General features: G+C 46.0%; 2 protein-coding genes across 36 annotated transcripts; one reads left to right on the top strand and one right to left on the bottom strand.

Moving 5' to 3' along the window:
- Positions 1–45,152: 45,152 nt before the first annotated feature.
- On the bottom strand, positions 45,153–233,135 carry LOC123330880. Of its 31 annotated transcripts, XR_006547139.2 has the most exons (9): positions 217,216–218,687; positions 215,850–215,927; positions 213,126–213,337; positions 211,177–211,332; positions 210,576–210,845; positions 209,390–209,655; positions 207,147–207,344; positions 206,388–206,655; positions 201,891–203,231 (listed from the first exon to the last, which is right to left on the bottom strand). XR_006547139.2 is itself a non-coding variant. In XM_044933369.2 (7 exons), the coding sequence occupies exons 4-7, from the start codon at positions 211,273–211,275 to the stop codon at positions 45,816–45,818; spliced, it is 426 nt and encodes a 141-aa protein (XP_044789304.2). In that variant the 5' UTR covers positions 211,276–211,332; positions 213,126–213,337; positions 215,850–215,927; positions 217,216–218,687; the 3' UTR covers positions 45,153–45,815. The 31 variants fall into 31 exon arrangements, 1 of the variants encoding a protein (XP_044789304.2); XR_006547130.2 differs by lacking the exons at positions 201,891–203,231; positions 206,388–206,655; positions 207,147–207,344; positions 209,390–209,655 and adding exons at positions 45,156–45,842; positions 132,583–132,753; positions 133,287–133,316; XR_006640394.1 differs by lacking the exons at positions 201,891–203,231; positions 206,388–206,655; positions 207,147–207,344; positions 209,390–209,655 and adding exons at positions 130,075–130,425; positions 132,583–132,753; positions 133,287–133,316.
- Positions 223,646–265,225, top strand: LOC112580945 (uncharacterized PE-PGRS family protein PE_PGRS36). Of its 5 annotated transcripts, XR_003105398.3 has the most exons (4): positions 225,118–225,476; positions 257,840–257,908; positions 258,974–259,046; positions 264,821–265,225. XR_003105398.3 is itself a non-coding variant. In XM_025271843.3 (3 exons), the coding sequence occupies exons 1-2, from the start codon at positions 225,155–225,157 to the stop codon at positions 257,797–257,799; spliced, it is 327 nt and encodes a 108-aa protein (XP_025127628.3). In that variant the 5' UTR covers positions 225,093–225,154; the 3' UTR covers positions 257,800–257,908; positions 264,821–265,225. The 5 variants fall into 5 exon arrangements, 2 of the variants coding, with proteins under 2 accessions (XP_025127628.3, XP_025127627.3); XR_003105399.3 differs by lacking the exons at positions 225,118–225,476; positions 258,974–259,046 and adding an exon at positions 223,646–225,083; XM_025271843.3 differs by lacking the exon at positions 258,974–259,046 and having other exon boundaries at positions 225,093–225,476; positions 257,795–257,908.
- Positions 265,226–285,499: the final 20,274 nt, after the last annotated feature.

Raw genomic sequence — 285,499 nt, 5'->3', positions numbered from 1 at the left:
TGTGTTTGATCCCTGTTACTCCATCTCAGCTGGCGGTGGAAGTCTATTTCTATATAAATTTTAGGACAAGTTTATCAATTTCTGTTAGAAAGCCTGCTAGGCTGTTGACTGTGATGGCATTGAATCTGTAGATCAATATGGGAGAAATGACATTTTAATAACATCGAGTCTCCCTATTTATGAACATGGTGTAGCTCCCCATGTGTTTGCATTTTTAAAATTTATGAACGCACTGAATTTTTCATTTTGTTCAATTTATCCCCCAGAAATTAATATCCTATGTCCTTTTAAATAGTACTAAGTTTAAATTTCATTTTTCAGTTGTTATTGCTATCATAGAGACATAACATTTGATTTTGGTATACTCACCTTGTATCCTGAAGCTTTGCTAAATTAAATTATTACTCCTAAAAGGGTTTTCTTTTTTTTGGTAGTTTTTTAAAAGAGATTTTCATATACAGAATCATTATCTGAGAATAAAGAAAGGCTACTTCTTTCTTACTAATTTTCGTCTTTTATTCTGTCCTTGCTCTATTGCAATTGCTATGACCTCTAGAACATGTGGATTAGACGTATTGAGAGTGAAAATCTTTGCCTTATTTTTCATCTTAAGGGAGACAGTTCAGGCTTTCACTATCAAGTGTGGTATTAGCTATAGGGGCTTTTAGGAGTACATTTCCCTTTTTGTGGAAGTTTTCTTATATTACTAGTTCAATAACAGTTTTCTCTAAATTTTTAAATCATAGATAGACATTGAACATTACAAATGTTTTTTATGCATCTATCAAGATGATCACACTCAATGGACATGAATTTGAGCAAACTTCAGGAGACACTGAAGGACAGAGGAGCCTGGCGAGCTGCAGTGTATGAGGTCACAGAAAGTCAGATACAACTTAGCTACTGAACAGCAACAACAACATATATATTATCATTTTATATACTGTTGGTTTTTGATTTGCTAATATTTTGAAAAATTTTGCACCTAGTCCTGAGTAATATTGATTTGTGTAATTTCCCTTCTCTTATAATATCCTTTTCAGGTTTTGGTATCTGTTTTACTTTAGTCCTCATAAAATGAGTTGGGAAATATTCATTTCTTTTTTCTGAAAAACTTTGCATACTGTTAGTATTATTTCTTCCGGAGATGTTGGATAGAAAAAAAATGAAGCCATCTGGCCTGAAGTTTTGTGGGCCTTTAATTATAAATTCAAGTTTCATAATAAATAAATATAGGAAATTTTAGATTTTCTGTTTCTTCTTATCTTAGCTTTAATAAGTTGAATTTTTCAAGGGAATTTTTCATTTCATATAAGTTGAATAAATTTGCATAAATTTGCTCATAATAGTCCCTTATTATCTTAGCAGTGTCTTTAACATAGTGGTGGTCCCTCTTTCATCCTGATATTGATAATTTATTTTTTCTCTATTTTAAAAAATCAATCTTGCTAGATTTTTATCATTTTTATTAATATTTTCAAAGAAATGACTTTTGGGTTTCTTGATTTTTTGCATTGCTTAGCCATATTCTGTGTAATCTGTTTTCATGCTATCTTAACATAGACGGTAAGTCTGATTTCAAATTTTTATTCTTTCCTAATATAAATATTTTAACCTACAATGTTCCTCTAAAATTTATTTGGTTGAATCCCACATATCTTTTAAAATATTAATTTTAAGAACAATTTTAGATTTACAAAAATGTTGCAAAGATAGTACAAAGAGTTCCCATATACTCCATACCCAGTTTCCCCTTTGTTACTATCTCACAGGTATAAGTATAGAGACACACGATACATTTGTCACAACGAATGAACCAATACTGATGGTTCATTGATCCCATGGATGTGGTTTGGGGCCTTCCCCGGTGCGTCCAGAACACACATATCTCGCCATCATGTCTCCTAAGTTTCCTCCAAACTGACCATTTTTCAGACTTTTCTTGTTTTTTATTATCTTAACAGTTTTGAGGACTACTGATCAGGTATTCTGTAAATGTGTATACCCCCACATATTTTTATATGTTGTATTTTCATCACATTTGAGAGTTTTTCTAGTTTCTCTATATTTTTAACCCATTGGTTATTTAGAAGTGTGTTGCTTCATATCTCCAAATTCGAGGATCTCTAGTTATCTTTTTGGTATTGATTTCTACTTTAATTCCATTGTGGTGGGGGAACTTATCTTCACTAATTCTTTTGAAATGCTATACTGAAATTTGCTTTCTGACATAATGTATGTTCTGTTGTGACATTTCATGGGCAATAGGAAAGAATATGTATTCTGTATTTGTTGGCTGTAGTAGTCTATAAAAGTCAACTACATCAATATGTACAATTAAATCAAGTGTTATTCAAACATCCTATCTTTTACAGATTTTTTTGTCTACTTGTTTTATAAATTTATGAAAGAGGAACATTATAGTCTGCAGCTATAATTTTGGACATGTTATCCCTCCCTTTATTTTGTCAGTTTTTGATTTGTGTATTTTGAAGTTCTGTTTTAAGGTACAAATGCATTTAGAATTAGGAAGTGTCCTTAATATATTGATACTCCTAGTATGAAATGTCCCTCTTTAACTCCAGTAGAACCCATTTACAGCTAATGTAGCTACGGGTATGGTCAGGTTGAAATAAACCATCTATTTGTTTTCTATTTGCCCTTCCTATCTTTTCTCTTTGTTCCTCCTTTCCTGCCTTAAGCAAATATACTTAACAATCCATTATATCTCCTATTTTGGATATTTAGGCGTATCTCTTTGGATTATTCTTTTCATGGTTACTATAAGGATCACAACATGTAATCACATTTACCTTAAATGACTAATACTATTTAATATATAAGAATCTTACAACAGTATATTTTAACCCTCCAATTTTTGTGCAATTGTATATGTTTCATTTCTGCATGTAAGAAACTCCACATTACATTGCTGCATGGCTATAACAGCAATCACATGTTTTAAAGAAATTAAGAAAAAAAGTTTATTTACTATATTTACTGTTTTCATTGATCTTCATGTTCTGTCCTATAGTCTATCTAGTATTATAGCCTTTCATTCTAAAGAATTTCCTTAAGCATTTCCTTTTCTTTTTTTCTTTATAATTTATATCAGCAGTTTTTTACACCTTTTTTCATTTTTAAAAGTTTCATTAAAATATAAGTGATATACAATAAGCTTCACATATTAATTATATAATTTGATAAGTCTGAACATATGCATATACCTATGAAATGATCACCACAATCAAGATAACAAATCCATCACCTCCAAAGTCTCCTTGTGCCCCTTTGTGTGTGTGTGAGTATGTGTGTTTGTGGTTAAGAACTCGTAACCTGAGATTTACTCTCTTAACGAATTTCAAGAGTGTAGTAAATTATTGTCGACTATAGGCATTATTCTGTGGGGTTTTCAGGTGGCTCAGTGGTGAAGAATTCACTTGCAGTGCAGGAGACACAGGAGACGCAGGTTCAATCCACAGGTCAGGAAGATGCCCTGGAAGAGGGCATGGCAACCCACTCCAGCATTCTTTCTTTTTCTCAATTCAGTTCAGTTCAGTTCAGTCACTCAGTCATGTCCGACTCTTTGCAACCCCATGAATCGCAGCACGCCAGGCCTCCCTGTCCATCACCACTTCCCGGAGTTCACTCAAACTCACGTCTATCGAGTCAGTGATGCCATCCAGCCATCTCATCCTCTGTCGTCCCCTTCTCCTCCTGCCCCCAATCCCTCCCAGCATCAGAGTCTTTTCCAATGAGTCAGCTCTTCGCATGAGGTGGCCAAAGTACTGGAGTTTCAGCCTTAGCATCATTCCTTCCAAAGAAATCCCAGGGCTCAATTAGTTTATTTTAATTGGAGGATAATTACAATATTATGTGATGGTTTTTGCCATACACTGACATGAATTGGCCACAGGCCAGGAAAATCCCATAGACAGAGGAGCCTGGTGGGCTGGAGTTCATGGGGTCACGAAGAGTTGGACACAACCGAAGCAACTGAGCGTGCGCACACACAGGCGGTAACTGTACAGCAGATCTCTTGAACTAATCCACTTGCATAACCGAAACTTTACTCCAGTTAAGCAGGAATTCCCCTTCCCCCTCAACCTCCAAGCCTGAATTATGAAAATAGCAAAAGTGACTCATCATATGCAAAGGAACTCCCATGAGACTATAAATAGATTTCTCAGAAGAAACCTTGAAGGCTAGATACGATATAGTCTCATGTGAAAGAAAAGACTACCCACCAAGAATACTGTATTTGGCAAAACCATCCTTTGGAAACGAAGGAAACATTTGAGCAAGCTCCAGGAATTGGTGATGGACAGGGAAGCCTGGCGTGCTGCAGTCCATGGGGTCACAAAGAGTCGGACACAACTTGAGTGACTGAACTGAACTGAACGGAGGCAAAGAAAAGCTGAGGGAGTTCATTTCCTAGACCTGCCTTACAAGAAAAGCCAAAGGGAATTCAAGCTGAAATGAAAGGGCCTAATAGTTAGATGAAAACATATGAATGTATAAAACTCAGCTGGAAAGGCAAGCATGCTTGAAATGAATGAAAAGTAGAAAGTTTTAGCAAAGAAGCAGAAGATGCAAAGATAGTCCAAATGAAAATTCTAGAATGGGAAAAATACAACAGCCAAAATAAAAATATCAGTGGGTGTGCTCAATAGCAGAATGGGGAGAACAGAAAAAAGAATCACTGAACTTGAAAATATAGCAATAGAGAAAAACAGACTTTAAAGATGAAGATAGCTTTAGAGACACACGTGACTATAACAAGAGATGTAACATTTGTGGCACTGGAGTCCCAGAGGAGAAGGAAAATAGAGTGAGACGGAAAAAAATTTTTTAATGAAAGAATGGCTGAAAATTCTCAAATTTGGCAAAACACCCAATAAACCTAAATATTTAAGAAGCTAAGTGAACCCCAAAGAGATATAAACCCAAATTAATCCATGCCAAGACATCACAGTCAAGCTCCTGAACACTAAAGACAAATATATATATATATATAGGTTATTGATATTTCTCCCTGCAATCTTGATTCCAGCTTGTGTTTCTTCCAGTCCAGCGTTTCTCATGATGTACTCTGCATATAAGTTAAATAAGCAGGGTGATAATATACAGCCTTGATGTACTCCTTTTCCTATTTGGAACCAGTCTGTTGTTCCATGTCCAGTTCTAACTGTTGCTTCCTGACCTGCATACAGATTTCTCAAGAGGCAGGTCAGGTGGTCTGGTATTCCCATCTCTTGAAGAATTTTCCACAGTTTATTGTGATCCACACAGTCAAAGGCTTTGGCATAGTTAATAAAGCAGAAATAGATGTTTTTCTGGAACTCTCTTGCTTTTTCCATGACCCAGCTGATGCTGGCAATTTTATCTCTGGTTCCTCTGCCTTTTCTAAAACCAGCTTGAACATCAGGAAGTTCACAGTTCACGTATTGCTGAAGCCTGGCTTGGAGAATTTTGAGCATTACTTTACTAGCGTGTGAGATGAGTGCAATTGTGCGGTAGTTTGAGCATTCTTTGGCATTGCCTTTCTTTGGGATTGGAATGAAAACTGACCTTTCCCAGTCCTGTGGCCACTGCTGAGTTTTCCAAATTTGCTGGCATATTGAGTGTAGCACTTTCACAGCATCATCTTTCAAGATTTGGAATAGCTCAACTGGAATTCCATCACCTCCACTAGCTTTGTTCATAGTGATGCTTTCTAAGGCCCACTTGACTTCACATTCCAGGATGTCTGGCTCTAGGTCAGTGGTCACACCATCATGATTGTCTGGGTCGTGAAGATCTTTTTTGTACAGTTCTTCTGTGTATTCCTGCCACCTCTTCTGAATATCTTCTGCTTCTGTTAGGTCCATACCATTTCTGTCCTTTATCGAGCCCATCTTTGCATGAAATGTCCCCTTGGTATCTCTAATTTTCTTGAAGAGATCTCTAGTCTTTCCCATTCTGTTGTTTTCCTCTATTTCTTTGCATTGATCACTGAGGAAGGCTTTCTTATCTCTTCTTGCTATTCTTTGGAACTCTGATTCAGATGCTTATATCTTTCCTTTTCTCTTTTGCTTTTTGCTTCTCTTTTTCACAGCTATTTGTAAGGCCTCCCAAGACAGCCATTTTGCTTTTTTGCATTTCTTTTCCATGGGAATGGTCTTGATCCCTGTCTCCTGTACAATGTCACGAACCTCTTTCCATAGTTCATCAGGCACTCTATCAGATCTAGGCCCTTAAATCTATTTCTCACTTCCACTGTATAATCATAAGAGATTTGATTTAGGTCATACCTGAATGGTCTAGTTGTTTTCCCTACTTTCTTCAATTTCAGTCTGAATTTGGCAATAAGGAGTTCATGATCTGAGTCACAGTCAGCTCCTGGCCTTGTTTTGCTGACTGTATAGAGCTTCTCCATCTTTGGCTGCAAAGAATATAATCAATCTGATTTCGGTGTTGACCATCTGGTGATGTCCATGTGTACAGTCTTCTCTTGTGTTGTTGGAAGAGGGTATTTGCTATGACCAGTGCATTTTCTTGGCAAAACTCTATTAGTCTTCGTCATGCTTCATTCCGTATTCCAAGGTCAAATTTGCCTGTTACTCCAGGTGTTTCTTGACTTCCTACTTTTGCATTCCAGTCCCCTATAATGAAAAGGACATCTTTTTTTTGGGTGTTAGTTCTAAAAGGTCTTGTAGGTCTTCATAGAATCATTCAACTTCAGCTTCTTCAGGGTTACTGGTTGGGGCATAGACTTGGATTACTGTGATATTGAATGGTTTGTCTTGGAAATGAACACAGATCATTCTGTTGTTTTTGAGATTGCATCCAAATACTGCAATTCGGACTCTTTTGTTGACCATGATGGCCACTCCATTTCTTCTGAGGGATTCCTGCCCACAGTAGTAGATATAATGGTCATCTGAGTTAAATTCACCCATTCCAGTCCATTTCAGTTCGCTGATTCCTAGAATGTCGACATTAACTCTTGCCATCTCTTGTTTGACCACTTCCAATTTGCCTTGATTCATGGACCTGACATTCCAGGTTCCTATGCAATATTGCTCTTTACAGCATCGGACCTTGCTTCTATCACCAGTCACATCCACAACTGGGTATTGTTTTTGCTGGGCTCCATCCCTTCATTCTTTCTGGAGTCATTTCTCCACTGATCTCCAGTAGCATATTGGGCCCCTACTGACCTGGGGAGTTCCTCTTTCAGTATCCTATCATTTTGCCTTTTCATACTGTTCATGGGGTTCTCAAGGCAAGAATACTGAAGTGGTTTGCCATTCCCTTCTCCAGTGGACCACATTCTGTCAGATCTCTCCACCATGACCCGCCCATCTTGGGTTGCCCCACGGGCATGGCTTAGTTTCATTGAGTTAGACAAGGCTGTGGTCCTAGTGTGATTATATTGACTAGTTTTCTGTGAGTATTGTTTCAGTGTGTCTGCCCTCTGATGCCCTCTTGCAACACCTACCATCTTACTTGGGTTTCTCTTACCTTGGGCGTGGGGTATCTCTTCACAGGTGCTGCAGCAAAGTGCAGCCGCTGCTCCTTACCTTGGACGAGGGGTATCTCCTCACCGCCGCCCTTCCTGACCTTCAACGTGGGATAGCAGGATCCTCTGGGCCCTCCTGCGCCGCTCCTTGGACGTGGGGTTGGTCCTCTAGGCCGCCGCCCCTGGCTCGGGTGTGGGGGCGTGGGGTAGCTCCTCTCAGCCGCCACCCCTGACCTCGGACGCGCAGCAGCTCCTCCAGGCAGCCGCTCCTGACCTCGGACTTGGGTAGCTCTTCTCGGCTGTTCCTGCGCCGTTACAGCCTGGCACTCTTGGCCGCTGCCCCTGACCTCGGATGTGGGGTAACTCCTCTTGGCCGCCGCCCTTTGGGCATGGGGTCCTCCCGGCTTCTGGCCCTGACCTCGGAGGTAGGGTAGCTCCTCTTGGCCAAGCTTAGTGCGCCGGGCGCAGCCGCTGCCACCACCGCCGCGCTTAGTGGGCCGGCCGCAGCCGCCAAGGCCAAAGAGGAACATTTCATAATGATAAAGAATCAACAGTATACTAACGCATATATATGGAATTTAGAAAGATGGTAACAATAACCCTGTGTACGAGACAGCAAAAGAGACACTGATGTATAGAACAGTCTTATGGACTCTGTGGGAGAGGGAGAGGGTGGGAAGATTTGGGAGAATGGCATTGAAACATGTAAAATATCATGTATGAAATGAGTTGCCAGTCCAGGTTCGATGCACGATACTGGATGCTAGGGGCTGGTGCACTGGGACGACCCAGAGGGATGGAATGGGGAGGGAGGAGGGAGGAGGGTTCAGGATGGGGAACACATGTATACCTGTGGCGGATTCATTTTGATATTTGGCAAAACTAATACAGTTATGTAAAGTTTAAAAATAAAATAAAATTAAAAAAAAAAAAAGAATCAATACATCAGGTAGAAAGAATAGTTATGAATATATATGCATCTAAAATGAGAGCCCTAAAGTAATGAAACAGAGAGAATGAAGAGGAATAACAGATGCTTCAAAAAATTTATACTTTCATTTAATATAGCTGATTTAAACAGTCTTTTGTGGTCAGTGATGAAATAAATAGAAAATCTGTGAGAATGTATGACTTGAAAACCACTATAAAGCATGACATACACCACATACAGCTACTACATATAGAACAACCCACCGAACAGCAGAAAAATACACAATTTTTCAAGTACTTTTGCAACATTGTCCAGGATAGATCGTATTCTAGGCATAAAAATAGTCAACAAATTTAAAACAACTGAAATAACATAAAGTATCTTCTCTGACCACAATAAAGTTAACTTAGAAATCAACAACAGAAAGACATCAGGGAAATATTCATATATTTAGTACTCAAACATCACACTTCTAAATAATGCACAGATCAAGGAAGAAATAAAGAGGGACTGCAAAAGCATACTCAACAAAATGGAAAACACGATGCTAAAATATGTGATGTAATTAAAGCAATGTTTAGGTGAAAATGTTATATTTAAAATCTATTATTAGAAAGGAGGAAAGATTTAATAAAATCAAGATTGAAAGAGGAGACAACAATACAGATTTCTGGGAAGTAAGAGGATTTTAAGGGAAGATTATCATCAATTTTTGTCAAACTAAAACAATTTTTCTTGAAGATGGTTTTAGTCACCACCTCCTGTACAATGGTACAAACACCATCCCTAGTTCTTCAGGCACTTTGTCTACCAGATCTAGTCCCTTTAATCTATTGGTCACCTCCACTGTATAATCATAAGAGATTTGATTTAGCTCATATCTGAATAGTTGGGTTTCCCTGATAGCTCAGTTGGTAAAGAATCCACCTGCAATGCAGGAGACCCTGGTTCAATTCCTGGGCCAGGAAGATCCCCTGGAGAAGGGAACGGTACGCACGCCAGTATTCTGGCCTAGGGAATTCCATGGACCGTATAGTCCATGGGATCGCAAAGAATGGGACATGACTGAGCGACTTTCACTTTCACTTTTCATACCTGAATGGCCTACCATTGTACGGAGGTGGTGGCTAAAACTATCTCCAAGAAAAATAAATGCAAGAAGGCAAAGTGGTTGTCCGAGGAGGCCTTACAAATAGCTGAGAAAAGAAGAGAAGTGAAAGGCAAAGGAAAAAGGGAAAGATGTACCCAACTGAATGCAGAGTTTCAGAGAATACCAAGGAGAGATAAGAAAATGTTGCTTTAAAAAAAAAAATAAATTTACTCATTTTAACTGGAGGACAATTTCTTTACAATTTTATGATGGTTTTTTGCCATGCATCAACATGAATTGGCTATAGGTATACATGTGTTCTTAAGTGAACAATGCAAAGAAGTAGAGGAAAACAATAAAATGGGAAAGACTCTAGCTCTCTTTGAGAAAGTTAGAGGTAGAACATTTCATGCAAAGGAGCAAAATAAAGGACAGAAATGATACGGACATAACATAAGCAGAAGAGATTAAGAAAAGGTGGCAAGAATACACAGACGAACTGTACAAATAAGGTCTTAATGAACCAGATAACCACAATGGTGTGGTCACTCACCTAGAGCCAGGCATCCTGGAATGTGAAGTCAAGTAAGCCGAAGGAAACATTACTACAAACAAAGCTAGTGGAGGTGATAGAATTCTTCTGAGCTATTTCAAATCCTAAAAGATGCTGCTGCTAAAGTGCTGCATTCAATATGCCAGTAAGTTTGGAAACTCGGCAGTGGCCACAGGACTGGAAAAGGTCAATTTTCATTCCAATCCCAAAGAAGGACAATGCCAAAGAATGTTCAATACCGAACAATTGCACTCATTCCACATGCTAATAAGGTGGTGCTCAAAATTCTCCAGGCTAGGTTTCAGCAATATGTGAACAGAGAATGTTCAGATATACCAACTGGATTTAGAAAAGGCAGAGGAACCAGAGATCAAACTGCCAACATCCAGTGGATCATAGAAAAAGCAAGAGAATTCCAAAAAATTCCATCTTCTTTTGCTTCATTGACTACACTAAAGCCTTTGACTGTGTGGATCACAACAAACTGTGACAAATTCTTAAACAGATGGGAATACCAGACCACGTTATCTGCCTCCTGAGAAATCTGTATGCAGATCAAGTAACAACAGTTAGAATTGGACATGGAACAGCAGCTGGTTCCAAGTTGGGAAAGGAGTATGTCAAGGCTGTATATTGTTACCCTGCTTATTTAACTTATATGCAGAATACATCATACAAAATGCCAGGCTGGATGAATCACAAGCTGGAATCAAGATTGTTGGGAGAAATATCAACAACCTCAGATACGCAGATTATACCACTCTAATCACAGAAAACCCAGAGGAACCAAACAGCCTCTTGATGAGGGCAAAAGAAGAGAGTGAAAAAGCTGGCTTAAAACTCAACATTAAAGAAAACTAAGATCATGGCATCTGGTCCCATTATTTCATAGCAAATAGATGGGGAAAAGTGGAAACAGTGACAGATTTCATTTTCCTAGGCTCCAAAATCACTGCAGACAGTGACTGCAGCCATGAAATTGAAAGACACTTGCTCCTTGAAAGAAAAGCTATGACCAACCTAGGCAGCATATTAAAAAGCAAAAACATCACTTTGCTGACAAAGATCCATATAATGCAAGCTATGGTTTTTCTAGTAGTCATGTATGGATGTGAGAGTTGGACCATAAACAAAGCTGTTGCCAAAGAATTGATGCTTTCAAACTGTGGTGTTGAAGAAGACTCTTGAGAGTCCCTTGGACTGCAAGGAGGTCCAACCAGTCAATCCTAAAGGAAATCAACCCTGAATATTTATTGGAAGGACTGATGCTGAAGCTGAGGCTCCAGTACTTTGGCCACCGGATACAAAGAGTCGATTCATTGGAAAAGACCCTGGTGCTGGGAAAGATTGCGGGCAGGAGGAGAAGGGGGCAACAGAGGATGAGATGGTTAGATGGCATCACTGACTCAATGGACATGAATTTGAGCAAACTCAGGGAGATAGTTTAGGACAGGGAGGCCTGGAGTGCTGCAGTTCATGAGTTTGCAAAGAGGAGGACATGACTTAGCAACTGAACAACAACAACAAAAAGAAACAATTTAGATGGAAAAGGAAAGTTCCTAGAAAATCATAAAATACCAAAACTTAGTAAAGAAGAAAAAGGGAAATCTCTAAGCAAAGAAACTGAATTAGTAATTTAAAACCTTATTCAAAATAAAGCTCAGGCCAGGATGACTTAATTGGTGAGTTCTACCAAACATTTAAGGAAAAAATATCAGCAACCCTTCACTAAATCTTTCAAAATACAAAGAAGTATAAAATACTTCCAAGAAAGTATTTCAATTTATGAAGCCATATTCTCCTTTGTCAGTCTTGTTAAAGACTGACAGAGACATCACAAGAAACCAAAACCATGGACGAATCTCCCTCTTGAAAACTGATGCCAATCTTAGCAAACTGATCCAAGTGACAAATGAAGCTGATTTTACAAAATAAGCAGGAAGGTTTATCCCAGAAATAGAGGGTTGGTTGACATCCAAAAGTCAAATGATGTAATACACCATAGTAACAGAATAAAGGGAGAAAATGACCATATCAGTGGGAGTGGAGTGCTAGTCACTCAGTTCTTTGTGACCCCATGGACTGTAGCCCTCCAGGCCCCCCTGTCCACGGGTTTTGACCATATCAAGAGTTGCTATAAAATCACTTGACAACATCTAATACTGATTCATGATAAAAATTCTTAAAAACTAGTAATAGAAGGGATTTTTCTCAACCTGACAAAGGGCATCTACAAAAATCTTATGTGCATACGCACTCAGTCATGTCCAACTCTTTGTGACCCTGTGGAATGTAGCCCGCCAGGCTCCTCTGTCCATGGGATTCTCCAGGCAAAAATACTGGAGTGGGTTGCCATTTCCTACTCCAGGGGATCTTCCTGATTTAGAGATTGAACCCTCGTCTCCAGAGTCTTCTGAATTGGCAGATGGATTCTTCACCACTGAGCCACTAGGGAAACCTACAAAAAATTTATAGCAACCATCGTACTTAACAGTGGGAAAAAAATGCTTTCCTCTGTAAGATTGGGAAGAAGACAAGAATATCTGTTCTTACCACTTACATTCAGTATGTGCTGGAGATTCTAGTATGTGCAATACAGCAGTAAGAGGAAATTAAAGGCATACAGTTTGGAAAAGAAGAAACAAAACTGTCTTTGTTCTTAGAGGACATGATGTTACATATAGAGAATACTAAAGGAAAGTGAAGCCGCTCAGTCATGTCCGACTCTTTGCGACCCCATGGACTGTAGCTTACCAGGCTCCTCTGTCCATGGGATTTTCCAGGCAATAGTACTGGAGTAGATTGCCATTTCCTTCCCCAGGGGATCTTCCCAACCCAGGGATCGAACCCAGGTCTCCCGCATTGTAGACAGACACTTTACTATCTGAGCCACCAGGGAAGTCCAATAGAGAATACTAAGGTATCTATAAAATTATTAGAACAAATAAGAAAGTAGGACGGTCACAAGATATGAGCTTAACAAACAAAAAAAGGCAGAGGAACCGGAGTTCAAATTGCCAACATCTGCTGAATCATAGAAAAAGCAAGAAAATTTCAGAAAAACACTGACTTCTGCTTTATTACTATGCTAAAACCTTTGTGTGGATCACAAGAGACTGTGGAAAATTCTTCAAGAGATGGGAATACCAGACCACCTTATCTGCATCCTGAGAAACCTGTATGCAGGTCATGAAGCAACAGTTAGAACCGGACATGCAACAACAAACTAACTCAAAATGGGAAAGGAGTAGTGAATGCTGTATATTGTCACCCTACTTATTTAACTTCTATGTAGAGTCCATCATTCGAAATGCCAGACTAGATGACTCACAAGCTGGAATCAAGATTGCTGGGAGAAATATCAACAACCTCAGATATGCAGATGATACCACTCTAATCACAGAAAGTGCAGGAGAACCAAAGAACCTCTTGATGAAGGTGAAAGAGGAGAGTGAAAAAGCTGGCTTAAAACTCAACATTCCAAAAACTAAGATCATGGCATCTGGACCTGAGAGAGTAAACTTAGGCAGGTTGATAAGGAGTCCAAGCCTAAGGCTCCTTTAAAGAGAGAATAAACATTCTTTCTTTTTCACATTCTCTTCCTTAGACATGTAGGCCTCGTAGGCAGCAGTATCTCTTGCTCAAGAACATGCTTTTTTGAGCTCAAAGTGAATGCTATGGGAGAAGGTCTGGGTAAAATTTCCACAGCCTCGAGCCCTGGGTTAACCCATTCCTTCTGGCTAATCTCGTGCTGACGTCATCCCAGGTTATACATTATAGGAAATGGTTTAGGCAAAATTTTCACAGCCTTGGGGTATATTTTTCTATTCTCAGCAGCTAGCAGAAAAGTATATAACGCTCTACTTAAACTAGCAAGAAGGGTAATGTTTCTACTCCCTCCTGATGTCTATGTCAGAAATTTTTTTTTTCTCTCACTATCACTTTAATAAAATTTCTACAAAGCTCTGAGTGACTGAGACTGTCTTTGGTCCCAGAGTTAAATCTTCTCCTTTGGAGACCACGAATCTGGCAGAACACTGTAAGCATGCTGGAGGCTCATCGGGGACCCCAAGACAAGGTGTGAGCTATCATCTTGGGGGCTAACCTAAACCTATCAGTCCCATCACATTATGGTACATAGATGTGGAAAAGGTGGAAACAGTGACAAATTTTATGTTTTTGGGCTCCAAAATCACTGTAGACAGTGAGTGCAGCCATAAAATTAAAAGACACTTGCTCCTTACAAGAAAAGCTATGACAAACATAGACAGTGTATTAAAAGCTAGAGACATTACCTTGCCGGAAAAGGTCCCTATAGTCTAAGCAATGCCTCTTCCAGTAGTCATGTATGGATGTGAGAGTTGGACCTAAAGAAAGCTGAGTGCCAATGAACTGATGCTTTCAAACTGTGGTGTTGGAGAAGACTCTTGAGAGTCCCTTGGACTGCAAAGAGGTCAAACCAGTCAATCCTAAAGGAAATCAACCCTGAATATTCACTGGAGGGACTGATGCTGAAGCTGAAGCTCCAATACTTTGGCCATGTGATGCAAAGAGTCAAATCATTAGAAAAGATCCTGATGCTGGGAAAGATGGAAAGCAGGAGAAGAAGGAGATGACAGAGGATGAGATGGTTGGATGGCATCACCGACTCAGTGGACATGACTTTGAACAAGCTCCAGAAGATGGTGATGGACAGGGAAGCCTGGTGTGCTGCAGTCCATGGGGTCACAGAGAGACCGACATGACTGAGCGGCTGAACAGCAGTTATTAAATTCAATTTTTAAAAAAGGATTTACTCCTTTCTCTAAGCCACCTTTAGTGCTTAGCTTTAGCCCAAACTTCAGAAGAGTCAGCACCCTACGTATCAGCTTTAAATCCTTTTCCAAGAGACCACTGCCCACAGATGATGTTCATCCAGCTCCAGGTAAAAGTTGTCAGATTTCAAGTGAAAAAGCTTTGTCACTGTTCTTGAGCTTCCATCTCAAGGGGCCTTTACTTGGAGACCTTTGTTTTACTGCTTCTTAGACAATTTATGATGAGAATAAAGCTCAGAGCACAGATTTTTTTTTTTTTTTTTGCTGTAAGTAAAGCAGATACATAAGAAAACATACAATTTATATGGATGTTCCCTCTAATAATGTGTATAATAAGACAAATGAGAAGTAACTGTGATGTCCCAAGTCGGAAAGATTCACAGCAGAAGGGAAAGGCTACCCTCTCCAGTATTGCTGGGCTTCCCTTGTGGCTCAGCTGGTAAAGAATCCACCTGCAATGCAGGAGACCTGGGAGGATCCCCTGGAGAAGGGAAAGGTTACCCACTCCAGTATTCTGGCCTGAATTCCATGGACTGTAGAGTCCATGGGGTCGCAAAGAGTCAGACACAACTAAGTGACTTTCACTTTCACTTTAAAATAAGCAAGTTCAGCTCAGTCATGTCCGACTCTTTGTGACCCCATGGACTGCAGCGCACCAGGCTTCCCTGTCCATCACCAACTCCCGGAGCTTGCTCAAACTCATGTCCATAGAGCCAGTGATGCCATCACACCATCTCATCCTCTGCCGTCCCCTTCTCCTCCTGCCTTCAATCTTTTCCAGCATCAGGGTCTTTTCCAATGAATTGGCTCTTTGCATCAGGTGGCCAAAGTATTGGAGTTTCAGCTTCAGCATCAGTCCTTCTAACAAATATTCAGGGTTGATTTCCTTTAGGATTGACTGGTTTGACCTCCTTGCAGTCCAAGGGACTCTTAAGAGTCTTCTCCAACACCACAGTTTGAAAGCATCAATTCTTTGGCGATCAGCTTTCTTTATGGTCCAACTCTCATGTCCATACATGACTATTGGAATAACAATAGCTTTGTCTATACAAACCTTTGTCGGTAAAGTATTGTCTCTGCTTTTCAATATGCCATCTAGGGGGAGGTCAAAGCTTTTCTTCCAAGGAGCAAGCGTCTTTTAATTTCATGACTGCATTCACCATCTTCAGTGATATTAGGGCCCAAGAAAATAAAGCTCTCACTGTTTCCATTGTTTCCCCATCTATTTGCCATGAAGTGATGAGACTGGATGCCATGATCTTAATTTTTTGGATGTTGAGTTTTAAGCCCACTTTTTCACTCTCCTCTTTCACTTTCATCAAAAGGCTCTTTAGTTCCTCTTCACCTTCTGCCATAACGGTAATGTCAGCTGCATATCTGAGGTTGTTGACATTTCTCCCTGCAGTCTTGATTCCAGCTTATGCTTCATCCAGCCCAGCATTTCACATGATGTACTCTGCATATAAATTAAACAGGCAGGGTGACAATATACAACCTTGACATACTCCTTTCCCTACAAATTTGGAACCAGTTTGTTGTTCCATGTACCTATCTGTTGCTTCTTGACCTGCATACAGATTTCTCAGGAGGCAGGTCAGGTGGTCTGGTATTCCTATCGCTTGAAGAATTTTCCACAGTTGTGATCCGCACTGTTAAAGGCTTTGGCATAGTCAATGAAGCAGAAGTAAATGTTTTTCTGCAATTCTCTTGCTTTTTCTATGATCCAACAGATGTTGGCAATTTGATCTCTGGTTCCTCTGCCTTTTCTAAAACCAGCTTGAACATCTGGAAGCTCTGGGATCATGTACTGTCGAAGCCTGGCTTGGAGAATTTTTGAGCATTACTTTGCTAGCGTGTGAGATGAGTGCAATTGTGCAGTAGTTTGAGCATTCTTTGGCATTGCCTTTCTTTGGGATTGGAATGAAAACCGACCTTTTCCAGTCCTGTGGCCACTGCTGAGTTTTCCAAATTTGCTGGCATATTGGATGCAACATTTTAACAACATCATTTTTTAGGATTTGAAATAGATCAGCTGGAATTCCATCACCTCCACCAGGTTTGTTCGTAGTGATGCTTCCTAAGGCCCACTTGACCTCACATTCCAGGATGTCTGGCTCTAGGTAAGTGATCACACCATCGTGGTTATCTGGATCATGAAGATCTTTTTTGTATAGTTCTTCTGTGTATTCTTTCCACCTCTTCTTAATATCTTCTGCTTCTGTTAGGTCCACACCATTTTTGTCCTTTATTGTGCCCATCTTTGCATGAAATGTTCCCTTGGTATCTCTAATTTTCTTGAAGAGATCTCTAGTCTTTCTCATTTTATTGTTTTCCTCTATTTTTTTCCATCTATCACTGAGGAAGCCTTTCTTATCTCTCCCTGCTATTCTTTGGAACTCTGCATTCAAATGGGTATATCTTTCCCTTCCTCCTTTGCCTTTAGCTTCTCTTCTTAATTATTTGTAAGGCCTCCTCAGACAACCATTTTTCCTTTCTGCATTTCTTCTTCTTGGGGATGATCTTGATCACTGCCTCCTGTACAATGTTATGAACCTCCATCCATAGTGCTTCAGGCACTCTCTCTATCACACCTAATCCCTTGAATCTATTTGTCATTTCCACTGTATAATTCTAAGGGATTTGATTTAGGTCACACCTGAATGGTTTAGTGGTTTTCCCTACTTTCTTCAATTTAAGTCTGAATTTGGCAATAAAAATTTGGCTTCATGATCTGAGCCACTGTCAGCTCTTATTTTTGCTGACTGTATAGAGCTTCTCCATCTTCAGCTACAAAGAAACCAATCTGATTTCAGTACTGACCGTCTGGTGAGGTCCATGTGTAGAGTCATCTCTTATATTGTTGGAAGAGAGTGCTTACTTTTGCCAGTACGTTCTCTTGGCAAAACTCTGTTAGCCTTTGCTCTGCTTCATTTTGTACTCCAAGGCCAAACTTACCTGTTACTCCAGGTATCTCTTGACTTTCTACTTTTGCATTCCAATCCCCTGTGATGAAAAGGACACCTTTTTCTGGTGTTCATTCTAGAAGGTCTTTTAGGTCTTCATAGAACTGTTCAACTTCAGCTTCTTCAGCATTACTGGTTGGGGCATAGACTTGGATTACTGTGATATTGAATGGTTTGCCTTGGAAACAAGCAGAGATCCTTCTGTCATTTTTGAGATTGCATCCAAGTACTGCATTTCTGACTCTTTTCTTGACTATGAGGACTATTCCATTTCTTCTAAGGGATTCTTGCCCACAGTAATTCTAGTCCATTTTAGTTCACTGATTCTTAAAGTGTTGATGTTCACTCTTGCCATCTTCTGTTTGACCACTTCCAATTTACCTTGATTCATGGACCTCACATTCCTGGTTCCTATGCAACATTGCTCTTTACAGCATCAGACTCTACTTCCATCACCAGTCACATCCACAACTGGCTGTTTTCACTTTAGCTCAGTCTCTTCATTCTTTCTGGAGCTATCTCTCCACTGATCTCCAGTAGCATGTTGGGCACCTACTGACCTGGGGAGTTCATCTTTCAGTGTCATACCTTTTTGCCTTTTCATATTCTTCATGGGGTTCTCAAGGCAAGAATACTGAGGCGGTTTGCCATTCCCTTCTCCAGTAGACCACATTTTGTCAGAACTCTCCACCACGACCTGCCCATCTTGGGTGGCCCTACATGGCATGGCTCATAGTTTCATTGAGTTAGACAAGGCTGTGATCTAAGTGATCAGTTTGGTTAGTTTTCTGTAATTCTGTAAATAAACAAGGAATGTTTAAACAAATGGTGGTTTGGCCATATCTGGGAATACTGTATAGCAGTGTAAAAAAGAGGAGAAGGAAGAATTCCAAGATTAATAGGGAACATTTTTTATTAGTATTACTGAAGTATTTCAATAATACTGTTGGTTAATGAGCAATTAAACTAACTCAGAAATTAAAAAAAAAAACAAAACAAATTTATTTGAACTGTTACCAAATATGAAACCTGGAGAGAGGTGGGGAAGCACCTTTCTCACTCCCTCATGCAGAGGGTACATCCTCAATATAGAAACAGAGGCCCAGAGAAATTAAACTGTCTTGGCCTGTCAAGGTATTATTTATCAGAATGTGGATTAAGATCCAAGTCTGTTTATTCCTGTTCATGCATCATTAATAAAGTCAATATGTTACTTCCCAAAATAAATAATAAAAAGTTCATATAGGAAAGGAAGCAATTAACAAAATGAAAAGAGCAACCTATGGAATGGGATAAAATAGCTATAAACTATATATCTGATAAGAGGTTAATATTCAAAATATACGGGCTTCCCAGGTGGCGCAGAGGTAAAGAATCTGCCTGCTATGGCAGGAGAGGCAAGAGATGCGGGTTCGATCCTTGGGTTAGGAAGAGCCCCTGGAGAAGGAAATGGCAACCCACTCCAGTATTCTTGCCTTGAAAATTCCATGGACAGAGGAGCCTGGTGGTCTATAAAGTCCACAGGATCACAGAGAACTGGACATGACCGAGTGACTGCATGCATCCATACTTTCAAAATATATAAGGAATTCATATAACTCAGTAACAAAAAATAATACAGAGCAAAACAATTAGTTTTTAAAAAAATAAGCAAAGGGCTTGAATAGACATTTTTCCAAAGAAGACACGCAAATGATCAGCAGGCATGTGAAATTGCTCCCGCCATCACTAACCTTTGGGAAATGCAAATCAAAACCACAATGAGACATCGCCTCACAGATGTTAAGAAAGAAAGAGACAGCAAGGCTTGACGAGGATACGGAGAAACTGGAACTCGAGTGCACTGTTGGTGGGAATGTGAATTGGTGCAGCCACGATCCTCTGTCCACGGGATTTTCCAGGCCAGGATACTCCAGTGGGCAGCCACTTCCTCCAGGGGGATCTTCCTCACTCAGGGATCAAACACGCAGCTCTTGCATCTCCTGCACTGGCACGTGGATTCTTTACCACTGAGCCACCTGAGAAGTCCTACGGAAAACCGTATGGAGTTTCAATAAGTTAAAACTATTACTACAGTATGATCCAGCAATTTCAACTCTGGATATATATTCAAAGGAAGTGAAATCAGGATCTCAAAGAGATATATGTACTATTATTCACAGCAACCAAAATATAGAGACAACCCATGTGTCTGTCAGTGTATGAGGGGATTAAAAAATGTGGTACATATCTACAATAAAACATCATTCATCCATAAAAAAGAGGCTTCCCTGGTGGCTCAGATGGCGAAGAATTTGCCTGTAATGCGGGAGACACAGGTTCGATCCCTGGGTTGGGAAGATTCCCTGGAGAAGGACATGGCAACCCACTCCAATATTCTTGCCTAGAGAATCCTTTGGACAGAGGAGCCTGGTGGGTTACAGTCCATGGGGTACAAAGAGTTGGACACGACTGAAGCAACTTAGCACAGCACATATGAAAAAGAACACCTGCCATTTGGAGCAACAAATGAATGAACCTGGAGGACAATATGTTAAGTGAAATAACCACAGAAAGACAAATACCATATGATCTCGCTTACATGTGAAATCTAAAGCCGAAATGATAGAATCAGAGAGTTGACAGGTTGTCACCAGGGCTTGGGGGATGGGAGAAATGGGGGGATGTTGGTCAAGGGTCAAAGCATACAAGCTTTCAGTTACACGGTGAAGAAGTTCTGGGGATCTAATGTATAGCATGGGTACTACAGTTAACGATAATATCCTGAAGGACTTCCATGGTGGTCTAGTGGTTAAGAATCTGCCTGCTGATGCAGGGGACACAGGTTCGACCCCTGGTCTGGGAAGATCCCACATAATTCAGGGCAGCTAAGCTCATGTGCTACAATCACTGAGTCTGCATACCACAACCACTGAGTCCCTCTTTTTGAGGGCCCGTGCTTCTCAAAAAGAGAAGCCACCATAGTGACAGGCCTGTGCGCTGCAACAGAGAAAAGCCCCTGCTCACAGCAACTAGAGAAAGCCTGTGCACACAGTGAAGACTCAGCACAGTCAAAAATAGATAAATAGAAATTGTAAAAAGTAATATACTGCAAGCTTGACATTTGCTAAAAGAAAAGACCTTAAATGGTCTCACCACACCAAAGGGAAAAGATGGTGAGGTGATAGATATGTTAATTAAATTGATTTTGGAAATCATTTCACAATTGTGGTTCAGTTGCTCAGTCATGTCCGACACTTTGTGAGGCAGACTGCACCAAGCCAGGTTCCCTGTCCTTCAGTATCTCCCAGAGTTCACTCAAATTCATATCCATTGAGTCAATCAATATATTTCACAATATATACAATATATTCAATCATCACATTGCACACTTTCAAAATATACAATTTTTACTTTTAATTTTACCTTAATAAAGCTGGAAAAAAATAAAAGTAAAAAATAGCCCAAATAAGATGACAAAAAAGACAATAATAATGGAACATGGCAAAATTGTTATGGTGGTAAGGTCAAGGGCAGAAGAAGACCAGCCAATACAGAGAGTGGAAGACACCCAGAGTAGGATGAGGTGGTACCGCAGCCAAGCCTTAAAGGATGAAGAGCGACCCAGGGAGAGAAGAGGAGAAATTCAGGCAAAGATGGGCAGTCTGCTAAAGGTGTGGAAGGCTGTGCTCTGCGCTGCCTGGAACTGCCACTTTTCTAGAGTAGGAAGAGTATTAAAGAGCAGAGGGACAGCCTCAGAGGGCTTACAAACAATAAATGCTAGAGAGAGTGCGGACAGAAGGGGAGCCCCCTACACTGGGGGTGGGAATGTAAAATGCTCTGGAAAACAGTTCGGAGATCCCTTTAAAAACTAACAATAGAGCCACTGTGTGACCCAGCAACCCCACTCCTGGGCATGCCTCCAGAAAACTGTAATTGAGAAAGGTACACGCACCCCTATCTTCACAGCAGCTCTAACTCACAGTAGCCAAGACATGGAAATGGCCATTGACAGCTGAATGGACAAAGGGTAAATGTACATGTGGTCCATGTACACAGCGGAATACTACTCAGCCATAAAAAGAGCGAAAGAATGCCACTTGTAGAAACATAGATGGACCTAGAGATTATCCCACTAAGTGAAGTATGTCAGACACAGAAAGACAAATACATTATATCACATATATGTAGAAAAAACGATACAAATGAACTTACTTATGAAACAGACTCACAGACATAAAAAGCAACCTTAGGGTTACCCATGGGGAAAGGTGGACAGAGGTAAATTAGGAGTTTGGGATTAAAATATACATGTTACCATATATAACATAGATAACCAACAAGGACCTACTGTATAGCACAGGGAATCATACTCAATATCTTGTAATAGCCTATAATGGTTAAGAATTTACAATGTTGTATTCGTTTCAGATGTACAGCAAAGTGGTTCAGTTTTATATATTTTATATATATATATATTTACATATATAAGGGCTTCTCTGGTGGCTCAGTGGGTAAAGAGTCTGCCTGCAACGCGGGAGAGCCGTGTTCGATCCCTGGCTTGGGAAGATCCCCTGGAGAAGAAAATGGCAACCCACTCCAGTATTCTTGCCTGGAGAATTCCATGAACAGAGGAGCCTGGTTGGCATACAGTCCATGGGGTCACAAAGAGCTGGATGCAACTGAGTGACTCACACACACATATATAAAATCATATTATATATGTATATGTTATAGCAATATATTTTTATATATTAAAATATATTTATATATAATGTATATTATAATATAATATGTATGTTTATATATATCCATTCATATTTAAAACTGAACCACTTTGCTGTACACCTGAAACGAATACAACATTGTAAATCAACTATATTTCAATAAAATTTGAAAAAATACATAAAAAGCAAAATAATTAAAGGGTGGAGGGAGATGAGCCGATGAGCCTAGACAGCTCTGGGAGGGGGCAGGGGAGCGGCTTTAGCCTGCAGGCGGTAGGAAATCCGGGTGCAGTTCTGGGGACAGAAGCGCTCCGCTCGGGGCATGTGTCTGAAAGCAAGCTCTTGCATAAAGCGGGTGCGGCATGGTTTTGGGCTCCGCCGTCTTGGTGTAGAGGGATCACCAGTGCTTGCCTAATAGAACGCCGCGCGACGCACTGTCGTCTGAGTCCTCGCCTCCCGTCTGTGCAAAGAGGGGGTTGAGTGACTTCTCGTCAGTCCAACGCGGTGAACGACGGCGGGTTGCCAGCTCTGTGCCCTGAACCAAGCCCTGGAGACGCCACCTGGGAGATGGAGGTCCACGGGCCTGTGAGGCTTGGGGCAGAGCGGGGCTGAGCCCCGGGCTGTGACCACAGGGTCCCGCCCCGGCAGAGCCCAGCCAGGCCCGGACCCGCCCCCCCTCCCCGCCTCTCCCCACCCTCTGCCTTGCGGGGCCCTCCTCACACCTCACTGCCTCCTGGGCTCGGGGCCAACAGGGATGCTGGGGGCGCGGCTGCTGAAGGCCTGGGACCGGGCACAGCAGGCCGACGGCCGGCGGAAGGAGACAGACACATGTTCTCCGATGGAATTCGCTCCGGCGTGAAGACCAAAGAAGAACACTGTCGTGGCGGCGGTTCAAATCAACAAGCGGGGTGAAAATGGAGAAGGAGGCGAGGCACCAGCAGGCTCAGGCTATAAAAATACTGCCTCCCTGCCCGGCTGATCAAGTGGGACTTTGGGGATGCCAAGCATCCCACGAGTAAACAAATACAAGGCCTCCTACCCGTGTAACAGGATAAGATGGAAAACACATACAATGATGAAACCGTATTTAAAAGGCGCAAGTCAAAACAAATAAATTAACTGAGTATGTGATGAAACAATTACAGCGGTACCCACTGCCCTGGTCCCAACCCTCCCTCACCCCCCCACCCCAACCCAATTCTAACTAGAGGTCCTCCTTCTGGCTGGAAACCTGGGGTTTTGGCAAAATTTTAAATGGCTTCAGAGTACAGTGTGTGCCTTTGGACCCGACCCGGCTGGCTTTACTGTGTGCTGGGGCTCCATTAGCGGGGATGGACGACTGGCGGGCTCCCCGAGTCCAGCATCCTGTCTGCTCCCATATACAGACTAGGGACGGCTCTGCCTGTGCCTGCCGCCGCAGCCCACCAGCCTGGCTGGGGCCACGCCCTCTGAAAATGGGGGGCTTGTGGGACTTGCTGGGTAGGGGGGCTGTGCTCCCCCAGGTTGACCTCTGCCCGGCCTTTTCAAAAACTGCCCCCTTTCCCACCTCTTCTCCACGCCCCCTCAGCCTTACCCTACCTTTCAAGGAGATCCCCTTGATTTGTACTTTAGGGTAGGAAACCCTAATGTCACTGCCCCAGTCCCTAACGGGCTCTGCTCACTTCAAGATGAATGCCACCTCCTCTGGGAAACCCTGGGGCTTCCCAGGTGGCACTGTGGTAGAGTCCACCTGCTGGATGCAGGAGAAACCATGGGAAACCGGGGTGGGCAAAGTAATGCCCACCCCCACCCCCACCCCCAAAGATGTCTACCTCTTAATCTAGGGAACCTGTGAATATGTCAGTTACATGTCAAAGGAATGGACTAAGGATGGACAGTTCCCATGGAGATGGGGTTAAGGATGCTACTCAGTTGACCTTAAAATAGAAAGATGATCTTGAGTTCTCCAAGTTTGAACTCAGTGTCATCGTTTGCACCTTTTTTTCTTTTTTTTTTTTCCCTCATGTTTTATCACTCAATTCTGTCCAACTCTTTGCAACCCTGTAGCCTGCCGGACTCCTCCATCCATGGAATTTCCCAGGCAAGAATACTGGAGTGGGTTGTCATTTCCTGCTCCAGGGGAATCTTTCCAACCCAGGGATCAAACCCATCTCTCCTGTTTCTTTTGCATTGGCAGGCAGATTCTTTACCCACTAAGCCACTGGGGAAGCCCAGAGTGTCATCACAGGGGTCCTTAAGAATGTGAACAAGGCCAGCAGGAGAGGTGGTCTGGACAAGACCCAGCCGCTGTTACTGGCTCTGAAGATGGAGGAAAGGGTCGCAAACTGAGAAGCGCATGTGGCTTCCAGAAGCTGGAAATGGAAATGGACTCTCCCTGGAACCTCCAAAAGAAACACAGCCCTCCCGATATCTTGATTTTAGCCTGGGAGACCTGTCTCAGAACTTCAACCTCCAGAACCGTAAGAGAAGGCATCTGTGTTGTGAGCCTCCAAGAGCACGGCGACTTATTAATTGAGGCCATAGGAAACTCATGCAAAAGAAAGCCTTCCCACCTGCTCCTCCAGGAAGAGGTGGACAGTGCCCCCACGGGTCCCCAAAATCCAGGGCAGGTTTCTTGATGCTACTATGTTGACTTGGGACATTCAAAAGACAGCTTTCAAGTCATGTCTGGGTAGAGTAAGATCAGTCCTCACCTTCGCCCTTCTGTGCCTGTTCTGTCCTTGACCCCCACACACCTCAGGGCTCCTGTTCACAGAGAAGGCTCAGCTGTCTCTGCCATCTGAAACTGATCCTGAAGACAGATATTATGAAGCCTAAAGGCGCCGAAGTGTCAAGCCCTTTCTGCAGGCAGAAAGCCACGCAGACTTGGGCTAGGCTGGGGGTCCTGCAGGGGGCCGCTTGGCCCATAGGGTGAGGAAACAGCTGTGGCCTGAGCATCCTGCTTGGAGCACAGCCCTCTTGTGGCACCTACGTTACCCTCGGGACCTGGGTTGGTCCCAGCGTCTCCCTGAGGACAGTGTGGGTGGCTGGTGGAGCCCTGTGTCCCCAGAGCTGAAGGCTCTGTGCTGAGTAATGAATGAAGACACGAAGCCATAAAAAAATCAGCAAAAACCAGAAGATGGTTTCAGAAGACATGCTTGCGGTTCACTGCATTGCATTTTCCTTGTGGGGGACCACTTCCAAGCTGGCCCATCTCCCATCCACGGGTGCTCCAAAAGGCATCACCATTTCACACTTGCTTCCCCTCTCCTGGGCTGGCTCCTGCACCCCCAGTTGGGGTTCACTGCCCCCTCACCTGCTCCTTGGCACCCCAGGCATATCCTCAGCACGCTGGCTCCCAGGGCTGTCCACCCCTTGTCCCAGTCTTCCATGTCCTCAAATCCAGCTCTAAAGGAGGAGCCCATGAAGGCTTCCCATGTGGGGCTCCTCAAGGCAGGGAGGGGTGCAAGGTGCAGGCGCGTGTTGGGCCGACGGGCTCGGGAAATGTGCCAGTGCCGATGTTCCTTTCGCATTGTCTGTCCTCATTTCCTCTGCCCTTCCCCCAGAGTTTGGTTTTTGTTGCATCAATGAAAAGAGCATGTGCTCTCAGCCTACTTCTCTCGTGGTGCTCACTGCTGTGTCCTTGGAGCCTGGTTGGAGCTCAGAGTGGACACCACATCCCCGGGAATCTGAGGTGGGGAAAGAAGACAGAATGCAGGGGCCCTCTGTGCTGCCCTGTGGAGGGTCCCTGAGCTGCCCTGCCTGCCCACAGGGATGGGCGGCCCACTGGGAGGCAGAGAGGATGGAGGTCTAAGTGCAGGCAGGACCTAGACACCCTCCTCCTGTGTGTCTCACAGGAAGCATCAGAGCCTCTCTCCCACCGTGAGATGAGTCACTCCGTGTCCAGGGTGGGCAGGGGCCGAACAGACTCCCGAACTGGCCATGAAAAGCACCCTGAAGATCCAGTTGCTTGAGATCAACGTCGGGTCAATAATTACAAGAACGGAAGCATGGTTTGTTCCAGCCCCTTCCCTGGGCCTCACCATCTGTTGCAGGCTCACCAGCCGCAGCTCTCAGGCTGGTGGCCACTTCCGGCAGGAGGCACGAGCCGCAGGGATGAGCCCACTCTGACTGCAATTCCAGCTTCATGTTAATTCACGCGATAGCCGCCCACAGCCTCCCTGCCTGACCCCCTCCCCTGGAGGCAATCAGGCTAGATCGTTCAGCTCCACACCCAGACCACACAGTGCAAAGCAGACAGAAATGCCACCCCACTCCAGGCCACTGCTGCCCCCAGCTCCTGAAAAGTCAGACGGGCAAGGCAGGTGAAAGGCAGGATACAGGGATTCCTCCCAAGGAGCCAAGGAACTTTCTGGCCCTGGTGATTCTCCAAGACCAACCAGACTGGGCACTCAGAAGGATGGACATAAGCCATCTCTAACAAAGGGGTGTGAGCTGTCCACGAGGACCCAGGACAGCTTCTCTAAGCAGGGAAGGCAAGCCAGAGAGATGTGAGAGTGTGCCCTAAACACTGCGTGAGTGACTGGCGACTTTTATCCAGAAGCTTCCACAGGAAGCAGCATACAGTGGTGAAGGTGAAGATGGGGAGAAGGCCATCGCCAAGCGCAGGCAGAATAAAACCCAAACCCACATTGCCTTGCTACTAAAAAATAATTTATTGAATTATACTTGAACTGCAGGCAATTGTACTAAGTCACTTCAGTCGTGTCTGGCTCTTTGCAACCCTATGGACTGTAGCCCACCAGTCTCCTCTGTCCTTGGGATTCTCCAGGCAAGAATACTGGAGGGGGTTGCCGTGCCCTCCTCCAGGGGATCTTCCTGACCCAGGGATGGAACCTGAGTCTTTTCCATCTCCTGCATTGGCAGGCGGGTTCTTTACCACTAGTGCCACCTTGCAATATTATATTTGTTTCAGGTAAACAGCATAGTAAACAGGTGAACAGCATAATCGATATTTTATCGATTACACTTCACATAGAGTTATTATAAGATATTGGCTATATACCTTGTACCATACAATATATCCCTGTGCCTTCTTTATTTTATGCCGAGTAGTTTGTACCGCTTAATCTTAACATCTTCTTCATCCATTCATCTGTTGATAGACACTGAGTGTGCTTCCGTATCCTGGCTCCTGCAAATGATGACGCTATGAACACTGGGGTTCCTATATCTTTTCGAATTAGTGCTTCTGTTTAGCTCAGATACATCCAGAAGTGGAATCACTGAATGTCATGGTAGCTCTGTTTTAACTTTTTTGAGGCACCTCCCTACTGTTTTCCATGTTGACCGCTGCGCCAGTTCATACTCACACCAACAGCATGCTGCTGCTGCTGCTGCTGCGTCGCTTCAGTCGTGTCCGACTCTGTGCGACCCCATAGATGGCAGCTCACCAGGCTCCCCCATCCCTGGGATTCTCCAGGCAAAAGTACTGGAGTGGGGCGTCATCGCCTTCTCCGAACAGCATGCTAGAGCTCCTTGTTTTCCACATTCTTGCCAGCACTTTTCACTTGTTACGTTTTTGATGATAGCCTTTCTGACGCGCAGGATGTGATTTTTCAGGGTGGTTTTGCCTGGCACTTCCCTGATGACTGACGATGTTGAGAATCTTTTTATGTGCCCGTTGGCCATCTGTATGTCTTCTTTGGAAAAATGTCTGTTCAGGTCCTCTGCCTATTTTTTAACTGGGCTGTTTGTGTGTTTGTTTTTGTTTTTGATATTGAGTGTTATGAGCTGTTTGTATATTCTGGAAATTAGCCCTTGTCAGTGGCACTGTTTGCAAATATTTTCTCCCGATTTGTAGGTAGTCCTATCATTTTGTTGATGATTTCCTTTGCTCTACTAATGCTTTTGAGTTTTATTGGGTCCTATTTGTTACCCATGTTTGAGGAGACAGATCAAAAAAAAAAAAAAATCCTGCTAAGACCTGTGTCAAAGAGTGTACTGTCTATGTTTTCCTCAAGTAGTTTTACGGTTTGCAGTCTTACTTTTAGGTCTTTAATCCATTTTGAGTTTATTTTTGTAGATGAGATGAGACAATGTTCTAATTTCATTCCTGTACATGTAGCTATCCAGGTTTCCCAGCGCCACTTATTGAAGAGGCTGTCTTTTCCCCCACTGTATATTACTGCCTCCTTTGATATAGATTAATTAACTATATGTGCCTTGGTTTATTTAGGGGTTCCCTATTCTGCTCCATTGACCTATGCATCTAGTTCTTTGTGCTAATACTATATATATATATATATATATATATATATATAATTACTGTAGCTTTGCAGTATAGTCTGAAGTCAGGGACCATGATACCTCTGGCTTTGTTCTATTTTCACAAGATTGCTTTGGCTCTTTGGGGCCTTTCATGTTTCCCTGCAAATTTTAGGAATATTTGTTCTAGTTTTTCAAGAAATGTCACGGGTATTTTGATAGGGATTGCATTAAATCTGTAGATTGCTTTGGACATTTCAATAATATTAATTCTTTCATTCCATAAACATGGGATATCTTTCCATTTATTTGTATCATCTTCAATTTCCTTCATTAATGTTTTACAGTTTTCAGAGTATAGGTCTTTTATCTCTTTGGTTACATTTATCCCTAGGTATTTTATTCTTCTTGATGCAATTATAAATGGAATTATTTTCTTATTTTCTCTTTTTGATAGTTCATTGTTAGTATATAGAAAACAAACAGATTTCTGTATATTAACCTTGTATCCTACAATTTTGCTGATTTCACTTACTAGTTCTAACAGTTTCTTTCGTGGTGACTTTGGGGTTCTCTATATATAGTATCAATCTGATTTCGGTGTTGACCATCTGGTGATGTCCATGTACAGAGTGTTCTCTTGTGTTGTTGGAAGAGGGTGTTTGTTACGACCAGTGCATTTTCTTGACAGAACACTATTAGTCTTTGCCCTGCTTCATTCCGTATTCCAAGGCCAAATTTGCCTGTTACTCCAGGTGTTTCTTGACTTCCTACTTTTGCATTCCAGTCCCCTATAATGAAAAGGACATCTTTTTTGGCTGTTAGTTCTAAAAGGTCTTGTAGGTCTTCATATAACTGTTCAACTTCAGCTTCTTCAGTGTTACTGGTTGGGGCATAGACTTGGATTACTGTGATATTGAATGGTTTGCCTTGGAAACGAACAGAGATCATTCTGTTGTTTTTGAGATTGCATCCAAGTACTGCATTTCGGACTCTTTTGTTGACCATGATGGCCACTCCATTTCTTCTGAGGGATTCCTGCCCACAGTAGTAGATATAATGGTTATCTGAGTTAAATTCACCCATTCCAGTCCATTTCAGTTCACTGATTCCTAGAATGTCGACATTCACTCTTGCCATCTCTTGTTTGACCACTTCCAATTTGCCTTGACATTCCAGGTTCCTATGCAATATTGCTCTTTACAGCATCGGACCTTGCTTCTATCACCAGTCACATCCACAGCTGGGTATTGTTTTTGCTTTGGCTCCATCCCTTCATTCTTTCTGGAGTTATTTCTCCACTGATCTCCAGTAGCATTTTGGGCACCTACTGACCCGGGGAGTTTCTCTTTCAGTATCCTATCATTTTGCCTAAAGATGGAGAAGCTCTATACAGTAAGCAAAAACAAGATCAGGAGCTGACTGTGGCTCAGACCATGAACTCCTTATTGCCAAATTCAGACTTAAATTGAAGAAAGTAGGGAAAACCACTAGACCATTCAGGTATGACCTAAATCAAATCCCTTATGATTATACAGCGGAAGTGAGAAATAGATTTAAGGGCCTAGATCTGATAAATAGAGTGTCTGATGAACTATGGAATGAGGTTCGTGACATTGTACAGGAGACAGGGATCAAGACCATTCCCATAGAAAAGAAATGCAAAAAAGCAAAATGGCTGTCTGGGGAGGCCTTACAAATAGCTGTGAAAAGAAGAGAAGAGAAAAGCAAAGGAGAAAAGGAAAGATATAAACATCTGAATGCAGAGTTCCAAAGAATAGCAAGAAGAGATAAGAAAGCCTTCTTCAGCGATCAATGCAAAGAAGTAGAGGAAAACAACAGAATGGGAAAGACTACAGATCTCTTCAAAAAAATCAGAGATACCAAAGGAACATTTCATGCAAAGATGAGCTCGATAAAGGACAGAAATGGTATGGACATATCAGAAGCAGAAGATATTCAGAAAAGATGGCAAGAATACACAGAAGAATTGTACAAAAAAAGATCTTCACGACCCAGATAATCACAATGGTGTGATCACTGACCTAGAGCCAGACATCCTGGAATTTGAAGTCAAGTGGGCCTTAGAAAGCATCACTATGAACAAAGCTAGTGGAGGTGATGGAATTCCAGTTGAGCTATTCCAAATCTTGAAAGATGATGCTGTGAAAGTGCTACACTCTGCTACACTCAATATGCCAGCAAATTTGGAAAACTCAGCAGTGGCCACAGGACTGGAAAAGGTCAGTTTTCATTCCAACCCCAAAGAAAGGCAATGCCAAAGAATGCTCAAACTACCGCACAATTGCACTCATCTCACACGCTAGTAAAGTAATGCTCAAAATTCTCCAAGCCGGGCTTCAGCAATATGTGAACCGTGAACTTCCTGATGTTCAAGCTGGTTTTAGAAAAGGCAGAGGAACCAGAGATCAAATTGCCAACATCCGCTGGATCATGGAAAAAGCAAGAGAGTTCCAGAAAGACATCTATGTCTGCTTTATTGACTATGCCAAAGCCTTTGACTGTGTGGATCACAATAAACTGTGGAAAATTCTGAAAGAGATGGAAATACCAGACCACCTGATCTGCCTCTTGAGAAATTTGTATGCAGGTCAGGAAGCAACAGTTAGAACTAGACATGGAACAACAGACTGGTTCCAAATAGGAAAAGGAGTTCGTCAAGGCTGTATATTGTCACCCTGCTTATTTAACTTATATGCAGAGTACATCATGAGAAACGCTGGACTGGAAGAAACACAAGCTGGAATCAAGATTGCTGGGAGAAATATCAATAACCTCAGATATGCAGATGACACCACCCTTATGGCAGAAAGTGAAGAGGAACTCAAAAGCCTCTTGATGAAAGTGAAAGTGGAGAGTGAAAAAGTTGGCTTAAAGCTCAACATTCAGAAAACGAAGATCATGGCATCTGGTCCCACCACTTCATGGGAGATAGATGGGGAAACGGTGGAGACAGTGTCAGACTTTATTTTTCTGGGCTCCAAAATCACTGCAGATGTTGACTGCATCCATGAAATTAAAAGACGCTTACTCCTTGGAAGGAAAGTTATGACCAACCTAGACAGCATATTCAAAAGCAGAGACATTACTTTGCCAACAAAGGTCTGCTAGTCAAGGCTATGGTTTTTCCTGTGATCATGTATGGATGTGAGAGTTGGACTGTGAAGAAGGCTGAGCGCCGAAGAATTGATGCTTTTGAACTGTGGTGTTGGAGAAGACTCTTGAGAGTCCCTTGGACTGCAAGGAGATCCAACCAGTCCATTCTGAAGGAGATCAGCCCTGGGATTTCTTTGGAAGGAATGATGCTGAAGCTGAAACTCCAGTACTTTGGCCACCTCATGCGAAGAGTTGACTCATTGGAAAAGACTCTGATGCTGGGAGGGATTGGGGGCAGGAGGAGAAGGGGATGACAGAGGATGAGATGGCTGGATGGCATCACTGACTTGATGGACGTGAGTCTGAGTGAACTCTGGGAGTTGGTGATGGACAGGGAGGCCGGGCGTGCTGCGATTCATGGGGTCACAAAGAGTCGGACACGACTGAGCGACTGATCTGATCTGATATATAGTATCATGTCATCTTCAAATAGTGGCAGTTTTACTACTTCTCTTCCAATTTGGATGCCTTCTATGTCTTTCCTGATGTCTGTGACTAGGATCTCTAATACTATGTTAAATAGAAATGGTAAGAGTGTGCATCTTTGTCTTGCTTCTGATCTTGGAGTTAAAACCATTGAGTATAATGTTAGCTGTAGGTTTGTCATAAATAGCCTTTATTATGTTGAGATATGTTCCATCTATAGTAAGTTGGTTGAGAGGCTTTTTTTTCTTTATCATGAATGGATACTGAGTTTTGTCAATACCCCCTCTGCATCCATTGAGATAATCTTGTCATTTTTATCCTTCATTTTTTTAATGTGGTGTATCACATTGGTTGACTTGCATATATTCATCCATCCTTGCATCCCTGGGATAAATCCCACTTGATCATGGTGTATGATCCTTCTTGTAATTGTTGTTGTTTAGTCACTAAGAGTTGTGTCCAACTCTTTGAGACCCCATTGACTGCAGCACACCAGACATCCTTGTCCCTCACTATCTTCCAGAGTTTGCCCAAGTTCATGTCCATTGAATCAATGATGTTATCCAACCATCTCATCCTCTGTCACTCGCTTCTCCTTTTGCCTTCAATCTTTCCCAGCATCATGGTCTTTTCCAATGAATCGGCTGTTTGCATCAGGTGGCCAAAGTATTGGAGCTTCAACTTCAGCATCAGTCCTTCCAATGAGCATTCAGGGTTTATTTCCTTTAGATTGATCCTTCATATGCATGTTGAATTCAGTTTGCTAATATTTTGTTTAGAATTTTTGTAACTATATTCATCAGAGATATTGGCCTATAATTATTTCTTTGATAGTTTATTTGTTTGGTTTCAGTATCAGGTAATGCTAGCCTTGTTAAATGAATTTGAGAGTGTTTCCTTCTCTTCAAATTTTTTGGAATGGCTTGAGAAGGATTAGTATTAACATTTTCTTATATGCTTGGTAGAATTCCCCTGTGAAACCTTGCAGTCCTGGACTTTAGTTTGTTCAGAGTTTTTCAAATTACTGATTCAATTTCCAAACTAGTAATCAAATCTGTTCAGGTTATATATTTCTTCTTGATTCAGTCCTGGAAGATTGTCTGTTTCTAGGAATTTATTCATTTCTTTTAGGTTGTCCAATTTGTTGGCACACAGCTGTTTTTAGTATTCTCTTATGATTTTATTTCTGTGATGTCAGTTGTAACTTCTCCTCTTTGATCTCTAATTTTGTTTATTTGGATCCTCTCTCTTGTTCTCTTAATGAACCTGGTTAAAGCTTTATCCATTAATTTTTACTTTGTCAAAAAAACAGGTCTTGGTCTCATTAATCTTTTCTATTATTTTATCTCTATTTTATCTATTTCCACTGTAATCTTTATTATTTCCTTCCCTCTGCTGACCTTGGGCTTTGTCCTTTTTCTGATTCCTTTAGATGATAGATTAGGTCAGTCATTTTAGACTTTTCTTGTTTCTTGAGGTAGGACTGTATTACTACAAACCTCCCTGTTAGAACCACTTTTGCTGCATCCCCGAGATTGTGAAAAGTTGTTTTTATTTTCGTTCACCTCAAGGTTTTTTCTGATTCCTCTCTGACTTCTTCAGTGACCTATTGGTCTTAAATAGCATGTTGTTTAGTCTCCACGTGTTCATACTTTTTCCATTTTTCTTCCTGCAATTGATTTCTAGTTTCATAACATTGTGGTCAGAAAAGGTGCTTGATATCATTTCTTTCTTCTTAAGTTTTCTGAGGTTTGTTTTGTGGCCTAGTACTTTCCCTATCCCCGAGAATATTCCATAAGTATTTGGAAAGAATGTGAATGGTGCAGCTGTCTATTAAGTCCAACGGGCCCTAATGTGTTATTTATGGCCACTGTTTTCTTATTGATTTTCTGTCTGGATGGTCTATCCATTGATATAAATGAAGTGTTAATGTCTCCTAATATTATTGTATCACGGTCAGTTTCTCCCTTTACATCTGTTAACATTTCCTTTATATATTTAGGTGCTCTGTATCAGGTGCATATTTGTTTATGAATGTTGTATCTTCTTATATTGACACCTTTATCATTGCATAATGCCCTTATCTGCCCTTTATTACAGACTTTATTTTAAAGCCTACTTTGTTTGATAAGAGTATCACTATCCAGCTTTCTTTTCATTTCTATTTGCATGGAATCTATTTTCATTTTTCAATTTCTGCATGTGTGTATTTAGTTCTGAAGTGAATCTCTTATAGGCAGAATATAGATGGGCCCTGTTTTTTTTTAATCCAATCAGTCACCCTACATCTTTTGATTGGAGCATTTAGTCCATAGACATTTAAAGTGATTACTGATAGGTATGTACTTACTTTCATTTTGTTATTTGTTTTCCGGTTGTTTTTGTAGTTCTCGATACTTTTCTTATTCTTTTCATCTCTTTCCTTGTGGTTTCATGATTGCCTCTAGGGCTAAGTTTTTACTCCTTTCTCTCAACTCTTTGTGCGTCTGTTGTGGTGGTGGTGGAATCGCTGAGTCATGTCTGGCCCTTGTGATTCCAAGGGCTGTAGCCCACCAGGCTCCTCTGTCCATGGGATTTTCCAGGCAAGAATACTGGAGTGGCTTGCCATTTCCTTCTCCAGGGGATCTTCCCAACCCAGGGATTGAATCCAGTGTCTCCTGCACTGCAGGCAGATTCCTTACCAGCTGAGATACCAGGGAAGCCCTACCTGCTGTAGGTTTTGCATTTGTTGTTACTATAGAGTTCACATATGTTGATCTGTAACAATATATACTTATCTTAAATTGACAGTCATTTAAGTTCTAAAAGATATACATTTTTTTGCTATCCCCTCCATGTTTAGTGTTTTGGATGTCTTATTTTATATCTTTATGCCTGTCTCTCAACTGCCTATTGTAGCCATAATTGCTTTTACAATTTTTGTCTTTTAACCAACATACTAGCTTATTTGAGTGGTTGATCCACTGCTTTTGCTGTATATATATTTGCCTTTACCAGTGGGATTTTTCCCTTCCTATATTTTCTCATCTCTTGTTGCAACCTTTTCTTTTTCAGTTAAAGAAGACCCTTTAATTTCTTTCAGACTTGGTTTAATGTTGATGAATTCTCTTTTAGTCTTTGCTTATCTGAAAAACTGTTCAGCTCTCCTCAACTCTGAATGATAACTTTGCTGGGTAGAGTATCCTAGTCTGTAGGTTTTTCCCTTGGAGCACTTTAAATATATCATGCCACTCCCTTCTGGCCTACAAATTTTCTGCTGAAAAAATCAGCTGATATCCTTATGCGGGTTTCTTTCTATGGGACTCTTTGTTTTTCTCTTTCTGCCTTTGAAATTCTCTCTTTACCTTTAACTTTGTCATTTTAATTATGATGTGTCTTGGTATGGTCTCTTTGACTTCATCTTCTTTGAGACTCTGTGCTTCTTGCACCTGGATATCTATTTTCTTCTTTAGGTTAGGGTATTTTCAGCCATCATTTCATCAATTACATTTTCTACTCATTTCTGTCTCTTTTGTCCTCCTGGGACTACTATAATGTGAATATTAGTATGCTTGATATTGTTCCAGGTCCTTTAACTAGCCTCATTTTTATTTATTTTTTTCTTTTTGCTGTCCTGATTGGATGATTTCCAGTATTCTATCTTCCAGATGGTGTTCTTCTGTGCCACCTAGTCTGCTTTTAACTCCTTCTAGTATATTTTTCATTCTGTTCTTGTATCCTTCATCTTTGACTGATACTTTATAATATTTCCTGTTTCTTTGTTGACATTCTCACTGTCTCATCTGTTCCCCTCGCCCAGTTCAGTTAGCATTCATATTACTATTGCTTTGTCCTCTTTAATAATTAGTCTAAATTAATAAAAATAAGATCTTTTAGGACTTTTGCCCTTTCATTTGAAACATATTCCTCTGTTTTCTCATTTTATTTAACTTTCCATGTTTGTCTCTATGAAGTGAGGTGCTATCAGGTCACTTATCCTGATCTTTAAGGTGTGTCCCTGTGTGGAAGCATCCCTGTGCAGTCTGCATGCACCCAGCGGCTTTGATGGGAGACTTGGACCTGAAGTGGGCATGGGCCTTGTCTTCCCCGGCAGCGTGCTGGCTGCCACTGCCTTAGTGGGAGGTAGGGCTGGACCTGAAGGGACTAGAGTCAGAGCCAGATGCAAACCAGGTTTTCTTCCAGGCTCAGTGGCAGTCGAAGACTATTAGCAGAGGGGCTGGGCCCAAGAAGCTGGAGCAGGAGCCCTGAAGGAGCTGGGCTTTTCCTGCACGTGATGCCAGCCTCTGCCTTGGCTGGGGATGTGACGTGGCAGGCCCAAGGGCTTGGGCTGCACTTCTGAGCTGGTTCCACTTTTTTCCCTGGCGTGCAAACCTTGGCCAGAGGCTGGATCAGGGCCAGAGGGGTTGGAAGGTACTGAGCTTGTTCTTCTTCTTCCCACCTGCATGCAGGCAATGGTGGTCTCTGTTCTGGCCAGAGGCAGGCTGGGGTCAAGGTGGTTCCATGCCCTCCAAGTGCATGCATTGTTGTTGTTGTTCAATCGTTAAGTTGTGTCTGACTCTTTGCAACTCCACGGACTGCAGCACACCAGGCTTTCCTGTCCTTCACCATCTCACGGAGTTTGCTCAAACTCACATCACATCCATTGAGTTGATGATGCCATCCAACCATCTTATCCTCTGTCATCCCCTTCTCCTCCTGCCCTCCATCTTTCCCAGCATCAGGGTCTTATCTAATGAGTCAGCTCTTCACATCAGCTGACTAAAATATTGGAGCTTCAGCATCACTCCTTCCAATGAATATTTAGGATTGACTTCCTTTAGGATGGACTTGTTTGATCTCCTTGCAGTCCAAAGGACTCTCAAGAGTCTTCTCCAGCACCACAATTCAGAAGCATCAATTCCTTGATGCTCAGTCTTCTTTATGATCCAACTCTCACATCTATACATGACTACTGGGAAAACCATGTAGCTTTGACTATATGGACCTTTGTCAACAAAGTGATATTTCTATTTTTTCATGTGCTGTCTAGCTTGGTCATTGCTTTTCTTCAAAGGAGCAAGTGTCTTTTAATTTCATGACTGCAATCACTGTCCGCATGATTTTGGAGCCCAAGAAAATAAAGTCTGTTACTGTTTCCATTTTTTACCCATGTATTTTCTGTGAAGTGATGGACCAGATGCCATAATCTTAGTTTTCTGATGCATGCTAACTGACAAAACAGCTCAACCTTAGCAGAGAGCAGCACCAAAGCAGAGGATACACTGGGGCCGTCCTGGCAGGGCAACCGGAGCACCAGGCCTCTCTCCACATGCTGCTTCCAAGCTGTGACTGGGAGCAAGCAAGTCTGTGCGTGCATTACTCAAGAGTGGAAGCCCAGTCTCCTACAGCCCTCTGATAAGCCACACTGGTTTTCAAACCAGCTAAGAGGGCTCATCTTCCCAGTGCTAGACTCCAGGGCTAGGTGTCTGTGGTTGGCCGTGGCTCAAACCTCTCCATTTCCAGAAAGCTTGTGATTTTCCCCTCCTCCTTTGGGTGGCCTGGTAGGAGTGTGAGTCCTGACTAGATCACTTCTCCTCCCCTTCTACCAGACTCCATGTGGTTCTTTCTTCACAGCTTTGGTTGTAGAAGAGCCACACCGCTAGCCTTTGGGTAGTCCTCAGCGCAACTGCTCTGTATGCAATTGTAACTTCGATGGGCTCATGAGAGGAAAGGAGCTCAGGGTCCTCCGACTCCACCATCTTGATCCCAGCCCCCTCAATTCCTGCTTTTTATGTTACCTGCATAATTCGCAGGCTGAAAATTGCACAACCAAATTCCATCAACTTACAGTGAAACCGATTTCCTGATTGAAATGTTGTTGGTTGTAAACGTGCTTGCACTCTGCTCTCACAATTACACCTAAGTTTATCAGTTGTGTCACAGAGAAAAGCTAACCTTGGCCACTGCAGTTAATTTTTACCAAGCCCCTTTTGGTAAACAGGAGACTTGGCAGGGCTGTATTCTTCTTTCTAAACCAGAAGCCTCAATATGATTGTAGTATAACAACTAAAAGCAGCTCTTTTGAAAACTCCAGGAAACGAATGGCTCATTTCTCCTGGCTGATGGATGTGAGGGCACTCAATTACCTTATACTGATTAAAGACAAGCACAGCTGCCTCTAGGCAGAGCAAAAGAAAAGCAAAAATGGAGCCCTTTAGCAAAAGGGAGCAGTGATGTAAGTGGTGGTAAACAAGGTGGGGCTGCTTTCCTGCTTGAGTGTGGCTTCCAGATGCCACAAAATGGGATCCGATGAAGCTGAGACCACACTTGGTCATGAGGCTATCTTCCTGGAGTTCGCCTAGGGAGATAAAAAGCGGCCATTAATTACTAAGGACCAACTCTGCATCTGACTCTCGCATCTAATTTCCCATTTAAAGATGCCCTGCAAGGTAGGTCGTGTCGTAGTGACCTTAAAGCTCCAGGAACAGACATGGAGAGCCAGTTTCCTCTCTGTGCGGAGCAGCGGATGACAAAGGACCCTCAAGCCTGCTGGGGTGTGAACTGCGGCTCTCAGGAAACTTTGTGCCTGCCAGGGAGCTCAGCCCTGTCCAGATGTGGACAGATTTATGACACCACAGAAAGGCCCTGGATTGAGAGGTAGAGTCAAGCAGTGAGGCTTCCAGATGGATCATTTCCCAATTGTTTTGTGCCCACACCACTGGCAAACATGCACACAAGCAACCATGCACACAGCAGGAAGTATCCTGGAAGCGCCCCCCAACCCCAAGAAAGAAGGGGGAGTCCAGATGGTATCAGTGGAAAGAAAGCCAGTCTCAAGGATCAGGGGCTGACTTCTCAGCCCAGCTCTGCCTCTCAACAGCTCTGCTGCACGGAATAAAACTCTCTGCCCCTCCCCACCCCATGATAAAGGGCCGCCCAGGGTAATTTCCAAGGTCTTTCCAGTTTTACATCCTATGATTCTATTAACGCCGAGAGTGGGTTTTAAGTGCTAAATGGAGTCCGTGAAGGCTGAATATTTCTCGAGATTTAAAATGTCTCTCTGCTAATTGAAACTAATTCTCCAAACCACACATTAAAAGCCCCAGGCTGATTTTTCTATTTGATGGGCCCTGACAAAGCAGAGCGTAGAGACGGAGCGGCCCCGGGTGGGCACTCTGATGCGAGCCCTCTGCTGTTCCTACCCCCGGTGAGGCTCCTGCTAATTTGTATTAATGCATCTCTGCTCCCCTCCGCCCAGCCCTCGAGCCCGCGCCCCAGCCAGCCCCACAGCCCATGCCACTTAAGCCTCATAATTCTCTGCTGTCTCTCTCCTCCTTCCATCTTTCAACTTAGAGCTTGGCAGGCTAATGGCCATAATCATGATGACAAGCATTAAAAATGATGGGCACTGCTCTCAACAGAATGCAGCTCTTCCTCAAGAGAAGGAACACTTAAATCCCAACTAGGTAAGTGGGTTCGATGGTGGTGTTAGCCCCAGAGCCGGGCGTCTGCAGGAGAGGCTGCAGGTGGTGCACACACCAGCAGGTGCATCCAGAAAAGCAGTAGCCAAAACCCCCAAAGAAGCAGGGCAAAGATTCAAGGTTCTGTGTTCACCTTCCCCGGCCCCCCGTGCCAGAGAGTCTCTGAAAGGGGTGCCTTCTACCATGGTTGAGCTGATTAAATACATGAAAAACTCAAAGCTCATAATGCCATGTCTACCTTTGCTTTATGAGATGCATTCTGTTAAAACCTGTGCTGAAATATACGTACCATACAATTGACCACCTTAACCATTTCTGTCAGCACACAACTCAGTGGCACGAACTTGCAGGGTCCCCAGCCTCCGGGACCTACTGTCTGATGAGCTGAGGTGGAGCTGCTGTAAGATGAACAGAATCAAAGCATCACGAGGAATGTAATCAAAGTGCACATCTTGAAACCATCTCCCACCCCAGTCCGTGGAAAAATTATCTTCCATGGGAAAATTACCTTGCATGATACTGGTCCCTGGTGCCAAAGAGGTCGGGGACCACTGGCACTAAGGACACCTACAGTGTTGTGCCCCCACCACCATCCATCCCCAGAAAGTTTTCATCATCCCAAATAGAATCTCTGAACCTACAAAACAGTGACTCTGCATTTTCCCCTTCCAACAGCCCTGTATGTGATGGACTTAACGTTTTGTGATTATTTTGGTCTATTCCACTTTACAAATGCTGGTCAGGACTCAGTAGCAACCTACGTTTTGAAAAGCTGTATACCCCTCTTTCCAGCTGGGGAAACTAAGGCACAGAGAGGGGAAACAGCACATCCCAACTGAGCAGAGAGCCAGGGTCATGAAGGCAGCAAGGCAATTCACTAACCCTAACCCTAGTCTCACCGGTCTTTTGACCCTCATGGCACATTTTATATGGCTAACACAGGTTTGTCTGTTCCTTTCTTTCATAGAAGATTAAGAAGCTATACAGGAGGGGTGGACTTCCCTGGTTGCTCAGTGGGTAAAGGACTCACCTGCAAATGCAGGAGACACGGGTTCAATCCCTGGGTGGGGAAGATCCTCTAGAGAAGGTAATGGCAACCCCACTCCAGTATTCTTGCCTGGAGAATCCCATGAACAGAGGAGCCTGGCAGGCTACAGTCCATGGGGTCACACAGAATTGGACACGACTGAGTGACTAAACAACAGCAAGAGGGAAGAGAATGACGTGACAAAACTGGGACGGCCACCATCTAGAGCTGACAAGTGTTACTATTTTATCATAATCGCTCGACATATTTATACGAGAAGTGGAATATCAGTGAGAGCTGGCCCCTTCCCCCTGCGCGGGCATCCTCTCCCTGTAGGTAACCTGAATTTCGCCTTTCTGAATTTGGTGTGTGCTTTTTTCAGTCCACCATCTCCATGTTTACACCTACAGAGAGAGATATTCATGAATAATTCATTGTGTTGTTTGCAGTGTGTTTTTAAACATTTTCATAAACGACATTACACAGGAAGCTTGCTTTTTCACTCAACATTATGTTTTGGGATGTACTCATGTTGCTATGAGAGAGGGAGTGAGTGTGTGTGTGTCTCCTTAGGTTGTCTCCAATTTATTTTCCTATTACAAACAATGCTGCAATTATGCACGAGTCTCTCTAGGTAATAGGTCTAGCGGTGCAATTGCTGAGTCTCTGCGAACATGCATTTCCAATTCCAATTTTGCTTTGGATATTGACAAATTGCTTTCCAAAGTGGCTGAATTAATTTACACTCCTACCAACAGTGTGTGAGAATTCCTATTTCTCCTTATCTTCCCTAACTCTTGCTATTGTCATTTTTAAAAAATTTTACCCATCTGATTAGCGTGAAACATTCTCATTTGTTTTAAATCACATTTATCTGATTATTAGAAGGACTAAGCATACATGCAAGAGTAATTTTCTTTTCTTTTTTTCCTGTGAATTGTTTATTGTATTATTTTTTATTGCAAGGATTGTCAAACCACAGCCTGAAGACCAAATCCAGCCCATGGGCTTTTTTATACTGCCTGTGAGCCAAGAATGATTTCTACATTTTAAAAAGGTCATAAAAGAAAAAGAAGTGACAGAGGTTGCATGTGTCCTGCAAAGCTGAAAATATTCACTATCTGGTTCTTCACAGAAAAGGTTCACTGACTCCTATTCTGTTAGATTATTTTGTCTGTTTATTGATATGTATTTTGGATATTAACAATTTGTTTGAACTAACTCCTCCCTCCCTTGCCCCCTCATCAGCTACCCTGAGCATGCCAAGTTCCTACTGCCCTGGGGCCCCAGTCTATGTTTTGTTGGAAGCAAAATGTTTTTTCAACATCTTGTCAAGTTTCGATTACATTTGGAATGTATCATCTAACCTTATCTCCCTCTCAAATACTCGCAGTAAAATCAATTTAACGCTCTTTACCTTGTGAAATGCATACGGTACAGTTCTGCTTCTGGCTCCAACGGAATGACTGCTACTGAGCTTGCTTTCCTGTCATAAATAACTAGGAAAGTGGATAAAACATAAACAACTGTTTTCAGACGGAGGAAAACAAACAGCAAAAATGGTACTCTCCAAGAGCTGGGAAAGACACAAAATAAGCCCGGTTGTTCTGACATTCTGTCTAGAAGAACTCTCTGGACTATATCCCTGGGAGGATGGCCCAAGTGCAGCAGGAAAGTGTCACAGAGGTAAGGAAACAGAATTTGGAATTTAGGGAAGCGAGGTAGAAGGTCCTTGTAGGCCAGGGCACCAGAGAGGAGATGGCTACGCAGAGAAGGGTGGTTCCAGAACCTGGGTAGGGATTCTCTTTAGACACTGATTGAATAGGAAGATACACATGTGTAGTGTGAAGCATCATGACACCAGGTAACAAAGAACTGAGGAAGCTGAACAATTCCCAGAGCACATTAAGGACTGGGATAAATTGTCATTCAGTTTAGTCAGAGTGGACAGACTTCAAGAAACACCCAGGACATTCAGGAGGTCTCAGAATGGTCATGGCGAAGTAGTGAGGCTCACTTAGCTCTAGAAAAAGGCTTCTTTAAATGATACCTTCATAAAACTGAAAAGCAAACCTCAAAAAGAAAGTCAAACTGATCCTCAAGCAACTTCTTGCACGCTAAGTCATTTCAGTCATGTCCAACTCTGTGTGACCCTATGGACTGTAGCCTGCCAGGGGACTATCCAGGCAAGAATACTGGAGAGGGCTGCCATGCCCTCCTCCTCCAGGGGATCTTCCTGACCTGGGGATCAAACTCGTGTCTCTTATGTCTCCTGCTTTGGCTTACCACTAGCGCCACCTGGGAAACCCCCTGCTGCTGCTGCTAAGTCGCTTCAGTCGTGTCTGACTCTGTGCGATCTCAAGACGTCAGACCTGTTAGCTGCCTGCTAAAATAAACTTCACCATTCTTTGGAAATTTTAGGCTTCCCAGGTGGCACAGTTGGTAAAGAATCTGCCTGCCAATGCAAGAGATGCAAGAGACACAGGTTTGATCCCTGGGTCAGGAAGATCCCCTAGAGTAGGAAATGGCAACCCACATGAGTATTCTTGCCTGGAAAATTTCATGGACAGAGAATCTGCCAGGCTACAGTCCATGGGGTCCCAAAGAGCTGGACACAACTGAGCATATACACAATGCTACATTATTTGGAAAAAAACAAAATCTAGACACAATAATGTTGCATGTGCAAGGTTCAGCATCCAATCAAAAATTGGTCAACCTATTAACAATGAGGAAAGAGTAAGCAATAATCAGGAAAAAAATCAACCAAGTGGACAGATCCAGAAATGACAGAGATAATGGGATTAGCAGATAATCACTTCACAAAATAGTAGTTATAAACACAGCGAGTCTCCTACATATGAACCAGTTCTGTTCCAAAGAGTGCATTCATAAGTCCAACAAAGTTAGCCTAGGTATCCAGCTAACACAATTGGCTATATAGTGCTGTACTGTAATAGGTTTATCATACTTTTCACACAAATAATACATAAAAAGCAAGCATTAAAAATAAAGAAAACATTTTAACCTTGAAAAGTACAGAACAACAACTGGAATGCAGGGGCTGGCATCTGGTGAAAAGACAAGAAGAGTTACTGACTGAGGAGGGAGAAGAAATGGGAGACAAAGGAGCTGAAGGATCGTCAGCAACAGGAGATGGAGGGCAAGCTGCAATTTCACTCACACCTGACGTCGTTGGCACAGGGTTTGGTTCTTTGCTGAATTCAATTCGATCTACCCTCTTGAAAAAAAAAACGATCCAGCGATGTCCAGGTAGTAGCTCTTTTTTTCTCATCATAAATAACACGGGAGCACTGTATTGCATTCTGAATGGCTGCTGCAACCTTTGCGTACTGTTGTATGTTGGGTCCTGTGCTGCAAAAGCTAACCATGCCTCCTCAAATAAAGAAAATCCCTTTTCCATTTCCTGCAATGTGAATCTCTTTGGTTCTTCCATTACCTCTTCCTCTTGTCTCTTTGTCCTTTCTCTGGACCGCCAATTTCTGGGGCTTCTTAGCTGTACCAGCTGTAGCACTGCTTCGTTTTTGCTTGCTTCCAGACATTCTGGGCTTGAAATAAAGACATACAGTATACTGTACTGTACAGTGAAGTACACAACCATTTGTAGAGGATGCGTGTACATGACAATGTATGCCAGACACGTGAACTAACTTACACGATTAGACCTGTGAATGCACGTTCAGATCTTTGAAAGTTTGTAAATTGAAGGTTTCTATGTAGGGGACTTAACGTACTAAAGGAGTTAAAGGGAAACATGAACACAATGAGGAAAGATATAGTAGGTCTTAAAATGAATTAATTGCACCTTTCAGAGATAAAAATATATGCAACAAAAACATTTACTGAAAGAATTAGCAAATTCAATACTGAAGAACTGATCAGTCAACTTGAAAGAACATAGCAAAAAAACTAAGTGACATACAGGGAGAAGAAAGGCTACAAACAGATGAAGGACTCTCTGTGACGTGAGAAAATATAACAGTCTGATATATGTGTATTCAAAGACCCAGAAACAGAAGAGATGGGGAAAAAAAATATTCAGAAAACCTGGGCAAAGTTTTCCTGAATTATATGTAAACCATTAACTTACACGGAGAAGGCAATGGCACCCCACTCCAGTACTCTTGCCTGGAAAATCCCATGGATGGAGGAGCCTGGTGGGCTGCAGTCCATGGGGTTGCTAAGAGTTGGACACAACTGAGTGACTTCACTTTCACTTTTCATTTTCATGCATTGTAGAAGGAAATGGCAACCCACTCCAGTGTTCTTGGCTGGAGAATCCCAGGGATGGGGGAGCTTGGTGGGCTGCCATCTATGGAGTCGCACAGAGTCAGACACAACTGACGTGACTTAGCAGCAGCAGCAGCAGCAGCATTAACTTACAAATCTAAGAAACTCAAGAATATGCATACACAGTCAAATCACATAAGACATATGTCACATCAAATAGTTAAAAGTCCAGTAATAAAGGGGAAATCTTAAAAGGATGCAGAAAAGGGAAGAAAGAAAGAGAGAGGGAAGGAAGGAGGCATACAGGGGAACAAAGATAAAATTGTTATTGCTAATAATGTATCAGAACTAATGCAAGCCAGAAGACAATGGAAAATTTCTTCAAAAGAATGTAATGAAAAGATAGCCAGATAGAATTCTACATCAGTGAAAATATCCTTCAAAAATCAAGGTGAAAGAGACATTTTCAAATTAAAAATCTGAGAAAATTCACCACCAGCAAGTCTAAATTATAAGAAATAATAAAGGAAGTTCTTTAAGCTGAAAGAAGATGATACAAGTCAGAAACTTAGATCTACACAAAGGAAGGAACAGTGATAAAATAGTAAAAATATGAATAAACCTAAGAGGTGCTTGTTATCTCTTTTACTATTTCTTTAAAAGATAATTGATTCACCATTTCTGGGTCAGAATGCAAGGCATTCTGTTAGAAGTTAGAAGTCACTGCTTCATCCTAAAAAAAAAAAAGAAAAATGTTATAAACTGAACAGAATGAAAATAAACAGCTCTTTTTGGATGTGCAGTGAGGTAAGTTCACAGAGCAAAGCATTTCCTCCAACACTGGAGAGATGGTCAGCAAATACCGGGAATCACAGTTTCCCAGGACAGACTTGTGATTGGAAACCGCTGTGGGAACTCAGTAAAGAATCTGCCTGCAATGCAGGAGACACAGGTTCAATCCCTGGGTCAGGAAGATCCCCTGGAGAAGGGAATGGCTACCCACTCCAGGATTCTTGCCTAGAGAATTCCATAGACAGAGGAGCCTGGTGGGCTACAGTTCATGAGGTCGCAAAACATCGGACGTGACTGAGTGATTAACACACACACATGGGAACCAAGGCTGGGATAGAATAATCAGAGCCGTGGTTGACAAATTGCTGGAGGCTCAATGTGGACAACTCCAAGATTCAAAAATTCGAGGAGGATCCACCATTGTGAGATTTACCTCCAGAAAGGAGCTCAACCAGATTTCCACAGTAAATATCAGAGAAAAATCCAACCATTTTGAAATATACCAAGCATTCTGTTCTTCCTAAAAAGGCCTGTTTGTGAGAAATCATTTAACCAGAGTCTAGTCTGTTAAACAGCAGAGACATTACTTTGCCAACAAAGGTCCGTCTAGTCAAAGCTATGGTTTTTCCAGTAGTCATGTATGGATGTGAGAGTTGGACTATAAAGAAAGCTGAGCACCAAAGAATTGATGCTTTCAAACTGTGGTGTTGGAGAAGACTCTTGAGAGTCCCTTGGACTGCAAGGAGATTCAACCAGTCCATCCTAAAGGAAATCAGTCCTGAATATTCATTGGAAGGACTGATGCTGAAGCTGAAACTCCAATACTTTGGCCATTTGATGCGAAGAACTGACTCATCTGAAAAGACCCTGATGTTGGGAAAGATTGAAGGCGGAAGGAGAAGGGGATGACAGAGGATGAGATGGTTGGATGGCATTGCTGACATGATAGACATGAGTTTGAGTAGGCTCCAGGAGTTGGCGATGGACAGGGAGGCCCGGCGTGCTACGGTTCATGGGGTTGCAAAGAGTCAGACACGACTGAGCGACTGAACTGAACTGAACTGAGTCTGCTGAGGGGCTGCTGGAGCCTGACTCACCTCAGGGAGAGGAAACACCTGACTCCAGTCAGCTCTAGCTCTCCACGGGGGAGAAGAAAACACCCACACCAGCCCACACTAGCCACTCTCTCCCACCTAAAGGAGTAGGGAAAAAACCTGAAAAACACCCTTGAAGTTCACAGTCCAGGACATAGGCTCTCTGAAAGACTGAGACATACACAAATACAGAATGCTCCTCACTCCACCCATCACCACCACTAAGGCCTATTTACAGCAGTTACTTTTACCTGGTAACTCATATCCAGCTATAAGAAAAATTATAAGGAACACCAAAAGGTTCTAAAAAAAAAAACACTTTGAAGAGACAGAGCAAGATCAGAACCAGACATGGCAGGAAGGTTGGAATTATCAGTCTGTGAATTTAAAATAAATATGATTATTATGCTAAGGGCTCTAAGGCACAAAATAAACACATATAAGACAGATGGAAAGTGTAAGCTTGGAGATACAAATTATAGAAGGGAAAGAAAGGAAACACTAGAGATTTTTACAAAAACATGGTAACAGAAATGAAGAGCGCCTTTGATGGGCTCATTAGTACACTGGACACAGCTGAGGAAGGAATCTTTGAGACTGAGTGTATTTCATCAGAGATATGCAAAACTAAAAAACAGAATAAAGGCAAAAGACAGGGACTTCTGGCAGTCCAGTAGTTAAACTGTGCTTCCACTGCAGGGTTGCAGGTGTTGGGAGCCAGCATGGGAGGTCCCACCCATGACAAGGTCATGCAGGAGAGCCCTGACGGGCAAGGCGAGTCAGGGCTCGAGGGCCCCCCTGGATCTGCCTGAGCATCTACCCAAAAACCAGAATCTGTCTGTTTTACTATTTTATGAGTTTTACCAACTCCTCTGAGATTAACGGGGGGCTATCCCCAACTACCTTTCTCTGAAGAAAATCAACTTAGAGCTCTAGTTAATAAGTCTCCTGGGCATAATAGGAGTGTTTCAATTCAAACCCCTCTGATGACTTTCTAGCTTGCCTGACAGGTTTGTTCGGACTCCTGCAGGTACGCATGTGATTGTTCACAGCCTCCCAACCATGAGAGGCACGGGAAGCTTAATATATTCTAACAATGCAGAGCTTCTCAGAGAGTTAAAATTGTTAGAATAGAACTAGTAGAGGATTTCTTTGTTGAGCTACTGCTTGCTGTCAAGTTTCCATATCCCTTACCTACTGTGTCCCTGGGAGTGTATTGATTAATATAGTTGGTATATAAAAATGTAAGTAGTAGCTTTAATGTTTGTAACCTAGGACCCTTGAGTTAATTCGTTTCTTGTTATAACCCACCACACTTTTGCCCTATAGGAATGCAACTTTATCTAATGCTTTCAGAGGGTGGCGCCTGACTGGCACCCCACTCCAGTACTCTTGCCTGGAAAATCCCATGGATGGAGGAGCCTGGTAGGCTGCAGTCCATGGGGTCACTGGGGGTTGGACGCGACTGAGCAACTTCACTTTCACTTTTCACTTTCATGCATTGGAGAAGGAAATGGCAACCCACTCCAGTGTTCTAGCCTGGACAATCCCAGGGACAGGGGAGCCTGGTGGGCTGCCGTCTATAGGGTCGCACAGAGTCGGACATGACTGAAGTGACTCAGCAGCAGCAAAGAAAATAAGTTTTCTGATTGACTAACTATTATTCAGAAGAAAGGGTCATAAAATGTCAACAGGCCTCCTGGCCAGAAGATGATGTAAATCACCTAAAGTTTTTGCATATGATAAGTTTGCATAAAGAAAGCCTGGCTTCGATAAGGATCAAGGACTGCTGCTGACCTTGCATGACTCTACCCCCCCCCCCAAATTATCCTCTATGCACAACTTAAGGCATAAAAACTACTTTGGAAAATAAAGTGTGGACCTTGCTCAACAGGCTTGGTCTCCCCGTGTCGTTCTTGCTTCCTTTTCTCTCCTTTTTTTCTCTGTTCTTCCTTCAGGACAAATAATTGGAGCGCGGGGGCCCTCTGAGACCACTTATTTGCCAGGGCTTCTAAGACCCACTCGAAAAGGTGCCTAAGGTGGGGCACCTTCCACTATTTGAGAGGTCAGTGCAAACCTGGTGTCACAGGTTTTATTGGCTTTCCGTGTAAACCAGTTATATTGAGCCTCTGATCTTTCTCCTTTTATCTATCCTTTTAATCGCCAACGCTGTCCTCCCGAGGGAATCCCTGGATCCAACCAGGGCTGGACCCCAACATGCAGTTTCAATCCCTGGGCAGGGAACTAAGATTCCCACATGCCACATGGCACGGGAGATGGGGTGGGGAAAGACTGAAAAAACAGAAAATCCAAGGACTGTGGGATAACTAAAAAAGTATAATATACTCATAATGGGAATATCAGAAAGAGAAGTGAGAAAGGAACAGAACAGATATCTGAAACAACAACTGAGAGGTTTCCCAAGTTCATGTCAGACACCAAACCACAAATCCAGGAGGCTCAGAGAACACCAAGCAGAATAAATGCCCCCAAATTGACCCCTAGACATATCATTTTCAAAGTACAGAAAAACCAAAGATTAAAAAAATATTAATCATGAAAGAAGACAAAGAGGAAACATACCCACCTATAGAGGACCAAAGATAAGAATTACAACTGACTGTTCTCAAAAAGCACGCAAGCAAGAAAGAGTAGAGTAAAATATTGAAGTATTGAGTGAAAAATGAGTACTGAGAGAAAAAGGCCCGTTGACATTTTGCAAAATCATCCTTCAAAAGTGAAAAAGAAATAAAGATTTCATCAGTCAAACAAAACCAGAGGGAATGTGTTATTAGTAGACCTTCCTAGCAAAAAAAATATTAAAAAGAGCTTTTAGAAAGGAGGAAAATAATATAGGTCAGAAATTTAGATCTATACAAAGATAAAGAAAGGAAAAACATCAAAAAGGAATAAGTGAAGATAAAATAAAAACTTTTATTTTTCTTATTCTTAACTGATCTTACAGCTTGTTGTTCAGTCGCCTAGGTGTATCTAACACTTTGCGACCCCATGGACTGCAGCATGCCAGCCTTCCCTGTCCTTCACCAACTCCCAGAGCTTGCTCAAACTCATGTCCGCTGAGTCAGTGATGCCATCCATCCATCTCATCCTCTGTCATCCCCTTCTCCTCCTGCCTTCAATCTTTTCCAGCATCAGGGTCTTTTCCAATGAATCGGCTCTTCACATCAGATGGCCAAAGTATTGGAGTTTCAGCTTCAGCATCAGTCCTTCCAATGAAAATTCAGGGTTAATTTCCTTTAGGATTGACTGGTTTGATCTCTCTGCAGTCCAACGGACTCTCAAGGGTCTTCTCCAGCACCACAATTTGAAAGCATCAATTCTTTGGCACTCAGGTATGTATGTATATATAATACATATATACTTATGTGTATGTATACTAAGTCAATTCAGTCATGTCTGACTCTTTGTGACCCTATGGACTGTAGCCCGCCAGGCTCCTCTGTCCATGGGATTCTCCAGGCAAGAATACTGAAATGGGTTGCATGCCCTCCTCCAGTATATGCATACACATATGTGCTTATTCATGCTAACACAAAAGTGAAATAAATGACAGTGATAATATAAGAAACAGAGGGGAGAAACTGGGATGATTTTGTTATTATAAGATACTCATACTGCATATGAAATGGTATATTGTTATTTAGTAAATGGTTAAGTGACTAACTTGGATCAGTTGTAAACATATTGCAAAATCCAGGGCAACCACTAAAAAACATTTTTAAAATGTATAACTGATATGTTTTAAAAAGGAAAGAAAATTAAATCCTATAAAATTCTCAATTAAAACCACAAAAGGCAAAAACAGCAACAACAAAAAAACAAAAATAGAAGACCAAAATAGGAATAAAGAACATGAGTAGGAAATAGGAAAAAGTAACAAATGTGGTAGATGTTAATCATACACATCAATAATAATTTTGAAATCAGTGGTTTAAATGCACCAATTACAAGACAGATTTTCAGAGTAGATCAAAAAGAAGATCCAACAATATGTTGCCTATAACAAAGCCACTTCAAATATAAAGATGTGTATAGATTAAAAGTGAACGAATGGAGAAAAATACACCCATGCTAAAGCTAGTCAAACGAATTAATTGCAGACACTAATTCATTTCAGGCAGAGCAGACTTCCAAGCAAGGAAAGTTATCAGGGATAAAGAAGGGCATTACATAACAATGAAGGAGTCAATTCTCCAAAAGACATAATAATCCTTAATAAGTATGCATTAAACAACAGAGCATCAGACTACATGAGGCAAAACCTGCTAGAATGGCAAGGAGAAATAGATTAATCCACAATTACAGCTGGAGACTTCAACACCCTTTTTTCAGAAATGAATAGATCCAGCCAGGAGAAAATCAGTAAGAGTATAGTTGAGTTCAACACCACCATCAATCAATGGGACGTAATGGACATCTATAGACTGCTTTATCCAACAAAAGCAAAATATAGTCTTTTTAAACTTACTGGGGATATTTACCAAGATAAACCATATTCTGGGCCACAAAACACCCTTTAATAAATATAAAATAATAGAAATTACACAATGTCTGCTCTTGTACTGTAATTAAATTAAACTAGAAATCATTAACGGAAAGACACTGAAAAATTCCAAAATACCTAGAGGCTATACAACACACTTCTAAACACACAAGACAAAAAAAAATCTCAAGAGAAATTTTTAAATATTTTGAACTAAAGAAAAATGAAAGTACAATTTATCAAAATTTGTGAGATTCAGCAAAAGGAGTGCTTAGAAGGACTTTTAGCATTAAATGCAAAGAGAAAAATGTAAAGTTTATCATCTCAGTTTTTACATTAGGAAACTAGAAAAAAGAAGAGCAAATTAAATACAAAGTAAACAGAAAAAAGAGAAATGCTAAAAATTAAATTGATAAAATTGAAAATAGGAAATCAGTAGAGAAAATCAATGAGATCAAAAGTTACTTCTTTGAAAAGATTAATAAAATTGATTAACCTCTAGCCAGGGTAATTAAGAAAAAAAAAGAAGACAAAACTTACTAACATAAGAAATGAAATAGAGGCCATCAATACTGATCACATGTACACTAAAAGAATAATAAAGAAATATTGTGAATAATTCAATGTCCGCAAATTTGATAAACTAGATGAAATGCACCAATTCCTTGAAATACACAATCTGCCAAAACTCACACAAGAGTAGACAATCTGAATAGACCTACAGCTATTAGAGGAATTTAGCCAATAAATGGTAATCTTCCAAATTAGAAAGCACAAGGCCTAGATGGGTTCCCTGCTAAATTCTACCAAATATTTAAGGATGAACTCATACCAATTCTCTACAATCTCTTTCAGAAGACAGAAGCATAAGGAATATTTTCTAACTCATTCTATGAGAAAAGCATCACCCTAACAGCAAAACCAAAGTCATTATAAGAAAGGAAATCTATAGACCAATATTTCTCATGAGTATCAGTGCAAAAACCCTCAACAAAATATTAGCAAATCAAATATGCTGCTGCTAAGTCGCTTCAGTTGTGTCTGACTCTGTGCGACCCCATAAACGGAAGCCCACCAGGCTCCCCCGTCCCTGGGATTCTCCAGGCAAGAACACTGGAGTGGGTTGCCATTTCCTTCTCCAATGCATGAAAGTGAAAAGTGAAAGTGAAGTCGCTCAGTCGTGTCCGACTCTTAGCGACCTCATGGACTGCAGCCTACCAGGCTCCTCCGTCCATGGGATTTTCCAGGCAAGAGTACTGGAGTGGGGTGCCATTGTCTTCTCCAACAATATATAAAATAAAGTCTACACCATGACCACTGGCGTCTATCTCAGGTATGCAAGGTTCACTATTTGAAAATCAGTTAATGCAATCTATCACATCAATAGTCTAAAGAAAATAATCACATGTTCATAGCAACATAAGCAGAAAAATCACTAGACCAAATCCAATACCAATTCATGATTTAGAAAACTCAGTAAATTAGGAATAGAGAGAAACTTCTTCAACTTGATAAAGAATGTCTACAAAAAACATACATCTGATACCATACTTACTGGGAAGAAACTCAAAACTTTCTCACAGGAATCATGTACAAGACAAGGATGTCCCTTCTCACCACTCCTTTTCAACACTGTACAGTAAGTCCAAGCTAAAGCAATAAGACAACAAGAAAGTGTACATATTGGGAAGGAAGAAATCAAACTATCTTTTTCACAAATGGCATGATCATATAAGTAGAAAATCTAAGAGAATAAACAAAAACGTCTTTTTGAAAGGCAATTATTAAAAGATTGCAGGAACATACCTCAACATAATAAAAGCTATATATGACAAACCCACAGCAAACATTATCCTCAATGGTGAAAAATTGAAAGCATTTCTCCTAAAGTCAGGAACAAGACAAGGGTGCCCACTTTCAGCACTACTATTCAACATAGTTTTGGAAGTTTGGGCCACAGAAATCAGAGCAGAAAAAGAAAAAAAAGGAATCCAAATTGGAAAAGAAGAAGTAAAACTCTCACTGTTTGCAGATGACATGATCCTCTACATAGAAAACCCTAAAGACTCCACCAGAAAATTACTAGAGCTAATAAATAAATATAGTAAAGTTGCATGGTATAAAATCAACACACAGAAATCCCTTGCATTCCTATACACTAATAATGAGAAAATAGAAAGAGAAATTAAGGAAACAATTCCATTCACCATTGCAATGAAAAGAATAAAATACTTAGGAGTATATCTACCTAAAGAAACTAAAGACCTATATATAGAAAACTATAAAACACTGGTGAAAGAAATCAAAGAGGACACTAATAGATGGAGAAATATACCATGCTCATGGATCGGAAGAATCAATATAGTGAAAATGAGTATACTACCCAAAGCAATCTATAGATTCAGTGCAATCCCTATCAAGCTACCAATGGTATTTTTCAGAGCTAGAACAAATAATTTCACAATTTGTATGGAAATACAAAAAACATTAAATAGCCAAAGCAATCTTGAGAAAGAAGAATGGAACTGGAGGAATCAACCTGCCTGACTTCAGGCTCTACTACAAAGCCACAGTCATCAAGACAGTATGGTACTGGCACAAAGACAGAAATATAGATCAATGAAACAAATTAGAAAGCCCAGAGATAAATCCATGCACCTATGGACACCTTATCTTTGACAAAGGAGGCAAGAATATACAATGGAGAAAAGACAATCTCTTTAACAAGTGGTGCTGGGAAAACTGGTCAACCACTTGTAAAACAATGAAACTAGAACACTTTCTAACACCATACACAAAAATAAACTCAAAATGGATTAAAGACCTAAATGTAAGACCAGAAACTATAAAACTGATAGAGGAGAACAGAGGCAAAACACTCTCTGACATAAATCACAGCAGGATCCTCTATGACCCACCTCCAGGAATATTAGAAATAAAAGCAAAAATAAATGGGACCTAATTAATATTAAAAGCTTCTGCACAACAAAGGAAACTCTAAGCAAGGTGAAAAGACAGCCTTCAGAATGAGAGAAAATAATAGCAAATGAAGCAACTGACAAACAACTAATCTCAAAAATATACAAGCAACTCCTGCAGCTCAATTCCAGAAAAATAAACGACCCAATCAAAAAATGGGCCAAAGAACTAAATAGACATTTCTCCAAAGAAGACATACAGATGGCTAACAAGCACATTAAAAGATGCTCAACATCACTCATTATCAGAGAAATGCAAATCAAAGCCACAATGAGGTACCATTTCACACCAGTCAGAATGGCTGCGATCCAAAAGTCTACAAGCAATAAATGCTGGAGAGGGTGTGGAGAAAAGGGAACCCTCTTACACTGTTGGTGGGAATGCAAACTAGTACAGCCACTATGGAGAATAGTGTAGAGATTCCTTAAAAAACTGGAAATAGAACTGCTTTATGACCCAGCAATCCCACTGCTGGGCATGCACACTGAAGAAACCAGAATTGAAAGAGACACGTGTACCCCAAAGTTCATTGCAGCACTGTTTATAATAGCCAGGACATGGAAGCAACCTAGATGTCCATCAGCAGATGAATGGATAAGAAAGCTGTGGTACATATATGCAATGGAGTATTACTCAGCCATTAAAAAGAATACATTTGAATCAGTTCTAATGAGGTGGATGAAACTGGAGCCTATTATAAAGAGTGAAGTAAGTCAGAAAGAAAAACGCCAGTATAGTATACTAACGCATATATATGGAATTTAGAAAGATGGTAACGATAACCCTGTAAGCGAGACAGCAAAAAAGACACAGATGTATAGAACAGTCTTTTGGACTCTGTAGAGGGGGGGATGATTTGGGAGAATGTCATTGAAACATGTATAATATCATATAAGAAACGAATCGCCAGTCCAGGTTCAATGCAGGATATAGGATGCTTGGGGCTGGTGCACTGGGATGACCCAGAGGGATGGTATGGGGAGGGAGGTGGGAGTGGGGTTCAGGATGGGGAGCACGTGTACACCCATGGCAGATTCATGTTGATGTATGGCAAAACCAATACAATATTGTAAAGTAATTAGCCTCCAATTAAAATAAATAAATTTAAATTAAAAAAAAAAAGATTGCAGGATACAAGGTTAACATAGAAAAGTCCATAGCTTACCTATATACCATCAATAAACAAGTGTAAATTGAAATTAACCCAGTATCATTTACCTTGGGTTCTATTAAGCCAACACCAAAAAAGAGAAATAAGAATAAATCTAACAAAATATGTACACAATCTATATGAGGAAAACTGCAAAACCCAGAAGAACAAACTCAAATAATTAAATAGATATCCAAGCTCATGAATAGAAACACTTGGTATTGTCAAAATATTAGTTCTTTCAAGGTGATATATGGATTTGATGCAATCTGGTTCAAATTCCCAGCAACTTTTTGTGTGAAAATCCACAAACTGATTCTGAAGTTTATATGAAGATGCTAAAGAGCCAGAATAGCCATTAAAATTTTGAAGATGAAGAACAAAGTTGAAGGGGTGACAATATTTGACTTCAAGACTTACTACAAAGCTACAGTAATCAAGACCAAAGAATAAACAAATTGATCAATGGAACAGAGTAGAGAGCCCAAAATAAACCCACATAAAAACTGTCAAATGATTCTTGATAAAGAAGCAAAGGCAATACAGTGGAGCAAAGAGTCTTTTCATCAAATTGTTCTGGAACAACTGGGCATACACATGCAGAAAAAATTAAAAAATCAGTCTGGACACAGACTTTACATACTACACAAAAATTAACTCCAAATTGATCACAGGCCTAAATGTAAACCAAAAAGTGGTAAAACTCCTCATAGATAACATAGGGCCTTGGGTATGGTAATGATGTTTCAGATACAAGACCAAAGAGGAAAAATTGAAAGAAATAATTGATAAGCTGGGCTTCATGAAAATTAGAAACTTCTGCTCTGTACAACACAATGTCAAGAGGATGAGAAGATAAGCCACAAACTAGAGAAAATATTTATAAAACATGTACCTGAAAAAGGACTTACTGCCCCAATATACAAAGACCTCTTAAAATTCAACAATAAAAAAACAAACAAACAAAAAAAAAACACAGGGATTTCCTTGGTGGTCCAGTGGTTAAGAATCTGCCTGCCAGTGCGGGAAACACAGGTTCAATCCTTGGTCTGGGAATTAAGCTCCTACATTCCTCGGGGTAACTAAGCCTTGCACCACAACCACTGAGCCCGTGCTCAGCCTGCATGCAGTGCAGCAACTGTTGAAGCCCACTCGCCCTAGAATTCATGCTCTGCAACAAGAGAAGCCTCCACGATAAGCACACACACCATGACTAGAGAGGAGCCCCCCACCACAGCTAGAGAAAGTTTGCACACAGCGACAAAGATTCAGCACAACCAAAAACAAATAAACATATTTAAAACAAAGAAAACAATACAATTTTTTAAAAGAGTCAAAGATTTAATAGACACTTCAGCACGGAAGAGATATATGTAGGAAATAAGCATTTGAAAAGATTTGTTATTTAGTCTTAAGTCACATCCAACTCTTTCGCGAACCTGTGGACTGTAGCCCAATGGGCTCCTCTGCTCATGGCATTTCCCAGGCAAGAATACTGGAGTGGGTTGCCATTTCCTTCTCCGGGGGATCTTCCTGACCCAGGGATCGAACCCTGAATTGGCAGACAGATCCTTTACCACTGAGCCACTAGGGAAGCCCATATGAAAAGACACTCCACATTGAATGCCATCAGGCAAATGCAAATGAAAACAATGAATTACCACTACACACCTATCAGAAAGGCCAAAATCCAGAGCACTGACCACACACCAAATGCTGGTGAGGAAGCACGGCAGCAGACTCCCGTCCATTGCTGGTGAGAATGCGAAATGGTACAGTCACCTTGGAAGACAGCTCTCAGTGTAAGTAACATACTTTTGCCATAAAATCCAGCAGCTGTGCTTCTTGGTATTCACCAAAAGGAACTGGAAACCTAAATGCACACAAGACCCTGCACACAAATGTTTACAGCAGCTTTGTTTGTAATCCCGAAACAACGAGATGTCCTTGTGTAGGTGAATGGTGAGCTGGGTTCATCTAGACAATGGAATATTATCCAGTGCAGAAAAGATATGAGCTATCAAGTCCGAAAAGACATAGAGGAAATGTAAATGCACATTACAAGTGAAAGAAGCCAGTCTGAAATAGCTATATATTGCATGATTCCAACTACATGATGTTCTGGAAAAGGCAAAACTGTGAAGACAGTAAATAGATGAGTGTTTCAGGGACTGGGGAGGAAGGGATAAACAGGTGAATCACAGAGGAATTTTAGGCAGTGAAAGTACACTGTATGCTACTATAAGGATAGATTTACACATTTCACCATACATTTGTCCTGAACTATAGACTCTATAACACCAAGAGTGACTCCTATGGCGTTCTGTGGACTTTGTGTGATAATGGCATGCCAGCGTAGGTTCATCGATTGTAACAAACATCCCACTCTGGTGAGGGAAGTTGGTAATGGTGGATTCTATGCATGTGTGAGGACAAGGGGAATACGAAAAATGTCTGTATCTTCCTTTTAATTTTCCAATGAACCTAAAGCTGCTCTAAAAAACAAGGTTATTCTTTAAAGCAAAAATAATAGCAATGCTTTATTGAGTTTTTAATATTTGTAGACATAATATATGACAATAACAACACAAAAGACAGGGTGGAAAATGAAAACATACTGTTTACAATGTTTATTGAACACATAAATTGATACACTTTTAAAGACAGACTGTGATCTTAAGTGTTCACACCAAAACTTCTAGATCAACATTTTTTAATTTATTTATTTATTTTAATTGGAGGCTAATTACTTTACAATAGTGTAGTGGTTTTTGCCATACATTGACATGAATCCGCCATGGGTGTCCCCCATCGTGAACCCCCCTCCCACTTCCCTTCTCATCCCATCCCTCAGGGTCATCCCAGTGCACCGGCCCCAAGCACCCTGTCTCATTTATCGAACCTGGACTGGCGATCTGTTTCACATTAAAACAAGTCTTGCTAATAATGAGCCAATGGGGCTCATAAAATGAAATACTAAAATATCCAATCCAAAATAATGCAGGGAAAGGGAAAAAGGAACAAGGAACATATGGGAAGGCCATGACAAGCAAGATTATAGAATTAAATAAGAAGTATAAATGGTCTAAATGCACCAATTAGAAGCAAAGATTGTCAGACTGGGTTAAAAAGCAAGACCTGAGACTTCCAATTTCAGCTCTAAGGGTAAAGTGCTTGAGAGGAATTACTCCCATTCTTACGATGAAAAAGAAAAAATATGAACAAAGTGAAAATCAATGTCTTTTGTTGGACCCATCAGAGAACTGAGGTCCTAGGGCAAACCAGCACTGTGAGATAAGAGAGCCAGGGGAATACAGTTGCAGCTGAGATCTGCTTACCTGGAACAGCAGCCATCGCAGTAATAACTAGACGATAAGCTTACATGGCAATTGTGACAAATTGCAGAGAGTGGACAGCATGAGTGTGGGGGCTGCATTCTGGAAGGGAGGCTCACAACTGAGTGGATTTTATCTCCAACCCCACCAGGCTCTCACCTTGAAGAGCCAAAAAAAAAAAATTCCTCCTCTTGTCTCAGGTAGGAAGAGGGGCAAAAGTCACTTGAAATACTCTCAGAGCATCTTCATAACCAAGCCAACTCAGCAAGGGGAAACAATTCAATCAGAGCTGTACCTCAGCTAGGAGGAAGGGCAATCCCCAAACTTCAGGCCCCTTCAGACTTCCCATCTCACTTAAGTTGGGGAGAAAGGAAGGCACTTAAGAAAAGTTTGTAAAGATCACAGACCAGGGACACAGAGGCACTAAAACCCCAAGCTTTAATCATAAGATTATATAATGCTTTCCTTCATCCATACCTTACTACCATATCAACTGGGCTACAATAGAGCACCAGGGGATTACAGCTGAAAGATGTGCAAGGCACAGATTGTATCTAGGAAGTAGTTCCTAGAGAAATCCAAAGACAAGATGAAAGAGAAAGCCTCTGGGACTCACATCTAGAGCAAACACTGAACACAATTCAACTTATAGGTTGACATGAAACTTTTACACTAAACCTATCTACCTCATCACCAGATACATCGTGTTAGATTCTTCACAAAATAATTATAAGGCATTCTAAACAGCAAGAAAAAATAAGGCCAAACTATATGTTGTTGTTGCTCTTCAGTTGCTAAGTCGTGCCCGACTCTTTTCAACACCAGGGACTGCAGCACGCCAGGCTTCCCTGTCCTTCATAATCTCCCAGAGTTGCTCAGATTCATGTGCATTGAGTTGGTGATGCCATCTACGCTGGCTACAAGAGCCCCAGTGTAAGTACAAAGACACAAATAAAAATAAAATGATGGGAAAAGAGATATCATACAAACACTAATAAAAACAAAACTGGAGTGTCTATAATAACAGAGAACAAAGTAGACTTCAGGACAAAGAATATCCCCAGGGAAAAGAGGGACGTTTTGTAATGATAAAGCTCTCAGATCATCAATATGACATTGATAGCAAAAACTTGTCTATTCCTAATAACAGCATCAAAATATGTGTAAGAAAAACCGAGGGAATGAAAGGAGAAATGAAAATTCACAATGAATTTGAGATTTTGAAATTACTTTCTCAAAAGTTGAGAGAACAAGTACACAGGAAATCGCTAAGGAGAGTAATTAGAATAACTCTGGACTTTCATTCAGAAATGGAGCAAGAGAGTGGAGTGAAATTTATTAAAGTGTGGAAAGAAAAATGTCCACCAAGCTGAGAGAAAGTCATTTCCTAGGCAGGTTGATAAGAAGTCTAGGGGGCCCCAAGGAGAGAGGGGTCTGGAATTCTGAAGGAGGAAGAAAGGACAATTTTTTTTTTCCCTCTACATTCCTTAGCATTATATGACAATAATGTATCCTGCTTGAGGACAGTCTCTGGAAAAAACCATCTGTTTAATCCTATTATCTTAAAATGTAAATTATGGGAATAGGTCTAGTGAGGTCTTTACAACCTCCAGACATTCTTTTGATTCACTGTAACAACTAATTGGAGAGTATATAACTCCATTGCTAACACTAGCAAGGGGGTACTCTTTCTGCCCCCTTCTGATGTCTATGTCAGAAGTTTTCTCTATCTCCTTTATACTTTAACAAAACTTTATTACACAAAGCTCTGAGCAATCAAGCCTCATCTCTGGCCCCAGATTGAATTCTTCTTCTCCGGAGGCCAAGAATCCTGGCGTCTTTTCATGTGTCACCAACAACCTTTCAAACCTAGAACTCTGTATTCAGTAAAGTGAAGTAGTACTTTCTCAAACAAACAAAAATTTAGGACGTTTGTCACCAGTAGACTTGCCTGGAAAGAAATGTTAGAAATAAGTTCTTAAAGAGAAGGGAAAAGATATAGATCAGAAACGCAAATCTATGAAAAAGAAAGAGCATAAGAAAAGGAATGGAGAAAGGTAAAATATTTAATTTTTGTTATTCTTAACTGAACTAACGTAAAATAATAGTAATGATGAATTCAGTGAGTTTGTTGTTGTCCAGTCACCAGGTCATGTCTGATTCTTTGCAACCCCATGGACTACAGCACGCCAGGCTTCCCTGTCCTTCACTATCTGCAGCAGTTTGCTCAGATTCATGTCCATGGAGTCAGTGAGTTTACGAACGGAAAAATGAACTGAGTGGCAGCAATATAAGAGGCTGGATGGAGGAATTGAGAATGCTCTGTTAAAAAGCACCTGCACCCCCCATGAAACAACATCATGTTACTTGAAAATGGACTTGGATTTGTTGCAAATGTATATTGCAAACTCTGGGGAAGCCACTAACAAATATTTTTTTAAAGGAATTTAATTAATATGCTAAGAGAAGATAAAAATGGAATAATATAAAATGCTCAGTTAAAACCACAGAATGCAGGAAAAGAGTGGAAGACAAACAAGAAACAACAGCAAAGAATAAATGAATAAAAAAACTCACCAACATGATGGGTATTAACCAAATTTCTGTGTTCCAAATATCCATGTCCTCCAGAAATTCATATGTTGAAATTCTTCCTAAACCCCAAGCTGACCCTTGAACAACGTGGGTTTGAGTTGTGCGTGCTCACTTATACGTGGATTTTTTTTTTTCAACAAATATGTGTGCTGTGCTACAACACGACACAATCAGTGCTTGTTTTAATCCTAAATGCAGAACCACAGATACAGAGAGCTGACTGGGAAGTTACACAAGGATTGTGCAGGGGTCGGTGCCCCTAATCCTCGAGTTCTGTTCTTCCAGGGTCAACTTGATTAGGAGATGGGCCTCTGAGAGTGCTTGGAGAAGGAAATGGCAACGCACTCCAGTATTCTTGCTGGAAAATTCCATGGACGGAGGAGCCTGGCAGGCTGCAGTCCATGGGGTCGCCAAGAGTTGGACACGACTGAGCGACTGAGCACACACGCACTTGGGTGTGTCTAGATCACGAGGGTTGAGACTTTGTGAATGGGATTGTGGTGGTGGTGGGTCAGTCACTGAGTCATGCTGGGCTCGTTGCGACCCCGTGGACTGCAGCACGCCAGGTTTCCCTGTCCTTCACTATCTCCCGGAGTTTACTCAGACTCAGGTCTACTGAGTCAGTGATGCCATCCATCTTACCTAAATGGTAAGATGCCATCCAACCATCTTATCCTCTACCACCCTCTGCTCCTGTTGCCTTCAATCTTCCCCAGCCTATACAATATTGTTCTTTACAGCATCGGACTTGACCTTCACCACCAGACACATCTACAGCTGATTGTCATCTCCGCTTTGGCCCAGCCACTTCATTTTTTCTGGAGCTATGAGTAATTGCCCTCTGCTCCTCCCCAGTAGCATATTGGACACCTTCAGACCTGAGGGGCGCATCTTCTGGTGTCATATATTTTTTCCTTATCATGTTGCTCATGGGGTTCTCACAGCAAGAATACTGGAGTGGTTTGCCATTCCCTCTTCCCTTGGACCACGTTTTGTCAGAACTCTCTACTATGACCCACCTGTCTTGGGTGGTCCTGTATGTCGTAACTCGCAGTTTTATTGAGTTACACATCACGACAAGGCTGGTCCACGCAGGGGTGAATGGGATTAGTACATGTCAAAAGAGGCTCCAGAGAGCTCCCTCCCCTCTCCATCATATGAAGGCACAGCAAGAGGGTCTGGCTATGAACCAGGCTCCCAGCCTCCAGAATTGTGAGCCATAAATTTCTCTAGTTTATAAGCCAGCTAGTCTGTAGCATTTTGTAATAGAAGCTTGAATGGTCTAAGACACCAACTATATCAATAATCACTTTAAGTATCAATGGTCTAAACACACCAATTAAAAAACAGAGATTGTCAGAGTGGATTAAAGACAACACCCACTGTAAGCTGTCCACAAGAAACCCACTTTAAATATAAAGACTCGGACAGATTAAAAGTGAAAGTGTGGAGAAAGTTACACCATGCTGATACATCAAAGGAAAGCTGAAGTAGCTATATTAGTGTCAGACAAAGCAGACATCAGAGCAAGGAAAATGATCAGACATAAAAGGGGCATTGGATAATGATGAAAGGGTCAGTTCTCCAAGAAGACATTAACAACTCTTGATAGCTTGTGAGTGTCAAAATACACGAGGCAAAATCTGCTAGAACTATGAGGAAGATAGATTAATCCACTGTCAGTTGGAAACTTCCACACCTTCCTGTTTGTAATGCACAGACAGACCCAGCAGGCAGGAAATCAGTAATGACAGAGTTGAAGTGAGCTGAACTATCAATCAACTGGATCTCACTGATATCTGTAGAATACTTCATCTAACAGCAGCAGAATACACATTCTTCTCATGAAATGTTCAGCAAGATAGATCAAATTCTAGGTCATAAAACATACCTCAGCAAGGGTAAAAGAATAAAAATAATGAAATATGCTCTCATGCCACAGTGGGATTAAGCTAGAAATCTATAATAGAAAGACACAGGAAAATCTCAAAATACTAGAGACCAAACAACACACTTCTGAACATCACATGAATCAAAGAATAAATATCAAGAGATGTTAATAAATATTTTGAACTAAATGAAAACAAAAATACAACTTATCAAAATTTGAAATGCAATGAGAGTAGTGCTTAGAGGAAAATTTGAGCATTTAATGTATATATTAGAAAAGAAGATGTAAGATCAATAATCTCATTTTTTACCTTAGGAACCTAGAAGAAGAGCAAATTAAAACCAAAATAAGCAGAAGGAAAGAAATAATAAAAAGTAGGGCAGAAATCAATAAAATAGAAAACAGGAAATGAGTAGAGAAAATTAGCAAAACCAAAAGCTGCTTCTCCGAAAAGATCAATAAAATTGATTAACTTCAAGCCAAACTAGTTAAGAAAAAGGAAGACACAAATTACTAACATCAGAAATGAAACAGAGGCCATCTACTACTGATCCCATGGACATTAAAATGACATAATCAAGGAATGTTATGAAAGCCTCTGTTCCCACAGGTTCGATAACCTAGATGAAACAGACCAATTCCTTGATGTATATTTTACCAAAACTCACACAGAAAGAAAAAGATAATCTCAATAGGTTTGTATCTATGAAAGAAATGGAATCAGTAAATAACCTTCCAAATAAAAAACACCAGACTCGGACGAGTTCGCTAATGAATTTGACCAAACATTTATCAGTTCTCTACAATATCTTCCAGAAGACAAAGCAGAAGAAGTATCTCCTAACTGATTCAATGAGGCATTACCCCAAGAAAAAAACAGACAAAGACATTCTGAGAAACGAAAACTACCAATCTGTGTTATACAAATCTGATTATCTAGATTTATAATCATGAACATAGATGGAAAGAGTCCTCAAAATATGTTAGCAAATCAAACCCAACAATATAAGAAAAGAAGTATACAGCATGATCAACTCAGATATTCCAGAACGTAATATTGTTTCAGCATTTGAAAATCAGTTAATGTAATTCATCATATTAACAAGTAAAAATGAAAAAATGTATGATCATATTAAGAGATGCAACAAAATCATGTTAAAAAAAGTCCAATACCCAGTCATGATAAAAACTCTCAGTAAACGGGCAGGCTGGTCCATTGGGTCACAAAGAGTTGGGACATGACTGAGCGACTAACACACACACAAATTAGTAACGGAGGAGAACTTCCTCAACTTGATAAAGAACAAGCACAGAAAATAAACAACTAACATCAGACTTAATGGTGAAAAACTAGACATTTACACCTAAGATGAAGCAAAAGACAAGGTCCGTTCTCCCCACTCCTTGTCAACATTATACAGAAGTCCTAGCTAATACAATATGACAGTAAAGGAAATAAAAGGTACACAGATTAGGAAGCAAGGAATAAAACTTTGAAGATGACATGATTGTCTACGCCAAAAATCTGAAAGAATCCATAAAAGCTTTCTGGAACTGCTAAACAATTATAGCAAGTTTGCAGGATACAAAGTTAATATACAAAAGCCATTGCTTTCTTATATACCAACAATGAACAATCAGATTTTGATATTAAAAATCCAATACTATTCACATAGCACCAAAAAAAAATCAAAGAAATATTCAGGTATAAAACCAACAAAATATGTTCACGAACTATATGAGGAAAACAATAAAACTCTAATGAAAGAAATAAAAGATATAAACACATGGAGAGCTATGGCATGTCCTTGAGTAGGAAGGTTCAATATTGTTAAATTGTCAGTTCTTCTCAAGTTGATCTAAAGTTTCAACACAATCTCAGTTAAAATCCCAGCAAGCTATTTTGTGAATATTGACAATCTGGTTCTAAAGTTTATTGAAAGAGGCAAAAGAACCAGAATGGCCAACTTAATATTTATAGAAGAGAAGAAAACCAAGGACTTCAATATCTCTGCAGTGAGGCTACAGTCATCAAGCAGTGTGGTACTGGTGGGAAAATAAATGAACAGATCAATGGAACAGAATAAAAAGCCCAGAAATATGCCCCACAGATTAGTCAACTGATCTTTAACAAAGGAGCAGAGCCAATTCGACGGAGAAAAATAATCTTTTCAACAAATTGTATTAAAACAGCTAGGCAAACACCTGCAGACAAATCTACATGTGCACTCACACCCTCCACCAAAAATTAACTCAAAATGGATCTCAGCCCTACTTGTAAACCACAAAACTATAAAAATCCTAGAGGATAACATAAGAGGTAACATAGATGACCTTGGCTATGATCATGACTTTTTAGACACAACAATAGCACAAGTGATGAATGAAAAAATCAGCAAGGTGGACTTCACTGAAATCAAAATTTCTGGTCTATGAGAGATACTGTGAAGTGAAAAGACAAAACAAACTCACAGAACGTATTTGCAAAATACATATCTGATAAAGGACTTGTATCCAAAACATACAAAGAACTCCTGAAAGTTAACAATTAAAAAATTAAAAACAGGCAAGAGAATCTGAACAGAAACCTCACCAAAGAAGATAACACAAATTAGACATGGAGGAAGAAACTGTAGTGCATCCAGACAATGGAACATTATTCATCAATTAAAAAGAAAACAAGCTTTTAAGCCATGAAAAAAGACACAGAGTAAATGAATGTTACTAAGTGCAAGAAGTCAGTCTGGGGACTTCCCTGGCAGGCCAGTGGTTAAGACACCATACTCCCAATGCCGAGGACCCAGGTTCAATCCCCAGCTAGGGGACTAACATCCTTCATGGCACATGGCCCAGCCAAAAATAAAACAAAACATAATAACAAGATGAAAAACATTTTTAAAAAAGAAGTCAACCTGAAAAGCCTATAATACTGTACGATTCCACCTCTATGACATTCTGGAAAAGACAGAACTATGTGTGTGTTAGTTGCTCAGTCATGTCCAACTGTTTGCAACCCCATGGACTGGGGCCCACCAGGCTCCTTTGTCCATGGGATTCTCCAGGCAAGAATACTGGTGTGGGTTGCCATTCCCTTCTCCAGGGAATATTTCCAACCCAGAGAGCGAACCCAGGTCTCCTGCATTAAGGGCAGATTCTTTACCAGTTGAACCACCAGGGAAGAGATCAATACTATATGATTCCAACTCTATGACATTCTGGAAAAGACAAAGCTATGGAGACAGTTAAAAGGTCAGTTGTTGGCAGGGGTCTGGAAGGAGGAGCGGAGGGATGAAGAGGTGGACACAGCGGGCTTCCAGTGCAATGAGACCATTCTACATGACACTCCGGTGGTGGACACATGACATTATGCCCTTGTCAAAACCCTGAGCACGCACAACACTGCACGCGTCCTCATGTAAACTCCGGGCTTTGCTTAATAATAACGTCCCAAGACAGGCAGGTCAGTCGTCACTGACGTACTGACCACACTGATGCAGGATGCAAACCACAGCAAAACTCTGAGCTGCAGAGAGCACAGGCGTCGGAACCCTAGACTTATGCACCCCTGTTTCAGGCAACTCAAAACCTTGCTAAAAATGTGAAGTTGGCTAATTAACAGGAAAAAAAAAATAATAATAACATCTCAAAGGTTTCTCTCCAGCCCCGAGCCTGGCATTCAAGGCCCCACAGAGCCTCGGCCCAGCCCAACACTGGCTGTTTGGCTCCCACTGCGGCCACGTAGAGGATGGTCCTTGCACAAACGGAACTCTCTCCGACTGTCCCCGATGGTCGGTGTGCACAAGACAGGACACGCGGGTCCTGCAGTACCCAGGGAACCGTCAAGAGACAGGAAGACGGCCTCCCTTGACCTGGTTCTCCCTGGGCTGCTGGCCCTTCTCTTTTTGGGGGACCTTTTTGGGTGGTTCCTGTGGGATGTGTCTCCTTTTACCTGGGTGCCTGGTCAGGGGCAGGTGGTCCCCTGAGCTTTGTACCCCCTACTCCTATATGCTTCTTAAAATTTAAGAAGACAAACAAGCTGATTTTATAAATGGATAAGAGATTTTCACAGAGCATTAACAAAAGAAGATAGGCACATGGCTGATAGCAGGTGAAAAGATACCAACGTCATGACCTACGTGAAGGGCGAGCGGAAAACCCCAGGGAGACATCAGGACACGATTTCACACGCTGCTGAGGACGCGGAGAAACTGGCTCCATCCACACAAAACAAAACCAAAGCACACACACGAGCTGGTGTCTGTGTCAAGTGGTACAAACAGTCTGCAAAGCAGTTTGATTATTTCTTAACAATTAAGCATACACTTCTCCTGCAATCCAGAAACTCCATGTATAGATATTTATTCAAGAAAAGTGAAAAGGCATGTTTATAAAATAACATACCCATAGGAATGAGAATCCCGGGGATGGCGGGGCCTGGTGGGCTGCCGTCTATGGGGTCGCACAGAGTTGGACACGACTGAAGCGACTTAGTAGCAGCAGCAGAAGCAGGAATGACATCATATGATATTTGTCTTTCTCTGTCTGACTCGTTTCACTTACTATGACAATCTCTAGGTCTAACCATGTTGCTGCAAATGGCATTATTTCATTCTTTTTTATGGCCAAGTAATATTCCCTTGTATGCATATACCACAGGCTTCCTAGGTGGCGCTAGAAGTAAAGAACCCACCCGCCAATGCAAGAGACATAAGAGACACCGCTTCCGTCTCTGGGTCAGGAGGATTCTCTGGACTCATTCCAGTATTCGTACTTAGAGAATTCCATGGACAGAGGAGCCTGGCTGGCTATGGTCCAGGGGGTCACTAAGAATCAGACACGACTAAAGCAACTTAGCACACAGGTGTGTATGGATATACCACATGTTCTTTACCCATTCATCTGTCTAAAAAAATGATACAAATGAACTTATTTACAAAACTGATATAGACATAGACATAGACGGACCCCAAAGACACAGAAAACGACCTTATGATTACCAAAAAGAAAAACCGGGGTGGGGGGGCATAAATTAGGAGTTTGGGATTAACAGACACACACTACTGGATATAAAATAAACAAGAACCTACTGTATAACACCAAGAATTCAGTATCTTATAATAACCTATAGTGGAAAAGAATCTGAAAAATAATATGGATGTGTATAATGTATATATGGGCATCCCTCATAGCTCTGTCAATAAAGAGTCCGATTGCAATGCAGGAGACCTGGGCTCGATCCTTGAATTGGGAAGATCCCCTGGAGAAGGAAATGGCAACCCGCTCCAGTATTCTTGCCTGGAGAATCCCATGGATGGAGGAGCCTGGCGGGGTACAGTCCATGGGGTTGCAAGAGTCGGACACACTGAGCGACTAAGTGAGCATGCGCGCGTGTGTAATTGAATCACTCTGTTATACACCTGAAGCACTTTAAGTCAACTACACTTTGATAAAAATATTTTAAGTGGAAAAAACATACCCAAATATTCAAAGCACAATTATTCATAATAACCCCAAACTGGAAATAACACAAAGGTCCACCGACAGGTGAATTGACAAACAAGTGTGGACATCTCCAGGCAGCGGAGCACGTAGCAATAAGACGGACACTACTCACACACGTAGTGATGTGGATACCTATCAGAAATATCATGCTGAGTGTAATAAACCAGACCCGAAAGCCTACAGTGTACAGGATTCCAGCTTTTCAGTGGAAGCCTTTCAGTGGCTGCCCGTGGCTGGGGGTGGGGGGAGGGGACAGACACGGGGGAGAACTTGGCACGGAAAATGTTCTGTCTTGATTGTAGCGTCATCCTTGCCACACCTTACAGAACTTTACAGAACTTTTCCTTAATAGAATTAAGGAACAAACATTTGTTCTCTCTTTTTTAATTTAGTTTTTATCTATAATTTGAAGATAATTGCTCCACAATATTGCGTTGGTCTCTCCCATAGAGCGTCATGAATCAGCCATAGGTATACCCCTGCTCCCCCTGCCCCCCGCCCCCACCGTCTCTAACCTCCCTCCCACGCCCATCCCATCCCACCCGTCCATGTTGTCACAGAGCTCCGGATTTGAGATCCCGGCGTCAAACAGCACATTCCCCCTGCTGTCTAACTTCACAAACAGCGATGAATGCGTTTCAGTGCTCTTCCCTCGGTTCATCCCACCCTCTCCTGCCCCTGCTGTGCCCACCAGTCTGTGCTCGTCTATGTCTCCACTGTTGACCTACAGACAGGTTCATCGGTACCATCTTTCTAGATCCTGTACAGATGCATTAATCCACGATATGTGCCTTTCTGTTTCTGAATGACTGGAACAAACATTCTTAATGTACATAAAGGAGGTGGTTTGCTTTCAGAAGGGCTCAGGTGTCTGCAAAGTGAGTGAAAGGACTTTGCTCCTTACTGTTCACAAATGAAGTGTTAGTCACTCAGTCGTGTCCGACTCTTTGTGACCCCACGAACTGGAACCCACCAGGCTCGTCTGTCCATGGAATTCTCCAGGGAAGAATTCTGGAGTGGGCTGCCATTTCCTTCTCCAGTTTACAAATAAACGTGCCTGCAATTATGCCCTGCCCTACAGAGTGTACTATGATAAAGCCAAGCTAGACGAGCGACCAAAAAGTACAGTGATGAAATAGAAAATCTTCAAGTCGGTCACAAAATGGAGTCAACAAATGACAGATGCCTGTCTGCCACAACGAGAACCAGACTGGTGCCTGCAGAGTTGGCAGCTGTGCCTCGGGCCGGCGCACATCGCCCTAAGTCACCTTTCCTGGAGGAACATGTCCCAGCCTCCCTTGGTCACAAGTGGGATGTGTAGCCCCAGGCAAGCAAGCTGATGCTGGCTCGTAAGATGCCCAGACTTCTGGGTTGGAAAGCCGTAATGCTCGTTTGAAGGACAAGGATGAAAATAACAATTTCCATGATACGGTCACTGCTGCTTTTATTTATGAGAATTCACGGGAGGCAGAAGAACTGAATAAGCAAGTGAGTCTGCTGCTGAGTATTTCCCCTAGTTTTCCTCCGAGAATGTCTTTATTTCCTCTTCATCCCTACAGGATATTTTCAGTGTATGCAGAATTCTATGCAGGCGGTTGTGTGTTTTTTGTTTTTTATTTTTTCAGCAGTTTACAAATGTTCCACGGCCCCTGACCCTCACGGTTTTGAGGAAGAAATCTGCAGCCATGCAGTCATTGTCCCCACCTAAGGGCAAGAAAGAACAGCGCGCACACACACACACACATACACCCCAATAGACGCATGTTCACACAACTGAACCACTTTGCTATACACTTGAAACTAACCCAACATGATTTTGTTGGTGGTGGTGCTGTTCAGTCGCTAAGTCATGTCTGACTCTTTGAGACCCCATGGACTGCAGCACGCCAGGCTCCTCTGTCCTCCACTGTCTCCCAGAGTTTGTTCACACTCAAGTCCGCTGAGTCAGTGATGCTATCTCACTGTCTCATCCTCTGCCACCCCCTTCTCCTCTTGCCCTCAATCTTTCCCAGCATCAGGGTTTTTTCCAGTGAGTCAGCTCTTCACATCAGGTGGCCAAAGAATTAGAGCTTCAGCATCAGCAACAGTCCTTCCAATGAATATAGGATTGACTGGTTGGATCTCCTTGCAGTCCAAGGGACTCTCAAGAGTCTTCTCCAACACCACAGTTCAAAACCATTAGTTCTTCAGCGCCCAGCTTTCTTTATGGTCCAACTCTCACCTTCATACATGACTACTGGAAAAATCATAGCTTTGACTATACGGACCTTTGCAGCAAAGTGATATCTCTGCTTTTTAATATGCTGTCTAGGTTTGTCACAGCTTTCCTTCCAAGGAGCAAGCATCTTTTAATTTCACGGCTATAGTCACCATCTGCAATGATTTTGGAGCCCAAGAAAATTAAGTCTGTCATTGCTTCCACTTTCTCTCCTTTCATTTGCCATGAAGTGATGGGACTGGATGCCATGATCTTAGTTTTCTTAATCCACTATACTTCAATCTAAAATAAAAATTTTAAAGTGCACAGGAGAGGAGGGGTTTCACTCACTCTCTGACTGTGGTCCCAGACCAGAAATAGACAGCTTCCCTTGAACTTTTCTGTTCACACTCGGTGTGTAGTTCCATACTTTCTGTTGCCTTGAGGAGCTACTGTGCTGTCCTGTGCAGGGGCAAGGGGTGCGGGGTCATTCAGTGGGAGACCCAGTGGAATGGGCTGCACCATCTCTATGCCAATTATCATTTCACATCTTACTTCCCTGACACATTTCCTATTCTACCAGGTCAGAAACAGAGTCCAGCTTATTAATCACTGCACCCCCTAACCCTGGCTGAGAGTTTTTCACATAGTAGCTCCTCCTCCAAAATTCAGTGACTAAATCCATAAGCAGTGCAGACTGAGTTAGACGATATTGGTCCAGCAGTCAGCAGGACGTCTGTCGTGAAGCTGTTCAGTATCAATAAATGATGGCATCTATTGCAGACCCCAGAGGGCTGCCACCTCTACACACACTCAAAACAGAGTTAGAAGCTTCCACAGGTCACCACGGGTCACCATCAAAGTCAGTGAGACCCCCTCTCTCAAAACATTATCCATAAGCCTCCCCTCAAATCTGAGTTTATTGTACCAAGTGTTTTACAGAAAAATAACAAGACTGTTATACAAGCGTGCGCATGCATGCGCAAACTCAGACGCAAACAGTGTCTGTATTACAATCCTCTGAAAGATGACTTTCTCCATTTCTTGCATTGCTTCCAGTGACAGGAGGGAGATTCTGTTTTTGGGGGGAGCTCTTTGTATCTAATACTTTGAACAGGTGTGTGCCCACTCTCCTCCATGAAGTGATGCTGCAGAAAGTTCCAAAAGAGCATTGACATCATGGCCTCTCATGTTAGAGGTGGCACAAGGGCCAGGCAGGCCTGCTCAGCTACTAAATGGTTCTGCCCCACACCTGCTGTCCAGTCTTCTCCTTCTCCTGTTCACCAAACCAATGGGTGCCTCTCATCGGTGGAAATTAACCAGAGACCCTATTGCAAGGAAGTCTGGGAAATGTAGCTTCCAGACTTCTAGCTCCCTGTACTAAAGGCATGAGTTGGGGAGCAAGTCGGGTAGAGAGACGGTCATATCACTTCTCTGTTTTAACTATTATTGTTGGGAATGGCATTAAAAGATTTCCTAAGTTTGAATCATGTTTTCCTTCCTTGGGTAAAGATGATCTTCTAAGGTATTGCTGTATTTTCTTTAAGATTCTAGTTGGAAATTTCCACACCATTTTTCTAAGTGGGGTGGCCTTGTCTGTGTTACTCTTGTCTGGATCTAGGGTCAGAGGTATCACGGAATAGACTGGAAATCATCTTTTTCTGTTCTGTGGAATAGTTTATGCTACAGACATCAGGTACCCCTTAAAAATGTCAAGCATGCCTGCTAAAGCCGTATGGGCCTGTTTTCTGGTGTGTTTTGTGTTTTGTTTTGTTTCTATGTGTAGCCCTACAGGAGGAGAAGGGGACGACAGATGATGAGACGGTTGGGTGGCATCACCGACTCAATGGACATGGGTTTGAATAAACTCCAGGAGTTGGTGATGGACAGGGAGAGGCCTGGCGTGCTGCAGTCCACGAGGTTGCAAAGAGTCAGACATGACTGAGCGACTGAACTGAACTGAACTGTAGCCCTGCTATTACCTCTTGCTTTCTTTTTTTCTCTCTATGGGTTGTTTTTCTTTTTAGAATTTTCCTCTCTGGGAGGTACACTTTAGTTCATCCATTCTCAATTATTTCTAAATGGCTTTTAATTTTGTTTTTAATTTTCTTTTAAACTCAAGTTATCTAGAAAATTGTTTTTTAATTTGCAAGCGGATGGATGGATTCTTTCTTAATGTGGCAGAAATATTATTCATCGATGCTGACTGCAATTTCCTACTTCTTCCTTGCTGTAGGAATCCATATTCTGTTCAGGGTAGCAACACGCCCAGCTCTAAGGCATGAATCATGATCTGTCTTAAGTATCTTGGAACTCTTGCTTCCTGCTTGCCAGTTCCTTTCCGAGCCCTTCTTTGGGGCCAGTTTGGGGCCAGGATGGCCATGTGACCCCATCTGGCCCTTCTCAAACCGCTGAGGCTGGGAAGAGCAACCCCTGGACACACAGCACAGCTTATTTTTATCTATTTTCGCCATGCTGGATCTCAGTTGCTGCACAGGATTTTTCGAGTTGCGGTGCACGGGTTTCTCAGCGCAGCGGCTTCTCTTGTTGTGCAGCACAGGCTGTAGGGCATGCGGGGTTCAGTCATTGAGGCTCACAGGCCCAGCTGCCCCACGGCATATGAGAACCTAGTTCCCAGACCAGGCATGGAACCCGTGTTCTCTGCACTGGCAGGCAGGGTCCCAACCACTGGACTGCCAGGGAAGTCCTCACACTACAGCTTTGAAAGGTAAGCACGGGCCACAGACTATGTCTGGCTCCAGCTCCTGGTTCCATCAACTAGGAGCTATGTCACTTTGGACATGTTACTGAAACTCACTCGGCCTCAGCTTCTCTGTCTTTAAATGAGAAATAATGGCACCTACCTTATAGACTGACATGAGCGTCTAAAGAGTAGAAATATTGAGGGCAAAAGGAGAAGGGGGTGGCAGAGGATGATGGCTAGATAGCATACCCGACTCAATGCACGTGAATTTGAGCAAACTCTGGGAGATGATGGAGGACAGGGAAGCCTGGCCTGCTGCAGCCCACGGGAGCGCAAAGAGTCGGACATGGCTTAGGGAATGAGCAACAGCAACAAAGAAATATGGGAGGTGCTTAGAATAATGATTGGCACAAAGTAATTCAGACAAGCTATCATTACCATGGAAAAGACCTGATGCTGGAAAAGACTGAAAGCAAAGGAGAAGAGGCTGGCAGAGGATGAGATGCTTGGATGGCATCACTGACTCAATGGACATGAACTTGGGCAAACTCTGGGAGATGGTGAGGGACAGGGAAGCTTGGTGTGCTGCAGTCTGTGGGGTCACAAAGAGTTGGACATGACTTAACCACTGAACAACAACATCACCATAATAATAATAATTATTAATATTATGTGTGGACGTAGATTCAAGCCCTGGGTTGGGAATATCCCTTGGAGTAGGAAATTGCAAGCCACTCCGGTCTTCTTGCCTGGAAAATGCCATGGACCAAGGAGTCTGGCCGGCTACAGTACATGGGGTCACAAAGAGAGGGACAGGCCTGAGCGACTGAGCACACATTACTATTATGCTATCATCATCAAATTGGGACCATGAGGACAGTCAACATAACGAGAATTCGGAGGAGAGGAAAGAAAAGGCTTGGATCCTTGGTGAGTACCTTGAGCTGGAAACCCCACCGTTTGACATTCGGTGAACGTCCTGTCTTAGGTCGACTTCTAATTTCCATGGAATGCATTCTAAATGATATGCCTGATTATATTTTTCATGAATTCAAAAACTGGTACCAAGGTCTCTTCGAGACTCCAATGAAACAACTGTGAGCAACAACAACAACAAAAGCTCTCTGCTTCTCGGAGCTGACATCTCTTTTGTGCTAATTTCCAACTGCATTTCCACAAAAGTCAGAGAAAGTAGCCTAGTGAGTTCACTGGCGCACAGGACAGAACGTTCCCTTCATGAGCTTAAAATCGGGCTGAGAGACGAGGACCCCCGCTGCTGTGGCACCCTCCACAGCTGAACGGTACAAGGCACCAAGTAATTGCATCCACGTGGTAAGCCCCAGCTTAGACAGGCAGAGCAATTCTGCCTAAAATCCCATGTCGTTTCCTGCCTTAAGCACTCTGACCAGGAGATGGTCAGAGCCCCCGAGCAGGCGGCTCTTTTTGAAACCATCATTTGGACCGCACTGCTAATGCAAGCGTGTCACTAAGGCAGGCAGCGGACCCCAGGGTGGTTGTTAGGGAGGCTGCTAAGGAGCGCTGAATGTATATGCCTGTCTACGGTATTGACATTTCATGCAATTTCCAGAGCAGCATAGAGGCCCCCGCAAGCTCCTGTCCGGAGCGGGAAGTCCTCTTTCTTCTTGATGAGAGTGGAAAATTGCTCTATTCTCGCAGGGGAAAGCCACAGGGATTAATACTCTCAAAGGCACAGTAATATCCCATGGCCAAAAGCTCTTTCTGCCTCTTCTCGCAGTCTCTCTCTCTCTCTTCCTTAGCTTTTGGGGCTCAGAGAGGGCATCCTGGAAAGCCAGGCCTGCATCTCTCAATATTATTAGCAGAGATTAGAGAGAGAGAAAAGTCCCATGTCCAACCCCTCGACCGCATGGAGGGTCCAGGAACGTTTCTGCTTCCATGGAGAGCACGGATTGTAAGGCAGAGTGACACCAGGGGGCCAAAGTCGTCAAGAAACAGTAAAAAAATCTATCAAAATCACCTAGATATAAACTTTCTTTAACACTCATGCCACATCGCTGTCACTCATGACTCAGCCTGTTCAGTAATATTGAGCTGTTTTTAATAAAGATTCCCATTTTTCCTCCAAAGGGAAATATCCGGTATCGCCACTAGGTAGACACCACAGATATAATACAGACCCACCATTCAGATAAAGGACAGAGGCTCAGGGCCTTTGAACATCTCCTGGCATTTTGCTTTATCGGTGGTGAACAGTTCCATTGAGTTTAATTAAATAGTGAAATTTCCAAATGAAGTTCACAAAACATCGGCAGTGTCCTGACACCCCAGACACGTCCCAAACAGTCTGACAGCATGACCGTCATCCTCGTTGGTGGTTCTAAGGGGCTCAGGGGCACGCACGTGCACGCGCGCGTGCACACACACACACACCAACCATTCTGGCCACGGAGCTGGTGTCTCCTTCCAGGGTGGCTGTCACCCCCACAAGGGACCTGACTTCCCAGAGCCCACTTCCCTTCCAGAGCGCATCTATAATTTCCCAGAAAACCCACTGAAGTTGGAAGGAATCTCAGGTGTCATTACACAGGGAGGTGGGGCATAGGGACCCAAGGGGAGACGATCTGTCTACAGCACAGAGGAAACTCCACAGGCAACAGGTGGGATTAGCGCAGCCTCCAAGTGCAGGGCTCACCTGGGGAAACAAAGGGAGGGGAGCCGTAACCGTCCCACTGGGCCCTCGGGAAACCCTGAAACCCACACTGTTAGCCTCCTCGCACAGGTGGGGTGGCCCTGAGATTCAAAGGGGTTCCCAGAGATCAGAGCCAGGCAGGTGACTGATGAGGGTCCCTCATTTGGCCAGCGTAGTATGCCAATGTCAACTCTCTCCTTAGATGATCAGTTCCTTTCCCGACCCCAAGTCCATCTTTGAGGAGCTCTGCATGGACCCAGGTGGCTCCGGGTCCACCGTGACCCATAGGACCACCACACCTGAGGGCGGCACTGTGGGGCAGCTCTGCAGGGTCACCAGCCAAGGACCGACCCTCTGTTTCACATTCCTCCCTCCCCGCCTTCTCCACCACCCCAGCCCCCAGACCACGCCTCAGGGGTCCAGAGTCCAGAGCGAGTTCTTTTTGACTCTGTCCCCATAACAGATACATTTCCAGGAGGGGGAAAAAAAAACCCATTATCGAAATATAAACCTTTCCAAGCGCCCTACCAATGGGTTGTGCCTAAACCACTTCTGCGGGGCGTTCGCCTCTGCATGGCCGCTGTGCATCATAGACGGAGCCCCCAGGGAGCGCTATTCAGGAACCTCGGCCCACATGCAAGTGCAGACATGGGAGGACCCTGGGAGCAACGGGAGCGGGTGGACGGCGCTCAGGGAGAGAAGGGCTGAGGACAGCCAATCTGCGTGTGGGGACATGGGACCCCAGATGGCAAGCCTGCCCCCTTCCTACCCTCCACCAGAGGTGCGAAGGTGCTCGCCCCCCAGAAGTCTTCTCATCACTCAGCTGAGAATCAGGGAAACACGTAGGAAAGGCACAGATCTGGCACCTGTGCCAGGGCCCCCAGAGTGAAGAGCCACAGACAGGGCGACTCAAACTGCAGAGCTGTGGTCCCAGGGTTCTGCAGCTGGAAGTCTGAGATCAGGGTGTCAGCAGGGCTGGTTCCTTCAAAAGGCTCAGAGGGAGAAGTATTCTGGTTTTTGCCGTCTCTGCTGGCTATTTCTTGGAGAAGGCAATGGCACCCCACTCCAGTACTCTTGCCTGGAAAATCCCATGGATGGAGGAGCCTGGTGGGCTGCAGTCCACGGAGTCGCTAAGAGTCGGACACGACTGCTCGACTTCACTTTCACTTTTCACTTTCAAGCATCGGAGAAGGACATGGCAACCCACTCCAGTGTTCTTGCCTGGAGAATCCCAGGGACGGGGGAGCCTGGTGGGCTGCCATCTATGGGGTCGCACAGAGTCAGACATGACTGACGCGACTTAGCAGCAGCAGCTGGCTATTTCTGGTGTTTGCTGCCAGTCTTCCTCATTCCTTGGTTTGTAGCAGCATCCACCAGATCTCAGCCTTCATTTTCACATGGCATTCTGTGTGTGTGCGTGTGTGTCCAAATTTCTCCTTTCTGTAGCTGAAGCTTCAATTCTTCGGCCACCTGATGCGAAAAACTGACTCAGAAAAGACCCTGATGCTGGGAAAGATTGAAGGCAGGAGGAGAAGAGGAGACAGAGGATGAGATGGTTGGACGGCATCACCAACTCGATGGACATGAGTCTGAGGAAGCTCTGGGAGTTGGCAATGGACAGGGAAGCCTGGCGTGATGCAGTCCATGGGGTCGCCAAGAGTTGGACACGACTGAGCAACTGAACAACAATAAGGACGACAGTCATATTGGATTTAGGTGTATTGGATCCCAGCAGTACTTCATCCTAACGAACTACACTTTAGCAACACCGCTCAGGATAAGGTCACGTTGTGAGGAAATGGGGGATCAGGGTGATCAAGACATCAACATGTGGATTCTGGAGGATGCAGTTCGCCCCACCCTCATGCTGAACTGAAGTGCAGCTCAGCCACTCGCCTCCCTTGGGCACACACTGTAACTGCATCACACCTTCCTCTGCAAGACGGGAGGCTACAGCAGCCGCTCAGGGTGGAAGAGGACCCGTGAGGCCTCAAGCACCTCTCGTGTGTGTTACAGGCTGGGGCTTCACGTGTGCTCAGGATGGGTAATTGGCCTGAACCTCCTCCCCAGGCGGCTCTCCAAGGCTGGGGGGGAGTATTCCACCCCCACAGGGGCAAACCTACTCTTCCCACTCCCAGCCGTGAAGAGGCAGGCGGAGTGTTCAAGAGCCGTGTCGAGGGACTCCATCAACTGCTCTTTCGAAGCTTTTCCCCTCCAGCCTGCGTTTCTCTTTTTAACACATTTGTAGTGGAGGCTGGCTCAGTGTGCTTGAAAGAAAGTAGTCATTTGCAAGGATCCATATTCCACTGCATGTTTTGAAAATGGATTTACTTGACTGATTATTCCCACCTTGCTCCAGAAAGGATTTCAAGGGGATACGTGGAGAATAAAACCCATTCTAGCTTGGAAGATCTACCCCTCCCAGTTAGTCGGACGGACCTGAACATACAAATTAATCCAAACTCTCATGTGACTCCAAACCTGGCCTCTTAGACTGGATGTACTCTCTTCAAAGTCGTGTTGTTTTTAAGCTATTCGGGCTCAGAGTTGTAAGGTGTGTGGGCGTGATGATGGTGGCGTGATGGGTGGTGAGGGTGAGAATTAGAAGGTAAAAGTGCTTCTTACAGACTTTCCTGTTATAAAGGAAGAAGGAAGGGAGAAAACCAGCGCTGAGAACAGAAAGCAGGGGTGGGATGGGAAAGAAGGTGAAAAAGGGAAACAGAGGGTGTCAGAGGCCCACAGTGCCAAAAGCTGTGCTTGTGCTAAACTCTGACCAAGTTAAATCCCCAGGAGCACTTTTCCTCTGTCTCTGCAAACTTGTGGTTTCTTTCAGAGAACTCTCTGGGGCTCAGAAGTTGATCACGACAAGCCAGGTGGAGGCTTTCAGCTCCGGAGAGCCAAGTCTGAGTCTGGCTCTTGCCTCCTGGCTCTGGTGATTTATAATTTTGACCCCTGGAAACTCCTTTGCCACATTAAATGCAGGCTCACCCACGGCAAGCAGGCTGGCAGGCTCTGCTCCAGTGCCACCCCCCGGGGACGCCCCCACTGGCCCAGGACCGCAGGCGGGGCCTGGAAAAAGGCTTTAGGAGAGAGTCTGGAGCAGCTGCTGGCTCAGCACCCAGCTCTCTGTGGCCCCCCAGCCTCCCGTCCACATCTGCCCCCGGCTCCACCATGGCCAGAGCATCATCAGTGGAGCTAGTTACCTGTGAGCCACCTGGCGATGCAGAGGAAAGGGGGGAAAACACGCACTGAGCTTATGTTCAGAACGCAGAGGAAAGGGGGGAAAGCACGCACTGAGCTTATGTTCAGGGACGAGCTGATATTTCAGTGCTCGCTGCTAAGGCATGGGGAGGACGGGAGCTGAGAAATACCCTGCTGGGTCTAGCAGGCAGTGCCCACAGCCATGAAGACACTCGTCAGGTTTATCACAGCTCTGCGCCCCAAATGGGCTCCAACAGGACAGCTCCTTGGGGTCACCCCGCACTACCAGCAGCCTTGTTCCTGTTCAGCACCCCCGGGGCAGCATACGCTGCTTCCAGGTAAGGAAGGGCAGAGGGCCCAATCATGGCCCCTTTTCCATCAAGGAGGTTCCAGTGCAAACACACCAATTCCCCCCCACCACCACCCCCAGAACTTTCTTTGCAAACCAAGTGGAAAAGGAAGGGTGGCCTTTGAAATGCCAGAGAGGCCCCGAGTCCCTTCCCCAAAGGCAGTGGGGGCTTGAATAATATGCTCGTATGATAAAAAAGGTTTGGCTGTCCAGTGGTTAGGATCTGTGCTTCCACTGCAGGGGACACAGGTTTGATCCCTAGTGGGGGAACTAAGGGCTTTTCCCCTGATAGTTCAGGGGGTAAAGGATCCACCTGCAATGCAGGAGACCTGGGTTCGATTCCTGGGTCAGGAAGATCCACCGGAGAAGGAATAGGCTCCCCACTCTAGTATTCTTGGGCTTCCCTGGTGACTCAGATGGAACTAAGATTCCTGCATGCTACTAGGCTAAAAAAAAAAAGAAAAAGTAAAAAGTCTCCCTCGGGGGCACAGCAGATAAGAATCCACCTTGCAATGCAGGCCAATAGAAATGGATAGACACCGGTTCTATCACTGGTCCAGGAAGGTTCCACACGCTGCGGAGCAGCTGAGCCTGGGCACCACGGCTGCTGAGCCCACGTACAGCAGCTACTGAAGCCCACGTGCCTAAAGCCAGTGCTCCACTGCGAGAGAAGCCGCCGTAATGGGAGGCCTGCGTGCTGCAACTACAGAGGAGACCCCGCCCTTAGCAACCAGACCCAGTGCAGCCCAAAATGCAAGCCTGTATGCTAAGTCGCTCAGTCCTGTCCGACTCTTTGCGACCGCATGAACTGTAGCCCACCAGGTTCCTCTGTCCAAAAAATAAATCTTTTAAAAGGCTGGGAGGGGTCTTGGCAAGAATGACAGGTAAGGACAAAGGAGCTTCCAGGTGACCTCCGATGAGTAAAAGGATGCAGAAGCCGTCGGTGACTCCCCTCCATCACCACCTTAGGCCCTGCCTGGGTCGCGGCCCCGCCAGGAGACGTGCACCGCGCTCGGGCTATCTTCTCCGGCTCAGCCCGCCCTCCCACCAGGAGAACCGAGGCATAGTGGGTGGAAGGGTCTTGCTACCGAGTGCATGAGGATGGGGGATGGAACCAGGTCCGGGCATAACTGAGACCTCTCTGCCCTCCGACCTTTGGCAGAAAAGAAAAACAGGACCCACGAGAGAGGAAGCAGTTTGCAAAGATCTGGTGGCAAAGCGGGGGCCACGATCACACTCCCAGGAGCTATTTGCCGCGGAGCTTTCCAGGCGCCTCACGTCGTGCACGGAAAATTACGGGCCCCTCCCCCAGGGCTGCACCCCGGGGTGAACGGAGGCTACTTTCTACACCCACCCTAGTAATGCCTCATAATTAAGATTCCCGGGAATAAAGTAACGCCAGGGAGTTTCATGGAAGATCTGCCTTCAGACGGCTCGGGTCAGCCTTAGGCACAGACAGCAGACTAATGAACGGCCCCCTTTGGGTCCAAAAGAAAAGATGTAATCGGCCCACACAAAGCACGTCCTATGCAATTACAAGAATCCACATGGATGGGCTGACCTGTGACCTATACAACAAAATGAAGACTTTCAAACATCACCGGGAGGTAGGGGGAGCAATGGCTGGCCAGCTGCTCCAGACTTCCAACTCCCCAGGGTGCAAAAGAGAACAAGATCCAAAGTGCTGGAAAGAAACGTGGCCGACTCTGAGCGGTCATTGTGCCGCTTTCTGGCAGTAGTTGTTTCATGGGGAGGGGGGCGCGGAGGTGGGGGGAGAGAGAGGTGGCTAATGCAAGCTTTTTTTTGAACCACTCAGATGCATGTCACAGAACCACATTTCTTTGAAGAAATTACTTCTTTCTAAAGAAATCAGACTCTCCAATAGCCGGAAGATGTGTTCATTATAGTTTGCCAGAGTATTAAAGAGGGCATATTCAAGGCTGAGGGACGCGGGGAGGCACCCCATGCTGTGATGAGAAGCACAGTCCTTCTTGCATTTAAGGGTCCCGAACGTCTGAGCATGGGGCCGACCGCCCAAGTTCTAGCCAGAACCGACTGAGGACAAGTAAAGACTATTTCTCCAGACTCTGGGAGCCGTGTCTCATCTCTCAGGGAACCAGCTGGACACACGATGCCTCAGTGATTCAACTAAGAGGGACCCTCGTCCCCTGACCTCCAAGAGCAGGGAGGTCAAGGAGGAACCACAGTTCCTCCGGGAAAGCCTGCAGAAAGGGACCTCCACCTCCATGCCGCCGACCGGGAGAACCTGCAACCAGCAGCGGGCTCCTCTCTCCTTCTCTTTAAAAATCAACACCCATTCCCAGATTCGCTTTTGGCAAACATTGCTTAACTACTGCTGTTTTCCCTGAAGTCTCTGAAGACAGAGAGTTGGATAATGAGCTGGCAGGCTCTTTTGAAATGTTTACTGTGTTCCTTTAAGCAAGGGACATGCTGGTTCCTAAACTAATTTGGGGTTGCTAGATCTTTTCTACTCTTTCTGGAGATCTCTGAAGTAAACACACGGACTTAAGTGTAATTAAGCTGTATCAGAGAGTCAAATAAACAGTCATGGGGCTTCCTAAGGGATAAACCATTGCTGATCTGTCAATAGGCAGAGATTTTTCCTTAATTCTCCCAGCGGAAAAGAAAAGAGAAATACTCGAGCATTAAGGTGATACATGATCACACACCCCAAAGATAAGAGGATGATTAGAGGGGGTCTTGACCGTGGCACACAGAACGGACCCAGGTCTTCAGAGACGCCTTCCTAAGTGCAAACGGGCTTGCATAACAGAGTTTTTATTTGAAAGTTTTCTGAGGCCTCAACCTGGCATAGTTCACAGCCTTGTTGAAAAATAAATAAGTAAAACTCAGGGTATCCAGTCGTGTGTCATTTCTGCGAGAACTGTAATAAATGCGTCCACATAAGCCCTAAATTCCCACTTTCATAATGGACATCTGGGGTTAGGATGACATTTATATAAATCCCACTTGGTATTTTGGGTGCATGTTTTTCACAAGGAGTTCAAAGGCATTTATAGACATTCTGATTAGCGCTTGTGATATCCCGGTGGGGTGGCAAATTCTATTAGCTCAGTTTTACAATTGGGAATAGAAAATCTTACAGCAGCCAAATGGTTTGGCAAAAACCATATGGCGTGTCACTGATAACGCTTTGAGAAGAAAACAGGTTTTTCTTTTCAGCATCTCTCCCTGCATCAGTCCTCTGTCCAATTTGCTTGGAGGATTTTTTTTTTTAATTAGATAATGTAGGTGATTCTCGCCTACATCTTCAACCTGCTGGGGCAGTGTTTATCTGGGCAGGGAGTGGGGTGGACACTGAGCTCCTCCCTTCCATTTGTTGGGAAGGACCAATTTCCTTGCATCACTCCAGCCCTCTGAGAGCAAATTCCAGGAAGCAAAGATGGGCATCCTGGCAGGTAATGCCCAGAAGAGGGGGTATGAGAGCCCAAAGCAAAGATGAATCGCCCAGGCCCCTTTTCCCCCACATAACCCTCTCAGGATCCCTGTGCCTGCGCTCAGATGACTCCTCCACTGCCGTGGTCCAAACAAGAAGTGGGGAAGGAAGAACAGGAAGAGAGACGTGGGCTTGCTGTCTAGGGCAGATGGTGTATTGGGAACAGATGCCAGGGACAAAGAAGACACTCCTCAGCGGCTGCCATCGCCTCTTCCAAGAGAAAGACCTCAGGCTGCAGAGAACAGGGCAAGTCATGGTCAGGGGTGGTGCAGGTGATGAGGATGTGGGGTGGGAAGGTGCTTGGGGCTGCAGCTCATGCCCCTCGGCCCCTGGAGCCCATTCCAGGTGCTTAAAGGCCTTGCAGATGAAATTGTCCAATTAGTCCAGAAATAACCCACTCCTGACAAGTCAGCCTTTGGGGCTTCCCAGGTGGCTCAGTGGTAAGGAATCCGCCTACCAATGTAGCAGATGCAGGAGGCAGGGGCTAAATCCTTAGATCAGGAAGATCCCCTGGAGGAGGAAAGAGCAACCCACTCCAGTATTCTTGCCTGGAAAATCCCATGGACAGAGGAGCCTGGTGGGTGACAGTCCATGGGGTCACAAAGAATCGGACATGACTGAGCAGGCAGGCAGGACACACGAGGAGTTGGACGAAGCAGTGCCCAGAAGAAAGGGTCAAAACATTGCTGCCATGAGGCAAGGTTTGTTGAGGGTCCAGGAACATCCCCCTCCACTGGTTGACTCCATGCCTGCCCTCCCCTCCACAAGTCCCAGCCATTACCTTCTCCATAACCTGCCCCTTCCTGTGTCAGGGCCCCCACAGACCACACCATCTGCTGGGAACACCTCTCCCCATCTAGGACAAGTGCACGCATCCTGTCCAAACCTGAATTCCTCAGGGAGGGCGTCCTCAACCTGGGATCAACCCCTGCTCCTCCCAGGCCTTCCCCGCGTCTCCTGCAGGTGACCCATGACAGCCAAGACGAAACCATTCATTCTGACTTCGTTTGTGCAATGGGTGTTTCCCCCACTGAGAGGCAGGTTCACTTTCCCCAGCTCACCACTGCCTGCCCAATGCTAGCACAGCACCCACGAAAACGTAATAAGTTGGTAAAATAAGCAGTTCATCTGTTACAACATCAGTTCATTAAGAACAAAGAAAATGCACGTGTGCCCAGTCATGTCTGACTCTTTGTGACCCCATGGACTGACTGTGGCCTGCCAGGCTCCTCCATCCATGGGATTCTCCAGGCAAGAGCACTGGAGTGGGTTGCCATTCCATTCTCCAGGAGATCTTCCCCACCCAGGGACTGAACCCACAGCTCCTGCATCTCCTGCATTGGCAGGTGGGTTGTCTACCAGTGTGCTACCTGGGAAGCCTAGGTACAAAGATACAACCTCACAAATGATGGGGAATGGCAGTGTGGGGAGTGAGGGGCTGAACAGCTCCCTCCTGAAAACATTTAACACCTTTGTCTCCTCTCCCCTCCCAGGCCGGAAGTTTCCCCGTCTGGGAACGTGGTCTTCTGCCTCCCTGGCCACACCCACCACTAAGAGGAGAAGGGCGGGGAGGAAGATGCCCAGAGCTCAGCCTGTGTTTTCTCCGTGGGAATGACCGACATGGCCCCTCTAGACTTTGGTCTTCGGAATCCATGAAGGCCTCTTCCCCAAAAGATGCTTGTTCTTTTGCTAGAGAATCGTGAATTCAGTTCTATTTTCTGATATTCAAATTCTGTTCACGGTAAATCTTTTCCCTGGAATTTCATAGTCTGTGCTTGTTTGGGAGGAATCAATTAAGTTTGTTATATTGTAGCCATGCTTCAAAATACACAGGAGATTCCAAAGCTGAGCTCCTAATGACTGTATTTTATCAAATTAGGATGGTTCATTCAATTATGAGTAAAGCTTCCATCAACATTAATAGCATTGTTGGAGGCTTGTTTTTTTCTTTTTTTTTTTTTTCCTCAAACAGAATTCCTCACCGCCCCCTGGGAACTTCATAAAAATATCATTAGAAACAGAAAGGTATTAGCCTCTTTTCACAGCTCTGCAAGCTGCTTTTTTTTTTTTTTTTTTGCAAATAACCAGAGGCCCTTTTTCGAAAACAGAGAAGATCTAGTAAGAAACTGCCTGGAGATCTGTCATTGCTGCTAGAACACGACCACCAAGCTTCACAGCAGTAAAAACTGACCCCAGACTAAGTTAAGCAACAGGCAAATGGACTCTTGCTTTAAATTTTTATTGGAGTCCAGTTGCTTTGCGATCCTGTGTCAGTTTCTACTGTACGGCAAAATGAATCAGCTACACATATAAATACATACATATATCCCTCCCTCTTGGACTTCCTTCTCCTTCAGGTCACCGTAGTGTGGTAAGTAGTGTTCCTGGTACCATACAGGAGGTTCTCATTAGTTGCCTATTTTATACATAGCATCAACAGTGTATATATGTCTGCGAAATTCTGGGCTGGATGAATCACAAGCTAGAATCAAGACTGCCAGGAGAAATATCAACAACCTCACATATGCCAATGATACCACTCTAATGGCAGAAAGTGAAGAGGAACTAAAGAGCCTGTTGATGAGGGTGAAAGAGGAGACTGAAAAAGCTGGCTTAAAACTCAATATTTGAAAAATTAAGATCATGGCATCTGGTTCCATCAATGCCTGGCAAATAGAAGAGGGAAAAGAAGAAGCAATGGCAGGTTTTATTTTCTTGGGCTCCAAAATCACTGTGGATGGTGACTGCAGTCATGAAGTCAAAAGACGCTTGCTCCTTGGGAAAGAAACTATGACAAATCTAGACAGTGTATTAAAAAGCAGAGACATCACTTTGCCAACAAAGGCCTGTACAGTCAAAACTATGATTTTTCCAGTAGTCATGTATGGATGTGAGAGTTGAACCATAAAGAAGCCTGAGCATCAAAGAATCGATGCCTTCAAATTGTGGTGTTGGAGAAGACTCTTGAGAGTCCTTTGGACTACAAGGAGATCAATCCTAAAGGAAATCAACCCTGAATATTCATTGTAAGGACTGATGCTGAAGCTGAAGCTCCAATACTTTGGACATCTGTTGCAAAGAGCCAACTCATTGGAAAAGATTCTGGTGCTGGGAAAGACTGAGGGCAGGAGGAGAAGGGAGCAACAGAGGATGAGATGGTTAGACAGCATCACCAACTCAATGAACATGAATCTGAGCAAATTCCAAGAGATAGCAGAGGACAGAGGAAGCTGACATGCTGCAATCCATGGGGTCACAAAGAGTCAGACACGAACAACATTATATGTCAATCCCAGTCTCCTGATTGCTCCCACCCCTCCTTCTCCCCTTGGTATCCATACATCTGTTCTTTGTGTCTCTATTTCTGCTTTGCAAAAAAAGATCATCCCTACCATTTTTTTAGACTCCACATACATGCGTTAATATATGATGCTTATTTTTCTCTTTCTGATTTATTTCACTCTGTATGACAGACAGTCTCTAAAAAGAGGGTAGGAGGCAAGGGGTCAACAAGTAAGAGAACAAATAGAGAGGATAGGGCAGTGAATGTGTGGACAATTCAGCCCCCAGCACAGGGAAGCCAGCCAGAGTTGAGAGAAGTCAGTCCTGGTTGTATGGGACAATGCAATTTGTTCCAGAACTCCTTTCTAGTGATATAAATTACACTAAAACTGAGACCGGTGGAGTGGGACCAGCAAACTTCTCCACTGATGCAATCATATCATTTCCAATTCCTTCACAGAACCTGCCGAGCCTTTAAAAGAGTCCGCAAACCTAAAACTGCATGTATTATGCATTGTTCAATGTATCCAAAATTATCAGTTCATAAAATGTGAAGGTTTATTTTATTTCGAAAAGTACACACTTAGAATTCACTTCAAATGGTTTTAATTTTTTTAATGACAAATGGCCCATCTCTCTTTGCCAGTTACCCAGAGGCAGACCCAAATCTGAGAACAGAAGCCATCAGCACCACCGTGAACAACAAATACGAGTCTCTGTCTTCCTATTCTCTGCAGTCAAGTTGTCATTTCCATAACAGGAAGAGGAGGGGAAAAAGACAGAGGGAAACCCGAAACTCCAGGAACACATGTTCAGCAGAAGAGAACTTGATCTCCTCTTTGTTTTTTGAGCTACTAAGATGAGCAGCTTTTGCTTCTTGAGAAATCCCTGTTCTCACCTTCACAGATTCGAGAAACCAAAGATTTCCACCCAGATTGAGACTCTCTTCTCCCTTTTCACAAGTTACTCTATTTCTGTATAATCCATGAGTTTCCAAACACACCCCAAATGCACGTGTTGTACATGAGGACACACGTCCCCCTGGGCGGCCGTCGTGGGCAAGGGGTATGGTGAACAGATTCTCAGGGTCCAGCTCAGAGCCTCGCAGGCAATTGGACCCTTCACTCCTACATCCCCACTGGTCTCCTAGAGTCTCTTCATCTCACGTGCCCTCCAAGCTGCTGTGGTCTGTGTGATTTCTGAACCACAGATTGGCTCCAACTTAGAATCTTCCCTTAACTCCTGGGAGGAAGCTTGGATTCCTGAGTCCCAGAGAAGTGTGGCCCCAGGAGGCATTCTAGCCCCATCTGCCACCCCTTCCCTAACCTTGACCTTGGCCGCAGCCACTCACTGAGCTGCACAGTGCTGGTTCCTCAGCCTCGCCTCCCAATCAAGCTACACACAGAGTACTCGGGGCTCGCTGGGCACTGAGGGGAGCACCAGGAGATGGTCGCAGGGAGTTGGCAGTGCAGTGAATTAAAGGTGATGTTGTGGGGTGCTGGACTCAGCTCCTGGAGAGCACCCTGACTGAGGCAGGAGGTAGATGGGCACGCCCTTCCCTAGGGTAAAGGCACTGGAGATTCACTTCCTGTGGTCCAAAACTCAAAGAGAAGAATGGCCTTGGCAGGACAATTGGCAGTCTTTTAGCGCATGTGTGGTCAGGACAAGTCCGGCCAAGGATGGCAGGACAATTGAGATAATGTAACCGGGAAAGGTTAATTTTGAAGTATGCGGGATCTGCTTCTGTGACCTTAACCCTCATCCTGCAGCTTTGTTATTGTAGCCATACATAGTGGCCTGCCTCAGGGAGATTACCTGAGCCTGACCACCTGTGAAACTGTAAGGAAGTGAAACTAACATCCATCCCCCTGCCTGAGGCTTGCCCTTCTAGAGGACATTTGCAAGGATTGAATCGCCTTTTGACTTGTTTCCTTATCTTCCCCGCCGGCCCCCCCCAATCTCTGATCCATAAAAGAATCTGGCCCCCTGCAAGATATTCATTTTGAGGCACTAACTTGCCATGGGCTTTCCTGGTGGCTCAGACAGTAAAGGCGCCACCTGCAATGCAGGAGACCTGGGTCTGATCCCTAGTTGGGAAGATCCCCTGGAGGAGGGCATGGCAACCCACTCCAGTGTTTTTGCCTGGAGAATCTCCATGGACAGAGGATTCTGGCGAGCTGTAGTCCATGGGGTCCTAAAGAGTCTCGGACGCAACTGAACGACTAAGCACAGCAGAACCTGCCATCTTCTCGGTCAGTCAGCTTCCAAATACAGTCTCTTCCTTGTCTTAACACCTCATCTCGGATTCATTAGCCTATCACGTGGGGAACAGAGCAAGGTTGGACTTGGTAACAATAGGAGGCTGGGCTCTGCCCAGACCACATATTCTCATTCTCAAAGACAGGAGATGCCCCTGACCACACATGCGCAGAAAGACTCCTTGGGGGTCAAAGGAGAATGATGCTAACTGATACCAACTACCCATAAGCCTTTGCGGTGGAATCCATCTTGGCTGAGCGATGCATGTGCGCACGCGCGGGAGCATCTGAGACACACCAAATACGGACTCTGAACCGGACAAATCAAAATGACTGATCAGAGGAAAACCGGAAGAAATGCCCCATAATTCAAACTGCCACGAGGGCCTGACTCAGGGACACTCTCAAGAGTCCACCCCGTGTGTCTCTCCACATGTACTTTGCTCTCTTTCCTTCTAATAAATACTTTACTTGCTTCACTACTTTCCATCTTTGTGGGAATTCTTTTCCTGCAAAGCTGAAGGGCCAGGGCCTTGTCACTGACCACAGGTCTGATGGCTAGGATTCGCTGCTCTCACCATTGTGACCCAACCTCAACCTCTGGCGAGGAGCTGAAGGCCTGCGTCAAGCAGCTTCAGACTGAGGCCACCTGGGATCATGACCACCCGCCACACCCACCCTCTGAAGGCTGGTCTTTCAGGCGTGCAGAGGAAAGTCTGAGGATTACATGTGTGTGATGTAACTCACATTGCTTATGACAGTCACTATACAAACACATAAAATAACAAGGGTTAGCGAGGATGTGGAGAAGTCAGAATCTTGGTGCATCGCTGGCGGAAATGTAAAATGGTGCAGCTGCTCTAGAAGGATCTAGTGGTTCATCAGAAAATTAAACATAGAATTACCATGTAATCCAGGAATTCCACTTCTGGGTGTACACTCAAAAGAACTGAAAGCGGCTCTTGAAGAGACATTTGCACACCATATTCAGAGCTGCATTATTCACAACAGCCAAAAGATGGAAACGACCCAAATGTCCATCAACTGATGAATGGATAAACAAAGTGTGGTATAGTCGCACAATGGAATATTATTCAGCTTAAACTGAAAAAAGAAGGAAATTCTGACACATGCTAGAGCATGGATAAACCTTGAAGACATTACACTAGTGAAATAAGCCAGACACAAAAGGACAAATATTTTATGATTCCACTTACATGAGGCATCCAGAGGAATCAGATTCATAGAGACAGAGCAGGATGGTGCACGCCAGAGGAAGGAACAGGGAGTTAGCGTTTAATGGGGACAGAGTTTCAGCTTGGGAAGATGAAAACGGTTCTCGAGTGGATGGTGGTGGCGGTTGCCCTACAATGCAAATGTACTTAATGTCACTGAACTATTCTCTTCAAATGCTTCAAATGGTAAACTTTATACTATGTATATTTTTACCACAATAAAAAAAATAACATACATAGAATTTCTGCTTCTAACATTGATTTAGCCATCAGGACTCGATTTACCCCCTCACATTAACAACAAACAGACTACTGCTGCTAAGTCGCTTCAGTCGTGTCCAACTCTGTGCGACCCCATAGACGGCAGCCCACCAGGCTCCCCCATCCCTGGGATTCTCCAGGCAAGAGCACTGGAGTGGGTTGCCATTTCCTTCTCCAATGCATGAAAGTGAAAAGTGAAAGTGAAGTCGCTCAGTCGTGTCCGACCCTCAGCGACCCCATGGACTGTAGCCTACCAGGCTCCTCCGTCCATGGGATTTTCCAGGCAGGAGTACTGGAGTGGGGTGCCATCGCCTTCTCCAACAAACAGACAAAACTACTTAAAAAATAATAGTAATTTCCAGATATTGGACAGCAGGCAAGCACAGAACAGTGATCCTTGAGAAACAGAAACACATGAAATCAGCCTGATGGTTGCCTTCACGTGCTGCCTAGAAAATGTTCCCAGGTCACACTGCAGAGAGGGATGACCCAAACAGAGCCTGGGGTTCTCCCGCAAGTGAGGAGATGGAGTTGAGACCTGGGAAGCCAAGGAGGCTGGGACTGCAGGGCAGCGTGCTGGAGAGGAGGAGCTGCAGCAGGGGAGCGGGTTGCTTGGAGAGAGAGCTCTGTGGTCCTGCAGGGGGTCTCCCTGGAGACCTCAGCTGAGTACTCCTCAGCACTTGCAGAGGAGACCAGGAGAGACCCACCAGGAAGGAACACAGAGAACCATCTTAAAGTTCACAGAGGGCTATAAATAGTTAGTATTCTTGCAGAAACAGAGAAACCTTGTAACGCACAGGGCATCAGGAAGAATACTCAGAAGGAAATTGTCTCCAAAGTGGGGCAAAATTAGCCCTCTGCTAATGGCCATTCTGATCTTGCCTAACAAAGCTGAAGAGTTAGTCTCAAAAGGACTGAGTTATTTCCAAGTAACATAATGGCTCCTGATGCCCTGTATGTTACAAGGTTTCTCTGTTTCTGCAAGAATACTATTTAGAGCCCTCTGTGAACTTCAAGGTGGTTCTCTGTGTTCCTTCCTGGTGGGTCTCTCCTCGTCTGCTCTGCAAGTGCTGAGGAGTACTCAGCTGAGGTCTCCAGGGAGACCCTCCGCAGCAAAGCTCAGGGATATGTAAAGGAATATAAAAATACCCAGCACCCAGAACAAAATAAAATTTACAGTTCTGACATCCAATCAAAAATTGTTAAGAATGCAAAGTAACAAGAAGACATTACTCATACTCAGGAGAAAAGATCAAGCAAAACAGACCCAACAATGACACAGATGATGGAGTTAGTTGAAAAGGTGCTAAATATTTTCTATAACTAGATTTTCTACACTAGGAGGGTAGAAGAAAAGCTAATGTTGAAAAGATATGTAAGATGTAAAAAAGACATATATTGAATTGATAGAGATTTTTTTTAAGATGTCTAAACTGTGGGCAAAAAGCCCATGAAAAGACAGTCAACATCTCTAATTACCAGAGAAATGCAAATCAAAACTACAATGAGGTATCACCTCACATTGGTCAGAAGTGCCATCATCAAAAAGTCTACAAACAATAAATATTGGAAAGAGTGTGAAGAAAAGGGAACCCTTACTCTGTCGGTGGGAATGTACATTGATATAACTACTATGGAGGACAGTATGGAGGTTTCTTTAAAAACTAAAAATAGAACTGCCGTATGACTAGCAATCCCACTCCTGGGCATGTATCTAGAGAAAACCATAATTGAAAAAAAAGACAGATGCTATATGCACCATAATATTCACTGCAGCGCTCTTTATAACAGCCAAGGCAGGGAGCAACTTAAATGTCCATCAAAGGAGGCCTGAATAAAGATGTGTTACATGTTTGCAGCGGAATATTACTCACCCACTAAAAAGAATGAAATAATGCCATTCGCAACAACATAGATGGTACCTCGAGATTATCACACTAGTTAGAGAAAGACAAATACCTTATGATATTACTCATACATGGAATTTAATGTAAAAATGGTACAAATAAATTTATTCACAAAACTGAAACAGATTTACAGATATTGAAAACAAATTTATGGTTACCAGAAGGGGAAAGTGGAGGGGAGTGATACATCAGGAGCTTAGGATTAACAGACACACACTATTATATATAAGATTAAATAACCAAAAAGGACCTACTGTATAGCACAGAGAACTCGACTCGATATTCTGGTCGATATTCCTATATGGAAAAACAACCTGAAGAAGAATGAATATATGTATATGTATAACTGAATCACTTTGCTGTATGCTTGAAACTAACAAAACTTTGAATCAGTTATACTTCCATCACATTTTTAAAAATAAAGATAAAAAATTTTATAAGATGTCTAGAATTAACAGCAGATGACACAGTACAGAAAAAAATATTTAGTACCCTTGTAGATTCAGTGGAAGTAAAAGCCATCCAAAACAAAACAAGAGTAAAATTATGGGGAAAGAATGAACAGAGCTTTAGTGGGATAGATTCAAACAGCCCAATGTGTGTGTAATTGAAGTCCTTAAAGGAGAGGCAGGTGAAGAGAGAAATATGTGAAGACGTTAATATAATGGTTGAGATTTTTCCAAACTTGGTGAAAACCATAAATACATGAATTCAAAAAGCGCAATGAACCCCAAACACAAAAAATATGAAGAACATTACACTAAGGCACTTCATTATAAAACTGCCCAAAATCAGCGATAAAGAGAAAACTTTAAAAGCAGCTGGAGAGAAGGAGGGAAGGACACTTTATATTCAGAGGAACAAACATAAGCATGATGGCCAGCATCTCGTCAGAAATACTGCATGCCAGAACACAAGACAGCAACATCTGAAAGTTTCAAATCTGCCAATCTAGAATTATTTATCCAGCCAAAAAAATATGTGAACAAAGGACTGTTTCATATATACAAAAGCTGAAGAAATTTATCAACCAGCAGAACTTCACTCAAGCAAGGATGAACTAAGTCCTCTGAGCAGAAAGCAAATCATAACAAAAATCAGACTGTACATAAAGGAATGGTGTGCATCAGAAACGGTGAATACGGGGTATGTGTTAGAGAAATGTTCTCTTATTTTTAAAAAATCTTTTTAAAAGATAATTGATTATTTCAAGTAAACATAATAACGATATATTGTGAGGTATAAAACTCAGGTAGAAATAAAAAACATGACAATAGCACAGAAGCTAGGAGAGGAGAAATGGAAATAGAGCCTGTAAGACTGTCGGGCTGTATGTGGAGTGCTCTAATGTTACTTGAAGATATACTGTGAGAACTTTAGGATGTGTACCATAAAACCTAAAGCAACTTTTATTAAAACAAAACAAAACAAAAAAAAAAACAGGTATAGTAAGCCAACAAAGGACATAAACTGAAATAATAAAAACCTCTCAGTCAATCCAAAAGAAGTCAGGAAAAAGACAGCAAATAGCATATGAGGCAAATAGAAAGCAAATATCAATGCAGTAGATATAAACTCAATCATATCAATACTTATGAAATGTAAATGCTCTAAACACCTCAAATTAAAGCCAAGATTGTCAGATTGAATAAAAAAGCAAGAATTACCTACATATTGCCTAAAATACATCCACCTTATTAAAAAGATGTAGATAAATTGAATAAAAACAGACTATACCATGCTGAAAATAATAAGAAAGATGGCGTGTCTACCTTAATATTAGACAAAGCAGACTTCAGAGCAAATTAAGAAAATCACTTACTAATGATAAAGGAGTCAATTAACCTAAAAGACAACAGCCCTAAATGTTTATGCCTCTAATAAAAGAGCTTCAAAATACGTGGAACAAAAACTGGTAGGACTAAAATGAGAAACAGACAAATCCACAGTTATTGTTGGGGACTTCAGAAACCTCTCTTAATGGATAGAATAAGTATATATAAAAATAAGTAAGAATCTAAACACCATTAACAATACTATAAGTCAATTTGACCTCAAGTGTATAGAATATGATAAATAACAACCAAAGAATACACATTCTTTTTGAAGAATATTCAAATATTTACAAAGATAGGGACCAAAAAATAAGTAAATTTACAAGAATTCAAACAATGCAAGTCATGTTGTCTAGCCACCATGAAATTAGGAACGAATACCTGAAAGTGTCTGGAAAGTCCCCAGTATTTGCAAACTACATAATATGCTTCTAACTAACTTATGGGTCAAAGAAGAAATAACAAGGACTATTAGAATGTAAGGCTTCCCCAGTAGCTCAGTGGCAAAGAATCTGCCCGCAATGCAGGAGCCACAGTTTCGATCCCTGGGTCGGGAAGATCCCCTGGAGGAGGGCAGGGCAGCCCACCCCAGTACTCTTGCCTGGAGAATCCCATGGACAGAGGAGCCTGACGAGTTCTGGTTCATAGGGTTGCAGAGTCAGAAACGGCTGAAGTGACTTAGCACACATTAGAATGTAGTTTGATGTGGATGAAAATAAAAACACGACATGTTGACATGTGTAAGATGCAATTAAAACAGTACTTACAGTGAAATTTATAGAACTAAACACCTAACTAAAAAGAAAAAGCGAAAACTCTTGAAAGCTTCCATCTTAAGAAATAAGAAAAAGTAAGATAAAAATCAGTGAAGTGGGAAAAGAAAAATTATATAAAATAATGAAGCCAAAAGCTAAGTATTTGAAAAGATAAATCAAATTGATAAAGTGAAAGTCGCTCACTCATGTCCAACACTTTGTGACCCCACGCACTTTAGGATGCCAGGCTCCTCTGTACATAGAATTCTCCAGGCAAGAATACTGGAGTGGGTAGCCATTTCCTTCTCTGGGGGATTGTCCCATTCCAGAGATCAAACCTGGGTCTCCTGCATTGTAGGTGGATGCTTTACCATCTCAGCCACCAGGGAAGCCCTTACCTTTAGCCAAACAAATGTGGAAAAAGAGACAGAGAAAAGAAATTACCAATATCAGAAATAAGAAAGAGGAGCAACATTCCTACAAATCCTATAGGCAAAAATAATAATAATGAGAGAATATTATGAACAACTTTATATAAATTCAATAACTTAATGAAATGGGAAATTACTTGGAAGACACAAATTTCCAAAGTTCACCCAAGAATAAACAGGCAATCCTAACAGGTTAGCTTTATAGCTGTTAAAGAAATTGAATTTGTACTTAGAATCTTTCTCACAGAGAAATATCCCAGGCCCAAAAGGCTTAACGAGAGAGTTCCAACCACCACTTAAGAAAGAAACAAAATCAATTCTACACAAATCCTTCCAGAAAACTGAAGAGGAGGGGGCATTTTCTAACTTGTACAAGGCCAGCATTACCCGGATACCAAAACCAGAAAATATTACAAGAAACTGCAGAGCAATATCCCTCTCCTATAAACATAGACATAAATATTCTTAACAAAATTTGAGCATATATAATCCAACAATAGGCAAAAAGGATACTACATTGTGACCAAATGGGGTTTATGAAAGAATGCAAGGTTGACTTAACACCTGAAAATCAGATAGTATAATTCATCATATTGTCAGAATAAAGGAGTAAAAAGAGAGGATTGTATCAATAAACACAAAAGACTCATTTCACAAAATCTAATATCTCATTCCTTATAAATACTGTCAGGAAATCAGTAGTAACTGAGGAAGAGCAGCTACAAGAAAGCTACAACTGACATTACTAAAGGTAGAAGACTTAATTCTTTCCCCCGAGTTCAAGAACAAGATAAGGATGTCTGTTCTTACCACTTTTATTCACTTTTATTTTTTTGGAGGTTCTAGCTAACTCAAAGGGGGCTTCCAAGGTGGTTCAGGAATAAAGAATCTGCCTGCCAATGCAGGGGCCGCAGGAAACACAGGGACAATCCCTGGGTCGGGAAGATCCCCTGGAGGAGGAAATGGCAACCCTCTCCAGTATTCTTGCCTGGGAAATCCCATGGACAGAGGAGCCTGCTGGGCTACAGTCCATGGGGGTCACAAAGAGTCAGACACAACTGAAAGATTGAGCATACACGCACATACACTAATGCAAAATCGCAGAGAGAAGAAATAAAAGGCATATATACTTGAACGGTAGAAGTAAAACTGTCATAATTGCTCATAGTCATGACCCTCAACACAGAAAATCATAAGGAATCTACAAAAAACAAAAACCACCAGAACTAATAAGTGAGTTTACCAGGTTGCAAGATGATTCTATGTATTAATATTAACTATCCTGCTGCTGCTGCTGCTAAGTCGCTTCAGTCGTGTCCAACTCTGTGTGACCCCAGAGACTGCAGCCCACCAGGCTCCCCTGTCCCTGGGATTCTCCAGGCAAGAACACTGGAGTGGGTTGCCATTTCCTTCTCCAGTGCATGAAAGTGAAAAGTGAAAGTGAAGTCACCTAGTCGTGTCCGACTCTTAGTGACCCCATGGACTGCAGCCTACCAGGCTCCTCCGTCCATGGGATTTGCCACGCAAGAGTACTGGAGTGGGGTGCCATTGCCTTCTCCAATTAACTATCCTATATATTTCTAAATATTAACAAGTAAACAAAAAGAAATTGAAATAGAAAAAAATAAAATTATTCAAATATAATCAAAACAGATAAAATGCTTGGGGTTGAATTTGAAAAAGGATGTGCAAACAACACAAAACAAAACAAAACAGTGTGAGAGGAACACCTCTGTAAATGGAGACACTGTCTTCATGCATTAGAAGATTCAGTGCTGTTAAGCAGTCAGTTGTCCCCAAATGAATGTACAGATTCAATATCAACTCAATCAAAATCTCAGCAAATTTACTGTAGAAATGGATTAGCTGATTTTACAATTTACATTTAGTCATTCAGTCATGTCCAACTCTTTGAGACCCCATGGACTGTAGCCCACCAGGCTCCTCTGTTCATAGAATTCTCCAGGCAAGAATATTGGAGTGAGTTGCCATTTCCTTCTCCAGGCGATCTTCTCAGCCCAGGGATCAAACCCAGGTCTCCTGCATTGCAAGCAGATTCTTTACTCTCTGAGCCACAAGGGAGGCCCTGGTGGCTTGGAAAAATGGGAAAGAATGGGAAAGACTAGAAATCTCTTCAAGAAAATTAGAAATACCAGGGGAGCATTTCATGCAAAGATGGGCTTGATAAAGGACAGAAATGGTATAGACCTAACAGAAGCAGAAGATATTAAGAAGAGGTGGCAGGAATACACAGAAGAACTGTACAAAAAAGATGTTCATGACCCAGATAATCATGATGGTGTGACCACTCATCTAGAGCCAGACATCCTGGAATGTGAAGTCAAGTGGGCCTTAGAAAGCATCACTATGAACAAAGCTAGTGGAGGTGATGGAATTCCAGTTGAGCTATTCCAAATCCTGAAAGATGATGCTGTGAAAGTGCTGCACTCAATATGCCAGCAAATTTGGAAAACTCAGCAGTGGCCACAGGACTGGAAAAGGTCAGTTTTCATTCCAGTCCCAAAGAAAGGCAATGCCAAAGAATGCTCAAACTACTGCACAATTGCACTCATCTCACATGCTAGTAAAGTAATGCTCAAAATTGTCCAAGCCAGGCTTCAGCAATTTGTGAACCGTGAACCTCCTGATGTTCAAGCTGGTTTTAGAAAGGGCAGAGGAACCAGAGATCAAATTGCCAACATCTGCTGGATCATGGAAAAAGCAAGAGAGTTCCAGAAAAACATCTATTTCTGCTTTATTGACTATGCCAAAGCCTTTGACTGTGTGGATCACAATAAACTGTGGACAATTCTGAAAGAGATGGGAATACCAGACCACCTGACCTGCCTCTTGAGAGACCTGTATGCAGGTGAGGAAGCAACAGTTAGAACTGGACATGGAACAACAGACTGGTTCCAACTAGGAAAAGGAGTACGTCAAGGCTGTATACTGTCAGCCTGCTTATTTAACTTCTATGCAGAGTACATCATGAGAAACGCTGGACTGGAAGAAACACAAGCTGGAATCAAGATTGCTGGGAGAAATATCAATAACCTCAGATATGCAGATGACACCACCCTTATGGCAGAAAAGTGAAGAGGAACTCAAAAGCCTCTTGATGAAAGTGAAAGTGGAGAGTGAAAAAGTTGGCTTAAAGCTCAACATTCAGAAAACAAAGATCATGGCATCTGGTCCCATCACTTCATGGCAAATAGATGGGGAAACAGTGGAAACAGTGTCAGACTTTATTTTTGGGGGCTCCAAAATCACTGCAGATGGTGACTGCAGCCATGAAATTAAAAGACGCTTACTCCTTGGAAGGAAAGTTATGACCAACCTAGATAGCATATCGAAAAGCAGAGACATTACTTTGCCAACAAAGGTCCGTCTAGTCAAGGCTATGGTTTTTCCTGTGGTCATGTATGGATGTGAGAGTTGGACTGTGAAGAAGGCTGAGTGCCGAAGACTTGATGCTTTTGAACTGTGGTGTATGAGAAGACTCTTGAGAGTCCCTTGGACTGCAAGGAGATCCAACCAGTCCATTCTGAAGGAGATCAGCCCTAGGATTTCTTTGGAAGGAATGATGCTAAAGCTGAAACTCCAGTACTTTGGCCACCTTATGTGAAGAGTTGACTCATTGGAAAGGACTCTGATGCTGGGAGGGATTGGGGGCAGGAGGAGAAGGGGACGACAGAGGATGAGATGGCTGGATGGCATCACTGACTCGATAGACGTGAGTCTGAGTGAACTCCGGGAGCTGGTGATGGGCAGGGAGGCCTGGCGTGCTGCGATTCATGCGGTTGCAAACAGTCAGACATGACTGAGTGACTGAACTGAACTGAACTGAACTGATATTAATTCAATATAATATGTATTTATATTAAGTTATACATTAATTTATATTAAAATACAAGCACCTAGAAAAACTACACACACACACACACACTTTGGGGGGAAAAATAGGACAAAGAGAGTTTAAACTAAATGAATAAATTTAATGATTGATTACAATACTAATCAAGACAGTGTCATACTAATGTATAGACAGACAGTACCATAATAATGTATAGTATAGCAGTTAATGTCGGAGAAGGCAATGGCACCCCACTCCAGTACTCTTGCCTGGAAAATCTCATGGACGGAGGAGCCTGGTAGGCTGCAGTCCATGGGTCACTAGGAGTCAGACACAACTGAGTGACTTCACTTTGACTTTTCGCTTTCATGCACTGGAGAAGGAAATGGCAACCCACTCCAGTATTCTTGCCTGGAGAATCCCAGGGACAAAGGAGCCTGGTGGGGCTGCCATCTATGGGATTGCACAGAGTCAGACACTACTGAAGCAACTTAGGAGCAGCAGCAGCAGCAGCAGTTAATGTAGCAGAATAAAGAGGCCAGTAGATAGTGCTTATCTGAGGATGGGAAGGATGGGGGAACAGATTACAAGGAGCTCGAGAAAGTTTTAGGAAGTGATGGTTACATTCATCATTTGATTGTTGTTATGGTTTCAAATAACCATTTTAGAGGAACTAAAAAGCGTTTTGATGAAAATGAAAGAGGAGAATGAAAACGTTGGCTTAAAGCTCAACATTCAGAAAACTAAGATCATGGCATCCAGTCCCATCACTTCATGGCAAATAGATGGGGAAACAGTGTCAGACTTTATTTTTTGGAGCTCCAAAATCACTGCAGATGGTGATTGCAGCCATGAAATTAAAAGACTCTTACTCCTTGGAAGGAAAGTTATCACCAACCTAGATAGCATATTCAAAAGCAGAGACGTTACTTTGCCAACAAAGATCTGTCTAGTCAAGGCTATGGTTTTTCCTGTGGTCATGTATGGATGTGAGAGTTGGACTGTGAAGAAAGCTGAGAGCCAAAGTATTGATGCTTTTGAACTGCGGTGTTGGAGAAGACTCTTGAGAGTCCCTTGAACTGCAAGGAGATCCAACAAGTCCATCCTAAAGGAGATCAGTCCTGGATGTTCTTTGGAAGGACTGATGCTGAAGCTGAAACTCCAATACTTTGGCCACCTCATGGGAAGAGTTGACTCATTGGAAAAGACCCTGATGCTGGGAGGGATTGGGGGCAAGAGGAGAAGGGGACGACAGAGGATGAGATGGCTGGATGACATCACCGACTCGATGGACGTGAGTCTGGGTGAACGTTGGGGTTGGTGATGGACAGGGAGGCCTGGTGTGCTGCGATTCATGCGGTCACAAAGAGTCGGACACGACTGAGCGACTGAACTGAACCTACTGACTGATGGTTTCAAATTGTGGTGCTGGAGAAGATTCCTAAGAGTCCCTTGGGCTGCAAGCTGATCAAACCAGTCAATCCTAAAGGAAATCAACCCTGAATGTTCATTGGAAGGACTGATGCTGAAGCTCCAATTGTTTGGCCACTTGATAAAATGAAGAGCCAACTCATTGGAAAAGATCCTCATTCTGGGAAAGATTGAAGGCAAGAGGAGAAGGGGGTAGCAGAGGATGAGGTGGTTAGATGGCATCACTGACTCAATGGACATGAATTTGAGCAAACTCTAGGAGATAGTGGCAGACAGAGGAGCCTGGCATGCTGCAGTCCATGGGGTTGCAAATAGTCAGACACAACTTAGTGACTGGAAAGCAACAATAGTCTCCTGAACATAAAATTGTGCACTTTAAATAGGTACAGTTTATTGAAACAATTATATTTCTATAAAGCTGAAAAGCAACTTTAAAATTACATCTAACCTCTGTTAACTAGGCGAAGCTAGGCCCATTTTGAAGACTAAGAAATAGTCTCTGAGCAGGATAACAGGGTCTCAGAGGCTGTTCTGAGGCCCAGCTTGGGGTCTCGTGGCTCTGAGAAGACCCAACCCTGCCTGTTCTGTAAGAACTCAGACTAACACAAGCTTCCTCTTCCCCTGTCCCAGCCACCCTGCTCGCCCAGCTAATTCCTATCAGTTTGAGGAAATTCAGCTCAAAGTTTGCTCCATCTTTATTTTCAAAAGGTTAACTCCTCTGGGTCCTCTTCCTCGGACCAAGGTCAGATATGGGACTCTGCCTGGCATTCATCATCAGCCTGGGGTGAGTCCCACCACCTGCGGGTCATCTCTAGGACCCTGTGGACAACTTGGTCCTACAGTCTCATGTCATCACAGCACGAGACCTGGGCCCAGAACTGTGCTTGGGGAACACGACCAGCACAGAGGTAGGACTAGCTTCGCAAACAAGGGCGGGAGCAAAGCTTCCTGCTGGAGGGTGCAGAGACAGTTGATGTTAAAGCTCCAGGAGCTAGGGACTCAGGAAGCTTGACCAGCAACCACCCCAGATGGCACTCTCCATGATGCTTGGAAAACAGGGACAGAGAACTGACCCACTTGAGCCTCCGGATGAGCCCTGGCACGTCCACCTCCTTCTGGCTCCCGAGGGCCTTTTCAGGTGGCCAGGGTCATCTTTGATCTTCGCTGGACCCACAGGAGACAGGCTGCAGAAAGGGCTGGACCAACATCAGCCTTCACAGTAAGGAAGGAGAGACAGATGCGACTTGACCAAACCCTTGTTTGCTCTCTGAGATGCCACAAAGGGGATAAAGGTCCACGTCAATGGGCCCAAGGTCTTGACCAGAACTAAGCTGACTCACACAGCATCTTCTCTTTTGGACAGAGTCCCTCAGCCGGTTCCGGAAAGGCCAAGAGCAGCACCGCCTGACCCCGCCCCCAGTAACCACAATTCATTCCTAGATTAGCATTCCTTTCTCTCCCCCACATTCCCATCAGTCCCCAGAGCAGTATCCCCAAAGGAGCCCACATGGGAATCTGGTTTATACCACCTGCCAACGCCGCCTGGATGCCAGGAACTCGGGCTTCCTGATCCGGGCAAGTTCTGGAATGCACGCCTCTCTGGCTGCAGTACTTCGCTTTTGCAGGCAATTTGTTCATAAACGCCAAAGAAGTATGTGAGACGGGCAAACTGAGAAGCAACCAGAGGGCCCCTAGGTGCCCCAACAGAAAGCTGTGCACCTGCCCTTTGTTGGGTGCTGGGCCGTGAGGAGGAGACAAGGGAAGAGAGGAAGGCCAGCCCAGCCCCAGGGGCTCACAGGGGGATGAGGAGCAGAAAGGGAAGGAGAGGAGAGACAGTCACAAGGGCTTTGGGACCAAGACTGGGGGATAAGGGAGAGCTTCTGGGGGAGGCAAGTTAAACCAAGCATTTGAGAAGAAAAGGCAGGACCAGAAAAGGCCTGTCCTAGGAAGAGGCTTCAGGGGCAAGGCAGTCTGTAAACAGCGTGGTGTGATGGGTGGCTGTGGGTACACAATACCCTACTCGGCCTGCTCAGATCAGAAACCCAAAAGCATGACTTAGCGCTCTATATATGGGCTAACGTGTACAACTGCTCTAACCCACCTATTTGAATCACTTTTTAAATTTATCTACCATGGTAACAAATAGCTATGGGGCTTCCCTAATGAAACTGAAAGAGGTGAGTGAAAAAGTTGGCTTAAAATTCAACATTCAGAAAACTAAGATCATGGCATCCGGTCCCATCACTTCATGGCAAATAGATGGGGAAACAATGGAAACAGTGAGAGACTTTATTTTCTTGGGCTCCAAAATCACTGCAGATGGTGACTGCAGCCAAGAAATTAAAAGACACTTGCTCCTTGGAAGAAAAGTTATGACCAACCTAGACAGCTTATTAAAAAGCAGAGACGTTACTTTGCCAACAAAGGTCTGTCTAGTCAAAGCTACAGTTTTTCCAGTAGTCATGTATGGATGTGAGAGTTGGACTATAAAGAAAGCTGAGCGCTGAAGAATTGATGCTTTTGAACTATGGTGTTGGAGAAGACTCTTGAGAGTCCCTTGGACTGCAAGGAGATCCAACCAGTCCATCCTAAAGGAAATCAGTCCTGAATATTCACTGGAAGGACGGCTGCTGAAGCTGAAACTCCAATACTTTGGCCACCGGATGTAAAGAACCGACTCATTGGGAAAGACCCTGATGCTGGGAAAGATTGAAGGCAGGAGGAGAGGAGATGACAGAGGATGAGATGGTTGGATGGCATCACCAACTCAATGGACATAAATCTGAGTAAGCTCTGGGAGTTGGTGATGGACAGGGAGGCCTGGGGTGCTGAAGTCCATGGGGGTCCCAAAGAGTCAGACACGATTGAGCAACTGAACTGAACTGAATATTGGCTAACATATACAACTGCTCTAACCCACCTATTTAAATCATTTTTTAAATTTATTTATCATGGTAGGTAACAAATAGTTATGGGGCTTCCCTGGTGGCTCAGCAGTAAAGAATTCCCCTGCCAGTGCAGAAGACCCAGGTTTGATCCCTGGCTTAGGAAGATCCCTTGGAGAAGGAAATGTGTTCTTGCCTGGAGAATCCCATGGACAGAGGAGCCTGGCAGGTTTCAGTCCGTGGGGTTGTGAAAGAGTCGGACACAACTTAGCGACTAGAACAACAACAACACGTTTCAAAGGGCTTAAAGTGAAAACTGTTTCCTCTTTCCCCTTTGTAAGACTTGGGGAAAGATTGTGAAATAGCCAGACCCTGGATCTGCACAAAGAAAGGGGGGAAGCCCTTCTGGTGCCTTGCTGAGCTCACGGAAGTAGGTGATATCTCCAAAGACCAACAGCTGCCCCCCCGCCACACACACACAAGCACACACATGCAGGCACACACATCACACACACACCAATGAAAGAGGAGCCAGTATGAGCTACAACAGAAAGAAGCCTGGAGCTAAAGCAAGTGGGGGCTGAGCAAGGCCTCCCCCGAAGGCACCAACATCAGCACTGACTCAGGACACGGAGCCCCGCAGTGGTGGGCTCAACCTGGAGCCTTCCCCACCACCACCCCACCCCAGAGTCTCGGCCCCTTGAGGGTGCTGAGCTGGCTGCAAGTCCTCTCAGAGACAAACCCCTCCCAGTCCAGGCCACAGAATTCTCAGAAAGCTGATAGCAGTTCATAAAGATCACCAGGCTTTCAGAGGAGGTGACCCCACATGTGTGAGTCAGCAGGAAAGACAAAAAGATTCAGATCCTGAGGACTTCAGATAAAAGAATTAGCAGAAACAGGACATAGGATAGGTATGCAGGATATACTCTTAACAAAAGGACAAGCGTCTAAAGATAAGTTAACAAGGATCTCTATGAGGAATGACTGTGCAGATCTTTCTTGCTGTTGCTCAGTCGCTCAGCCGTGACCAACTCTTTGTGACCCCATGGACTGCAGCACACCAGGCTCCTCTGTCCACTACTATCTCCCGGAGTTTGCCCAAATTCATGTCCATTGAGTCGGTGATGCCATCCAAGCATCTCATCCTCAGTCACCCCCTTCTTCTCCTGCCCTCCATCTCTCCCAGCATCAGCATCTTTTCCAATGAGTCAGCTCTTTGCATCAGGTGGCCAAAGTGTCTTAAAAAGTACAGATCTTAAAATGAACCAAAATGAAACTTCTAGAATTGAAAAGTATCATTTTGGAAATATTAATTCAATGGATGAACCAAACAATCCATTAGACCCTGTGGCCCAAATGCCTGTTTCCCATCTTCTCCTTTCTCCTCAAATCCCAAGGCTTCTTTCATCCTCACTCTGAGTCTCCACCTCACAGACAAGCGGCCGGAGTCCAGAGAGCTCTCCCTCCATGCGCACATCCACCGCCGGCCAGCACCCGCTCCGACATGCTCAACCTGCATTCCTATTTTCAGGGATGGACTTTTCACGCCCCAACCTGAAACCCTTCCACCTGTGTTCCTGAGCCATCTCTCCACATCCCCCAAGGGCATTGCTTCAGACACTCCAGTCCCTCCCACACTATCCACTTTCTCAGCTGGAGTATTTTCATCACCTCCTTATGACTTAACCCTAGAGTTAAATGGATTCAAGTCTCAGAGCCAATTCTCTTCTTGCAGCCCTCAATTAGCTAAAATTCTTCCTCTAGTAGCTTCTTCAAGAAAGGCTCAAATAAACCATTCATCCCAAGTTCTTACATATTCACCAGGGTCGGTGCTTTTTATATTTTCATGATGCTGCATGGGTGCATGCTAAGTCACTCAGTCGTGTCTTACTCTTTGCGACCCTAAGGGCTATAGGGATTCTCCAAGCAAGAATACTGGAATGGGTAGCCATGCCCTCCTCCAGAGGATCTTCCTGACCCAGGGATCAAACCTGCATCTCTTACATCTCCTGCATTGGCAGGCAGGTTCTTTACCACTAGGGCATGACACTTTGATTAGGTATAAAGCGGATTTCTGGTACATCACCAGTGTTCCTCCTGTCTGTTCTGGCCGGGAGACGACTAAAGACAGACTGATGTGTCTTCCCTGCTAGGTGATCTGACTATGTTTCTTTGATTCCCTCTTTATCTTTGAAATTTAATAACTTCAATCAGGATTGCCTTAGTGGTGACCTTTGTACTCATTTCCCTGGGACACAATGTTCCCTCAAGACTTTTTATTTCCAGAAATGTTTCTAAAATTATAATTTTTTTCTTTTTTATCTTTCCTGACCTTAGTTCTTTTATTCTTCAGACACATTGGGTACAAATATTTGGGATCCTTTTTACTGCCTTCCTACTCTCAAATCCTCTTAAATGACTTGTTTACTTCCATTTCATCGTGTGTACTTCCTTCTCAATCCTGTCCTCCACATACCCCGTTGAGTTTGCAACGGCATCTGTTCTTTGTGCTGCTTCCAACATGCCCTTTATAACTTCAAACAGTTGGATTTTTCTCTTCCACGTTTTCCTGTGTTGTGCAAATGGATATCTCATTTCCTTCTCTCTTACCGCACCTTCCCTGATATCCGTCTCTGCTTTAAGCTCTTGTTTTACAGAGGCAATTAGTCCCTGTTTGCTTTTTTAATTCATGACAATTTGTTTGGTCATAAATTCTCTCTCTCCTATGACAACAATTTTTGATTTAAAAAAGGAGGGAAGGCGACTTTGAAAACAGGCACGCACAGTATCTGTTTTCAAAGAAACCCAGCGGGCCACATTCAGTGAGAACACAGATGGCTCAACAAAGCCACGAGTCCCTCCTTGGGAGGAGGGGGTCCCTCTGGGTCTTCCTGTCATACCTTCAGCCATCCCCTCATAAAGGCTCTTTCCCCACCTTGCTCCCTAAGAGCCTCTCCATTCCTTGGTGCTCTGTGAATGGCTGTGTCTTTGCAGAGAGCCCTAGCCATTTCCTGTGACATGAAGCAGGAGGTCAAGGACCTCTACAACCACATATGTGTCCTTTAGCCAGATGGCCCACTGGGAAAGCTAATCTGTAAGTAGAGCCATGACCTGGTTGCCCCGAATACACTCCAGCCTTTCCGGCCTGTGGCTCAGAAGAGAAAGTCCAGGGCCAAGGGAAAGAGGCTGAGGAAAGGGCCTTGACCATTCTGTGCATGGACAGTTCTCTCCGCTTTGGGTACTAGGAACTCAGATCCACATCGTAAGAATCAGGCTGCACTTCCTGTGCCCTGATTTTCCTCTGACTTATTACCAGGCACCCTTGCCTCCAAAGTGCTGTACCTTGCTTTCTTTGTCCATTCTTCCTTCAGTGTGTGCCTGTATAAACAAATCCGGATAGATCAGAGGGACTCAACAAGGAATAAACAAATCCGGATAGATCAGAGGGGCTCAACAAGGAAGGCATTTAATGAAGTTGGAAGGCAGGTGGGTGGAGGGGAGGTGTGCGGATATCATTTCAAAACCCCTGACAATAAGACAAGATGATGCCAGTAAGACATTGACCAGATGCCAATATCCTTGAACATCAAGTAGAGCTAATGTTGGGGAGCTCATGAGCAGAACAGGATCTCTGAGCTATTTTTCAACTTCTTGTGAGCCAGGAAGACCAATCCTTATTCAGCCTTTTGCCCAGGCCAACCCGGGCCATCAGGCGCTTTCTTGGTTTATCCCAGGAGGACACTGCAAAGATGCAAACGCAGCACAAGGTGGAGCCTTCGGGGACTGGCTGCTCTGGCAGCAGAGTGCCTCGCCCCTGCCCTTCATCAGTTGGAAACGCCTGCCTAAGAGAGCGGAGGGGAAGATTTTGTGAGGCATCGCTTATACGAGCATCAAGTCCCTGGCACGCACAAGCCTCAAATACCATCGGTCTCAACTGTCCTCTTTCTACGTCCCACAGAAGTTGGAGGACAGCTCCCCCTGGTACTGTCTTCCTTTCTCTGATTCAGATCATTACTCAGGAAACACTCACCAGGCTGTTTTGACGCCAAGGAGTTTTTGATGCATCGATGTCAAATGGCTTTGTCATTTACTTAAAAATCACTATTCTTTTATTACAAAATGTCCATAAACAAATGTCCCGGACACTTACTCCACCCATCACCCTTCTCCAAATACATTACAATAGACTTTCCCTTCCACTGTCTACATCTCTTTCCAACTCCATTTCCTATCTTCATGTCTTTTTTTTAATCAGTGGCTCTCATTTTCTTTTAGATTTGTCTAAATTTTTACAAGTAGGTATTATTTTTATAATCAGAAAAATACCAAACATCTTAAAACAAATAGCACAATCGTGTTGCTGCACATGCTTGATGGACCGTCAGGTTTCCTGTGCAGCGCAAAGCTGAGAACAAGAGAGCATCTGGCCACCCAACGTCCTCCACCACCCAGAAACCTCCGAGAAGCCCAGCCCCAGGGTGAGAGTGCAGCTCTCCCCTTTAGCATCCTTGAGCATTTTTCACCAGCTGTGTGATTTTCATCACACACTTAACCCCTTTGCCCCTCAGTTCCCTCGTCTGCCAAATACAGGTAAGAACAGCTTTGAGATCAACAAGTAACCGTGGAGTAAATGAAAGGAGACACTTAGAATGGTCCCGAGCACATCAGAGCCCTTACAATACACACAATCAAACCAGGTCAGCAGAGCCAAACAGAATGGGTCCTTCAGCCATAAAAACAGAATGGGTCCTTCAGCCATAAAAACAGAATGGGTCCTTCATAAAAAGGAATAAAGGGGCGCTACAGGCTACAGCATGGGTGAACCTTGAAAGAGTGAAAGTGTTAGTCACTCAGTCGTGTCTGACTTCTGTGGACTGTAGCCCACGAGGCTCCTCTCTCCGTGGAATTGTCCAGGCAACAATACTGGAGTGGGTAGCCATTCTTTTCTCCAGGGCATCTTCCTGACCCAGAAACTGAACCCTGGTCTCCTGCATGGCAGGCAGATTCTTTACCGTCTGAGCCATCACTGCGTTATATCAAAGAAGCCAGTCACTGAAGACTATATATTGAATGATTTCATTTACATGAAATGTCCAGGCAAATCAGTGAGTCGGGAAGTAGATCATTAGTTACCCAGGGATGGGAGGGGCACGGGGCAGAGGCAGTAGGGAGTAACGGCGTGCTGCTGAATGAGTATTGGGGTTTGTGGGGGAGGAAGAGAAAGCTCCAGAACTAAGAGTGGCGATGGCTGTACACCATCATGAACGCGATTCATGCCGCTGAAATGTACATTTTAAAATAGTTAAAATGGCCAACTTTATGTTATTTGTACTTCACCATCCAAAAAAAGCCTTTGACTGTGTGGATCACAATAAACTGTGGACAATTCTGAAAGAGATGGGAATACCAGACCACCTGACCTGCCTCTTGAGAAACCTATATGCAGGTCAGGAAGCAACAGTTAGAACTGGACATGGAACAGCAGACTGGTTCCAAATAGGAAAAGGAGTACGTCAAGGCTGTATATTGTCACCCTGCTTATTTAACTTCTATGCAGAGTACATCATGAGAAACGCTGGGCTGGAAGAAGCACGAGCTGGAATCAAGATTGCCGGGAGAAATATCAATAACCTCAGATATGCAGATGACACCACCCTTATGGCAGAAAGTGAAGAGGAACTAAAAAGCCTCTTGATGAGAGTGAAAGAGGAGAGTGAAAAAGTTGATTTAAAGCTCAACATTCAGAAAACGAAGATCATGGCATCTGGTCCCATCACCTCATGGGAAATAGATGGGGAAACAGTGGAAACAGTGTCAGACTTTATTTTGGGGAAGCTCCAAAATCACCCCACTCCAGTACTCTTGCCTGGAAAATCCCATGGACAGAGGAGCCTGGTAGGCTACAGTCCATGAGGTCGCTAAGAGTCGGGCACGACTGAGCGACTTCCCTTTCACTTTTCAGTTTCATGCATTGGAGAAGGAAATGGCAACCCACTCCAGTGTTCTTGCCTGGAGAATCCCAGGGACAGAGGAGCCTAGTGGGCTGCCGTCTATGGGGTCGCACAGAGTCGGACACGACTGAAGTGACTTAGCAGCAGCAGCCAAAATCACCGCAGATGGTGACCACAGCCATGAAATTAAAAGACACTTACTCCTTGGAAGAAAAGTTACGACCAACCTAGATAGCATACTGAAAAGCAGAGACGTTACTTTGCCAACAAAGGTCTGTCTAGTCAAGGCTATGGTTTTTCCAGTGGTCATGTGTGGATGTGAGAGTTGGACTGTGAAGAAAGCTGAGAGCTGAAAATTTGATGCTTTTGAACTGTGGTGTTGGAGAAGACTCTTGAGAGTCCCTTGGACTGCAAGGAGATCCAACCAGTCCATTCTAAAGGAGATCAGCCCTGGGTGTTGTTTGGAAGGACTGATGCTAAAGCTGAAACTCCGATACTTTGACCACCTCATGCAAAGAGTTGACTCATTGGAAAAGACCCTGATGCTGGGAGGGATTGGGGGCAGGAGGAGAAGGGGACGATAGAGGATGAGATGGCTGGATGGCATCACTGACTCGATGGACGTGAGTTTGAGTGAACTCCGGGAGTTGGTGATGGACAGGAGGCCTGGCGTGCTGCGATTCATGGGGTTTCAAAGAGTTGGACACGACTGAGTGACTGAACTGAACTGACCGATCCAAAAAAAAAGTATAAGGGCACATCCTCCGAATTTTCACCTAGAAACCAGAGTAAGCTTGATGGTGAAGCAGTCAATTCTATATCTTAACTGAAAATCAATGAGCAAGACCTTAGGAATGCCGAGGAAGGGATCAGACCCTTCACAACCCACGTCATGAGCAGACTTGGCGGTGAATGACCCACGGCTCCCATGTCAACAGTTCTGCCGCTTCGCCAATAATTTCAGCATTGCGTGGCTTGAAACAACATCCATTTTTTTACGTTCCCAGCCGTGTAGGCGGATGGGCCGGCTTGGTTGATCTCCCCTGGGCTCTCCCACGGGCAGTGGTCAGCTGATGGCTGGCGGATCTAACAGGGTCTCACTCTCAGGCTTCAGTGTCAGAGGCTGGTTGGCCAGGAGGCCTCCACTGGGAAGGCCCGGCTTTGCTCCACATGGTCTCTCGTGCCCCAGGGGCTAAGCTGCTTCACAGGGCAGCTGAGGGAGAGATACAAGTCCCCAGTGACCTCACTCCTTCCATGTTCTACTTCAGAACAAGTCATGGGCCTCGATTCAAGTGATGGGGGAACAGAACCTAGCTCCTGATGCCGGAGCTGCCAAGGAGCTCGTGACCCCCTAACACCACACTGCTGTAACGTGTCTGTGTGTGTGTGCGTGCATGCATGTGCGTGCATGCGTGTGCATACACTCGGTTGCGTCTGACCCTTTGCAGCCCCATGGACTGTAGCCCACCAGGTTTCTCTGCCCATGGGATTTCCCAGGCAAGAATACTGGAGCGGGTTGCCAATTCCTCCTCCGGGGATCTTTCCCACTGAGGGATCAAAACTGCGTCTCTTGTGTCTCTTGCATTGGCAAGTGGATTCTTTACCAGCTGTGCCACGTGATACCTCATTTCTGCAGTTTGTTTCCCAGAAGGTGCCTCATACCCACTTCTTCCCCTTGTCCACCATCCTTCCCACCTCCAGGTGGGCTTCAAAGGGGCTCGGGCATGAGGTTCAGGTGTCCATTTTGTACATTACCTCGCAAAATAATTTTTGTTATTGGAGTAGAGTTGTTTTACATGTTGTGTTCCTTACTGCTGCACACCAAAGTGAATGAGCCACACATATACATATATGCCCGCTTCCTTGGATTTCCTACCCATTTCGGTCACCCTTAGCAAAATAATACAGCTGAAGGTGTAACGGCTTGCATGGCAAGGATGCTGAAACAGCTCATGAGAGGGCCTGCATCCACACTTCCTCCTTGTCATTGCTGTTGTTCAGTCGCTAAATCATGTCCAACTCTGCAACCCATGGAATGCAGCATGCCAGGCTCCCCTGTCCTCCACGATCTCCCAGAGTTTGCTCAAATTTCATGTCCACTGAGTCGGTGGTTTTCCTTAAGGCTCTATATTTCTCTTTGCTTCCAAACTAAAGAGGCTTCTCAGCCCCTTACTTCTCTCTTTGTCCTGAACCTCCTCTCTGCTTCTCAGCAGCTGGTGAGGCCTTTAAACATTCCCTGAGGCCCCAGAGGGAGTCCGTCCAGGTGGGAGAAACAGAGTGAGCAAGGATGGGGAAAGGAGGGCAGGGGCCTCTGCCCAGTGTGGCCAGAACCCAGGCTGTATGGAGCAGAGTTCTCCTGGCAATAGGGAGCCACTGAGGAGTGCGGAGGGCCACAGTCAGGGCCAAGCTGAGGGGAAGTCACCAGCGGCAGGTGTAGACAGGCATAGTTCAGAGAGCTCAGAGGCAGACTGGGCCGTCACCGTGGAGGCTGTGGACACAGTTGGGCGATGGGAACTTGGGTGAGGACATCACAGAAGTAGAAATGGGCCCGATTTCACAACAGCTTCTGCGTGGGAGGACAAGTCAAGGGCACCATGCAGACAAAAAGAAAGGCCGGGAGAGACGAGGTTCACTTCCAGAGAGAGCCAAACCGGACTCAGGGAATTCGCTGCAACTTCTGAGGCGTCCAGAGCTTGGGACACTATCGCCGTGGACCGGGGGCTGCCCAGGGGCGGCCCTGCCAGGCCGAGGGCTGCGGAGGAGTCCCGGGCGCTGGAACGTTCCCCATCTTGCCCGAGGCCAGCCCTGCGGTCTGTTGTGCCGCCGGGTCTAAAAACTCAGCTTTTAAGATTGAGCAATAGCGTTTTCTCCTCCCAGATGAAAACCTGTCCAAAAAGCAGGCCTAGATTTCTCCCCCTGCTTCCCCAACACTTGGAGAGCTCTGCGGTCAGCCGCAGCTGTGTCACTGACAACAGATTTTACAAGGCTGACCAGGTGCCAGGGTCCTTTCAGAAGTAAAAATAGCTGAAATCAGCCGGCTCTCCCGGAACCATGAAAACATCTCGCCATACCTCCAGCTTTCACCTACTGCCGTGTCACTCCGAACCCCAACACACTGCATGTGCGACCCGTTCCAGGAGCCCTGAGAAGCCGTCCCAAGGACCCGGTTTCACACACACTTGGACTTGGGGCTCAGTGCTGGAAAGGGGGCATCCAGCGGGAAGCAGGGCTACCCCAGTCTTGGCCACCGTGTGCGCGTGTGTGCTAAGATGCTTCAGTCATGTCTGACTCTTTTGCAATCCCATGGACCGTATCCTGCCAGGCTCCTCTGTCCGTGGGACTCTCTGGACAAGAATACTGGAATGGGCTGCCATGCCTTGCTCCAGGGGATTGTCCTGACCCTGGGACCGAACCCGCGTCTCGTATGTCTCCTGCACTGGCAGGTAGATTTACCACTAGCACCACCTGGGATGCCCCCTTCCTCACCGCCAGGCGCACCTAATCACTCAAGACACACTGTCCATGTTCCCGACAGAGAAATGACACCACCTTGCTGGGGGTGGTTACTGGCCCACGCCTGGCTCTTCCATGCCCATAAGGTTAACCTGCCCAGTATCGAGGTCCTGGACTTTGGTTAACATGCTGTCAGGTAAGCCGCAAAAACATCTCTGTGACTTTTCAGCGCACGGTGCATCCGAGAGGTCATTTGAGGCTAAGACCAGAAGGATTAAAAGATCTGATTCCTTCCTGAGGCCCTTAGTTGTAAAGGAGCAAAGAAGCCATAAAACAAAGATTTATTCAGTTTCAGCCCGACAGCTCAATGGCGCAGCCCCGTAAGAACCAGGGAAAATGAAACATCTGGCCAGAAAAGCTCACTTGTTTACAAAAAAAAAAAAAAAAGAAAAAGAAAAAGGATTTAAGAGGCTTCTCCAGCTTCACCAAGTTCTTGGACTAAAATTAGGCTGAAAGCTCAAAACAATGTAGACTGTTGAGAGCGAGGGGCGGCACGGGGCAGGAGAAAGAACATCTTGTTTCCTCCTCTCCCAGCTGCCTCTGAGTGCGGGTCCCCTCTGAGCACACCCCGGGAGAGGCTCTGCTCCGCTAGGTAGCATGCTGAGGACCGCACAGCTGCGGAGCACCCCACACAGGGGCCTGGGGCTGCCTCCGCCCTGAGGCTGAGTGCTGTTTCGGGGGAGAAGAGCGTGCAGGGAGCTGATGCTCGGAGAAAGGAGGCAGCCCTACCTGGCACCCCCAAGGATCTCCAACTCCTCCGTTCGGAGCTCAGTGCAAACACAGCTGGTGCCACCAGATATTGACAACGGCCTCACCTGGCAGGGGATGGGGGAGGTGGGGTGGGGCGGACAGGGAAGGGTAGATCTTTAAAGAGAGGGACAATGGCTGTTTTGTAGGAAGGAAGCCTGCACTGACAGCCTAGTCCTTGACCTGAGTTAGGAAACTCCGCTTTCCTTTCCAGGCCTGCTGTTGATTCAGCGAGGACTCTCGGGCCAAGCCCTCTCTGCTCAAGTTTGCCCTCCCCCTCCACCCCTCACCCCCACCCCTACCCCCCGCCCAACTGGGCACCGTGGTGGGACAGGGATGGGAGTCACAGGACCCGGCTGGTGCCTTCCGCTCTCCCTGGGATGCTAATGGGATTAATGGGTTAAGGTAGGAAGATGCTTTGAACTTCTTGGCACAGGGCTGTCTCAAGCTCGGTAATTAATAAACCTTACCAAAGAGGTGGATTAAGGTCAGAAGTTATTCAGGGGCCTGGGGAAGAGAGTTGGTTTGTCTGCGTGGCCGGGTCTTCAGAGCTGATGGGGAGGGACATGTTGCCTCGGCCACGGGCTGCCCAAGAGCGTTGCGAGCAGGGGTGCCTGGGTTCCCTGCTGTGCACGTGAGCCGCCCAGACTAACAGTACTGGGGGACACAGATGCACACTCTCACCATGAAAGCAAAGTCCAGAGGAGAAAGAAGAGCGGGCCACCAACAGAGAATGGGGTTCAGCAGCCCGCCCACCACTGGGCCCAGAGTGAAGTCAACATTGTGGTGATAGGAGATGAAGCTTCCGACAGCAGCCAGAGGGGAAGAGGCTGGGCAGACGTGGAACCACAAAAAGGCGGTCCCACAGCTGCCTTCAAAGAGGGCCTGGAAACCAGCTTGAGCTGTCAGGACCAACGTGTTCCCACACCCCCCAGAAAGATGACTTAGGAACCCCGCTCCACCAGATGCCAAGCAGAGAAGACCGTGAACTCAGCTGGACTTCGTTATCGAGGCTGGTTTTCCTTTCTCTGAAAAATCAGAGAGTCGGCCAGCCACGGCCTCGATGCCCCTGAATCTCCCAGGCCTCCAACCTTAAAGCTCTGAGCCGCCCTCTCTGTGCGTGGCTACCCTCTGCTGCCCCGCCCGGAGTCCTGGCAGGACGTGTGGGAACTCATGAGTCCCGACTCCCCGCTACCCCACGCGGTGACCAGACTTGGGCCTCGAGAAGGAGGTCAACACAGCACTCCGTACTGTTCCTTCCCACCCATTCAGCTCTTTCAAGTGTTCCCGGGGCATCTCCTAATTCTGCTCTCATGCCATAAATCACTGACCGGGGACAGGGGAGTGACGCTCCCTGCCCCTGAGCCCCCCATCTTGAGCTGGAGTCCACCACCCGCCCGGCCAGCATGGTGAGGGGCCATGTCCTCTGCACCCTCCCCAGAAGTCCCCTGGGGCCTGCGTTCCCCAGGCAGTGTCCCCAGATCACCCTCAGCCAGCCCTCCCGTCTGTGAATCACTCCCCAAGCCTCCTGAGCATGCGCTGACACGCTGCCAACCAAGGATCTGGCCTTTGGGCCGACAGCGTCCACTCCCGCCGGCGGGGCGCCCGTCCTGGCCCGAGGGCTCTGAGAGTGCCGGCCCCAGTGGGAACGTGCCTCCAGGCACAGGGAGGAGTCATCAAAAGCCCAGCATCTGCCCCACTCCTTCTATGTCATAGACAGCGGCTGCTCACCGTCCAAGCCCCCACGGGAGCTGACACAGCCCAGGTTGAGGAGCACTGTGAGCTCTACATCAGTGACCCCCCCCCCCCCCCGATCTTGGGCACCAAGGACCTGTTTCATGGAAGACAGTCTTTCCACAGACCCGGGAGGTGGCGGGGAGGGTTTCGGTTTCACCCACTGCTCCCCTCCTGCTGTGAGGCCCACTTCCTAGCAGGCCACAGACCAGTACTGGCCCATGGCCCCAGCATTGGAGACCTCTGCTCCAATGGACACCATGACCGGCTGGCTCATTAATCATCTTCTACATCCTGAGAGGTGGGCATCGTCCCCCAAGAAGGGACAAGTGCCCTACAGGTCAATAATGGTACCCAGAGTTTCACACTCTAAATGGCAAAGTCTGGACATGAACCCCCTTCCCGTCAGACCGGTGAGGTCCCTCATCCCACAGCCGCATCTCCTAATGCCTGCAAGCTCGGGCTAAACACAGTCATCCCAGACCGTGGTGTCCACCTCTCAGGCCCTCCTCCACGGCCACGAGCTTGTTCCATCTCCAGCCCAGGCCACTCACCCGGCAGGAGAGAGCAAGATGGCCTTGGGGTGCTGTTCATTTCCTCATCTGGGCCCAATCTCTCCAGGCCCTGGACCTGGGCACAGTCGCCTCTCTGCTCTGCAGACGCAGACGCTCAACCCAGCTGACCCTGACACCTCTTGGCAACCGTCACTCAGCCCTGTCTCCTCTTCCTGAAATGCACGTCAGAGGGTACCAGATGGCTCCTGGCGCTGAGGTATCACACACCCAAACCTAGACCTTTCACCACCCCCTGCAGTCTCCATCTCTGGTCCCTGAAACTGGTGCCTCCCGGGTCACCCTTGCCCCCACCTCCGTTCCCCACCTTGGTCCCATCTACCATGGCTACGGCCATGAGATCACCACACCTGCTCCGTTTCACCTCCCGCGATCTCCAGCCTGCCTGCGCCTTCCTGCCCACCGTGGTCCTTCCCCTAACACTTTCTCAGCATCCCCAGCCTGACACCTGCCTGAGCTGCTCCCTAAGGAGTGCATGAGCCCAGGTGCTGAGTGGACCGCAGTATCTTCCTTCTTAAAAGCCAAGAGCTCCTCCGTGGCCTTGAGGACAAGCCCTGAAATCTTCAGTGTGGCTTTGGAAGCTCTCCCAATTCATCTCCTGACCTCTCTCAGACAGGCCGAGTTTGGGGGCCACCCCAGACTATTCACCTTGCGTGCCCCATGCTCTGTTTCCAAGCTTTGCACGTATAGCTCCTTCTGCCCAGAGAACTCACTCCCGCCTCCCCTGTCACTGGCCTGTTATCCTCACCCCTCAGGAGCCCTTTCGCTGTGGCAGCCTTGCTGACCTCCCCCAGGGGGGACTGTCCCCCAGTTCCCAGCAGGGGCTGCACCAGCCTCAGCCGGCACATGTTCACACCCACAGGGGGCTGGGAGTCTGTAGCTGGGAAGTCATATGGATTTGCCAAGTCGTATCGATTATCTCCTGGGGACGGGGCATGGGGAGGGGCGAGTGTGTCTCTTCCCACGAGGGCACAAGGGTTGAGTGGGTGACCACAGGAGCCTCCTCTTCAGCCAAGGCTCAGCCCCGCTCAGCATTCAGGACAGGCTTGCTGCTTTGCCTGGCCTCTCCTCTGAAGCTGCTCTGTTTATGCGCGTGGAGGCCAGTGACTAGGGTGATCTCAACATGGTTTCCAGCTCACCAATGAGTTATTCCTAAAATGGAAAGGATGGAGGGTGCCAGTGTGTCTCAGAGGCGGAAAGGCAGCCTTCAGAGGGGGAAGGCAGCCTCCAGCCCCCAGCCCTGGGTGTTCCAAAGTTCATCACAATATAATACGGTGTTTCGGAAAATCGCAGTAAGCGAATCAGCGCCGCTCCAGCCCCCCGGGCTCTGAGACCAGCCTTGGCCTGGCCTGCGGACGCAGGCAAGTGCGATGAGGCTCACTCCCGAGCTGTTCCCCTGCTCTGTGTGGTCCCCACCACCCCCCTGTGTGGTTTCCTATCTTCTCCAGACCCGTCTGCCCACCCCCCACCCCGCCACCACCACCGAGGGAAGAAACAGCGTAAATCATCTGCCCCGCACGGTCCCTAAGCAAAGAGGGAAAACGCTCTGGAGAGGTGTGGTGTCAGCCCAGAAAAACAGCAGGCCGGGCTGAGGGCCTGTACAATTGCCAGCAGGAGGCCGAACGCTGCATCAGTGGGCTCGCCGAGGGCTCCGCCCGCCATAAATCACCTTGAGCCTTGGCCTCCAGGCCGGGCGCTTCCCACTCCAGTTTACACGGGGAGGGCGAGGGGACTACTGGCCCCGGACCCCAGCAGACGCTACAGGCCTGGGGCTCGGCTTCACCCGGCCTGACCCCCCGAAGAGGCCCACACGCTCAGCATCCCACGCACCACACGCGGCCATGGGATTACACAACTCAGTTCTGATGTTGCAGAGAACACCACGTCCAGGCAAGCCCAGCCCGCGGGCACAGCGGGGAGGCGGGAACCTGGGTGCTGCCCACCAGAGAGGGTGGGTTGGGGGGGGTGAATCCTACTCCCACCAGACCCCGTGGGCATGAGATGCCACCCCTCACCCCGGCTGCTGCCTCCGTAGGATGAGAAGCAGCACTGAGCACGTGGGCTACACAGCACCCAGCTCGGTGGACCCCAAAATTCGCCTCCTGGGAGTGTGAGACTGGGTCAGGATGAGGCAGACGTGGGAAAGGAGCAGGACAGGAAGGAAGGATTGCACAGGGGATTTTTGCTGGATTCCCGCTTAATCGGGATAAGCTGCCTGGAGAAAACGGACTGTTATCATCCCCCCTTTCATGTCTGGCCAGGAATGTTGCTACTCAGCAGAAAAGCTACATCCTAGCTCCTGAGCCATCTCAGGAGAGCCCAGGGTCGGGGTCCTCGACAGCTCTGGCCGTGGCCGGGGAAGGTCTACCACGAGAGATGGTAAAAGCACAAGAAACAAAGAGGCTTCCGGCAAACACAGCCTCGGAGCCACAGGAGCCTGGAGGAAGACTGTCCCCACCCCCTGAGTGTGAACTCACCAGGAAGGGGGACCCAGGCCCCAGGACGACATGGTCTGTTCTCCCATCCTTGGAGAGGGCCCAGGTGCTGGAGTCACATGGGCCCATGAGGAGAAGGCTGCTGCCTGCCACACATCCGGCAAGCCCCACGCCTCCGTAAGATGGCGGGGGGCGGGGAGGGGGGCATGTTCCCCAAAGGGCCTCCCATCTCTGGAGTCCCGGTGCCTGTTCCGATCAGGGTGGAAGCGCAGAGGATTTTTGGAGCCAGAACAACCCAGCTTTCATGCCCGAGCTCTACAGCCTGGTCATTGTGTGACACAGGCCCCATCACTGATGCCCCGGTTCACGCGTCGGAAGCACAGGAGAGGACCGAGGACAAAGGATCTTCTGACACGAGGCACTGGAGGAGTCTGGACAGAGGCACGGTGAGGCCGGGCTGGGGGGATCAGAGCCAGCCTTTCCTGGGGACAGAGTTTCCGTTTGGGGGCATAAAAAGTCCCAAGAGAGCTGGAGGTCATGCTCAAGTGACACAATGAACAGAAGTAACACCACTGAAACGTACGCCTACAAATGACTAGGATGCCGCATTTCAGGTAACCTGTGCGTTGTCACAATTAAAAAATTTGATTAAACATGTTCGGGGCCTTCTCCCTCAGTATAGTTTCTAGGGGTTTGGTGGTGTGGGGCCCAATGAGATGTCAATTCATAAGTGAAGAGTATGTGACCACATCCGATCCCCAGTGACAACCAAGAAAGAGGCACAGTGCCCCGACACCTCCTTGGGTCCTGGAGGCAGACACAGTCCTCATCTGGGCATGCTGCCTCGGCCCTGGACAAGTCACATGAAAAGCTGCTGGCTTGCGGGGCATGGGGAGCGGTCAGAACAAGAAGGGGCGACAGAGGATGCAATGGTTGGATGGTATCATCAACTCAACAGACTTGAGTTTGAGTAAACTCAGGAGATGGTGAGGGACAGGGAAGCCTGCCGTGCTGCAGTCCAGGCGGTGGCAAAGAGTCGGACACAACTGGGCAACTCAACAACAACAAGAGGGGTGGTGGGCATGAGCTTAATGGGGACAGAGCTTCCGTCTGGGTAGCTGCACGGTGGTGGCCACCCCACAACATAAACGCTCAGTGCCACTGAACCGTACGCTGGGAAATAGTCAAAATGGCAAGCTTGAGTTTGTATATTTTACCATTTTAAAAACTAGGGGGAAAAGGTGGACTGCACTTAATATATACAAAACTACGGTGTTGCCTGAATAACTTAATTCACGACCTATATAAACAGTGCAGAAATTGCATAAACCTATTAAAAATTTTGAAAGTAACAAGAGCAATCATGAATAAAGATGGGGAGGGGGAGAGGTGGTGTGAGTGAGCCTGAGCCAAGTCTCATCTTTTATGGTGGGGGGGCGGCAAGGGGGTAGCTGCTGCTGCTGCTAAGTCACTTCAGTCGTGTCTGACTCTGTGCGACCCCATAGATGGCAGCCCACCAGGCTCCTCCGTCCATGGGATTTTCCAGGCAAGAGAGTACTGGAGTGGGTTGCCATTGCCTTCTCCGGAGAGGGTAGCAGATGAGTGAAAACATCAACGTCTAGGAGCACTATTATCGTTACAGGCTTGGAGTAATTAAGGAGAAGAGTCAGAAGCAGAACGGATGGAGCCCTGCGGGGTGGGGGAGGGGGCCACTGGCTTTTTCTTCTACCTTTCTGGGGAACTTAATCATCACTGAGTCATGTATCTACATTACCCTCAAAAATAATTGAAAGCAGCTGTGACTCAGCCATCCGTGAAGCCAGCTAAAACTTTCTTAAACAGAGACTCAAACCCTCACCTCCCCCAAGCCCACGGCTCCTCAGCACCCAGGATCCAGCTTCGAGAGAAGGAGGGCTGGAAGGAAGGATGCAGGGACCCCCTCGGACAGAGAAGAGGCTGAGGAAAGTAGTGAAGCCCTGGGGTGGAGCCGAGGGGGTCAAGATGAACACACACTCCAGTATTCTTGCCTGGAGAATCCCCATGGACAGAGGAGCCTGGCAGGCTTTAGTCCATGGGGTTGCCGAGTCGGACACAACTGAGCGACTAAGCACAGCACTGCAGTGGGGGAGAAGGGGGGGACAGAAAGGACAAAGAAGACGTGGGGGCACACGGGGGTCCAGGAGAGGAAGGGTAAGAACCCGCCCTGGACAGCCCCCGAGGCTCCTCCCTGTGCTCCCCTCCTCCTCTCGGGGCCCCTGGCCTCCCCTCCCCCGCAGACGCTTGGGCACAGCAGGCCTGTTTGATCAACATCCTGGCAGCTCTAGTGGGTGGTAGCTGCCACCAGGTCTGTCTCTGATGGGACACTGCCCTCCCCCGGGCAGGGGGAGGGGCTGGCTCTCACTCCCATGGGGCAGAGGCAAGTGTTCACCTGAAGTCAGTGCCCTCGGGCCCCAGGCACTGTGTCTGGCACAGCTGGGCTTCCCAAACGTTGCTCATGAAATGAGTTTTCTGCACTGACCTCCATCCGGCAGTTTAATGCCAGTTGCTACTGGTGCCCCATGGTGGCCCAGCGTCCGGCAATGGCTCTGAAGTCTTCAGAGGAGACTGAAGACTGAAGACTCTCTGAAGGAGCTCAGACTTGGCATTAAGGTGGGCTGGAGGGGCTTCCTGCCACGAGAGCTCCTGGGCATGGGGTGGAGGGGCAGACACAGGAGCCCCGTGCGGGGACAGAAGAGCTGGCGGTCTCCACAACGGCCCTCGGCGTGCACACGGCCCTCGGCGTGCAGGGACACAGAGCATGCAGAGGGCGCTCGGGAGCAAGGAGGAGGTGGGGCTCCACAGAGAAGGGCCCCACGCTGCCTCTTTGAAGACACTCCTTTACTAAATGAAATTTCCCTCTCCTGCACCCCAAGTCCAGTAACTAACGACAGGGGGATGAGGGACGTTGACCTGTACAACCAGACAGGGCTGGGGGACCCGTGCAGTCCAAGCCTTCCTTCACAAACAAGCTGAACACGGACACCCCGAGGGCTTCAGTGCCCTGGAGTGGGTCCACACCGGTGTAGGCCAGGACCGTCGAGGAGCGTTTGAGTGTGAACTCCCAAGTGGACAGCCAAGGATGGTCTCTTTTCATCTTCCTAGGAGCCCCACGAGGTGGAGGGCTGGGGTCTTTTTAGCGATAAGATGGCAGAGGCTCCAGCCCCACAGCAGTTCCCCAGGGTCCTCTGCTCCCTGGGGCCGGGGGCCCTAGCCCACGTCCTGCCCAGGGCCCCAGTCAGCCCCACCCTGCCTGCCTGCCTGCCTGCCCGCCTGGCCTGGGGACAGTTCCTCTCCACGGGCGTTGCCCGTGAACCCTTGCCAAGCGGCCAGCTGGCCAAGGAACGCCTGAGCCAGCCAAGAAGGTCCAGGAACAGCCCCGCGTGGGCTCCCCGAGGGCTGAGCCACAGACGCAAGGCTTCCGCTGCCGCCCTGCTCAGCGGACGCCTTCAGCCTCATCTTCTAGTTTCGTGTTCCTCAGCTGCTGTTTCTCGGTTGTGTTTTTCCTTCTCAGCACTTAATGATGAATTAAATTCTTTTCATTTTTGCTCCTGATGCCAAATAACAGTTGAGAAGGGAAGGCAGACAGACCCAGGCTAATCAAACCTCCTAACGCGTCTGGTCATTACAAGAGACGTCGCTGAGCTGGGGGTGAAGCCGCACAAGATGGAGAGAGATGGACCCACGGTCCAATTCTGCCCCTCACCCCGCGAGACCTTCAGCAGGGTCCCCCTTGGTGTGGGGGACCCCGGGGCCTTGCCTGTAACATGGACTGAAAACCACTCCTGCCTCCAGGCTGTTGTGAGAAAGAAAAGCAACCCCTGGCACACAGCAGGTGCCCAGTGATAATCAGCACCTTTTCTAGGGATTAAGTCCAAGTTAGTCCTTCGAGGAGGCCACGAGAGCACCCCCAGAACACGCTAACACAGCCCGGAGATCAGAAAGTGCCGGAGAGTACGACTGACGGAAAATGGCACAGCGTGTGTACTTCACCGAGTTTACAATTAAGACAGCAATTAAAGAGGATGCGTCAGAGAGTATCCCCAGCTCACTCCATCTCCACTCCAGCCTTGCCGTTAGCTCCTCCGACACGTTCTGGGTTTGGGTTTCCATTTGATGATTCTTTTCAGAGCCAAGTACTCTTCCAAAGAGGCCGAGGGGCAAGAGGCACAGCAGCAGCATGATTCGTTCTGCACACTGTCTGAGCCTCACAACAACCCTGCCATGCAGGTGCTGAAATCCCTGATTCACAGAGAAGCCAGCTGAACCCCTCAGAGGTGAAGTCACAGCCCAGGGGCACAAAATCAGTGAGGGTCTGAGTTTGGATGCCCCGGTTCAAAAGTCAGGGGTCTCTCCATTCCAAGACCGACACAGCCGGCCCTCCCCAGGCTGGGATAAGCTGTCAGTGCGGATGGTGCATGCTCAGTAAACAGAAGGTAAATAACCATTACTTTAGTCTCACACCCACGGTCTGACATGTGCCAGCCCAGTGAAAAGGTGAAAGTGTTAGTCGATCAGTCGTGTCCAACTCTGTGCAACCCCATAGTCTGTAGCCCCCAGGCGCCTCTGTCCATGGGATTCTACAGGCAAGAATACTGGAGTGGGTTGCCATTCCCTTCGCCAGGGGATCTTCCCGACCTAGGGATCGAACCTGAGTCTCCTGCATTGCAGGCGGGTTCCTCATCATCTGAGCCACCGTATGTAAGGAGGGTGATCACACACACGCGGCCACTTCACAGAGTTGTTATAGCAATGACATTGACTAAGCCACGTGAAAAGTAATGACATTGACTAAGCCACGTGAAAGTTCTTTCCAACTCAGTCATCTTTGACCCATCCACCAAACACTTCCGGAGAGCCTACTACATGTCTGACATCCTGCTGGGCACCAGGGACACGCAGGAAAGGGAGGCCCGGGTCTGGCCTCAGGATGACCATAGTCTGGCTTTAGAGGATGGGGGAGCAAAGCAGGATGCTTGCCCAGGAGGAGGGATGCGCTTCAGGCTGGTCCACAGGTCTCCGGAGGCACAGGAGCCCTGGAGCTCCCGGACCACGTTCATGTCCTTGTGGGCAACTTGTGAAGGAGTCCAGGACTCTCTGAAGGGACCAGCGAGTCCCATGCAGGGGCAGCATGCCCTCTGTATGGCCAACCCTGCCCATCCTCAGAAGGAGAACAAGAGGGACCCAGACAACAAAGCGATGAGGACCCAGAGCTGGGGTCGCATCTAGAGGAGGTACCCCATGCAATGGCACCCGGGACACCCCTGGGACCCCGATGGAAGCCTCATCATTTACTTAAACAGTCTTTGATGGAGATAACTCAGCTCCATCTGCCTAGTCTCTATTTCCTTGGCTATAACTGGAATTAATGCCAGCTACCTCGGCTGCTGTTGTCAAGATCTGAGATGGATATAAAGTGCCTAGCATCGCACCTGGCTCCAAGAAACCACTTGATAAATGCCCACCTTAATTAGGCATAATATCCATAATAAGAACAAAGACAGAGCAGGGCACACAGGCGAGTTTTCTGAATTCAGATTAACCAGGAAACAACGCCCAGGTTTCCTAGGGGCCCAGCCATCTGTGTTCAAGCGAAAGTGTGAATTATCCAACAATTTCAGCCAGCCCCACCACGTCCTTGGCAATCGCTTGCAGTTTCTCTCTGCCCTCTCAGACCTGGGGATAAGTACAATCAGAAATTCACCCGCAGGAGTTGCAGTTTTCCAGAAACCACTGGTTGTCAGGCCGCTGCAGTGCGCAGACACATCGGCGCAGGAAAGAAAAGAAAGTCATAAACCATTTCCAGCTCTGCAAAGGGGCCTCCATCAACCTGTAAGCCTGGCCGGGTCCCTGAAGACACACCCCACACACCAGTCCTAGGGAGGCGTCTTTCCAGAAGACAAGCTCATCGTGAAGCTTCCATTGCAACTCAGCAGGTTGTGTCATCTCAGGAACCTTTAGTCTTACGATCCAAGTCACAGAAATCAGAGTACACAAAAAAACTGAAGTCACCCAAACTTTTCCCCAAACCTCTCCGATCAGAGGTCAGGCAACCTCAGCCCAAAGGCCAAATCCATCCCACTGCTGGACTTCATAAATAAAGTTTTATTGGCACACAGCCAGGCTCACCGATGGATGTATGGGTTGTGGCGACTTTGCCGATAGAGCTGAATTGTTGGTTGTGGCACTGAGTGTTAAGTCGCTTCAGTTGTGTCTGCCTATGGACGTGTAGCTCGCCAGGCTCCTCTGTCCGTGGGATTCTCCAGGTAAGATTACTGGCATGGGCTGTCATTTCCTCCTCCAGGGGATCTTCCCAACCCAGGGACTGAACCTGCGTCTCTTAAGTCTCCTGCATTGGCAGGCGGGTTCTTTACCACTAGGCACCAACCTGGGTGTCCCAATTACTTCGGTCTGAATGTCTGCGTCCCTCCTCAGAATCAATAGGTTGAAACCATAAACCCCAGATTGAGGAGGTATGGCGGTGGGATTCTTGGGAGGAAGTAAGAACATGGGGGCGGAGCCTCATGAGGGAGATCAGTGTCCTAGTAAAAGAGGGCCCAGAGAATCCCCTTGTCACTTCTGCCAGTGAGGGCACAGTGAGAAGCTGGCTGTTGATGAACCTGAAAACAGGCCTTAACCAGACACCAAACAGGCCAGTGCCTTGATCTTAGACTTCCAGGATCTGAGAGAAATTTCTATTGCTTATAAGCCACCCAGCCTATGGTAACCTGTTTGTTGTTGTTGACAGGTTGCTAAGTCGTGTCTGATTCTTTGTGACCCCATGAACTGTCCTTCACTATCTCCCAGAGTTTGCTCAAATTCACGTCCATTGAGTCAGTGATGCCATCCAACCATCTCATCCTCTGCCACTCCCTTCTCCTTTTGCCCTCAATCTTTCCCAGAATCGGGGTCTTCTCCAATGAGTCGGCTCTTTGCATCGGATGGCTAAAGTATTGGAGCTTCAGCTTCAGCATCAGTCCTTCTAATGAATGTTCAGGGTTGATTTCCATTAGGATTGACTGGTCTGATCTCCTTGCAGCCCAAGGGACTCTCAAGAGTCTTCTCCAGAACCACAGTTTGAAAGCATCAATTCTTTCGCGCTCAGCCTTCTTTATGGTCCAACTCTCGCATCCCTACATAACTACAGGAAAAACCATAGCTCTGACTGTACAGATCTTTGTCAGCAAAGGTGATCTGTTACAGCAGCCCAAACAGACTAAGATAGGGGCCCACAGAGCCTAAGATACTGACCACCCATCTGGGCCTTAGAGAGAAAGTATGCCTGCCTTGCTCTACATGAACACAGGGACACAAGTGGAGCTCCCCAGCCCAACCTCGTGGTGCCTGCATAGGGTCAGACGCCCCTCTGTTCCAGATAGAGACACGTAGCAGCATCTTCCCCTTGGCTGGCTTACCTGAGCTGCAGGTTGGATAGACAGGATTTCTGGCCTTGCTTGCAGGAGCTGAGCTGGCTGGAGAGCAACAGAAACTCTTTGCCTGAATGTCCCAGCTGGTCTCTAGTAGACAAATTGAACATGGGGGCCAGAAATATTGAATGGTGGTCTTACATGTTTAATCTATATTTTCAGGTCTTTGAACCGGCACTGATAAAGTCTGCTGCTGCTGCTAAGTCGCTTCAGTCATGTCTGACTCTGTGCGACCCCATAGACGGAAGCCCACCAGGCTCCCCTGTCCGTGGAATTCTCCATTCCACTTACCTATTGCTTTTTTGTTAACAAAGTGGTTCCACATTCCTTGCCTCATTTACTTCTCCCAACAATCTCATGAAAACGTATTGTTGCTTACCCCTCAATTGTAGAAACAAGCTTGAAGGTATGGGAGGATGTGGATGCGGCCACCCGCATAGTCAGTGCCTGTAGGGGACCAACTGTCTAATTATCTGATCACCTGGGTCTCAGCCCTTTGCTCCCTGGGCCTCTGAGCACATCTGCAGGTTCTTCTCATGGTCTCTGTACAGAAAGGTGGTTCCAATTGACCGCTGGTGTTCAAAGCTGAGCTTCCCAGCAACCTTATCTAAGAGACTAAGCAAAGCAATGATCATGGGTGCTGTCTCAGAACCAGGAACAGAAAGCAGGCAGTCCCTGGAAACCTCCAACTCCACATGGGCTGAGTCAGGGAAGAGGGTGTGAGGACAGAAGAGCCTGCCCATAGAGAGGAGGCGATGGGAGCAGAATGAGAGAGAGCCAGCGGGGACAATGTAGTTGTCTGGTCCACCTCTGCCTTCCCCTTGGCTGCCCATTTTACTGACAGTCCCATCTGAGTCACCAGAAGAGAAGCAAGATCACAATTTGTAATTCACACTGGGATTGTTGCCAGTATCTAAAAATAAATAATTTTCTTTGTATTTTTTTGTGTGCTTTTGCTGGGTTTTTAAGATTCCTACAATAAAATACATGTTACCTCTGATATTTAAAAAAAATGACAGTTTTGCGTATTGGTTTTCTGTGGCTGCTATAAAAAAAAAAAAAAAAGACAGCCACATATATGGTGGCTTAATCCTTTGGCCACCTGATGCAAAGAACTGATTCATTGGAAAAGACCCTGATACTGGGAAAGATTGAAAGCAGGAGAAGGGGATGACAGAGGATGAGATGGTAGGATGGCATCACCGACTCGATGGACATGAGTTTGAGCAAGTTTCGGGGCTGGTGATGGCCTGGCGTGCTGCAGTCCATGGGGTCACAGAGACTTGGACACGACTGAACGACTGAACTGAAAACAGTAGAAACCCACTGTCACCGCTCTGGAGACTCCAAGTCCACAAATAAGGTGTCTTCAGGACCACGCTCCCGCCTAGGGCTCCAAGGGGGCTGCTTCCTACGTCCCCCAGCTTCTGGTGGCTCCCGATGCTGCTGCCTGTGGCACCATCGCTCCAGTCTCTGCCCCGTGGCGCCTCTTCTGTGTCTCTTTGTGTCCTGTTCTGTCTCTCGTAAGGACACCAGTCACTGCATTTAGGGCTCACCCCACCCCAGTGCAAATCTCATCTCTAGCCAAACTTTAAGGACATCTGCAAGGACCTTATTTCCAAATAAGGTCACGTTCTGAGGTGCTGGATGAACATCAATTTTTGGAAGACCCTCAAATGCACTACATATTGTTTCAGATTTCCTTTTTGTTATTCCAAAATAGGTTTGATCCTACAGAGCTAAGACTGTGTGATACAGCAGGAGTTTATGGCGAGAGGTCTGATTTTATGACTGTCTTGGGCCCTGCCCGCTGCACCAGAGTCCCAGGATTCTGAAAGGAAGCAGCACGGCCCTCTTCCCACCCCAGGGATGGAGCACTGTGTGCAGCAGAAGGCCCTGGGCACACTGGGTGTTGTTTTGCAGTCTCACTGATTTGTGTGTGTCTAGTGGGTCTCCTCTTTTAGACTGTTGGCTCCCAGGGGTCAAGGACCAAAGCCTTAGTCGGCTGTGTCCTGCCTTCAGCTCAGTTCCCGGAGTAGAACATCCTTGTTAAATGCTTGTCAACCTGGTGTAGACACCCGCTCCAAACACGCACATGCTCAGTCTACACCACCCACCTGGACCCACCTGGGATGGGCCCTGACACCTCCCCAAGTGACTTTTCTGGATGGACCTCACCCAGAGGAGGTAAGGCTCATGGGTTTTCTTCCCGGAACTCACTTTTGGAGAAAATAATGCCATCTTATGTATATACAAAGAGAGAATTCTGACAGCGTGTTTCAAGTCAGCTATTAACAAAAGTAGAGACATAAACAAACGAGGAAAAAAAAAAAAAGATAGTGTTTTGGGTGATACTGGAGTTACCCAGAACTGAAAGGACAAATTGCACATCTATAAATGGACTAGCCACTTAACGCTCGCTGAATCACAGAGGCAGAAAGGTCAGGGAGGGTGTGGTCCAGATAAGAGACAGCTTACCTCTCCTCTTAGCCTTCTGCTCCTTCAACCCCAAAATGCACATGGGGCAACAGCTTTTCTGGCCGGATGAGAATTCAGCTACAGAATTGCTCATATTTTCCCAAATATCTAGTGGTTAGCTGGAAAATGGTGCAAGCCCAGTTATTTTGGGCAAATCTGCTAACACTCTTTAAAGGAGGCATGGAAGAAAGATCCTGTCACCCCTGCTCCATCCTGTCCAGGACCCCACGCGGACTTCCCTCCAAGCCCTCGGCTTGGCCTGCAGGCCTTGCAGCCTGTCCTCTGCTCACAGCCTCACCTGTCTCCCCTGCTCCCCCTAGGCCACACTGACAGCTCCCGGAGTAGACCCTGCTTGTCACACCTCTGTGCCTCTGCCCTACTTTGCAGCTTCCCTCCCCTGGCGAATGCTGAGTGACCCGAAAAGCAGCTCCAGCCTCTCCTCTGCGGAGCCCTGTCTGCCCCTCCCCAGCATCCTCCTGGCTGGTCCCCCAGAGCCCCACCAGTCCTCTCCGACCCCAGTGAAGCCCTCTGTGCCCACAGGCTGGCTTGGCTTTCCTCTGATGACAAATCCCACTGAAACCCAATGGGTCTCACTGATTCCTGAACTCCTATTGCCTGGGACACGTTTCCCAAGTTTAAAGCTTTGTATTGATAGTTTGTTTCTAGAGTCTATCAATTCATCTAGCATCTGGTTTATGGTAACAGAAGTGAAACCAGAGCTGGAACTCTCAGTAACTGATTGGTTCCATCCCTGTTCCAGTGAGCCCCAAAAGGGAGAGCCAAGTGTGTCCATCTTTGTGTGCCCCTGACATGTTGAAAGTCAGAGGTATCAGGGTCCTGATGTCCTTGTTTCCCCAAATCTACTGTACCCAGGTATCCCCCTTTAATCTTGGAACCCTGCATCTCAGGCACTCATTCAACCATCTGTGCAACAACGAACATTTGGGACACCTCCAGGTGACGATGGAGGTGCCTAAGGCCTCCCTCCTACCTTGAAAGAGCTCTCGGTCTAACGGGGAGACAAGATGAATGAACTGTAAAACATGGGCATCCTTCCCAGCCTCGATGACAGACTTGTCACACGGGCAAGAACTCCTGGGCCGCCTCTTCTCGCTCAGTGGCAGAGAATGCACAGTAGGCGCTCACTAAGTATTCAGCTGAACACACAATTAAAGGGGGCGGGACTTCCCTGGTGGTCCAGTGGCTGAGACTCCATGCTCTCAATACAGGGGACCCAGGTTCAAACTCTGGTCAGGGAACTAGATCTCACGTGCCACAGCTAAGATCCACTGCACGCATGCTCAGTTGCTAAGTCGTGTCCCATTCTTTGTAACCACATGGACTCCTGTGTCCATGGGATTTTCCAGCCAAGAATACTCGAGTGGGTTGCCATTTCCTCCTCCAGGGGATCCTCCCGACCCAGTGATAGAGCCCACATCTCTTGCGTTGGCAGGCAGGCTCTTTACCATTGAGCCCCCTGGGAAGTCCAGTGCAGTCCAAGAAATAAGCATTAAAAAAAGAAGTGAAATGACATTTATTTTAAAACAAACTGAAAACAAAGAACAATTGCAGGGAGAACTTCTGGGCAAAGATGGCAGAACGAAGAAGTCCTCTGATACCCAACAAAGTGAAAAAAAAATCATAATAACAAAATTCACCAGCATGCCTTGTGCCAGAAGCACTGGAAAGGCCAGCCAAGAGAAAGGCGGGAGGTTCCAGTTTGGCGGAAAGATGTGTGCTTCCTGACCCCACCCTTCAGCCCTGGAAGCGTTTCCGCGGAAAGACATTCATGCTGAGAATTCTCACACGGCTCCTGCAATGGGGACTGTGGCGGAGGTGGGCACAGACAGCCTGGCAAAAAGTGAAGTTAAAACCCTCAAGAGCAGAAGTCCCAGCGTAGTAGAAGGAGCTCAGCAGAGGAAAATGATGCTTTCCAGGACAGGGGGGTTGCCAGATTGAGGACACTAAAATGTGCCCAAGCATCCCATATACACTTATATTAAACAATTATCCATCGTGCATCTCAAATTCAGATTTCCCTGGGACATCCTGCATTTTATCTGGCAACCCTACCAGGGCACTGTGCTGAGCTGGACCAACAGTCTGGTGCCCCTCGGAGGAAGAACGTGCCCTGGCCGGGTCAGTGGGCCTGGGAAGCTGTCAGCACTGGGACTCTTGGTGCCAACAGCACCCGGCTTTGGCAGAGGGCCCCCTCCTATCCCCTCACCCATCACAAATGTAGATGACAGGAAATCTCAGAGCGACATGGAGTTTCAAATTATACTTCATCCTCCCTGTCTGCACATTCCCTGTCTGTGGGTTTCATGTCCATGGGGCTCACATCTGCAAATTCAACTGATGTGTCATATCCATGGGTCTCACATCTGCAAATTCAACTAACGTGAAATTTTGACCATAGCTGGGTGAATCTGGAGGTGCAGAAATCCACGGATTCAGTGAGCAAACTGTGTTCATCACACTGCTCCGCTGTATGTAAAAGACTTGAGTATCTGAGGCTTTTGGTATCCAAGGGGCTCCTGAAACCCCTTTCCTGAGGATGCTGAGGGATGACCATATGGTCAAGAGAGGAAAAGTCAAATGAGTCCCCAGTAGGATGGGAGAATGTATCACACAAACAGGAAGGCTAGGCTGAGCAGCCCCTGTCACGTGATGGAAAGATGGAAAGAATGTTGGGGCAACAAATGAAGATGAAAAGGAAGAGGGACAAGAGGAAAGAAAGAGAGACCAGGGAGGCGGGAAGCGTGAGCCACCGCTGAAAGACAAAGTCTGGAAGAAAACATGACCCAAGACACAGAATCAGATTCCCTATGAGTTTTCTACACTAAATATATATTTTTATGTATTTATTTATTTAGGCTATGCTGCACGACATGTGGGATCTTAGTTCCCCAAACCAGGCATTGAACCCACACCCCCTACAGTGAAAACACAGTCTTAACCACTGGACCACCAGGGAAGTCCCTAAATATATGTTTAAAGATGAATGCAGCTACACAAAAACCAAAAAGTGAGATTAGAAAATAAAAGAATAGTATTGCCCAGCCAGGGAACCAAACCTAGAAACAATTTCTAGATCTAATAAACAAATATTATAATCAAGGAGAGACTAGACATGGCTGAAAAGCAAATAGATAATAAGGAGTTAATATCTGAGGCAGTCACAGAATGTGCAAAAGGAAAAAAAAAGAGATAAAGGTAATCTAAGAGAAGATAATGAATACAGAGGCCAAGCGGGATATTCCAATAGAAGGAAAATATGTACCCTAAAGTAGACAAGTGGAATAGAAGAAATTACTTCAAGATATAATACAAGAAAATTTTCCCAAAATGAAGAAAAAAGTGGCTACACCACTTGAAACAACAAACTTGTACCAGGAAAAAGGTTATTTTTTGATAGCAACAGATTATGAGATATAACCTGGTTTTTATTAAACATCCATTTTTTAAGATTTTTTTTTATCTGTACCACTTTTCAAGGCTTTATTATTAAATTTGTTGCAATATTGCTTCTGTTTTATGTTTTGGTTTTTTGGCCAAGAGACATGTGGGTTCTTAGCTTTCAGATCAGGGACTGAACCTACACTCCCTGCATTGGACGGTGAAGTCTTCACCACCAAACAGGGAGGTCCCTAAACATCAGTGCTAAGGAATTGATTATTGAAGCATACAACCAGAAAAAAAATACATAATTTACAATACGGGGTAGAAAACTCATTAACTTCACACTCATCCAAAGAGCAATGTCTACTCTTTGTTGTGGGATGGGGGCGGGGGTGGGAAGAGTTTGATTTAGCCAAGTAGTCCTTCAGGAAGAAAGCAAAAGTCAGACCTTCTCAAATATAAAAGAGCTCAGGAATATAGAACCCATGAATCCTTCTTGAAAGAAATACTGGACAAGAAACCCAAGCAAACAAAAGACCAGCCAAAAGAAAGAATTCTAGCCAGGGCATGGTAAAAGCACCGGGGGTTAGTGATGCGAATACTTACATTTATGACTAACATGAAACAATGAGGATTGTGCTATGATGATGGTAAATATTATAAACCCCGGAGTGGCAGATACAAAGATGCTCCTTTCAGAGGCCCCTGCAGATCCAGCTGTGAGGAGCTGGCTCCAGCTGCTCCTTCTTTCTGCTTCTGAGCAGAGGTTATGCTCTCCTAGGAGGAGTTATTGTTTAGTTGCGTCAAACAATTTTGCGACCCCATGATAGCCCCAGGCTCCTCCGTTAATGGGATTTCCCAGGCAAGAATACTGGAGTGGGTTGCCATTTTCTCCTCCAGTGGGGGATCTTCCTGACCCAGGGATGGAACCCACATCTCCTGCATTGGCAGGCGGATTCTTCACTGCTGAGCCCCCAGAGAAGCCCCTCTTCTTCACTGTCACAACCAGTGACTGAGCAGGGTGGTGGTGGAAGGGCCCTGCCAGTTCCGCCCAGTGTGGGGTCCCTCTAAGGAGCAGTCTTTGCTCTGGAGCTCCTCGTTGGACGGGCAGGGCTTCAGCCAGGTCTGCACCGCAGACCAACAGCTCCCCTGTTCCTTCTTCTGCAGGTTGCACTCTTCAATCTGCCTTTCACACACCTTTCTATTCTCAAAGAGCCCAAGACAGTACGCATAGCAAAACAAACATCATATGTAACAGAAACAGGTAGATGGAAAAAGGAGGAGTGCAGTTGCGTGAGACAGCTACTCACCCTAAGTTTACAGTGGGCAGTCAGGACCTGCTGCAAAAAAAAAAAAAAAAATGTGACTGAACAAAGACCTAATGACTCATCTACTCATGTTTTTTTTAAACTTTTTTTCTTAAGTACGATCTTTAAAGATTGATATCTCTTGTGGTGAGGAAATTAAAGTTCAGCTATGCCATCAGGTTTCCTTCCCATTTTTAAAAGTCAAATAAAATTCAAATTTAATATCTTAATCATGAAAAACATGATACTACTTTTATAAAAATTATTTTATCTTGTCTATCTATGTATTTACCTATTCTTCTAATTCATACAGATAACCTGACATGATGTTCACCAAATGCTATCCTACTTGTTTCTGAGTGATGGGTGATTTGTTGGTTTTCTATTTGCATTATCTACATTTCTTTAGTTTTTATAACATACATGTAAAACTTTCATAAGAAACAATAGAGTCATTAATAACAAAGGTAACAATTACCTTAATAACAAAGGTAACATATAGCTCACAGTTCTAAGCACTTCATATGCATGATGTTTATAAGTTATAAACAGGTGAACTATTATCATCATCATATCTATTTTTACATAAAGAAAATGGGACAACTGTTTACATGGAGTCTCATAAAAATTTAAATAAAATATTATTAGAGTAATAAGTTTAGCAAGGTACTGGCTATACAAATATCAGTTCAGTTCAGTTCAGTCACTCAGTCGTGTCCGTGGCGTGAACCGCAGCATGCCAGAAATATTTATACAAATATAAATTGCATTAATATACACCATCAGCAAACACTTGGAGTCAATTAATAGGAAGAAAGACACCTTTTATAATAGCAACCAAAGTCAGAAAGTATCAGAAATGAATCTAATTATAAATGGGTACAATATGTATGCTTTAAAGTCTATTGAACTCTAGAGCTTTTGAACTCGCCTGAAATTCATGAAAAAGTGACACAGTAAGCAGAAAGTCAGTCCATGTTCATGGACAGGAACATTCAGTGTTATGGAGATGTCAGTCTTTCCTGAAAGGAAGGCTGCGATTTCAACCAAAACCTCAACTGGGCTTTTCATGAGATTAACAAGCTGATGCTAAAATATCTGTGGAAAAGCAAAGGATCAAGACTAGATAAGGCACTTTTGAGTTGATTCCCTGGTGGCTCAGATAGTAAAGAGTCTGCCCACAATGTAGGAGGCCAGAGTTTGATCCTGGGGTCAGGAAGAGTCCCTGGAGAAGGAAATGCCAACTCACTCTAGTATTCTTGCCTAGGAAATCCCACGGACAGAGGAGCCTGGCAGGCTACAATCCATAGGACCGCAAAGAGTCAGACACAACTGAGAGACTACACTTTCACAGAGCAAATAAAGTAGTGTGATATTGGTGCAGAGAGCAACAAAACGGCATTGGAATAGGACATGGAGCCTCTTATGGACCCCCACAGCCATGGGGCTTTGAGATAAGACAGACGTGGCTCTGCAGATCAGTGGAGGGAGGAAGAACTATTCAGCAAAAGATGCTGGTACCAATACCTGCTCAGATGGGGCAAATGAAATTTGATCTCCAACTCAAACCATTAACAAAAGTCAATTCTACAGATATTAAAGGCTGAAATGCGGAAAACAAGAAAACTCTAAGAAGAAAATAAAAAAATTTTTTTTATCTTGGTGTAAGAAAGTATTAAGACCCAAAAAGTATTAACATAAAATAAAGTATTAATAAAATTTAAGTTATTACAATTAATAACTTATGTTCATCAAAAGTTACCATAAGGGACTTCCTTGGTAGTCCAGTGACTAAGACCATGCTCCCAAGGCAGGGGGCACGGGTTTGATCCCTGGTCAGGGAACTAGACACCATAGGCTGCAACCAGGAGATTTTGTGCTACGACTAAAGATCCCTCACAATGCAGCAAAGATCCTGCACAGCCAAATAAACAAATATTTTTTTAAAGTTACCGTAAAATAGTAAAAAAACAAAACAACAAAAAAAAGCCACAAACTGGGAAATAATGTTGAAACACACTGTCCTATAAAGAACAAATAATTAGTATTTAGGAAACTCCTTCAAAATAAAAGGAAATAAAACCAAAAGTCCAAGTAAAAAAATAAATAAAACACATTAATGGGCATTTTACAGGAGAAGCACAAATCCCAACACACTTATGAAAAGGGGCTCACTCTCATTAATAATCAGAAAAACACATATCAAGGTCATTGATAAGCTATCACTTTACACTTTGTTGGCAAAAATTTAGAAGTCAGAGTATACCAAGTGTTGGAGAGGATATAAACAGATGGTCTTATACATTGCGAGTAGGAGTATGAACTGATACAGACACTTTGGAAAGCAATTTATTATTATTTTTTAAAGTTGAATGTTTGCATACTTAAGGACCTGACAGTCCCATTTCCTGGTGGCTCAGATGGTAAAGAATCTGCCTGTAATGAAGGAGACCCGGGTTCGATACCTGGATTGAGAAGATCCCCTAGAGAAGGGCTGACAACCCACTCTAGTATTCATGCCTGGAGAATCCCATGGACAGAGGAGCCTGGTGGGCTACAGTCTATAGGGTTGCAAACAGCTGGACACGACTGAGCCGACTGAACTGAACTGATAGGAAACTGATGTGGTTTATTTCCAGGAGAGGTAGACAGCATAGAAATGGACCCAAGTTACTGGTTCATGGTTATCACTCTGCTTTACAGCCTAAATACATGTGACATATAAGCTTTCCCTTGAGTCTTGTATTTTAAACAATGATAAAGAAGAAGATTAAATAAAAAGAAACTGAGGCACAGGCCGGTTAGGCTCAAGGCCATGGAGCTAAGAGGTGGAGAATGAACTGCAGAACCCGCTCCTGCCTCCTGCTGTCTCTGGTCCCCTCCAACACCTCACATTCTCGACGAGCTCTCTAAAGGAGGAGGTGCCACGTAGTGAAAAGAAGGATGAAATTATGCCAGTGCCAAGTGTCTTCTAATTTTATAGTAACAGGCCAAACTGGCAGAAGTAAAAGTGGGAAAATGAACAGAAAAAATAAAAGTCACTGAAAGCATTTGGACACTCGGCATTCTGAGACTTGCCCCAGTGGTGATGGGTGCAAATGCAAACCCATGTGTAATCAGCCCTCAGCTTTATACGGAAACTCTTAATATCTGTAAGGACTCCTGAGTCCTTCGAGAGGAACACTGCGTGTGTTGGCAGCCATAAACAAGATAACATATCCCAAACCCCAGCAGAAGGGCTCCACAGCAGAAGCTCCAGACACGCTATCACAGACCCAGACCACTCCACACCCCTGTGTTCTAAGAAAGTCTTCATTTCACTTAAGCCCCCATATCTAGGGCTTGGATCCTGTCTCTGCAGCACTTAATTCCTTCATTTCAGAAACACATTTGATTTCCTTTAAAACCAAAGCTTTTCTGATTTTACAGACAATATATGCTGATTATAGAAAATATGAGGAACATCAATAAACATAAAGAAAAAAGGAACATAAAGTACACACAATCCCAACTCATAAAAATAATACCTTTATCAGTATGTTTATTTCTCTCCATTCCTTTTTTCTGTGCACATGTAGCTATGGATTTACGTGTGGGTTTGTACTCAGATTTTCCTGCTTAACTGAGATCTTAGAATTTATACAGTGCTAAATACTTTCTGATTGATCAAAGTAAAGACTGATCTTCCCCTCATTTTAAAGATAACACTTTGCCTTTCTTTTCTGAGCTCATGACCACACCACATCCTCTGTTTGGACTGGACTGGTGATGGCTTCATGAAGGTTTTTGTGACCGTTGCAATTTCTTTGATGTCTCAATCCTTCAGATGAGAGATGTCCTGTGTCAAGTACAAATCAGATGAGCTTTCCCAGGACATGGTCTCTGGCGCTTTGGAGGAGAATTATAAGAATGTGCACAGCATTTACGTATTTTTCCCCCTGTTATTTCCTTTTAAAAATTTTTATTGGGGTATGGCTGATTTACAGTCTTGTGTTTCAAGTGAACATCAAAGTGATTGAGTTAGACACATACGTATGTTCATTTTTTTTTAGATTCTTGTCTCACATAGGTTATCACAGATTATTGAGTCCAGTTTCCTGTGCTGTACAGCAGGTCCTTACTGGTTACCTATCTTATCTAAAGTGGTGTGTAATGTTCATCCCAAGCTCCTGATTTACGTTTGTATGGTGCTTTGAGCTCTATGACCCTCCTTCACACAGAAATATAATTGTCATTCCTATGGGAAACGGAAGGCAAAGTGGTAGACATCTCAATCCGTACTCCTGAGTTGGATAGCCAGAAGTTAAATCTCTACCTCAAAATTCTGAAAGCCTGAGTTTCCTCGTCATTAAATTGGGGGTAATGAAATGACTCATATGATTATGAAATGGCAATTAAAAGACTCAACACATAAAGCACTCAACAGCTCCCGGCACGTCACAAGTATTGATACACGTTACTACTGTTACTGCTGTAGCTGGTGGGGGTGATGAGGATGAGGATGACAATAATAGCGTAGGAGATATTTTTAATCCACTTTGGGGTATCATTAATATGCAATAAAAGGGTGTATGAATATACAGGGTATTATTAATACCCAGTAAGATGGACTCATTCTAAGTCTCCACGAGTTTGGGCAAATATACACATTCAAGTACCCAGGTATAGATGATCGTCGTTTTTGTTGTTTGTTGCTTAGTCGCTAAGTCGTGTCTGACTCTTTAGCAACTCCATGAACTGCAGCCCTGGGAACCCTAGCCCAGAGTCTGTCTGTGGGATTTCCCAGGCGAGAATACTGGAGTGGGTTGCCATTTTCTCCTCCAGGGGATCTTCCCGACCCAGAGACTGAACCGTGTCTCCTGCTTGGCAAGCGATTCTTTATGACTGAGCCACCAGGGAGGTCCGTAGAATATTTTATCATCCCCCAAAGTTCCCTGAGACCCATTTTCAGTCTATACTGAATTCTACCACCGCACATGTAAGAAACTTATTTTCATTTCTTCTGACCCAGTCTTTACACCATGGTTTCATACATTTAACATACACATATGTCATACATCCCAGAATATATTGTGACAACTTTTGTTCAAACGGTCAGCTCTCCTTCAAGGCAATAGAAATAAGAAGAAGAAGACTGCAGCCCACTAGGCTCCTCTGTCCATGGGATTTTCCAGGCAAGAATACCAGAGTGGGTTGCCATTTCTTACTCCAATTACACTCCAATAAAAAATAAAACAAAGATACTGCTTTTCTCACATCATTTCCATGGAGAAGGCTCCTGTCATCTTTATCTTTGTTCTTCCATATATAATGTGTCTTCTCCCTCTGATTCCTTAGAATGCCTTCTCCTCATTGGTGCTGGCCAGTTTTATTATGATACACTCCAATGTGGTTTCCATCATATTTCCTGTCCTTGGGGTTCATGCAGCTTCTCAGGTCCGCAGGCTGATAGTTTTCATAGAATCTGGAAAATGTGGGGGCCATTATTTCTCTATACACTTTTCCTATCTCCCATCCTTCCCTGTTTTCAGGGCCTCCTGTCCCACTTCTGTTGGGCCACTTGAAGTTTTCCCTCAGATCACTGACATTCTGTTCTTTCTTTCTGCACGTTTCACTGTGTGTGTGTGTGTGTGTGTGTGTTAGTCACTCAGTCATGTCCAACTCTTGGCAACCCCATGGACTGTAGCCTGCCACACTCCTCTGTCCATGGAATTCTCCAGACAAGAATACTAGAGTGGGTAACAATTTCCTTCTCCAGGGGACCTTCCTCATCGGGGACTGAACCCAGGTCTCCTGCATTGCAGGCAGATTCTTCACCATCTGAGCCACGAGGGAAGCTGTGTTGGATAGCTCCTTTGCTATGTCTTCAAGCTCCTTAACCTTTTCTTCTGCAGTCTAATCTCCTATTAATCCAATCCAGTGTACTTTTTTCTATCTTATTTTTTAAATTATGAAAGTATGATAACACATTTACAGGAGACTTTGAAAATACAGAACAAAGTTACATATAGTTCTATTATATATTACGATTATTTTTAAGCAGATAATTAAGATGTTTAGTTGGCATTTCAATATCAAACTCTCAAAACTTAATAGAATGAACAGACAGAAAAGTAGAAGGATATGGTAGACCTAAATAGTACTATGAACCAATTCAACATAATTAATACAATTTTCACACAAGAGCAGGATACATATTCTATTCAGTTCCCATAGACCATAAACCAGGAAACACTGGAATACATCCAAGGACGTAAAACAAGGTGAAAAAAAATTTCATGGTCTACAGGTATTGAAATCATAGAGTCTGTTCTCTTATCACTTGGAATTACGTTAGAAATTAATATCAAAAGATTATTTTAAATCTAACCTACATACTTTCAAAGGCAATGTGAGATTTACCAAGAAAGACCTTTGACTTAGCCACTGAAAGCCTCAGGAAAGTTAAAAGACTGAAAAAACACAGAGGGTGATTGCAGAGAAGAAAGCATTTAAATGAGAAATTAACATGAAAGATACTTTTAAAAACCCCATGTATTTGGAAATTAAATGTACACTTTTAAATGATGGGTGTGTCTAAGAATCCATGACAAGGAAAATTAGAAAATATCTGTAAGAGAATAAAAATGAGAAAAGAATTTATCGAATTTGTTGCATGCAGCTGAAGCCACTCAATGCAACTGAATACAGTGTGGAATCCTGAATAAGGCATGAAAACAAATAATGATCACTAGCATAAAAGTTTATGAAATTTGAATAAAATCTGTAGTTAATGATACTGTATCACATGCTAATTTCCTGGGCTTCTTTTTTTTTTTACAACATAGTATTTCTTTATATTCTCAGAATTGGATTAGAAGTTTCAAGCCTCATTCAAAATTTTTTAAATCACTAAGATAATAAACTTTCTATGCTTTTAGCAGTAATATTAGATGCTAGAATAAATGGAACTCTATCAAAGTCTTGAGTGAATATAAATTAGAAATCTAGCATTCTGTTCATACTTAGTCAAACAAGCAGAACCAAAATGTGATAATTTTTTCAGCTAGGCAAAATTAATAAGTTTTCTAAAATATAAATATACATAATAAATATTATTTATGTATATATGTACGCATATAAAAGCTTTTCTACTCTATGATAGAGGCTTGAGACTGGACAACAGAAAAATGAGACAGAGAAATTGGAAAACAAATTAAATGGGGGCACTGAATATGAAATAGAAAAGGTAGAACAAACCAGAGAAAAGATTATCATACAGTGCAGTTGTTTTTAAACACAGCAGCTCATGAGAATCAAAGCTGGAGCTCTGCAGAAAAAAATAATATCTGGGCATTTGTATTTTTCAAAAAGTTCCAAGATAACTCTAATGCTCATTCGGATTTTTAAAAGTGATTATAGGCTTTTCTATTAAATGGCCGTTTTAGTGATGGAGAATTCTATTATTTTCTGTTGACCAATCATGATACAATGATATCAAAGTGAATAACAGTTACATAATCACAACAGTGGGCTTGCCAGGTGGCGCTAGTGGTAAGGAACCTGCCTGCCAGTGCAGGGCACACAAGAGACTCTGGTTCAGTCCTTGGGTGGGGAAGATGCCCTGGAGGAGGGCATGGCAACCCGCTCCAGTGTTCTTGCCTGGAGAACCCACGGACGGAGGAGCCTGGCGGGTTACAGTCCATAGAGTCACAAAGAGTCGGGCACGACTGAAGCGACTTAGCACACCCTCAAGCAATGACGACAGTAAGAGATGTTTATCAATTTTCAGTCAGTAGCCAGACAAAAACTAAAAGATAATCACAATTACAAGCCATAATGGGAACATGAGTAACCTAACTGTACAAAATAACTACATACAATCTGGGGGGTTACGTAGAGTGACGTGGTAAGTGGAAGTGCATACGTGTGTGTGTTTTTATACACCCAGTGGGTCTATGTCTTCTGGCTGGTGCATTGAATATGTTTACATTTAAGGTAATTATTGATAGGTATGATCCTATTACCATTTTCTTAATTGCTTTGGGTTTATTTTTTGTAGGTCTTTTCCTTGTCTTGTGTTTCCTGCTAGAGAGGTTCCTTTAGCATTTGTCATAAAGCTGGTTTGGTGGTGCTGAATTCTCTTAACTTTTGCTTGTCTGTAAAGCTTTTGATTTTTCTGTCAAATCTGAATGAGAGTCTTTCTGCGTAGAGTAATCTTGGTGGTAGGTTCTCCCCTTTGATCACTTTAAATATATTGTGCCAATCCCTTCTGGCCTGTTGAGAAATCAGCTGATGACCTTATGGGAGTTCCCTTGTATGCTATTTGTTGCTTTTACTATTTCATCTTTGTCTTTCGTTTTTGTTAGTCTGATTACTGTGTGTCTCAGTGGTTTTATCCTGCCTGGGACTCTCTGCACTTCCTGAGCTTGGTTGACTCTTTCCTTTCCCAGAGGGAAGTTTTCAACTGTTGTCTTTTCGAATATTTTCTCTTGGAGGGTCTCCTGTGGAGGCAGTGGGGTGCCCCAGGGATGGGGGCACTGGCAGTGGCAGCCTTTGTGTGGGGCTGGGGGTGGGGGGCAGTGCGCCCCTTGCTGTGAGCCCTCTTGGAGGTCACCATTAACCCTATCAAAGAGCCTGTAGTCTCCAAGGCTGGGTTGCTTCAGGCCAAACAACTAACAGGGAGGGAGCACAGCCCCACCCATCAACAGACAACTGGATTAAAGTTTTACTGAGCACTGCCCTGCCCATCAGAGAAAGACCCAGTTTTTCCCATCTCCAGTTCCCCTCACCCCCAATCACGAAGCTTACAAAAGCCTCTTAGCCTCATCCACCAGAGGGCAGATAGAAGAAGCAAGAAGAACTACAATACCAGCCACCAGAATGAAAACCACACCACAGAAAGTTAATCAAAATGAAAAGACAGAAAATCGTGTTCCAGATGAAGGGACAAAACCCCAGAAAAACAGCTAAATGAAGCGGGGATAGGCAACCTTCCAGAAAAAGTATTCAAAACAATGACAGTGAAGATGATCCAGGGTTGGGAAAAGAATGGAGAAGATGCAAGAGCTGTTTAACAAAGCCCTAGAAGAAGTAAAGAACAGAGATAAGCAATACACTACAAGGAACTGATAGCAGAATAACTGAGGCACAAGAACAGAGAAGCGACCTGGAAGACAGAATGGTGGAAATCACCGCCACAAAATGCAATAGAGAAAAGAGAATGGAAAAAAAAAGATTGCAGACAGCCTAAGAGACCTCTGGGACAACATTAAACACACCAGCATTCACATTATAGGGGTCCCAGAAGGAGAAGACAGAGAGAAAGGACCCAACAAAGCAGTGAGCTTTTCATCTCACACATTGTGGCATCCGTCTCCATAAATTTCATTCAGGTCATTGTGATATGTTCCAGGTCTCTACTCAGACTTTTTTTTTTTAACATACAGAATATAGTTATAGAAACATCTTAATGTCCTTATCTGCTAAATCTAACATTGGTGTTGGTCTGACTTGATTTTGATTGGTTGATTGACTGATTCTGATAATGGGTTGTATTTTCGTGTTTCTCTGCACATCTGATAATTTGGAATTCAATGCCAGACACACTGCAAATTTTACCTTGTCGGGTGCTGGACTTCTTTATTTCTATTAATAATCTTGCACTTTATTGGCATAACTAGAGAATGACATTAAGTTACCTGGAAAAAGTTGATTTTCAGGTCTTGTTTTCATGATTTATTAGGTGAGTCTGGAACAGAGCTCAGTCTAAGTTTAATTACTCCCCACTAGGAAGGCAAGACCATCCACAGAGTGCTACCCATGCTGGTGAGTTATGAGTTGTCCAGTCTGGCTGATGGGATCAGGCACTATTCCTGGTCCTCCGTGCTTGCCTGTTAGATACATTTCCCCAGCTTCAAGTAATTTCCTTCCATGCACGTGAGGATCGTGCTCTGCTAAGCGCTCCAGGAGGAACTCCTGTAGTTCTCCGGACTTTGCCGCCTAGTCCCTACTCTCCAGTGCTCTACCCTGCAAACTTCAGCTACCTCAGTCTTCCCAGACTTTCAGCTCCTTGCCCTCAGCTCGGCAAGTCCCCCAGGGTTCCATGTTCTTATGCAGCAGCCCAGAAATACTGTCAAAGCAGTTAGCTGGGGCAATCCTAGGGCTCAATCACTAAACACTTCTCAGGGATCTATATGTCCTTTGTGGGATAATTCCCCAGTGCCCTGAAAACTATTGTTTTATATGTCCCGTCTGGTTTTTAGTTTTTAGTTTCAGGTATGAGGATAAATCTAATCCCTTGGGACTCTATCTTGAGTGGAAGCAGAAGAATCAAAGGAAATATTTGTATCCATTTTGCAGAAATAAGGGGCTTCCCTAGTAGTTCAGTGGGTAAAGAATCCACCTGCAATGCAGGAGACCCTGGTTTGATTTCTGGGTCAGGAAGATTCGCTGGAAAAGGAATAGGCTACCCACTCCAGGATTCTTGGGCTCCCTGGGGGCTCAGCTGGTAAAGAATCCGAATGCAATGGAGGAAACCAGGGTTTGATCCTGGCAGGCTACAGTCCATGGGGTCTCAAAGAGTCAGACACAACTGAGCAACTAACACATACATTATATATAGAATGGATAAACAACAAATTCCTGCTGTATAACACAGGGAACTATATTCAATATCCTATGATAAAACATAATGGAATATGAAAAAGCGTGTATGTGCATGTATAACTGAATCACTTTGCTTTGATAGCAGAAATTAACTCAAGGTTGTAAACCAACTATACTTCCATTTTTACAAAACCTAATGCAAGAAATCCATTTCTACTTCACCTAAGCTGTAGATGTATGGCCTGAAGGTGTTCATTGCGTTGCCTTGTAAACCTTTTAATGTCTGCAAGATGTGTAGTGATTTCCCCTCTTTCACTCTTAATGTTAGTAATTTGTGCTTTTACTCTTCTTTTTCAATTTTATTCAATGTCTATTAATTGCTTTGATCTTTTACAAAGAAGCAGCTTTTGGTTATGTGGATACTCTTGTATTTTTCTCATCTTTCTTTCATTTACATCTGCTTTTACCTATCTTGCAGAGAAGGCAATGGCACCCCACTCCAGTACTCTTGCCTGGAAAATCCCATGGATGGAGGAGCCTGGTGGGCTGCAGTCCATGGGGTTGCTAAGAGTCAGACACGACTGAGCGACTTCATTTTCACTTTTCACTTTCCTGCATTGGAGAAAGAAATGGCAACCCACTCCAGTGTTCTTGCCTGGAGAATCCCAGGGACGGGGGAGCCTGGTGGGCTGCCGTCTATGGGGTCGCATAGAGCCGGACACGACTGAAGCGACTTAGCAGCAGCAGTAGCAGTTACCTATCTCGGGACTTCCCTGCTGGCTCAGTGGGTAAAGAATCCGCCTGCAATGCAGGAGACTCAAGAGACATGGGTTTGATCCCTGGGCCCAGAAGATCCCCTGGAGAAGGGAAAGGCAATCCACTTCATTATTCTTGCCTGGGAAATTCCTTGGACAGAAGAGCCTGGACAGAGTCAGACGCAACTAAGCAGATGGCACATTGGCATCACCTATCTTATTTTCTTTTTTCTACTTATTTTGACTTCAATTTGCTCTTTTTCCCTCTAGTTTAAAATAATATTTAGGATCTTTCTTCCCTTCTAGTATAAATATTTAAAGTGATACATGTTCTCCTCAATCAGTGTTTTAGCTACATTTCACTCATTATAATACACTGTGGTCAGGTTTTCACTCAGCTCAAAAAAATTGTTTTAATTGTCCCTAAGATATCTTTTTTGTCCCATGGATTATTTAGAAGTGCGGATTGTGTTTAAAATGCTGACATTTCAGAGATTTTGAAGATTTCTTTCTGTTACTGACATAATTTCATCTCTAAACCGCTTAGTTCAGCTTTCAAGGCCCGACATGATCAAGCCCCATCTAGTCCATGGTACATTTGCTGCCACGTCTCCAGGATCCCACACAGATCAATCCTGTTTCCCTATACAAACCACGGCCTCTATGTTCTGCTACGTTCAGCTGAGACCCGGTGTAACTTCTCTGCTTTCCAGAGAACTCAGGAGCTCATCCCACGCCTGCAGGACGGACCGCAAGCAGTCAGCACACACCTCCAGCTCAGCCCTGCTGCACTGAGTCATAAGGACTGGTTTACCATCTGGCTGTACGAGAATATGTGTTGTAGGGAGGCAGGAACCAGGTCTTCTCAACGTGCAGAGCCTCAGCCTGCAGCCGGGCAGGAAGAGGTGTTTGGCGAATGTGGGAGGAAAAGCGGACAAACAGGAGCTGCTGCTGACTGAGTGTTTGCGCCTCCTAGCCCCCATGCAATGGTATCTGGAGGTGGGGTCTTTGGGAGCGAATTAAATAAGATCATGAGAGTGGGGCTTCCATGATGGGACTGGTACCCTGCTAAGGGGGATGAAAAGACCGGAGCTCTCTCTCCACCATGTGACGGCACAGCAAGAAGGTGGCCAGGAACTGGGTCCTCACCAGACATCAGATCTGCTAGCAACTGAGCTATGAGACGTAAATGTATGTTTTTAAGCCACACGGTCTCTGCTGTTTTGTTTTGTCAACTTGAAGTGATAAAGACGGGACGAGAATTCCATTCAGTATGAGGGGCTAACAGGAAAACCCATCAGGAGATGGGGGTGGGGTGGGGCACATCTGAGTGAATGTGAAGTGAGAGTGTGAGTCGCTCAGTCATGTCCGACTTTGCAACCCCATGGACCGTACAGCCCGCCAGGCTCCTCTGTCCTTGGGATTCTCCAGGCAAGAATACTGGAATGAGTTGCCATTCCTTTCTCCAGGGGCTCTTCCTGACCCAGCGATCGAACCCAGGTCTCCCATATTGGAGGCAGACTCTTTACCATTTGAGCTACCCAGGAAGCCCTACAACTAAGTACAGTATTCCAAGATTCTTGGGAACAACCTAAAAGCTCATTGGCTCACCTTTTCTCATGCTCAAGTTCATCGGATATTGATTACGGTCCATCAGTTACAAGACTGGGCTCACAGAGACAATCTGTCTCCAGTCCCCACCAGCGGGGTGGGAATCCCCAGCCCAGGTGGCCCAGCAACTTGGAAGGAGCCAAACAGACAACCATTGGCAGCTTCGGAGACCCCACTCCAAATCAAGACAAGGCGTTGAAAAAGGACATCCAGAAAAAAGAAAAAAAACACATTATATAATACATGGAGATCAGTCCAGGAAACAGGCTACGGTCTCAGCACCAGAGGAGCTGAGTTACAGCACAAGCCTGGGAACCAGTAAATTATGGTAGGCACTGAAATGCAGTAAAAGATAAGCCAGGATTTGCAAGGGGCTTCAGTTGTCACTTTAAACTAACAGCTCCTAGTTAAAAAAACAAAAACAAAAACATGATCTTCTCCTGTTTCACACTATCTTTCTTGTTCAAGGGTCTAGCCATATCTTTAAAAGACGAAAATCGCAAAAACTGAAATGATTTAAATGCTGGTAGGAAAAGACTGATAAAATAATCCAACTCCTGAGGGAGATAGAGTCTTTCTCCAGGGCCCCTTTGGCATGCAATCAGTTCCCGATCAGGCTTCATACAGAGACACCTGGTTCGGTGGGAGGAAACAAGGAGGATTTTCTAAATGTCGGAGAATCGACAAACACAGAGTCCCTGAACTAGAAGGAAACTTGGGGGGATAAAAGCATCCCAACTTTTTATTTTAAAGTCTGAGGGCTCAGAGGTGGAGAGATGCTTAACAAATGTGTGATGACAAGGAGGACATTCTTGGACGTGGGTACTAATGAAAATACGGACTACTGCATTGCTCTCTAATGCTCTCGGTCCTTGGGGTCACTGGGACCCTGCTGAACTGCTCCCATCTTAACAGCACCCCTTAAAAGGGGGGCGGGGGTGAATCTCCAAATCCCATTTGGCCAAAATGTGGCGTGGGATGACTTGTCGTCAGACCACCCCAGACACAGGACAGACCTTTCTAAAAGGATGTATGTAGCCAAAGACCTTGGTCCGTCAAAGATGTTATATGTGGAAAGAAGAGCTTCTGCCTGCTTTTTCGGCTCTCATGTGGTTTCAGTAGACATTCTGTATTGTTTTAACATGCTTTTTAAATGCGTGTAAGAGAGAAAACTTACATAAGCCTTTGGACCAGTTCCCTAAGGAAGGAAGAAACCTTAAATGTCAACTTGCAGCTAATAAGGAGCAGATACTTTTTCAACAGGGCTGCCTTTCCCCAGCTGGACATGGGACCATGATGTTCGAGCGGCAGGATGGTTATTCTCTGTAAGAGGTGTTGTCTCCCCTGTAAACTACAGGAACTCTTTGGGAACCAACTTTCTACTGTTCTGACGTTCAGCACATCCATCGATTACCAGGAAGAGTTATGCCTCAGGTGAACCAAGCCAGGATTTTCCACAAACTATGTTCAATGCTCTTTACTTATGTCTCAGCCTACACTGTGCTATTTTTTGCAACTTCTCGTGAGCGTTAGACTACTTCAAAATTTTAAAACTGTATACAAGAAGTTTGGTTATGTTATCCCCATCTTTTCAAATATGGGCACCATGTATTAATATCATGGAAGGCAAGGGTCTTGCCCAAGGTATGCTGACCCCGTGTATCAGTCAGAACGACCCTGTTGATGCTGCAGAAGGACAATCCCCAACCTCGGGGACATACAGTACCACTATTTATTTTCCCTCACACGATGTGGCCACTGAGGGTGGGCTGGGAGCTTGGCTCTGAATCAGGGTCATCCCTGATCGGGAGGACTGATCCAGGACAGAGGGCAGACCCCACCCAGAGCTCTGGGGGCACCATGGCGGAGAAGGGGCGTGGCCAGAGGTGCCCTGGCTCTTCGAGCTGCCACCTGGAAATGACTGATGTCACCCCCATTCACAGTCCACTGGGCACAGCCCGCCAGCTGGCAGTAGGCAGAGAAAGTCTATCCTACCGTGCAGAGATGAGGGAGAGATGGAGAGACAGAGCCAGGACTACATGTTAGAGAGCAGGTGTCTTTGAGCCCAAATGGGACCCAACACCCTTTGGTCACACAGCCTGTGTCCTTTCCACTCTACTCTGCAGCTGCACTGCTGTTTTTAGTAAAAAGAAAAAGTTAAATATTATGTACTTCAGCCTCTCTTTCAAAAGTTAAAAGATGGAGGTGTAAAACCTAAGCATCTCTTAAACGACCTCTAACTTTAATGACATCTCCTCTGTTCCTCAGAGAAGGGTTAGCAGATAATATACCCGATAATTGGTGAAATTTGAATACTGAATAAAGAACCAAAAGTTTTATCTGAGCGTGTCCCAAATACTGCATAGGGCCTACTGATTCTAATAAATTATTTATTACTTACCTGAAATGCAAATTTAACTGGGCATTCTCCTTGAGGTGGGGTGTGTTATTTTTATTTCATTTTGTTTTGTGGCCAAATCTGTCCACCCTCTCTCACAGGTGGGGGCTACCATCCTACCAAAAATGTATGAAACAATGAGAACTGGAAAATTAAAATAATGGAAAAATATGTAAGGTCAAGGGAGCACTGATACGTGCAGAGGAGCCAGGAACGGTTCCTCAGATAAAACCGTAAATTCAGAGGATGACCCACTGGGATGATGTCTGTGCTCCCTACAGCTCCTTTCTCCCCATTAACCCTCAGAGAATACTTGTTCGCTGGGTCCACTGCTTCCGAATAAAACTCCAGCTGTGATAGATCCCTCATTCTACATCACATGGCCTTTCAGAACCCCAGGAGTGAGGCCTAGTTTTGACCCTACTTCCCAACAAGCAGCACATGACCTGGTACTGTTAACAAACCAAACTTGGGTTTGCTCATCCTCAAGAGCTAAAGCCCATCTACTGACACCAGACTGTGGTGCAGGAAAGTGAAGCTTTTATTGCAGGTGCCAAGCAAGGAGTCCAGGTAGCTGGTGCTCAAAAAACTCAAACTCCCCAATGGCTTTCAGGGAAAGGTTTTCAAAGACAGGGTAAGGGAAAGAGCTGCAGAGTGTGTGATCAATTTGTGGACATTCTTCTGATTGGCTGGTGGTGAGGTAATCAGGAGTCAACCTCACCAGCCTTCTGGTTCCAACCAGTCTGGGGTCTATGTACTTGTGGGCACCAGGGATTTCAGTATCTGCAAAACAGCTCAAGGACTTGACCTGGAATATTATCTACAGCCCTTGAGGAGGAACTAAAGGTCCTTGACCTTGTATAATGTACTAAACTATTATTTCGGCTTTTGACTGGTTTTCTTTGTTTCTGCATTTTCTTATGTCTCTGGTTAAACTCATTCTTTGGAACTCAGGGAAAGCCTAGCAGGCTAAAGTTTTTCTGCAAATAACAGGCAGATGAAGGATGTAGTGGAGGGTCTGTCCCAGGAAGGCCCCAAAGGGTCCTGCACAGTTACAGGGCAAAGAGGACGTGGATAAATGTTCATTGGACAGAATGGAATTGGAAGGAAAAAAGAAGGGAAGAAAGGAAGGCAGGCAGGAAGGGAGGAAGGGAAGGAAACACACGCACTATAATTGCTGGGTGTGAACGCCACACAAGGTAACAATTCCACGACAGTAGTATCTGAGTGCAGCTAATCCAGTTAAATATTTTCCAGATGGAGTTAATGTAATATACGTTTTCTCATTTATCTTTGCTTTTTTAGTATCTTCCTATGTTTTTGGAACTGCTTAAAAATTATTTACTGAAAAAGACACATGCACCCCAGGGCTCACTGCAGCACTGTTTACAATCGCCAGGACATGGAAGCAAGCTAAAAGTCCAGCAGCGGAGGAGCGGATAAAGAAGATGCGGTGCATATGGACCGTGGGCTATCAGTCAACTACAAAAAGGAACGAAATCGGACCATTTGTAGAGGTGGATGGACCTAGAGACTGCCATATAGAGTGAAGAAGTCAAAAAGAGAAAAACAAATACCATATATTAACGTATGTATGTGGAATCTGAAACAACTGGCATAGATAATCTTATTATAAAGCAGAAATAGACAAAGATACAGAGAACAAAGGTATGGATGGATACCAAGTAGGGTGGGAGATTGGGATCGGCAAACACACACTGCCAATGAAAGCCAAAGTCGCTTAGCCGTGTCCAACTCTGTGTAACCCCATGGAATAGGCCACGGGATTCTCCAGGCAAGAGTACTGGAGTGGGTAGCCGTTCCCTTCTCCAGAGGATCTTCCCAACCCAGGGATCAAACCCAGGTCTCCCACACTGCGGGTGGATTCTTTACCAGCTGAGCCACCAGGGAAGCCGATACATTACTGATACTATGTATATAACAGATAAGGAGAACCTACTATAGAGCACAGGGAATTCTACCTAATGCTCTCTGGTGACCCAAATGGGAAGGAAATCCAAAAAAGAGGGGATATGTGTATACATATAGCTGATTCACTCTGCCGTACAGCAGAAATGAACGGAACATTGTAAAGCAACTCTACTTCCAGTTAAAAAAAAAACTTTTAAATGTCTCTCAACAGAATACAAAATAAAATGATTTAGTGAAACCAAAAAATTAAAAAAAAAAAAAAAAAAGACGTTACTGTGTTCCGTATAACGAAATGAGGAGGATTGCAACTGAGTCTGACACTTATTCTTTAGTTAATTCAATTGCGCCTAATTATCTTGTTGCTTTGCAATCCAGCCTTCTCCCAACCAACACCAGCCCCAGGAACACTCCTCATAATTGCAGAGCAGCGTGAGGCGATATCTTAAATATAAGATGAGCAATCCTCCACACCCTAACTTCTCTGCCATGTCCCCGAATGCCTCTGAGCATGTGGAAGAGAAAACTTCCAGCTTCTTCTCTGAGGTGTGTGAGGAATCTGTGACTGTGTTTCCCATTATATATCCCCCTGCACACCAGTTGCCACTCTCTGTCCGTTTGGAAATTGATGGGCCCTTTTAGAAGAATCACCGAAAACCAGCCTGAGACAAGATGAACCACCTCAAAATGAATTAACTCCAGCATTTCCACAGAAGATAAAACACATCAAGATACAGATCTGCCTTGAGCAACTCCTGGCTTTGGGGCTGTGATTTGATTGCTCGATTTCTCTAGCCAGTTAGTCCAGGTTTTTACACATTTTCCTCTGTGTCTATGCCATTTTCTATAATTAGAAAAATTTTTCAAATACTCCCAAACTCTTCTAAACTTCAAAATTATACCCTGAAGTCAAGTTTGCAACAAAAGTGGGACTTCTCTGGTTTACCTGCACTGTAATGTGGTTTGGGAAAATGTGGTTTTCAGCCACAGCAAAGAAAAACGGTCTTCAGAACTCAAGCTGTCTTTGGTGAAATGTTATTTTTCACCAAATATGTGTTTCCATGAGAAATGTTCTCCAGCAGCTGGAGGGTCAGCCAGCTGAGCTCTGCGCTGAAACACACCCAAGCCTAGAGTAAATTCTCAGGACGCTCACCTCTAGGTCCTGAGAATGGTCTGGTCTTTCCTTACAAGGAAAGATATGGCCTGACGCACAAGTAAAAGGAAAGAGTGAAGTGTTCCTTTCCCAGACGCTAGAAGATGAGCAGAGGGATAAGATGGCAATGAATGAGAGCTCTCTATTACAGATACACATGGTAACAAGGAAAGAGAAGGGGGAAAAGGTACTTAATCTAAAAGATTGAAAATCAGATTGAGTTAACCCAAAAGCTGAGGTGGAATATTCTGAAGCAGCGCCGATATGCATGTACCTCCTCCCTTTCTCTGACATCACTAAATTCAGAATTTTCTATCACTGGATGGGAAAATGGTTCAAAACTGAGGAATCATGGGACAATGCAGACACCAGCCTTCCTGCAAACCCGACCTAAAGCTTGGTGGTGCAGACTCACTGCGGTGGACACACTGGGGTGAAGAGGGCAGCTTCCGAGCCAGGTGGCCTGCCTTTGGATTCCGGTTCCGCCGTTTAAAAGCTGTGTGACACTGAGCCACGACTTCATCCCTCTGTGCCTCAGTTTCCTCTTCTGTAAAACGGAGCAGATGAGGACGTTCTGCTAACTCTGTTTTGAGGACATTCTGCTAACTCTGTTTTGAGGACATTCTGCTAACTCTGTTTTGAGGACCAAATGCATTCATCAACATAAAGTGCTGGGAAGAATGGCCAGTATGTAGAAAACACTCATTGATGTTCAAGAATCCAGACAACTTCAGGTGAAGTCCCACTGAAATTCACACCCTCTGGGAGGATCTCAGTTCTTTTGTTGACCTAGAACTCTTTCATCCAGGCATAAATGCCCCCGCCCCACAGCTCACTTTTGGGAACATTGCTTGAGAGCTTTCTCCATGACCCTTCTGAGAAGCAGAGTTATGACTCCCAGGTCAAATAAAAGCAAACGGAGGCATGAAGATGTTGAGTAATTTGCCTCCAGTCAGAGAGCAGCAGAGCAGAGACACCAGAGCCCAGCTGGCAGAGACCACCCTCCACCACCCGGCTGCCGCTAGTGCTCTGGACACACACACCAAGTAAGCTGGAACAGGCTGCGTCTTCACATAGGGGGTTTCACAGGGCTTCTGACACTCAGGAGGTTCCTGGACGAGAGCAATAATGTGCACAAATAATTTAGCCACGTGCATCTGGATGTATTTTTTTTTTCCTTTTCATTCCTAAAGAGATGGGAATAACAGACCACCTTAACTGTCTCCTGAGAAACCTGTATGTGGGTCAAGAAGCAACAGTTAGAACCAGACATGGAACAATGAACTGGTTCAAAATTGGGAAAGGGATATGTCAAGGCTCTATACTGTCACCCTGTTTATTTAACTTCTATGAAGCGTACATCATAAGAAATGCCAGGCTAGATGAATCACACCTTGGGATCAGGATTGCCGGGAGAAATAACAACCACCTCAGCTGTGCAGATGATACCACTCTCATGACAGAAAGCAAAGAGGAACTAAAGAGCTTCTTGATGAGGGTGAAAGAGGAGAGAGAAAAAAGTTGGCTTAAAACTCAACATTCTAAGATCATGGCATTCAGTCCCATCACTTCATGGCAAATGAATGGGGAAAAAATGGAAACAGTGATAGACTTTATTTTCTTGGGCTCCAAAATCACTGCAGACAGTGACTGCAGCCATAAAATTAAAAGACGCTGGCTCCTTGGAAGGAAAGCTATGACAAACCAAGACAGTGTATTAAAAAGCAGAGACATTACTTTACCAACAAAAGTCCATATAATCAAAGCTATGGTTTTTCCAGTAGTCATGTATGGATGTGAGAGTTGGACCATAATGAAGGCTGAGAGTCAAAGAATTGACCCTTTTGAGTTGTGGTGCTGGAGAAGACTCTTGAGAGTCCCTTGGACTGCAAGGAGATCCAACCAGTCAAATCTAAGGGAAATCAACTCTGAATATTCATTGGAATATTCATTGATGTTGAAGCTGAAGCTCCAATACTTAGCCACCTGATGCAAAGAGCCGACTCATTAGAAAAGACCCTGATGCTGGGAAAGATTGAGGGCAGAAGGAGAAGTGAGTGACAGAGGATGAGATGGTTGGATGGTATCACTGACTCAATGGACATGAGTTTGAGAAAACCCTGGAAGAGTGAAGGACAGGGAAGCCTGGCGGGCTGCAGTCCATTGGGTCAAAAAGTCAGACCTGACTTAGCGACTGAACAACAATCTGAATGTTCCTTCTATGGAAACCCCAGACGGCCTCTGCCCGGCTGCCACTCACCCTGCAGGTTCCCAGGACCACATCCTCTAGGGCAGCAAATCTGTCTGGGAACCTGGGACTTGAATCCAGTCTTCTGGTTCTGGGGGTAACAACGCTGGAGCCCAGAGACAGCAGAGGGTAACACATCCAAGAACACCTGTCCAGCTGATGCAGGAGGTGGTTAGAACTTGGCTTCCCAGAAGAAGGGGAGAAAAGCAAAGCCTCTGAGTCAGGACCCTGAAGAGGTTTGTGTCATTGGAGAGGAAAGGCTGTGATGGGAGTGGGAAAAGTGGAGACTGGGAAATTCCTGCAATGGGTCCATCCCGGCATGAGACAGGGGACATTCAGTGATGCTCCAAGTCTCAGGGGAAGGAAAGCAGAAAGCAGAAATGTGCTCTCTGCTCTGCTCTCCTTCCAACACATTGTATTTAAACTATCAAATGTTTTAGCCAGTCTGCAGAAAATAAATCCTTTTCACAGGGGGTGAAATCTGGCGCTCTCTCCTAGCAGAAGGCCCATGGCTCCCACAGAAAACGCAGGCTAGCTTTCTGCAGCTTTCCTGCCCTCCACCCTATATCTGCAATTTACATAATCGCTGGCAAATAAGATGATAAAAGCATCCTCTTTCATAACAGGCATATTGTTACTATTATTATTCTTAAGGCAAATTATCTTCTGATTATAGAGATTAGTCAAAACCACGATTCTGTTGATTGTGAGGTGGGGACTGATTTTTTTTTTTTTCCTAGCCAGGAGAAGAGCTGTTGTTTCCATGTTAGAAAATTACATAAAATGCACTTGGAGGGAAATAAAGTTTCTGAGATTCATTTAATTATCAGTTCTCTCGGAAGACTTCCAGCCTTTCACTTGCTTGTCTAGTCAAATATTGTTCCCCAAAGTTGATTCACTTTTTTTTTTTTATTGCAGATCAACTTCTTCCTTTTAAAAGTATCTCCAATTTTTCAAAACTCTGTTTTTTCAAAGCAGGGAGAAGAGGGAGGAAGGGATAAATTGGGAGATTGAGACTGACATATATACACTACTCTACATAAAATAGATAACTAATAAGAACCTGCTGTATAGCACAGGGAACTCTTCTTGATATTCCATAATGACCTAGATGGGAAAAGAATCCAAGAAAGATTGGATATACTTTCACATATAACTGATTCCCTGTGCTGTACACCTGAATTAACACAACATTGCAAATCAACTCTACTCCACTAAAATTTTTTTTAAATGAAAATTCTGTTTTTTAGGTATCGGTGTGTGTTTATCGGGGTTTCTCCATCAAATAAGGAATGCACACCTCGAAATAAAGAATATTTGAGAACAATGGCTTTGAACTGAAGAAATGCTTGTCCTTCCCAGAGCTCTGGTTGGAGAGGCAATTGAGAGGAACTGCCTCCTCCCCTGGCAGAGAGTGAAGTGGGGCTCAGGCCAGGTGAGAGTTCCATCAAGACCTCACCACTCACAGGACTCCAGGTCCAGAGCAGAGCAGACTGCAGAGCTTCTGGCTCCTCCCCACAGCACCAGTTTTCAGAGGCACGTGAACTCACTCACCTGGAAAAGAGCATCCACCTGGCCTCTCCCTGTGGGGACTGGCTCTCAGGGGACGTCTGGCAACACGTGCAGACAGCTTGGGGCTTCCAAGGTGGTGCTAGTGGTAAAGAACCCACCTGCCAATGCAGGAGATGTCAGAGATGCGGGTTCCATTCCTGGGTCAGGATGATCCCCTGGAGGAGGGCATGGCAACCCACTCCAGTATTCATGCCCAGAGAATGCCATGGGCAAAGGGCCTAGGAGTCTGATGGGCTATGGTCCATATAGTCACAAAGAGTCGGACAAGACTGAAGCAACTTAGCACACACAAATGCAGACAGCTTGGGATGTGATGAGTGGGGCAGGTGGAGAAGGTCATGTTCACTACTGGCGTCTAATGGATGGGGCCCAGGGCTGCTGATGAAAATCCTAGAAGGTACAGGACAGTGTCCCTCCGCCCCCACAAACAAAGAATCATCTGATCCCAAATGTCAACAGTGCTGCAGCTGAAAAACCCTGGTCCAGTTGATTAGAAATCACGTGAGACATTTTTTTTTTAATAGAAAACTATGGGGAGTGGCTTCCCATGTGGCACCAGTGGCAAAGAACTCACCTGCTAATACAGGAGACACAAGAGACGTGGGTTAAATCCCTGGGTGGGGAAGATCCCCTGGAGGAGGAATGGCAACCCACTCCAGTGTTCTTGCCTGGGAAATCCCATTGACAAAGGAGCCTGGTGGGCTACAATTCACGTGGTCACAAAGAGTCGGACACGACTGAGGACTCAGGCACACATAGGGGGTGGAGAGGCTCTAATTGAACCCTCTCTGCTCCTGAAGGCCCAGCAAGCATTAAGTGATGTCATTTTGGGTAGAATTACATAAGAAAAGAGTCAAAACTGTATAATTGATTATACCTTGGTGTCTGAATTTAGGAAGAATTTCAAACAAAAAGATCCCTCCCCCAAAATACAAATATATAAACTTTTAGGGATGCAGATAAAATTGCCAAAGATCTGTCAATATGCTAACTTCACACAAGAGTCTATATTTGAGCTGTTAGGTTGGGAGAAATCTGATGGAATACTTCACTCTCTTCCTTTAAGATCTTCTCTTACATTTTGTTAATATGCTAATTGATACTCATTAAAATATTGGTAATTATAAGACAGTATTTCTTGACCCCTACAGAGCATATAATAGTAAATAGGTTTTCCTCCTTTTAGCATGCTGAAACTAAAAAACACTAATTATGCGTCCCAGTCCTCAAAGAATTAAAACATTTCAGCATCTCTTACGACAGAATGCTGGCAACATTTTCTGCAAAGGGTCAGATAGTAAATATTTTTGGCTTTGCGGGCCCCATGGTCTCTGTTGCAAGGACTGGACTCTGCCATGGAACACCCGGGACAGCCACGGGCAATATCAAAATGAACGGGCCTGGCGGACTGCCAATAAAACTTTATTTACAAGAACATGCTGAGGGAGGGGTTTGGCCCCAAGACTGTAATTGCGGAGTCCTGTCTTACAACATAGATGTCCTGAAAATAATGTGTTTAGGAGAAAAGAAGAGGGGAAAGTTCTGAGTCAGCCATTTAAAATATCGGCAATAGTTCTCACCATCTTACAAAAGCAGCCTGTGTACAACTCACGGCCAATCCGAGGGGACCAAGGCACAGGCAGGAACAGGATTTAAAGGTTATACAGAAATCTGGAGGAAAAGAGGCATTGCAATCACGTAGGTCAGTAATCCAGTGTGACTTTCATTTCTCTCGTAAGTTCTCTTTCAGTTTAAAGCCTTGCTTTTCTCATTAGTTATCTATTTAATGTATAGTATCAATAATGTATAACTCTACTCAATACTCTGTAGTGGCCTAAAGGAGAAGGAAATCCAAAAAAAGAGGGCACATGTGTAAAAGTATAGCCTGATTCACTTTGCTGTGCCGTAGAAATTAATACAACATTATAAAGCAGCCAAATGCCAATAAAAATTTTTTAAAGAAAGAATAAAAGTGAAAACAGGTTTTAAAAAATAGAATAAAAAACAAAAATTTCTAGTAACCCACTTTAAAAAGTGAAACAATAAAATTAATTGTTCAGTTCAGTTCAGTTCAGTCGCTCAGTCGTGTCCGACTCTTTGCGACTCCATGAATTGCAGCACGCCAGGCCTCCCTGTCCATCACCAACTCCCAGAGTTCACCCAAACTCATGTCCATCCTAGACAGCATATTCAAAAGCAGAGACATTACTTTGCCAACAAAGGTCCATCTAGTCAAGGCTATGGTTTTTCCAGTGGTCATGTATGGATGTGAAAGTTGGACTGTGAAGAAAGCTGAGCACCAAAGAATTGATGCTTTTGAACTGTGGCGTTGGAGAAGACTCTTGAGAGTCCCTTGAACTGCAAGGAGATCCAACAAGTCCATCCTAAAGGAGATCAGTCCTGGGTGTTCTTTGGAAGGACTGATGCTAAAGCTGAAACTCCAATACTTTGGCCACCTCATGCGAAGAGTTGACTCATTGGAAAAGACTCTGATGCTGGGAGGGATTGGAGGCAGGAGGAGAAGGGGACGACAGAGGATGAGATGGCTGGATGGAAGACCTACAAGACCTTTTCAGTTCAGTTCAGTTCAGTCGCTCAGTTGTGTCCGACTCTTTGCGACCCCATGAATCGCAGCACGCCAGGCCTCCCTGTCCATCACCAACTCCCGGAGTTCACTCAGACTCACGTCCATCGAGTCAGTGATGCCATCCAGCCATCTCATCCTCTGTCATCCCCTTCTCCTTCTGCCCCCAATCCCTCCCAGCATCAGAGTCTTTTCCAATGAGTCAACTCTTCTCATGAGGTGGCCAAACTACTGGAGTTTCAGCTTTAGCATCATTCCTTCCAAAGAAGTCCCAGGGCTGATCTCCTTCAGAATGGACTGGTTGGATCTCCTTGCAGCCCAAGGGACTCTCAAGAGTAAAGACCTTTTAGAACACCCAAAAAAGATGTCCTTTTCATTATAGGGGGCTGGAATGCAAAAGTAGAAAGTCAAGAAACACCTGGGGTAACAGGCAAATTTGGCCTTGGAATACAGAATGAAGCAGGGCAAAGGCTAATAGAGTTTTGCCAAGAGAACTCACTGGTCATAGCAAAAATTAATTGTAGTATTAATATATTTTGACCCAGCATACCTAAAATACTATTGCTTTATGTCAATAATAAAACAATTAATGATAATCCATGATAATAATAAATTATTAAGGCTTCCCTGGTGGTTCAGACGGTAAAGAATCTGCCTGCAATGGAAGAGGCTCTGGTTCGACCCTTGGGCTGGCAAGATCCACTGGAGAAGAAAATGGCAACCAACTCCAGTATTCCTGCCTAGAGAATTCCACGGACAGAGGAGCCTGATGGGCTACAGTTCATAGGGTCGCAGAGTTGGACATCTTAGTTAATCACTAAGTGATTAACACTTGCACTTTTCAATGAGAAAACTAAATAAAGCCTTGCTTTTAACTCAGAAACGACCCTTCCCTCCTTGTGGGAAGGGAGGAGGTCAGCTGGCCTGGAGGGGCTGAGAGGCCTGGGTGACCCCTGTGATGGGGCCTGGTCTGCAGTCCTGGAGGCTATTCTTACAAGGGAAGATGCACTTGGGACTCCCTAGCATGGAGATTTTCCCTTTTCACTTTCATGCATTGGAGAAGGAAAAGGCAACCCACTCCAGTGTTCTTGCCTGGAGAATCCCAGGGACGGCGGAGCCTGTTGGGCTGCCGTCTACGGGATCACACAGAGTCGGACATGACTGAAATGACTTAGCAGCAGCAGTAGCAGCAGCAGCAGCAGCACGGAGACAAGAGAGCATCAGATCCCTGCTAAGGACAGACATGCCCTCTCCTCTCTGGTCTAGCAGGTGCCACTCCTTAGACCAGCTGCTTCTCTGTAACCAGCCATCTTCTGACTGCAAGTCCACAGGGCAGGGGCCATGAAGGGTCTCTCCCATGGGTGAGGAATCGGAGGGAGGGTGTTTCTGAGGCATCAGGAAGCCGAGACTTGCACTTGGGCTGTGGGCGCTGAGGCTGAGTCCCTACCTTCCTCCAAAAGGCTGCACCTTTCCCCTCCGCCTCAGCCCCCATGTGGCCTAGTCATTAACTCTTTTTGTGTTTTCTGTTTGTTTGTTTTTAGTTAGAGCAACAGCGCCACTTTTATTGGGCACTTAAAACTTTTTTTCTTTATTTAATTTGTATTATATATTGGAGTACTGTCAATTTACAATGTTTTATTAATTTCAGATGGCTTCCCAGGTGGCTCAGTGGTAAAGAATCTGCCTGCAATACAGCAGACATGGGTTGGATCCCTGGGTCGGGAAGATCCCCTGGAGGAGGACATGGCAACCCACTCCAGTATTCTTGCCTGGAGAATCCCATGGACAGAGGAGCCTGGCGGGCTATAGTCCATGGGGGTCACAAAGAGTCGGACACATCTGATGTGACTTAACATGCACGCACACATTAGTTTCAAATGTACAGGAAACAGATTCAGTTTTATATATACATGCATCCATTCCTTTTCAGATTATCTTCCCATACAGATTATAACAGAATATTGAGTACAGGTCCCTGTGCTACAGAGTAGGTCTTCGCTGATTATCTATTTTATTAGTAGTGTGTCATTTCGTTTTATGATGGTAACATATATCAAATATAAAATTTACCATTTTAACTATTTTTCAGACTTGTCCAATTGACTCCGAACCTTTGGTGATTGAGGGTCTCTGGACTTCCCTGGTGGCTCAGATGGTAAAGCGTCTGCCTGCAATGTGGGAAACCTGGGTTGGATCCCTGGGTTGGGAAGATCCCCTGGAGAAGGAAATAGCAACCCACTCCAGTACTCTTGCCTGGAAAATTTCATGGATGGAGGAGGCTGGTAGCCTATAGTCCATGGGGTCGCAAAGAGTTGGACACGACTGAGTGACTTCACCTTCTTTCACTTTCCTGAAGTGTTAACTCGCATAGCCAGAAAAGGTGGTCAGGCTAAAAGACCCAGGAGGCGGTCACTGTGCCCAGCAGGTGACCACTGGGGCGGATGTGGGATACGGGCAAGGTGCCCACAACATCCATTGTCCCTGTCGTGGGTGGGTTTGTGGCTGATCGCTCATGGGGCCTGCCTGTCTCAAAGGGCTCTGAGCCCCTGTAAGGTAGAGCCCACCACCAGTTCATATCTGGACCGCCAGTCCCGGGTGGGTTGGAGGGTCCAGGAGACGTGGCAAATGAGTGCTCAGATGTCTCTGTGAGGAGACACAGGCTAGGTCTTTGGAGGGGGAGGAGGCCAGAGGGGACTTGGGAAGGCAGAAGACAGGGGCAGGGACGGGGTGTGGAGGGCAGCCAGGGTCCAGCCTCCCATCCTTCCCCGTGGCCTCTGCGGCGTCCCCTCCCACGGCCGCCTGGCCCCCTGCCAGCAGCCCTCCTATCGTCTCCCACGCCTTCCCTGCAGGAAACCATGCCTTACCTAGCAACAGCTGCTACAGAGAGCCGACTCTCCTGAGAGCCCAACGACAAAGCACACGGCTGACTACAACTCCCAGGAAGGACTGAAAGGAAAGGTACATTTATTTCAAGGCCAGGCTGGGAGGGGATCTGGGTTTCCAGCACTGGAGTCACGGAGCCTTCTGTGGCCGGCCCGACGGGGCGCTGAGCAGCTCGCCGGAGGGCGCCGTCCAGAGAAGGAGCAGATTCACCCTCTCTGGTCGGCGATGGTCCTTGTTCCTGAGATTCCTGTTGCTCCCTGTTCCCATTCAGCTGGGTCAACATGTGCCTGTAAATTTCTCCCAAAAGGGAGATCATAGCAGCATCAGCAGCCCCAGAAATGACAAACAACTCAAGTATGGGAAGGCGGCTGCCAAGTATTCAACAGGACTCATGTTGCACTAGAAAAAAAATATCAGATAAGAAAAATAAACCGAGTTGTGTGCATATTTCCCTAAATATGTATCCATGTTGTGGTTCCTTCCCGTCTTCGGTGTAATGAATACATCCATTTGTCAGGGGTCATGGAGCGGCAGTCCTACAAAGGCTGTCTCGTGTTGGTGTACTCAGTCTCCTGGTCCTCTCCCTTCTCCAGGGCAGAGAGCGATGCAAAGACTTCAACAGAGAGAGCCACTGACATTAATTTTCCTACTGGCTTACTGGCTAAGGAACTCTACAGCTGTGGCCAGCCCGTTTGCCCGGGTCTCGGGCTCTACTGCGTTAAATCGAGTTGGCAATCGGTATTTGCAAAACGCTTTGTCATCGTTGACTGGAAGATCCCAGTGTCCCTTTGGTATGGCAGAGGGTCTGGAAGGTGGAGGGTGGTCACGGTCACCCACCTCTCACCTTTGTTGACATAACTAGATGCCAGGATCCAAGAGCAGAGCAATCAGAAGACAGGGTTGGCCCTGGGAAGCCAGGAGCCAAGATCCGGGTGATGGGTAATGCGTGGAGGACTCGTATAAGGCTTTAGAGGCTACACGTTGCCCAACAACATGGAGCTGGCCAGGACACCAGGGTGTCTGCCAGCCTCCGGAGGCCACGCTTGGCACAGCCATGAAAGCCACAGCCACAAACACTGACAAGGCAAGAATAAAATAGGGTGAGAAACCAGCTTTCCTTTGCTTCTCAGACTCTTTGGAAGATTCTGGAAGGGCATTTGCTTACCCCCTGGAGTGAGAGCCCAGATTCCTCTATGGTTCGGTCAGGAAGTGCAATGAAGCGTCCATTGTGGCCAGGGCTTGTGCCACGACACCCGGCCCCTGCCTTCAAGGAGCTCACACTTGGATGACTTAAACCAAGAGCGATGACACAGAGGGGTCCACACGTGACCCTCTGAGGTCAAGGTGGTCTAGTCCCTGGCAAGGGCCCCCAGAGGGGCGGAGCTGAATCCAGCCAAGAATCAACAACCAAGGACAGCAGGGCCTCATCAACGAGAAAGCCGCCTCTCTGCTGTCTCCTCCCACGCGTGCTTCCCAAGAGATGAGAGCCACGGTGCTTAGATGCTAATTGGCTACAGCGGTACGAAAATGTTTAATATGCCGGGGACGGCCAGGGGTCCAATGTGATGTCCCAAGGAAAGCATCAGGCATCCTTTCTGCTTAAAGAGGAACAAGCTTCCCATGGACAAATCCTGCTCGTGAGACAAGACGAGAGCCTCCTCCTGGCCTGGCAAGACCTCAGAACCCCAGAGACAAGGCCACCAGGGCCACCAGAAGTGGTGTCTTCTGCTCCAGAGGCAGAACAAACATTTCCATGGAGCGGCGACTTTAAGCTCCCCCGGAGGGAGGATGTGAGCTGTGAGAGCCCAGTGAGTCAAGGGCAAGGTCAGAAGAGCTCTGGGTGCGGTCCCTCTGTCTCGCCCTTGCAAAAGTGTTCGTGAAGCGGGTGAATTTCCCCATCGCCTTTGCTTCTCGGGCCCCTTCATTAACTGTGCTTTCTGGCCTCCTTTTATTTCTAATTGTTTTCTTAAGCTTCTAAAAGGAAACTCTGCTTTCTTTTTAGACCTGCTTACATTTAAATCCATTTAACTTTTTGTCTGGGGCCCCGTCTCTTCCGGAAAGGGCCCTGGGCTCCCTGTGAAGCGAGCGTGCTTGTTACAGAGTTGGAGGGGATCAGGCGACCTCGGAAGGCTACGGCGTGGTCATTCCGGAAGACAGTTTGTGGGGATTTCTTTTTGCGGGTTTGCTTCTCCTTCGTCCGACTCATCCAGTCAGTTGAGTATATGAGAGTGTATTTTCAGAATCTGAAATTCGGGGCAGGGTTGTTGTTGTTGTTTAGTCAGTAACTCACGTCTGACTCTTTTTGTGACTCCATGGACTGCAGCCCGCCAGGCTCCTCTGTCCATGGGATTTCCCAAGCAAGAATACTGGAGTGGGGAGTCATTTCCTTCCCCGGGAGTATCTTCCTGACCCAGGGATGCAACCCACATCTCCTGCATTGGTAGGAGGATGCTTTACCACTGAGCTACCAGGGAAACCCATTTTGTACTAAATAAGGACAGGCATTCAGGGTGGTTGCAATTTTGTTGGTAACAATAGTCAAAAAAGTCACCTTGTATAAAGCACGTGCCTGCAACCCAATGTGTCAGCTGGCTTCATTCAGTCCTCCTCCAGATACTGCCGGCCTTGTATTATCACCCCATTTCAAAGATCACAAAACTGAGGCACAGGGATGTATAGCCACTGGCCCAAGTCACATGCAGTGACAGAACTAGGGTTCTAACACAGGTCTGATCCCTAATCATCCCACAATTTCAAGCTGCCCCCGTGAAAGCCCAGCACCTTCTGTATGATTTTAGAACATGTATCCTTCTTTCAAAATGCAGATACAGGAAGTCCCCTACATAAGGATCTTCAAGTTACACACTTTCAAAGATGCATTTTCCATGTCCAATCACATAAGTTGGTTTATGGGTCTGGTGTGCATGCATCTCTCACAAGTCTCCTCCTGACAAACCATCTCCCACCTCCTTTCCCTCCTCCAGTCAATCACTCTTCTTGGCTGTTCACTCAGTATCAACCCCTGTATGCCCACTGTTGTACTGCATACTGTACCGTTCAAGGTTGCTGTTCGTCGCTAAGTCATGCCCGACTCTTTGCAGCCCCATGGACAGCAGCACACCAGGCTTCCCTGTCCTTCACCATCTCCCGGAGTCTGCTTAATCTCATGTCCATTGAGTCGGTGATGCCGCCCAACCGTCTCATCCTCTGTCACCCCCTTCTCTCCTGCCCTCAGTCTTCTTCAGCATCAGGGTCTTTTCCAATGAGTCCACTCTTCACATCAGGTAGACAAAGTATTGGAGTTTCAGCTTCAGCATCAGTCCTTCCAGTGAATATTCAGGACTGATATCCTTCAGGATGGACTGGTTTGATCTCCTTGCAGCCCAAGGGACTCTCAAGTCTTCTGCAGCACCACAGCTGGAAAGCATCAATTCTTCGGTGCTCAGCCTTCTTTATAGTCCAACTCTCACATCCATACATGACCACGGCAAAAATCATAGCTTTGACTATACAGACCTTTGTCAGCAAAGTGATATCTCTGCTTTTTTATACACTGTCTAGGTTTGTCATAGCTATTCTCTAATTTCGTGGCTGCAGTCACCATCCACAGTGATTTTGGATCCCAAGAATACTATTCAAGGTACTATAAGATTAAAACTATTTTATTTTTATGTTTGTTTCTTTTTTATGTATTATTTGTATGCAAAGTATTACAAACCTATTACAGCACAGTACTATATAGCCGACTGTGTTAATTAGGTACTTAGGCTAACTTGGTTGGATTTACAAACAAATTGGACTTATGAATGTGCTCTTGAAACAGAATTTGTTCGTATGTAGGGGACTTTTTGTATTTTATAAATAAATTTTTAAAATTAATGTTGCAAGCCCCTTTGATTCAACTTCAATTCAAAAACACGCCAAGATGTCACTCAAACAAAGGAAGGTCAGGAAGGCCAGTTCTAGCAAAGTGATGGGAACCCCTCTTGGGGAAAGTTTTCCTGGGAGAGGAGACTATCACCCACAGCTCACAGTCTGACACTGTGGGCAGGGCCGGGAGGGAGGGTCTGGGGTTCAACACGAGCCCACAAGCTGTCCTGCCAAAGCGCGACAGGACAGGGAATGTGACAATCCAGCACAACTGCCAGCCACGCCCCGGCCCCAGTGCCATGAGTTGCAGAGAAAACAAATTAAAGAAGTGGTTTTTGAAACTGCCATTAAGCCAGGGCACAGTGGAAGCCAGTCCGCCTACAAGTGAATGCCCTCTGGCCACGGCTGCCCCCACAGCCTCACCAGTCTGCTGCACGTCTTACAGCAATTCACCTCCAAAGGCAACATGTTTTAAAGCCATCGCTGGCTAATTTGTCACAGTTTACCTGTGACACTCAACCCCACGGGATGTTATTTTTCACGGTTAGGAGGGCCAGGACAGCCAGCTCTCGCGGACTGGCATCTTTGGGGCCAGCCTCTCTGTGCTGAAAGCAGGCGCTGTGCAGAGTCCCCCAGGGTCAGGCCCAGACGACCGTCTGCTCCAGCTGCTGCCCGGGGTCACCTATCTGCACGCTCTAAATCAGGTGTCTAAATCAGATCAGAAAAGCCTTTACTGGAGCCAAACTGAGGACTCAATTTTGAGAGAGGGCTCAGATGAGTGAGACTTGCTGACAGCCCGTCGATAACTCAGAGGAGCTGCTCTGGAGAAACGTGGTTTTCAGCTCAGCTCTATTCTTGTCAGAACAAAGAACATGAAATAAGTCAGGGATACATGCCTTCAAGGTTTCAAAACACAAAACTAGATCAGCACGTGCACAGAGTCAGCACGGCCTTGCCACCTGGGAAGAGAGTCTTATCACTGAAGGAGGACCAGCATTAGCGTCTCCATTTTTAACATGGACATTCTTTACGTCTGGTCAACACACTCTCTTCTTCAAGGATTAAAGCAGATGTACAGTGAACATGTGATAGGACACAAACTGACTGTTTTAGCTAACATAAAATTCAAGTTTTGTCATTGTTCAATCGCTAAGTCGTGTCTTACTCTTTGTGACCCTATGAACTGCAGCACATCCAGCTTCCCTGTCCTTCACTATCTCCAGGAGTTTTCTCAAACTCATGTCCATTGAGTCAATGATGCCATCCAACCATCTCATCTGACACCCTCTTCTGCTCCTGCCCTCAATCTTTCCCAGCATCAGGGTCTTTTCCAATGAGTCAGTTCTTTGCATCAGGTGGCCAAAGTACTGGAGTTTCAGCTTCAGCATCAGTCCTTCCAATGAATATTCAGGACTGATTTCCTCTAGGATGGACTGGTTGGATCTCCTTGCAGTCCAAGGGACTCTCAAGAGTCTTCTCCAACACTACAATATGAAAGCATCAATTCTTTGGCACTCAGCCTTCTATATGGTCTAACTCTCACATCCATACATGACTACTGGAAAAACCATAGCTTTGACTATAAGTTCAAGTTAAATCATGCACAAACCAGAATGACTTCCCTGGACCTCAACATGTCAAAGTGTCTTTCATAACTTTGAGCTGGGTGGAATCAGCCAAATTCAAACCCACTCGTGTTCACGTGTGCTTTCTAACCCGTGTGAGTGTGTCTAGAGGCATGTGCACATGTGTGTGTGATGAACTCGATGCTCTGCTGACAGGCCCAAAGAATCAAGGAGTCATATCTTAGACATGTAAAGCTGCTTCTCCAGTCCAGCACATAAGTCTCTGACGAACTCACTGAACAAAGAGCAACACAGATACTTTTTTTCTATATTTTTTATTACATATTGAAAGTGAAAGTATTCTCACTCAGTTGAATCTGACTCTTTGCAGCCTCACAGACTGTAGCCTACCAGGCTCCTCTGTCCATGGAATTTTCCAGGTAAGAATATTGGAGTGGGTTGCCATTCACTTCTCCAGGGGATCTTCTCAACCCAGGGATCAAACCCAGGTCTCCTGCATTGCAGGCAGATGCCCTACTGTTTCTGAGCCACCAGGGAAGCCCCGGTGGCTAATTATTTCTCTATGGAGTGAACAGGTGCTTGCTCCAGGTCTCTGAGGGGCACAGAAAAAGAACTCTATAGCCCTGACATGATATGATTCTTAAATGGGAGGGCAATCTGGAACTCCACAATAAGTCGTGGCATATTAGGTATTTATGGTTACTCTTAATAATGTACATTAAATAGAGAGCTGGACAGTACCAAGAAGAGGTGTGTGGTCCGTGACAACAGCATCTCCATCCTCCCAAGGCAAATGGCCATCAAATGCCTTGTCAGGAACCAGAACACAGAACCAATCCTCTCAGTTGGCTAGTATCACACGTCTAGTAGACGACCTAATGCCATCATCTGGTGAGTCTTTGAGAATTTGATTTTGTGGCACTTACTGAAAAAGGAATTGCTGATTTCCTTCAGTTTTTGCCTAAGGACTCAGTTGAATACAAGTTAGATCCAACTGTAATCTTTTTACAGGAGGCTAAATTGAGACAGAAAGGCTAGGATTTTTCTTCAAGTGGAAATGGAGATTTATTATTTACGAAATTGCCTAAATGTTGCTATTGAGGTTTTATAGACTCACAGAGTTTTTTTTTTTTTTTTCAAAAAGCTAGTCCAATAATTGGATTCTGTACCAATTATCGTGTTTATCCTGGGTGAATTACCCATCTATGAGTCATTTCTGTCTACATCACCCTGCCCAGGGTTAAGAGAAGCATCACAAATAAGAAGGATCTGGAAAAGGCTTCTGATGGTACTCATGACGGGGCGAGGGGCAAGTTTCAGTGACAACCTCAGAGGGAAATTCACTGCTTCTGATAACCAAATCCTTTCTGTCAATTCTAAAATGAAAATAAGGACTTTGTTAAAATGTTATATACCCTGACTAGCAAGATCAACTGAAGATGGAAAGAACAGTCCTCTCTCAGTATCTGGGGTAGGGGGCAGGAGATGGTTCCAAGAACCCCCCTCCCCACCCCAGATGCCACCATCCACAGATGCTCAAGTCCTTCTCATAAACTGGCCCAGGACACTCAGCCTCTACATCCGTAGGTTTGGCATCCATGGATTCAACCAATTGTGGACGCAAAATCTGACCTGCAGTTGGTTGAACCCACAGATGCAGAAGCCGGGGAATGCAGATGGCTAGGTATTTATTGAAGAAAATCTGCAAAGAAGCGAACTCTTGATGTTCAAACCTGTGCTGTTCAAGGATCAAGTGTAACTGGTAGCTGGTCTTCTCAACAGAAAGCAAGAATATAAGGAAACAATGGTGTTACTGCTGGTAGGTATTTACTTCCAAGTTAGTTGGTTGGGGGGGTGTCGGAATATACAATTTTGACCTATTAATGTCCTTTAAGGAATCAAATTGTCAGATTTTCAATGACTGTACTTTACTGTACTTTCAAATTGTCATCAAGGTTTCACGATACAAAAAGAAAGGAAATGTTTGACTAAAATAATGATCTCAAAACAAAACTCCAAATTTTAGTTGCTTCAATACATAACGTCTCCAGAACCAAATTTGAAGAGAAGGCAAATAGCTCTTTGATGCCTTAAAAGGTGCTGTAAATTTCTTTTGTTAGTTTACAGAAAAAGACAGATCAGAACTGGTTTTTTTTTGTTTTTTTTTTTTCCCAAAAAATCCCCCATTGGGAACAGGCTACCTTTTCCATGGACTTCTGTGCACACTTAACACACCTTGCACACACAAGCTGAGCCTGTGGGCTCTGTGTCTTCTTGAACACGTCAAAGGGACCCAGACACAGAAACAGATCTTTCTATATTTTAGTTATATACCTACTAGGACTGGATGCCTTTTCTCCCTGATGGGGGAAGGTATATTTAAGAAATGTAAAGATATATTTTTTAAATATCAGATCCAGAAAGCATAGAATTTCACGTTTGCCATTCCCAGAGATTCATGCAATTCTTCAGAATATAATGTTGCTTAATTTTCAGCTTGTACTGGGTTTGATAGTATCCCCTGCCTCCCCTGGCCAAGTGCATGTCTATCTGGAACTTCAGAATGTAAACTTATTTGGAAGTAAGGTCTATGCATATATGCATATATGATTAGTTAAGATGGGTTAGATTGGGTTCTTATAAATAGAGCAGTGAATAGAAAAAAACTCACTTCTCCCCCATGTGTGTTCCTCCTCTTTTCATACCATTATCCCAGTAACAACACTTCTGACACCAGATGTGTGAGGCCTTTCCCCCACACCAAGCAATTCTGAGACACCAGCTGGGTGCCCAACAATTCAATGCTGAGCTAACTGTTAGGAGACAGAGCAGACCTCGGGCTTCCCAGGGGGCTCCGTGGTAAAGAACCCACCTGCCAATGCAGAAGACACAGGAGACCCGGGTTCCATCCCTGGGTCGGGAAGGTCCCCTGGAGGAGGAAATGGGACACCACTCCAGAATTCTTGCCTGGAGAATTTTTCATGGACAGAGGAGCCTGGGGGGCTACAGTCCATGGGGTCGCAAAGAGTCAGGCATGGCTGAGCATGAGTGCAGACCCCACAGGTTAAAGGCTGAGTCCCATGGGAGGGTCCCCCACCTGGGATGCCAACCAAATTTCAGGTCTCCAGGTTCCTACAACATCTGTCTGATCGGAGGTTCCCATGACCTTTGGATTCAATTATTTGCTAGAACGGCTCTTAGGACTCAGGAAAACACTTATTTATGTTCACCAGTTTACTGTATAACAAAAGATACGACAAAGGATACAGATGAACCATCAGATGATGAGATACACAGGCGAAGTCCAGGAGGGTCCCAGCACAGGTGCCCTGTTCCCACAGAACAGTGGCGCCTCGCCTTCCTGGCATGCGGACAAGCTCATGCCTACGTGAGGAAGCCTCTGAAAAAATCCCAACCCCATGGGGTTTGGACAGCTTCCAGGTTGGTGAACCAGCCTCCATCCAGGAGCCCACCCAGAGCTGCCTCATTAGAACAAAAGACACTCCTATCTCTCAGGAAATTCCGAGGGTTTTAGGAGCCCTGTGTCCGGGATGGGTCAAAGACCGACTATCTAAACAAAAGATGCTCCTGGTACTTTAATCACTTAGGAAATTCCATGGGTTTTAGGAGCTCTGTGCCGGGAACCAGGGGGGCAGAGTACATACTTTCTATTCTTTCACGAGCAGGCAGATACAAAGAAACACAAGAAACAGATACACAAGGAGAAGAAGGCCATGTGATGACTGAGACAGAGTCTGGCATGAGCCACGTACAAGCCAAGGAGTTCCAAGGACTGATGCAACCACCTGAAGCCAGAGAGGGCAGAGAAGAGTTCTTTCCAGAACCTTCAGAGGGAGCGTGTCTCTGCTGACAATAACTCCAGCCTTCCAGACTCCAGAATCCCAAGACTACACATTTCTGTTGTTTGAAGCCACCCAGTTTGTGGTGATTCGTCACGGCAGCCCCAGGAAACCCATACACTGTTGAAACACGTCTTTCAGGGATGTGATTTATCCCTATTCCCATATTTGGACAAAGAAATTAAACCCTATGGTATGACCAAAACCATCTGAATCTTTTGCAGTGGGTGGCATCCTTGGTTACATATTAGAATCCCCTGGGAGCTTTTAAGGTCCGCTCAAGCTGTACCTCGGACCAATGAAATCAGAAACTCTGGATGTGGGGCAGAAACATCGCCGCTTTTTAACCCTCCCTGGGTAATTCTGATGTGCAGCTGAGGTCACAGACACCACTGACCCAGGTGGTGCCACCCCTGCATGATTTTCTAACAAAACCACAGGCTGCTGAGCCAGTTGGGTCTTGGTTTGATTTCTGGCTCTGCCACCTACTAGCTGTGTCCTTAGGCAAGTCATTTAATTTACCTGGTGTTTGGGCTTTCCTGGTGGCTCAGACAGTAAAGAATCTGCCTGCAGTGCAGGCGACCTGGGTTTGATCCCTGGATTGGGAAGACCCCCTAGAGGAGGGCACGGCAACCCACTCCAGTATTCTTGCCTGGAGAATCCCATGGACCGAGGAGCCTGGTGGGCTGCAGTCCATGGGTCGCAAAGAGTCGGACAGGATTGAGCAACTAACACTTACTCTTAAAAGTGAAAATGAGATTGCGAAGATTCATCTTTTTAAGAGTGTAAAACATCTAAAAATGCCAGGCTCATATTAGACACATAATAAACACTACTTTCCTTTTATTCTTGCAACATATAGAGAGGCAATTTAGCAGGATATGTGAGAACCCAGGCTCTGGAGCAAGAATGTAGGCGACTGGATTCCAATTTCACCATTGACTGGTTAGAAACCCTCCGGCAGTTCTCCACGCTCAGTTTCCTAATCTAAAAAATGGGGCCTCGGAGAGCCATCATGAAGTTTACGTGGGAGAGATAATAAGATAATTTGATCCAGCTAAAGCACTTAAAACAGTATCTGGCACAGTTAAGCATTCAATAAATGTTAGCTCATACTATAGACATTATCTGATAACACCCTGCACAGTCCCCCTTGATGACACGAAACTCTGCGGGATAAATTTCTGCACGCTTCCCTTCCCCATCAGATCGATGAGAAAGAGCTGGATTAGACCAGGTGTCAGCATACTCGAGCTCTGAGCTCAGCGGAGATATACTAAGCTTCAAGACTTACAGCAGGTCATTCCTCCCTGTCCCCCATTTCAGGATGCACCTTGTAAAAGGTTTGAATAAGCTGACCCCTAGGGTACCTTCTAGCACAAAAAAGGGTGATTGTCTGAATACTCTAACGTGATAGATGAAATTTTGAGTGTGCTTGGCCAGCAATCTCAATGCTTTTACGGCATTTAAGGTTAAGATTCATAAAAACCTGGCATTAATAGACAAGGATCAAGTTCCTTTTTTTTTTTTTCATAGCAAAGGACAGTTCTGAGACATTTTTCAAGACATTTCAGGCCACAGGTACTCAAGTCCAACCACATGACAGCTGAGGGAGCTGGGGAAGACTGCAGCCTCACCTGCGCTACAGTTTCAAATTCATAAAGAGCCCTCTGTGGGAACAGAAGTGGATACAATCTCTCTAATGGGCAAGTAGGTAAATACATAATGTAGTCAAAAAAAAAAAATAACCCACACAAGTAATGAATGACATTTCTAGGAACCTACCCGAGGAACCACAATTCAAATCTGCTTTTCTTATGCTTTGGGGACCAGCAGTGTAGACCATCTGAACCACTGAAAAGTCAGTTAACAGGGAAATCATCAACAATGGCAAAAGTATACTATAAAGATCATATTATGTCATAATCTAAAATGCGGAACCATTCACCAATTTTATGACGAAGAACCAAGGCCTTTCTCTCAGCGTCTGATCCCTGATGAGAATCCTGCAGCATCTTTCTTGCATAAACCACACCTAAATGATTCATGCTCTTAATAAAGTTTGGGGCAGGACTGCCCTGGTGGTCCAGCAGTTAAGAATCTACCTGCCCATGCAGGGGACACAGGTTCAATCCCTGATCTGGGAAGAGTCCACACACTGTGGAGCAGCTAAGCCCATGCACCACAACTACTGAGCCTGTGCTCTAGAGCCCGGGGCTGTAACTACTGAGCCCCCGTGCTGCAGCCACTGAAGCCCGTGCACCCTAGAGCACACGCTCTGCAACGAGAGGAGCCACTGCAATGAAAAGCTGAGCACCGCAGCTAGAGAATGACCCCTGCTCGCCGCAACTAGAGGAAGCCCTGAAGCAGCAAAGACCCAGCGCGGACAAAATAAATTAAAATCCATTTTTTAAAAAACATGACAAAAATACCTTAAAATTTTTTTAATTTAAGAAATAAATTAAAAAATACAGTTTGGGGCACAAACATCAAGATATTTGGGCATCAATATGGAAGTACGCACTTCTCTTAGTTTACAATCCTTTTCCTCAGACTGTTTACAGTTGCCTTGCCCATAACCTTATTTCACTGCAATCATATTGTTCCTTTATTTTATTGAGTCTCCCCAAAACGTTCAGGTCTGTTTTTATGGTTTTTTCTAGAAACAACTATCCTTTCGTTTTCCACTCATATTTCGTAGGTTAGTTTTCCAATCAACTAAGTCATAGTAACAACTGGCATAAACAGGTTTGGGAATAAACACAATTAGCTCTTGGTAAGCATACATCCCAAATAATGGAAGTAGGAAAAAAACAAAAGTTCTCTGTACAGTCAGCACTGGAGGTGTAGGAGTGTCAGTTGCTCAGCTGTGTAAGACTCTTTGTGACCCCATGGACTCTAGCCCGTCAGGCTCCTCTGTCCATGGAATTTTCCAGGCAAGAATACTGGAGTGGGTTGCCATTCCCTTCTCCAGGAGATCTCAACCTAGGGATCGAACCTGGGTCTCCTGCATTGTAGGCAGATTCTTTACCATCTGAACCACCTGGAAAACCCCTGCAGAAGGTACAGAAAAATGTAATTGACTGCAGAAGGTGAAGAAAATGTCAACTGAATCCAGTCAGTCAAATGTCAATTAAATGGAGAAGTGGTTAAGACATTTCTTTTACAGTCAGATATTTTATCAAAGGTTTATGTAGAAAGATGTTCGGAATAGTAACCAATACAGGCAAAAAATATGGAAACAGGAAATACATCCATAAGACAAATATATATAATATATATGTGTATACACACACACACATTGAAATGGTATATACTAAAGCTATATTTTTAAACTATCTTATGATATGTAAACTGTTGATAACATTACCATAATGCTTATTCATTCAATAAAGATTTATTAAGCAATAGAACATTTTGTAAATTTTGAAACAAAACTAGTATTTAGTATCTTTCTTATAAAATCAAAAGTGAGCCAGAATTTAGACAAATGGAATTGATGTCATCTTGAGCCCTTCATTTATTTCTACCTTGATTTATTTGGAGCTTAAGCATTGCTTTTAAGAAAAAATATATCTCATACAGTTTCTCTGAAAATAAAATGCATTTAACCTCCATGAAAGAAAGAAGGATTTTTCCTCCTAGTATGACCAAGAGAGTTTCCTATAGACTCAACCCTTCTGCAGATAACAACAAGCAACTCTGTATAAAAATATAAAACATAGCTTTTGTTCACTGGAGGATGAATAAAAGGCAGGCAGACTCTTAAGGAAGTTGATATTTGGAAGGAAAAAAAATGGCAAGAGATGAAACTCCCATTTTTATAGCTTTTAGCCTACAGGCAATTCAAAATTGTCACCACAGAACTAGCTAAATCTTTAAAGGAAAACCTACAGTTTTTCTGGCCTGAAGAACAAAAGGACAGAGTTCAGGGCAACCAGAGTCACTGGAAAATCAGGGGGTAATTCTGAAAAGGATAGAATCAGAAGAAGGGCACCCCAAATTCTCTATATAACACCTGAACCATGTATGTGAGAGGTGGCTTTCAAAGTAGTAAGTGAATGACAAAGAACAGAGCTAAGATCCGAGCTATTCAAAGAGAAAGAGTTCACAGTTTGAGTCCAATTAAATTTATAGTCTGCTTTAAAAAAAAATAACATTCTTCAAAGAAATATAACAGAATCCAGATGGCATTCACAATGTCCAGGATACAATCCAAAATTACACAACACAGAAGAAACAAAAAATGTGACTTATCTTCAAGAGAAAAAACGATAGATGGAGACCAACTCCAAAATGACTAAAATACTGAAATTATAAGACAAGGATTTAAAAACAAGGACAGATATAAAAATATGCTCTCCATGCATGTAAAGACAGGAAATGTCAGCAGATAAATAGAAACTATTTTTTTTAATGTTAAAAGGAAATTCTACAGCATCAGTATACAATATATGAAATTAAAAATTCCTTGTATATGCTTAACAGCATAATGAGTGTGACAGAGGAACAAGTTAGTGAGCTTGAAGACAGGCCAACAGAAATAATCTAATCTGAGAAATATAAAGAGAAAACTAGAAAAAAATTAACAGAACCTCAGGAAGCTAGCATACAATATCTATCCTAAGTGTAACTGGCATGAGGAGGAAAAAGAGAATAAGATAAAGAACATTTGAAAAACAATGGCAACAATTTTCCCAAATGTGATCAAATGCTTAAATTTTCCAATAAGAAAATCAGAAAACCTCAAGAAGCAAAGTTTCAGAGAAAAGCCCACCTAGACTCCCATAGTCAAAGTGTTCCAAATAAAAGATAAAGTGAAACATTTGAAATCAACTAGAGAAAAATGAAACACTACGTATAGAAGAACAAGTCAAACGGCCTCCGGTTTATCATGACTGAAGACCAAAATACACTAGAACAGCATCTTTAAAGTTCTAAATTAAAACAAACTTAAAAACCCATCAACTCAGAGTTTTGTGTGCCGTGACAGTGAATATATCCTTTCAGAATCAAGACAAAATAAGAACACTTTCAGGTAAAAGATAACTGAGAATTCACTGACATCAAATCTGTACCAGAAAAATGCTATAGGAAGCTCTTCATTCTGAAGGGAAATAATACCACATGAAAAATTCAGATCTTCTGGGAAAAAATGGAAACTATTAGAAATGATGAATCTGTGAAATATCTGGATGATAATAAAAAATATTTTAATTTATTTAAAAATATAACCAAGTGAAAATTACAGTAATTGTATGCATGGCTTTATAATATAGACATAATATAATAACTATAGCGCAAAAGGAAAATAGAGGTAAATAAATGTATGCAATTTCAAGGTTTTTACATTTTACATAGTGAGCTACAATATTAACACTGAATAGACTGTGATAAATGGAATATATATATTGCAATGTGTAGAGAAATCACTAAAGGATTCAAAGAAGAACAAAAAAATATATGTGGAATAAATAGAAAGCCAATCACAAAATGGTAGACCTAAATCCAATTATATTAAAAACACATTAACTGTTAATTGACTAAATACTCTGATTGAAAGGCAGAGATCATAAGACTGGATTATAAAACAAAAAAGCAGGATCTAACTACATGTTACAAACAAAGCATATTTTAAATATAAAGATATAAATAGGTTGAAAGTGAGTATAAATATTTATATCATGAAAATAGTAAACATGAGAAGACCCAAGTGAATATATTAGTATCCAGATAAAATAGCCTTCAAGAGTGGAGTACTGATAGAGATAAGAAGGGCTATTTCATAATGATTACAAGCATAAACCCATCACATCAAGTAACAACCCATAAATGTAACAGTAGATCTTCAAGTATGTGAAGCAAATATTGACAGAATTAGAGGGAAACATAATTCTACAGTCATAGTTAGAGATTTTAACTCCCCTTCACTCAATTACTAATAGAACAACTAAACAAACAAGCAAACAAAATCAGTAAATCTATAAATGATCTGAACAATACTATCAGCCAACTTTACCTAACTGATACCTACAGAATACTACATCCAATACCTCGAGAATATTCTTTCTATTCAAATGTACATTAAACATTAATCAAAAGATAAAACAGCCTCACTTAAATCATACAAGGTATAATCTTTGACTACAACAAAATTAGAAATCAGTTATAATAAAATAATTAGAAAATCCCAAATATTTCAAAATTAAACAACACAATTCTAAAAAATCCATGGGTTAAGGAATAAATCACAAGAGAAATCAGAAAGTATTTGAACTGAATGATATTAGAACTACATATCAAAATTTGTGGGACTGACCTAGAGCAGAGCTTAGAAGGAAATTAATAGCTTTACATGCTTATATTTGATAGGAAGAGAGATCTAAAATAAAAGATCCAAGGTTTCAACTTAAAAAATTAGGAAAAAAGCAGCAAAGGAAACCCAAAGTAAGTAGACAGAAGAGAATAGTAAATGTAAGGGCATAAATCAATGCAATATAAAACAAAAAAAGTACAGAGCAATCAATGTAACCAAAAGCTTGTTCTCTGAAAGCTAAATGTGACTGATACATGTCTAGCTATTCTGGTCAAGAAAATAAAGAAAGAAGGCACAAATTAACCTCAAGAGCAAGACAAGGGACATCACTACAGATCCTACAGATATTCCAGAGATAATGCCAACTTTAACAAATTTGACAATTTAAATGGAATGGACAAATCCTTTATAACAGAATATCTTGTCACATATTCATAAAAGACATTTTTTTATGACATACATAGCCTCAAAGAAAGTTGCTGACCCAGACCCCTTCACCAGTTAATTATGTCAGCATTTAAGGAAGTAATAGTATCAATCCCTTACAAACTTTCTTAAAATGGAGGAGGAAACACTTTCTAGTTTGTTGTATGAGGCCACTGAAATCCTAAAATCACAGTCTGACAGAGATATTATAGAATATAATTATGGATCAATATCACTTATACTGTAATGTTTAGAGAAATCACTAAAAAAAATTCAGAGGAACAAAAAGAAAATATGCAGCAAGTAGAAAACCAGTCATAAAATGGTAGGTAGAAAAAGAGATACAAAAATTCTTAATAAGAAACAGAAGACAGAAAAGTATTAAAAAGAAGAGCATATCATGATCAAGTAGGGGTTATCCCAGAAATTTATGTTTGAATTAACATTCAAAAAAACAAGCAAGTAATTCTCAGTATTAACAGACTAAAGGAGATAAGCCATGTGATCTTTTTAATACATGCATAAAAAGCATTCAGAGCTCCCCAGGAGCGCCCACTGCAGTATTTTTGCCTGGAGAATCCCACTGACAGAGAAGCCTGGTGGGCTACAGTCCAGAAGGTCTCAAAGAGTCAGACATGAGTGAATCGACTTCGCATGCACGCACACAAAAAGCAGTTAACAAAACTCTAATTCATTCATGATAAAAACAAAACATCAGACATATAAAAAATAACATCAGATATATAACTAATACAATATTTAATGATGAAAGACTGAAAATCTCCCCACTAAGGTTGGGGACAAGGGGAGAATGGACATGCTTATGCAACACTTCACTGGGGGTTCCAGCCAGTGCAATAAGCCAATAAAAATAAACAAAATATAATAAACAGATGCTATCCAGGTTGGAAAGGAAGAAGTAAAAAATGTCTCATTTTCAGATGTCATAATTGTTTAAACATAAAATCCAAAGGAATTAACAAAACAACTACCAAAACAAATTAGTGAATTTAGCAAGGTCAAAGGATAGAAGATAAACTTACAAAGTCAATTGCAGGAAACAGCAAAAAAAAAAAAAAAAATTTAATCATTTCACTTACATAATTGAAAAGCATGCTTAGTTGTGTCTGACTGTTTCTGAACCCATGGACTATAGCCCACCAGGCTTCTCCATCTATGGAATTCTCCAGGCAAGAACACTGGAGTGGGTAGCCATGCCCATCTCCAGGGGATCTTCTTTACCCAGAGATCAAACGTCGGGCTCCTTCATTACAGGCAGATTCTTTACTGTCTGAGCCACCAAGGAAGATCTATGAAATATTTAGGCATAAATTTAACAAAATAACGTGCAAGACTGGTACACAGAAAACCATAAAACATTTTGGAAGAAATTGGAAGAGGGCATATGTAAGTGGAGAGATATACCATGATGATGGATCAAAAGACTATCCACTCTTAAGATGTCAATTCTGACCAAAGTGATCCATAGATTCAAAGTGATCTCATTGATAACACCAGTATCTTTATTTGGTAGAAATTCAAAAAGTGAAGTCAGTCAGTCATGTCCGACTCTTTGGGACACCATGGACCATAGACTGCCAGGCTCCTCTGTCCATGGGATTCTCCAGGCAAGAACACTGGAGTGGTTTGCCATTTCCTTCTCCAGGGGATCTTCCCAAGCCAGGAATCGAACCCAGGTCTTCCACACTGCAGGCAGATTCTTTGCCATCTAAGCCAGTTTAGTTTATTCTAAAGTGTATTTGGAAATACAGGGATGTTCAACTGCATTGTACATTATGGTGGTTACTAACCATACATGGCTACTTAAATTTATATTAATTAAAATCAAATAAAATTAAAAACTGAGTTCTTCAGTTGCTCTAACCACATCTCAAGGGCTGAATGTTCACACGTGATTCATGGTTATTTTTCTTAAACAGTGCAGGTATATATTTAAATCACTGTATAAAGTTCTACTGGACAGAACTGAATATCCAAAGCAAGCTTGAAATTACCTTTAAAAAATTAGAGGACTTATATTGGTGATGGACAGGGAAGCCTGGCATGCTGTAGTCCATGGGGTCGCAAAGAGTTGGACACAACTGAGCAACTGAATTATATTACCTGACTTCAAAACTTACTATAAACTTTTTGTTGTTCGAGCTTCCCTGGTGGCTCAGCTGGTAAAGAATCCCCCTGCAACACAGGAGACCCCAGATCCATCCCTGGGTCGGGAAGATCCCCTGGAGAAGGGATAGGTTACCCACTTCAGTATTCTTGGGTTTCCCTGGTGGCTCAGATGGTAAAGAATCTGCCTGCAATGCAGAAGATCTGGGTTTGATCCCTGGGTTAGGAAGATCCCCTGAAGAAGAGACAGATACCCACTCCAATATTTGTTTTTCAGTCTCTAAGTCGTGTCTGACTCTGCAACCTCAAAAACTGCAGTATGCCAGACTTCCCTGTCCCTCACTATCTCCCAAAGTGTGCTCAAACTTATGTCCATCGGGTCGCTAATGCCATCCAATCATCTCATTCTCTGTTGCCCCCTTCTCTGCCTCAGTCTTTCCCAGCATCAGGGTCTTTTCCAATGAGTTGGGTTTTCGCATTAGGTGGCCAAAGTATTGGAGCTTCAGCTTCAGCATCAGTCTTTCCAATGAATATTCAGTGTTGATTTCCTTTAGGATTGACTGGTTTGATCTTCTTTCTGTCCCAGGGGCTCTCAAGAGTCTTCTCCAACACCACAGTTCAAAAGCATCACTTCTTTGGCACTCAGCCTTCATGTCCAACCCTCACATCCATACATGACTCCTGGAAACACCATAGCTTTGATTATATGGACCTTTGTCGGCAAAGTGATGTCTCTGTTTTTGAATATGCTGTCTAGGGTCATAGCTTTTCTTCCAAGGAGCAAGCGTCTTTTAATTTCATGGCTTCAGTTATCATCCTCAGCGATTTTGGAGCCTAAGAAAATGAAATCTGTCACTGTTTCCACTTTTTCCCCTCTGTTTGCCATGATGATGGGACTGGATGCCATAATCTTAGTTTTTTGAATGCTGAGGGTTTTTGTTTGTTTTTAATTTATTTTAATTGAAGGCTAATTACTTTACAATATTGTGGTGGTTTTTGCCATACACTCACATGAATCACTCATGGGTGTACATGTTTTCAATCTCCTTTTTACCATCATCAAGAGGCTCTTTAGTTTCTCTTCACTTTCTGCCATTAGAGTGGTATCATCTGCATAACTGAGGTTGTTGATATTTCTCCCAGAAATCTTGATTCCAGCTTGCGATTCTTCTGGTCCAGCATTTCCCATGATGTACTCTGCATATAAGTTAAATAAGCAGGATGACAATATACAGTTTTGACTATCAGATCAGATCAGATCAGATCAGTCGCTCAGTCGTGTCCGACTCTTTGCGACCCCATGAATCGCAGCATGCCAGGCCTCCCTGTCCCTCACCACTCCCGGGGTTCACTCAGACTCACGTCCATCGAGTCAGTGATGCCATCCAGCCATCTCATCCTCTGTCGTCCCCTTCTCCTCCTGCCCCCAATCCCTCCCAGCATCAGTCTTTTCCAATGAGTCAACTCTTCGCATGAGGTGGCCAAAGTACTGGAGTTTCAGCTTTAGTTTTGACTATAGTAATCCAGAAATTGTGGTATTTGCAAAGAAAAACACAGGAGAATATGCTCATGGCTTAAGGATAAGCAAAGATTTTTGTAAAAAAAACAAGTCACATGATGCAATAACCATAAAAAATGAAAATTGTGTGTTTACTCATCAAAAGCTCAGCAGTGGCCATAGGACTGGAAAAGGTCAGTTTTCATTCCAATCCCAAAGAAAGGCAATGCCAAAGAATGCTCAAACTACCACACAACTGCACTCATCTCACACACTAGTAAAGTAATGCTCAAAATTCTCCAAGCCAGGCTTCAGCAATACATGAACCATGAACTTCCAGATGTTCAAGATGGTTTTAGAAAAGGCAGAAAGCCAGAGATCAAATTGCCAACATCCGCTGGATCATCGAAAAAGCAAGAGAGTTCCAGAAAAACATCTATTTCTGCTTTATTGACTATATCAAAGCCTTTGACTGTGTGGATCACAATAAACTGTGGACAATTCTGAGAGAGATGGGAATACCAGACCACCTGACCTGCCTCTTGAGAAACCTGTATGCAGATGAGGAAGCAACAGTTAGAACTGGACATGGAACAACAGACTGGTTCCAAACAGGAAAAGAAGTATGTCAAGGCTGTATATTGTCACCCTGCTTATTTAGCTTATACACAGAGTACATCATGAGAAACGCTGGGCTGGAGGAAGCACAAGCTGAAATTAAGACTGCCGGGAGAAATATCAATAACCTCAGATATGCAGATGACACCACCCTTATGGCAGAAAGTGAAGAAGAATTAAAGAGCCTCTTGGTGAAAGTGAAAGATAAGAGTGAAAAAGTTGGCTTAAAGCTCAACATTCAGAAAACGAAGATCATGGCATCCGGTCCCATCACCTCATGGCCAACAGATGGAGAAACAGTGGAAACAGTGTCAGACTTTATTTTTATGGGCTCCAAAATCACTGCAGATGGTGATTGCAGCCATGAAATTAAAAGACGCTTACTCCTTGGAAGGAAAGTTATGACCAACCTAGACAGCATATTAAAAAGCAGAGACATTACTTTGCCAATATAGGTCCATCCAGTCAAGGCTATGGTTTTTCCAGTGGTCATGTATGGATGTGAGAGTTGGACTATAAAGAAAGCTGAGCACAGAAGAATTGATGCTTTTGAACTGTGGTGTATGAGAAGACTCTTGAGAGTCCCTTGGACTGCAAGGAGATCCAACCAGTCCATCCTAAAGGAGATCAGTCCTGGGTGTTCATTGGAAGGACTGATGTTGAAGCTGAAACTCCAATACTTTGGCCACTTGATGCGAAGATCTGACTCATTTGAAAAGACCCTGATGCTGGGAAAGATTGAGGGCAGGAGGAGAAGGGGATGACAGAGGATGAGGTGGTTGGATGGCATCACCAACTCGATGGACATGGGTTTGAGTGGACTCCAGGAGTTGGCGATGGACAGGGAGGCCTGGCGTGCTGCAGTTCATAGGGTCACAAAGAGTCGGACACAACTGAGCGACTGAACTAAACTGAACTGATTCATCAAAAGGTATCAATAACCAAGCTACCACATGAGAGACAACATGTGCAAAACAAACGTCATACACAGGACTATATCAGGGTACATAAAGAACACCTATGACTCAGCATTGCCGGCAGAAATATCAACAACCTCAGATGTGCACTTGGATACCACTTAGAGTGGTATTGGCAGAAAGTAAAGAGCCTCTCAACAAGCGTAAAAGAGGAGAGTGAAAAACCTGGCTTAAAACTCAATGTTCAAAAGACTAAGATCATGGCATCCGGTCCCATTACTTCATGGCAAATGTAAGAGGAAAAAGTGGAAACAGTGACAAGTTTTATTTTCTTGGGCTCTCAAATCACTGCGAGTGGTGACTGTAGCTATGAAATTAAAAGACGCTTGCTCCTTGGAAGAAAAGCTGACAAAACTAGACAGCACATTCAAAAGTAGAGACATCACTTTGCCAACAAAGGTCCATATAGTCAAAGCTATGGTGTTTCCAGCAATCAGGTATGAATGTGAGAGTTGGCCCATAGAGAAGGCTGAGTGCCAAAAAACTGATATTTTTGAACTGTGCTCCTGGAGAAGACTGAGAGTCCCTTGGACAGCAAGGAGATCAAACGAGCCAATCCGAAAGGAAATAAACCTCTGAATATTCATTGAAAGGACTGATGCTGAAGCTGAAGCTTCAATACTTTGGCCACCTGATGTGAAGAACTGACTCACTGGAAAAGACCCTGATGCTGGGAAAGACTGAAGGCAGGAGGAGAAGGGGGCACAGAGGACGAGATGGTTAGACAGCATCACTGACTCAAAGTACATGAATTTGAGCAAACCCTAGGAGATAGTGAAGGACAGGGGAGCCTGGCGTTTTGCAGTTCATGGGGTCACAAATAGTCGGTCATGACTTAGCTACTGAACAACAACAATAACTCAGCAAATATAATAGAAGCACAAACAACTCCTCTCCTCAAAAAGGGAGCAGAGGGGCAAATGATTTAAAAAGAGACCTTTCAAAAGAAGATTTGATGTCTAAAAAGCACAAGAAAAAATATGCAACGTTATTAGAAACCAGGAAAATGTAAGTTAAAACCACAATGATAAACCACTACACATCTCTTAGAAGAGTGAAAATTAAAAGGAATGAAAATGCCAAGTGCTGTTGAGGCTGCAAGGCTACAGGAGTTCTCATACATGTTGTGAATGAGCAATGAGACAGCCATTTGGGGAAAAGACCTCGAAGTGCCTTATAAGACTAATCATATGCCTACCCTATGACTTAGGAATTTCACAACTGGGTATTTACTCAAGGGAAACAGAAACATATCCATTCACAAAAAGAAAATTATTCAAAAAGTATTTACAGCATAATCACCTAAAACCAGCAACTGCCCCTGTGTCCATCAAAAGAAAAATGGTTTAAAAAATTGTGATATAGTCACAGAACAGAATAATATGCAGCCACAAAAAGGACCAACCACTGACCCACCCAACAATTCAGGATAAATTGCAAAAAATATTAACATTATGTTGAGAGAAAGAAGTCAAACAAAAAAGAGGGCACACAGTAGGATTCTATTTATATGAAATTGCAGGACACACAAAATTAATCTGTAGTGTAAAAAGCATCAGAAGCGTTTTTGCCTGGGAGGGGAGTAGCTTGAGGTTGGGGACTGACTAAGATATTGATGTGGAAATTTTCTAGGGTGATGGTGATGTTCCCTGTCTGGGTGGAAGTTTGAATTGCAGAGTATGAACTTGTCAAAACTCAGTGTATTTGTTTTCTACTGAGTCATAAGAAATGACCATAAGCCGGAGGAGTAAAACCACACGTGTGTGATCTCATAGTTTTTGTTAGAAGTCCACATGAGACTTGACAGGGCTCTCTTCCCAGGATCTCACGAGGCTGCAGTGTGACAGCCAGGCTGTGTTCTCATCTGAAAGTCCAACTGGGAATCTCCTTCCAAGCTCATCGGGGCCATGGCCAGAATTCAACAGCCCAAGAGCCCCAGCTTTTTCTGGCTATCACCTGGAGACTGCCTCCACAGTCCCTAAGGTGCTCTTAGCCCCGTGTCATGTGGATTCTCCACCATGGCCACTTATTGCATCATGCTCACAGGAAGAGTCTCTGGTTCTCTCTGCTAGGAAGATGGAGACGCTGAGGGCCAGTGAGCTTACCCCTTCTAGACATCCTCTGGTTTGGCAGAGAGGATCTGTGAGGCATATTCTTGTCAAAAAATCCCTTCACCGGACTGGATTATCTGAGTTTTAGCCAAAGGTTATGCAATCACAACCTCAGATTTCTCTCCAGATCACACTGCCTTAATCTGAGCCCCTATTGTCCTCTGGAGAAGCTCAGAGTTTTCGAAAGTCAGCCAGTCCTGCTTCCTTTCTGTTTAACGGTTCTTCTATCAGTTAATCCCTCTCCTCTCACATCTTATGATAAGCAGCCAGAAGAAACTAGGGAATGCCTTCAATTCTTCGCTTGGGGTTGTCCTTAGCTACATATTGAGTTCATCATCTGCAAAGTTAGCTTTCCACTCAGCACAGGAGACAGCACTTAACTCTCTGCCCTTCCAGGCCAAGGACTCTCCCTTTCTCCAGTTTCCAGAAACATATTTCCCACTTCTTGTGAGCTCTCACCAGCAGCATCCCTAAAGCCCAGACTTCTGCTATTAACAGTCTTTTCAGAAAGACTTGAGTTGCTCTCTCAGGCTCCTCTGCCAGCTGCTGAGTTCCAAAACCAATGCACATCTTTAGGTATTTGTTACAACAGCACCCCACCTCCACGTAATAATGCCTGCATTCATTTTGTTGCTGCAAACAAATCCCAACAAACTCGGCCACTTAAAACAACACACAAAAATTATCTCATAGTTTCTGTAGGTCAGAAGTCTGGGCGTGTCTTAGCTGAGTCCTCTGTTCAGGGTCCTATAGGACTGTTGTTTTCATCTGGAGGTTCAACAAGGGAAGAATCTGCTTCTAAGTTCACTCTCACCATTGTTTCAGAATTATTTCCTTGCTGTGTGGCTGAGGACCCAAGCTTTTTGCTGGCTTTCAGATCCTAGATGCCACACATAGTTCCTTGTCACTTGAGCTTCTCCAATATGATCACTTACTTCACTGATCCCACACTAAGTCTCTAGGTCCAGACTACTAGAAATAAGGAGTCTAAGACCATATAACATAACCACAGGAGTGATATCTTAACATCTTTGTCACTTACCACTGGATATAAGCAGCTTAAACCTGGCTTAAAACTCAGCATTAGAAAACTAAGATCATGGCATCCAGTCCCATCACTTCATTGAAAGGACTGATGCTGAAGCTGAAGCTCCAATACTTTGGCCACAAAGATGTGAAGAACTGCCTCACTGGAAAAGACCCCGATGCTGGGAAAGACTGAAGGCAGGAGGAGAAGGGGGCACAGAGGACGAGATGGTCAGACAGCATCACTGACTCGGTGGATATGAATTTGAGCAAACTCTAGGAGATAGTGAAGGACAGGGGAGCCTCTCCTTCATGGCAAATAGATGGGGAAACAGTGGAAACAGTGACAGATTATTTTCTTGTGCTCCAAAGTCACTGTAGATGGTGACTGCAGCAATGAAATTAAAAGACACTTGCTCCTTGGAAGAAAAACTATGACAAACCTAGAGAGCACATTAAAAACAGAGACATCACTTTGCCGACAAAGGTCCTTCTAGTCAAAGCTATGGTCTTTCCAGTAGTTGTGAGAGCTGGACTATAAAGAAAGCTGAGCACCGAAGAATTGATGCTTTGAACTGTGGTGTAGGAGAAGGCTCTTGAGAGTCCCTTGGACTGCAAGGAGATTCAGCCAGTCCATCCTAAAGGAAATCAATCCTGAATATTCATTGGAAGGACTGATGCTGAAGCTGAAGCGCCAATATTTTGGCCACCTGATGTGAAAAGCCAACTCATCAGAAAGGACCCTGATGTTGGGAAGGATTGAAGGCAGGAGGAGAAGGGGACGACAGAGGATGAGGTGGTTGGATGGCATCAGCAATCCAATGGACATGAGTTTGAGCAAACTCTGGGAGATAGTAAAGGACAGGGAAGCCTGGCGTGCTGCAGCCCATGGGGTCAAAAAGAGTCAGACATAACTGAGCAACAACAACAAATAAGCAAATTACAGGGGCTTATGCAGGGTGTGAATAACAGGTGAGTATCATCAGGGATCACCTCAGTGTATACCCACCACACTCAGGGAACAAACAGTTAAGATCTGTGGCTTTTACATCAAAAGGAAACACAGAGTGAACTCAAGATATTATGCATGCTGAACTGCTGGAACATCAGTGAAACAAGATGGATTGATGGGAGACAGGGATAAATAAATGGATAAATATATGATAAAGCGAGTATAGGAAAATGCTAATAACATAATCTAGGTGTGGGTATATAAGTGTGCCTGAAAAAGTTGGCTACACATTTGTAATTTTCATAATAACATACTAAAAAAATTAATGTACACTTAACAAAAAAGAGCATGGACACAGTGTTCATCATTGAGTAATGAGAATAAATGTTACCTATTTCTTTATAGCTTTCAGCATTTTTTCACTTTGCTATGAAAGGATGAATTTTGTGTATAATCAGAAGTTGGGAAATCCATTTAATTTATAAATAACTAATGTATTAAGCCATGCTCTCTCCATCCCAGAAACTGGTCTCTTAACAGCATTACTGCTGTCCCAGACATGAGTCTCTCCACCAAACAACCTTCAACTTCCCTAAGAGCCAGCTATGGAAAGATCATTCATGAATTCACCCAAACCCTCTGAAGCCTCATGTTTTCAGAATGCATCACCCTTTGAGTCTAACAGTCGCATAACACCATCACAAGTTAGATACAATTGTTCTTCTTTTTCTGTGTCCTGAAACTATCTCAGTTCTCTCTGGTTCTATCTAGTTTGGTAAATAAATCTAAGTCAATCTAACCTTAGTGGTTCAGATTCTGCCATAAAAACAAATACTCTGTAAGACTGGAGTGCTTGCTGCTGCTGCTGCTGCTAAGTCGCTTCAGTCGTGTCCGACTCTGTGCGACCCCATAGACGGCAGCCCACCAGGCTCCCCCGTCCCTGGGACTCTCCAGGCAAGAATACTGGAGTGGGTTGCCATTTCCTTCTCCAATGCATGAAAGTGAAAAGGGAAAGTGAAGTCTCTCAGTTGTGTCCAACTCTTAGCGACCCCATGGACTGCAGCCTACCAGGCTCCTCTGTCCATGGGATTTTCCAGGCAAGAGCACTGGAGCGGGCTGCCATTGCCTTCTCCGGAGTGCTTAGGGCTACGTAAACAAATTGCCCCGGTAGTACCTATCAGTGTCATGCTTTGTAGGTAAATTAATTAGTATTATTTAAACCATGTCATACCACGGCCAAAAGAAACAACAGATGTTTGAGGGATGAAGTGACTGCAGTATACAGGCCTAGACGTTACCTTTTTCATTTTCTTTTTTACAAGAGGAAATGGTTCTGTCCAGCCAAGCACATGATTAAGGCTTTCATACTTAATAAGTGGGTTCTGACAAATGGAAGCAAGTTGCAAGGCTACTGATTAGCTGTTCATGGGTTCTCTATGCCTTCCCCCAAAGTATTTGATCTCCAAGAATTAGTCACTTCCTCTGTGTTAAGTCTGTCCTAGAGGCAAGAATATAGCAAAGGAGAGAGAGTAAAGACACAAAATCATTAACAAATAATATAATACAGTATGCAACGTACTAAAATAACTCAGCATTATTAAGCTAGCCCCTGGAAGCACAAAGATACTGCTTTTGTCTTAATGAGACTCTTGTCTCGTGGTGCTCAGTAACTGTTTGCTAAACTGAAGCAGACCTAGCAAAGTCACTGAGTTTATGGAGATGGTAAAAACTAGTGGGCAGGAAAGCGAAGATCCTTAAATGATAGGTTGGGTTTGGGTTGGCATAAATAAAACAAAAAGAACAGCACTAGATATCATCTTTAATTTGGGAGTAAAACAACAGCAACAACAATGATATTGTTTGAGGTTTTAACAGTAACCTGGCTGCCCTGGGATGGAGAATAAATTCACACTATAGCCTGAGACCTTGGGGGGATAATGTTTCTTAGGATGCGGCAGCTATGTTGAGCACACAGGATAAGTAAATCAGCAATGATTTCTACGCTCTCAACCAATGTTCTCAGTGAAAGTCTGGAGGGATGTTGTGGAAAGGGGGAACAATTTTGCAAACAATGTTGCTTGGGAAGAGCTATTTGAATTTTTAACAATCCTATTGATATAAAATAGACACACAATAAACTGCACAATTTGACATACACACACACACACACCCCTGTGAAACCAGCGCCACAAAAAAAGATAATAAAAATATTTATCACCCCCCCCAAAGTTTCCTTTGGTCCCTATGCAACGCCTGTGTCATCCCGTCTCTCCCACCATCTTTAGGCAACCACTAATCTGCTTTCTGCTGCTGTAGATTAGTTTGTATTTTCTAGGACTTCATGTAAATGAACTCATGCTATAGGTACTGAGCCTGGCTTCTTCCACTCAGTAATTAATCTGAAACTCATCTGTGCTGCAGCCCGTCTTAATAGTCCATTTCTGTTTACTGATGAGTAGTACTGCATTGTATGGATATACCCGAGTCCATCCATTGCGCCAAGAAGACATTTGGGTTGCTTCTGCATACAGGCAAATCACGAATAAAGCTGCTATGAATATTTGCATACAAGGCTTTGTATGGACATATGTCCGTACATGCGCCTTTTCTTTTGGGTGGAGCGGAATGGCTGTCAAACTGTTTGCTTTCCAAAGTGTCTTCCTCATTTTGCATTTCCCACTTGCGGTGTATGAAGAGTTCTAGATGTTCCACCTCCTGGCCAACACTTCCTATGGTCAGTCTTTAATTTTTCCATCTTAACGGGTGTGTAGTTATAGCTTATTGGGGTTTTATTTTTATTTTGGGCTGTTCTAGGTCTCCGTTTGCATGCTGACCCTTCTCTAGCCGTGGCAATCAGGGGCCACTCCTTAGCTGCAATAGCTTCTCTTGTTGTAGAGCACAGGTTCGAGGCACAGGAGCTTCTGCAGCTGCAGCACGTGGGCTCAGTAGCTACAGCTCCCAGGTTCCAGAGCACAGGCTCAGTGGCTGTGGCGCATGGGCTCAGCTGCTCCGCAGTATGTGCAATCTTCCTGCATCAGGGATTGCATATGTGTCTCTGGCATTGGCAGGCAGACTCTTTACCCCTGAGCCACCGGAAGCCCTCACTGTTCTTTCGATTCACAGTTCCCTAATGACCAATGATGTTGAGAACCTTTTCATGCCCTCATTTGCTATCCACATATCTTCTTTAATGAAGTATCTGTTCCTGTGTCTGCCTAATTTTTATTTAGGTTATTTGATTATTTTTTACTTTATTGAAGCATAGCTGATTCAGTGTTACATGTATCTATATTCTTTTTAATACTCTTTTCCATTATGGTTTATCTCAGGATATTGAATATAGTTCCCTGTGCTACCTAGTAGGACCCATTGTTTACCCCTTCTATACATAACAGTTTGCATCTGCTAATCCCAGACTCCCAGCCCACTCTCTGCCCTCCTGGCAGCCACAGTCTGTGCTCCACGTCTGCACGTCCATTTCTGTTTTTTTAGATAAGTTCATTTGTGTCATATTTTAGATTCTACATATAAGTGATATCACATGGTATTTATCTTTCTTTTTCTGACTTCACTTAGTATGATCATCCCTAGGTCCACTCGTATTGCTGCACATGTTATTATTTCACTCTTTTTTATGACTGAGTACTATTCCATTGCATACATACTAATCTGCTTTCTGCTGCTATAGATTAGTTTGTATTCTAGAACTTCATGTAAATGAACTCATGCTATAGGTACTGAGCCTGGTTTCTTCCACTCAGAAATTAATCTGAAACTCATCTGTGCTGCAGCACGTCTTAGTAGTCCATTTCTGTTTACTGATGAACCACATCTCCTATGAACATACAGGCGCATGTACCTTTTTGAATCATAGTTTTGTCCAGATATACGCCCAGGAGTGGGATTGCTGGATCACATGTCAACACTATTTTCAGTTTTCTGAGGACCCTCCATATCGTTTTCCACAGTGGCCACAACAATTTATATTCCCACCAACAGTGCAGGAAGGTTCCTGCACTTTTCTCTCCATCCTGTCCAGCATCTATTATTTATAGACTATTTAACAATGGCCATTCTGACGGATTGTTTTTTCATCACTGAATTTTAAAGTTCTCTATATGTTCTGGATACTTCTTTTATCAGATAGATAATTTACAAATACTTTCTCCAGCTTTCTCATTCTCCTAAAAACATCTTTGGAAGAACAGAAGTGTTTAATTTTGACAAAATCCAATTTTTCCATTTGTCTTTGACAGATCATGCTTTTGTTGTTGGATCTAGGAAATCTTTGTCTAAGTCAAGGCGACAAAAGTCTTCTCCTACTTTTCGTCTACAAATTCTACAGCTCTGGTTTTGATTAGGGCCTGGATGCACTTTGAGTTAATTTTTCCTACATGTTTGTACCAAAGTCCTGCACCAAATGTTGAAAAGATTATCCTTTCTTCACTGACAGGTCTTTGAACCTCCATGGAGTTTTCCATGTACGCGTGGGTTTATTTCTAAACTTTATTCAGTTCCACTGATGTATTTGTCTATTTTTAAGCCAATACCACACTATCTTCATTGCTGTCATTTTATTATGTCTTGAAATCAAATGTTTATCTTCATTACCAAAGTTGTTCTGGCTATTCTAGGTCCTTTACATTTCATAAGAATCTTAGAATCCATGTGTCAAGTGCTACAAAAGAACCTGCTATTTAATCCACAAGGCAATTTTGGGAGAATTCACAGATGAACAGGGGCTTTCCTGATGGCTAATATGGTAAAGAATCTGCCTGCAGTGCAGGAGACCTGGGTTCACTCCCTGGGTCTAGGAAGATCCGTGGAGAAGGGAATGGATAACCACTCTAGCATTCTTGCTGCAGAATCCCATGGACAGAGGAGCCTGGCTACAGTCCATAGCGTCACAAAGAATCAGACTTGACTGAGTGACTAACACTTTCACTTCCACGGGTGAACAATAAAGACCCTCCTGACCCATAGACAGGACATGTCTCCATTCCTTCAGGTTTCCCTGGCGTCTCCCAGCAGTGTTGTAGTTTTGGTGTACAGAATCTACAGAGTCTTTTGTCAAACTTTAGTTCAATTCAGTCGCTCAGTTGTGTCCGACTCTTTGCGACCCCATGGACTGTAGCATGCCAGGCTTCCCTGTCCATCACCAACGCCCAGAGCTTGGTCAAACTCATGTCCATCGAGTCCGTGATGCCATCCAACCATCTCATCCAACTTACCTTTAACGTATTTCATATTTTGATGCTATTATAAAAATAATTCTAAATTTTGACTTGTACGTTTTCATTGTTAATATATAGAAATACAATTGATTGTTATGGCTTTTGTTAGCTTTTGGCTGAGCTGCACAGCATGTGGGATCTTAGTTCCCTGACCAGGGATCAAACCCATGCTCCTTGCATTAGAAGCACAGCCCACCAGGGAAGTTCTTTTTATGTACTTATTTTATATCCTTACAACCTTACAAAATTAACTTATTAGTTCTAGGAGCTTTTTTGTAAATCTCATCAGATTTTTAACAGAGACAATCACATCATTTGCCAATAAGCTCATTTTACTTCTTTTCCAAACTAGTTGCCTTTTATTTATGTTTCTTCTCTGACTGCCCTAGCTAGAGCCCCACGACAAGAATGAATAGAAGTGGTGAATAGAATCCATCCTTGTCTTATTTCTGACCTTAGAGTAAAAGCATTCAGTCTTTGAAGCTGAATGCAGATGCCCCATATAACATTGAGGGGCTTCCTGGTGGCTTAGTTGGTAAAGAATCTGCCTGAAAGGCCGGAGACTGCCTGCAATACAGGAGACCCGGTTTGATCCCAGGGTCAGAAAGATCTCCTGGAGAAGGAAATGGCAACCCTCTCCAGTATTCTTGCCTGGAGAATTCCATGGACAGAGAAGCCTGGTGGGCTACAGTCCATAGTCACAAGAGTCAGACATGACCTAGCAACTAAACCACCACCCGCTGTATAACATTGAGGAAATCCCTTCAATTCCTAGATTGCTGAGAATTTTTATTAAAAATGGATATTGAACTTTGTTTAATGCTTTTTGAAAAGAGAGGAAGAGGGCCTCTATTGAAATGACCATATGTGTTTTCTTTCTCATTGTGTTAAAATAATGTATTACATTGATTGGTTTTCTAATATTTAAATTAAACAATATATTCCTGGGATAAAACACACAGCAGTCACGATGTGTGAGGAGGGCATGGCAGCCCACCCCAGTGTTCTTGCCTGGAGAACTCCATGGACAGAGGAGGCTGGCAGGCTAGAGCCCATGGGGTCCCCCCCTAAAAAATTAAATATGTAAAACTGGTATTATTTCTTCTTTAAATGTTTGGTAAAATTTACCAGTAAACCCATTTCAGCTTAACGTTTTCTTCGTGAAAAGATATTTAACTACAAATTCAATTTCTATAACAACAGATCATGCATGCTAAGTTGCTTCAATTATGTCCGACTCTTTGCAACCCCATGGACTATATATAGCCCGCCAGGCTCCTCTGTCCATGGGATTCTCCAGGCAAGCATACCAGAACGGGTTGCCATGCTCTCCTCCAGGGGATCTTCCCCACCCAGGGATCAAACCCGCATCTCTTATGTCTCCTGCATTGGCAGGTGGGTTCTTTTCTGCTGGGTCACTGGGGAAGCCCAATAATAGATTATAGGGTTATTTAGTTAATTAGTGAGTATTGGCACTTGGTGTCTTTCAGAGTATTTATTTATTTCCAGTTGCAAATCTATTGGTGTAAAGTTTTTCATATTAGTCCCTTATATTTCAAGTGACTGTACAATCTGTAGTGATGTCATCTCGCTTTTTTAAAAAATATATATATTTTTAATGAATTTGGCTGCACCGAGTCTCAGTTGTGGCACTCAGTATCTGTGACTTACCTTGTGGCATGTGGGATCTTCTAGTTTCGGCAACCCAGACCTAGTTCCCTGACCAGGGATTGAACCCCGGCCCCCTGCATTGGGGGCACAGAGTGTTAGCCAGTGGACCAACAGGGAAGTCCCTCACCTCCCTTATTTCTGATATAGGTTATTTGTGTCTTCTCTCTTTCTTGCCTCGTCAGTCTGCATAGTAACTCATTAGTTTTACTGATCTATTCAAAGAATGCTGGGAACAGATTGAAGGCAAAAGGAGAAGGGGGCGGCAGGGGATGAGACGGCTGAATGGCATCATTGACGCGATGGACATGAGTTTGGGTGAACTCCGGGCGTTGGTGATGGACAGGGAGGCCTGGTGTGCTGCGACTCACGGGGTCGAGAAGAGTCGGACACGACTGAACGACTGCACTGAACGTGACTGATGCAGCGTCTCCCCTCTACTATTTGATTAACAGTTCCTGCAAATTCTCATGTGTGCTGCTTTCTCTTTGCTTCACTGCAAAATAGTTTCTAAGTTCCATTTTCATGTTTCCTTTGGCTGATGGGTTATTCACAAGAGTGCTATTAGTTTCCAAATATGTGGGCATTACCCAGGTGTCTTTCTGTCGTTGATTTCTAACCCTCTTCATTAACTTGAAACTTCTTTCATTTATTGAGACTTGTTTACCTAGACGTCCAATTCAAACAATGTGCATTCTTGCCTTGTGAGATGGAATGTTCTATAAATGTCAATGAGGTCAAGTTGTCCAGGTCTTATCAATTATTGAGAGAGGTACATTGAAATCCTTGACCATAATTATGGGTTTTCTGTTTCTCCATGTGGGTCTACCAGATGTTGCTTCATTTGTTTTGAAGTTCTGTTATTAGGTACATAAATCGTTAAGAAGTCCTTTTGCTGAACTGACTTCAATATCGCTGTAAAATGACCTTCTTTATACCGGGTAGTATTCTTTACTCTGAAATGTACTTTATCTGATATTAATATAGCCACTATGATTTTTTATCATTATCATCATGGTAAATCTTTTCCTACCTCTCTGTGTCTTCATATTTAAGGTGTTAGTGCTCAATCGCTAAGTCCTGTCTCACTCTTTGGGACCCCATGGACTGCAGCATGCCAGACTTCCCTGTCCTTCACTATCTCCTGGAGTTTGGTCAAATTCATGCCCATTGAGTTGGTGATGCCATCCATCCAACTCATCCTCTGCTGCTATCGTCTCCTTTTGCCCTCAATCTTTCCTAGCATCAGAGTCTTTTCCAATGAGTTGGCTCTTCGCATCAGGTGGCCAGAGTATTGGAGCTTCAGCTTCAGCATCAGTCCTTCCAGTGAATATTCAGAGGTGATTTCCTTTAGGATTGATTGGTTTCATTTCCTTGCAGTCCAAGGGACTCTCAAGTCTTCTCCAGCACCACAGTTCGAAAGTATCCATTCTTTAATGTTCAGCCTTCTTTAAGGTCCAATTTTGTTCTATTTTTTGTAGGTAACACACAGTATTGCTTTTTCAGTCCAATTTAACAATCTTTACCTTTTAATTGGGACATTGTCTTTACATTTTGTGTGATTATTGGTATAGCTAGTTTAAATCTATAAACTTGTGTTTTATTCATTTATTCTTTGTTCCTTTTCCTCTCATTTTGAATTAACTGTATTTTTGTAATTCTATCTGGTTAGCTTATGTCTTTATTTTGCTATTTAGCAATGGCTGTGGGACTCAGTACACATTTTTTACTTAATCACTGTCTACCTTCAGCACCCATTATGTGACTCTGTAGAGAGAAAATGAACTTTAAAACAATAAACTTCCATTTCCCCTCTTGTGTCAGTCACTCAGTCGTGTCCGACTCTTTGTGGCCCCGTGGACTGAAGCCCGGCAGGCTCGTGTGTCCGTGGGATCCTCCAGGAGGGACACTGGAGCGGCAGCCTCCTCCCCCCTTCCGACCTCTATGCCGCTGCTGTCATTCACGTGTTTTACGTGTGTCATAAACTCACACTACGTTATCATTTTTTAAAGTCAGCCATCTTTCAGAAAGATCTAAATAATAAGAAAGTTATCTTAAATATCTGCCTATGTGGTTAGCATTTCCAGGGCTATACATTCCCATACGTAATCCATATTTCTGCATGGTATCAATGTTCTTTTGCCTAAAGGACTTTTTATAACCTTTTTTATGATGCAGGTCTATTGGCAATGAATTCTTTCAACTTCTGAATGTGTTTATCTGACTCTAGAATATAACTAGACATACACCCAGGCAAAAGTATAATTTGATACCTGTGTACCCCTATGTTCATAGCAGAACTATTTACAATAGCCAAGACATGGAAACAAGCCAAATGTCCATCAACAGATGACTGGATAAAGACAATGTGGTATACATATGGTGTATATACATATAGTGGAATGTTACTCAGCCATAAAAAAAAGAATGAAATAATGCCATTTGTAGCAACCATGGATGGATCTAGAGATTATCATACTAAGTGAAGTAAGTCAGACAGAGAAAGACAAATACCATGATATCACATACATATGGAATCTAAAACAAAGCATAAAGGAACATAGACACGAAACAGAAAGATTCACAGACGCAAAGAACAGACCTGGGGTTGCCAAGAGGGAGGGGACGCAGGGGAGGGATGGCTGGAGAGTTTAGGATTAGTGGGTGCAAGCTAGCATACACATAAGGGATAAACAACAAGGTCAGTGAACTACATACAATATCCCGGATAAACCATAATAGAAAAGAATATAAAAAAGAATTCTTGCATCCATGCTCTGTCATGTCCAACTCTTTGCGACCCCATGGACTATAGCCCATCAGGTTCCTCTGTCCATGGAATTCTCCAGGCAAGAATACTGCAGTGCGTTGCCATGCCCTCCCTCTGAGATCTTCTCAAACCAAGAATTGAACCTGTATCTCCTGTGTCTCCTGCATTGGCAGGCAGATTCTTTACCACTCAACATTCAAAAAACTAAGATCGTGACATCCGGTCCCATCACTTCATGGCAAATAGATGGGGAAACAATGGAGACAGTGACAGACTTCATTTTCTTGGGCTCCAAAATTACTGCAGATGGTGACTGCAACCATGAAATTAAAAGACGCTTGCTCCTTGAAAGAAAAGTTATGATAAACTTAGACAGCATATTAAAAAGCAGAGACACTACTTTGCCTACAAAGGTCCATCTAGTCAAAGCTATGGTTTTTTCAGTAGTCATGTATGGATGTGAGAGTCGGACCATAAAGAAAGTTGAGCACTGAAAAATTGATGCTTTTGAAATATGGTGTTGGAAAAGACTCTCGAGGGTCCCTTGGACAGCAAAGAGATTAAACCAGCCTATTTCCTAAAGGAAATCAGTCCTGAATAGTCATTGGAAGGACTGATGCTGAAGCTGATGCTTCAATACTTTGGCAACCTAATCCGAAGAAAGACTCTTTCCCTGGGGAAAGACTGAAGGTAAGAGGAGAAGGAGGCAACAGAGGATAAGATGGTTGGATGGTGTCACTTACTCAATGACCATGAGTTTGAGCAAGCGCTGGGACTTGAACAGGGAAGCCTGGCGTGCTGTAGTCCATGGGATGGCAAAGAGTTGGACACAACTGAGCGACTAAACCGAACTGAGTCACCTGGAAAGCCCATGAAAAAGAATATATATATATACATGTGTTAGTCACTCAGTCATGTTCAACTTTTTGTGACCCCATGGACTGCAGCCCACCAGGTTCCTCTGTCCATGGAATTCTCCAGGCAAGAATACTGGAGTGGGTTACCATTCACTTATGTAAAACTGAATCACTTTGCTATACAGCAGAAATTAACACAACATCATAAATCAACTATAAGTTAATATTTTAAATATAAAATTATTCTAAGCAAAAAAAATTAAAATAAAAAAGAATGCAACTAGAACTAACACTTTACAATTATATGCATACACAAAGGATTTGAGGGGTACAGTTTTAATGTAAAATTAATGTGCTAAGAATCTCACTGCCATGTCAATAGAGGTAAAATATTATTTTTTGTTTGCTGAACTCAGCCAAGAACTGATCACCGTTTCAGAAAATGGCATCACGATGGCGGGCCCTCGGGTTATGTGACTCAGCCCACAGTCGCAACGTGCGCTGGAAACAGACGAGTCTGTGGCGAGTTTAGCCACCTTCTGCCACTTCTCTACTTCAAGCGCAGCTGATCAATGATTTACCTTCCCACTTTTCCTTCTGCCTTACACCCAAGGTGTTACATCTTTCTTTTTAATTTTATGTGTAGTAGCTTATAGAACCTATGGCTTTCAAAGAAAATAAATAATGATTTTAGTTTTCGACTGGGGCATAAAAACTACCCCACATTTAGTGACTTTGGACAATCATATCTTGCTTATGATTCTGTGGGCTGGCACTTGGGCAGGACCCAGCTGGAACGGCTTCCCTTTGCTCCACAGCACACTGGCAGATCTCTGGTTCTTCTGCCTTTTCTAAATCCAGCTTGTACATCTGGAAGTTCTTGGTTCACGTACTGCTGAAATCCAGCTTGAAGGATTTTGAGCAGTACCTTGCTAGCACGTGAAATGAGCACAATTGTACAGCAACTTCAACACCCTGCGGGCCTGGGAAGCCTGACGTGCTGCTGTCCGCGGGGCTGCAGAGAGTCCGACGGGCTCAGTGACTGGGCACCGCTGCTGCTGGCAGGGGGCACGCTGCCTTTGAGGCTAGCTGGCCCATTAGCCCTGGACTGGCTGGGTGTGACGGCCACGGGGCTGGCAGTTGGCAAGGACCGTAGCCCGAGCACCTCGCTCTCCTTCCAGCCTCTCCAGGCGGCTAGCTCAGGCTTCCTGACATAGTGACTTGGTTCCGAGACAGAGAAGGATGATGCTACAAAGGCTTTTGAAGCCTTTGCTCTGAAGCCACCCAGCATCACGTTCCTGGCATTCTAATGGTCGTGGTCAATCACAAGAGTAGCCAGGATGCCAGGGGTACAGTTTCAGACACAGCCTCTTTTTGTTTTCTCTTTTCTGGCCACACCACACAGCACATGGAATCTTCCCCGACCAGTGACCAAACCCACACCCCCTGCACAGGGAGCTCGGAGTCTTAACCACTGGACCACCAGGGATGTTCCCCAGACACGGCTTCTTGATGAAAGGAGCAACACCACATCACCAACACAGAGCGCTCACGGATGGAGGGAATTTGAGCTGTATTTTGTAACTTACCACAGAGAATTACAAAATATGTGTATAAAAGGGACCTCAGAGCTGTTACCATTGACAACCACTGCTGCAAACAACACTTTCTCCAATTCACCCCTCACCTGTCCCCCTCAAAGGACGCACACCCTTTCTCGATTCCTCACACAAACAAATAAGAATTCTCTGTGTCCTTGGAAGAGCCTCACCTCCACAGATGATGGCAATGATCTGCTAAGGAACAGGGCAACCTTTGTCTGCAATAGTTAAGTGTTCTGCATGGAGCCTTTCTTAAACCGTCAGAAAGACGCAAAGTTCAATGGGGATTAGGTCATTACCTTTTCCTCGCTTTGTTTTTCTAGAAATAGATGAACCAGGACACTGTTAGCCTGTAGCGAATTTTCACCTAAGAGGTCTTCATTACTGGATAGCTGGAAAATTAATTTGATGAACTGACACATTAATTATGGGCTTCCCAGGTGGCATCAGTGGTAAAGAACCTGCCTGCCAATGCAGGAGGCCTAAGAGATGTGGGTTCGAACCCTGGGTCGGAAAGAAACCCTGGAGGAGGGCACGGCAACCCACTCCAGTATTCTTGCCTGGACAATCCCATGGACAGAGGAGCCAGGCGGGCTGCAGTCCACAGGGTCAAGAAGAGTCAGACACGACTGAAGCAATGGAGCACGCACCACATATTCATTAAATAAATGACCATGATTGGGTTCCACTGGGTCTCATGCAGACTTGACCCTGACATTCAACCAATGAGTGGTATCCCACACATCCTTCCTCCTGCACTAGGGACAGCCAGAGAGTGGCACCCAGGGCATCAAAGAGCCTGGTCAATGAGCATGACCATGCATGACCCAGGGATGGGATCAACCAGCGCGGCCTGGGGAGGTTCGGGACATTGTGTGCCGTGCTATGAACAGCTGCAGAACTTTGAACTCTTACAAAAGGACAAACTGTCCGGACCCAGATTCTCCCAGCCTGGCCTTTCCTGATATACTTTCCTCCCAACCGTGGGTGAAGCACACACAGGCAGGGTGAGCACGGACTACAGTGAAAATCAACAGATGCTACGCTCAGAGGGCATGAAGTCTCAGTGCTTGTAATGACTTACACCCAGGTTGGGAGGGCTGGTGCATCAGGGTATTCTCTCTTCATTCAGAAAACCTCCTCTCCTGGTACTGTGATGCCAACGGCCCCATCTGCCCGCATGCACTCTCAGAGAACCTCTGCTCAAATGCCACTACCCCCAGACTGGCCCCAGAGAGGCAAAAGGACTTCACACCCGCACGCAGCCTGCGAAACACTGAACAGAGCCAAGTTCAGGATCCACAGTTACCTCGGTGTTCCTGACAACACCTGTTGGCCAAGCGAGCATGCCAACCAAAGGCAGACGTGGGGACAGTCTTCCTGAACACCACTGGGATGTCCCAAAAGACCACGCCGTCCCATTTGGCTGAACTAGGGCGCAACATATTCCAAGAAATAAGTGTGAAAGCCCACCAGGCAACAGACAACAGATATGCATTCTTGCCAGATTCCACATAAAAGGTGACATTCGAGTAACACTGGGCTTCCCAGGTGTCACTAGTGGTAAAGAACCCACCTATCAATGCAGGAGACCCAGGTTCAATCCCTGAGGCAGGAAGATGCCTGGAGGAGGGCATACCAACTTACACCAGTATTCCTGCCTGGAGAATCCCATGGAAAAAGGAGTCTACTGGGCTACAGCCCATAGGGTCATAAAGAGTCAGACACGACTGAAGCAGCTTAGCACTCAGCACTCATGATCTATAAAAAGCAGAAATGATGGCAGGAAAAAGAAGTCGAGACCACCCATAGAAAAGCTATGACAAACCTAGACAGCGTATTAAAAAGCAGAGACATTACTTTGCCTACAAAGTTCCCTATAGTCAAAGCTATGGTTTTTCCAGTGGTCATGTAAGGATGTGAGAGCCAGACAATAAAAAAGGCTGAGCGCCGAAGAACTGATGCTTCAAACTGCGGTATTGGAGAAGACTCTTGAGAGTCCCTCGGACTCCAAGGAGATCCAGCCAGTCCATCCGAAAGGAAATCAACCCTGAATATTCACTGATGCTGAAGCTGAAGCTCCAATCCTTTGGCCACCTGATGCAAAGAGCTGACTCATTGGAAAAGACGCTGATACTGGGAAAGATCGAAAGCAGGAGGAGAAGGGGATGACAGAGCATGAGATGGTTGGATGGCATCACCGACTCAATGGACATGAGTTTGAGCAAGCTCCAGGAAATAATGAAGGACAGGGAAGCCTGGCGTGCTGCAGTTCATGGGGTCGCCAAGAGTCAGAGACGACTGAGCAACTGAACAACAATGAGACCACCCCTCCCTGCAAAAAATAACACACTCCAAATCAAATGTTTGGATCTTACATTGCAATTAACTTGGGGAACAATTAGGTTTCATTTCATCCTCCAAGAGTGGGGACCTCTATTAGGAAACCTGATCTCCATGCATCAGACTTGGCTGGTGACCGGCCCAGAGGCCTTCACCAGGTCAGCGAGCTGAGTGTTGGGTGCTCCTAGCTGCCTCCTCCAGAGGGTTTCCTCCCCCATCCCCAGGAGCCATGCCTCTGAGAACCAATGCCCCTCCCATGGGCAGTCCAAAAACAGAGGATTCAAGAGCCCTCCCTCCTGCCTCCAGATAAGACCAACTCTGGGGGCGACCCGTGCTCACTGATGCGGGATGCTGCCCGAGGCACTAAACAGAGCCGCTCAGCCGCCCTCATGCTGTCAGCTTTCACGCATCACTGCTAGTGTGTTCACTGTCCCACTTGACTGGGACTTTACTGGTAAGAGCACCCCAACATTTAATGCTTGCTGGATATTCCCTACAGCAGGAAGCTTCCAGTTTTTGTTATAGTGTTTTTGTTTTACAACAATCTAAAGAGCTTCCCTGGTGTCTCAGACACTAAAGAATCTGTCCGGAATGTGGGAGACCCCGGTTCGATCCCTGGGTCAGGAAGATCCCCTGGAGAAGGCAATGGCAACCCACTGCAGTATTCTTGCCTGGTAATCCCATGGACAGAGGAGCCTGGCAAGCTACAGTCCATGGGGTTGCAAAGAGTCGGACACGACTGAGCGACTAACACACATACACACACACACACACACACACACACACACACATTGTAATCTAGTACATACATGCATGCATGGGGGGTATATGTGTGTATTCATCTGAGACATACATTCACAATACAGTATTTACCTTTACTATTAATGTTTGCATTGTTTTCTATTTCATTTTTGTAAATTATTTGTTTACTATTTTATTTTTGGCGGCACTGAGTCTTTGTTGCTTTGCATTCCCTGATAGCTCAGTTGGTAAAGAATCCGCCTGCAATGCAGGAGACCTGAGTTCAATCCCTGGGTTGGGAAGATCCCCTTGAGAAGGGAAAGGCTACCCACTCCAGTATTCTTGCCTGGAGAATCCCATGGACAGAGGAGCCTGGTGGGCTGCAGACAATAGAATAACAAAGAGTCTCACGTGACTGAGCAACTAACATTTCATTTTCAGTTATGAACTTAGGCAGCAAATCTTTATATAACACAGCAGCAGTTTTTGTGACCTTACCATTAGTAGAAATCACAGATATTTTCTTATGACATCAAAGTTGTTCCAAGTATTCCAAATAACACTTACCCTCATTACTATTCCAAAATTCTAGGAGCTGTTCAATTTAGTGGATCTTAATTAAAATATTAATAAAGTTGTTGCTTTAATAGAGTTATTGCTTCATCACAAGCTTGGCTTTTAACATGTTGCAGCTTTATTTCAATAGAAGGGGATTCCTCTGTAAGCCTATGTACTTTAATTTATTGACTTAATAACATTAGTCTGAGAAATGGACCACGGGGTTCACCAGACCACCAGATGTGGACACCAAACTGGCATGGCACAGAAAAGAACCTTTAATGAAGGCCTCTGCATGCCAGGCAGTCTGCAACACATTTCTTCTCATTTTCAATCACTTTATTTTTTCATTTTTAAACTACAGGCCCGTAGTCTCAAATTACAAAAATAATTAAAGCTTATTATAACAAGTGAAACAATGCAAGAAAAGATTATACAAAGGTGATTATACTCACCTCCTAAAGAAACCTACCACACCCTTCTGTAAACAGGCTGATTTATGGCTTGCTTTTACTAAAATGGATTCATTCTACACACATTATTCTGTAATTTATATCTGCCACTTGGCAACTGACACTGTAACACAGATATTCCTACAAGTCTGTGGCTGTATATTTTTCTAGTTTCTTTATGCACATTTATATAAAATTCATGTGAATGAAATCATATCACGCACACTCTGGTTTTTTAGTGCAGACTTTTACTTTTTGTCTGGCTTCTCACCTCCCTAACTTGTATTAATTATCACAACATAACAAAGCAACTCAGAACTTAGCTTAGAACAATAACGAACATTTATTATCTTAGAGATACTGCTGATCAGGAATTTGGGAGTGCTTAGCTGTGTGATTCTGGGCAGAGGATCTCTCCTAGGAGGGCAGTCAAGAAGTCAGGTGGGGCTACCATCATGTGAAGGCTTGACTGGGGCTGGAAGCTGTGATTCCAAGATGATGCCTCACGTGGCTGGCAGGTTGGTGTGGGCTGTTGGCAGGAGGCTTGTATTCCTCACCACATGAGGGTTCCTGGAGTGTCCTCACAGCAAGGCAGCTGGCTTCTCCCAGAGCAAAATCCGAGAGAGCATGGTGGGACCTGCAATGTCATTTATGAGCTAGCCTCAAAAAGGTCACCCTTCTTCATTCTGTCATATCCTACTGGTTACCCAGGCCCGCCCTACTCACGGTGGGTAGCAACTGTACAAACACATGAACGCCAGGAGGCCAGGTTTCCTGGATGCTGGCTGCCATAGCCCTCAGTGGCCATCCTGCAAGGGACACCTCTCCCAGATAACCCATGCTAACAGCCTGGTGTGTTCCGTGCTTATATGAACATAAGCAAGTCAAACCATACAAGAATCTACATAGACTACAATCGTCTCATGAGTTAGGTATTATTGAAATTAAAATTTCAAATACTTTTAAATAATATAACTCTCTAATGTTTAAAAATTCAATAAATTTTAAAAACAATATTTTCAACACTTAAAAATAAATAAACTGAACCTCTAGTCCAAGCCCCTGTGGAGTTGTTGGAAGCACTGTTCACATTAACCAAGACACGGAAGCCATGTAAATGTCCATCGACAGACAAACGGATAAACAAGTTTGGTACATATACATATACGATGGAATGTTACTCAGCCATAAAAAAGAACAAAATACTGCCATCTGCAAGAGCATGGATGCAACCAGAGGCGATCATACTAAGTGAAGTAAACAGAAAGACAAATTGCATAAGTCAGAAAGAGAAAGACAAATACCACACCACTTCTATGTGGAATCCAAAGTGTGGTACAAGTGAACCAACTATGAAACAGAAGCAGAATCACAGACATAGAGAACAGACCCGCGGCTGCCAAGGTGCAGGGGTGGGGGGTGGGCAGGGATGCACGGAGGGGGGCAGGGATGGACCAGGAGGCGGGGAGGGGGGCAGGGATGGGCCGGGAGTCTGGTGTCAGCAGCTGCAGATGCAGAACAGAGGTCCTGCTGCACAGCACAGGGAACTATACCCAACCTTCTGAGATAAACCATAATGGAAAAACACATAAAAAAGAATGCATATATGTGGATACCTGAGTCACTTTGCTGTACAGCACAAATTAACACAACATTGTAAAGCAACTATACTTCAATTTAAAAAAAAAAAAAAAGGCAGAGCTGCTGGAATTCAGAGCCAAGACCACCAGACTCCAAAGCCCACGCTCTTCCCACGATGCTAAGCAACGGACATCACACCGTCTCGCCAGCCTCCTCTTGGTGACAGCCCTCAGTCTCCTCAGAAAGGATGGTCACTCTCCTATTTCTTGTGGCAGTGAAAATTCAAGCCTTTTCTTCTAAGCCCTGTGCTCTCTGCTCAAAGCCCCAAACACGGGATGCTCCCGACTCAGCCTTGCCAGGTAACTGAATCTCTATCTGCGTTGAGCCTCAATCCATTCCTAATAATTCTTTTTCTAATTTTACAATAAAAAAAAATTTTATGGTTTTATTCTTACAAATGCAGAGAGAGGTAAAGAGACCTCTAAAGGTAAGTGTTTTCCACTGAGAAAATGAAATGCAGGAAGAGAAAGCAATGGAACAGGACTAGCTCTGCAGAGCCTTCCATTATCTGCCCTGCTTCTAACCCTCCACTCTGTTAGCAGGTCCAAAGTGTGCCTGGGTCCTTCCATGAGCCACCCTGGGACTAGCTTTCAACACACAGCAAATCCTCTACAGGTGAAACAGTTCTGTTCCAAGAGCATGTTGGTAAGTCCAGTTTGTTCCTAAGTCCAACAAAGTTAGCCTAGGTACCCAACTAACAGAATGGGCTATATAGTACTATACTGTAATAGATTTATAATGCTTTCCATGGCAACCCACTCCAGCACTCTTGGCTGGAAAATTCCATGGTCAGAGGAGCCTGGTAAGCTACGGTCCATGGGATGGCAAAGAGTTGCCCACAGCTGAGCAGCTTCACTTCTCATGAATCAAGCTGCTTACCACACAAGTAAGACACAAAAAACAAGAAAGCACAAAAATTAAGCATTTTTAATCTTGTAACACAGTACCTTGAAAAGTACACTAGTAGCAACAGACTGGTTCCAAACAGGAAAAGGAGTTCGTCAAGGCTGTATATTGTCACCCTGTTTATGCAGAGTACATCATGAGAAACGCTGGGCTGGAAGAAACACAAGCTGGAATCAAGATTGCCGGGAGAAATGTCAATAACCTCAGATATGCAGATGACACCACCCTTATGGCAGAAAGTGAAGAGGAACTCAAAAGCCTCTTGATGAAGGTGAAAGTGGAGAGTGAAAAAGTTGGCTTAAAGCTCAACATTCAGAAAACTAAGATCATGGCATCCGGTCCCATCACTTCATGGGAAATAGATGGGGAAACAGTGGAAACAGTGTCAGACTTTATTTTTCTAGGCTCCAAAATCATTGCAGATGGTGACTGCAGCCATGAAATTAAAAGACACTTACTCCTTGGAAGAAAAGTTACGACCAACCTAGATAGCATATTGAAAAGCAGAGACATTACTTTGCCAACAAAGGTTCGTCTAGTCAAGGCTATGGTTTTTCCTGTGGTCATGTATGGATGTGAGAGTTGGACTGTGAAGAAGGCTGAGTGCCGAAGAATCGATGCTTTTGAACTGTGGTGTTGGAGAAGACTCTTGAGAGTCCCTTGGACTGCAAGGAGATCCAACCAGTCCATTCTGAAGGAGATAGGCCCTGGGATTTCTTTGGAAGGAATGATGCTAAAGCTGAAAGTCCAGTACTTTGGCCACCTTATGCAAAGAGTTGACTCATTGGAAAAGACTCTGATGCTGGGAGGGACTGGGGGCAGGAGGAGAAGGGGACGAGAGAGGATGAGATGGCTGGATGGCATCACTGACTCGATGGACGTGAGTCTGAGTGAACTCCGGGAGTTGGTGATGGACAGGGAGGCCTGGCATGCTGTGATTCATGGGGTTGCAAAGAGTCGGACACGACTGAACGACTGATCTGATCTGATCTGATCTGAGCAGCTACATCACCGCAGCTTTTACGCTTGCTTCCAGACATTCTGGGTTTGAAATAAAGATATTGCACTATGGTAGTCTATACAGTACTGTCCAGTAACGTACACAAAAGCACAGCCACTCACAGGGGATGCATTCAAGTGACAATGTACACCAGACACGTGAACTAACTCATGTGACTGGACGTGCGAATGCACGTACGCATCTTCGAAAGTTCGAAACTTATAGGCTGCTAAGTAGGGGACTTACTGTGTAGTAATCGAATGCTCCCATACTTGCAGCAGGCATGCTGGTATACAAAGATGATACAGGAAAAGTGTTTGTCCTCAAGGAGCATGCAGTCTTTCCTGAAAGCCGGATGCACGCATCACAAGAGACTGTACAACACCACCGATGTCAGTAAAGAACCACAGAGCAAGCGTGGATGAGGACAGGCAGGCAAGATCAGTTGCTAGTGGGCAGTGTTTCTGCTGGAGGTGAAGTAAGCGGTGCTTCCCCTTGGATGGGAGCAGGTGCCCTGTGAAAAAGGACTCTGATCACACCAGATTCAAGTGCTGGGTTAAGCCAGGGCAAACAGCATTCTCTTAACAAGCTACAGAGCATTGTGAATCTCCAGAGAAGGGGAAGTTATATGGAAGGTTTCTGAAATGGAGCTGGCCATGAAATCTTTCCTCCCTCCTCCCCAGGAAATATCTTATATTCCCCGGAACATGGTTTGGGAGTTGCTGAAACAGGGTAATCTAAGTTTTGTTCTGACCTCAGCAATGTGAAGCATGCAACCAACAAAGGCAGCATCTTTCCTTTTCTCCTTAAGTCAGTAACAAGATATGAGGGTTTTGGGGGTGGTTTTTTTTTTTTGTTTTGCCAGAATTCTTTATTTACATTAAAAAAGAAAAAGAAATATATATATATATATATAAAACCACCAAAAAAGGTTTCACTCTCCTTTGTGTTAACAGACTTCAGACTCAGCTTTTACCTTGCTGGAGGGAGAACTTAATTACTTACAGGTTTTTCTAGAAGAGTCCTCAGTTCAACCCTACCACAGTTTACACTGCAGCCCACATTACAGAACTCCACTGGCATTTGGCTCCTCGGTGTCCCTCTTTAGAGTGGTAACGCTGTGCTTCCAACGATATACACAGAAAAGTTTAGGAAATACCAGCTGCTCCAGACGGCATGGATCAGAGAATGAGCCCCTCTGCCCTGAAATTTACACAAAGCCTATTAGCCCCTGCCCACCCGGGAAGGGTGGCAGGAGGGGAGATTTCCTGGCATTCAAACCAGTTGTGTGCATCCCCTCTCGGATATTAGTGCCCAAAAGGTCAGCGCTTGTAAGTGAATTTCTCTGGGAAATGGGGGCCTCTGGAAGGGGCCCCGGGGTGTGAAAGAAACTGCAAAAGACCAGGCTGATTCTCACTCCCATAAGGAAAACGTCAGGAAAGAAGCACATTTCTTTCCAAAATTGCTTATAAAGGGTTAGCCAACAAATTCCGGCTTGTTCATGGTTTATAAGTGAGCCCGCCAAGTCCAGAAATGACAGGCTTCTCCAGGGAACCTTTCCCCACGCACAAATAATTGGTACCTGGAGCCCGCCGCCCACTTGAGGCGCTGGCTCTGCAACTGCGCATGCGCGGTCTAAACGCCAGTGGCGCCAAGGGTGATGCTTCTGATGGGCTTAGGTAAGACGAGATCCAGTGCCCTCTCCCCTTGCTCCGTCCCTCGGGGCAAAGAGGCTCTCCACTCCCAACCAGAGCCCCATCAAGGCCAGACTGTGCCCTCAGTGTGGACAACGGTCTTTCCCTTCCCTGGATGGACCTCAAAACCAGCGTCTCTAAAACATACTAGAAATGGCGACACCTCCCCCGCAGTAAAAACACTTTTATGGATGACTAATCAGCAATAAAGCTGCAGATGACCTGTCTGCAAAATCTTCAGTGCCTGGAGATCTAAATTACTCTCATCTTTCTCCCCCCAAAATTAGGTATAATATAATTTCAAGCAATGCAAGAGCAATTTCTCCCTTCATTGGATATCAAGCTCAAGATGTTACAGAAAAAAGAAATAGCTTTTACCGCTGATATGAGAAATTTAAAAGAGAGACAAGTGTGAGCAAACAAAAGCTGTCACATCAAATACTGTGGGGGGAAAAAAAGTCTAGAAAAAAATGCCAGAAATGCTCAAGTCTAAATAAAGTCATTTATTTGTTATTTTAACCCCTTCACCGTCAGAGTTGCTGGCAGGCTAGTTAATTCTCCGCAGGTGGGACTGACTGAAGACAGCTCTCTTGTGCTTATAAAAAAAAATCATTGTATTGTGGCACGTTTCTCTTCGTTCTCTGAAATCGTGAAGGGTTTCCAAACAGAAACAGGATGGCACTGTTGCTCCTCTGTGGGTATCATTTCTTCAGAGAATTCAATCTCCTCCAGTTTCCACTACATTAAGCAAAGAATCTAGACCATGAGGTCTCAAAGGGCAGCGGCCACACATGCTGTATGCTTCTGGTAGACGGTAGGTATTTGGTAGAATGTGGTGGCGATTATTTCTCAAATTTTGTATTCTAAATGTGCAACTCAAATATAAGATGCTTTCTGTATGGGGTGGGGGGACTCTATGAAGTTCCCCCAACCCAGAAGGAAAAGTGGAGAAAACACAGACTGGATAGACTTGGGCCTCATCCCTTGCTTCTTTCTGGCCACGTTCATAAGCCTATATCCTCAGTCAAGATTAAGGGCTTTTTTTAAAATTGAGAAAGATAAAGTTGGAAGAATACGGCTACTGAAACTCTGCAAACAGAGAGTTAATTTCCAATTAACTGGGGACTCCCTTTGTGCACTACAGTGGACCCAGGGAGGAGTAAGTCATAGCCGCCATCCTCAAAAAATCTACCCCACTTGAAAAAGAAAAAAAAAATATATAAAGTTATATTTAAAACAATGTAAAATAAAATTAAGATATTCACATTTAAAAATCTACCTTCCTCCACATCCCACTCACTCCCCTGCCCAACATGGTAAAGTTTCTGTCTCCAGTAAATTCCTTTGGCACTGGTTTCCAGGACCCCCAACTGAGAGACACAGACCCAGCTCCTACCATGGCCAGACCTAGCCCCTCAGCGCAGCACACAAAACCCCCCAAAGTCACCAGGTCCCCCCACCCCTGCAGCCCTGCCCCAAGGCCTCCCCTGCACCAAACACCATCCTGGCTTCCCACTCTCGCAGCCCACGCCCACCCCACAGTCCAGGGCTCACCCGTCTCCTGAGCACGGTGCACCCGTACTAGTCCAGCCCCTGGTGGTTTCCGCATCTGACCGCCCTGCTAGCGACATCAACACCTTGCAGGCAGGAACCCAGCTCCTTTGCCTTGGAAGCCCCAGGGCCTCATACTGGGCGTGAGGCAGGGTAGATCTTCAAAATGGGGCTGAGTGAGTGATGCTTCATCTATCCACCAAAGGCGTTTAACACGTGATGTTAGCTTTCAAGGGGCTTTCCCGGTGGCTCTGCAGTAAAGAATGTGCCTGCAGTGAAAGAGAGGGCGGGTTCGATCCCTGGGTCAGGAAGATCTCCTGGACGAGGGCCTGGCAACCCACTCCAGAATTCTTGCCTGGAGAATTCCGTGGACAGAGGAGCCTGGTGGGCTAGAGTCCATGGGGCCACAACTGGAGTCCAAGAGTCAGACACGACTGAGCGACCGGAGCACGCAAGCACAGTGGCTTTCAAAGTGAACCTGGATAAATGTGGTGCTATTGACGCTTTTGAACTGCGGCGTTGGAGAAGACTCTTATGAACTGCGGCGTTGGAGAAGACTCTTATGAACTGCGGTGTTGGAGAAGACTCTTATGAACTGCGGTGTTGGAGAAGACTCTTATGAACTGCGGTGTTGGAGAAGACTCTTTTGAACTGTGGTGTTGGTGAGTCTCTTGGACTGCAAGGAGATCAAACTAGCCTATCCTAAAGGATATCAGTCCTGTATATTCATTGGAAGGACTGATGTTGAAGCTGAAACTCCAATACTTTGGCCACCTGATGAGAAGAACTGACTCACTTGAAAAGACCCTAATGCTGGGAAAGACTGAAGGTGGGAGGTGAAGGGGAGGACAGAGGATGAGATGGTTGGATGGCATCACTGACTCGATGGACACGTGTTTGAGTAAGCTCCAGGAGTTGGTGATGGACAGGGAAGCCTGGCATGCTGCAGCCCATGGGGTCACAAAGAGTCTGACACGACTGAGAGACTGAACTGAACTGATAATTTTCAGACTTATTCACAAACATGAAGAGCGCACAGTGCCCCTAGGGCCCCTCCCCCCCTCCCCCCAAGAAAAAGACAGACTCCTTGGGCCCATGTGACCATTTCTCCATACTTCCAACCCACCCCACCCCCCACCGTCCCATCGTGCTGTGCCTTTATTCTAGGACTTTCTAGGCGATTCCTTACCTCCTGCAGAAGTTCCTCCGTGGTCCCAGGGGCCTTGTGATGACCACTTGCTTCTCCAACATGCTCCGTCTTGAGATCCCTGAGCATCACGAAGGAGCCCAGCGGAGGGGCCCTCCTGTGCGCGGAGGGGCCCTCCTGTGCGCAATGGGACCCTCCTGTGCGCGGAAGGACCCTGGGGAAGCGAGGGCAGCGCGGCAACGTGTTCGCCGCGCACATTCTGCTGTGGGTTTCTGCGTAGGAGGCCGAACGAGGCACGCGCTCTCTGAAAGTCTAGAATTTGTGGTTTGTGTTATCTCACAACTTCATATTTGGAAGAGGTATTTTAATTTCTTATGAGTTGTGAATAATTATGTAATTCTGCCACCTTCTTAAAGCTAAGACGTTTCAAACTGACTCCTGTCCTCCGGGGCTGACAGCCTCAAGGGAACTTGGCTTTTTTCCCTTGGGTTCTGAGCAAGTGTGTGCCAAACAAATTCTTTAGTCCGTTAAAACAACGGTTCATGATGGAGAGCCATCCTACACGCAGGAGTAAAGTCCCTCTTCCCTCTCAAAATTAATCCTCAGAAATCACCACTGAAAAGCAAACAGAGCTTGCACTCACCGCGGAGGCTGCTTTCCGAGTTGTTTGCCGTCTTCTGCCGTCTTTGAAGCCGCTGAGTTTCTCAACCTTCTGTTTCCCCCTTGTTTGTAAATTAGCCATGCATTCTTCGAAATTTGCCTGTGGGTCTTCTTGATTTTTCTGCAGCTGTTAAAGACCCTAGAAAGGTGAAAGAAGGTTGCATTAGCAGATACCACTGTGACGGTCTCCGGGGTCCACTGATGTATTTTCTAATCAGTACTTAAATGGCACTTCTCTGTCGAATGCCTCCTATGCTAGACTCATCCCTGTCGATCACTCGGTCCCTTGGCCATCAATAGTTCCAGCATCTACACCACCCCACACCCTGTTCTGAGCACTGGAAAGGCAGAGCGAGCAGGCAGATGAAGTCAGGCACCCCAAAGGACCATGTGAAGTTCATACCGCAGTATCACCCATAGCTGACTTCCAGACACTCACACCAGAAGGTGAACACTTCATTAAATACAGACAAGGGATTGCTAGTCATTAGGATGCGCTTATCTTTTTTCCCCCAGGGCTTAAGTTTTTTTTTCTCTCGTATGTATTTCATATTCCTAGCTGGAGGATTATCAAAAGAATCTGAATATCACCATCTGGAAGTTATGCCATGGACTCCAGTGGGCAGGATGAGAGCTGAGTTTCCCGTCTTCCTATAAAAGTGTATTTCTTCTGCTTCGAAATAAGCACAAACATATCTGATTCCCTAATGAAACCAACCCAGAGCCTGAAAGTCACAGAGGCATCACCTTCCACTCCTCATCCTCCCCCCCACCAGGTTCTTGGGACCCTTCCAATGTGGAGGGATTGTTAGCGGGGGTTCCTTTAAGGATATTTGATCGTCAGTGACCACTGAGGAGCTTCCCGGGTGGCACTCGTGGTAAAGAACCCGCCTGCCAATGAAGGAGAAATAAAAGACCCAGGTTTCATCCCTGGGTTGGGAAGATCCCCTGGAGGAGGGCAGGGCAACCCACTCCAGTATTCTTGCCTGGAGAATCCCATGGACAGAGGAGCCTGGAGGGCTACAGTCCACAAGGTCACAAAGAGTCAGACACGACCGAAGAGACTTAGCACAGATGCATGTATGACTTCACTTAACCACTAAATCAAATGTGTTGAAATACACAAATGTCAGAAATGCAGTACCCGGCTACTCCCGCAAATAGTCTGTTGGTCTGTCCCAGGGATTGTGTAAGGAAGTCCCAGGGAGCCATTCTGGTCTCAACAGCATGCAACTGGCAATCAGTATTTCATTAAGTGTCACAAACAATCGGCTTGCAATGTGGGTTCCAGCCCTGGGTCGGGAAGATCCCCTGCAGAAGGGAATGGCTACCCACTCCAGGATTCTTGCCTGGAGAATGCCGGGGAGAGAGGAGCCTGGCGGGCTACAGTCCATGGGGTCTCACAGAGCCAGACACCACTGAGCGGCTTCCACTTTCAAGTGTCCCTGCCCTTTTTTACTAGTAGCCCCCAGGTTGGTGTTTAACTTGCTCCCTTTGAAACTACTGCTATTCTTGAGAAATGGAGGATTGTTCTTTGCAAATGTTCACTTTTTCTCTCTCTCTTGATAACACTTGCACATTGATAAGTCTCTTCCTGTCCACCCAGAAGTGTTTTTATTATCTCTTGACTTGGTTTTCTCAAGCTCCTGAGAAAGACTCTCTCAACACTTGGCAGGTGAGAGAGCATGATAAACTTAGAGTGCTTTTTAGTTAAAGTGGTATTTTTAACTCTCCCCTATCAAGTGTTAACTCACAGTTCTTATGTCTGTAGGGTCTGTATTTATAACATTAGTTCTCTTTTACGTGTTCACAGGACAAATCCAGTCTGAAGACATCCTCTGATCATCATGGGTGAGTGTTTCTGACTTCCATGGCTCTAGCTGGCTCCCTGTCAACAGAAGTGTATTTCAAGCAGAAGTTCAGAACACTTACCATTGTGACATCTGCCCAGTGTCCTAATTTACGCCATTCGTAGTTACTATTACAGACTTGGTAACGTAATAAGCTGCCATTGAAAACAAAGACTCCCCGGATTCCTCTTTAATACTGAGAAGCACGCACGCTCTTGAAGTCTGGCGTCTGGTGTGAATCCCCGTTCAAGGGTGGATGAGACATTTAGCCTCATGGAGCTACAGTTTCCTTGGCTGTAAGATGGAGATAATAAGAGGCCCCGTCTCACCAGATGGACCAGAAATTGATGAGTCAACACAGGCAGAGCCCTCAGAAGAGTGTCAGGCCCAACCATTAGGTCAGCTCTCATTAAATCCCTTTAGCCTCAAGACAAAGTAACTGAAGACACCTCCGGTACAGACAGTAGGAGCTGCAGAAGAATTTAACCTGACACTCTCTTTGAGGGAAAAAATATGAAACACTTTTGATACATCTTATAAAAATGTAGCACATAATTCTGCTTCAGAGCTTCCATCAAAAATGTTGTCTTTTCAGGACCTACCATGGAGCACAGGGAATGCTGCTCAGTATTGTGTAATAACCTATAAGGGGAAAGAATCTGGAAAAAAGTGGATGTAAGTATAACTGAATTACTGTGCTATGCACTTGGCACTAACACAACACCGTAAATCAACTATACTCCAGTACAAAGTCAATGTAATTTGTTTAAAAAGTGTCTCTTCATACACAAGATTCACGTTTAGAGTCTGGCTACACACACAAGCTGGCATTCAGTATTACCCAGATGAAATCAAACAACTGCTCGTTAACAGTGGTTTATATAAACTGGTTTACATTTGTGGATCCAATCCTCAACCTATTTTTTTTTACCATATTTATCTCAAATATGTCATCAGAAAGGTTTTTAGTGGACAGATTTGAACCTAAGATATAGCTTGAGAGTAAATCGATTGTATATATTGTGTGCATTTCCTAAAATATGAGGCATATAAGGTATTTTAACACCGGGCCTATTCTACTGCGCATAGACAAAGACTCTCGGCATTTACATTATCATGCACAGTTATCTGGGGTGAACTGGGGAGGGAGGCATCTGAACCTCAAAAAAAAACCACACACAAAAAAATTCTGACCCAGAATGTGAGAAGTTGGAAGGGCCTTTTTGTGGTGAAGCAATTTATGGTGTGAGCTGGCTTTCTGTAATCTCCAGCACAAAGATGACCCCAAGGTAGGAAACGCTCTTGTGAAAAACGGTGCACTCAGCGAAATAGATGTATAGAAGGCAGGACTGGAGAAAACATGTTACCACTTCTATCAGACATCCAATTGTTTTATCTCCCTCAGGCACTTATAGAGAAGTAACTATTTCAGAAAGCAATCGCCTCTTTTTCAGCTAGGATGTGGTATTATTATACTCAGTGGCATCTGTCTCCCACCCGGCTTCTAAAGGGGAATGGCAGGTCATTGCAAGAGAAGGGAGAGGCAGTTCTGCAAGGTCCCAAGGCTGTCCAGGGCCCAGGGCTGGGGGGCAGATCTCCTCTGTGGCCCACATTCCTCCCTTCCACCCGGCTCGTGACTCCCTCTGCCAGGGACTAGCTGGCACCAGAAACACTTGCCGGGTGCCTCTGGGGCACCAGCTCCGGGGCCCCAGCCGCCCCCTTCTACCCAGAGGAAGAGCAAGGAAGCCCTGCCCCCGCCTTCCGCAGGGGCACAGGGGGCACAGCTCTGAGCCCCCATCTCCCAAGCCTCTCCTAAACAGCCCCCTGCTCTTCTGTGCTGACAGAGAGGCAGGTGCCTACACGCAAGAGCTCTCAGTTTCTGTGGTGGTGTTTATGGTCATTTCCAAGCAGATACAGAGCTGATGCTGCCCTGCTGTTATTATTTGGCAGCCCACAAAATGAATACAAAATGCATAAAGTGACCGGATACACTAAATGTGTAGACAAACACACACAAGACACATAACCCAGTAACTCCCATGGGCAACCAATTTTTAAATTTCTAGGACTCGGATATGGAAAATGTACATAATTCTATTAACTGATTATAGCTAGTACTCTTGATGTCCCATTTGGAAAAATATATATATCACTCATAAGACAAATAGGGCTTCCCTGGGGCTCAGACCGTAAAGAATCTGCCTGCAATGGAGGATCCCTGGGTCGGGAAGATCCCCTGGAGAAAGGAATGGCAACCCACTCCAGGATTCTTGCCTGGAGAATTCCATGGACAGAGGAGCCTGGTGGGCAACAGTCCATGGGGTCGCAAAGAGTCGTACACGACTGAGCAACTAACACATGTAAGACAAATACACAGTCACCTTCATTCTCCTAGTTTTGTTTTTGTGAAATACTGTTTTCTCCTTAACGATTGATTATAAACATGATCACACACACGATTACCTACTGTGCTGGGTCGGGCATCACACTGAGTTCGTCTGGGTCACAGAACTTACATAGCACAGCTCGAGGGTGAAGACCCTGGCCAGGCCTGAGGCAGTCAGCTTCTGGGGCCCAGGCTTCCAGTTCCCAGGTGATACCCATATTCTCTCTCTCTCTCTTTTTTTAATTGCACTGATTTTTTAAAAAGATTTTTTGATGTGGACCATTTTTAAAGTCTTTCTTGAATTTTTTATAATATTGCTTCTGTTTTAGGTTTTGGTTTCTTGGCCTCCAGGCATGTGGGATCTGAGCTTCCTGACCAGGGACGGAACCCATACCCGCTGCCACATATTATTTAACTCACCTTCTCCACAATGCTGAAGAGCAGAAACGAGTTGATACTTTTCACATAAGGAAGGTGCTTTTCTCTGTCCATCATGGTCTATAGGGAACCACACGAAATATAAATGTATATTACAGATTAGCAATAGACTGACATAATGTAGTTAACTTAAAAATGATTTCAAACAGGAGAGGAACTACTTCCCATCCTCAGTAGATCCAATAATTGGTTGAAGTTTATTATTGGTCAGTATAAGCGATGGACTCTGGGAGGAAGAATAAAAAGTATAGAGTCTGCTTTTGTCCTCAGAAATCCAAGTTGGGTTGAAAGATAAGCTGCATATTCTAGAAAGTTCTGTCTTTTGTGAAGATAAATCTAGCACTAGAAGCTCCCTTATTAAAAAGGGAAGAAAGGAAGATGAAACTATTTTTTAGGGGATTAAACACTACTTGATGGGCTTCCCCAGTGGCTCAGCAGTAAAGAATCAGCCTGCAATGCAGGAGCCACAGAAGACTCAGGTTCAGTTCCTGGGTGGGGAATCTCCTGGAGGAGGACATGGCAACCCACTCCAGTATTCTTGCCTGGAGCACCCCATGGACAGAGGAGCCTGGCGAGCTATAGTTGCAAAGAGTTGCAAAGAGTTGGACATGACTGAAGCGACTGAACACACACACACACACACAGAAACTACTTGGGAAGTGTAGGGTGGGTGGCAGGGGACCTTTTCTCACGGCCCAAGAAAAGGCTAGAGCCACTTAGGCCATTCAGCCATCTCATTTGCTCCCAGGAATAAACAGAAACTTCACTGAGCCAAAGAGCAGACGCAACTTTACAGGAAGCTAGCAGCTAATATTGCTTATGCTTTACTGTTTTTAACATGCTGTAAAGTGGCTTTTGCCTTTTAAAACATTTTTCACAAATTACACTACTTTACAGCATTGCAAATCAATTCTATTTCAATAATTTTTTTTAATTGCACTGCTTTAACTTTAAGCCCATTGGGGTAGGCACTTCTCCTTTTCTTTAGGTGGGCAGCATTTGAAAAATCATTTTAAAATCAATGTCTGATTTCTCCAACATCAAAGCTGCTACCCTGGGTATCTGTCTTTGAGCGTGATGAGCCTCGTGCTGAATACTGATTTGAAGTGTGGTTCAGCGTGCAGACTTAAATTCTCCTTCCCACAACTTTATCTGAGAAGCCTGACAACGGTGGCAATCACAGGACTAGTTTTATTGGGTAAAACTATTCTATCTGCAATTTACTCTGACAGGCTCCACAATTTTTAAGTGCAATTAAACCCTGAGAATTTGCCCAGAAAAAAAACTTCTACCACATAAAAAAAAAATTTAAGAGAAAAACAGTCGAATGGAACAACTAATTACTAACCAGTTGCTCTTTTAAAAAAGAGAAAAAGGAAAGGAAAAACATTCAGCTGAGCCCACGAATCAACTTCATCGTATAGACCGGGAGCTCTCCGGGGCTGAGAAGGAGTCACAGGCGAGCTGCCCAGCTGCTTCAGCCACTGCTGCCATCCGCAGCTTCAGAGTAGAAGGCTCTGTCACGCTCAGGAGGGAAAAAATAGGAAACTTGCAGTAAAGCACCTTCAAAAACTGCGATCGCTTGGTTCCCAAGTGTTAGCAAGCTCACATCACAGCAAGCTCAGACCAGCTGGCTCCAGAACAAGTGAGCGCCCTGGTTCCCACTGCCAGCCTCACATTACCGCCTCCGTCCTCATCCCAGAAGTGGTACCCAAAGGTGCAGCACAAGCAAGCCAGCTGGAGCTACCTGCGAAAGTCGGGCACATTCATCAGCATGACTGACCCCACTGTTGTCCCGGAAAAGGACCATGTCCCTACCAGCTCTTGGCATTCCGCACTGGAAATCTTTATCCAGCAGGAAGTTTAACCGGACATGGAAATAAGCTATCCAGGTGACATCTGGGAAATGAGATTTTTCTTTTAAGAGATGTCCAATTATAACTAACGTTGCAGAACATTTCATAGAAAACATGAACTTAATTCAGTAGAACATCTTCAACAAGACGACCTCAGCCTTCATAATTCTTGTCATCTGGAGCATGTAATTCAAGGACTGCAGACAAGCCCAGGAGAGGCCAGCCCCTGCCACCCAACTCTGGCCCTCACCACTACTGTCCCACCTTCTCCCCCAGCCCCCAAAGGGCCTCCTGTGCTCTAGTCAGCGTTGTAGTGGTCTCCCCTCTTCCTGGAATGCCCCATCCATAGCACTGAATATTCCCTCCATATGGCCCCACGACCTCTACCACCGCTAACACTCAAATGACCTTCCATGACCTTCCCCACCCAACCCCGAACTTGCTGGGAGCCGGGACCACCTCACACACTCACAGCACCTCATAGGGCGCCTTGGCAGGGCTCCTGGAGATGTCTGCTGAAGGGTCTTTTCCTTCTGAGCCACTGAAACAGCACATGTTAAAAAACCCCCTGGGTCACACGATGCTGCTGAAGAATCTGCCCTGAAGAGTCTCCCCCTGCAGACTGCAAGCCCCAGGAGGGCAGAAACTGTGCCCATCCACTGACCATTTACCCCTGTGCCTGGGCCATTAGATGCTCAATAAAGGTTCACTAAATAGGTGAGTTAAAGACAATATACAGAGATGCTGAGCTTAAGCCAACAAGGCCCACGAATCAGAATCTGGAAACATCCTCCACATCAAATGTTGGGAGGCTGTCCATTGGGTGCTTCTTTTCTGGGCTGTTGTTGTTCAGTCGCTCAGTCGTATCCGACTCTTTGCGACCCCATTGCCTGCAGCACGCCGGGCTTCCCTGTCCATCACTATCTCCCAGACTTTGCTCAAACTCATGTCCATTGAGTCGATGATACCATCCAATCATCTCATCCTTTGTCCTTCTCCTCCTGCGCTCAATCTTGCCCAGCATCAGGGTCTTCTCCAGTGAGTTGGCTCTTCACATCAAGTGGCCAAAGTATTGGAGCTTCAGCATCTGTCCTTCCAATGAATACCTTCTCTTCTGTGAGTACCTATTAAAGTCTGCAAACCTTGAATTTGCTGCAATCCAGGATAGACATATACAGGCCAAGATAGTCACTCAGTCGTGTCTGACTCTGCAGCCCTGTGGACTGTAGCCCACCAGGCTCCTCTGTCTATGGAATTTTCCAGGCAAGAATACTGGAGCGTGTTGCCATTTCCTTCTCCAGGGGATCTTCCCAGCCCACGGATGGAACCAGTGTCTCTTACGTCTGCATTGGCAGGCAGGTTCTTTACGACTAGCACCACTTGGGAAGCCATGCAAATCAACCTGTAGGGAAAGAGATCACCCCATTGGCTTGCAGCCTGGTGGAGGATGGAGGCCTGGTGATGGAGTGGGGTCCCCGGAGACAACACCATCCCTTTTCGGGCCATCTGTTCCCTCTCCCTGGACCATCCTGTTCGTGCATCACCCCCACAGCATCCCTTGTCTTGATCAATGCCAACTAATCCCATGGGCCTCAGCTCAGGCACCAGCTCTCCAAGGATGTGTCCCCTCCTTGCTCAGCCTGGATGACGGGTCCCCCAAAATTGTCCCGTTTGATGCATCTGACACAGTGCCTCTGCCCTGTAACCAGTGCTCTGAGGCTATCACCAGGCCTTGGGCCAAGAAGAGGCAGAGATGATTTCTTCTTGACCTTGACAGCAGTGACGTCACCCCTCGGCCTCAGGCAGTTTCTGGATTTGCTGCTCCCAGTCCTCTGATCCTCTGACCTTCTGTATAACCCGGCTCTCTCTTCTCCTGTCTACACCTTCACCTGCTTCCCCAAATCTTAATTGTGCAAAATGAAAGAGATGCTTTACTGGTATAAAGAGCTGGACACAATACCTTGAGATCTTCAGTTGAAACGGTGCTGACGTGAGAAATATGAAGAAGAAGTTTAGATGAAAACACTGCCGTGGGGCAGGCATGGCCTCTGCTCCTTCGGAGGTGTTTATCGGCCAGGTTTTAAAGCTTTCTATGGTCAGTGCCTCCAAGCAGCATGTGCTTAAATATATATGGTTGCTCAGTCACTTAGTCGTGTCTGACTCCCTGCAATCCCGTGAACTGCAGCACGCCAGACCTGTGGGTGAGAGATCAGGCAGAATGCCACCACGTCAACCACCTTTCTCAAGTCCATCTTGTTTCTCTGGAAAGTTCCAGGACACACCAGGAGAGCACCTCTCAGCTGATGCTTCCTGTCCACTCCCTCCCCACCCTTTCCAACCCAGGGAATGCGGGCCCCCTAACTCTCTTCTTTCATGAGTGTAAACAGACATCTCCAGGACCTCCAGGTCCTAAAGCCAGGACCTCTGGAATGCACACAGAACCCCAACAACCCCCCAAAAGCCACATCACTAAGACAGGACCATTTTTGCTTTGAGCTACTGAATGGATTCCTGAAGCGTTGCCTGCAAAACTGAACACCGGCCTCATAGATCAGTCCTCTCCAGGGTTTCCACTTTACCTGCACGTGTTCCTGTAGGTCAAACACTTGTGTCTAACACGACATAAAATCGAATGCAGATTTCTGACATTTCCAAGAGGGCACACAGTCTGTGTGCATTTATTAATAATTGGCCCTTAAGGGTCTAAAAGAATGCAATCAAATTCACAAACAACCAGTGACTTTTCTTACGAAACAAAAATGTCACCATTAAAATATACATCCCAGTTCCATTTGAATCGGAATGGTGGCTATTTCTGTGCAAAGTATGTGTATCTCTTGAAACAGCTGATGTTTATTAGAACTTAATATAGGTCACGCCAGCTTACTGAGTCAAAACTGGACAGGATAGTAGAGGTTATGTAACCAAGCCTCTACCCCTGCAGGAGGTCCGTCCACATGCTGGTGGGCAATTTCCATCATCTTAAGGACCTCTTAGTACCTTAGGTTCTATTAGTCATGTACAGTTTATTTTCGTTCGAAAGGTCAGAGGCAAATGAAGTCACTTGCTGCTTTTCTCAACCTCAGAGAGTTTCCTGGCAGGGGGAGGAATGAGACATGGCCATCGGAGGTCACCTGCTGTCCCTGGCACTTCGTCCAGCCAGGAAGATGCCTCCAGCTCCCACTCCCCTACCTACAGCAGAATGTCAGAACGAGCTCTTCTGATACGCTAAGCATGGTCTTTAGTCCCTACATTACTGTGAATTCTCTCAAAATATATAAGCATTCTCTAAACAAAGACTAATGCTACAGTTAAAACTGACCCACGCGAAAGGATCTTGAAGGATCCTCGAATCAGCGCCTTTCTTATTTAAGGAAAAGAGGCAGAGTTCTGTAATCCAGGACCACAGTCCCTCACATGCGAGCCCCAAACTCCAAAAAAAACCCTGAAAATCAAACATTGTTTCCTAAATTTAGCACACAATCCTGACGTGAGGTTATTTATAGTCTCAATTTTTTTATGCCTCTGAAAGTGAAAATGCATATGTTTTCTGTGAAAATGCCCACAGGTTTGATAAGGGAACATTCCCAGGCTACAGGATTCCATAAGATAGTCTCTACACTGTACCCTCCTTTTAAAATGTGAGAAAAAAAAAAAAATCTAAGCTCTGGAAAACAAGTCCCAAAGGTTGTGTGGACCAGTAAGGTCAAAATCGAATGCAAGGAGCCTGGTGGTTGATCAGGACAAAGATGCCCCAAAATTACTGTGAATAAGAAGGGGGATATTTAGGACTGAGACGGATGACCTGGCCTTGACCCCCAGCTGTCCTTAACAAACCCGCAACACAGGGTACCCACTCACCCATCACCAGCCCAAAATCCCAATATTAACTGTGTTGAATTATTAAGTCTCAAGGAGGAACTTTTCCCTTGCTTTGTTTCTCTCTTTCTCCATCCCCTAGAAGGACACCAAGTGAACCCACTTAAAGTGAACCTGAGCCTACATATTTTCTTAAACCACTGAATTGGAACAAAATCACAACACTGAAACTGTTCTCCAAAAAATAATGCGGGCAGAATACGCGTTTCATCCGGTCTAAGGCCCCAGTCGAAGAGACACAGGAGAAGGTGGTCAGGGGTTTCACAGATGGCAAAGACTTAAACCATCCAGCCATTTGTTGAAACTTCCTCTCAGGGAGAAAGAGAAGAAGCTTTCCAAAGTTTTTAAAACAGCTCGCAAAGAGTGCCACATGTGCATTTTAACCTGGTGGTCCTCCAGTCCAGCTCTGTGTCTTGTATACCTGCTTTTTCTCTTGATGTATCTTACCGTTCCTTGCAAACGTTGAGCTGAGAATCTGCTACTCCAGAAAGAAGTTCAGTGTCTTGGTTGAACGTGAAGACTCTTGGGACGGCCTCCTTCTAAACCACACTGCATCTCTAAATGCTAACGCTCCTGGTTTGGTTAATTTGATTAAGTGGTGAGAAAAGACACCTTGCCCACAGATGGATTGTTAACACATTTGCACTGAATTCTAAATGTTAAATGTTCCTCCTTCAAGTTCCTGAGTTATTTTCATCATTTTCATTTCTTCCTGTACTGCAGCAATTGCTAATCTCTTTGTTCCCTTTAGAGTTTTGAAGGTGGCTTGGTTCACATCATTTTTTATCTTGTTACTTTAATCACGCACTATTGACCAGACTGGAATTCGTCAACCTCTTCAGAGTCAGCCCTATCGCCAGGTTTTCGGCACGCTCCTTGAAGAAGGTGCCTGTCTTCCGCCTCCCCGGGCACGCGGGGACAGTCCTGGATGGCATTTTTCCTTAACAATTCAAGACTGCAGGGATGAACAGTCTCGTTCTAGAAGTCAGCTCTGGCAACACCCCGTGCAGGTAACCTGCCAGAAGACGAGACATCGCAGCACTTTTGGAATCTTTTGCTTCTTTCTCAGGAATCTGCTCCTTTTCTTGGGCAAATCAAAACTACCCAAAGCAGACTCAACTGTTTGGATTACTGGATTTGCTTTTGTTTGTTTTTCTTCCACTTTCTCTTGCAGTCCAACTGAGTCATATTCACTTTTTTAAACAGTTTAAAATTCCATTGAATTTAAAGAGTTTGATTTATGTTGTTTGAAAAAGTCCAGGAACGGGTCCTGTGAGTTCAGCGCAGAAGCATGTTGTCTTTGCTCACACCTCCAGGGACTGGGCGCATCTGTTGCTGCCACCCAAATGTGGTTCTGATTTACACATCCACGTGCAGCTGACTGATGGATGGCCCATTCTGTGGGTGCAGGGTGCTGACAGAGCCCTGTGACCAGGGTAAAATGACACCTACTCTCAAGGCACCTCTGTCATTTTCTCTTCTACCGGAAACATCCCCAAAGTCCAGCTATAGCGGGAGAAGGAAGCACAGGGCAATGAAATACAGACTGGAGCACGGGGCCCTCCCTAGAGGCCAAGCAGAGGAGGCAATTCCCTGCAGCCCGATGGGGGCCAGGTCGATGTGGCTGTGATCCTGGTCTGAGAACTGCAGTCTGGACAGGTAGACAGGAAGGCGGAATGTGTTTCAGGTGGGGAGAGGGACTGAGGAATGCCTAGAGGCAGGACCAAGAAAAGCTGGTTAAGAATCAGGGAAGAAACTGATATGGCCAAGGCAGGAAGTGTTGAAGGCCTAGCTACAAAGTGCCCGAGGTTGGATCTGTGTGTGTGTGTGTGTGTGTGTGTGTGTGTGTGTGTGTGTGTTGGGGTCGGGGGTGGGGGGCAGAGGGGGCATGGCCTGCTGCCCTTTTGAACCACCTAGGCGGGGAGAGGTCCCTATGTATGCAAGCAGAACAGATGTAAAAACCCAGCAGGCTGGCTGCGGGTGCAGCATGCATGCAAAACAAGAGGTCAGAGGCCAGGGGGCTGAGCCTGGAGGCAGCATGGCCAAGATGGGCCATGAAACAAGAAAAAAGGGGGCAACTTTGAGAAAAAGCTCCAAATAATTGATGACAAATACAAACTATCCAAAAATTAAGCATCCTTCGCATGCTCATTTTTAATTATTCCCCTTATAGATTTAGCAAACAACTCATCTGCCTGCAACTGAGGCTCAGTACACCACCACCTAAATTATAATTCTTTCATTATGAGCCCATCACCTCTTCTCCCTTCCTGAAATTAATCCAGAAACTGCCAGATACAAACGTCTATTTAATAAAATGAACATCTGTGATGACACACCAGGAGCAAAATCCTAGTTGTTCTAAACCCGGCATTTTGCTTTGACAACCAAGTACCTGTTTTATTTTTTAAATACTTTCTCTCTTCAAAACACCTGCTTTCTTTACACATTGACTTCTAAAGGAAGAGATTAATTTTTATTGGCAAGAACAGAAGTTAGTCTCAACAACAACAAAGGAGAAGCTATGCTCTATAGAAGAGCTGCCTGCTACATGAAATAATACCCAGGAACATCAACCCAAACCCACAGAACCAAGCAAGGCCAACCCCGTTTTCCCACATGAAAGCCACAGTGTGATAAACCTCAATCCCTTGGAATAGAGCTGCAGTTCTTATTGTACCCGTGCGGCCACAGGACCCCAGTCCAGGGTGGCTGGATTTCCATTAGAATTGCCTGTCCTTCACTGCCTTCTCCTCCACCCCTCCTGTGCCCAAGTCCAGTTATTCAGTGAGTTATAATTTGGCACTAAAATTCAATTAAGCTAAAACTTTGGTCATACGTGGTCTTTATCTCAGCAAAGCATAATTTCTTTGACCCATTTTCCAAACATCAGCTGATCGATTTGAAAGCGGACAGAGGTAAAAGTTGATTTCAATCGCACTCACATTTGTAGAAAGTGGCTGGGGAAAAGAAAAAAAAAAAAACTTTTAAAACTTAAAAAAGAGAAAAACTTCAAATAAACAGGATGGGGAGTTACTTATGAAACTGCTTGAGGTTTTCATAGCCCTTGTCAAGCAGAGACCTCGGCCCGCTCGGCAGACTTTAATTAATGTCCACTCCGGCCCTGCAAGCCATTTTCCCATTGGAAATTCCGATGAGAAAGGAAGGAATGCGAGGTTCAAGGCCGCGCTGTTGTTGAGTGGGCTGCGGGACTGGGGACTGAAACCCCGCGGTTCCCCCATGAGCCGCGAAAGTCTGTGGAAGTATTGAGCACCCCTATTGAGGACTGTGGGAGTCTGGGCGGCTTAATGGGATTGTGTTCGGTGCTTCGAGCTGTCCTTTAAAAGATTCCATGGCACCAGCGAAACTCCAATAATAGGGCCTCTCTAATTGCTTTCTGACTTTCTATGAAACTTTCTAAGCTATGCTGACATCCTCGACTACAACGACGGAATTCAAGAGTGGAGAAAGGCGAGACAAAGTGGGTGTGCGGAGAGAAAGCGGTTCTCAGCGAAGCGTGTGGGAGGTGGGGGGTAATTCGGGGGAGGGGAGATGGGGCGGGTGTTAAATCGGTGCCGGGGAAAGAAAAATATGAGTGTTCTCTTTTGTGCGAGACAAACAGCCGAGCGCGGGGAGGTCGGGGCCGGGGTCACGCGGCTCCGGGCTGCAGCTGCCGCCGTGGGGCGGGCGGGGGTCCCCGGCGGCCCCCCGGGCGTCGCGGCCGGCGGCAGCGGCGGCGGCGGCAGCCTCGGCAGGCATTCCGGCGGCGCGGGCGGCCTCTGTCCTCGCGCGACCCCGGCCCGTCCAGAGCGCGCCCCAGGCGACCCTCGAGGAGGAGCGAGGGGAACGACTGCGGTCCGGGCGCCCGAGCAAGGTAAGCACTGCGCGGGGACGCTCGGCCCTCGAGCGCGCGCTTTCCGCCGCGCTGGGCCGGCGAGCCAAGACAGAAGGCCGCGGGCCGGCCCCACCGCCCTGGCCTGGTGTTCCCTGTGCGCCAGAGGCCCGACGCCGCCGCCGGAGCCTGGGACCCCGGAGACCAGCCAGCCTGGCTCGCCACTGGTCCTGGGCCGGGCCGGAGGGCCCAGCGGGGCTCACCGCGAGCCCAGGAGGTCAGACAGAGCCCAGAAAGCCCGCGGGTGACCTTCCCGGGCCGCCCACGGCGAGGGTCACCCTCCCTCCGACCCACTTAGTGGGCAGCGGCCTTACCAGGGTCCTGGCCGGGAGCTGGGCGTCGGCGGGCAGGCGGCGCGTCCCGGGGGCTCTCGGTGAGCCCCGCAGCCGCCCCTTCGAGCGCTCCCAGCGCGCAGGCGCAGGCCCAGGCCTGAGGAGGGCCCGTCCCGGCTGGCGTGGGGGGCGCGGACTCGAGTCCGGGCCTGGGTCGCTGTCCTGCCCGGCCACCGGGTCACCCGAGGGCGATGGCACAGTGGGGGCAGGGGAGGGGGACCGGGGGCGGGGGTAGTTTGAAGGGGCAAAGAGATGGCGGCGGCGGCGAGGCCCAGGCGCCTGCAATCAAAGGCTGGGGACGGCGGCCCGCCGCGTCGCCCCAGGCCAGGCCTGGGGCATAAAGGACCTTTATCCTCAAGTGACACGGCCGGCGGTTTCCCCTGCCTCCCCCGCCCGCGGCCTTAATTGGGGCCGGCTGCTAATGTGATTAAAGGCCAGTTAAATGTTTCTCGGGGCAGACGGTGGGAAGAGACCGAGACCCCCTTCTCCTCCCCGGGGTCACGCCAGGCCCTTGGTCAGGGGGTCGGTGGTGGTGCCAACCCCAGGACGGCCTGGCCAGGGGCCGGCCGATTGTTCACCCCCGGGAGGGGAGGCCGCGGGCGGGCGGGCGGGCTCCTGAGTCTTTATGTAAGCCGGTGGGCTTTGGGCCCGGCCGGATTTGGAGATTCTTTTCGCACAGTTTCCATTTTCTGGCCTTTGGAACGGCGCCCCAGGGCCTCGGGGCCCTCCCCCTCCGGTGCCTGGCGCCCGCGGGGCCCAGCCGCCCAGGCTGGCCTGGGGTTTCGGGGCGTTGGGGGTCGGCTGGGCTCGGTCGGAGCAGGTCGATTTGGGGGTCTCCCGACTGAGGACAGGTCTCTCGGGATGGTGATGCGGGGCTGGCAAATGGTGGCCAAGCAGAGCCCCCTCCCCTCCCGCCCCGACCCGCAGCGCCCCCAGGCCTAGGTCATGGCCAGGTTCACACGGCCGCGGCGGCGTGGGTGGTCGCGCCCTCCCGGGAGGGCTGGGCGTCCCAGCCTCCAAGGGTCGCGGGGGGCCGAGAGCAAGTGTCTGCGCTGCGCTGCCCTGCCGCGCCTGCTTCCGATGGCGCCCGCGGGCTCCTGCCCTGTGCCCACAAGTTCTGGGGTCTCCTCCTCTAGCCTGCCCGACTTGACGGAGGCCGTGCTCCCAGGACAGCTCCGGGGCGCCGCGCTAGGCGAAGGTTGAGCCACTGCCTGCGGCGGCGGAGTGCGAGCTCGGATCCCCGGCCTCCTAGATCGTTCCCTACCCGTGGCCCTGGGCCCGGCCGTACGCTCACAGGGGTCATTGCTGAGGAGTGGAGGTGGGGTCCCCTGCGGGGGGGGGTCCCCGAAAGACCAAGAGCCCGGCCCAGCCCAGTTCCTACACCTGTGAGGTTGCAAATCCGGAACTAGTCGGGATAGGGGAGGCAGATGAAATGCCCAGTGGAAGCCAAACGAGCTCGGGGTGTCCCGACAGCTGGCCTTGGCTGTGCGCTTCGGTGGCGGCGGCGGCTCTGGGGCGCACGGGGGCCGGGCAGAGCAGGTGGGACCCGCGGCTGGAGCCGAAACGCAGGCCGCGCACCTTCATCTCGTCCCCGCGGGGGTCTCTCCCACGCTTCCGTTCGCCTCGGTAAAGACCCAAAGGCCGCGCGGCACCCGGGCCGGGGGACAGCGTGAGTGCGCCCGGGGGCTGCGGGCGGAGCCGGGCCTCGGGGACGAGGGCAAGGTCCTTGGCGGCCCTGCCGCGCCGCGCCAAGAGCCGCGACCCCGAGTCCGGGCAGCCGCCTCGCGGTGCCCACGAGCGACACTTGCCATTTCAAGCACGACACGGTGTTTAAAACTAATGTGAACTAAGCAAGCGTGCTTCCGTAGAAATTTTACAGATCGGTTTTTTACTCTTCCCCCAAATATTCTCTGAAATAGTCGGCAGAACTTTTACATATGTAACAAATGGTAGGTTGAACAGATCAGAAGATATGAAATGAAAAGGATGGCGTTTGAATGTAAATAGAGTGAAAGCAGACGGTAGTTTTTAATAATATTTTTTGTCAAAATGTACAGTGGCGCTCAAATTTTGTCATGTTCAAATTCTATAATTATTTGATATTTAAAATACCCATTTTGTGTATTTTTTCAAACAAACAAAAAAAAAAACAGTAAAAAATTAAAAAAAACAAAAGCTGGAAACCAAAAAAAGCCTAAAGAGAAAATGGGCCATGAGGAACCAAAGCCTTTTCCTGATATCCTGGGTTTTGTTTTTTGTTTTTTTGTTTTTTTTTTCCTTTTTTCCCTAAGATCCCGGAGGAAAATACAAGTGAAAATAAAATTGTTTCCTATTAAACTAACACATAGATGTAATTAATTTCGTTCCAGATGGGTCTAAGGGACCTGACTATTGTAGTATGCTCAGAAAACATTAGATTCAAGGTGATTTTACTTTCTCCAGCTGCTCAGAGAACTGTAAGGAAAAGTAAACACGTCCAGCCTCATGATTTTTTTTTAAAAAATCTGCTTATTGAACACAGATAAAATTAGAATCATCTTCTACTTGAGATAAAAGTTGCACAGGCAAAATCACCAATTTTTTTTTTAACTGAAAGAATATCTGGTTTTGTTTTGTACAAAACAGCACTATTTCACTATTACGTAACAAACTGAGTGACCTTGGCTTTGTTTGAACTACAACTGCCCTTAAATCAGTAACCCCAGTGATGATTAAAAAAAGGAAAAAATCCATTTTTCAATTCATCTTCCATTTGTACTGAAATGGCTTTTCCAGTGATGTTGTTTCAATAAAGGAGTAGCTTAGAGTAAAACAAATAAGCCGTGTGTTCTTGGTAAATAATTTTCTGTTTCAAAAAACTAAAAGTAAGTTGACTATTGCTTTTTAGGAACAACCTTTAAACTGGACAGGAAAGGGGAAAACGTGTTTTGTTGTCTCTTGGAAACGCGGGAGAAGAGTTGAGAGGCAGCTAGTCGCACTGCAGTTTAAGGGGCCCTGCAGTTCTGCAGGTGGGGGCTTACTGGATGGAGTACCAGGCCAAAACGTTTGTTCGTATCTATGCCGACGTGGCTCGGACCCCTTATGTGTGTGAGGGTGTGATGGGAGGCAGTCAGAGGGTCGGGTGTGCAGTGGGGGTGCAGGAGGTGCCCCGGGCGTGCAGAACAGACCCACATGGCAAGCCTGGGCACCTCGTACCCTGCTGCCCCTGTGTCCATGTTTTGGTCCCATCTGGAGGACCCTCCTCCTCCATTTTATGATGTTTTCCCTCCTTTAAAAACTCTGGTGGCCCCCTCAGCAGCCTTGTTGGGGGTCCATTGGTCATTTTCACAAAAACAAGTGACCAAAGTATGGACCCAGACCTGGGATGCGAGAAACCCCTGGGCTCCCCTGGCACCTGGAGAGGCCCAGCCTGACCAGCACAGCTGTCTTTGTTCACGCCACGTGAAGCCAGGCGACAGGGCTTCCAGCCTCTGTCCTGACTATGGACACGGTGGAGTTATGTGTGTGTGAGAGTGTTGGGGATTTTTGTTGTTGTTGTTTCTGTTTTTGTTTTGTTCTATGTGTTTAGTTCACAGAAGGAAAACAAAGGCCCCTTCTGTGGCACCTGGGCCAGGCAGTGTAGCTAACGGGAAAACCAGGAGGGCAGAAGGAGCATGTGGCCTCTTGTGGGAAAACCAGCTTGCTTTGTGCTTGTTTATTACAACTGAAGGTTTCCAGGGGCCTGTGTACGTGTGTTCGGTTGCTCAGCCGTGTCCGACTCTTTGTGACCCTATGGACTGTAGCCCGCCAGGCTCCTCTGTCCATGGGATTCTCCAGGCAAAAATACTGTAGTGGGTTGCCATGCCCTCCTCCAGGGGATCTTCCCGACCCAGGGATTGAGCCCACATCTTCTGCATTGCAGGCAGGTTCCTTACCACTGAGCCACCTTCCAGGGACTTAGAATTGCCCAAACAGGAGGCCTGAGACCAGGAAGGGAAGGAACCCCCCTGCAGGGTTGGCATCTGAGGGTTCTCCCCAGCCTTCCTTGGGGAGGTTGGCCCCCAGCACCCTCTAAGATCAAAACAGCCAGCCCACATGTTCTAAACATCGGAATGTTCAAAGATATTTAGAAAAATGGCCTCCAGTCTGGGAGACCTTAAAACTTGATGGAGATAATAAACAAAAGGAGTGGCAGTGTCTGGCAATGCCCAAAGGAGGGGAGACAGCTTCACTTGAAACTGGATGCACTGCGGTTTTTGCTCACATCCCGGGCTTCCAACACAAGTCTGGCCTTCCTCTGGTTAGAGGAGAGTCATTAGGAAAGAGTTAGGTACACAGGGCCAGCCCCCTACTCCAGCCAGAGTCAGTGACCTGATTGGAAAACAAATCTGATCACCCCGTGGCTGCCTTCCAGGTGCCCACTGCTGGCTTCTTCCCCATAGGCCTCCCAGGCCAGCCTGGCATTTCTTGGCCCCTGACCCCCCATCTCCATATCATCATCATCTGGACATCCACCTCCTCCCCAAGGCACTCTGCTCATCACCCACACGGAGTGTGGCCCCGGAGTGGGAGGTCTCTGTCTCTGCCCACCCCCTGTGATTACACAGGGTTCAGCACCTCTCAGAGTAGAGAGCGCCCTGGTGGAACAGCTTTGGGACCTGGGGTTTGGGGACCTCGGGGCACCTCTGGCCAGCAGGTGAGGGACTCCATGGGACTCATGAAGAGAGGACAACATGGCCCGTGCCAGAGCCTTGGGGTCCCCCTCATTCAGCCGCAGCCAAACCTCAACACGCTGAGCACCCAGACCTCACACAGGGGCGCCGCCCCCCTGCCCAGCCAGCGCGCCAGCATGCGGGTAGGGCCACGGCACGGAAGCCCTCCAGCACGGCCTGGCTCCTGTCCTGTGCCCGGCACCGGCGTTCTTGTTTAGAGAACAAAAGCCCGGAGGCCCCTGAGGAGCCGAGAAAGGCCGAACGCAGGCGGATTCATTTTGATATTTGGCAAAACTAATACAATTATGTAAAGTTTAAAAATAAAATAAAATTTAAAAAAAAAAAAAGAAAAAAAAAAAAAAAAGGCCGAACGCAGTGGCTTCCAGGGCTTGCTGACGGTGGCTGGGGTGAGAAAGGAGATGGCCAATCTCATCCCAGGGCACTCATAGCGGCTTCATGTGAAATAAGGGGTGAGCTCTTTGTACACACAGAACCAAAACGCTTCCCCAGAAGAGGATTTCTCTAAACGCATCATAACCGCATCATGAATTCTGACGTTTGTTACCCTGTTTCCTTCCCAACGATGGCTGCCACCTGCCAGAGTGATGCCCTCAGCCCAGTGGGCTGCATCGCAGAGTTCATAGATCCCTGTTTTCAGAGCTGTGGGGGTGGGATGGAGGAGCTGGAGACAGCCCAGGGGCCCATGGTCCCCAGCTGCTTTGTTTCCTGGGTTCCAGCCCCGGAGTCAGAGCATCCTGCTGACACTTAGGCCACCACTTCCTAGCACCCTGGCACTGGGGGTGTCACCGCCCTTCACTGGGCTTCCTCTCATAGTGGGGTTGACAGCACCCACCTCCTTGGGTCACAGTGCAAATCCAGGGAAGTCGTGCCGGAGGTAAGGGCTGGGCTCAAGGTACCCACGCACCGGCCACTTTCATCCCCAGGCCTTCCTGCCACACCTCTGGTCCTGCCCAGGATGCCTGCCCCCAGATAAGCCTCCCAGCAAAATCCTTCTCCTGCTGCCAGCCCAGCTCCAGGCTTCTCTTCCGGCCACTTCCTGGGTCCCCACGGCAGATGTGAGCCCATGCGGTCCAGCACAGGATCCTCAGAGCCTGGATGGAGTCATGCTGCTCCCGTGGGACCCCAAGGGGTCTGTACCGCCCATGCCAGCCTCTGCAGGCAATCCGCTGTTTGCTTGGTGCCCTGGTGCCAGCCCTGACAGCAGTTGGGGGTGTGGGTGCTGCTCTTCTCCCACCCTGCCCCTCTGTTGCAGGTGGCACGTGCAGGGCCCAGAGAGGGTGTTCACATAACCACGGGTCACACAGCAAGAGCAGAGCTGGGGTTAGGCTGGCTCTCCTAGCCTTGGAAGACCATGACACTCTGCCTGATGAGCAGCCCCTGGGGTCCATGGCCAGCATCCTTCTACTGAGGAAGGGACCCTGAGCTCCTGTCTTCCAGGAGGAAGGTCCCCTGGCAACATGGAGGAGAGCTGTTCCCTGGCTTCCTGCGTTCCCCTCCCGGGCCCTGGGAGAGCTGAGTCCATTTTCCTCTGCTTCTGACAGCTGCCCGGGGGCAGAACCGCAGCCTCCCTGCTCCAGCCTCAGCGGGCTCTCCTGCTGCCTCAATGATCGTTACCATCACGTGGCCAGGACAGGCTGCCCCTGCATCCTCTGTACACACAAGCAGGTATACGCGCATTTGTGCACACACACACACACACACACCTGTGCACACGTACACATACACACACACTCGTGCACATGTACACACACCTGCGCCGTGCATTTTAGTTGGCAGATTGCTTTCACACACACTTCAACCTTTTTAGCCTTTCTGTAGGCAGCAAGTGAAAATTAGGAAATGGATCACCAACTTACTCTTGGGGCGAGTAATAGAACTGGGGCTGTGGGGGGCGGGACATGGATCTGGTGGGACTGGTCTGAGCCTGGCTCTTTCCCCTCAGGTCTGTTTCGGGCTCCACGAGTCTCTGGTGGCCCCTGAATGGGGGACATGGGGCAGGGGAGCTCTGTGCCCACCGGCTGTGGCCAGACACCTGCCGTCGCCACGAAGTCCTCTACAGTGGCACTGACTCCGAGTGGGAGAGGCTGGCAGGGCAGGGTGTGCAGAAGCCAGGGACCGTGTTTGCACCAGTCACATGGCCAGGGAAGTGTTGCTGAAGACAAACTGCCCTTGAGGGCAGGATGGCTCTGATATCAGTATGTGCAAAGGCCCAATGGAGCACCTGGCCAGCACCAGAGATGCAAGAAAGGGACAAGAGAAGGGGGAAGAAAGGAGAGGACTAGTGGGGCCTCCCCTCCAACCCAGAATGTTCCACCTCCCCCACCCCGGAGCCCAGGGGTTCTGAGAGGCCCTCCCAGAGGGACCCACTGATGTGTGGACCTGACCTGTGCAGCCAAACCCATCTTTTGTGGCTTTTATGACTGTTGGGTTGATAGTCAACCTATCAGTCTCTGGGTTGATAGTCCCTTTCATTTGATTTTGTTGATCTGACAGCCTTTTTAAGCTTTGAAGTGGCTCTTATATGGTCCAACCTCGAACCAGCCCATCAACAGATGAATGGAAAGAAGATGTGGTACCTACACGTGATAGAATGTTACTCAGCCATTAAAAAAAAGAATAGAAGGTTGCCATTTGCAGCAACATGGATAGACTTAGAGTTTATCATACTAAGTGAAGTCAGAGAAGTATTATCTGATATTGCTTATGAAAGTGAAAGTGTTCATCACTCAGTCGTGTCCAACTCTTTGGGACCGGGTGGACTGTGGCCCGCCAGGCTCCTCCGTCCATAGGAATTCTCCAGGCAAGAATCCTGGAGTGGGTGTATGTGGAACGAAAAAAGCAATGCAGATGAATCTACATACAAAACAGAAACAGCCTCACGGACACTTTGGAGGGAATCTTGCCCCGCCACCCTCGCCGCCGTCACTGGGCATAAGAGGGCAGGCTCAGGACATGAAGTCTGGGTCTGGGGGGAGGCCCGTGTAGAGGCAGAAGATTCACTGTGCAGGTTGGCAGACGTGGAGAATGAAGGAAGCTGCTGATGGGGGTGGGGCAGTCTTGCTGCTCAGCCTCAAGGGGTGGGGGCCTCAGGCCAGCACTTGGGGGCTGCCTTCATAGCTCCTCTACAGCCTGGTTTTATCCTCTATGAAGGGAGGCCCTTCATCTTTTGGGGTACCTCCATCTCTGGCGTTCCAGAGCTCCAGAAATCAGGTCAGCCAGCAGCAGGAGGCATATGGCTAGAGCCCACCGTATTCCGATGTAACCATACGGAGGCTGGCCCAGGAGAGAAAGTGAGCTGGTCTCCATGGAGACTGGACCAGCATCCCAGAGGCCCCCCGGTTCATCCTTCCTCTCACCTGAAGCAGGAGCAAGGCCAGGGGCTGGCATCTGCCACCATCTTAAAGGCCTGAGGCCATCTAAGTCACTCCCATGGTTTTACAGGTGGGGAAACTGAGGTCTGGGGGAGGGGAGCTTCTAGGGAGCTCGCCGAGCTGGTCAGGGCAGAGCTGGACGCCTGCCAGGCTGAGGCTCCGCTGTCGCCCCTGGAAACCTGGGCCTTGTTGGAGCCTGAAGTAGCCTTTCTGTTCAGGCTGCCAGGACACCTGTGGTCACCAATGGCAACGTCACCCTCTCAATGGCCGTGCAAGCCACAGAGCAGCATCCTCGAGCTCAAGTGTGCGCTGGATTCAGAGACGGGATGAGGCAAGATGGGCGGCTTAGGGCCCCCTGCTTGGGGGCCAGGTGGCCTCGGAATCCTGTCCTGGACTAAATATAGTTCCTGGGCAGGTTTGATCTTGGTTATCAAGCAACGATGGCAAGAAATACCCGGCTTCATCTTTCCCAGCTCCAGCGCAGGGTGGTAGGGCAGCCCCCCGGGGGTCCAGCGTGGGTGCCAGGTGGACCCCCTGTGACTCCTAGAGCAAGGCAGCCCCTTCCCTCGCCACCAACTCCCTCCTCTTGCCCGCTTTGGACTAGAAGTCAGGCAGGAATCTCTCACATCCCACATTCTGGAAATCACGGGAAACAGCTGATTTCCATAAGCAAACACCCAGGGACACCCTCCCCCCAAGACTGGGGATCACTTAACTGCAGCCCTAGCTTTTTTCTTTTTAATTTTCTTCTCTATGAAAAATAGCTATTGGCGTATAGCTGATTTACAATGTTGGGTTAGTTCCTGGTGTACAGTAAAGTGAATCAGCTATTGTTTAGTTGCTAACTCCTGTCCAACTCTTTTGTGACCCCATGGGCTGTAGCCCACCAGGCTCCTCTGTCAGTGGGATTCTCCAGGCAAGAACACTGGAGTGGGTTGCCATTTCCTTCTCCAGGGGATCTTCCCAACCCAGGGTTCAAACCCGGGTCTCCCGCATTGGCAGGAGGATTCTTTACCAGTGAGCCACAAGGAGTCAACTCTGTATATATATCCTTTTTGGATTTTCTTCCCATTCAAGTCACCACAGAGCACTGAATAGAACTCCCTGCTCTAGGATCCTCTATGACCCACCTCCCAGAATATTGGAAATAAAAGCAAAAATAAACAAATGGGACCTAATTAACCTTAAAAGCTTCTGCACATCAAAGGAAACTATTAGCAAGGTGAAAAGACAGCCTTCAGAATGGGAGAAGATAATAGCAAATGAAGCAACTGACAAACAACTAATCTCCAGAATATACAAGCAACTCCTACAGCTCAACTCCAGAAAAATAAATGACCCAATCAAAAAATGGGCCAAAGAACTAAATAGACATTTCTCCAAAGAAGGCATACAGATGGCTCACAAACACATGAAAAGATGCTCAACATCACTCATTATCAGAGAAATGCAAATCAAAACCACTATGAGGTACCATTTCACACCAGTCAGAATGGCTGCGATCCAAAAGTCTACAAGTAATAAATGCTGGAGAGGGTGTGGAGAAAAGGGAACCCTCTTACACTGTTGGTGGGAATGCAAACTAGTACAGCCACTATGGAGAACAGTGTGGAGATTCCTTAAAAAACTGGAAATAGAACTGCCTTATGATCCAGCAATCCCACTGCTGGGCATACACACTGAGGAAACCAGAAGGGAAAGAGACACGTGTACCCCAATGTTCATCGCAGCACTGTTTATAATAGCCAGGACATGGAAGCAACCTAGATGTCCATCAGCAGATGAATGGATAAGAAAGCTGTGGTACATATATGCAATGGAGTATTACTCAGCCATTAAAAAGAATACATTTGAATCCGTTCTAATGAGGTGGATGAAACTGGAGCCTATTATACAGAGTGAAGTAAGCCAGAAAGAAAAACACCAATACAGTATACTAACCCATATATATGGAATTTAGAAAGATGGTAACAATAACCCTGTGTACGAGACAGCAAAAGAGACACTGATGTATAGAACAGTCTTATGGACTCTGTGGGAGAGGGAGAGGGTGCGAAGATTTGGGAGAATGGCATTGAAACATGTAAAATATCATGTATGAAACGAGTTGCCAGGCCAGGTTCGATGCACGATACTGGAGGCTTGGGGCTGGTGCACTGGGACGACCCAGAGGGATGGAATGGGGAGGGAGGAGGGAGGAGGGTTCAGGATGAGGAACACATGTATACCTGTGGCGGATTCATTTTGATATTTGGCAAAACTAATACAATTATGTAAAGTTTAAAATAAAATAAAATTAAAATTAAAAAATAAAAAATAAAGACACAGTGAAAAAAAAAAAAAGAACTCCCTGCTCTATACAATAAGTTCTCATTAGTTACCTATTTTATAGTGAAGTAAAAGTCGCTCAGTCATGTTCAACTCTTTGCAACCCCATGGACTATACAGTCCATGGAATTCTCCAGGCCAGAATACTGGAGTGGGTAGCCTTTCCCTTCTCCAGAGGATCTTCCCAACCCAGGGATCAAACCCAGGTCTCCTGCATTGCAGGCAGATTCTTTACCAGCTGAGCCACAAGGGAAGCCCAAGAATACTGGAGTGGGTAGCCTATCCCTTCTCTAGCGAATCGTCCTGACTCAGGAATCAAACCAGGGTCTCCTGCTTTGCAGGCAGATTCTTTATCAACTGAGCTATCAGGAAAGCCCTGATAGTATGCCTATCTTATGCATAGTATAAAAGCCCCAAGCCTGTAAAATAGAAGCCCTTTTTTATGCATACTATCAATAGTGTGTATGTGTGATCCGAATCTCCCAACTCCTCCCCCCATCTCTTCCCCTTGGGGTCCATCTGTTCTCTATGCCTGCTCCTAGAGTTATTCTCTCTTTGGGGCAAAGGGTGAGTTCTTAAAATGACATGATTGTTTTCCTCTTTAATACAGAAAAACACAGTAAAGGAATTAAAGGCTTCCTACCTCTGTCCAGGATACCCTTTGATGTTTTCTCAAATAGAGTCACACACTCAGCTGGGATGAAAACTCGGAGGACACAAAGGTGAACATGGAAAGCTGGAAGCCCTGACCGCCCCTCTCCAGCCACCCTCCCCAGCAGCACCCTGGTCAGGGGTTCAACTCCTCGCCTCCCAGGCCTCAGTTTCTTTATGTGCAAAGTGAGCGGGATGGCAATATCCACCTCCTGGGGTCTTCCAAGTACTCAGTGAGTTAACGTGTAGGGCCTGGGAGCTGGGTGCTCAGTGGCCTGTGTCCATGCGCCTGCCGCTGGGGTACGTCCAGAGCATATACCTCCATCTCTTTAGCTATCTTTTCTTAAAATAACTCTTTAAATAACTTACTTGTTTGTTTTTTGACTCTGCCAGGTCTTTGTTGCTGCCTGCAGGCTCTCTATGGCTGTGATGAGCAGTGGTCACTTCATTGCGTGCACAGCTGCCCACCGTGGGGGCTTCTCTTGTTGCAGAGCACGGGCTCTAGGGCACTTGGGCTTCAGTAGTTGTGACTTGTGGGCTCAGTAGTTGTGGTTCCTGGGCTCCAGAGCACAGGCTCAATAGTTGAGGTGCACGGGCAGGTGGGTTCCTCCCAGATCAGGGATCAAACTCACGTCTCCAGCATTGGCAGCCTGATTCTTAACCACTGGACCAGTAAGGAAGACCCTCTGTCTTTTTTTCAAACTCGAAAAGGGATCCCACTTTGTTTGGCATCTTGCTTTTTTCACCTTGTTTATTTTGGAGACCTGTCTGTCCCAACACACACAGGTAGATGCACCTCCCTCTCTCTCAGGAGGCTTTAGGTGCCCGTGTGACATCCTGAATGGTTACCGACGCCAGGACATCCAGAAGTTAGAGTCCTAGAAACGTCGATTCTGGCCCAAAGTGTGGACACACATTCAGCTTGGCTGGATGTACATTTCTGCCGGCCCAAGGCGTCCCCTGCCGGCCCAGGGCGTCCCCACTGTCCGCATAGGTTGCACTCTGACCCCAGGTGCCCAGATGGGGTCAGCCCTGTGAGATGTATGAGGACCACAAAGGTCACAGTGACAAGACAGAGAGGTGGGGCGTGGGCTCCAGGATTCCAGGGCACGTCGGGGCCCCAGCAGCATGGGCTGGAGCCACAGTGCCTGTCGGGCCCTCCCTGCAATCGTCTCCCAGGACCTTCACAGCATGAAGTGCCTGCCTTTGTGCTGAGAAGTTAGCTGGGACGTTGTCAACCAACCTCCTCTAGGCCCTTCCTGAGGAGCCCTCCGCAACCCCCAGGGCTGGCAGAGACGCGAGCACCGCTGCCCCGTGGGGGCGGCCCGCACAAGCGTGTTCTCGGAGGTTCAGCTCTGAACTCAGAGATCCGGAGACTTCTGGAAACAGCCAGACACCGTTCTGAGCCAAGCCCAGCAGGGCTGCTGCTGGGGCCAACCCAGGTCACCCTCGCGAGTGGCCACAAAGCAAGGAAGCACGTCCCCCACTCCGGGACCGTCACTTGCTTAGACCAAGTTCTGGAGGAGAGGCTGCCAATCTGTGTCCAGTGGTGACGGCGCTGCGGGGCGAGGAGACAGCCTCCAGGGTGACGGGGACTCTCTGGGAGACTAAAGTTTCGCACGTTGGTCAACGTACTCAGATGCTGAGTCCAACCATCTCCTAAGAAGGGGTGGGCGGCAACCACCCAGCTCAGCCCATGTCTGTGCCTTCACAAACCTGCCCCTGCTCCATCCAGGGGCCCACCAGCCTCAGCGCATGGCCACTTTTTGTCTCCTTGTCCACCCCCCACTCCAGAACCCAGATTATGAGCATCTAGGGATCAAAGGTCATGTCTTCCCACATCTATGTCTCCATAGCTCAAAGCAACATGAAAAGATTTCATCAGTATAGGCAGAGGAAGACAGGATGTGGAATAGCCCTTAGAGAGGGCGTCCAAAGAGCAAGCATAGGGTCCCGGCCACCCACAGGGACTGTGGTCTTGAACCCTAGTGTCCTAGTCTGTAAAGCGGGGTCGGAATGACAGGTATCAGTGGTCCCTTCCTATTCTGTAATTTATGGATTTACTCACGACAGAAGGTCAAAGGCAGGGGAGGCTTCTGTGCCCAGTGTCCACTGGAGGGGCAGCCTCCCCCACAGCCATGCTGGGTGCCCGCCACCCAACCCCCAAGACCATTCCCTGGCTCCACGGCATCCCAGGGAAGGCAGCAGAGGTGGACAGGAGGGCACGAGAGGACACGCTCTCCTGACCATCCAGCCCAGCAAAGCTAGAAACTGTCAAAAAGTAAAAATTCCATTTGTAAACAATATCGAATTATTTGATTGTGAAACCCGGGTCCATGGAATTTAAAATAATTTAATATGAAACAATATCATTTGAAATGCTAGCCAGCCAAGGACTTGGGAGCAGGGGTGTGTGTGGGGTTGGGTGGGGGAAGGTTCTAGCCTCCTGTGGCCAGACACAGGCTGGAACCCAGCCTCAGGGAATAATAACAAGTCATCATTCAACAAGTGTGGTTAAGAGTCAGCTATGTGGCCACCCCAGGCCAGGCACGGGGCAGCCGGCCCATGGTTCCTGTCCTTCTGGGGTTCACAGTCTCGGGGAACAGGCAAGACATAGACAATTAAAAAGCAGAGCCGGCAATCAGGAGAGGGGGCATTAGGTGGCATATAATCCAAGCCAAAGGGGAGACCCAGACAGAGCCAAGGGCGAGGGCTGTTGGCCACAGTGGGTGTCATCGGCGGAGGCTCCGGGAGCTTCGGAACTGCGGTGAGAAACTGAGGTGTCGCCCTCGGGCGTGGGGGGAGATGCAGAACAGAAACGAGAGGATAGAAACAGTGGCCGCTTTCAACCCTAACTTCAGCTTGCACTGCTGTGTGACCTTGAGCCTCAGGATGGACAGAAAGTCACTTTCAAGCCTCAGTTTTGTCCTCTGCAGCATAGGAATAATTAATCCAGGTTCCCACTCTCCATGAAAGTGTTAGTTGCCCAGTCTCCTCCAACTCTTTGCAACCCTTTGGACTGTAGCCCACGAGGCTCCTCTGTCCATGAGATTTCTCAAGCAAGAATACTGGAGTGGGTAGCCATTTCCTTCTCTAGGGGATCTTCCCAACCCAGGGATGGAACCCGGGTCTCCTGCACTGCAGGCAGATTCTTTACTGTCTGAGCCACCAGGGAGGAGCTTTCCTGATAATGGCTCAGTGGTAGAGCCATCCACGGAGCCTGCCTGCCAAGGCAGGAGATGCAGGTTCGATCCCTGGATGAGGAAGATCCCCGGGAGGAGGAAATGGCTCCCCACCCCAGTATTCTTGCCTGGAGAATTCCATGGACAGAGGAGCCTGGTGGGCTGCAATCCGTGGGGTCCCAAAGAGTCAGACACAACTAAGCGACTGAACACACCATCACTCCCCATCTGCAGCGAGGGTCAGAAATGATTCACGTGGAGCCCGGGGGAAGCTGATGTCACCAATGGACAGGGGTTCCCAGGTAGGGGCCAGGATGCAGTTGGCGCAGGCAGGGGTGAGGCGGTGGACAGGTGCCCAGAAGCCTGGCGCCTGTGCGGTGGGCTCTGTGCTCGGCTGGCTCAGGACCCTGCTGATGCTTTTTGGAGGGATGATGGAGCCGATCGTGATACGGCAGCGCTTGGCCTCCACGCATCCTGCCTCAACATAAACACGATCGGGAATATTTCAGGGCCGTAAAAGCAAGAAAAATAAACCCAGGGAACCCAGACAGAGAGCTTGCAAATGCTAACTTTCATGTCACATCCAGAAACCACATGTTCATCCAGCCACCTGCGGGCTTGTAGCTCCGTGGGGAAGGGCTGGCTTGTTGTGTTTAGAAAACCAAGCTGGCCGTACAGCTGCGGGGGACGTCCGGGCGCCGCCCTTCCATCCTCCCAAAGGGGGCTCCAGCCCTAGAGGCTGCCTCAGGCTTTCGGGGGGCACAGTACCTCTGGGTTTGAACCCACCTGGGAGGCCGGGGGCCAGAGGTGAGGACCTCTCATCACTGCAGTGCCCCCGTGGGCAGTCCCCTAACTTCTCTGTGCACAACAGGGTCTGGAAAATGCCCGAGGTCACCTGGCCAGTGGGTGGCTCCCCTAGGATTCAAACCAGGCCCCCTGACTCCCCAGTCTCCTTCCTTCCCCACTCCCCACCGACGGCCGGGCATGGCCAGGGCGGAGGAGAGGAGACCAGCACACATGCCAACAAGCTACCTGGGAGCCCAGGGAGGGCTCCATGTGCCCCCCCTACCGGTCAAGGCGGCAATGCTGAGAAGCGTTATTTTTATTCGTCCCCAAGCCCTGCCAGATTACATTGTCAAGGCCAGCACTTTGGAGATATTTCCTTGGTTTCGCAATTCACGCGGTGACTAACACATGTTACATTTTGAAAACCTCTCTTGGTAAAAATTTAAGCTGAATTGTAAATACATAAAAGTCTCAGTGTTAATGGGGTGCGTGATTTCCCAGTGGCTGTTTTGTAATCCCAGGATCCAGAAAGGATGTGGAATTCTATAAAAATGGGTAGCAAGCACGTATCCGGAACTGCCCTGTGAGTCCCTGGCTATCGGCAGCAGCCCTTACATCTTGCCCATCCGTATAGAAAACCCCTTCGTGTCCCCTGCCCACCCTGCCCAGGGTTGGACACAACCTCCCTCAGTCCATCCCGGGCTCCAGTGACAGAGCTGAGGCGCAGAGGCAAGGGGCTTGCTCAAGTCCACACCCCTGATAAGGGCGGATCAGGCCTCGATCCCGGGCCTCGTGCCTCTCTGCAGCATGGCATCCCCTGCCGGGCACCTTTGTCCCGGGCGGGTGGGTCGTCCACTCTACACAGGCCTTGGCTGATGGCCCCAGGGTGGACCTGCCTGGGACAGCCGATGCACAGACTGGACAATGGGGATCTCAATCTCCGCCCGAGCATTTGAAATAAGAAATGAAAGAGAGGCGGCAGCTTGGCGCCCTGACGGCATGGGCATGTCAGAGCCACGGGCGTGTGTTGGAGTCGGCATGGGAAGGTGATGGGGTGAGGAAGGGGGGTCAGGAGAAGAGCCCAGAGTCGGGGAGGAGAAGACGGTCCCCTTTGAGAGAGGTGGGCAACTGGCGATGCCAGCTCAGCGCCAGGCACCCAGCATGCGGGCAGCAGCCTGGCCGTCTGCAGCCGCCCGCCTGCCCCGCCCTCTGTGCCTCCATCACCGCCGCCGCCCACCCCCCTCGGTTTATTGCTTGGTGGATAACACATCAGTCTGCACTCACCCTGCTTTTGAGTCATTTACCAGTTCAGCATCGATCTCCGCACTGGACTGTAGGCTCCGGGCATTAAGTGGCCCATCTGGTGGGGTCCCTGTGGCATCAGCAGAGGCTGATCCAGCATCTGGTCATGGCACTTGGGTGATTATTGGCTGAATTCATGCTCCTCTGGAAGATCCAGGGAGCCACCCCACCTCGCCCCACTGCTGTGGGAACTCCCAGTGGGTTTTACCACCATGAAGAACCAGAGCAGACGCAGGCCCCTCCGATGGCCTCAGGGGGCCGTGTAGGGGTGTGGTGGGCAGCTCCCTAATCGGCAGAGCTCACTGGGCATGCAGGGGGCCAGGAGGTGGCCGTGCAACCAGGGACACATTTATGGTACAATAAAAGCCAGACGGGTATTGATTTTTCTTCGAAGTCCAGGGCCTGTTGGTCTGGGCTCCTCTCGACTCCCCGCCCACCACCGCCACCCAAGCTGCCTGACAAGCCCAGGCTCCAGCATCAGGGCCCAAGTCCCCTGGGGCCCGAGGGTCCCCTGGCCAAGGCGTCCTCGCCAACATTCCATGACTTGGATCTTGCAACCCCATATGGCTGTTGGCATCCACTAAAAGATGTGTCCATCCAAAGATAAAATGTTGAGAGGCTGCTTTCTGAAGAACCTCACAGGCGTGGAGGGAGAGGTGTAAACTCAGTTTGGGTGTTACAGTTAGGTTTAGATTTCTTTTTATTATTATTTTTAATTGGGAGATGATTGTGTTGGCTTCTGCCATCCAACACTGTGAATCAGCCACAAGTACACATAAGTCCCCTCCCTCCTGAAGGGAGGGGAGGGAGGGGAGGGAGGGGAGGGCCCACACCACACCCCCACCCCACCCTGCCTGGCTAGGTTGTCACAGAGCACAGAGCTGAGCTCCCAGCATCATGCAGCAAATCCCCACTGGCTATCAGTTTTATTCATGACAGTGTATATATGTCAACGCTACTCTGTCAATCCGTCCCACCCTCTCCTTCCCCTGCTCTGCCCAAAGTCTGTTCTCTACGTCTGCATATCTCTTCCTGCCCTGCAGATGGTTCATCAGCACCAGTTTTCTAGATTCTGTATATATGCATTAATATACAAAATTTGTTTTTCTCTTTCTTGCTTACTTCACTCTGTATAACAGGCTCTAGGTTCATCCACCTCACCAGAACCGACTGGAATGCGTTCCTTTTCATGACTGAATAATATTCCATTGTATTTACGTATCAGAACTTCTTTATCTTTTCTTCAGTCAGTGGACACCTAGGTTGCTTGCTAGCTGTTATAAATACGGCTGCTATGAACATTGGGGTTCTTTTTCGTGATTCCTAAGCAGGCAAGACGTGGTCTAGCTCTCAAGAGACAAACGCATTTGGGGCATAAACAGGGTACAGAGAACCCAGAGATAATCACAATACAGTGTGGTAAGTATGAAAAAAATTAGTATTTCCAGAGCCCACAGGGGAAGGACCATTTCTAGATGGGGGTCAACACAGGCTCCCCAACGAAAGGAAATTTCCATCACCTCTTGTGATTTTAATTTGGTTCGTATCCCCAGAATTCCCATTATATTAGAGCCGACAGGGCCCTTAATGGAATTACTCAGCTTTCAGTAATAACGAGATTGTCTAGGTCATGTAGGGAAGTACTTTAAAGTTATTCTGTCTTTTTTTTTTTTTTTTTTTAATGATTGTAACGACTTACCATGCCGGAAAAGACATTTTCCTTAATTCAATTACCAAGTGAACTAAATGCATTTGCTGCAGATAATTAAGAATCTTTATAAATATAAAACAATTATCCCTTCAGAATACAGTACTAGATGTTATTATTCAAGCTAGCTTCTCAATCAGAAACCCCCTTTTTCAAAACAGCTCCAAAGCACTGCATGCTGATCTCCCGAGGCAGAGCTCCTGGTATCAAGCTTGTGGGGCCCAGACCACTCCATCCTGCAAGGGTCTCACTGAGATGCAGGTGTTTGCCCACAGCCACCCTCCTTAGACCCCGAGCTGCCCGCAGCCAGAGCTCTCCTCACTCACGTCCCTTCTAGCCTCGCTGTTCAGTCACCAAGTCGTGTCCAGCTCTTTGTGACCTCATGGACTGTGTCCCTGGGATTCTCCAGGCAAGAATACTGGAGTAGGTTGCCATGCCCTTCTCCAGGGGGCCTTCCCAACCCAGGGATTGAAACCGCGTCTCTTATGTCTTCTGCACTGGCAGGAGGATTCTCTACCACTACAGCCACCTGAGAAGCCAATGATAAATATGACACAGACCGTAAATCAGAAGGAGAAAGATAAATATTGTATGCTAACGCATAAATGTAGAATCTGAAAAAATTAGTGTAGATTATCTTATTTACAAAGCAGAAATAAAGACACAGACATAAGAACAAACATCTGGATACTGAGGGGGAAAGAAGGGGTAGGATGGATCGGGACATTGAGATTGACACATACACACTATTGATACTATGCATGAAATAGATAACTAGTGAGAACCTATTGCATGGCTCAGGCTGCTGCTGCTGCTGCTGCTAAGTCGCTTCAGTCGTGTCCAACTCGGTGTGACCCCATAGACGGCAGCCCACCAGGCCCCGCCGTCCCTGGGATTCTCCAGGCAAGAACACTGGAGTGGGTTGCCATTTCCTTCTCCAATGCATGAAAGTGAAAACTGAAAGTGAAGTCGCTCAGTCGTGTCCGACTCCTAGCGACCCCATGGACTGCAGCCCACCAGGCTCCTCCGCCCATGGGATTTTCCAGGCAAGAGTACTGGAGTGGGGTGCCGTTGCCTTCTCCATAGCTCAGGCAACCCTGCCTAAAGCTCTGTGGTGACCTCAATAGGAAGGAAATCCAAACAAGAGGGGTTATATGTAAACATATAGCTGATTCACTCTGCTGTACAGTAGAAACTAATACATCATAAAGCAACTACACCCCAATAAAAAAAAATTTAATGATATAGAACTAGACTCAAACACCACACCAACATCAAATTCCTCCACGTGACAAAATGTAAGATTAACTATGAGAGTAACTAGGCGATGGGTTCTTGGGACCTCTCTACTACTTTTGCAACTTACTGTGAATCTACAATGCTGCTTTTTTTTTTAATTATTTTTTAGCTTATTGACATATTGACACATATAAGATTGCGAGATATTTGAAGAGTACATCAATGGTGTTTTGATACACTTACACAGGTTTCCCGGGTGGCGCTAATGGTAAAGAACCCACTTGCCAATGCAGGAGACCTGAGACATGTGGGTTCCACCCCTGGGTCTGGAAGATCCCCTGGAGGAGAGTATGTCAACCCACTCCAGTATTCTTGCCAGAGAAATGCCATGGACAGAGGAGCCTGGGGTCACAAAGAGTCAGACATGACTGATGCGACTTAGCATGTACGAACATCATGAAAGGATCCCCCCAACTAGATAATTAACATGCCTGTCACCTCACATAAAGAAAGATTGAAGGCAGGAAGAGAAGGGGACGACAGAGGATGAGATGGTTGGATGGCATCACCGACTCAATGGACATGAGTTTGAGTAAGCTCCAGGAGTTGGTGATGGACAGGGAGGCCTGGAGTGCTGTGGTCCATGGGGTCACAAAGATTTGGACACGGCTAAGCAAATGAACTGAACCGATCACCTCACATATTTATCCTTTTTTTATTTTTTGGTGAGAACATTTGTCTTGCTCTCTCAGGAGGTTTCACTTATTAAAAGTTTAAAGAAGAAACAAACAAAAATAAGTGCATTTGACGTGGGGGTAGCGGAACCACCCCTCGCCCGCAGGAGCAGCTTCATCCCCACGGTTTCCTTGACCTCCAGAGAGCCTGGGTTTCCACTCTGAATCCCTCCGAGAGGCGCTGTGACTCCCATGAGCCCCTTCCACGTTGCCTGTATAGCAGAAGGAGCCCAGTTGATGCCCTGTGATGACCTAGAGCGCTGGGATGGAGCAGGAGGGAGTGAGGCTTAAGACGGAGGGCTTGTTGTTCAGTTGCTCTTTGCAGCCCTGTGGACTGCAGCACGTCAGGCTTCCCTGTCCTTCACTATCTCCCAGAGTTTGCTCAAACTCATGTCCATTGAGTCAGTGATGCCATCCAACCATCTCATTCTCTGTCGTCCCCTTCTCCTTTTGCCTTCAGTCTTTCCCAGCATCAGGGTCTTATTTTTCCAATGAGTTGGCTCTTGGCATAAGGTGGCCAAAATATTGGAGCTTCAGCGTCATTCCTGCCAGTGAATACTCAGGGTTGATTTCCTTTAGAGGAAAGATATATATAGTTATGAATGATGTGCACTGTAGTCGGGCAGAAACCAACACAATATTGTAAAAATTAAAAAATAATAAAAAAATTTTTTAAGTTTTATAAGCCTTCAAGTCCTTGAACGTTATTTTTTCTGCTTTAGGCAAAACTGCACAGGTGTTCTGGAGAAGGCAATGGCACCCCACTCCAGTACTCTTGCCTGGAAAATCCCATGGACGGAAGAGCCTGGTAGGCTGCAGTCCATGGGGTCACGAAGAGTCGGACATGACTGAGCGACTTCACTTTCACTTTTCATTTTCATGCATTGGAGAAGGAAATGGCAACCCACTCCAGTGTTCTTGCCTGGAGAATCCTAGGGACGGCGGAGCCTGGTGGGCTGCCGTCTATGGGGTCGCACAGAGTCGGACACGACTGAAGCGACTTAGCAGCAGCAGCAGCACAGGTGTTCAGTGGCTCCTTAAAAAAAATGGTGTTGAGGCAGACTACCTTCTCCGAGTCTGATGGGGAAGAGGCTCCCCAAGCCACACTTACTGGCTAAGTGACCTGGGGTGAGTTACTTAACCAGTGCTTCTTCGATCCCTCATCTAAAAACCGGGGATAATGATACCTGTCTGCAGGCTTTTACGAGGAGTGCCTAAGCTAATGGGTGTGAAAGCACTAATTTGAGCGTGGCCCCGAGGAGGAGATCAATAAACAGCTGTTTCTGTGCTGCATCCCAGCCACCCGAGCAGACCACAATATTTCTGTCTTCTGAAACGCTCCCTAGAGAAGCAACTTGCTGCTGCAAACAAGACTTCTGCGTTGGATCCTGCGAGCTTCGACCTATTCAGCTCTCTCACTGCCTGAATGTCAAGGTGCTTGAACAGGATCCGGAGCCCCGACTCCTGGCCCCGAGTTCCGTCTGACCCCCTCACTGCTCACTTAAGGCCCAAGCTGCTAGGTCTCCCATCGGTATCTGCCTCAGTGGGCTTTTCTGGACGGAGCCCTTCCTGTAGGCCCTGGGGCTCAAGTTCCCACCTCGTAATAAAGACGAGGGAGGGTGTTTATGATGGAGCCAGGCGCTGAGTGCGGTCCAGGCTGAACTTGGCTCTGCCCTCTGTTTGCCTTCTCCTCCCTGGGGTGGGCTCTGGGCGCGGGCGTGGGGCGCTCACTCGGCCAGCCTGGCGGCGTCCGGGGTTCTACCCGGGACCAGAGACAAAGAGGCCGCGTCTCCACATCAGGGCTGAACTTCCACCTTAGGTCCCCCTCTGAGTCTTATTTCGCTAATGAGATCAGACAGGCTTGCAATTTTAGGTAACTGCAGTTGCTAAGAGTGGAAGAGGGACTCATTCCCTGGCGTTCCCACAAGTCCTTCCCGGCTTGTTTAGCTTGGGAAATGAGGCAAGAACAGGTAGAAACACTCGGGGTCAAACACAAGCCGTCACGAGAGAGACTGACTCAGGCTTTACTGACAGCCTTATTCACCCCCTCAGCCCTCTCGTAGGCTATTTATTTACTCATTTGTTCAGTAAATATTATGGAGTGGCTCACCTGTGTCCTGACCTTGTCACACCCCAGGCTTCTGCCTGGTCTGGGTCACAGCCACACTCCTGCACCCCAACCTCGTACCCTTCCAGACCCGGTCGAAGGTTGTCTCCTCTGGGAAACCTGCACCTGATCTGTGGCAGACACCCTTCCGCCCTCCCTCTCCCGAGGAAGGCCAGCTGGAACGCCTGGGTCACACAGGCCTGACTAAGAGCAAGGCTACCTCATGTGCATCCTGGGGCTGGTGAGCAAAGCTTTCTAGCCAGTTCCCCTCATCTGCAAAGTACGGATAATACTCATTTGCTGCTGTTGCTGCTCAGTCACTAAGTCACGTCCGACTCTTTGCGACCCCATGGACTGCAGCACACCAGGCTTCCCTGTCCTCCACTCTCCCCTGGAGTTTGCTCAAGTTCATGTCCACTGAGTCGGTGATACTATCTGATCATTTCATCCTGTCATCCCCTTCTCCTCCTGCCCTCAATATTTCCTAGCATCAGGGTCTTTTCCAATGAGTCAGCTCTTCGCATCAGGTGGCCAACGTATTAGAACTTCAGCTTCAGCATCAGTCCTTCCAATGAATATTTAGGGTTGATTTCATTTAGGATGGACTGGTTTGATCTCTTTGCAGTCCCAGGGTCTCTCAAGAGTCTTCTCCAACACCACAGTTCAAAGGCATCAATTCTTCAGCACTCAGCCTTCTTTCTAGTCCAACTCTCACATCTGTACATGACTACTGGAAAAACCATAGCTTTGACTATATGGACCTTTATTGGCCAAGTGACATCTTTGCTTTTTAATAAGCTGTCTAGGTTTGTCAATAATAATCAGTTCAGTTCAGTTCAGTCGCTCAGTCATGTCCGACTCTTTGCGACCCCATGAATCGCAGCACGCCAGGCCTCCCTGTCTATCACCAACTCCCGGAGTTCACTCACTCACGTCCATCGAGTCGGTGATGCCATCCAGCCATCTCATCCTCTGTCATCCCCTTCTCCTCCTGCCCCCAATCCCTCCCAGCATCAGAGTCTTTTCCAGTGAGTCAGCTCTTCGCATGAGGTGGCCAAAGTATTGGAGTTTCAGCTTCAGCATCATTCCTTCCAATGAACACCCAGGACTGATCTCCTTTAGGATGAACTGGTTGGATCTCCTTGCAGTCCAAGGGACTCTCAAGAGTCTTCTCCAACACCACAGTTCAAAAGCATCAATTCTTCAGCGCTCAGCTTTCTTCACAGTCCAACTCTCACATCCATACATGACCACTGGAAAAACCATAGCCTTGACTAGACAGACCTTTGTTGGCAAGGTAATATCTCTGCTTTTCAATATGCTATCTAGGTTGGTCATAACTTTTCTTCCAAGGAGTAAGCGTCTTTTAATTTCATGGCTGCAGTCAACATCTGCAGTGATTTTGGAGCCCCCAAAAATAAAGTCTGACACTGTTTCCACTGTTTCCCCATCTATTTGCCATGAAGTGATGGGACCAGATGCCATGATCTTAGTTTTCTGAATGTTGAGTTTTAAGCCAACTTTTTCACTCTCCTCTTTCATTCTCATCAAGAGGCTTTTTAGTTCCTCTTCACTTTCTGCCATAGGATGGTGTCATCTGCATATCTGAGGTTATTGATATTTCTCCCGGCAATCTTGATTCCAGCTTGTGCTTCTTCCAGCCCAGCATTTCTCATGATGTACTCTGCATATAAGTTAAATAAGCAGGGTGACAATATACAGCCTTGACGTACTCCTTTTCCTATTTGGAACCAGTCTGTTGTTCCATGTCCAGTTCTAACTATTGCTTCCTGACCTGCATACAGGTTTCTCAAGAGGCAGGTCAGGTGGTCTGGTATCTCCATCTCTTTCAGAATTTTCCACAGTTTATTGTGATCCACACAGTCAAAGGCTTTGGCATAGTCAATAAAGCAGAAATAGATAATACTTACCCCCTAAAACGAAATGCCTGTGGATATTACATAAAATATAAGAAACATCATTTTCAATGTGCAAACAAGCTTGCAAGAAGGTGAAGAAGTCACCCAGAATTTAAGGGAGAGGTAAAAGTGAGTGACGGCTTAGCCAGTCCTGAAGCTGAAGTGACTCCAGGCTATCAGGCAGGCCCGAGCCCTGACAGTGGAGGTCTCAGTGGTTGTCGGGGACAGGAGAGAGGGCTTATGGCACCTGCGAGATGGGATGTTGGGACCAGCATCTCTGCCCACAGCCAGGACCTAAGAGGCTTCATCTGTAGGGACGAGCAAAGACGGAAGTTCCCCCTTCTGGAGCAGGGAAGATGTCCAGTACCCGCCCCCCTCCCCCGGAGCCAGCATCTCCAGGCACAGATGGACACATTCCCAGCCTTCTTCTATCTGGCCTGGCCTCGGGACTGGTTCTGGCCAATGGATGCTGAGAAGAAGAGAGGTGAATGACTTCTAGACCAAAAACAGACTCTGCACGCCACGTGTCAAGATGGCAGAGCTGTGTTGGGATTGAGGCAACCTGGGTCACTGAGTTGCTCCATGTGGGGCAGCTGTCTAGACAGTTGCTCAGATTCCCTGAAAACTTTGCAGGAGCAAGAAGCCTCTGTTGGGCTTAGCCAGAGAGAGGGATTGTTCTTTAGTGAAGCAGGACTTCCTGACTAAAAAGTTGGCAAAGGAGATGACAAGCAAGCTCGCTGTCTCTCTGGAATGGAGAGTCTCCTGTGTTCTTATTTCACAGAAGTTTGTGGGTCACATTTACACTACGTTTTGGTCCAGAAAACCCCAAATGGTAAAATTAAAGATATTCCAATAAGGTTCTCCTGCTGGAAGCAAACAAATCCCCCTCATCCGAAACCTGGCCTCAAAGGACCCCACCATATAAACCTACCAACAAGGTGTTCACAGTCCCAAGTCAGAACCCCAAGTTCATCAAATACATGCAACTACTAATTAGAGAACTTAAACGTTTTTTTAAATGTTTGTAAAATTTATTTATTTTAATTGGAGGATAATTCCTTTACAATATTGTGATGGCCTCTGCCATACAGCAGTGTGATCAGTCATAGGCATACATGGGTTCCCTGCCTCTCAAGCCCACTGCTATCCTTCGCTCCAGTTGCCACAGAGCGCCGGCTTTGGGTTCCCTGCATCGTACGTCAAACTCCCACTGGCTATCTGCAAAGAAACGCATTTGAGTCAGTTCCAATGAGGTGGATGAACCTAGAGCCTATGGTACAGAGTGAAGTCAGAAAGACAAAGACAAATATTGTACATTAACACATATATTGGAATCTAGAAAGAGAGTATCAGTGAGCCTACATGCAGGGCAGCAAAGGAGACACAGACATGGAAAACAAACCTTTGGACACAGTGGGGGAAGGAGCGGGTAGGATGATGTGAGAGAATAGCATCAAATGTTTTAAAGAACTGAAACGGGAAACCAAAATTATGGGGAATTAATAAAGCGCTCTTGAAAACAAACAAACAAAAAAAGACCAAATAAATTTGAAAAGGAACCAAGCAGAATTGGCTGTGAAAATCTTACTGATGGTATGAAAACCTTCCTATTTGGTAAAACAGCAGATCAGACATGTTTCCTGAAAACAGAATTTGTCAAATCAAAGGTGGAGTGAAAGAAATTACCTACTGATGCAAAGAGAAAAAAGGAGGTCAGAAAAAAAAAAAAAAAGAAAGCCGTTAAGAGACACGAGGATCAAATAAATAGCATAATGTTATCTAATTGATGTTCTAGAAGCAACTAGACAGAACAGGACTGAAAGGTGAACTTCATGAAGATATAATGACGAAGAAGTTCCCAGAACTGATGATGGACGGAAATCTTACATTTAAGATGCACGGCGAGTCTGTAGCAGGATAAATAAAAATGAATTCATGCCTGACACATCAAAGTAACACCACTGGAGACCAAAAACAAAGCGGAAGCATAAAAGCAGCCTTTTATTTATTCACTCACGTATAAAAGAGAGATTTTTTTTTTTTGAACACCTACTATGTGTCAGGCACTCATGTAGACGCTCGGGATGCATCCATGGAAAAATACACAGAGTTCTTGCTCATTCTCACAGGGGACGGAGATAATGAATAAGCATAAGTAAGTAAATTTTACAGTGTGTTAGAAACTGATGGACGTGCCAAGGGAAAAAAAGAAGAAAAAAGGGGATTTGGAAAATGTGTGTGGTGGGGAGGAGCTGGGGCAGAGTGTAATATTAAATAAAATGTCAGGGGAGGCCTCTCTGAGAAGGGGAAGTTTGAGCAAAGACTTGAAGAGAAGAGGGAGTTAGTGAGACGATGGAGGAGGAGACATTTCAAGCAGAGGAAACAGCCAAGGGCTCCCTTGTCTGCAGAGCTTCTTGTATGAAGTATCTGTTCAAAGTTTTTCATCCAATATTTTAATTACGTTGTTCATGCTCTTATTAAATTCTGCTAAAGTCCCTTATCAGACTGTGAGTTGCAAGTCTGTTCTCCCAGACTGGCTTGCCTGTCCGTTGTCTTAACGGGTCATTTGAAAGGTGGATATTCATTTTGATAACACCCATTTTTACCATTTTGCGTTTTGTGACAGTGTGGGTCTTATTAAGAACTCTTTGCCGAGTACTTCCCAGGTGGTACAGTGGATTTGAATCTGACTGCCGATGAAGAGGACACAGGTTCAGTCCCTGGACCCGGAAGATTCCAGGTGCTATGGGACAAACTAAGCCTGTGTGCCACAGACACAGAGCCCGCACCCCAGAACCTGTGCTCCACAGCCAGAGAAGCCACCACCACGAGAAGCTGTTCACGGCAGCAACGACCCAGGGCCACCAAAAATAAAGAGATAAAATTCAAAGAATTTAAACACCCTTTGCCTACCTCCAGGGCACAAATCATTTATCTCCATTTCCTAGAAGTTTTATATTTTTGGTTTTTATGTTTGGGTCTGTGATCCATTTCAAAATCACTTTTGTGTGTGATGTGAGGTAGGGGTTGAGGTTCGTATTTTTATGTATGCCTATCAATATTTGTTTTAAAGACTTTCCTTCTCCCTAAGGTTCACCGTGCACATTTTTTAAAAAAATCAATTGGCCATACATACCTGGATCTTTTTCTAGGTTCTCTATTCTGTCCCATTGATTTAGATATTTGTCCTCACACCAGTAGCATGCTATTGCTTCACAGTAGGGCTTAAAATTCAGTGGTATAAATCCTCCTTCTCTGTTCTTTTTCGAAATTGCTTTGGCTATTCGTGGTCCTTGAATTGCCATGTAAATTTTAGAACTGCCTTGTCAATTGCCACAAAAAGACCAGTGTGATTATAATTGAGATTTGCACTGAATCCATAGATTGTTGAGGGCAAAATTGATATCTAACCATTTAGAATCTTTGGATCCCTGAACAAGATATATCTTTTTATTTCTTCATAACATCCTTTAGTTTCTCTCTTATTTTTCTTTTTAATTTCAGTGCTTTATAGCTTTTAGGGTACAGGTCTGGTATATATTGTGTGACATTTATCCCTAGGCATTCATGTATTTTATGCTATCATAAACTGTATTGTTTGTTAAGGCTTTTTTTTCAAAACAAACAACTTTTTATTGACGTAGAATTATTTTTGGCAGTCTTGACCACATGTTTATTCTGTTTATATTAACGATTTCCTAAAACTCACTATGAGGTAGGTATCTATTGTTACATTTTAAAAGTAACCCAAAACATAGTGACTTAAAACAACAAAATTTATTAACAATTTCTGAGCGTCAGGAATCCATGAACTGAGTGGTTCAGGCTCAAGGCTTCTCACAAGGTCACAGTCAAGGGATTGTCTAGACCTGTAATATCTAAAGCTTTTACTTAGGCGGCATGTACTTTTGGTGTGTTTTTGTTTTTGTTTAATTTAAGGATAATTGCTTTACAATATTGTGTTGGTTTCCACCATCCATCAACCTGAATCAGCCACAGATACACGTACGTCCCCGCCCTCTCGAACATCCCCCCACCTCCCACCCCTCTAAGTTGTTACAGGGTCCCAGTTTGAGTTCTGTGAGTTACACAACGAATTCCCACTGGCTATCTGCTTCACGTGTGGTAGTATGTATGTTCCCACACTACTCTCGCCAACTAACATACAGTTGGTTTACAATGTTGTGTTAGTTTCAGGCATACAGCAAAGTGATTTAGTTTATGTATCTGTATATTCATATATATATGCATATATATATATATATACACATTCTTTATATGCACACATATATATTAAGTCACTTCGGTCGTGTCCGACTCTCTGAGACCCCATAGACGGCAGCCTATGGGGTCTATATATAGCCTATATATATAAATATGTATATATACATATATATATATTTATATACATATATATAGTATACAACATTTATATACATATATATACATTTATATATACATAAAAAGAATATATATTCTTTTTTAGACACTTAGAATATCAGAAGACATGTATACCCTTTACTCACCTTTTCTAATGATAATGCCTAAGTCGTGGACCAATTAAGAAAACCAAGATATTAACATTGATAAAATACTATTAACTAAACTACAAATTTTATTTGGATTTTACCACTTTTTCACAAAGTGAAACTCCGGAGCGCAGTTCAGGATCCCACACTGCTCCTAGCTGGCACGTCCTTAGTCCCCTACAGTCTGTGCAATTGTTCAGTATTTCCATCAGTCAGGACTTGGCACCCTTGAAGAGCAGTGGTCAGGTGTTTTCTGGACTGTCCCTTGATTTGTGTTGTGTCATGCCTTCTCATAGTGATCTGAGGTTCTGCATCATCAAGAGAAATACCGCAGGAGTAACCTGTGCCATATCAGGGAGCCCTCGACGTTATCATGTCTTATTTCTTGTGACGGGAACTTTCATCATTTTGTAAACATGGTGTCTGTCAGGTTCCTCCATTGTGTAGCCACTATTCTTCTTTTTGTAATAGAGCAGGGAGATACTTCGAGGCAATGCAAAGGTTCTGTTTCTTCTTAAACTTTCTCCCACTAATTTTGGCATCCATTGGTGTATTTTGCCTCCATGATATCTATGAAATTCTAATGGCAATTTTTTGATTTCCCCTTATTCCTTTTTACATGAATTAATTGGACTTCTATAAATAGGTATCATTCCTTTTCATTTCACTTCAGTGATAGTCCTTTTCATATAATTTCATTTATTTATCTATTACATTATTAATTTATATTTGTTCAGACTAAAATATATTCAGTTTATTATTTGGGTTAGAATCCAATACTTGTTGTCGTTCAGTCACTCATTCATACCCGACTCTTTGAGAACCCGTGGACTGCAGCACACCAGGCTTCCCTGTTCATCACCATCTCTCGGAGTTTGCTCAAACTCATGTCTGTTGAGTTGGTGATGCCATCCAACTATCTCATCCTCTGTCACCCGCTTCTCTCCTGCCCTCGGTCTTTCCCAGCATCAGGGTCTTTTCCAATGAGTTGGCTCTTCACATCAGGTGCCCAAAGTACTAGAGCTTCAGCTTCAGTATCAATCTTTCCAAAGAATATTCAGGGTTGATTTCCTTTAAGACTGACTGGTTTGATCTCCTTGCAGTCCAAGGGACTCTCAAGAGTCTTCTCCAGTACCACAGTTTGAAAGCATCAATTCTTTCACACTCAGCCTTCTTTATGCTCCAAATCTCACTTCTATACGTGACTACTGGAAAAATCACAGCTTTGACTATATGGAGCTTTATCAGGAAAGTAATATGTCTGCTTCTTAAAATGCTGTCTAGGTTTGTCATAACTTTTCTTACAAGGAGCCTTTTAATTTCATGGCTGCAATCACCATCTGCAGTGATTTTGGAGCCGGAGAAAATAAAGTTTGTCACTCTTTCCATTGTTTCCCCATCTATGTGCCATGAAATGATGGGACCGGGTGCCATGATCTTCGTTTTTGAATCCTGAGCTTTAAGCCAGCTTTTTTACTCTCCTCTTTCACTTTCATCAAGAGGCTCTTTAGTTCTTCACTTTTTGCCATAAGAGTGGTGTCATCTGCATATCTGAGATTATTGATATTTCTCCCGCCAATCTTGATTCCAGCTTGTGCTTCATCCAGCATGGCATTTTGCATGATGCACCCTGCATAGAAGTTAAATAAGCAGGGAGACAATACACAGCCTTGACGTACTCCTTTCCCAGTTTGAACCAGTCCATTGTTTCATGTCCAGTTCTAACTGTTGCTTCTTGACCTGCATACAGGTTTCTCAGGAGACATGTAGGGTGGTCTGATATTCCCATCTCTTTAAGAATTTTCCAGTTTGTTGCAATCCAGGCAGTCTCTTGCTTTTTCTATGATCCAATGGATGTTGGCATTGGATCCTCTGCTTTTTCTAAATCCAGCTTGTACATCCAGAAGTTCTCAGTTCATGTGCTGTTGAAGCCTAGCTTGAAGGATTTTGAGTATTACCTTGGTAGCATGTGAAATGAGTGCAATTGTGTGGTTGTTTGAGCATCTTTGACATCGCCCTTCTTTGGAACTGGAATGAAAACTGACATTTTCCAGTCCTGTGGTCACTGCTGAGTTTTCCAAATTTTCTGGCATATTGAGTGCAGCACTTTGATAGCATCCTCTTTTAGGATTTGAAATAGCTTAGTTGGAATTCCATTACTTCCACTAGCTTTGCTTGTAGTGATACTTCCTAAGGCCCACTTGACTTCACACTCCAGGATGTCCAGTTCTAGGTAAGTGATCACACCATCGAGGTTATCCGGGCTATTAAGATCTTTTTTGTATAATTCTTCTGTGTATTCTTTATATCTTCTGCTTCTGTTAGGTCCATACCATTTCGGTCCTTTACTGTACCCATCTTTGCATGAAATGTTCCCTTGGTATCTCTAATTTTCTTGAAGACATCACTGGTCCTTCCCATTCTGTTGTTTTCCTCTAGAATCCAATGCTCTCATGGTCATTCTGTTTCTAATATTGTTACAGCGTTGGCCATTGGGAGCTCTTTCAGACTGGCTCCTGTGCCTTTTCAATATTCCCTCATTCTTTTGCTTTTCGTTTATATAATTCATTTATAATACAGCATTTTAAAATTTCACTTACCAACTTTTTTTGATAGTATGTGAACATACAATTGATTTTTGAATATTTAAAATAGGTTTCTATAAGCAGCATATGGAGTCTTCCTTAGTGACTCAGATGGTAAAGAATCTACCCTCAATGCAGGAGACCTGAGTTCAATCCCTGGGTCGAGAAGCTTCCCTGGAGAAGGAAATGGCTACCGACTCCAGTATTCTTGCCTGGACAATTCCATGGACAGAGGAGCCTGGCGGGCTACAGCCCACGGGGTCGCAAAGAGCCAGACCCGGCTGAGCGGCTAACGTGTTCACTTTGAAGCGACGTACAGTCAAGCCTTGCTCTGTCATCCGGTGTCACAATCTCTGCGTTTTACTGAAGTGTTTGTAAATGTAAACATTTAATGTAATTATCAGAATCACTGGCTGTAGGTCTACCGTCTTTCCACTTTTTTTTTTTTCTTTTGACTGTGTTGGGTCTGCACTGCTCGGCGGCTTTTCTCCAGCTGTGGCAAGCGGGCCTACTCTCTAGATGCTGTACACAAGCTTCTCGTTGCGGTGGCTTCTCCTGTTGCAGAGCACGGCCCCCAGGGTACACGGGCTTCAGAAGTTGTGGTACACGGGCTTAGGTGCCCCAGGGCATATGGAATCTTCCCAGACCAGGGATCAGACTCATATTCTCTGCATTGGCAGGAGGACTCTTAACAACTGAGCCACCAGAGAAGCCCTATCCACTCGTTTTTTATTTGTCCCATCTGTCTTCTGTTCTTTTTTTTCCTTTCTTCTTTGCAATTAATTATGTTTTTTTAATTCCCATTCTCTCCACAGATTGATTCTCTCTACTCAATCGTATCTCTTTGTTCCAATTTTCAGAAGTAGCTGCAGAATTTAAATGTACATATCACAGTCTACCGTCAAATGCTGTACCACTTCACATATAATGTAAGTATCCTGCAATGTTCTTTCATTTAATTCCCCTGTCCTATGTACTACTGTGGTCATAGATTTTACTTTTCAATATATAATAAGCCCCAGAGTATATTGTTAATATTTTGTTTTAAATGGTCAGTTGTTTTCTAAGGAAATTAAAAGTTGAAGAAAATTTTTCTTTTAGTAAGTGTTTTTAAATGCAATTAGCAGAATAATGTTAAATATTTCATGTAAAAATTAATATTCCATACGTGTTTGTATATTTTAATGTTTAATATACAAAATGTACAGGAGGTTGATTATCAAACATTACTTCTTTCAGGGAATAAATTGAAGATTTTATTATCATTGAGATTCTATTTGAATCTGAATGAAATGAGTATACATGACATCTATAATTTAAATATATTAATTCAAGTTTTTAAATAAAACTTATGAACCGCCAGAATGCCACAAATATCACTGTGAATAATCAGCCTTAAAATGAGCTTTTGTTTGTTTTTAATTTTTTTTACATTTCTCTACATATTTGCCACTTCTAATACTCTTGCCTCTTTTTCTGTAGATCCAGATTTCTATCTAATATTATCTTCTTTCTGCTTCCTTTAATATTAACTTCCTTTAATATTTCCTGTAGTGTCAGTTTCTGCTAGGGTCTTAAAAACCTCTTTATTTTGCCTTCCATTTTGGAAAGATATTTTTGCAGAAAAGAGAATTCTGGATGAACCATTTCCTTCTCTAAAGATATTCGCCCCACTGACTTCCAGCTTGCACTGTTTCCAAAAGGAATGCTACTGGCATTTGTATATTGTTCCTCTGTAGGTCTCGTTCTTACCTGGCTGCATTTAGTATTTTCTGTTTATCTCTGAATTCAGAAAATTAATTATGATAGAGCTCAGTGTGCTTTTCTTTTTATTTATTCTACTTCATATTCACTGAGCTCAGATTTGTATATTTATAGTTTTTATCAAATTGGGATGTGGCATTTCAGCTAGGCTTCCCAGAAGGAGCACTTCTGTCTTTGAGAATAAAGGCCAACTGATTATTATTAATGACCCTAATAACCACTTTTCTTAGGATGCTGTCCAGAAGTCCAAACAAGCAAATCTCAGTTTGATGCTAACGATGCTGTGATGTGGGTTGAATTCTGGTGAGCATCTGAGGTTCTCTCACTTCCTTGGAGACTCGACACATCACCACCACTGCCTTTGGGCTTGGCCGTGGTGATGGATAAGGCATCCCAGGTGGCTCAGTGGTAAAGAACCCGCCTGCCAATGCAGGAGACACAGGAGAGGCAGGTTCCATCCCTGGGTCGGGAAGATCCCCTGGAGGAGATAATGGCAACCCACTCTCGTATTCTTGCCTGGAGAATCCCATGGACAGAGGAGCCTGGAGGGCTTCTCTCTATGGGGTACCAGAGAGTCGCACTCAACTGCACACACGTGCACAACTGGTGATGGATATACCACGTGCTACCCAGGATGCAGGAAGGGCACCCGTCCTTTAGAAGAGGGAAGCAGTCTGTTTGAGCTTGCTGAGTGGACCTCCTATGCAGCCCCAACTGCCTGGCAGGTCAAAGGGTAAGGGAGGAGAGTGGGTCTGCACTGTCTCTGGGGTCTTCATCCCCGTAGGATCCACATGGCTGGGCACACATCCCCAGGAGGCCGGCACGGCTGAGCACCAACCTCTCCTGGTCACCCGTCCTTCCCCATCCTCAACACGACATTTGCAGCTATTCTGTTACCTCTCCCGGGCACTGGCCCAAACATCGAACTCACAAACTCAACCCTTCCTCCTCCTTTTCAATGAGAAACCACTCGTGGAGGGCTCCTGTTGGAGGACAGGGGCTGTTACACGGCAGCCTTGAGAACACCAAGGGTCAGACCTTCCTCAGCCCTCCACTTTGCCCTTCCCACCAGGCCGGCCCCCCAGCCCACTCCCCCTCATCTGTCCTTCTCCCACCCTGGCTGTCACCCGCCCCTCCAGGAATTTTCCTCCCCCAGAGAACCAGGTCTGGAACGAGGGCGAGGCAAATGAGGTACTCCCTTCATGCAGAATTCAAGGAAACACCAAAAAGCTCAGCAATGAAGATTAGTCGCATTTAAGGCAATAATTTTTAAGTCAAAAGTAATGCAGATACAGCTCAATCACAACAGCAAAATAAACAGCCCAATTCAAAAATGGGCAAAGGAACTGAATGGACATTATGCCAGAGAAGTTACAGAAATGGCGAAGCAGCACATGAAGAGATGTTCCGCATCAGTAGTCGCTGGGGAGACACAAGTCAAAACCACAGTGAGATACCACCTCACACCCGTCGGGCTGGCTAATTTTTTTTTTTTTTTTTAATGAAAAGAACAAGTGTTGGAAGGATGTAGAGAAACTGAAATCCTTGTGCATTGCTGATGGGAATAAGAAACAGAGCATCTACCATGGAAAACAGTTTTGCCCGGCCTCAAAGAGCTAAACGCAGAATTACCATATAATCCAGGAATTCTGCTCTGAAAGAATTGAAGCCAGGGACTCAAGAAAATCTTTGCACAACAATGTTCATAGCAGCACTATTCACAATAGCCGAAGGGTGGAAATAAACCCCAAAGTTCATCAACCTATGAATGGATAAACAAGATGTGGCCTATCCACTGAGTAACGAAATGTTACTCAGTCTTAAAAAGGAAGTCAATTCTGGTACTCTTACAACACAGACGAACCCTGAGGACAGTACGCTGAGTGAAATGTCAATAACAAAAGAACAAATAGTTCGGACTGTACTTCCATGAGTTCCCTAGAGTAGTCAAATCCATGGAGACAGATAGTAGAAGGGTAGCTTCCAATAAGCTGGGCGAGGGAGAAAGGGGAGTTTGTGTGTAATAGGGACAGAGCTTCAGCTGGGGAAGTAAGAAATTTCTGGGGATGGACGGTGGTGAGAGTTGCACAAATGTGAATGTATTTAACGGGCTGCCCATGTGGCTCAAGGACAAAGAATCCGCCTGCCGATGCAGGAGACATAGGAGACGCAGGTTGGATCCCTGAGTCAGGAAGATTGCCTAGAGGGGGAAATGACTACCCACTCCAGTATTCTTGCCTGGAAAATTCCATGGACAGAGGAGCCTAGTGGGCTACAGTCCATGGGGTCGCAAAGAGGACACAGCAACTGAGAACGCACGCAGTTGAATGTATTTAATACCATTGAAGTGTACACCTAAATATGGTTGCAAATGATGAGTTTCGTGTTATGTATATTTGACCGTAACTTAGACAAAAAATAATGGGAAAAAATCCCTGATGAACAAAATACCAAAATTTAAAATAAAGACAAGATCTGTGCTAGGCCAATCCTTATGAGAACCTGAGTGAGACAGAACCAGACTAACCCTGTCTTCACTTTAAATTTTGGTATTTTGTTCATCACAGACTTTTTTGATTACTTCTATTTTGTTAAATACTGCAGTAAAATGTGAATTATCTGGGTCACTGGTACTGAGGATGCTTCCTGAGATTTTGCATGTCGTCCCGGTGCCTCAACTGCCATCTGGCCCTAAGGTATTCCGTTTAAGCTACTGAAAAGATGAAATCTCCCCCATTCCTCCCACAGAGAGTCAACCTCGGCAACTTCATCCCGCCCCCGGAAGAGCCCACGGCCACTTCCCTTCTGGCCACTGGATCTGGGCCAACCCCTCTTTCTCTCTTTGTATCCCCCACCACCAACACACCACAGAATAAAACCAAAGGCCTCTTGGAATATCGCCAGACAAAAATACTGGAGTGGGTTGCCATGCCCTCCTCCAGGGGATCTTCTTGACCCCAGAATCAAACCCAAATCTCTTATGTTTCCTGTATTGGCAGGAGGAGGTTCTTTACCACTAGTGCCAGCTAGGAAGCCCTCTTGGCATATTTTCCAGCCTTAAGAAGGAAGAAAGGACTTCCCTAATGGTCCAGTGGTTGAGGATCCACCTTGCAAAACAGGGGACACAGGTGTGCTCAGGTTCAGTCCCTGGTTGTGGAAATAGTATCCCCGAAGCCACGGAGCAACTAAACCTGAGCACCGAAAACTGCTAAGCGCACGAGCTGCAACCAAGACCCGAGGCAGCCAAACAAGTGAAAAAATAAATACAACTTTTTAAAAAAAGGAAGGAAGATCTGACTTATCCTATCACCTGGCCAAACACTGAGAACATTAAGTGAAATAAGTAAGACAAAAGGACAAAGAGCATATGATTCCACACTTATGAGGTACTCGGAGCAGTCAGATTCACAGAGACAGGACTTTAGGGTGGGTGCCAGGGGGAAGCGGGGGTGGGGGTTGTTTAATGGGGACAGAGTTTCAGTTGGGAAAGATCAAAGAGTTCTAGAAACGGATGGTGATCACGGTTGTACAATGATGTGAAATGTACTTAACACCACTTCACTATACACTTCAAGATTATTAAAATGGTAAATAATATGCTATGTAGATTTTTTTCCAAGGAGCAAGCATGTTTTAATTTCATGGCTGCAATCACCATCCGCAGTGATTTTAGAGCCCAAGAAAATAAAATCTGTCACTGTTTCCACTTTTTCCCCTTCTATTTGCCATGAAGTGATGGGACCGGATGCCATGATCTTAGTTTTTTGAATGTTGAGTTTTAAGCCAGCTTTTTCACTCTCCTTGGAAGGGAAGTTATGATAAACCTAGACAGCATATTAAGAGGCAGAGACATTGCCGACAAAAGTTTGTATAGTCAAATCTACGGTTTTTCCAGTAGTCATGTACAGATATGAGAGTTGGACCATAAAGAAGGCTGAGTGCCAAAGAATTGATGCTTTCGAACTGTGGTGCTGGAGAAGACTCTTGAGAGTCCTTTGGACAGCAAGGAGATCGAACCAGTCCATCCTAAAGGAAACTAACCCTGAATATACATTGGAAGGACTGGTGCTGAAGCTGAAGCTCCAATACTTTGGCCACTGGAGGCAAAGAGCAGACTTGTTGGAAAAGACCCTGATGCTGGGAAAGACTGAAGGCAAAAGGAGAAGGGGAAGACAGAAGATGAGATAATGGGATGGCATCACCAACTCAATGGATGTGAGTTTGAGTAAACTCCGGGAGATAGTGAAGGACAGGGAAGCCTGGCAAGCTACAGTCCATGGGGTCACAAAGTGTTGGACACAACTTAGTGACTAAACAAGAACAACAGAGTAGATTTTACAATCTTTTTTTTTAAGCTGTAAAACAAGACAAAACAAGAGTGGCCTCCTGGTCTCTCTGGGGTAGTCTGACACAATGAACATTCATGATGGAGCTCCCTTCCTCCCTTTGTCTTCTGAGCTCTGTGGACCAAAGTCGCGTCTCATCTGGCCAGAGGCCATTTCTTGTAAAACAGCACAGATAAATATTTTCTACCTCAGCCTGGGTAAGAGAATATAAATAGAAAAAATCCAGTGTGATTTTTAAAGTCATTATGTTTTGTTCCCCAATCTTTCCGACTCTCGTATTGTCTTGCGAGCGTGCGCGCTCAGTCGTGACCGAGTCTTTCAACCTTCTTTAATTGGGAAAATGCACCTGGGACCACTCCTCCAGCCTTGGCCGTGATTCCCTCACTCGTCCCAGCTCCCCTGGGACTGCACACCGTCCTCGTCCTCGCGCAAGAGATGCCCTTGGCGTCTGTGCTCACCATCCTAACAACGGGCACACGGGCGCTGCATCAGGGCACGTGCATGATCTCCATCTGAGGGATGGGGACAGGAGCCCAGAGGGGCCAAGTGACTTGTCCAAGGTCACACAGCTAGCCTAACCTTGGGCTGTGGGCTCTGGCCCTGCCTCCCCCACCACACCTCCACCCTCTAAGACATAAGACAGGTCCTTGCGCATCTTAACAACACCCACGGACCTGCTTCAAGCCTTTCTCCCCACCAGGCTCCCCAGCCCCACAACAATTACCGCATGAAAACCAGAGTCCACCCCTCCAAGCGTAGCACAGCCAGGACCAACCAGTCCTCTGGGGACCCAGTTTCCTCTTGCAAATGAGGTTGGGGAAAGTTGGGGGCATTCGTGGCCAGGGGTACAAACCCTGATAACGAGGCTCAATGGGCGCCCCCCAAGATGTTTCTGCCTGAGGCTGGGGGTGGCGCCTTGGCCAGAACAAGTTCCTGGGCCGGCCTTTCCCAGAGGGCTCCCATCTCTGCTTGGTATGCGAGGGGGGTCCGAGCTGGGGTCCAGCCGCCTTCCCAGGCCATTCAAGTCAACTCCCGCAAAGGCTTTTTGTTGTTATTACCACCCTCCGCCATTGCCAGGGGCCGTTTTTGTCTTCCCAAATGGGAAAGTATCTTTTACTTTTCTCTTTTGACACTGACTATTTGGCCTAAAGCAGGGACCAATTAAACTAATTAATCCCCAGGCGCTTTGCCGGAGGAGCAGCCCGGCTCTCACACTCGGGTCATTCCCGGGGGAGAGGGCGAACTCCAGCATCCTTTGTGTGCCTCTGACCTTTGGGCCGGACAGGCCTTGGCATGGCCTCCCCGGGCCTCCCCGCCTCCCCCACCTGCCACTTCGGGGGGCACCCGGCTCTCCCAGCACCTTCCACATCTCCACCTGGGGTTCAAGCCAGGCTGCAGCCCCCAGAGGGGGCCGCCTCCCCTCTCCCACGCACAATTAACACTTTGTCTAGGAAGGGGGAAAAACGCATCCGCAAGTCAGGGAACCCACAGTCAGCTGAAAAGAGGGTGCTCGAGGTGGAGTCCAGAGACCCCCCGGGGTGCCCCTGGCAGGGGCGCCAATCCTGCCAGGCAGATCAGCCCCCAGTTAACGGGTCCCTGGTCAAACGCGTTTTCCTCCTGGAGGACAGCAGAATTTCTTTGGCTCCGACAGCGAGGAGCAGCTGTCCACACTGTTTACTCAAATACCATTCTGGCAATGTTCAGAATGTTTTTTTTCTCTCTTCCCTGCAGGATCTGAAACCATCCGTGGGGCTGTTGGACGCACGCGTCTACACGTGGCTTTCCAGGGTGGCGTCTTCGCCGCGCACAGAAATCCTGTTCCCTGGAGCCCTTTGCCGCGTTCCGCCGGGCCTCCCCCACCCACACTGCGCCCACCCCCGCTAATGGGCATGTTTCCGTGAACACTGAAGACGAAAAACATGCGATTTTGAATGTGTCTCTTTCATGGTCACACATTTCTTTTCATTGTGCGTTTTGGCTGAGCCACGCTTCCAATTCCCAGGGACCCTCCTGGGCTCCGCTTGCAGAGCATTTTTGCACTTCGACAGCCCCTCCCCCGTGAACCAGAGGTCGCTGGACCCTGGATTGTGTAGGGTGTCTCTGAAAGCACTCTCAATAAAAAGCTCCGGGTCTTTGCGTCTGGTTTCCCTGTGCTGTTGGGGCTCGGGTCTGGCTGATCCAAGATTCGTTCCGCGGCCCTGCACACCCGGGTACTTCTTGAGACGCACGGGCTTCCAGAACTTTGCACAACACCGCGACCGCAAGCACTCCGGCTGAGGCCGTTTCCGGTTGCCTTCCTACAGGCCAGTCATTTCCTGGCCCGGAGGCATCTCCATGGGCCCCCACACCACCCTTGTGGGTCTCTCTTCCTCGAGATTAAGTACAGCCCCCTCGATGGGGGTGGAAGGCGGGTTCAGGGCATTCCTGGCTGGCCTCCCTGGGAGCCCCTCCCAGACCCCCACACGCTGGTCCCAGAGGCCGCTCACCGTCCAGCAAAGAGCCTGCCTGTCCTTCTGGGCCTTTCAAGTCTCCTTCCACCCACTGCTTCCCATCCTGCCAGCTGCAATCCCACAGGGTCCCAACACTCCAGGCCTTCACATATCTGACTCCTGCTGCTGCTGTAACAAGACCTCACCAACTCTGCAGCCGAAAACCACACAAACCCTTGTACTTTCGGCTGAGGAGTCCAAGTGGTCTCACCTGGCTAAAACCAAGGCGTGACCCGGGGCGGTTCTTCCTGCAGGCTCTGGGGAGAAGTCTCCTTGCCCTCCAACGCCTGGGCTCGTGGCCCTTCTCTCTGCCTTCCAACTACATTACTATAGCCTCGGCTTCCATCATCACATGCTCTTTTCTCTGATCCCACCATCTCCTGCTTTCCCTAAGGACTCTCCAGGTTACCTGCCCCTCTCTGGGTGATCCACGACCATTTTCCCACCTCAGGATCCTGAGCTTCATCTCATCTGCAGAGTCCCTTTGGGGTCCCCTGTTCAACCACTCGCAACGTTCCAGCTGATGGCCTGTTTGCCTCCAGTCTCCTGTCTGAGGTCCGAAAACAACGTGGGATGTAACAGGACAAAAGCATTAACTCCATCTTACTTGTGAAAATGGTTGGATAACATCACCGACTCAATGGACATGAGTTTGAGCAAACTCCAGAAGATAGTGAAGGACAGGAAGGCCTGGCGTGCTGCAGTTCATGGGGTTTCAAAGGGTCGAACAAGACTGAGCGACTGAACAACAGGCGAAAAACCTGAGACGGGCACAGCCGGCAACATCAGAGCCAGATGGGCAGGAAGGTGGGGCTCGGGCCCTGCCAGGACTGCAGTAGGCACCGCTCACCCACAAGCCGGCTGGCTCAGGCTGCCCAGCCAGTGGGCATCCTGGGCCTTGAGAGTACATGACCACAATGCACAAGCCATTCATTCTGTTCCCCGGGTTCCCAATTCTAAGCACAGGCATTTCGCAGTTGGAACAAAGGATCTCATTTCTCTCCCAGGCCCGCTTCTTTCCAGTGTCGCTGCTTAAAGAAAGAGCACTGGATGAAGGGGGAGAGAGGCCTGGGCAATACACTAACTCATACATACACATGCACACACACACACACACACACACACACACAAACACTCAGGAGCACGGGCGACCCAGTGCCCTGAGCCTCAGATCCCTTTTCGCCACGGGATATGAGTAGGCTGACATGTGCATGTTCCAGGCCCCGGGCTTGAGAGGAAGGGGCAGGGCATGTCGTCTTCTTCCTCTTCTCTGCTTGGCCCTGGCCGGAATGCAGATGGGATGCATGGAGCTGCAGCAGCCATCTTAGACCCTGAACTCAAAGTTTCTTTTGAGGCCAGTAACACATGTCTAGGTTCCTGAGGTTCTGGTGTCACCATGTCATCCTGAACCACTTGGACTGTAACATAAGAAAAAAATTAACTCCCATCATGTTTAAGCCACTTCGGGGGGCTCAGGGTTAGGTATTTGTTCTAGCAGTCAAGCCAATATGTTGACTATTAACAGATTTGGCTACACAAACGTAGTGGGGCTGGGGCATTGCTACAACAAACCCAGACTTCCAAGGTCGGCCTCCAGAGTCTAGGATTCAGATTTTGTGAACTGGAAAGCTATTGGCCCTGGTGCTGCCGAAAGCCTGTCATAAAAATGCTCCCTGCGAAGTCTGGAAGGTTGAATACATCGTGCTGGCCCCTGAGAATATAAAACTGGCTTGAGACTCAGTGCGGGTGTGCTGGCTGCGGTGTGCTGCCTTTACGAAGTCATACAGGAAAATTACGAAGATGGATTTGGAGGTGCAGTCCTGGTGGAGAAAGAGATGACCCCATCCCTTCCCAGCTCCTCCCATAAAGAGTTCTCAAACAGGCAAGGGCAGCTGTCCTGGGGGCCACGGTCTGAATGTGGTTCCGTCTCCCCATTCAAGCCTGTGGTTCAGATAACATCAAAGTAGCTGCTGTGAAATGAACTGAAAACGGAGGCCTGGAAACAAAAGAGCAGCTTCATCAGAGTAAAAAGCAAGACCTGGACAAGACCTTAAGTGGGGTTACATGCAATATTGAATAACCAGATGCAAATAGACCTACTAAGTTTGGGAGGGAATTGTGTTGCCAAATAAACCATAGCCCAGCTTCCCAAAGCTTGTTCCTTTTTGACACTCCCACCCCAAAGAGATCCCTAGACACTCCTGAAATGTAGACACAGCCAGAAATATGCTGTGGAGGTTTGGTGGCCACCAGGAAGGGCGTAGTCAGCCACGCCCACTACTAGGGTGGATTTGGAGACAGGGGTGGGAAAGGAGAGCGCTCTCAGAGGACCCAGCAAGGCCAGCGGGAGATGGTGGACAATGCACTCCTCCAAGAAGCAGAGGCTGGGTGACCAAAGGGGTCAGCTGCAGCAGAGTGGTGGTGACGCCTGCCCAACCGGATTCAGTCATCATCCTGGACAGCAGCAGCTGTGTTGTCCATGCTCATCTGTTCCAAAGGCAAGATTTACAGCAGTTCTGCTGTTCTTGCCCCATCATCACCTAAGGGAGGCCATAAACCACTGTCTTTTTCATTAATAGTTTCCCTGCCCATGAGCCTTCACATCTGGTCTTGATAAGAGGTCTGCACGGTCCCTTTGGACCCTGGACATGGCTGGATGCAATGCCTGGGCAGGACTTCAGGACTGATCTCAAGAGAAGGGATTGAATGTGTCCAGAGGCTGGAAGGGAGAGCCTGCATGGAAGTCAGGGGCCCACAGGGGTGGACCATGGCCAAGACTGTTAGTTGTTCCCCAATATCTGTTTGCCCCCTTGCTCCTTAAAAACAGAGCCCTTTAAGTTTGAGCTAAGAACAGAGCCGCTCCCCCCCCCCCGACAATGTTTCCTGCCTCCCTTGCAGCTAGATGAGGCCACGTGAGAAACTTGCAGCGAATGGGATGCAAGCAGAAGCAGCACATGCAGCTCCTTAAGGAAAGAGCCATGCACTCTGTGCTCTGCCTCCTCTTTCTCGGGCTGCATCGTGTGGTTGGCTGTAGGCACGACCTTCCTGAGCTACAAAGTGAAAGGTACTTGAAGGTGGAAGAATGGGGGTGGGAGGATCCTGTGCCCCAGGAGCCAGGAAGTTGCAGTATCAGCCCTGCACAGCTTATACTGAAAGGAAGAAAAGGAAACATTCTTATTTTGCTCACTGTGATGGCATCTTTGTTACGGCCGCCAGTCCTGTAACTAACAGAGCAGCAGTGTCTCTCCATGAAGGTCCCCAAGTGAAGGCTGGGGAGGGAGAGCAGGAACCTTGCCCTGTTTTTGTTTGCCTTTTTAACCAGAAACACACTGTAGTGTGATTGTCAGTTACTTCTAAGTCTACCTCTCAGAGGGAAAGGCTACATCCTCAGTCTCCATAGCAATGTAGAAAAGTACTTTGTAAACATAAAACCATTTGTACACGTGTACGAGATCACTGTTGTTATAGCTTAATTTCCACTCCCCCAGCTATCATCCGGGGTTAAGTCAACGACTGGCTTTTTCGGGAAATACTGGATGCACTCTGCGTCATCCGGTAATCTGTTCATCTGGGTCTTGGTTTTGTCATCTGTGAAGATGGAGATCACAGTGGTTGCTGCCACCCAGGGCTGTTGTTGGGATTCTGGTGCAGGTAAAGCCCTTGGCTCCATGCCTGGCATTCAGCAGGTGCTCAGGGAAGTCACCGACTGCATTACAATCCATGTGCCAGGATCCTGGGACTCCCGAGGTCAGAAGGCAGCTGAGATGCTGCTGATCCAGAAGCAGTGGGGCCAGTGCCTGTGATGGGCACCGAAACAGAGCCTGGGAAGTTAGGGCGCACGTGACAAGCTCATGATGACCACACACAGGGAGAAATGACTGGAGGTGCCCACAGGTGACTGGACCCAACAAGAGGGGCCTGAAGATGCCAGAGTGGAGAAGCACATGGCATACCTGGCAGTGAGGATGCCATCTGTGAAGATGCATCTGAGATCAGCTAGAGGGCAGGCGGGTGGGAAGAGCAGAGGTGTCTGGCCCAGGCCTGGAGAGCCGTGACCTTGGGAAGAGGAGGAGGAGACAGACAGGGGATGGGGGCAGCAATGAGACCAGGATACGCCCAGTTCCCTGGTGCACTCAGACCTCCCCCCATCCTCCCTGCAGCCTGGCAGGACCCCCGTGGATTTCAGATGACCAGGGTCTGCATCTGAGTCATCTCTCTCTCTTCTGGGGTCTACATCCTTCAGCATCATCCCTGTCCATCTCCACCCCCACCACCACCCACTCCTCCACCAAGAGCCCTCTCATGCCCCCGCACCAATGGTGGGGGGTTCAGGAAATGCCTGGTGGGTGAGGGCCTGGCACACAGTAGGTGCACAGTCTACATCTGACATGTGAAGACACAGTAGGTGCTCAACAAATGTTTGGTGGGGGAGGGCCTGACCCACAGTAGGTGCTTTTACATCGGCCAAGTCAGCCCTTGGGTCTCATGCCCTGAGTGGGCCTGAGAGCTCCTGGTCATGACCCACTGCACGCCTGACCCACTGTGCACCCGTCCCCAGGAGATCTTGGTTGCCTGGCTTCTCCTTGGCCACTTCTGCCAGGATCTGGGTGTCCTCAGGAGACCCTGAGAAGCGAGTGCCACAGAACTGGGAGGCAGTGTTCCTTTCCATCTTCCCATCGGGCTAAGACTCAAAACAAAACTGTCAGATTTCAGAACATTTCACAGCGGCAAAAATAACTGCACTTGGGGAAAAAACACACAGACACTTCTCAAAGTCATCTAGTGCTTCCACAACGTGCCAAAAGCTTCTGGAATTGACAGGTTCGGTTTGCCACGCACCAACTGCGCCTGCCCTGCCAGCCTCGTCTCCTGAGGCCCCCAAACCCTCCCCCCCAACCCCGCCTGTGCCAAAACCTCGGCACAGACAAGGCAACAAGGCAGATGCTGCAGAGCTGTTTTTGTTTGGCCCTACTAAGTGCCGATTCAGTCACAGTACCCAAGATTCACAAGCCACGGATGCCAAATTCCAGGCCCCGGGGGCAGGGATGGAAGGAGAAAGATGACAGTGGAGAAACACCCTGATGGGGTTCAGAGCGCGCGTTCGCCATTTACCATCTCAGTGCATCCCCGCAGCCCCCCACCCATGTTACACATGGGCACCGAGACTCAGAGAGGTTCCCCAGGATGGGGGCAAACCGTCCTTTGCTGAGAAGGAATTTCAGCTGTCCTCCCACTTCCTTCTCCCCTTCCTCTGTCGTAAGAGAAGAGTTGGCTGTGCACATGACCACCCAGCCAAACACAATATTTCCCAGCCTCCTTGGCAGCCAGGCGTGGCCACATGATGCGGCTTGGTCCGTGGATGTGAGCAGGACCGCATCCGACTTGCTGCTTATTCTCTCCCTCCCTTCCTCCCCTGCCCCATGGAATGACAGGACCTCGAACAGTCGCCTTAGACCCACGAGACCAGCAGAGCCACAAGGCGGAAGGGGCCTGGGCTGCTGACACCGAGGAGCGGCCACGAGCGCCCGAACGTGTCTGCTTCAGCAGCGGGTAAAAAGGGGACCAGCTCTCACCCTCTGCAACTAGCTTCTGGCCACAGAGGTTCGTTGCTGCAGCTGTTTCCGTGGGAGCCTTGTAAATGCTGAGGGGTCTGGATTGTATCCCAAGGGGACGGGATGAGAGTGGAGGAGATGACTCTAAGCAGGGGGTGATTTGACTCCAGTTGTGTCTTTCAAAAGGTCTGGCTGTTACTATCCAAGCAGATTGAAGCGGGCAGTTTGGTCCCTGAAGTATGCAGGAAGACCATGCTTTGAGTAGGAAGGTGGCAGGGAGGAGAGAGAAGAGGTTAGATCCCAGACACATTCCCGAGGCGGGAGGAGGCCAGACACGTGGAGCCCCAATATTCATCCGCCAGTGAGACTGTGGGTGGAAGAGCCAGCTCAGGCAGGGGGTGGGAGTGGTCCAGGGTTTAGCTCAGGCAGTCGAGTGGGAGGAGCCTGTGAGCGGCCTGAGGGGAGACGCCCAGCAGGCAGGTCGGGATTTCAGGAGATGGCGTGCAGATGTAAGCAGGGGGGTTATCAGTTCATGGTTGATATTAAAGCCAAGGGAGGGAGTGAACCAGCTAAGCAGGGAGCAAGGAGGGCATCCAAACAGGTCTAAGGAACAAAATTCCAAGGTGGGTGGAAGCGCGGATCCTCAGAGGAGCCTGGGGGCAAGTATCCAGAGAAAAGGGGGGAAGCCACAGGAGCGTGGGGTCCAGAAGTCCTGAGAGAGAGGCGCCACCCGCATCAGGGCCGCCGACAGTCATTCCAAAGGAGGCCACTGGACCTCCTTGAAAAGAAGCCACTGGACCACGAAGACGGCGGCCTCAGCGGGGGCAGGAAGCAGAGTTCAGAGTGCAGAGGGTTCAAGAGAGGGACATATGGTGGAGGTCATTCTTTACAGGCATTTCTGAAACAGAATGGGCTGTGGGGAGCTGGCCCGAGGTTGAGGTCCAAGGGAGAGGGATTTGAGAGGGAGCATCAAGGCACTTGGGCTGCAGATGGAAGCTGAGGGTCAGGAGGGAGGTGGGCTGACTGTGTGACTTATACAGCCCTGGGTTTTATCCCAAGTCCCTGATTTTTTGCCATGCTGCAGTCTAGACCAAATGTGTACTTCCTTTCCAGTGGTCATGTATGAATGTGATAGTTGGACCAGAAAGAAGGCTGAGCACAGAAGAACTGATGCTTTTGAACTTTGGTGTGGGAGAAGACTCTTGAGAGTCCCTTGGACTGCAAGGAGATCAAACCAGTCCATTGTAAAGGAAATCAGTCCTGAATATTCATTGGAAGGACTGATGCTGACGCTGAAGCTCCAATACTTTGGCCACCTGATGCGAAGAGCCAACTCATTGGAAGAGACCCTGATGCTGGGAAAGATTGAGGGCAGGAAGAGAAGCAGGTGATAGAGGATGGGTTGGTTGGATGGCATCGCTGACTCAATGGACATGAGTTTGAGCAAACTCAGGGAGATGGTGAAGGACAGGGAAGCCTGGTGTGCTGCAGTCCATGGGTTTGCAAAGAGTTGGACACAACTGAGCAACTGAACAACAGCAATCGTTCTTAAATTCAATCCTAAATAATCTCGCTTCTTAAACCTTGATTTTCTCCTAGGCAATATTCTCACTGAAACCACAGGTTTGACGGCGTAACTTGTTTGTAATACACAACTATGTAAAAATCCACCCACACGCCTCTAACACGGTCTCGGAACCCACTGGGCCTACCACCTTTTTTTAACTGGGGTGGAGTAGGGGACACAAGGGCAGTCCTGTGAGTCCAATGACCCTGGGGCTTCACCTGTCACTAGCGGAGTGACCTCAGGTAAGTGATGGAGGTTCTCCGAGCTCAGGTTTCCACCTCCTCGAATGGGGACAACGCTCTGTCTCAAGCTGGGGGTGAGAATGGAGGCAATGATCCAGAGCCCACATGAGACAGTCAGCACTGGGTTAACCGAACAACTGCCAGACGCAGGAGGGGCATCATGACTGGTCATTAAGATCGGGGCAGGCTGTGATCCCTCAGGACGCCGGGGTGCCCGTGTCCAGCCCGCCTCTCTCTGGCTAGACTCAGGAATGTATTACACACCACGAGCTTCAGAGCCTCCTTGCCAAACACAGGCAGAAGACCCTGTGTGTGCCAATCCTATCCCAGGTGACATCCAGCTGCTTTGAGGACCTACCGAAAAAGGATGCTCTAGACGGGGGCTGGACCCTGCCCATCCAAGGGTAAACAGCTTGGCACAGAGGCGGCCCTCATTCCCCAGGCAAAGGCTGGAAACACACCATCTCTCCTATTTTTCACCATTTTTTACATTTGGTTCTCTCCAAGCTACCAGGACCTGCCAATCAAGTATCACGCTTTTCTGAAGTTGCTTCCCAAATTGCCTCCTTTCACAGGTGGGCAACCGACGCAGGGGGCATCACAGGACAATATTTTAAGGAGGATGGAACTCGAAAAGTCACCCCTTCTGACACTGTCCCCCCATTTGACAGATGGGGAAACTGAGGCCCAGTAGGGCAAGACACTGAATGCCATCACCCAGCAGGGCAGAAATTGATGGCTTGCCTTGCTGCCTCAGGTTCAAAAAATCACTTTCCTGGGGACTTCTCTTCCCAGGTTGTACCCTGTTGCAAAGAAGACGTGGGGTCTCATTTCTCTCTCTCTGCATTTACCAGCCTACTCCGTGAAGTCTGGCTGGGTGGCAGCTGTCTGAACAGCAGAAACCAGCTGAGTTCAGAGTCGGAGCCGGGATTGCGATGGGCAGACTCCTGCCTTTCTACCTGGGCTGAGCACTTGGCAAAGGGTACTGGATTCTGACCACAGAGGAGGCCAGGCAGATCCCCTCCCCCTTACTCTCAGCAGCAGGGCCCACACCAAGGCAGTGACACCCCGAGGGGTGGGCTCCCCTGCACAGATAAGAAGTGCCTGTGATAAGCATGAGGTCCTTTTCCCCGGGGCAGCCTGTTCCCCAGGGCCAGGGACACCCTCTCTGTCCTCCGGGGCCTCAGGGGGCAAAGGTGAGCCCCCACCCAGCCCTGTTTAAACTAACTCCAAATTCTAAACTCGCTAAGTCCAAAGAGCAGACCTGAACACATTCTTATAAAAATGTGTTTGAAAAGAACATTCTCCACTCATTCTGGCCCTCCGCCTGCTTCCACTTTGGGGTTCTGGGCAGGCTTTTAGAAACAAACTTCTCACCAATTACCACGAGCAAAACAACTCCCAGAAGGTCCCAGGCGGTGCCAGACAGAGCGAGGAACAAGCCCCTCTGCAAAGAGTTTCCGCTCGGTCTCTGGAAATCCCAGGAGATGCCCGTCACGTTGGCACAGCTGACCCGGTCCCTTCTTCCCTCTGCCTCCGCCCACTCCCTGCTCCTGGCCACCCGTAGCCTCCCCCTCCACCCCTGGACCAGTAGGAGCACCCCAGCTGCCAGCAGCCAGCTCTCAGCAACCCCCGTCCCCGACACACAGGCCCAGGAACACGAAACAGAGGGGAGCAGGGCAGGCAGGCCGGGTTCCCTGGCACCCACCCTCCGAGATTCAGTTGCACCCCCCACCCCTTGCCAGCATCGTCTCTGCAGGTCCCTGGCGCTGAGAGTCACACAGGTTGTGCTCGCCTCTATGCCACACAAGGATGCTGCCTGTGCTGGGATGAGGTCTGGGATGGGGCCAGAGGCTGCCAAGGAGAGAAGGGCTCTGGGAGGCTCATCTCGCCTCATCTCCAATTGCCCCGCTGCCAGGAAAAGCAGGAGGGAAAAGGGGGGAAAAGGAAAAGCAGGAGAAAGGACCTTCAGACATGCTCTGCCTGTGGCCAGGGCTAGCGAAGTGGGCCTCACCGTGTCCCGGAATGATCCCAGTATGCTCAGAGCTGGGCCTTTTTGGAGCAGATTGGAAAATCCCCCAGAGCGGGTGGGGGCCTTGCCAGCTGCTTGGGAAAATGTCTTTGCAGAGCTTAAGGGCGTCATCTCCTCGCTTTCTTCTCATTCAGCCTGTGGGTTGCTCAGCTTTGGGTTGCAGGCTGCAGGCTGGGACCCTGGAGAGGAGTCCAGCGTGGCCCCTGGCCTTGCTTGCAGAGTCTCCACCTGGAGCAGGAGATGGTCCTGGCCAACGACGGCAGCCATCTTTCAAGGTGACCAAATGGGCCAGGCCCTGTGCTAGGGAGGGAATCAGAGAAGACTTCCTGGAGGAGGTGGCTCCTGAGGGCCAAGTAGGAACTAACTAGAAAACCAATGGGGGATGAGCATCCCAGCAGATGGGAACAGAGGAGCAAAGGCCTCGAGCGGGGAGCAGAAGGGCCCCACGAGCTGAGCCACAACAAAACACCCACATAAGGGCCAGAGCCGCTGGGAACCCCATGGAGAGGTGGGTCCAGGAACCGTGTTGGGCGGACTCAGCCCGGATGGGGAATCTGTGCCAGTGAAGGAGTGTGGGCTCTGGAGGGGTGGGAGCTGGGGAGGGCTTCGATCCCGCCATGACACAGCCCGGGTTTGTTTTGGAAAGTTGACTCTGATGCACTCAAGGCGTAGGGTGGCAAAAGGGAGGCCGGCGCCAGGGAACCAGGGAGTGTCCCCTCTGGATCCTCAGCAGAGTGCTCCCAGCCCTCCCCACCGGTCCCCTCCCCAGCCTCCCGGCCTCTTGGAGTCGCCGCAGTTCCCTGAACCTTTGCCTAAGCTGCTCCCTCTGTGTGTGCCCTGCTTCACCGTCTGCCTGCGGGACCTGTGCCCAGGGACAGCCAGAGTGCCCGTCCTGGCATGCTCCCCGTCCACCCCTCCCCTAGAAGGCTTTACTGCTCCTTCAGATTGTTCTGGCAGGGGCTCAGCCGTGCCCCAGGGTGACCATCCTCTACTCAGGAGTCAACCTCCCAAACAGGCTGGGGCCCCTCTGGATCCCAAGCCCTCAAGCAGGCAGGTTCTCAGGGAAGGCTGGCAGGGTGTCCTGGGGGGCCCGACTGTGAGGCCCCCTAGTTCAGCCCACTGGAGGCCAGCTCACTTCTTTTGCCTGGCATACCTTGGAGGTGGGTGGCAGGGACGAGCTGGGTAGTTATTGAATCATTCCCCTCTCCCGATGCTGAATTGTGCCCAATGCAATGTGAGACTCACCCCTCCACAGCAAAGTCCCACCTGTCCTACACCCGCGGTCCCCTTGCCTGCTGCTCAGATGGGGGAGATCCAGGAAGAGGCCCACGGCTCTGAGAGTGGTAAAACCAGTACAATAGGAATAGACTCCATGAAGTGCCACCCAGACGTGTGGAAGGCTGTTGGACAGGATTCAAGTTGACAGTGAATCCAGAGACCTGAAAAGTACACCGTTCACCAAAGTAGGAAGGAATGGAAGGCAAGTTTGAACACCACAGTGATGTCTGTCCTCCAGATCCGGGGCTAGTGACAGCCAGGGCTAACCCTGCAGAACCAGGCTCCCTGACTGCAAGGGGCAACGTGGGAGAGGCAGGGGGCAACGTGGAGCTGTAGGAAACTAGACAGAAGAACCACTGTGATGGAGATTCCCAGGGGGATCAGTGGCAGAGAATCCGCCTGCAATACAGGAGACTCAGGTTCAATCCCTGGGTTGGGAAGATCTCTGGAGAAGGAAATAGCAACCCACTCCAGTATTCTTGGGTGGACAGGGGAGGCTGGTGGGCTATAGTCTATGGGGTCACAAAGAGTCAGACACAACTTGGTGACTAAACAACAACAATAACCAGTCTAATGAGCAACAGGATCACAGTGGCAGTCAGGGGGCTCTGGAAATTGTTAACCTGGTTATTGGAGCAGGGGGCAGAACAGCTGGGCAGCCATGGAGGGCAAAGTGCAATCTGCACAGTGAATGAAAAGCAATCAAGAATGACTGATCAGGATGCTGATGGTAGCTGCCCCAATAAAAAGTCTCAGCTCCCCTCCTGGCTTCCTTCTGGAGCTAGTTTTCAGACCAGGAATCCGGCGGACGCTTCTCCAGGAGGAAGGGCCCTGGGCCACCACAAGTATCCACGGCAGTAACGCCCCAGTCCTTCCACACATGAGGGTGAGGCTACTGATTTGAGCGCCTTGAGCATCTTTAGACTGAGAAAGGAGGATGCCCAGACACCCCAAAGGCTGTTGGACACAGGATTCAAGTTGATGATGATACCAGAGACCAAATGATCCTGATAGAATGAGACCGATGGGGCCGACGGAGTCCTGACCCTGGTGTGGCTTCCTGTGAGGCCCCAGGTCTGTGGTCCAGTGGTCATTTCCCTGGAGCTGGAATGAACAATTCGGACAGACCTGTTTTGTGGTTGGTACCACCCCCACCTTTGCCTTATCTGAAACTGCCTTCCCCTACTTGGGCCAAGAGAGTAGACCACAAACAAAATCACACACCAGAGAAGGGCACAAACGAATGCCACCTTTCAAGAGGTAAATGACGCAGAGTGGTGGTCCCCATCATATTTCCATTTCATCTGCCTGTCAGCCCCCTGAGAGAAGGATCTTGCATGGTGGTGACAAATTACCACTAACTCAAGCCAGTAGCTGCCCCAGCCGCAACTCCTGTAGCAAATGTGGTCTTTGTTAGCACCGATGCATGTGGCCTGGGCACAAGGCATAGGATCACTGTGTTCTTTTCATCCCCATAAGACATGAGGGTACAAAACATGGACTTGGGAAGGACAATAGTACACGCCTAGTCTTTCACTAGGGCTGCTATCTCTCTCATCCCTGACACATTACAGTCCGAAGTCCCCATCACATTCCTGGCTGGACACCCCACAGAACATCACACTGGTCCACTACCAAGAGGATACCATGCAACACAAGCTGGATGGACACAGTGGAGGCCTCGTTTCCAGAGGGTGAGAGATAAACCCTGTGAAGACTCACATGCCTGCTGGATCAGCAAATGTTAGCGATCCAGTGATCTAGGGCAGTGCTCTCAGGATCTGTTCAAAAGCAAAGGACCAATAACTGCATCCTGCACCCCTCATCCACCTGCTCCATGTGGAGGGAAACACAAAGCACGGAAGGTCTCTGAGTTCTCGAGGCAGCATGTTCCACACCTGGGAATACTTTCCTGGATTCACTCTCAAAAATCTTCTTCAGAGTCCCTTGGACTGCAGGGAGATCACACCAGTCAATCCTAAATGAAATCAACCCTGAATACTCATGGGAAGGACTGATGCTGAGGCTGAAGCTCCAGTACTTTGGCCATTCGGTGAGAAGAGCTAGCTCATTAGAAAAGACCCTGATACTGGGAAAGACTGAGGGCAGGAGGAGAAGGGGGCGAGAGAGGATGAGATGGTTGGATGGCATCACCAATTCAATGGACATGAATTTGAGTAAACCCCAGGAGATGGTGAAGGACAGGGTAGCCTGATGTGCTGCAGTCCATGGGGTCGCAAAGAGTCAGACACAACTTAGTGACTGAACAATGACAATATTCACCCATACCTGGTGGCCCAAGAGAATGCTAACTCTGAGTGGGACCTGGAAGCAGGAAGAGGCTCTGCAGCAGGTTCAGGCTGCAGAGCAAGCATCCTTGCCCCCTGGACCATATGATCTGCCTTATGTTATGATCTTAGAGGTTACCAGCAGTAGGAAAAGACACCAAGATTTTACAGCAAACCCCAATGGGAAAATCTCAAATCAAATGCTTCCATTTCTGGATCAAGCCCATGGCATCGACAATGGAGAATTACATATCTTTCAATAAATAGCTCATGGTGTGGACCCTCCTAGAGACAGTGCTTAGCCATGGGAAACCAAGTGGCCACGTGGTCGGAATTTGCTATCATGAAATGGGTTCTATCAGACCTACAAAGACATAAGGTCAGTTAAGTCCAGCAGTTGCTGCTGTTGTTCTGGTACTAAGTCGCATCCGACTGTGTGTGACCCCCATGGACTGCAGCACACCAGGCTTCCCTGTCCTTCACTATCTCCCAGAGTTTGCTCAGACTCCTGTCCAATGAGTCGATGATGCCATTCAACTATCTCTTCACATCAGGTGGCCAAAGTATTGGAGCTTCAGCTTCAGTATTAGTCCTTCCGATGAATATTCAGGGTTGATTTCCTTTAGGACTGACTGGTTTGATCCCCCTGCAGTCCAAGGGTCCAAGTTTTGAGAGTCTACTCCAACACCACAGTCCCAAAGCATCAATTCTTCTGCCCTCAGACTTCTTTATTGTCCAACTCTCACATCTGTACATGACTACTGAAAAAACCATAGCTTGGACTAGATCGACCTTTGTTGGCAAAGTAATGTCTCTGCTTTTTCATATACTGTCTAGGTTTGTCATAGCTTTTCTTCCAAGAAGCAAGCATATTTTAATTTCATGGCTCCAGTCAACATCCACGGTGATTTTGGAGCCCCCACCCCCAAAAAATCTGTCACTGTTTCCACTTTTTCCCCATATTTGCCTTACAGATACCTGAGAAAAGAGAAGTGAAAGGCAAAGGGGAAAGGGAAAGTTATGCCCAACTGAATGCACGGTTCCAGAGAATAGCAAAGAGAGATAAGAAAGCCTTCTTAGGTGAACATGCAAAGAAATAGAGGAAAACAGTAGAATGGGAAAGCCCAGCAGTATTCCAACATAAAGCACGTGAGTGCCACGTCTCAGATTAAGCACAGTTTAGTTAAGGACTCAGAGAAGGCAATGGCACCCCACTCCAGTACTCTTGCCTGGAAAATCCCGTGGACGGAGGAGCCTGGTGGGCTGCAGTCCATGGGGTCGCTAGAGTCGGACACGACTGAGCAACTTCACTTTCACTTTTCACTTTCACGCACTGGAGAAGGAAATGGCAACCCACTCCAGTGTTCTTGCCTGGAGAATCCCAGGGACGGGGAAGCCTGGTGGGCTGCCGTCTATGGGGTCGCCCAGAGTCGGACACGACTGAAGCGACTTAGCAGCAGCAGCAGTTAAGGACTAGATGATGCAGCTTCCTCTCCACCACATGAAACTTTTATGGCCAACTGGTGAAGCACAGTCTGAGCTTGGCTCGTGGAGGGAACAGTATATGGTGAGCACAGTGATGGTTCAGGAAACGGATGCAAACTGAAAACGGACGCTGGCTGTTTCAAACCACTTGTAATGGCCTTGAAAATAACAGAAAGGGAGAATCTTCCAAATAAGGCTGCAAGACTCGGGGCAGTCGTCCACTCTGTGTGGAAGGAGAAGCAGCCCAAAGTTAGAGTATAGCTGGATTCGTGGGCCGTGACAAACAGCTCCGTCACCTGGCCAGAGGCCTGGGAGTAGAAATAGAAGATCAGGGATTCTGGGGTGGAAGTGTGTGGATGGAGTGTACATATGTGGAGAAAACATCAGGTATTATATGTTAATACCCACCAGAGGGACTTCCCTGGTGGTCCAGTGGCTAAGACTCCACACTCGCAATGCAGGGGGCCTGGATTCAATCCCTGTTCAGGAAACTAGATCCCTCACGCGGCAGCTAGCGTTCACACACTACAACTAGAGATCTCGCATGCCACAACTAGGACCCAGCACAGCCAAATAAATAAATAATGATTTTAAAAAATATCCACTAGAAAACACCCAGTCCAGGATCACCCTGAAAAGTATGCAGGTCAAGAAGCAACAGTTAGAACTGGACATGGCACAATGGACTGGTTCCAAATTGGGAAAGGAGTACGTCAAGGCTGTATGTCACCTTGCTCAGTTAACTTCTATGCAGAGTACATCAGGCGAAATGCTGGGCTGGATGAACCACAAGCTGGAATCCAGATTGCCGGGAGAAATATCAACAACCTCAGATATGCAGATGATACCACTCTAATGGCAGAAAGTGAAGAGGAACTAAAGAGCCTCTTGATGAGGGTAAAAGAGGAGAGTGAAAAGACTGGCTTAAAATTCAACATTCAAAAAACTAAGATCATGGCATCCAGTATCAATTCATGGCAAAAAGATGGAGGAAAACTGGAAGCAGTGACAGATTTTATTTTCTTGGACTCCAAAATCACCACAAACAGTGACTGTAGCCATGAAATTAAAAGATGCTTGCTCGTTAGAAGGAAAGCTAAGACAAACCTAGACAGCTTATTAAAACGCAGAGACATCACTTCGCTGACAAAGATCTGTATAGTCAAAGCTGTGTATTTTCCAGTAGTCATGTACGGATGTGAGAGTTGGACCATAAAGAAAGCTGAGCACTGAAGAATTGATGCTTTCAAATTGTGGTGCTGGATAAGACTCTTGAGAGTCCCTTGGACTGCAAAAAGATCAAACCAATCAATCCTAAAGGAAATCAACTCTGGATATTCATTGGAAGGACTGATGCTGAAGCTCCAATACTTTGGCCACCTGATGTGAAGAGATGACTCATTAGGAAAGACCCTGATGCCGGGAAAGACTGAAGGCAAGAGGAAAAGGGGACAACAGAGGATGAAATGACTGGATGGCATCATCGACACAATGGACATGAGTTTGAGCAAACTCCAGGAGATAATGAAGGACAGGAAAGCCTGGGAGCTGCAATCCATGGGGTCGCAAGGAGTCAGACATGAGTTAGCAATTGAATAGCAACAACAAAGAGAGAGACAGCCTTCGGACGCGGTCAGCCCCTGAATGGCCACCCCCACGCTGGAACAGTGGGCATGAGAATGCAATAGCCATCGTGACAGAGGTTAAGGCAGCCCAGCTGCCTGGGTTCCCACTTTCCAAGGCTGGTCTAGCTTGTGCCACGGCTGTTTGTCCAACCTTCCAGCAACAGGGCCCCATGCTGAGACGCTAGTAGGGCCTCATTCCTAAAGGAAATCCACCAGCCTCTTAGAAGCAAGTTAACTACCCTGGCCTTCTTCCATCCTGGAAGAGGCAATGAGCAACCAAGAAACAGTATAAGAGATGTAGGTTACCTTTTCTTTCCACAGGGCCTCAGTCGGTATCACCATCTTCGAGCTCACAGAATGTAAAGTCCCTTGGCGTGAGGCCCGTGGACCATCACATCAAACCACAGACCCACTTTGTAGGAAGTGGGGTGCTGGCCTGAGCCTATGACCATCGTAGAGTCCACTGTCAGATCGTGGAACACACCACCCAGGGGCTGCCGGCCTGATGGTGTGACGGGATGGCCTGTCCAAGGCAGAGTGAAGGGCCACTCAAGGCAGTTCCCTGCCAGGATGGGGTGATGTCCCCAGGATTCAGTGCACATCTCAGTCAGTGGCATTTCTCTGTCCCCGCTGGGTAGAAGCAGGACTGGTCACATTTACCACGTCGCTTGGTGACCGCTGGGGGCTCGTGCTTCCTGTCCCTGCAGGCCAGGGCTCTGTTAGAGCTTCCACCGGGGACACAGTAAGAGTTTCACTGACCTCCAAGCCACAGAGGATGCCGGGCACTTTGGCCTCTTGTGCCAAGGGACCTGCAGAGAGAAGGGGCATCATTATCCAAGCAGGGTGGATGGAGCCTCATTAGCAGGAACTAGAATTGCTGCTCCTTGGTGGAGATGAGGAGTCGTCTGGCTGGCTCTCAGGGGACCTCACAGGGGGTGCCACGGGGCACGCCTTGGCACCCCTTTGCCCAGCGTTGATGGTAAAATGCAGAGGTGCAGCCGCCGCAGTCAAGCAGATGTGGTGACCCGGGGCTCAGATACTCCAGGGATGATGGTCCGGCTGAGCCCCCAGGTGAACCCCCAGGTGCTGAGCAGACGTGGTCCACGAGAGGACGCTGGGAGCCTAGAACTGTGAGCAGAGAAAGGAGGTGACGAGTGGCACTGCCGCCTGAAGGCCCGCAGCAGCGGCGGCGGCCGGGGCGGTTGTTTGTCCAGGAACTGTCCTCTTTTGACTTCTGTTAGGGAGACAGACCCGCGGAGCCCAGAGGAAGCGGCTCCTCCCAGAACTCGGGAGGGCCTGAGCCATGCACGGGGCCGCCCGCCCTGGGACCGCGGGGCGCTGCCCGGATGCCCCTGCAGGACCTTGTCCACCCAAGACAGGCCTCAATTTCCAGCCCTTTGAGAACACGTGACCTGAAGAGAGCTGCCCAGGGTCACCCCTCTCCCGCAGGACCCCTCACACCAGGGAGTGGCCAGCGTGAGAGGAAAGGTCTGCCATCCTCCTGCAAACTCAGGACCGCGCGGAAGGGCCCACCCGCCCCGGAGCTCCCAGTCAGTCGGGTGGGCCGAGGACTTGCGGAGGCTTCAACGCGGCTGGGCTTGGCCGAACTCCGCCCCCTCCCGCTTCCCCCACCTCCCTTCCCCAAGTATGCCCCTCCAGCCCACTTCCGAAAATCCTTCTTGTCCGTGAAGCCACCAATGGGAGTCGACCCGGGATCCTGAGTGGCCCAGGAGCTCAGCCCCGTCTCTGCACACCTGCATGGACTGAGACACGAGCAGGTAAACCCCTGTGCTGTGTGAGCGGCCGAGGGTCGTTTGCTGCAGCGCTGAGCTGAGGTGACACCCCCGCCCCCTCCCCCGCTTCGTGGTGGACAGGTGTCCTGAAGCTGCACAACCGCTCAGGACTCACACCCAGCATCTGTGACCCATCTGTAATCGGCGGGGGCCTGGCATCCTGCTCCAGGGCCCCGAGAAATGCCTGCAGTCTTGGAAAGGCATGCGTCTCAAACCCAAGTCTGTCCGAGTTCTCTCCCTGAAATTAGTTCTCTCTCTCTCCTTGCAGCGTAGCCAAAGGGCCCCCTGAGGAAGGCAATGCCGTGGGTGTGCAGACCCTGACCCGGGGAGGGGGCTTTGAAGAGGAAGTGTGTGCGTGTGTGTGTGTGCGCACGCACGCGCGTGTGCCTGCGCCCAGCTGTAACAGTAGCCACGTGGAGGCCCACACCACGGGTCCCTGCCAGGCTTAGCCTCCCAAGCCCCACAGAACCCTGGAGATCCTCCAGGAAGGAAGGAGAGCCCAGAGCCAGTGACCTTGGGAGGAAGCAAAGGGTTAATGCCCACCTTCATCGGCAACTTTGATTCTGCAGGGAAGGGAGGGCTCTCCACCTGGGTTTCCATCATCTGCCTCAGGAACCTGCCCGGCGGATGGTGGGGGGACCTCAGCTGTGCCACTCAGCGCCTCTGTGAGCCTGGGTCTCCCACCCTCTGGGTGTCATCCCAGCCCCAGGGCACTAAGGGGTTGGCAGGCACCCGACCTCAGGGGTCTGAGTGTTCAGTCTGGCGTCTCCTGCAGTGGACCTGGTGTGGCCAGGTTCTTCTTCCCAAAAGTACCTCATCTGCTGAGAAAATGTGGGAGGAAGCACAGGGCGAGTCTTGGTGGGACTAACTACATGAAGGGGTCGGGGAGGACCCTTTGATCAGAGAGACTCCTCCTGAAAGATGGTAAGTTCTCCAGTTTTGAGCTGGAAGTGGCTGGTGAGGAGGTGGGGAGAGACCCAGCTCCACCAAGAACGCACCCGCTGAGCCCCAGGCCAGCGCTGAGGCCGCCAGCACCTGGTCCCAGGTGTGCAGGGAAAAAATAAGGACGTGGCCGAGGACTTCCGGGCCCGCCCTCTCCTTGCAGAGGCTTCCAACGCTTTCCGTGTCCAAATGTTGCTTCTTTGGGGAAGTGCTGGTCACAGTAGATGGTAGCTGATGTTCTGTTTTTGTTTTCAGTGTTCTCATTTGGCAAAATATGAAGCTGGCACCCGACAACAGGAACTAAAGTTGATTTTTGAAATTTTAATTGTTTGCGAAATCCGCGGGCCTGGGACTTTGCATGAATCCTCTCTTTTAATTCTCACGGCTTTCCCCAAAGGATGGAGAATACTGTACCCATTTGATGGATGGGGAAACTGGGGCAGGGCAGGTTCCACCTGAGAGCTCACCCCGAGGGTAGGGGGTGGCTGTCTGACCACCCAGCTTTACCCCTCAGTCCTTTCTCATGGGTCCGGCCACCATCCTCCAGGATGAGGGTCTCCTGCTGCCATCCAGCCAGCGGCAGAAGTGGTCACCCTGGCACTGAAGGTTCACCCGCCCCGACCCAGGGCTCCTTCCCCCGCACCCCCTTAACCAGTGGCTGCCCGTAAGCTCCATGTCCACCCTCCCCCCGCCGAGTGACAACCAGGGCTCCCTGGAATAGCCATTGTCCAGGTTCAGCCTTCCTGGCTCAGCTGGCCCACGGGCCTCCCCTCCAGGAGCAGGTTTTGGCCCACAGCCACAGGGGGCTTGGCCCTGGGCTGGTGAGCCAGGGGGTCCCCGGCCACCCCGCCCGAGCTGCCAGCAGCCCGCTGTCCTGAAATGGCCTGGACCAAAGGGCCCAACTGCAGTTACTCAATGACAATGAGGACAAGTTGTTTGCCGTGGCCACAGGCCAAGGGCTCCGACTGTGGTCTTGCCTCGCCTCCGCCTCGAGAGACATCTGGGCAGGGGGGTGTGGCACCCAACCCCCCCCACCCCGCCCCAGGGTCAGCTGCAGCCTCTGCTCTGGCCAATCTGCACGGTGAGCTGGCCCTGGTCACGCGGCGCCTCTCCCAGG

The sequence above is a fragment of the Bubalus bubalis genome, chromosome 20, assembly GCF_019923935.1.
Source record: "Bubalus bubalis isolate 160015118507 breed Murrah chromosome 20, NDDB_SH_1, whole genome shotgun sequence".
Taxonomy (NCBI): Eukaryota; Metazoa; Chordata; class Mammalia; order Artiodactyla; family Bovidae; genus Bubalus; species Bubalus bubalis.
Note: the sequence above shows the minus strand (reverse complement) of the source record. Positions and strands in the feature narration are given on the sequence as shown.

Excerpts from the sequence above, each read along its gene's own strand:
- LOC123330880 (XM_044933369.2), bottom strand. The coding sequence starts at position 211,275 with ATGGCTAATTTACAAACAAGGGGGAAACAGAAGGTTGAGAAACTCAGC. Across the intron at positions 210,846-211,176 it reads CTCGGAAAGCAGCCTCCGCG|ACTTTCAGAGAGCGCGTGCC; the intron begins GTGAGTGCAAGC and ends CACAAATTCTAG. Across the intron at positions 133,317-210,575 it reads CGGAGGAACTTCTGCAGGAG|CAGGTCCTGACTGCCCACTG; the intron begins GTAAGGAATCGC and ends TTTTTTTTGCAG.
- LOC112580945 (XM_025271842.3), top strand. The coding sequence starts at position 225,155 with ATGGGGCGGGTGTTAAATCGGTGCCGGGGAAAGAAAAATATGAGTGTT. Across the intron at positions 225,477-257,839 it reads GGTCCGGGCGCCCGAGCAAG|AAGTAGCTGCAGAATTTAAA; the intron begins GTAAGCACTGCG and ends TCCAATTTTCAG.